Source organism: Dasypus novemcinctus, chromosome 18 (genome assembly GCF_030445035.2).
Source record: "Dasypus novemcinctus isolate mDasNov1 chromosome 18, mDasNov1.1.hap2, whole genome shotgun sequence".
In the NCBI taxonomy this organism is placed as follows: domain Eukaryota; kingdom Metazoa; phylum Chordata; class Mammalia; order Cingulata; family Dasypodidae; genus Dasypus; species Dasypus novemcinctus.
The window spans coordinates 82641981-82886571 of NC_080690.1; the positions used below are offsets into that span (position 1 = coordinate 82641981).

General features: G+C 40.4%; 1 protein-coding gene and 3 long non-coding RNA genes across 4 annotated transcripts; 3 read left to right on the top strand and 1 right to left on the bottom strand.

The window, feature by feature from the left end:
* The first annotated feature begins 7792 nt into the window (after window positions 1-7792).
* Window positions 7793-18400, top strand: LOC131274415 (uncharacterized). The gene is made up of 2 exons (XR_009181687.1): window positions 7793-8524; window positions 11696-18400. It is a non-coding gene; the product is annotated as an uncharacterized lncRNA (long non-coding RNA).
* Window positions 18401-40789: 22389 nt separating this feature from the next.
* On the top strand, window positions 40790-43959 carry LOC131273034 (uncharacterized). Its single transcript, XR_009181688.1, has 3 exons — window positions 40790-40882; window positions 41767-41947; window positions 43618-43959. It is a non-coding gene; the product is annotated as an uncharacterized lncRNA (long non-coding RNA).
* A 46677-nt stretch (window positions 43960-90636) lies between these two features.
* Window positions 90637-235012, bottom strand: LOC131274418 (uncharacterized). The gene is made up of 4 exons (XR_011646410.1): window positions 234669-235012; window positions 174912-175067; window positions 105947-105998; window positions 90637-91047 (listed from the first exon to the last, which is right to left on the bottom strand). It is a non-coding gene; the product is annotated as an uncharacterized lncRNA (long non-coding RNA).
* On the top strand, window positions 143044-159955 carry LOC101420626 (sulfotransferase 2A1-like). Its single transcript, XM_058279187.2, has 6 exons — window positions 143044-143173; window positions 144270-144487; window positions 149044-149170; window positions 156650-156744; window positions 157631-157811; window positions 159526-159955. Exons 1-6 carry the CDS (start codon window positions 143044-143046, stop codon window positions 159636-159638), a joined length of 864 nt encoding a protein of 287 aa, XP_058135170.1. The 3' UTR covers window positions 159639-159955.
* Window positions 235013-244591: the final 9579 nt, after the last annotated feature.

Consider the following 244591-nt stretch of genomic DNA (forward strand, 5'->3'; position numbering starts at 1 on the left):
TAAATGTGAATGTGTATTCTTCTTATTGTTGAAATTAAGTGACACCAAGGATACTGAGTAACTTGCATGAAACTCCCTCATTAAACCATCTTACAGGAAGTGGCAGTAGAAGTATTATCAAAAATTCTAAAACCACAGTGTGCTATATTATGTTAATGTTGTGCTATGTTTCTCTATGTCTGCTTGTTTATTGTCAGGTTCATTTATTTCACTGATTTCTCCACAGGCAGGGAGGCCATGTTAATTCTGTTACTTTTTTTTTTTTTTATACCATTTTACACTAACCTGGCATATGTTTGGCACAAGATAGATGTGGGAAACAAAGGCATATTGTTTCCATGGAAGCAAGTTACTTCTTTGACCACTGAGTCAAGCTGTCCCTTACGATTATTGGTGTGGAGCACAATCTTGGCTGGGTAAGCACACCTGCAGGCAGAACAATAACATATAGAACAGAACAACCTGAGTAACAGGATTTATGAGTATAGTTACTGATTCTTATAATAATAGTTCCAGTAAAGTTTGTTGGGTTTTCATCAATCACTAGTTAATATAGTATGAGGTAAGGGTAATAGGTAACTTGATTTTGTGCTGAATGTCACGTATGTTAGGGGTATATAAACTAGCCCCTCGACTCAATAAAGTTGTCTGATGAGCTTGAGAAATCAATGCTCTCAGATCCCCTGAACCCAATCTTTCTTTGTCTTTCATTCCTGATACCTTGGGTCACCGAACAAGACTCTGACAGATAGAGACTTGAGAAAATATTGGATGAAGAAAAGAATAAAAGAAAATGAAACAAAACAAAACAAAATTATCTAAGGCCAAGTTCTGGAAAACTATTGGGGTTTTGTTTCAGAAAATTCTGGTTTGAATCTTTGCTTTCCAGCTTTTGTTTATTAGCAATACTGCAATGCCTTTGCAGCTCAAAATGGCAGTATTCATTCCTGAATTCATTTATTCTTTTGTGCATGCATTCCTGCATTTTTTTCTTTACATATTTAGATATTATATACCTAGTATGTATTAGGCTCCATAAAAGAAAAAAGTGTGCCAATCAAGGTCAACTCAAGGCAGCTACTAAAGGATTAATTGGAAAAAGACAATGGGTAGACCTTTAATTAGATACTCCATAGCAATAATACTGCTTAGTGATTGCCTGGCATTGTATCTGAACCCAGCGCATGCTCAAGAAATAAGACCTATTTTTAAAAACATCATAAAGATATTTAGAGGTTGAGGCAGGGAGGGAAATATAAGGAAGGTTTTGGGCCTCCCCAGGAGAGCAGGGGTTTGCAGGTGGAGTATGGATGAGGCTTTGGTCCTTCATTTAGGCTCTGAGCAAGGGAAAGCTGGGGTGTTGAACTGGTGTGACTGGAGCTTGGGATCTTCTGAGGTGGGAACAACCTGGGGACATAATGAGGTGGAGTGTAGCAGCTGTGCCATTGTTGTGGCAGCAGAGAGATTCAGTGAACCCATATGGAATGGCAGGACTCAGTAATAATTTTGGGAAGGGAAATTTATTAACCTCTGGTCAGGCTTGGGAATTTTTCTGTTCAAAAACCCAAGCCCTGAATAGGATTTCTGAGTTCCTTTTATACAGAGGAATAGGAGTTGGGAGTGAAATGCTGCTTTGTTTGAGTACTAGATAAACTTGAATTAACACATATTTCCCACATTCCCAATAAGCTTGAATTAACATATTTACTTTGCATTCTCCCTGAATATCTGAAGTCTATAGAACCTATATTACTTAACTGACTTTCCAGGACTGGATTGGTTGGCATGGTTATGAAAGATGGGGCTGCAGTTCTTATTGTTTGATGTACACAGCCCAGGCTATTCATGAAAAAATATGCAGCCCTCCACACATAGCCCATATCACCATGTGCCCCTGAGATGACAGATGCTAAAGACTTCTTCACTATGCAGCTAATTTGCTGTAAAAAGTTATCTGCCTTTTAAGTGAATTACAGGAGGGAAAATATTATCTTTTATATTTACTCAGTTACTGTTTCTGAGGCTCTTTATTCTTTCCTAGAGATGCGTTACCATTTTCACTCATCCTGAGAGACTTGGTTTAGCATTTTTTAAAATATCTTTTTTATTGATTTTTAAAAGACCCAGAGATCACACAAAATGTTACCTTAAAAAATATATAGGAGGTTCCCATGTGCCCCACTCCCCAAGCATGTTTTAGGGTAGGGTAGAGCTGCTAGGAATTAATTCTAAGCTTTCATGGATAAATGATTCAAGGCTAATAGTTGTGCATGCATGCCTGTGTTTTGTTTTGGTTTTTTTTGCTTCCGGCACTTTAAAGCCTGCTCTCAGCTTTCCTCAGGCCTATATTTTTTTCTGATAAGAAGCCAGGGGGGATTCTCACCTTTTTCACACTGTACAAAATATTAAATGTTAGTGTCTTTCTCTGGCTGCCTGGGTGCCTCCCTGTATGCAGGGGTGTTAATGATTTAAGGGGAGCTGCCATCTTGGTGAGTGTCCAGCGACCTTGTGACATGCCTGGAGCCCAGCTGTGTGCCTCAGTTTACAGGGTGTGCTGGCAGACATTTCAGGCTCCATCTCTCTACACTGGCCCCCTTTCTGGGGTCCCATCCTGTCCATTTCAGACACTCCATTGGCCCCAAGCCATGACCTCTGCCACCCTGCCTCAGCATGACTGAGTTCACATGGCAGCTCCTTCCACTGCATTTGAGAAATTGTCCCCAACAGAGAATGGGGAGTCCATGGCTCCCAATTTGTTAGTTCCCTGCTCCTGTGAATACAAACCTGCTCAGCCTCTTGGCAACTGCCTCAAAACTGTTGCCTTAAATACTGTACTTAGTTTTATAGTTTTCTGTGGCAGGAGGATTAGTTTAGTAACCGATTCTCCATCATGTCAGAAGAAGAAATCCTATTTCATTACTATTTCTCAATGGGATGAAGAGAGAGGATTGAGGTAGGAGATTATTGTGAGGTAAACTGATTATTTGAAGAGATTTCAACACCTGGGTATTATCACAAGATAATAAATTTGAAAAAGAAGGAATATTTAGGAAACAATAATCCTTGAGGAACTTTTAATGCTAGAAGCTTAAATGCAAATGACTCTCCCTTATGCTTTCACAAAAATAGGCAAAATCTCTCCTCCCCACATTTGCAACAAAAATCCCATTGGACCTTGAGACTCCCCATCTCATCTTTCCATCAGCCACACTGATAGGTAATTTTTTCTAAACTCCTCAAGGTCAAAAACCTAGTTGTAGGCCAGCTCCTCTCCATGTGAATGTGGTTCTTTCCTGAAAACATGAGAGAGGGAGAGAGGGCAGGAGGGAGGGTGAGGGGGTAGAGAGGTAGAGAGGGAAAGGGAGAGGGACAGGAAGATGGATATGGAGAGAGAGAGACAAAGAGGGAGACAAAGAAAGGGAGAAAGAGGGAAAGGGAAAGAGAGGGAGAGAGGGAGAGAAAGAGAGGGGGTAGGAAACTTCAGCAGAGAAGAGAGTCTGAAAGACAACCCTCCTTCCCTCTTTCACCCCTTCAACAGCAATTACTCAGGGCTGTTGGCTGGCTGGTTGCAATGCCCTCTGCAAGCCCCTGGGGACTAGTCACCTTTCTTGGTCACAGTTACTTAAATATAAAAAGGCTGTAGGGATTTTAACAATATATAGGTTTACTCATGAAAATAGTTAAAAAATGCTTTGTAACATGAGTAGGTGTTAGAGACTTGCAATAATTAACAAGCTGTAGTTCAGCTTCCCTTGATATGCACCGTGAAAAGGCTAACCCCATCCCCCATAAACCTACATGTCCAAGGGCATGGCGCTTCCCCACAGGTTACGCATATGACGTCACATATCAGGGCACGTACGTTATCGTTATCTCCTCCACAACTCCAGAAAAAAACAAATGCATTTGGGCTGCAGTTACTACTTTCGCAGACTCCATGCATACCCAGGATCCCAATAGGCATCCAGTGGGTCCCACTGCAGTTCCCACCACTAACCCCTCCTAAGATTACCAACCAGACTCCACAGACCTTGCTCGTAGAGCCCATTTCTTAACCTGCATAATAGAAAGCATAAAAAGGCTGCTCTTAAGGCAATTAATTATGATAAAATTTTAAAAATCTCACAGAAACCTGATAAAAATCCAGCTGACTTCATGAATAGATTAACCAAGTCTCTAGGAAGTGTTCTAGATGTTTGCTGTTTTGATCAATTCTCACACCCGTCAATCCCCTCAGGAAGGCCTAATGATGAAGCCCCTGGATAAGATCTAGGGTTTCTCCTGGCTTGCTGAGGAAGACTCAGTGTTTATGGTAGAATCTCACAGGGGTTTTCTAGCAACCATTGAGGGGATATCAATGCCCATGTGTGTGGGAAGCTGTCTCTGGCACTAGTATTGTATTGGCCATCTTGTTACCGAACGCCATCTTAGATACTAACCCAGTTAGGTTTCTATTCCCCCATCCTCACTGAAGTAAGTTAAGTTTCTATTTATCCTTATGCCACTCCCCCAGGCTCCGATTGGGCACACCCTAAAGTGCGCAAAAGTTTTTCCGTAAACACTGCCAAACAACCATCTGCGCATGCGTGTGGTGCAAAAACTGAAAATCTAGTTACTCAATCACTTACTGACACATGCGTTGTTGTCAGTATGCACTACCTCCTTCCTTCCTGGTTATAAATACCCCTGACTGACCCTCAATAAATAGGACTTGATCAGAAACCTGTCTTGTCTCCATTCTTCATGTCTCTTGTCCCTGTCTTTGCGTCATTTGCTTGTTCTAGATTCCCCCGGTGTTGGCCCGGGCTGCGGGCGGTCCGGGTCACATGTGGACTTTTTGCCAGGTTTCAGTTCCATCTATTGATTCCCTACCTAGCCTGCTTCAAATAGACCAAAATATTAACAGTGGAACATCCAGGAAATCTCAAAACAAGCCAATTGGCTTCATGGCAACCAAGGAACTGGGAAGCAAGGATGGGGGTCCTACCTAATGCCCCTTGGTGTTTGCCCTCATCTCGCCACTGATGATGCTGGTCATCATCCTTCTGTTCAACCTGTTTTTATCCTTCACTGCACAGCACCTCAAGGTCACCAGACTTTTTCTCCTGTCCCATGTAGTTTTAGAGCAGGGATCCTTAACCAGGGATCTGTGAGCTTGAACTGAAATTCAATAAAACTCTTTTGTTGGGATGTGTCAGTGCAAGTGTGATATGTTTATTAAATAATACACAGTGCAGCATGGACTTAGTAAGGGGTCTGAGGTTTTCACCTGACTGGAAAAGGGGTCCATGGGAGAAAAAAGTTTAAGAACCCCTGGTTTAGAGAATCAGACTACAAAAAGCCCCAGACCAGTGTTACCTGGTCTTCAGGGACTCAAAGGACTCCCTCAACCAAAAGGAGGGAATGTGAAGTTGGGATGATCAATGATTTTACTATCCACCTTGATTTGCTTGAGCTTCCATTTTATACAGGAAATTATGAAGAAGAAACAAAGGTGAACTGAAGCAGGCTGACAAATCAATGATCCTTTATGATGCTGATAAAAACCCCTGTCCCAGCCTGGGAGAAAGAACTGTAACAAGGAGACCAATGGGAAGTGAATGTGGCTCAAACAGTTGTGTGCCTGCCTACCACATGGGAGGTTTAGGGTTTGGTTCCCATTGCATCCTATAAAAGGTGCTCAAGACAGCAAGCTGGAGCAACAAGATGATGCACTGTAGAGACACAAGGAGGAAAACACAATGAGAGATGCAACAAGTTGGGAGTGTTGGTGGTTTAAGTGATTAGGTGCCTCCCTCCCACATGGACATTCCCAGGATTGGTTGCTGTTGACTACTTAAAGAAAGATGAGCACATAATGAGCAGACACAGAGCAGACAGTGAGCACATATGGGGGCAGGGTGGACAGAAAGAAAGAAAGAAAATAAACCTTTAAAAGAAAAGACTTCAAGCCAACATCATCAAAGTCTGCTGGTCCTCACCAAATAGCCACAATCATGCATCAACATCCTGATTCCTAATAAACAATCAAAGACACCCGCTCAAACAGTGCTATGGCCCCCAAGGTAACCATGCCCCCTTTCTCCCTCCCCTTTCCCTTTGTTTCAAGGAGCCATATAAGCTGCTCCCCAGCTCACCCCTTTAACAGAGTATTCTGTAGGTGCTGCTCCTGTGTGAATGCAACTTTAGATCAATAAACTTGTCTGTACCACCTTTTTTGTTCTCTTTGCTTTATTTTCAACACAACACATGCATCCTCTGAAACTACTTTGTTAGCTAATCATTCTTCAAGCTGTCATTAGAGAGCCATTTCCTGTCACCCTTGATATTTCCATGGCTGGAGCCCAGCAAGGCAAACGCAGCAGGTTGCAGATTGGTCTGTGCCAATTTCTCACTTTCATAAAGGCTCAGTTCCCTCAGCTCTGGGAAAAGGCCAGCAGCTGCTTCCAGGACTGCTGATGCCTGAGCTGCCAGAAGGCTGTGCAGTAGGCATTCAGGATGAGTGCTGATTATATGTGGGTAGATGGGATTCTTTTCCCTACACTCTCCATTGAAAACCTGGAGTTTTTGTGGGATGAATTTGTGGTGAAGGATGAAGATGTCATTACACTTTCTTACCCAAAGTCAAGTAAGGAAGCAGGATCCTAAACTGAGGAAGGCTGGGGGCTGATGTCACCAGTGCCTGGTCTCTTCTCCCCATTGGCTGTTGCTGATCAGAGGGGCATCCTGTTGATGCCAAGGGCAGAGAGGCCCCTGTAATCCAAAGGACCTGACAAATCATACGGGGCCTTGCTGGAGAGAATCCTAAAGTCAATTCTTGTGATCACAAGGGTGTGCTTTGAGGGGGAGAGTTAGTGAAGTATTTCTACCCTGAGATTTCAAGAATGAATGTTAGATTGCTAAATGAAGGGGGGGGGAAAGGTGTGTGTAGAAATGCATAGAGAAAAAAGATGCATATTCAAGGAATTGTAAAGCTAGAGACCATTGTCCCATGGAGGATGGGGAGGACAGCAAAATGGTGAGGCTGGATGTGTTCACAGGGATAACCTGCAGCCCTAACCACCTAAGGGATCAGCGGTTTTCAAAAGGCTGCTGGTGCCAAATTTACATTCTTCTACAAACAACCCAAACAAGTAATTTAGAGCCTTTGGGATAAAGTAAAACCTGCACATCTAAGGCGGAAAGTTTCCTGCCCACTAATCCCCACAGGGCTCCCTATGACTAGGTCAGCAGACCCCTTCTCTTCTACTGTCCCCTAGGAGGGTGGGAGCACTCTTTGCAGTGGGGCTGGCCTCCAGAAGCTTCTGGCTGCAGGAGTTTGACCCTTGCAAAAAACTGTTGAGCAGTGACCAGGAGTATAACTCTTGTGTTACATTCACCTAATGGTCAATTGTTTTTCTCCATCAACTCTAAAATCATCAGATTCAAACTCACCCCAGCTGTGGATATGGAATATGATAAACTGGTTAAGGAGCAAGTGATGTGTATCTGAGGAGGAGGTAGCAAAGAAGAGGGAGCAGTGGGGGCAGGGGATGCCAAGCAAGGTGTTTCAAGTGTAAAGATTTGACTGAACACTGATGAGGAAGGAAAATGAGGAGCATGAACATAATTGGATTTATGGGCCTGGTCATCAGCAGTGGGAAAAAAATAAAGTGCCTTTAAGATGTGGTGGCAGGGCCAAAAGTCAGGTTGTCATAGACACCACTTTTTTTTCTCTATCTAGGAACCAATTGGTTGTTGGAGATCATCAGCCTGATTCATTCTAGAGGAGACCCCAGCTGGGTCCAGTCTGTGGTCAACTTGATGTGGGCTATGGGTGAGAGGTTCTTTGTCTCTTCAGAGATAACCTAAACTATCTGTGACTTGTGGGTGTGGGATGATAAAAGGCTGCAGTCCTGCCCTTGGTGACCATGGCAAGGACTCCAGTCCCAGGAAACAGTTTAACAATGCAAGGTCTATAAACTTTAAGTATTCAGGGAAAATGCAAACCAAATATGCTAAAAGCTTATCTAGAATGCCTGAGGTCCATGCTAAAAACTTACCTAAAATGTGAAAGATATATATGCTAATTCAAGCCTATTGAGAACTGAAACAGAAGGACCATTTGGCCTTTCCTCTCTGTATAAAAGGGACTCAAAAATCTTGTTCAGGGCTGGGGATTGAAACAGAAAGTTTCTGAGTCCAGCAGTCCATCAATAAACCATTTTTCCTTCTCAAAATCATTTCTGAGTCCTGACCTCTCTATACTCAAATAATTGAACCTCTCTCAAATTTCACAACATTTTTGGCGACTCTGAGAGGACAGCAAATGAAGCCCAGAGACAGTAGCACTTTGCTGCTCCTTCCAAATCCCTGAGGAAGCCGGGAGGACTCGGGTGAACCCCAAATTTGGGCACCCCTGGATTAAATTTAATCCAGAAAAGATGTGGGCTCCACCGGAATCTTCCCAATAAAAATCGAGGGCAATGGAAGGTCTGAAGAGAAAGATTGTGGGAACGAAAAAGAACACCGAACATGGAAGAAGGTAAGACTCCCCACATGAGCACAGTCTGGAAAGCCCTAGCTTTAATTGCTAGGAAGGGGAGGCTGATCACCTCCCGAGAGAACCCTAGTAGCCCCAGAAAATTGGGGGGAAGCCATTCTCTCTAGGCCTGGGGAAAGGAGAAAAACTGGGGAAAAGCCCTGGTGTTTTAGGTTTGTCTAACTGCATGTTAAAAGCTGGCACTTGTCTCACATCCACTGAAGGAGTGGAGTCTTGATTTTAGTAGGAAGGACTGTTTATAGGTTTGAGTCCTAATGTCCTGGAGAAAACCTGGGAAAAAGCCCTGGTGTTTCAGGTTTGTCTAACTGCATGTTAGAATCTGGTACTGGTCTTATATCCACTAAAGGAGTGGAGGCTTGATTTTAATAAAAAGGGCTGTTTATAGATTCAAGTCCTAATGTCCTGGAAATTGGTCTAGATTAAAAAAAAACTTGGTTACAGGAAAATGGATTGGCTTTTCTAGTGGAGCTTGGTCTGGGTGTAAAATTAAACAGTGGTAAAAGTCTAGCTGAAATCTTTTGTTAAGGTACTAAATTGTGAATGAATTCACTTCATACCAAATGTTAAGTGTTCTAAGTTTTGTGATGGCTCTGGGGGCATCCATGCTGAAAATATATATATAGAACTTGTGGTTCAGTTTAGTGGCCTTTGTGCTTCTGTCTGTGTCAGTTCAATGCTAGTGTTGGAGTTGTGTGGTTATGTAAAGAAGAATTCAGATGAGCTGGAGCTCTCCCTTGCCATTGGCAAGGGGGTGAAATGATTATGGGGCAAAACTGAGGAGTCTGGATGTTTGTGGAGTCTAGATGTTTGTGCATGCTCTGCTGTCTTGTCTCTGGTCTGCCCCTTTGCTGGGGCTTGGAGGCCATCTGTGTCTGCGCCATGCACCCAAATTTGTTGGGGATGCCCCAGTCAGGTTGGCTGGGTCCCTGGGAGAGTTGCCAAATTTGAGTAGGTTCTGTCTGCCCATTTTGGCTGAAAGCTGGAAAGGGGGGAGCAGCTTGCCCCTTTCCAGTGAGTCCACACCTTCTATTCATAAGCCACATTCCTGTTTGATTGTTGTGTACCCGACTGCCTGGAAGGGGAGGAAGTGAAGGGGGTGGAAAGCAGAATCAGAATAAATGCAGTAAAGTTCCCTCCATAGGGTGTCAAAGCCAAAATACGTTTTCATTCTGCCCAGTTCTTAGAAGGTATTGTAGTAACTTTAAGTAAGAGAATGTGTTCTGTGAAGGTAAAATTTGTCTTAAAGGTATAAATAATTATAAAAGTTTTACAAAGCATTGTTTAAATTAAGGTATTTAAATGGCTAATTGCAGAAAGTCATTATTAAACAAAAACTGAATTGATAATAATAATAATAAAAAGTAATTTTATAACAAGAAAATTTGTCAGCAGCCAGCCTTCCCTGCCAACATGCTTCCAAAAAAACTCTTTCTGGTATTACATGCTACTAAGTATTTATAGTGAAGAAAAATTCATTATTTTAACAAGCTTGTTTAATATTATTGGCAATTATATGTTGTAAGAAGTTTGCCTGGTAACTTAGTATGTGGGATATATGGAATGTGTTTTTATTCTTAAGGAAACAGAAGATGATTTTGTCCTAAGATAAAATGATTGATTATTGGAAAGAGTAGAGTGTGGGACAAAACCTGAATGAATACTCAAAGTGTAGAAGGTTTGTGGAAGGAAAATTTTACGATTAAAATTGAGTAAGATCAGTATACAAAGAAAATCTGTTATCAAAATAGCTTCTTGTGCTTTAACCTCATCATTTCCTCAGTGTTTGAAGGAGTCTTACCTCTTTTAAAAGAACATTATGTTCTAGAAATCAATTCCTGAAAAGTAGCTTTTTATTTCAAACTAACTGCAAGAGATTTATTCTTTTAAAAATTAAAGTAATGGTTAAGTTCATTTAATATGTTATAAGTCGAATAAAAGGTGTTTAAAGGTGTTATAAAATTAACAATTAATTAGTAAACTAATAAAATTAATAAAAACTGTAACTGAGTTAAAATCTTTTATAAATGCATTTATATTTATAAACAGTGGAAAGATAATAAGTGAAATTATAGCTGAGTGAATTTAGCCTTAAACTATTATTTAAGTGTAAATTCTATACTAACCTTTCCTTTGTTTATGGTTACTTCAAGCCTAACCTCACCCCTTGCCTTTGCCTATGTTTTTTCATAATAGCTTCTGCCCCTACAGGCCAGAGAAGAGCTGGGACATAACTGTCTCCTGTCCTGGTATTAGTAACCCATTCTCTCATGAATTCAGGTGTAAACTAAATAAATTGCTGCCTGATGGAATAAGGTTAAATGACCACTGGAGTTTTATTATCTCCAAAAAAAAAAAAAGGGGGGGGGTGAGGGGGAGAAGTCTCCTGCCTTGATGGTCAGTGTTCCTAAGAGTGGCAATTCATGAGAGAAACCAGCCTGTCTCCCTGAGGCTTCAAATAGCCTCAGTAAATATATATAAAATTAATCCTGTTGCTTATCCAAAATTCTGCTAATTTCAAAGTAAAATATAAAGTTCTGAAACAAAATGGTGCTAAGGCATTGAGAACATTTTGGTTACAATCAACACTGAGGGATCACTACCAAGTACCAGCTGATAACATAACTAGAAAATGACAAATTAAAGGTTCAATGCGGACCAGCAGAATATCCCTGTCTACATATAATAACAGGAGTTAAAAATGCTGTTTGACCTAAAGTAAGGGGGAAATGGAAAAGACAAATGAGTTCATATGGCTATGAGTTTCTAAATAAAGAGTCTGGAGGTTGTCAGAAGGATTGCCCTTATGCACACCTGAGCGGAGTCTCAGAGACAGATAAAGTAGATACAACCCCAGATATTGGTCCTTTTGAGGGCTAAAGAGACCCACAGTTTCTATGGTCATGACAGATGGGGTTCACTGCCATGCCAGTTGGCTCTTCTTTGGTGCTGGTGTTTCTGTGTGATGGAGCTGGACTCAGATGGGATCTCTTTTCACAAGACTTTCATGCTACTTTACTGGAATTGTAGTTGGTGCTGGGGCTTAAGATATATCTAGAGAATCTGAATCTCTGGACTGACAATATGATAGCCACGCCCTGAGCCTCAACAGACTTCAGCTCCTACGCACTGATTTATTGGACTTACTCCCCTCAGCTAACATGGAGTTGAAGAATGTCAACCACCACACCATGGAGCCTAGAGTGCCTACAACTGAAAGCAGGGGATTGCATCCAATATCCATGTGGAATCTAAACCCCCTCTTGACATAGATGTGGAATGGACTCAACCAAGCCAAGATCCACAGGAAGGAGGAATACAGTAAGGATCAGAGTGGACTTAATGATATTCTATTCATGAACTATTGTGGTTAATAATTGAGAAAATGTGGCATTGATGTGTAAAAAGTGGCCATGGTGGCTGCTGGGTGTGGGGAATGGGAGGAAGAGAAGAGATGTAGAGGCATTCTTGGGACTTGGAGTTGTCCTGGGTGGTGCCCCAGGGACAATTGCCAGATGTTGTATGTCCTTCCATGGCCCACTGGATGGAATGTGGGAAGGTGCAGGCTATGGTGTGGAACACGGGACATGGGTTGCAGCGATGCCCGGAGATGTACTCACCAGACGCAATGGATGTGATATGATGATGGGGGAGAGTGTACTGTGGGGGGAGTGGTGGGGTGGGGGTGGTGGGGGTGAATGGGGACCTCATATATATATATTTTAATGTAATATCTTTTTAAAAAATGAATAAATTGAGTAGAATTTGGAAAAAAAAATCACTTGACCATAAATTGTTTCCGAACCATAAATTTGGTTCCATTGGTCTATTTTGCCTGTCTTTAGGCTAGTACCATGCTGTTTTTACCACTATAGCTAGGTAATATGATTTAAAGTCTGAAGATGAGGGTTCACTTTTCCTTTTTATGATGTTTCTGGCTATTCAGGACCACTTACCCTTCCAAATAAATTTAACGATTGTGATTTCAAAAAAAAAGAAAGAAAATTCTTGTGTAAAACTGCATGGTCATAATGTGAAACTGCACAGTCATAGTGCTAATTAAGAAAAGTTTCAGGAGTCTTTAAATGTTTTGCAGTCACACTTGTTTTGTAAAAATTAGAAGTTTAAAGTAACTAAAGTTATGTTTTTCTGTCAAACTATACATGTCTGCCTATTTACTCAAATTATTGAGGTTAAATATGCAGTTATATAAGTAATATATATTTCTGGGCCCCAAATTAGGCTAAACAGTATATAAAATAATGCAAATTATAAGTAACATCAATGAATTGTGTTTCTGTGTCTAACTCTTTGCGTCTGCCCATTTGCTCAGTGTATGTCTTCATACATCAGAATAATATCAAATTAGCAAATGAAAATTCTTAAAAGAGCTCTATTCAAATTGTTAAAAATTAAATATGCAGTTATATATGTAAATATTCTTAAAGCCCAAATTAAACTAAGCAGGATGAAAAAGTCATATAGAAATCTGATTATAGAAACAATAGGGAAAGGGCCTCCTCTTTACAAGAGCTTTAAAGGCAAGACTAGGTGTGGCAGATTAAACCTATCTACTAGGCTAGGGAATTAAGAATCAGTTTGCCCTGTAATTTCCCAGTTTAAGCCTTTTGTCAGCCATAAAATATTAAAAAAAAAACAAACAAAGAGTAGGTTAGTTTTCACATAAAGGAAAAAAAAAGTTGATTGGTGTAATCTGGCAGCCTGCTGCCTCAGTCTCCCTCTCCTGGGTTGGACAGCAGTGGAGGAGACCAGCTTAGGCCAGTCCTATGGGCAGTGAAAGGATGCCCAAGAAGGATCTAGGTCAGTGCCATTTCAGCACTAAATTCTATTCCTTATTTAACAAAGGGGGGCAGGTAAAAACTAAAATGGTTAGAATGTGATAGAGGAAGCAGTTAAATCACAAACGTTTGCACGGGAAAGTTAGGTCTTCTCAGATAAGCTGTAACTTCTGAAGTATCCAAACTATGGAGAAACAGAGGAGGAGCTTGCATGCTAGGCATTAGGGGTATAAATTGTGTCATTTTTCTTTGTTCGGGGTGCCAGCCATATCTGGCCTGCGCCCCTTCTTGCAAGATTGAGAATAAATTCTTTTCTTCTCCACAATCTGGTGAGCCTTATTTTCTTCCAGAAGATTTCTTTCCAACAAAATAAAAGTAATTAGTGGCTCTATTAACAAATTTCAGTAAATAAAGAAAAGTCCATAAAAACTATGGAGAGATCTTTCCTGGATTATGATTAAACAAATTAAGTAATTGTGTAATGTGTTTTAAAACCTGGTAGTCAGTATGCTTTTAAGTTACTCATTTTCATAACTTAACAAGGAAAAGAAGTTTTTAGCTTCCTGTAAGGGAAAAAAGAGAATATTCCTTGCATAAACTATAATGGTTTCGATTTTATTTAACTTGAGTGTAATCTCCCATAGTTAATTTATAAACTAAATTAACATATGTATGATATCTTTAGAGTAATGAAAAATATTTAAGTTCACATTGGTGAAATTAGGCTAAAGGAAAAAGATTGTAGATATGCTCTCTTAAATAAATACAGTAAATTTCTTCGGTTATAATTGTAATTTAATAAGTTTATTTAAACATGAGGTGGCTAGTCAATGTAGTTATAGTCAATTATAAAGGGTTTGTAAAACATCTTCCAAACTGAAAATGTTTAAATAGTTCTAGTTCTAGAAGTCATTGTTAACTAAAAACTTAGATTGGTATTGGTAGCAAAAATAACTTCGTGATAATAAAACCTGTCTGAAGGCCACCACAAAGTACATATTTAAGTAAATGGTAATAAAAAGTTATCTTGATTCTATTGGAAATCTTCTGTTTTCATTTTAACAATGAAAAATAATTTTTTCCTCTATTACTAAAGTACCTACTGTCATCTTCATAGTAAAATTGTGTAAGTAAACAGTCATTTGATATATGTGTTGCATTAAATTGTTTAAAATATATATAAAACAAGGAATAAACTTTAACATTGTCAAACTCTTGTGCATTCAAACCAGGCCTTGAATACATTACAGGTGGCCTCTCCATGTGAGTTATTGGCTAGGCTGGTTACTGACCCCTCAATTAAAAATACTTGCTATATCAGCCTCTGGTTCTGCTCCTGAAGTTGATGGAAACTACATTGCAGTTTCAAGCTCCTGCAGCAGCCAATAATGAGTTGGTACAGCCAAGTGTACAATGGACATCGCCTCCAGACTGGCACTGTTCCATAGTGCCAGAGAGCACTATGCACCAGGCTAGTAGAATACTGGAAAATCTCTCTAAGTTCAAGGATGCTGCGACTTGCTCACTGCATTGAAGAATATGCTAAGTGGAGCCATGATACCAGGGTACTGTAAGTGAAACTTAAACACAATTGGCATTATGGCCTGCTCTCATGGAGAGATAACATTTAAAGTATTACAAACCTGAAACTTAAAACTATTAATTGCAACTCTAAATCCTTTGCATTAAGTAATAATTCATTAATTAATATTAAGTGCTGTACTCTTATCCTGTGCTAAATGTATGCCTAATAATTATAATGTTATCTTTTCTGTTTTGGATCAAGTGCAAAAGTATATTAGACATGTTAAATTCCTAGTGAATTCATTTTCTAAACAGTTAATAAACATGTCTGTAGAATGGGATGGCAGTCTCAGTCAGGCTCAGTCAACTTGCTATATTCTGGTGAGGCTTGCTTGCTGATGGTGAGTCACCTATTGAACAAGTCAAAATTGCTAGAAATTGTACAGTTAAAACCAAGGTGTAAAAAACTTTTATTCTGTAGTTCTGATCACTCCCACAGCTGAAAACTAAGAGAATTTCCAACTTAGTGTTCTAATCCTGAATGAAGTCAGTTACCCAAGGAGTGCCAGTTCACCAGGAGCATCTGACAGAGCGAATGAGTGCCAATCATCTAACAGCTTGGAATGTGTCTTCAGACAAAGCTAAGTGTCTGTTGCAATTTCTCTCCAAAGATAAATAACTTAAAAAAGAATATATATATATATATATATATATATATGCTGTTCCCACCAGCTTTTAAGGAGTGCCATCTTTATAGGCACCTAACCTTGTCTACCTCTGTAATCCAATGTCCTCTTTTAAAAATGGGTATTCCAAATTTTTAATTAAGTTTGTTTCTTTCAGAGTGAACATCTTATTAACCATATGAAAACTTCATCCAACTTGGTACAGAATGCCGGATCCATCTTCCTCCAGTTAAAATAAGAAGTTTACACCTTGTTAGGCAATGACTACAGCCCATGGCCAGCAGGAAGCAGTTACAGAAAAGAGATCATCTCCCTTCAGCATCCCTTTTAGATTAAAGGTGTAAACTCTTTAAGCGTAAAACAAAATTAATAGATGGATCTGGAACCTGACTGGAAATCCACGTGAGCACCAGTGGCCCCAGGATGTCTGCAGGGGTGCCCTGCCCCAGGATTCTGCTGTCCAGAATAAAAACTTCTAAACTTCTAAAAACAGTCCTGGATGCTACACTAAAGATTGATAAATAATCAATCAAAACAACAAACAGCCATCCACCTCATAGCTCCAAAATAATTATGCCAAAGCTTAGCAAGTTAAACTTTGGCAAAGGGGGGAAATGATGTGGGCTATGGGTGGGAGGCTCTTTGTCTCTTCAGAGATAACCTAAACTATCTGTGACTTGAGGGTGTGAGATGATAAAAAGGCTGCAGTCTTGCCCTTGGTGACCATGGCAAGGACTCCAGTCCCAGGAAACAGTTTAACAATGCAAGGTCTAAAAAATTTAAGTATTCAGGGGAAATGCAAACCAAATATGCTAAAAGCTTATCTAGAATGTCTGAGGCCCATGCTAAAATCTTACCTAAGATGTGGAAGATATATATGCTAATTCAAGCCTATTGAGAACTGAAACAAAAGGACCATTTGGCCTTTCCTAAACTCTGTATAAAAGGGACTCAAAAATCTTGTTCCTGGCTGGGTATTGAAACAGAAAGCTCCTGAGTCTGGCCGTCCATCAATAAACCATTTTTCCTTCTCAAAATCATTCCTGAATCCTGGCCTTTCTATACTCAAATTATTGAACCTCTCTCAAATTCTACAACAACCTGAGATTTCTCACCGGGGCTAGGAAATGTGGATGGATATGAAGAAATAAGGAAATGTACATCTGAAAAAGGCCCATACTTCTATACCTCCCACCTGCCCTTTCAGTTCTTCCCCAGGTCATTCTTCAGTTCCAAAGCCAAGGTGATTGAACAAGCGCAATGACCCTCTGACCTTCTCAGGCATTCTGAATGCCCATGTTTTAGGGACCAGTTTAATATGAGGTTCATTAACATGAGCATATTAGACAACCTTATTCCACAATATAGTATTTGACACTAAGTAATCTCTGTTGTGTGGCTCCAAAAATACTGCCTTCATTAGTAACATGACCATGGTCTCACCCCAACATTGAGTTGCCCATTTGTAGTTTATAAATCAGAACCTATATTTCAGAGGAAATATGGCTTTCTCCTCACATATGAAACCCAGTTGTGTTTCTAATCATGATATCATCTATGCATGACATGGCTTTCCCAATCAAAACACCACATGGGGAGCAGATGTAGCTCAGTGGTTGAATGCCTAACTCCCATGTATTGTTGTAGAATTTGAGAGAGGTTCAATTACTTACTTATAGAAAGGCCAGGACTCAGGAATGGTTTTGAGAAGGAAAAATGATTTATTGACAGCTGGCCAGACTTGGGAGCTTTCTGTTTCAAACCCAAGCCTCAAACAAGATTTTCCAATACCTTTATACAGGGTGGGGAGTCAAGTGGTGCTTTTATCAAGGAAACTATAAGTCTTTGCCTGAGTACCAGATAGGTTTTGAATGAATATATCACCCATATTTCAGGTGAGCTTGAATTAGCATCTTGCCCACATTCCATCTGGATGCAACCTTGAATATACATTTAGTCTTACATCCTTTCTGAACATTCAAAGCACATATCACTTAACTGGATTTCTAGAGACTAGGCACACTTGGATACAGAATTAGATGATTTTGAATTTATGCACAGGCTATATTATATTTCCCATTCGAGGCCAAGTCCAAGTTCCCAAGTTCCCTTAAGCTTCAGCATCACCACCATCAGAGTTTCCCTGGACTGACTGGTATGTATATAGTTTGCACTGCTAAATTGCCTCCTGGGACTGGAGTCTTTGCCATTGTCACCAAGGGCAGGACTGCAGCCTCTTACCATCCCATACCCACAAGTCAGGACAGACAGCTTAGGTTATCTCTGAAGAGACAAAGAGCCTCCCACCCATAGCCCACATCAGTATGAGTTCCTGGGTTTAATCCATGGTTTCCCACCACCCCCCTTCAAAAAAAAATCCTCCACAAGCCTCATTCATTATTCCAGGAGTTCTGAAGTACGACTCTGGGTCATACAGGGTCACTGAGTGATCCTGGTGCAATAAATTGGGATGTGTATTCTTCTTAGATTATTGTTGAAATCATGTTACACCAAGGATACTGAGTAACTTGCATGAAACTCCCTCGTTAAACCATCTTACATGAAGTGGCAGTAGAAGTATTATCAAAAGATTCTAAAACCACAGTGTGCTATATTATGTTAATGTTGTGCTATGTTTCTCTATGTCTGCTTGTTTATTGTCAGGCTCATTTATTTCACTGATTTTCTCCACAGGCAGGGAGGCCATGTTAATTCTGTTACTTTTTTTTTTTTTTTTTTACCATTTTACACTAACCTGGGATAATGTTTGGCACAAGATAGAGACTTGAGAAAATATTGCATGAAGAAAAGAATGAAAGAAAACAAAACTAAATAAAATTATCTAAGACCAACGTCTGGAAAACTATTGGGGGTTTGTTTCAGAAAATTCTGGTTTCAATCTTTGCTTTCCAGCTTTTGTTTATTAGCAATACTGCAATGCCTTTGCAGCTCAAAATGGCAGTATTCATTCCTGAATTCATTTATTCTTTTGTGCATGCATTCCTGCATTTTTTTCTTTACATATTTAGATATTATATACCTAGTATGTATTAGGCTCCATAAAAGAAAAAAGTGTGCCAATCAAGGTCAACTCAAGGCAGCTACTAAAGGATTAATTGGAAAAAGACAATGGGTAGACCTTTAATTAGATACTCCATAGCAATAATACTGCTTAGTGATTGCCTGGCATTGTATCTGAACCCAGCACATGCTCAAGAAATAAGACCTATTTTTAAAAACATCATAAAGATATTTAGAGGTTGAGGCAGGGAGGGAAATATCAGGAAGGCATTGGGCCTCCCCAGGAGGGCAGGGGTTTGCAGGTGGAGTATGGATGAGGCTTTGGTCCTTCATTTAGGCTCTGAGCAAGGGAAAGCTGGGGTGTTGAACTGGTGTGACTGGAGCTTGGGATCTTCTGAGGTGGGAACAACCTGGGGACATAATGAGGTGGAGTGTAGCAGCTGTGCCATTGTTGTGGCAGCAGAGAGATTCAGTGAACCCATATGGAATGGCAGGACTCAGTAATAATTTTGGGAAGGGAAATTTATTAACCTCTGGTCAGGCTTGGGAATTTTTCTGTTCAAAAACCCAAGCCCTGAATAGGATTTCTGAGTTCCTTTTATACAGAGGAATAGGAGTTGGGAGTGAAATGCTGCTTTGTTTGAGTACTAGATAAACTTGAATTAACACATATTTCCCACATTCCCAATAAGCTTGAATTAACATATTTACTTTGCATTCTCCCTGAATATCTGAAGTCTATAGAACCTATATTACTTAACTGACTTTCCAGGACTGGATTGGTTGGCATGGTTATGAAAGATGGGGCTGCAGTTCTTATTGTTTGATGTACACAGCCCAGGCTATTCATGAAAAAATATGCAGCCCTCCACACATAGCCCATATCACCATGTGCCCCTGAGATGACAGATGCTAAAGACTTCTTCACTATGCAGCTAATTTGCTGTAAAAAGTTATCTGCCTTTTAAGTGAATTACAGGAGGGAAAATATTATCTTTTATATTTACTCAGTTACTGTTTCTGAGGCTCTTTATTCTTTCCTAGAGATGCGTTACCATTTTCACTCATCCTGAGAGACTTGGTTTAGCATTTTTTAAAATATCTTTTTTATTGATTTTTAAAAGACCCAGAGATCACACAAAATGTTACCTTAAAAAATATATAGGAGGTTCCCATGTGCCCCACTCCCCAAGCATGTTTTAGGGTAGGGTAGAGCTGCTAGGAATTAATTCTAAGCTTTCATGGATAAATGATTCAAGGCTAATAGTTGTGCATGCATGCCTGTGGTTGTTTTTTTTTTTAAATTTTTTCCCTTCCAGCACTTTAAAATCTGCTTTCAGCTTTCTTTGGGCCTATATTTTTTCTGATAAGATGCCAGGGGGAATTCTCACCTTTTTCACAATGTACAAAATGTTAGTGTCTTTCTCTGGCTGCCTGGGTGCCTCCCTGGATGCAGGGGTGTTGATGAGTTAAGGGCAGCTGCCATCTTGGTGAGTGTCCAGTGACCTTGTGACATGCCTGGAGCCCAGCTGTGTGCCTCAGTTTATGGGGTGTGCTGGCAGACGTTCCAGGTTCCATCTCTCTACACTGGCCCCCTTTCTGGGGTCCCATCCTGTCCATTTCAGACACTCCATTGGCCCCAAGCCATGACCTCTGCCACCTTGCCTCAGCATGACTGAGCTCACATTGCAGCTCCCTCCACTGCATTTGAGAAATTGTCCCCAACAGAGAATGGGGAGTCCATGGCTCTCAATTTGTTAGTTCCCTGCTCCTGTGAATACAAACCTGCTCAGCCTCTTGGCAACTGCCTCAAAACTGTTGCCTGAAATACTGTACTTAGTTTTATAGTTTTCTGTGGCAGGAGGATTAGTTTAGTAACCGATCCTCCATCATGTCAGAAGAAGAAATCCTATTTCATTACTATTTCTCAATGGGATGAAGAGAGAGGATTGAGGTTGGAGATTATTGTGAGGTAAACTGATTATTTGAAGAGATTTCAGCACCTGGGTAGTATCACAAGATAATAAAGTTGAAGAAGAAGGAATATTTAGGAAACAATAATCCTTGAGGAACTTTTAATGCTAGAAGCTTAAATGCAAATGATTCTGCCTTATGCTTTCACAAAAATAGGCAAAATCTCTCCTCCACTCATTTGCAACAAAAATCCCATTGGACCCGGAGACTCCCCATCTCATCTTTCCATCAGCCACACTGATAGGTAATTTTTCTAAACTCCTCAAGGTCAAAAGCCTAGTTGTAGGCCAGGTCCTCTCCATGTGAATGTGGTTCTTTCCTGAAAACATGAGAGAAGGGGAGAGGGCAGGAGGGAGGGTGAGGGGGGTAGAGAGGGAAAGGGAGAGGGACAGGAAGATGGATATGGAGAGGGAGAGAGAAAGAGGGAGACAGAGAAAGGGAGAGAGAGGGCAAGGGAAAGAGAGGGAGAGAGGGAGAGGCAGAGGGAGGGGAGGAAACCAGCAGAGAAGAGATTCTGAAAGACAACCCCCCTTCCCTCTTTCACCCCTTCAACAACAATCACTCAGGGCTGTTGGCTGGCTGGTTGCAATGCCCTCTGCAAGCCCCTGGGGACTAGTCACCTTTCTTGGTCACAGTTACTTAAATATAAAAAGGCTGTAGGGATTTTAACAATATATAGGTTTACTCATGAAAATAGTTAAAAAATGCTTTGCAACATGAGTAGGTGTTAGAGACTTGCAATAATTAACAAGCTGTAGTTCAGCTTCCCTTGATATGCACCGTGAAAAGGCTAACCCCATCCCCGGTAAGCCTACATGTCCAAGGGCATGGCGCTTCCCCACAGGTTATGCATATGACGTCACATATCAGGGCACATACGTTATCCTTACCTCCTCCACAACTCCAGAAAAAAACAAATGCATTTGGGCTGCAGTTACTACTTTCACAGACTCCATGCATACCCAGGATCCCAATAGGCATCCAGTGGGTCCCACAGCAGTTCCCACCACTAACTCCTCCTAAGATTACCAACCAGACTCCACAGACCTTGCTCGTAGAGCCCATTTCTTAACCTGCATAATAGAAAGCATAAAAAGGCTGCTCTTAAGGCAATTAATTATGATAAAATTTTAAAAATCTCACAGAAACCTGATAAAAATCCAGCTGACTTCATGAATAGATTAACCGAGTCTCTCCTTAAAGGTACTAATTTAAATCCTGACTCAAACTCTGGTCAACTATATTTACACACCCACTTCATTTACCCAATCTTATCCCGATATTAGAAAAAAACTATAAAAGTTAGAAGATGGCCCTAAAACCCTTCAGAAAAAACTAATTAAAGCTGCCTTCAAGGTCCTTAACAATAGAGAGGAGGAAGTCAATTGGAAAAGCTTAAGTGAGATCAGGCTAAAGGCTCCCTCCTTGCTGCTGCCCTCAAGAGAAGTTCTCAAAAACCCCCTCCCTCTTCCTCCCCTTTGCCACCACCTGGACCCTGTTTCAAATGTAAAAAGGGCAGGCACTGGGCACGTCCCTGCCCTAATCCAAGGCCCCCATCCTTGCCTTGCCCAGTGTGTCAGCACAAGGGTCATTGGAAGTCGGACTGTCCTGAAAACCGTTTCCAGGAATGTTCCTCCAGCACACTCTACAGATCTGGAGCCAAAATCTTCCTTTCCAGACCTTCTCAGACTAACAAAAATGATTGATGGGTCCTGGGTTCGGAATGGTTCCACAGATCCATCAGTAAGTTGGAACTGAGAGTTATCATCAAGATTGGAGGTAAGTCATTCTCCTTTTTAATTGACACGAGGGCCACATATTCAGTCCTCCTAGAACATTCAGGACCTTTATCTACTTCCTCTATCTCTATTGTGGGAGCTGACATCCCTTCTCCTTTAATTACCAAATCACTCATATGCTCAATAAAAAATCATACATTTTCCCCCCAATTCCTCATAATCCATCCCTGCCCCTCCCCCCATCTAGGCTGTGATATACTGTCTAAACTTCACTCCTCCATTTCCTTTATGCTCCCATCCTCCCAAACCAGCTTCCTTCTCCTAATATCTACCACATCCTCCCCCTCCCAAGCCCCTGCTGACATCCCCCCTATACTACAAACAGAAGTTCATCCCCAGGTCTGGAATACCAGCACCCCTTCCGTCACATCACACCATCCCCCTGCCAAAATAGTCTTAAAAAACCCTCATCTTTTACAAATATTCCTCAGTATCCCCTATCCATCACTGTCTGACAAAGCTTAAAACCTACCGTTAACAAACTCTGTAATGCTGGTCTTCAGTGTCCAACTACCTCACCCTTCAATACTCCAATTCTAGCAGTAAAAAAAAAATAAACAATGGAGGCTATCATCTTGTTGCAAAACCTTAGAACTATTAATGAAACCACACAGCCTATTGTTCCCCATACAGTCTTCTGTCCCACATACCCCTTCAAACTACACACTATACTGTAATTAACTCAAAGATGCATTTTTCACTATTCCCCTAAACGAAACTTCCCCAAACATTTTTGTCTTTACATGGACAAATCCTGAAAACCCTCTAAATCCCCGACAATTAACATGGACAGTTCTTCCCCAGGGCTTTAGAAATAATCCCCATATCTTTAGACAGACCCTAAACCAAGATCTCTCTAATCTTCAACTCCCCTCCAGTACTCTTCTCCAATATGTCAATAGCCTCCTCCTTTGTAGCCCCTCCTTACAAACCTCTATAACCCACACTATCACCCTGCTTAACTTTCTGTTATAAGGAATATCGGGTTTCCCCAAACAGAGGACAATTTTTAAAATATGAAGTAACCTATCTAGGGCTCCACCTTTCCACCTCACATAAACATCTAACTGCAGACCAAATCCAGCTCATCAAAAGCTATCCTCTTGCACAGACTAAAGCAGACCTTCTTTCTTTCCTAGGGCTTGTCAATTTTTTCCATCTCTAGATTTCAAACCTTAAACCTATATCTAAACCCCTTTACCAAGCTGCTTCTGGCAACTTATATGAGCCACTTAATCTCCCCCTATCATTCAAATCTCCCTTCAGTCAGCTTAAAAAAGCCCTATTAACTGCACCTGCTCTAGCTCTCCCCAATCCCTCCAAACCTTTCTCTCTCTACATAAATGCCAAACAAAAATATGTGCTAAAAATCTTAATGCAGCCATATGGCCCTGATAATCAAATCATTGCCTATTTCTCCAAAATGCTAAATCCCGTAACTCTAGGCTGGCCCACCTGCCTCAAAGTCCTTTCTGTGGCTTCTCTCCTAGTTCAAAAAAGTTTTAAACTATCCCCAATAAATCAACTTAATGTTTTTTCCTCGCATTCCATATCTCTTCTTTTAACTCACAAAGCTGCTGTGTCTATCTCCTCTACCTGTCTACAAACTCTTCATTCAACTCTTCTACAAAATCCTGGCATCTTCTTACACTGTTGTCCTCCTCTCAGTCCTGCCATCCTCCTCCCCATTGATCCAAACCCATCCCTGAAAACACTGAACACAGATTACACTCATAATTATGGTGATGTGCTTGATCTCCTTGCTAAACCTCTTCCCAATATTTCACCTACTCCTCTTCCTAATCCTACTCACACATGGTTTATTGATGGCAGCTCCACTAAACTTAACAATTCTACCCAGGCCAGATACGCTATTGTTACCTTGATTGACACCACTGAATCAGGTCCCCTCCCACCTGGAACAACCTCACAAGCTGAGCTATAGCCCTTACCAGAACACTAGGCAGAGGCAAAGGGCAAGCCCTAAACATCTGCACTGACTCCAAATATTCATACCACATCCTACACTCACACACCCCCATCTGGTGGAAGAGAAGGTTCCTAAATTCTAACAGAGCCTCCATTGTAAATAAAGATCTCATACTACAATTATTCAATGCGGCATTGCTTCCCACCCAAGCTGCTATAATTCACTGCAAAGGGCACCAAAAATCAAATTCCTCCATATCTGTTGGCAATAATTGAGCCAGTGCTGAAGCCAAAGCACAGGTTACCAAACCCTACTTAAGTGCACACCACTGTCACACCCATTCTCCCAACACTCCCATATCCTGCATCCCCATACACCTGAATAAAATCTCAAAACTTTCCCTTATTAAAACACAGTAAATCAAAGAATGGTTCATAAAAGACGGAAAAATCCTTTTTACCTGAATTACAAAAACATAACATTCTCACTTCTTTATACAATCATTACATGTAAAACACAAACCACTCTCATTACTCCAATCTAATTCTCTACATTGGCCTAAGCTCTCAAAACTCTTAAAAATAATTACAAAATTGAATGTAACATTTAAAAGAACATTTACAAAATAAAAAAAAAACAATTACACTGAACAAGCAAAAATTCAGGAAAGCCAGGAGCAAATTTCTGGGTCCAGATTGAAAAATGTCCTGATCAAAATTATACCAAATGATTTTCAGATAAATAGATTACTGTCAATATATTTTAAATATCTATGTATTAAATAAAATTACTGCAAAAAAAATGAAAAAAATAATTACAAAAAACTGTTCTCTTTGCCAACAAACTAATATCCACAGAAATTCTACTTCTCTCTCTTTTAAAACACACCAGTATAAAAGCTCCAAACTGGAACAAAATTAACAATTAAACCTCACTCACATGCCACCAAAAAAAAAATTAAGTATCTCTTAATCCTTATAAACACCTTTTCTGAGTGGTTTGAAGCATTCCCAGTAAACTCAGAAGGGGCAGACATTGTTGTTAAAATCCTATTAACAGAAATCATTCCCAGATTTGGCCTTCCCTCTTCCCTGCAGTCAGACATCAGAACAGGTTTTACTTCACAAATCACGCAAAGTATCTGTAGTGCCCTAAAAATAACTATAGAAATCAGTCATGGCTATCCTCATCCCTTTTTTATTTTTCGTCACCCTTAAAATCAATCTTTGTACCCATTATAGCACCATTATTAATAGTATTGCTACTGCTTCTTTTTGGTCCTTGTCTCTTACAGCTTCTTGTCCAATTCGTACACTGAACTGTACAGTCAATATCCCAGGAATACATAAATAGCATCTTTCTGCTGCATAAACAAAATCAACCCTTGTGGGACCTGAAACCACAGCCAACTATTCAGCATGGAAGAGAACTTCTTTTCTCTGCCACTTGACAGCAGGAAGTAGCCAGACCAAACCAATTCCCCCAATCCCCTCATCCTCCCATCCTGCCCAGTACCTTATACCCCAATACCCAGGTCCCCCTGTAAATATACACATAAACAAAAAGTTAGAAATGTTAGAGGTTTGCAATAATTAACAAGCTGTACCTCAGTTTCCCCTGATATGTATTGGGGAAAGGCTAATCCCATCCTCCATAAGCTTACATGTCCAAGGGCATGGCACTTCCCCACAGTTTAAATAAAGAAACCACATAGAGAAGGGAGTAAAGGAAAATGAAAGCCTGCATATCAGAGATAAAATTCATACAAAACAAAGAAACATCTGCTCCTGCAGCATTCCAAAAAACCATAACTCCCTAACCCACTATCTTCTAGTCACTATCAGGAAAAGTTCCACCTCAAGGGCTTCCCATTAGCCCCTGTACTTCACTCGAACCCTCAACCCCCTCCCACCAACTATCATTCCCCTGCCTACAAAAGTTCTGTATAAATTCAAGTCCCCCCTTTCCAGGAGTAGGCTGAAATCTCTCTTCAAACACCAACCAGGCAGGTGGGGGGACTGAAGTCTGTTCTTCAGACCTTCTCCATTAGAAGAACTTCTCAATAAATCTTTCTTTGTCTATAGTCAGTCTCCTTGTCCCAGTAAGCACTGTATTTTCTCCAACCATATGAATATATGTATTGTACAAATATATGGTTATATATACTGTATAAATATGTACTTACAGAACCTATATCATAAGTATTATCTGTAATATTACATAAAATAGTTATGTGTATATGTAAATATATGAACCACATGTAAAATTATTTGTGCTATCTAAAATTTTATATAAACACATTTATGTTTATTACATATATGTAAATATGTATATTACAAATAAATGATGTTTGTACCTTTAAAAAACAGACATATAGTAATATATGTACTGCAGTATTTTGTTATACTTGATATGCATATTTACATATACATGTAATGTGTACATTAGTTCAAATTTAACATACACTATACTATGTTATATACCTATACACTATATATAATTGTATAATTATGTAACTATTGACACATGCATACATTTTGCATGTAGAATATGAGTACTTAAATTTTTATAGTGCATATAATTCATATACTATTTATATACCATAAACAGAAAAACACTGTATATGTCAATCCAGGATATATCCTATATAAATATGTATTTACATATAGCAGATATAATTTATTGATATATTTTTATTATAAAGCATACATGAATTGGTATTTGGAAACAACTCACACATTTAGAAGTAATTTAAAAATAAAACATTTCTGAGTGTGGCCAAAGGGATGGGGAAACCATGAGGCACACAGGTAGGGTGATACCACCAATGTTTTCCTCCTCATGTTGGCGTGGTCATCATTTTACCAAACCCTAAAGTTATCTTTTGTACATTTTTTATACTTCACTAAAATATGATAATAAAGGGAATGCTGTCACATAAGGCAGACCCTCCCATGGTAAAATCACACCTCTTCCATTTTCAAATGTGCAAATTTCAAGCAAATTTTTTAACATAAAATACTATGCTGTTTTGCTTGTCCTCTCATAAAAATACTATTCTACTCCAGATAAAGTGCTGCAATGGTTGGTTGCTGACATATGGTGTATTCTCAGCAAGTGCTAATAGTTATTGTAACTTTTTATATTGTCCTGATTATAACAATTACCAAATTGTTATTACCATAATAGAAAAGAAGAAACTAAGGCTCAGAGAAGGGAACTCACCTAGAAAAGTCACATAACTAAAGACTCGGGACTCAGGGCATGTCCAGGTACAGCTATGGGGCAGGCAGGTGATCAGAACTTCCTCTAGCAGATCCTAGAGCATTTTCAGGTTTAGTGATACCATTTTTCTCTGAGGTTTCCCAATCTACAGCAGCATAATGAAATTGTTAATCCCACCATTTTGAATTTTATAATAAATAGGAAATTTGTACACTGTTAGCCATTAACATTTGTCTGATTCATGCTGGGAAATGCTGATTTAGTAAACACTTATAGGTAAAGAAGCTGGACCTGGAGCATGAAATGTCTGGAATAGCTCTGATTAGGGAGCGAGTCAGGGACAGAGTCCCAGCAAAACTAAGCACTCCTGATTCACACCCCAGGTCAGCTTACATAGTGGCACCAATATAGCATAACATCATTTTTCCTTCAACGTACTGAGAGTTCTTGCCTTGGCTTGTACTGAAATGGCCTTGAGGGCAGAAACAATCCATGTCTTGTTCACTGCTCCATCTAGAGTATGTGCATAATTTGTACCATACAGTAGGGCCTCAACAAATGTTGCTGAATGGATGAATGGAAGAACATTAACATGTAGCCACATGTTTTAATGGGAAACAGCTGTTTTGCCATTTTCTAAGATCTAGGAGCAAGAGAATCAGATCCATTTATTTCTCACTTTTTTTTTCTTTTCCACTTATAGTATTTACATAATCAGAAATCCCAGAGATACTATTACTTCTGGTTATTATTTTTTTTTTTTGGAAATGAATGAAGATTGTACAATCTACCGAGTCATTTGAACAATCCTTTCTATGGTTCCTTCATGGAAATGGTGAGTGTGTCTCAAAATACTATTCTCTATGGAATGGTGGAAATCCTGCACCTCAAATCCAAGTAACACTGTCTCAGGGTAAATACCCATATTGCCCTCCAACCTTGATGTCCATAAGTCTCTAGTACCACCCACCTTAGTCTACACACTCTGCCCCCTCAGGTTTTCCAATTACTCTTTTCAGTCACATGGATACTCATGTTCTTCCACTACACCCGCTCTGTAGATCTCTATATTCTGAATACCAGCTATTCCTTGGATTTCCTCTTTATGCCTTCTCTGCCCATAATTGCTAGACTTCAATGTTTATTCATTCATCTTTCACCTTCCCCTTTCCTCTATCAGTTGATAATAAATCCATATATTTTTATTAATTACCCTTATACATCTCAGGAGAAATATCCTCTTACCAGAGAAGCACCCCATAGCATTCTAACAAAAGTATTCCTCTCTCTAATCCTTCACTTCATTTCTTTTCCTTGGACACATTTCATCAGCAAGCATATTGGTTGATCTTCCTTTGTCTCTCTGTATTAGAATGGCATCTCTTTGAACTCACCTCAGAGTCTGTGGGTTTTCATGACTGTGTGCCTTTTACCTGGAAGGGTATATGCAACATAATGGATATGTCATCTGTATTACCTTAGATTTAAATCACATGATTGACCTCTGATTTCATTTGCACTATCTGTTTTTATTGTCTGCCTGTTAAGACAAATACCATGTGCTGATAGGCTTAAACAGTGGGAATTTATTGGCTCACAGTTTTGAGGCCAGAAGTTTTAAATCAAGGCATCATCACCAAGACGATGCTTTCTCATGGAAGACTGGTGCATTCTGGGTGTGGTGACTGGCAATGCTTCTCCTTGACATTTCTGTCACATGGCAGCCTCTCCTGGCTTCGCCAGCTTCCACTGACTTGGACATTTTCTTGTAGCTTTCTCTCTATGTGTCTGAATTTCATTCTGGTTATAAAGGACTCTAGGAGTAGGATTAAGGCCCTTCCTGACCCATTGGCCACACCTTAACTTAAGTAACCTCAACAAAAGGTCCTATATAAGAGGGGTTCTCACCCACAGGAATGTATTAAGATTAAGAACAGATTTTTGTGGGTTGCATGGCATTAAGCCAACTCTCGCCTGCTTCATGCAGCAGACTATGTCCTTCCTGTTCCTCTCTTTGGACCCCTCCAGTTTATTCTCTGTGGAGCTTCCCTGCAGCTTTTCAAATTCCAGGATATTGCTTTCTCATGGTTTGTCCTCCTGCTCAAGCAAAATCTTTTCCTTTCCGACCAGTGCACTTTCTGTTACAACTACTGAGCCCTCTAGTCTCCATTCCTGTCTTTTTTGCAGGTTTCTCTTTGTTTACACTTGACTGAAGCTGCATATGCTAAGCACCGGAAAGACCACATTTCTTTTGTCCTTGACATGAAGTTCACCTCAACTGTTACCAAAAATCCTATAGTCACTTCTCCAGCATTTTATTCTAATTTCTGCCATGGAATATCCACCTGCTCAAAAGGACATTGCTGTAAGAATCAGGAAGAACCCCAATATCTCCAGCTTTTGCTTCTATCTCCCTTAGGTGCATATGCATCTCTCTTTCAGCCAAAACAAATGAGAAAAAGATTTTATCCAGATTATCCCACATGAGGACTGTCTCCTGCCCTTGCTTAAGGAAACTTTGAACTCATTTACCCACATTAGCAGGGGGAGCTGGAGGAAACAAAGCCTAGGAATGTGACTGAGTCCTTTGAAAGGTCTTACCTGCCATTCATAGAGGATCCAGATGATAGCTGTTGAGCAGGAGAGAGGAACAGCTGCCTGTTGCCAAGGACTGCAGGGAGGGAGGTGGCTGTGGACATTTAAGGGCACCCTGAAGGATCCCTGTAGTGATGGGGCTGTTCTGTAGTTAAACTGTGATGGTGGGTTCCTGAATCTGCATATGTGAAAAAACTACACGAAAGTAAATATATACACATGAGGAAATCTGGGGTAGTCTGAATGAGATCAGGTGATGGTATCAATGCCAAGTTCCTAGATATGATAATATACTATAGTTTTACAAGATGTTACCACTGGGAAAAGTCATGTAAAGGGTACCCAGATCTTTCTCTAGTCTTTCTTTCTTTCTTTCTTTAAAGATTTATTTATTTATTTTACCCCTTCCCTTTCTCCTCCCCCTCCCCTGCTGTTTTTTTGCTGTCTGTGTCCATTTGCTGTGTGATCTTCTGTTTCTATTTCTTTTTGTCTGCTCTTTTTCACTTTTTCTCCTCTAGGATTCACCAGGTGAACCTGGGGACTTCTGATGGGAAGAGAGGGTCCCTGTCAGCTGCTCCACCTCTTCTCCTGGTTTCTACTTCTCTTCACCTTGACTCTCCCTTTGTCTCTCTTTTGTTGTGTCATCATCTTACTGTGTGACTCACTTGTGCAGTCACTGGCTGCTGCACAGGCACTGGCTCACTACCTGGGCAATGGCTTGCTATGCAGGCACTCTTTATCTTTTTCTTTTTCCCCAGGAGGGCCCAGGGATTGAGTGCAGATCCTCCCATATGGTAGGCAGAAGCCCCATCACTTGAACCACATCTGCTTCCCTCTCTAGTCTTTTTTACAAGTGCATGTGAACCTATTTATCTCAAAGAAAAAGACTTAAATATTTTTAATCTAAACTATGATGACAAGAAACAAATGCACTATGCTTTTTGTAACTGTCAATACTTCTGTTGACCCAGCTGCTGCAGTAAAATCAATTGTTAGCTTTCTCTGCCCAGACTCTCATCTTTTCAAGCATTTCAGATGCTAATGTATGGCATTTTAATGGAAAGCATAAAATATAATTATGATGGTCAGATTATTGTGTCAACTGAGCCATGTAATTGTGTGAAATTGGTTAGTCAAGCAAGCATGAGGCTAATTGTAATACAAAGGCATTTATGAACTTTAGTCACCATTGACTTTACTACAATGGTAAATCATAGATAGCTGATTACAGTTACATCAATGCAGGAGATTGCCATTAGCAATGAATGATGCTTAACCCAATCAGCTGAATGCCTTAAAAGGCGAAATGATTCTAGCATTGAGAGAGAATATCCCAGCTCTTCTTTGGAGAGCCAAATTCTCCTGGTACTTGAAAGGAAATATCATTGGACTTTCATTGGAGTCCCTGGTGGCAGCTGGAACCTGGACTTGTGCATCCCCATGGCTTTGTGAAAGACTCTTCTAAAATTATGCACTATTGACAGATATCTCCTGTTGATTCTCTTTCCCTAGAGAACTTTGACTAATACAGTAGTCAGCTGTCGAAACAATGGCTTAATGATCCCTCTGCTAAAGACTCATGGCCCAGCTTCAATGCTTTTCAATTAATTATCAACTAGGTTTTTCTAATCATCCTATTTATCCCCTGCCTTAGTACCCTGTACTATTTTCAAGCAAAATTAAGCTATAAACATTGAAACAGTATGTGATAAACATTTGCAAAGGTACTATACCTCACTCAAAATAAGACAAGTGTGAATTTAAACTCTAATGCCATTTCTTATCAAATGTGTTGACCAGTGTACTAGTTTCTTATTGCTGCTCAAATCAAGAAACAAATACAATTTACAATAGTAATTTAAAAAATCAAATACCTAGGAATAAATTTAACTAAAGATGTAAAAGACTTATACACAGAAAACTACCCAACACTGTTCAAGGAAATCAAAGAAGACCTAAATAAATGGAAGAATATTCCCTGTTCATAGATAAGAAGACTAAATATTATTAAGATGTCTATCCTACTAAAATTGATCTACAGATTCAATGCAATTCCAATAAAAATCAACACAGCATTCTTTAATGATCTAGAGAAACTAACGATGACATTTACTTGGAAAGGAAAGAGACCACAAATAGCCAAAGACATTGAAAAAGAAAAATGTAATTGAAGGAATCATACTACCTGACTTTAAAACATACTATAAAGTTACAATAGTGAAAAGAGCATGGTATGGCACAAGGATAGACACACTGACCAATGGAACTGAACTGAGAATTCTGAAATAGATCCCCATATATTCAACTATATGGTATTGCACAAGGCCACCAAACCCTCTCAACTGGGAGAGAATGAACTCTTCAGCAAACCATGCCTGGAGAACTGGATATCCATAAGTAAAAGAATGAAAGAGGATTACCAATTCACACCTTATACAAAAATCAACTCAAAATGGATCAAAGACCTAAACATAAGAGCCAAGACAGTAAAGACCTTGGAAAGCAAAGAAGGGAAGCATCTACAGGACCTTGTAATAGGAAATGGCTTCATAAACTTCACACCAAAAGCACGAGCAGCCAAAGAACAAATAGATAAATGGGACTTCCTCAAAATTAAGGCCTTTTGCACCTCAAAGGAGTTTGCCAAGAAAGTGAAAAGAGAGCCTACACAATGGGAGAAAATATTTGGTAACCATATATCTGATAGGAGACTTATATCCTGCATATATAAAGAACTCCCATATCTCAAAAATAAAAAGACAAACAACCCACATAAAAAATGGCAAAATGATTTGAACAGTCACTTCTCCAAAGAAGATATACAAATGGTTAAAAAACACATGAAAAAATGGTCAACATCACTAGCTACAGGAAATGCAAATTAAAACTACAGTGAGATACCATCTTACTCCCATAAGACTGGCTGCTATAAAAAAATCAGAAGACTACAAGTACTGGAGAGGAGTGGAGGAATGGGAGCACTCATCCACTGCTGGTGGAAATGCAGAAGGATCCAGCTGTTTTGGAGGACAGTTTGGTGATTTCTCCAGAAACTAGCTATAGATTTGCCATATGACCCAGAAATTTCACTCCTGGGTATATACCCAGAAGAACTGAAAACAAAGACACAAACCGATATATGCACAACAATGTTCGTAGCAGCACTATTCACTATTGCCAGAATTGGAATCAATCCAAATGTCCATCAACAGATGAATGGATAAACAAAATGTGGTATATACATACAATGGAATACTACTCAGCTGTAAGAACAAATACAGTACAAACTCATGTGATAACATGGATGAACCTTGAGAACCTTATGTTGAGTGAAACAACCCTGGCATTGAAGGACAAATACTATGTAACCTCTCTGATATGAAATAAGTAAACCAAGCTGTCTAAGAGAGGTAAACAATGGATGATCGGCTTAAAGGAAGTTGAGGGTAGAGGAAGGTTGAGAGCTGACATCTACATAGCTGAAATATATGATAACTGGAGGCAAGTATTTGTACAGGGAAGGGAAAAATGGGGGCATAGGGATAACTTTGGGTGGGACTTTGTGGGCTTGTGGGGGCCTAAAGAAGGAACAATGGGTCAGATGGCCCGAGAAATTGGGGAAATGTGGGGGGAACACTTGAACATAGGAGATTGTCAGGTATGTGGTTGAAATTATAATGTAGACAAAACTTTTAGAAAATATAATATGGAATGTTATGTGTTTAAGAAGCTTTAGGGTGGGGGCATCTGACATAGGGCAAGCTTCTAGGGAGCATATGAGTGCTCATTTTGTCATAGTGGGTTATATCATTGGGTGAAGACCCATACATTGAGAGTGAAGGTATATTCACATCCTGAGGAGTCCTGATGTTCTCAAACAGAGGGAAGTGTATCTCTTGAGAAAATTGTTTGCTCCCAATGGGTTAGGGCAGTTGAGTATGTCAAGCCCTCAACATTGTTGCAAGTATATGTGAATATGTCCCTTGAAGTAATGAAGATCGATTGTCACTGTGGGCCCTGAGTGGAGGGAGAGAGAGGTATTAAATATATGGAATAAGTGTAACCTTGGGAAAATGTGTTCCACAATATCATGCAATGATGGATACAGGACATGTTAAATTACAACAAAAATGTATAAAAGACTATGGGATAAAATGTAAGCCATAATGTAAAACATAAGATAACTAAAAATTTAGAAAATTGTATAGTCTAAAACATAAACCATAAAGTAAAACCAAAGGGAATCATGATTGAAAGCCATTGTTTCAATATCTGTACATCAGCTTCAGGAAATATAATATGAACATGTAAAAAGATCATTGCTGGGGAAGGGACAAAGGGTTTGATGTTGGATACATGAGAGCACTGTATATTGTATATGTGCATTACTGTGATCTAAAACTTATGTGAAGGCAAACTTAATAATTAGGAAAAAAAAGAAAGGATGTAGACACTGAGGAAGAAATGAAAGAAATTGCTTTGCCACTGTACATATAGGACAACACCTACAGCAGTAATGAAAGGCAAAATGTCAAAAACAAAGCTTTTTCATTTTTTTCATTTTTTGATACCCCAATTTGTTTTTCCTTTATTAAATTTTTCTAAATTAGTATATATTCTATATCTAACCTTTAAACCTATCACTATATTCCATTTTACTACTAATGTAACTTGATAATGTATTAGGCTTCCTTTTTAAAGAAGTTCTGAACTACAGAGAGGTTCAACAATGGCAGGGGAGGAACACAGGTTTGGGGTGCTACTGATAGGGGGCACATGGTAGGGAGGGAGTTCTCCAGGGCATGTATATAGGGTATGTAAAAATGTTTGGATATTTTCACACTCATTTCAGTTAAAAATGAGGGAGTGCTGAGTTCCTAACTAGGGGAGCTCTATCACATTCCCCAATGGGAGAGCAACAATCCCCCAAGTGCAATGGCTAAGACCAATAAAGATGGATGGTACAACAATGAGTGCTTGATACTGATGGCTACAATTATGAGCCTGTGTGCCTGAAATATGAACTAGGCCTAGAGCTGCAGGATGCATAAGAGTTAACTCCTGAGAGCATCCATGTTGTTCAAATGTGACAACTCTGTAAGCCAAACTCAGCATGTAAATGCATTACTTTCTGCCCAGTGTGGGACATGACTCCCCGGGATGAGCCTCCCTGTTGCTGAGTGATTACTACCAAGCACCAGCTGATGATGTAACTAGAAAAAGACCTTGAAAGAAAGGGTCAACTCAGACCAGAAGAATAACTAAGCCTACATGTAATATCAGGTTTTAAAAACTGCTTTTTGACTTTAGACAAAAGGGGAAAATGGAAAGGACAAATGAGTTTATATGGCTATGAGCCTCCAAAAGAGAGTCAGGAGATCATCAGAGAGGTGATGTTTACACACGCTTCAGCAGTGTACCAGAAGCAGTCAAAGTAGATAGAAACCCAGGTACTGGTTCTTCTGAGGGCTACAGAGACCCACAGGTTCTATGGTCATGGCAGATGACTCTGGAGTTCAGTGCCATTTCAATTGACCCTACTTTGGAGTTTGTGTTCCAGAATGTGATGGAGTTGGACTCAGATATGGCCTTTCTACACCTGACTCTTCTGTTACTTTTACCAGACCTGTGGTTTGTGCTGGGGTTTGTGTATGCTCAGAAGACCTGAATCTCTGGACTGTCCATGTGACAACCTGGCCCTGAACCTCAGCAGACTTGCAACTCCTACCCTCTGGTTTATTAGACTTCCCTGACTAGCTAACAGGGAGGTGAAGAAGGTCAACCACCACACCAGAGAGCCAAGAGTACCTACAAATGCAAGCAAGAGAATTGCATCCATCATCCATGTGGAATCTAAGCCTCCTATTCATGTAGAGGGAGACTGGACATAACCTTCCAGGGGTCCACAGGATGGAGGAATGGAGTAAGGATTAGAGTGGACATACTGGTGTTCTGCTGTGGAACTATTGTGATTATTAATGGAAGAAATTGTCGCATTGATATGGAGAAAGTGACCACGGTCACTGCTGATGTTAGGGAGAGGGAAGAAGAGTTATGATGTAGGGGCATTTTCAGGATTTGGAGTTGTCCTGGATGGTGCTGCAGGGATGAATGCTGGACATTGTGTGTCCTGCCATGACCCATGGGTGGAATGGGGGAGAGTGTAGACTACAATGTAGATCACTGTCCATGTGGTGCAGCAGAGCTCCAAAATATATTCACCAGGTGCAGTGAATGTGCCACAATGCTGGAAGAGGTTGTTGATGTGGGAAGAGTGTTATGAGGGGGGTGGGGGGTATATGAGGACCTCATATTTTTGAAGTGTAATATTTAAAAGAAAATAAAGAAAAAGAAAAAAGTAACTGTACAGCCTAAAATATGGACCACATAGTAAGCACAAATGTCACCTTGTTTGAAAACTATAGTGTTGGAATCTGTACATCAGTTTCAGGAAATATGATATGAATAAGTTAAAAGATTATTGCTGTGCAAGGGAAAAGGTTTTATGGTGGATCTGGGGAAATACTGTATATTGTATATATGAATTTCGGTGATCTAAGACTCTTCTGAAGCTGACATTATGTTGGGATTCACTTTACGGGAAGTTTTGGATCACAGAGTGGTTCAACAATGGCAGTGGAGGAATACTGATATGGGATGTTATTGACAGGATATATATGGTTGACAGGGAGTTATACAGGGCATATGCCCAGGGTATATGGTAATGTCTATATATACTCATAGTGGAAACAAAAACAACAGCTGGGGGGGTACTGGGCTCCTGGCCGGGGGGTCACTGTTGTGGGCCCTGGGAGAGCAGCGGCAATCCTCCAGGTGCAACGGCAAGAACCAGGAAGGAAGGAGGGCCCAACAGTGGGCTCGTGATACTAATGGTTACACTTTTGAGCCTATACACCTGCAATAAGAACAAGGCCTAGAGTAGCATTGTGCCTGGGGGTTTCCTCCTGACAGCCTGCATGTTACTCAAATGTGGCCACTCTCACAGCCAAACTCAGCGTGTAGATGCGATGCATTCCCCCCAGCATGGGACATGACACCCGGGGATGAGCCTCCCTGGCACCGAGGGATCACTACCACATACCAGCTGAAGAAGCAACTAGAAAATGACCTTGAATTAAAGATTCAATGCGGAACAGCAGAATATACCTGTCTATATATAATGACATGACTTCAGGAAGCTGTTTGACCTAATGTAAGGGGGAAATGGAAAGGAGAAATGAGATTATAAGGCTGTGAGTCTCTAAAAAAGAGTCTGGAGGTTGTCAGAAGGAATACCGCTATGTACAACTGAACAGAGTCTAAGAGACAGATAAGGTAGATACAACCCCAGGTATTGGTTCTTTTGAAGGATAAAGAGACCCACGGGTTCTATGGTCATGGCAGAAGGGGTTCACTGCCATGACAGATAGCCCTTCTTTTGAGCTGGTGTTTCTGCGTGATGGAATTGGACTCAGAGGGGATCTCTTTTCACAAGACTTGCATGCTACTTTATTGGAATTGTAGTCGGTGCTGGGTTTAAGATATATGTAGGGGATTCAAATCTCTGGACTGATAATATGACACCCAGGCCCAGAGCCTCAACAGACTTCAGCTCCTACACTTTGATTTATTGGACTTACTCCACTCAGCTAACATGGAGTTGAAGAAGGTCAACCACCACAACATGGAGCCTAGAGTGTCTACAACTGGAAGCGGGAGGAGTGCATCCAGTACCCATATGGAATCTAAGCCCTCAATTGACATAGATGTGCAATGGACACAACCAATCCAATGTCCACAGAGAAAATGTGGAATGGGTGTGGGAACGGTAGCCATGGTGGCTGCTGGGTGTGGGGAACGGGAGGAAGAGATGAGATGTGGAGGCGTTTTCAGGACGTGGAGTTGTCCTGGATAGTGCTTCAGGGACAATTACGGGACATTATAGATCCCCCCAGGGCCCACTGGATGGAACATGAGAGAGTCTGGGCTATGATGTGGACCATTGACTATGGGGTGCAGTGATGCTCAGAGATGAACTTACCAGGTGCAATGGATGTGTCATGATGATGGGAGAGAGTGTTGCTGTGGGGGGAGTGGGGGGCGGGGACGGTGGGGTTGAATGGGACCTCATATTTTTCATAATGTAATTAAAAAAAAAATAATTAAAAAAAAAAAAGAAGAGGGAAAAAAAAAAAAAGAAAAAAGTGACCACAGACTTAGTGGTTTACAACAAAACAAATTTTTTTATCTTGTACATTTAGAGATCAGAAGTATGAAATGAATCTTTTGGACAAAAATCAAGGTGTCTATAGCAGAGCTGCGTTCATCTCTGGAGGCTCTAGGGGGCAATCTGTTACTTGGCTTTTTGAGTTTTAAGAGGCAACCAGTGTTTCTTGGCCCATGGTGTCATCATTCCAAACTACTTTCACCATCACATCGTCTTCTCTGGCTCTGACACCTGTCTCCCTATTACAAGGACCCTTTTGATCACACTTGACCCAAGTATAATCAAGATCTTCTCAAGATCCTTAAGTTAATCACAAGATAACATAGTCATATTTCCAGGGATTTTGATGGGGTCTTCTTCTGTCTATGTCAGCGAATATTCAGAACTTTTGAAATGCCTTGGTCATACGACTGTTGGTAGACAGGCATGGCCATTTGTTCCTGGTGGGAATGGAAACTGGTCCAAGCTTAGAAAGGCTTACTTTGCAAAATCTAACAAAATTATATGTGCGTTTTCCTTTTGATGCAGGATTTTTACTTCTTTACGTGAAAGAATACATTAGCAAAAGTGCAAAAAGGAGGGATGTACCAGGCTGTTCAAATCAGCCTTATTTATAAGAGAGAGAGAGAGAGAAAGAAAAAAAAAAAAAACTAGAGCAAAAATACCCACCAACAATATAACAGAATCCTAATTAATGTATAACAGGACTCCTGCTATCCTTTCATAGAGTGGGCTCTACAATCCATTATTAGGTTAGAACAATTAAGATTTGGGGAAAAGTGTATAAAATATGATAGCACTTTCCTAAGATTGGCGGACAAGTACCTGAAAACACACAAGGAGAGGTTTCACACACCTGGAGCTGGGAGAATTGGAAAGGGAGTGGATATTTGGCAAGAAATGATGCAAATAGTATCTTCCTGATCAAGATCATGGACTGCCATAGAGATTGTATTAAAGAGCATGGACTTCAACCTGTATTTCTATTAAAAATAATTGTTTCTGAAGGATACCCTGGGTTTATGCACATGGATTTCTATAAAAGATACTTTTAAAGGGTTGTAATGCCCAAAATAATTGTCAGATTACTCAGTTGGCTCACATTTTAGGAGACTCCCTTGCAGAACCATGGAGTAACCATATTCACCACTACAAGCATTTTTCCTTTAGCAGCACGATATGCCCCAATTGGCCATGATCTTGCATGTTTCTACATACCATGTTCTTTTCTAATGGTTTCTACTCATTGTGTTCAAATTTTGATTATTCAACCTATTACTAGGTGTTTCTCAGAGGAGAAATGCCATAAATTCTTTAAGCCCCAATTTGCTTCTTGGTTAAAGAGGACTTGCAAGTGTATTAATTGAGAGAGTGCCTAGAACTTGTCAGTACTCAAAACTTTTGGTGTATTTATTGCAAGGTAAGAAATAGCTTTCATTGTGAATTTTGGAATGCTGATTCCAAGGTCTTGCTTGGAGTTTATGATCTACAGTATGTCCAGAAAGTCATTTCATTATGTGAGCCCTAATGCCATCATCTCAGCAACTAGAGGTCCTACTTAATAAGACCAACCTGATACTTGCAAACAACACTAAACAGCAAAAATTACTCAAGCAAAAGAGAATTATGAAAATTCCATGCTTTATCAGTGAATCCAATAGAGGAATTCACCTAGACCACACTAAGGAACAGATGGAACCCTGGAGACAACCAGAGCATCCTGCAATTCTGTTTGAGAATTTTGTTTGTTTTTCTTCTCAGCACAGGGTTCTATTATTTGTGTCAATATGACCTGAAAAAGAGCTCGCCATTCCTGAATTTGGGGACCTATATGTTATTGTTGAGACAGAAAGCAGAAGAAATTTTTCTCCTGGTGTCAAGGGAAGAGGCACTGGTCAGCATGGGTCACAAGCCCCAGTCTGAACACATCAACATTATTCCGGTAAAGGGATAACTTAGGATGTGACTTCTTATATTACAGTCCTTTAAATAAAGTAAATGTGTAAGGAAAAAGTTCATAAAATGTGCTGTTTCAAAGGTATAAGGTGGGTGAAGAACAGGAAGATCTGTGTCTGCTATGCTTAATCACATTTTCTTTTGGTTTTGGGGGAAATAAATGATATTCATAATGGAAAGAACAAAAATTTTCATTCCATAATATACTGAGTCCATAACACACTAACCCTTTAATTTGCCATCTCAATTTCTTTTAAATTCCAAATTTCATTTCTCTCGTATGTGAAATTGGTCTTAAAATATTTTGTCATATACAGCAACTAGTGTTTTGCCATCAATCGGGTAAATGCAGAGTAGTGTTTCTCATGAAAATTGGGACATGGAAAAGAACGTCCACTACTTCACTCATTTAATCCTCAAATATGGCATTTGTACAATTGGCCAGATTATTAATGGCAATCAGCAAACAAGTGTGACACAAATGCCACCTTTTCTTCCTACTTCTCTTGCAGTGACATATGGATCATGGTTTGACCATATTCATGACTGGCTGACAATGAGGGGAAAAGATAATTTTCTGATAGTGACTTAAGAGGACTTGCATCAGGTGACCATTCTTTGAAAAATTTCATTCCCTTTCCCATTTCATAGTGTCTTACTTACCTCCATTTTTAATGTTTCTATTTTATCCTTTCAGTTAGATATTATCCCAGTGAGATCAAGTTGAGTTACTGTCCACCTTTTTTTCATTGTCCTACATATGCAGTACATATGTTCTTTCTTTAAATGTCTTATTCATTTCTTCTTAAAACATCTAAGACATGCACTGAGGAATTACTTGATGGCATATACACATGCTGAAAATGTCATCAACATTTCTGTGACCAAAGATCTGATGCAATCTTGAAACAAGGTACAATGTCAGGATGGAAAGATGGGACTTGGCAAGGTCAAGATTGGTACAAGAAATATTTAGATAATCCCAGATTAAGAGGATGTAAGCGTGATTCTAGCATGCATGACTATGTAAATATTCAAGTATATTCATATGAAGAGGTGGCTTTTATCAAAAAGGGTGACTCAAGTGGTGCTTAACAACTCTTTTGAGCTGGTACACTTTAGGAGACCTCTGAAAACCAGACACTACCCAAGAATAAGAAAAATTGGAGTTTTATGGAGTGACAGGATGAGAAGAGTACACACACTTGAGGCTTGGTGCAGATTATAAATATTGATTTGGATGTCTTTTAACATTGGTTATCTCCTTTTCACCTCCCCATCACCCTCAAATGTCTTCGGTGTTCCTTTTACTCCAACTTAGCCTTATCCCATTTTGATCAGTTTTCAGCTGTGCACAACCTAGTCATACTCTTCCCACTTGTCATTTTTTTCTCTTTCTGGTACTACTTCCCCTGTGCCTCTGCTTATTTTTCAGTTCTTATTCTCTTGAATTTTACTTCCAAGTTCTGATTCTTGTGTTTCCTAATCTAGGACAGAAGAGGCACTGTAGAGCTGATCAGCCAGTTCTTGGGCTGCAAGCTAACCCCAGAAGAACTGAACTCAGTCCTAAAGAACATATCCTTCCAAGTCATGAAGGATAACAAAATGAGCAATTACTCTCAATTACCAGATACCATAACGGATCACAGAAAAGCACAATTGATATGAAAATGTGAGAAATTTTTCTTGAATTTAGAACAGGAAATGAATTTGCAATGAATTCCCCTGCTTTTTAAAAGAGGCTTTAGTGAGCTATATTCGTACTCCATACAATTCCTTCAAACTGTATAATCAAGGGTTCTTGGTATAATCACAAAATTGTGCATTCATTATCACAGTACATTTTAGGACATTTTCATCACTCCAAAAAGAAAACAACCTTAACCCTTACTAATCTTCTTTTATTGAAGCATTAGAACATAGAAAAAGGGTAGTATTTGAATACTGAAATCAGCATGAGCCACCTGAAATCTAAAAATTTAAGGAATGTTTAGTTGTGTGGAAAGGTGTGAGGGAAATTGAATGCTAACATGAATGATGTGTAATAAGAACATTGATCTGAGAGTGTGCTATGAGGCACTGAGATGATTGAAGAGCAACAGAGTTAGGAATAAAGTCATCTTTAGCTGAGTGGCTTACCAGGAGAAGGATGACATCATTCAAAGATATAAGTTCAAAGAGCAGCAAACCAGACTCATTATATGGAAATTGAAATCAATACGCTTTCTCTGATAATTGTTACAGAATTTCAGTGTGCTTGAGTTAGAAACTTCATGGAATAAGGGATTGACCTGATGATGGTTGAAAGCTAGATTAAAGAGATTGTCTTGGTGGTGTAGTTGGTTGCTGTGAGATTTAAAATTGAGAGTGAGGGAAATGGATGTTGCTCAACCAAATTGGCTCCCGTCTACCATATGCGAGGTCCAGGGTTTGATGCCCAGGGCCTCCTGGTGAGGGCACACTGTCCCACACATCCAGCAGTCCCATGCAGGAATTGGGTCCCATGCAGAACTGTGCTGCCTGGGAATGCCACCGTACACAGGCAAAGCCACCCTGCAGGAGTGCCAGTTGACAAGGAGAGGTGGCTCAGCAAGATGACACAAGGAGAGACACAGAGGAGAGTAAACAAGAAAACATAGCAAAAGAACAGGGCTGAGGTGGCACAAGAGAGTAATCAACTCTCTCCCACTCTTGAAGATCCCAGGATCAGTACCCAGAGCCACCTAATGAGAATGCAAACAGACACAGAAGAACACACAGTGAATGGACATGAAGAGCAGACAATGGGGGGAACAGGGCAGGAGGTTGAGAAACAGAAATACATAAATCATAAAAAAAAGTGAGAGTGAAAAACAATGGCCTGGAATCATGTGAGTAGCAAGAACACACTTTCTACCTAGATGGTCAGGCCTGAGTGTGGTTTGGGAGGAAAAACAGGTGTTGTCTTACAGAGGTGTGAATATTAATGAGGTGTACATGTAAAATCCTAAAACAGTGCCTGGCATATAAGAATTACTTAATGTAAGTCAGGTCTTGTTTTTGTTGTTATTGCCTTATCATTTTTAAATCCTCACAATATTACTATGAGGCAAGCATAGGGAAAATCCTACTTAACATTTGGCAAACTTGTGGCCCAAATAGATTATACAGCCAGACATCTGGGGCTAGAAACGATGGCTGGCTGACTCCAGACAGGAATTTCTTAGCCACTCTGTTGTACTGCCTGCAATTCCAGGTCAGTGTTCAGGACAGAAGGCAAGCAGGGACAGATACAGGTGGTGAAATGCGGTCTTGAGATCCTATTTTTAAATGTGATATAGACTCATTTTTTATATTTAATAGGAATTGCTGGAGATTGGAGAAATCACTTCACAGTGGCACAGAGTGAAACTTTTGATAAAGTATATGAAGAGAAGGTGGCAGGGCTTCCACGAGAGGCTTTCCCATGGGAATGATGAGCTCATGCTTCTGAATCTGACTTGACTACTGACCTTCTTCCTGTCCTGTGCACAGGCAGGTCAGCTGAAGCACAACCTCAATCAGTGCATTCAGGATGCTGTCATCATTTAATGCAATTATGCACTTGAAAAAACCAAGTGCCTCGCTAATTGTGTGGCATACACACTTCAGAAACTTATGTAATAATTCAGACATAGAGAAAAATAAAGAAAATAATATTTTAAACATGCATACATTTTACCCAGGTTAACAAATAAAAGGAAATACTTTCCAGTATTTGTTACTTGTGTATTAAAGTAAGTAAACAAACCTTGTGTACACCAGTACTATGTTTTCTGTAACCATCACCATCCCATTTCTTTTTGTCTGTTCCTCACTATTAACAATTACTCTGAATTCAATATGTGTATTTCTGTAGTAGATACTTTGGTGGTGCCTTGTCCAGATATCAAAACCAGGTCACACAGTGTAAATTTCCTGGACAATTTCAACCCAGCAGGAAGCATCTTTCCAGAAAGGTATCCCTTCCCCAAGGCACCCAGAAGCCAATGAATGATTTACATAGCAGGGCCAACATTGTGAGGTAATTTGTTAACTATGCTCCCTGTAAGCCACTCAGTTGAAGCTACAAACCCTCAGCCCCTGTTTCCTAAGGTCTATCGCTCTTAAATCATCAGTGCCCCATTGCCCACTGTCAGATCCAGCTTCTACATTCCCCATCATTCACATTAGCATTCAATTTCCCCCAATAGTTCAACTCCATTGAGACACACAATCTGTTGTTTCTAACCCTTTTCCATACACATAATCATTCCTTAAATTCTTAGATTTCAGATGGCTCATGCCAATTTCGGGATTCAAATATTACCCTTTCTCCATGTCCTAATGTGTCAATAAAAGCAGGGGAGTAAGGTGTATGGTGGTTTTATTTTGGAGTGATGAAAATGTCCTAAAATTAATTGTGATGATGAATGTGCAATTTTGTGGTTATACTGGGAGCCATTGATTGTAGTCTGGAGTACAGATAGCCCCTGGCACACTGTAGCAATGCAAATGCTAAGATGCCCACCTACAGAAAACCAGGTGGAAACACTTGGAAAGAGATGAGGTAGGATGTGAAATCTCTCTGTCATTTCAGAGATACATAGGAGGCAGAAATATAAGGTCTGTGGAATTCGGTGCTTGTTGAAAAGTCCTACTAAAGCACGGAGAAGAGAATACACCAGGTTCTGATCTGTTAATCAGCATTCTAAAGCAAAGAGGGAAAGGGAATCTTCTTGGTGGTATTTGAGGAAATACTCATCACTTGAGATCAGAGAGAAGACAAAGGTGCAGAGCTCAAAAGGCAGAATAGAATAATTCCAAAACAATGTCCCTCAACTAAAGCAATGGTTAAACTGGCAAAAACTGTCATAATCAATGTTTTCAGATCCCTGGAATCCAATGAAAAACATACAACAGCCAGGTAACACTTAGTGAAGAATGAAGCTGCTGAATTTAATAAGAGAATGATTCACATTTTAATTTACCCACCTACCATCTCATAGTTCCCACCATAGTGGCAAGCTGTGAAGACAGTAGACCCTGTGGCTGTTTGATATTATTTATGAATTCCAAAAATAGATATAGGCTTGTGTTTGTAAACTGCTTGGATTCTCTGTGCTTATAGATTGTATTAGATTCAGAGGTTTCACTTTTACTTGTTTAAATTAAGACAAGGGCTTTGATCCCACCACATCAGTAAAGCTTTTAGTCCCTGGCCCCTTGGTTGGTGGACACTCACACAAACGTAAACACAGAGAACACAAAGAAAGATATAGACAGCTCATTACATAGGATACTGTGACCCCCAGAAGAGAGATGTGACTGATAGTCTACAACTCTCCTTTTGAAGAGACCAGAGCAGCCAAGCCCATGAACAGAGAAGCCTTTTGCTAGCCTATAGCTGAGAACTGAAGGGGCTGGGACCATAAAGTCTTAGGAGGAAGAGGAAGGTTGAAGCCTTGCAGAGATTAGCAGTCTCCCTGCTCCCACATGTGGAACAGACTTTGCTGAGGTAAGTAAATTATGTTTTATGACCTTGTGACTTTAAGCTTCTACCCTGTATTAGTCAGTCAAAGGAGTGCTGATGCAAAACACCAAGAAATTGGTTGGTGGTTGGTGTTATAAAAGGTATTTGGGGGGGGGGGGGGGGCTAGGAGTTTACAGATACCAGGCCATAGCATAGGTTATTTCCCTCACCAAAGTCTGTTTCATGTGTTGGAGCAAGATGGCTGCTGATGACTGGAAGGGTTCAGGCTTCCTGGCCTCCTCTCTTCCAAGGTCTTGCTTGACTTGGGGTGCAGGGTTCCTCTCTTCTCAGGGTTTGCTTCTTCTTTGGCTCACAGTTCCTCTCTTCCTGGGGCTTCCTTCTCTTTCTTCTGTGACCTTATTTCTCAAGGCTCCAGCTTAAGGCTTCAGTATCAAACTCCAATATCAAAACTCCAACATAAAAAGCCCTCAACTCTGCCCCTTGCCATTGCCTTTAATCTGTGAGACCCCACCCACCAAGTGTTGGGAACTCAATGCCCTAATGATGTGCCCCAATCAAAGCCCTAATCATAGGTTAATCACACCCAGGAACAGACCAGGTTAAAAATATAATCCAATATCTATTTTTTGAATTCATACCCATATCAAACTGCTACAATCCACCCTCTGAATTCCAAAATGACATTACAATATTGAAAAAAAAACACCTTAAATCAATAACAATGTAAGTACCTAATTATATCACAATCAATTTACAAAATACAGTTTGTCTTGGGACATCATCCTGTCTGCTATAGATCTCTGAAACTTATTAAACAGTTTATCTGTTTCCAATATACAAATGGACAAAGGAAAACATTTTCATTACAATGAGGAGAAATTGGGAGGGAAACTTGAGTCACGGGTCCTCTACTTTTCAGTAAACCTGCAGGGCACCCTCCATTTGATTTCCAACTGAGAGTCATTCTTAAAATGATGGGTTCCTCTCCTTGGTGCCTTATGGGACCTCACCCTTTCCACATGCTTTCCCAATGGCCATTTTCTTGGTTCCACCCTCAAACACCTGAGTGTAAACCAAGCTCCAGACCTCACCCACCAAGAGTGTTGGGGTGATTGCCACACCTTATCCAAACTTTGGGTTAGATTCTTAACCCCCTGTGTACAGTGTCGTGAAGACAACATTCCCTCTAATCTTAAGCAAACAGACTCAACTCACTCAGAGAAATGAGTTGACAACCTGGCCTTTGCTAACCTTTGGCATGCAGGCTTCACCTTCTCGGAGCAATGAGTTGACCAGCTGGCCTTCTCTAATCCATGGAGGGAAGCTCAAACACTCTCAGATCTGTGGGGTGATGACCTTATCTGTCATAAACCCTGGAGAATGTGCTCCACCCTGTTTGTACCTTGGGGAGGCAAATCTCTCTGAGAACATCAGGTGGGAACATACACCTTCTTCTACTGCTAGGGCAAACTCACCCTTTCTGTACACTTGGGTAAGGTTTTTCTCTTGGCCCAAGGTTTTGTCCTAATTCCAGATCTCAGCTTCTAAGGTTTTCCTCTTGAAGTCATTTCCCCTTCAATCTCTCCTTTCCATCTCCCTTATTCCAGACTGACGATGGTTTTGTTCATACAGCTCTCTCAATAATTCTTTTGCATTGCCATGCAGGAAGCAAGTATCCAAGACATCAAGCAGTAAGACTTTCCATGTCTTTCCGACATAACTGCATCTTCCATCCTGATTTACAAATTCCAAGTTTAGTTAAGTCCACCACTGGGGCACTTTCATCTGGAAGCTTGTTTTCTAGAGGTTTGGAATTGCCAGAATCAGATTCTGGTTTCTTTGTGCCCAATAAATCAGTCCTCAGCATATCAAACTCATCCAACATTTTGCTTTAAGCTGCAAGCATAAGCCAGGAGGCATTCTCTAGATTTACTTTGGAAATTTCTTCAGCAAAATGCCCAGACTCACCATTTTAAATTCTGCCTTTCAGAAAATCCCAGGAGTTAATCTCACTAAGTTCTCTGCAACTGTAAAACATGGATTGCCTTTCCTCTAGTCCCCAATAATAATTGCATCATTTACTTCTAAGGCATCATAAAAAGTCTCTTTAGCATCCATGTTGTATCAGCAGTCTCCTCAAAGCAATCCAGGCCTTTTCCATCAAACATCTCACAATTGTTTTAAAAATACCCCTACCCATTTATGAAACTGTTCTAGCATTTTGGTAATTTGAAAAGCGCTACCCCAGCCCTGGTACCAAATTCTGTGTTAGTTAGCCAAAGGGGTTCTTGTAACAGTAAGTTTTCTATTTCTGCACTTCTGTGTTCCTGTGGTTTGTGTCTGTTGTTTAAAGTATATTTTCCTGCCTCTGGATGGTACTATTATATTAACAAATAAAAATTCTTAAGAGAGCTACATTCCAATAACTTACTATATTAATACTCCTAGATTCCCAGAATCTGGAGAATCCCAGCTTCTGGTGCTCTTTAAAATCCTGTCTTGAACTTCTGAGTTCTAATTTAGTTTAACACCCCTTCTACAATAATAAGATTTCCCAAATCCTAATGAGTATTCAGAGGGCCTTGTAAAGAAGTCAATCTAATCATTTAGTTTTATAAGCAGGTATACTAAAACCTCTGCCAATTAATTTACAGGACAGCATGGAGAAATTTAGATAAACATAACTATTTAAAAATGCAAAGCAAAGATGTTTTTTCAATATGTTGCAATCTAAAATTCTTATAATTAAAATAGAATATAACCTAAAATATATGTTCCCCCTTGAAGATGGCTCCTTCATCTCTCTGCTTGTCATTTCCACTCATTGCTCTCTCTGTTTTTTCATTGTGTGTGCTCTACAAAGGGAAGGCAAAATGAGTCTCTCTTTGTCTCTCCTTGTCTGACAACACAGTTTTATGCTACTTGTGAATGTTTATTTTCTGCTTAGATTCTGTATGAGGCACAAGGAACCAAATCCAGGACCTCTCATGTGGGAGGTATGTGCCCAACTGCTTGAGCCACATCCACTCCCCTAACATAAACATTTTAAACTCTTAATATTGAGAAATGGATGTGGCTCAAACCATTGGGTTCACATCTACCATATAGTAGATTTGATTCCCACATCCTAGTAGTGAAAGGCAAGCTGGCCTGTGCCATGAACTGGCCTGAGCAGAAAGCAGGCCTATGCAGTGTGCTGGCCCATGTGGAGTGCTGGCCTACACAGTGAATTGACTCACATGCAGTGCTGGCCCAAGCAGAATTCTGTCCCACACAGTAGTGCTGACCCACATGGAGAGCTGGCACAGCAAGATGAAACAACAAAAAGAGACACAGAGGAGAGGCAATAAGAAATGCAGCAGAGTAGGGAGCTCACATGGCTCAAGAGATTGTGTGTTTCTCTCGCACTCTGGAAGATCCCAGGATCAGTTCCCAGTGCTGCCTAAAGAGAAAATGTTAAAATAGTTTCACTCTTTACTTTGAGCACAAGAGAATAGATGTTTAACAATATTTTCCCAATACTTAAGGTAACCACTAAAAGGATTAAAAAATAGTAGGAGTTATTTCATCCTTAACTCTCACTCAGAAAGTCTAGGATTTATGGGAGCAATTTAGATCAGAGATCCTTAGAGAATCAGTAACTTTTTCAAGTCACAGAAGCTCCTCAATGAATTTTGTGATGCACTTGCTTTCATGCCAGCAGCTACTAAAAACCCAGCTTTGCAAAGATATAACATCACTGAAAGGAAGGTAGCACAATCTAATGCTGAAACTAAACTACCTCGAGATGGTAGTTTTTGTGGTGATGAACAAATATCAGTGTCCATTACATTTAAATGATCCTGCAGTGCCTCTGGAGTTGGCACACAGTTTGAAATCTCTGCTGTTATATAATTTATCTCTGAAAATTAAATAATAACCACCCCCTCCTTTATTATGCTTTCCTCTAGCATCTGCACAATGCCCCAATATATTGTAGGCTTTACATACAGGAATATATACAGGTTTTCTCCATCATCCTATTCCACTCAAGGGTGTTCCAAAAAGAAAATACTTTGGGAATTACACCAGCCCCTGTAGAGGATAATCTGGGCATTTTAAGGCTTCCCAAAGCATGTTTACTCCTTTATCCTTCAATGAATTTCCTGCCAAGCTCAGATGGGTCAGCATATTTCCACTGAGAGAAAAGGAAAGGCTCTTACTACAAGACTGTGTGAGGCCACAATTCTCCAACCTGGGGGAGAAAAACACAGGTAGATGAAATTTTATTCATTCCCATGTCTGATCATGCTAGCTTCATACTGAGGGGTGATGATTTTCATCTGGGCTTTCTTTTTGAAAGAAAAGTTTCATTGTACCCCTATTCTCACCTATTAGGACTTCCAAGATTTGAGGAGAGAATAGCAACTTTGATGAGAGCAAGGTAGCGTGAAGGAATTGTAGGTCTGGAAAAGAATTATTTAGAGTGATTAAGCTGGAGAAGGAATAAACCTCAAAGAACAGAGAATAAATAACAATGATGGACTAGGGCCTGAGGCAGAAAAGAATGGGTTAAGTCAGTATACTTGAGAGAAACCAAGATGAATATAAGGCTATGAAAAATGTTCATTAGTAATTAAGAAATGTAAATTAAAACAATAAGATAACATTTTATGCTCAGTGGATTGGCAAAACAGTAACAAGCATACTGACTGTAAGGAGAGTTGGATGAGAATTTGAAGCAACTGGAATTTTCATACTTACAGCTGGTGGGACTACACATTGGTGCAAACACCCTCGGAACAAACTTGGTAAAACATTTTCCACAACCAAACAACTCTACCCTTAGAATATGTGAGGAGCTAACAAGTGGAAGCAGCCTGAACTGCATGTGCTGTAGGATGAATAAGTAGGTGGATAACTAAGGTGTTGCATATTAGTGCAATATATCATTCATCAGTGAAGGGAAATTAACTACAGAAGCCACTAAACATAGATGAGCACTAAAATGTTGGTCTAGAAAAGAACACAGAAGGTGATGCCATTAATGTAATTTCAAAAACAAAATGATGTTATGCCTTGTTTAAGGATAGATAAAATCAAGGGGTTTGATCAATCCAATTAAAAATGATCCTCATGAGGGGGAGTGGACTGATAGAATCAATGAGGAGTGAAAACTGTACTAGTAAGATTCTATTTCATAAACTGGCTGATGGATACATATGGCTCATTATAATTATATATACCAAGATATGTATTATGCAAGTATACATTTTCTATAGGAAATAATTACATACTCATATTCTTGGTTGGACCCTCTACCGACCTAGGTGTATGATTATATCTATCCTAAGACTTGTGTTTTTCCAATATTTGCAAGTTCCCTATTACTTCTTTTCTCCCAGATACACTAGATTTTCAAAATGAATGAACAACAGTAACAAAAGGAGGATTTCGATAGTCTCTTCAGTCGATGTTTTCACTGCTACAAGCCTTTAATAAGTAACATGCAGTAAGGTCCTTCAGTGAACTTCTCAGCAAAAGAGTTTTCAGGTGTAGGTAATCTTTGAAAGTCTTGGCAAAATGCAACAATGCACAGTGGCAACTGGGAAATCTTCCATTCTGTAGAAGCCATACACAAGCAAAAAGCCTGGCTTCTGGGGGAAATGGTACCTACATAGTCACACAGACTCCACCCACTGCCTACATGCTTGTTCTTCACAGAAGATTGACTTGGGGATTATTTTCATCATCTCTAGCCAGTACATCTGTATCAGGTTCAGTATCTGAGTCCCCAGTTACCAATTTGGAGCCATATTCAATTGGAATAGGTTATTAATTGGACTCTGTGTGCCAGGGAATCTATTCAGTCTTTAAAATACAAACCCTTATTTAGTTTACTTGTCAAACAATCCCAAAGTATTATTAATGACTGAGTTTTGAGATGAAGAACTGAGAATCAGGGAAACGGATGAGGAACAAGCAATGTCTTTTCCTTAGGATTGTAGTGAAAATTATTATACATGATGCCTGCAAAATGCTTGACACTCTGCTGGACATATAGTAGGCATGTGGTCTAAGTGGGAAATAATAACCCTTATAATAATAGGAGACTAAGTAAAATACTGACTACAGTCCGGGTGACATCTTATGGGTTATTTCAAGGAAGATGCTGGGGTTCATGTGATGAATTATTGGGTTTCTGGGTCTTAGAAACCCTAAAAAGAGGGAATATAGTGTATTGGCTAAGACAACTGATTCTGGAAACAGAATGTCCACTTTTAATCTGAATTGGACTACATAATAGTTGGGTAACCTTGTGCCCCATTTTCTTCATCTGTGAAATGGGAATAACTACAATATCTGCCTCTCAGGGTGTTTACACTAATGTGCAAAGTACCAAAGACAGCTTATATAATATGGTGAGCACTGCATTTACTTTTGTTTTGGAAATAATGTTGCCATGAAATTATTGCACATTCCACTGGATATCTGTATATGGATTTACCCAGGATAGATTTTTTTAAAAGGTGGAAGATGGGGTTGAGGCATTTTTCTTTTAATATAATCTGTCAAATTGCAATATGAAAGTCTGTCTCATCCAATGTATACTCTTTGGTGAAGGTTTCCACACACAGGGGCCTGCTCATGGTGACTTATTGCAGAAGCATGGTATGGTCATGGAGAAGAATATGATTTACATTTGGACCATTGGGAAGGAGAGCATTCTCACAAGTATATTAGCTGCAAGAAATCAGAAAAGTCACTTAACTTGTATGGTTCTCATTTTCTTCAATGTAAAATTGTGGTAATAATACCTGCCACAGAGGAATTCAAAGTGCCTACCTCTAGGCATATTTGCTTAGCACATGACATCCATCAGACAGTGCCCAACTCCGAGAGTAATGACATATTATAAAGCATGCACTATGTCTCAGGTACTGTTCTCAGAGCTTTGCATGGATGACTTCACTTGATCTGACCGTCATCACGATCATTTCATAGATGGGGACACTGAGGCACAGCAGAGTTGAGATGTCAGAAATCCAACAACCCATTGAATGAAGCACTCACTTAAGGACACACAAGTTGAGCTGACAGTCTGGCTCAAGCCTGTGGTTTCATCTGTCAAGCTCCTCATCACTCATTACCATTACTGCCCTCTCCCATCCTGTTCTCCCAGAATTGCATAGTAGACTGGACATTGATGCCTTCTTGGAGTGTGGCACAAGTGGAGAGGGAGTGAAGAAATGATAAGAAATAGGTTCTACACATGGAATGTCTTTTCTCCCCACCCCCCACCCCCACTATGGAATGTCTTATAACCACGATTTGTTTTATATTCACATTAGTTTCTGAAGTTTACATTGAGGGTGTTTCAGTGCAGTAGAAAGAACCTTCACAAAAGCAGGCTCTAAAGACTTATTCATCATAGCCTAGTCTTCCAAACCTCCATTTGTCCAGAATACAGAACAGAAGTCTTTCCACCAGAGGAATAACTTAGCATTGTCTTCTAGTCTACATGCAAGTTAAAAAAGGAAACTTGTTCATTGACAGTGTTAAACTTAGGAAAACCTAGAAGAAGAGAAGGTCTGGTTTTCTGTACTTTGGTTGGGGTCACAGAGCTCTATATGACTCTAAGGGACTCCCTCTTTTGAGAAAGACCCAAAAGAACAACCCCAAGATTTCTCATTTCATTCCAGGAAAACTCATGACCTCAGGTAAGGGTACCTCTATTTTCCCATAACTTCAGAAGAAAGTGAGTTACTTTTGTAATCCCTTGGGATAATTTATGGGGATGGAGATTAATTATATATATATATATATATATATATATATATAATGAAAGCATATATAACACCAAAATTCCCATTTTAACCATTTTTAAGTATATACTTCAGTAGTATTAATTGAATTTACAAAATTGTACTATCAACATCACCAATCCCCAAGAAATTTTCATAACCCAAATAGAAAATCTGTACCTATTAAACAATAATTCCTCATTAATTTTCTCCCCCTGGCTCCTGGTAACTTATCTTCTACTTTGTCTCTATGAATTTGCTTATTTTAGATATTTAAGTGGAAACATAAATTCATGCTTTTGCACCTGCCTTTTTTCATTCAAAATGATGGTTTCAAGATTCAACCATTTTGTAGCATGTATCAGAACTTAATTTATTTTCACAGCTAAATATGACTCCATTGTATGCTTATACCACATTTTGTTTATCTGTTCTGTCAATGGACACTTGACTTGTTTCCTGAATAGTATCTTGCATCCTACAGTCTTACAATACACATATAAATCACTGTGTTTTTTTTAACTTTACGTAGGATCAGAACAAGGGGGAAAAATCTTTTCAACACAGTGAGGCAGGAAAGGAAGTTCCAGAGTGTGAACAATATAGAATGTAGTTTGGCTTTGGAAAGCCCTAGTGCATTGTGCATTTTTTCCTCCACAGACACTCCTCTTCAGAGAAGCTGACAAGGAGGTATACAGAAAAATTTTTGTTGCAATATTCTTAGTTGGAAACAATCCACATATATTTTGAGGGGGAAATGCTTTAATAAATAATAAAAATAAAATATATTTTTAGAGGAATATCTTATTGAAGAAGACTGAGGTATACATGGACATTAAGAGATTTCTAAGATGTGAAAAAATAAGTTTAGCATATTTACACTTTTTAGAATATTTACACATTTTTATGCAGTTTGTTTTTGTTAAAAATAAAATCCTATAAAATAAAACCATATATTTATATAGCCATCTATAAATGCAAATACATAGGAATCATAACAATCCCTTTGAGAACGTCCATAACAATTATCAGTAGGAAAACCAACATGAAAGAAATTCATCACCTCTAAAGAGTTCTCCCAACCTTAGGTTTTCTTATTTTTCGGCTTTAAATCAAGACCTTTTTTTAGACATTTGAAGGCTTTGTTGGGAAGACCAATACGAAACACCAAGTAGAGCATCAAGCTCTTGGTATCCATTCTTCCCCAAAATAAAAGGTTTTCAGGGGCTGGAGAATCAATCATGTTACATTGTAGAGAAGCCTGGAGTTGTCTATGTGAGTTGGGACCAGACATGGAAGAATCATTTAATGGAATTCATTCCTTTCATGAAATGCTAAGATTACCTAGAGAGTGAGTTGGTGAGATTTGTGGTGAATAAAGTTAAAGATGGGATGTATGTAGCCTATCACCCAGCAATTCCTTTCTAAGAATCTACTCCAGAGTAGGGCTGAAAATTTTTTCGTAATGGGCCAGATGACTTTGCAGGCAAAGACTTTGCGATTACTTATCTCTGCCACCATAACATGAAAGCAGCCACCGACAACATGTAAACAAACAAGCATAGCTGTATTCCAATAAAAAATTATTTATAAAAAAAAAGCAGCAAGCTAGGTTTGACCCCAGCTGTTATTTTCTGACTCCTACCTTAGAGAAATTGATGTATATCTGAGTAGGTTTGTTGTTGGAAACTGAGGCACAGTGGTCTCACAAGGAGAGATGTGCTGTTTCCATGGCTATGCTTGCACCCTAAGGAATGCGGTAATTGAGTTCCCAGCGAACAGGATGAAGCTGTTAAAGGCTGGAAGAAAAGATGAGCACATATCTTTTGTAGTAAATAGAACCCTTAGATTTTGTATCTTAAGATAAGATTTTTTGAGTTCCTTAGTAATGCTAATTGTTAACTTCATGTTTGTTCTCATGTAGACTGGGGTATATATAGAGCCCCTTGTGAACAATAAGGTTGTCTGAAGAAGTCTCTACTTGCAGACCCCCTGATCCCAGCTCACTCATTCTTTCTCTTTGTTTCCTTCTCCCTTTTCTCTTTCTTTCATTCCTGATATCCTTCAGGTCCAAATCTCCAACAATTTGTATCGTTTTTTTTTGCTTGTGTGATAATTTAGAAAGGGATGCAACCTAAATGTTACTAATAGGAAAAGAGACCAAATTTTATTGAACAAGTCATACATTAGACTACTAGATTGTGTTTGAAATGAACACTACAGTTACACACCAGTATGGTTAATATGGAAGCAATCTTTATGGGAATACCTGTCTGGAAGAAGTTGTGGCTCTTTTATGAAGAACAGTTATAGAATGGAGAAAACTTTAATTATGCAACAGAAAGGGTGATGTCACCCAACCTGAAGAATCAGTCTAATTGTCTTATTCATTTAATCCTTAATCATAGGTATGGGGGTCAAATTTTTGTCAAGTCTGTTTCAGTCAGCTGTGTGATCTTGGACAGGTTACATACTTATTTGACCTCCAGTGTGTCATGTGTCAAACGGTAACAGTAAAAGAAATAATTTACATAAAACAAATACTTGGCACTTTGTCTAACACCTGGAAAGTACCAAATAAAAATCATCCAATATGAAAAACATATGAAAAACCAAATAGACAGTGAGCTTTGACAAAAAAAGAAATATCCATTATATTGGGCAAAATGAAGATCTTCCTAAAGATTTTCAATTGAGAAGTAGGGAAACAAATTACACCTGAAATAATAGCTTACATTTAGGGCAGGTCTTGTACAGTGCATGTATGAGCATTCTCTGGGGAAACAGAACCAGCATAATATATCAAAATATCAATAATGTACCGATTTCTGCTATGCCATAATTACTACAGGAATTTGCTCATGTGACCATTGGAATTGCCAAGTTCAAATTCCAAAAGGCAGGTTGCAATTTGGGAAACCTGATGAAGGTTTCAGTGAATTTCCCAGGAGCAGCTGGCTGGCTGAAGTAGAGATGGAAATTCTCCCTTCTGACTGCTGAATCATTAGTTCTCCCATTAAGGAGGAGACTCATGATACTGCTGAAGGCAGTCTCCTTTGTTAATTGTAGATGCAATCAGCCACAGATGAGATCAACTGCCTAATGATTTAAATCCACAAAATACACTCCCAATTACAATCAGGCCAGAGCTTACTTGACCAAACAATTGCATACCATCAGTTAGCCAAGTTGACACTTGAGCTTAATCATTACAATGTATAACACATTTTATCTCATTTAATCTTCATAACAACCCTATGAGGAATGTATTATTTTTAATTGCCATTTAGTAGTGAAAAAACAGTGACTGAAAAATTTTAGGCAAACAGTCCAAAGACACATAGCTAGTGATCAGAGGAGCAGGAAAACTCGAGCTTTTAGCTATGGCACTGGAATTACAGTGATAGAAATGGTGATTTCAGGTTGTTTGTAAGAAAGAAAGGAGGGAGATGTGATAGTAACATGCTGAGGAGGTATAGTTATAAATTACTTTTCCCCTAATTATGGATAGAAGAGATGTTTCTACACTCTGGTGTTCAATATGGTTGCCACTAGCCAAAAAAGGCCATTTAACCTTAAATTTTAATTACCTAAAATAAAACTGACCTCCTGACTCTTTTTTGGAGACTCATAGCCATATAAACTCATTTGTCCTTCACATTTCCCCCTTTTATCCAAAGTCAAAAAGCAGTTTTTAACACCTGATATTACATGTAGGCTGAGATATTCTGCCATTTGGAGTTTATTCAAGTTCTTTTTCTAGTTACAACATCAGCTGGTTCTTGGTAGTAATCACTGTGTCAGGGAGGCTTATCTCTGGGAGCCATGTCCCATGCTGGGGGGGAAGGCAATGCATCTATTTGATGACCGTGGCTTTGAGACTGGCCACAATTGAGCAACGTGGAGGCTCTCAGGAGGTAATTCTTAGGCACCCCACAGCTCTAGGCCTGGTTCAGATTTTAGGCACACAGGCTCATTATTGGAGCCATCAGTATGAAGGACTCATCATTGGACCATCTATCTTTGTTGGTCATTGCCATTGCTCTTGGGGGATTGTTGCTGTTCCATTGGAGAATGTGATAGGTCTCCCCTGGCCAGGAACTCGGGAAGTCATCAGAGGGGTTATACTTACTCACACCTCAGCAGGGTACCAGAGACAGCCAAGGTAGATGGAAATCCAGGTGCTGGTTCTCCTGAGAGCTGCAGAGACCCACAGGTTCTATTGTCATGGCAGATGGCTCTGGAGTTCAGGGCCATGTCAATTGGCCCTCCTTTGGAGTTTGTGTTCCTGAGTGTGATGGAGTTGGACTCAGATATGATCTTTTTATACACGCCTCTTCTGTTACTTTTCCTGGACCTATGGTTGGTATTTGGGTTGGTGTATACTCAGGAGATCTGAATCTCTGAACTGTCCATGTGACCACTAGGCCCTGGACCTCAGCAGACTTGCAGCACCTACCCTCTGGTTTCTTGGACTTACCCTGGCCAGTTGACAGGGAGGTGAAGTGGGTCAACCACCACACCAGGGAGCCATGAGTGCCTACAACTGCAAGTAGGAGAATTGCATACATCATCCATGCAGTATCTAAGCCCCCTCTTGAGGTAGAGGGGGACTGGACATAAACATATCCAGGGTCCACAGGATGGAGGGATAGACTATGGATTAGAGTGGACTTACTGGTGTCCTGCCGGGGAACTATTGTGATTAATAAGGGAAGAAATTGTAGTAGAGATGTGGAGAGGGTGGCCACAGTGGCTGCTAATGGTAGGGAGATGGGAGAAGATATATGGTGTGGGGGTATTTTCAGGATTTGGAATTGTCCTGTGTGGTGCTGCAGGGATGGACACTGGACATAGTGTGTTCTGTCATGGTCCACTGGGTGGACTGGGGGAGAGTGTGGACTACAATGTGGACCACTGTCCATGTGGTGCAGCAGTGCACCAAAATGTACTTGCCAGGTACACTCGATGTGCTGCAAAGATGGAAAAGTTTGTTGATGAGGGAGGGGTAGTGTAGGTGGGGTGGGAGGTATATGGGGACCTCATATTTTTTTAATGTAACATTTAAAAGAAAATAAAGAAAAAAGTAAAATAAAACATTGAGTTCTTTAGTCACACTAACCACTTTTCGAACTCATGGAAAGTGGCTACCATATTGAATGGTTCAGATATAGTACACTTTTTTTTTAAAGATTTATTTATTTCTCCCCCCACCCTATCCTGTTGTCTGCTCTCTGTGTCCATTCACTGTGTGTTCTTCTGCATTCTCATTAGGCAGCTCTAGGAACTGATCCTGAGATCTTCCCATGTGGTAGAGAGACAATCATTCCCTTGTGCCACCTCAACTCCCTGTTCTGCTACTTCTCTTTTTGTTTTTCCTCTGTGTCTCTTGTGTTATCTTGCTGTGCCAGCTCTCCACATCAGCTGGCACTCCTGTGTGTGGTGGCACTCCTGTGCTGGGCAGCACTCCTGTGTCAGCCGGCACTCTGCATGGGACACCTCACCATGTGGGCAGCCTTGCCTTTACCAGGAGGCCCTGGGCATTGAACCATGGACTCCTATGTGGTAAATGGAACCCCAATAATTTGCTACATCTGTTTCCCAGCACACTTTCATCATCACAGAAACTCTTTTGGACAGCACTTCCCTAGAGACTAAATTGCTTAAGACAAACATATATAGATATCCCAGATGAAGAAAGGTGTCCATATATATGGGAGAGGAGGGCAGACATCATGGAGATAAGGAGGGTGAACAACACACCCTGATTTGATCCAGACTTTCATAGATTTAGTATCAAAATTCCCACATTGTAGGTACCCCCAGTCCTCATTTTAAAACAGAAAATCCCATGTCTGAGATTCCTCCTCAGTCCCAGGCAAATTGGGACAGTTTCTCACCATAGATACGTGTGTATGTTTGTTGGGATTCCAGAAAGGTGCAGCCGCTACTGTGGAAAACAGTTTGTTGGTTCTTCAGAAAGTTAATCTTAGAATCACCATATGATCCAGAAATCCCATATCTAGGTATATGCACAAAAGAATTGAAAGCAGGGGCTTGAACAGACATTGGCACATTAATGTTTGCTGCAGCATTATTCACAAAAGTAAAAAACTGGAAGCATTCCAAGAGTCCATCGAGAGATAAATAGATAAACAAAATGTTATTACACACACAGTGGAATATTAGCCATAAAATGGAATGAAGTTCTGATATGTGCTACAATATGGGCAGATCTTAAAGACATCATTTTGTGTGAAATAATCCAGACATAAAAGGTCAAATATTGTATGGTTTCACTTATACAAAAAGCAAATTCATAGGGACAGAAAGTAGATTATAGGTTAGCAGGGGCTGGGGTGGGGTGGGGTAATGAAAAAGTTTGTTAATGGATAATATAATGGTAGCCCAACATTGTGGATGTAGTGAATGCCACTGAATTCTACACTCAAAAGTGGTTAAAATAGGAATTTCTTTACCACAATGAAAGTAAACAAAACAAACCCCCAAAAAGATTGTGCAAACTGGACTATGAAGGAGATTGGAAAGGTTTAGATATTCAAGGTCCCAAGACAGGGTGAACTGCCAAAGAAGAGATTAAAGCACTCACCTAGGGGGAGAAAGGCGATTTATTTTGAACCCCTACTCTCTGATCCTCAGTTTCACCTCCTGCAATATCGGCCGTGCTTAAGGCAAAAAGCAGAGACTTGCATGTCTATTTTCTTTTTAATCTTTGAAGAAGCTTTACCTCTTAGGACATGAAGCACAAATGCTTCCTCCTAGATTTCATGCAGACAATAGAATAACTGTGGGACTCCACAGCATGGAGAGAGCGGGTCCCATTTATAAAACAGGGCTATAAAATAGAATTGTTCTATAAAATAGAATAATTTCTTCTTATTACCCAAGGACAACTGGCAACCAAATGACTGATCCATAGCTGAAGCACATATGTTATTTAAAAGGCCAAATTAAAAAAGCCCCATCTAAGTGAGATAGTTTGTTTCCATAAAGATTTGCTATCAGTCGATTGATATCTCCAAGACCCAAAGTGTGAAAAACTTTATTTTTTTAAAGATTTATTTATTTTTCATCTTTCCTTACTGCCTCACTGATTGCACTTGCTGTGTTTGTTTGTCTTTCTGGTTTCTTTAGGAGGCACCAGGAACTGAACTGGGACCTCTGTTGTGGGAGGGAGGTGCCTAATCACTTGACCAATCTCCATTCCCTGCTTTGTTATGTCTCTCATAAATTAAAAAAAAAAATACAACAGGGCTGCAAAAAATTCCTGGAAACTCCAGTGGGCAAAGATATAACAGTCTTGATATCTCCAATCCTTTGAAGAATATTCACCCTGAGAAAAGTAGCAATGCCAAACTCATCCAGCTTGCATTGCTCCAGGTCTTTCTTACTGAACTCCCATCTCATGTTCCACATGCCCTTATAGCCAAGTGACACAGAGCATATAGTTGTTACTGGGGAATTTGTCTGTAAGGGTTTCCAAGTCTGGTTGGAATCAAACAGGAAAGATACCAGTTGAACACAGTTGTGGAATTTGGACATGTATATGATTTACTCCTCTTTCCATCAGCTGTTTCAGACATGAGCAGACCATCCAGCAAACTGTGGGCTCTGGCATATGGAGAAGAGCACTCTGTCTCCCATTTCCATAAGCAAGGCTTTATTACCCACCTTGCTGCTTGTGAAGTACTTATGGAAATACTCAAGTTTTTCATCTGTAGAGAATCCCCTAAGGGTTACAGGACAGGAAAATTTCATCAAGGGTTTAAATTTTAACAGAGACCTGAACCTCATCATGGTCAGTAGCGTAGCTTCAGGAAGCATTGTTTTGCTCAGCAAACTGCCCAGAATAATGGACACAGGCACTTTCTGGCTCCAGTTTCCATTCAGTTCAGCTTCAGGTCAACTTGTCTTTCTTTGAGGATAGATGTGAGTTCCTCAAAGCTATCAAAAGGAGCAGAATTTTGTCTGGTTGGGACATAAGTTTTGAGAGCAAAGCCTGAGGTCCAGGCCACTTTTTCTTAAAAGATTTATTATTTATTTATTTCTCTCCCCCACCCATTCCTCCCATTGTCTGCTCTCTGTGTCCATTCACAGTGTGTTCTTCTGTGTCTGCATGTATTCTCATTAAGTGGCTCCAGGAACTGATCCTGGGACCTTCCAGAGTGGGATAGAGGCAATTACTCTCTTGCACCACCTCAATTCCCTGTTCTGCTATGTCTTCTTATTTTCTCTCCTCTATGTCTCTTGCTGCATCATCTTACTGTGCCAGCTGTATGCATCAGCCAGCACTCCTGCATGGGGCAGCACTCCTGTGTGGGCTGGCACTCTGTGTGGGCCAGTTCACATGTGGGCAAGCATGCCTTCACTAGGAGGCCCTGAGCATCAAACTCTGGACCTCCTATATGGTAGATGGGGGCCCAGTTGGTTGAGCCACTTCTGTTTCCCCCAGGCCACTTTTGCACAATGAGCTCACAGACTCTCTGCTCAGTAACCTAGATGACTTCTTGGCAATGGAAGTAGAAGGCGTACTAGAACTTGTAGGAGTAGAACTTATTTTCTGCCCATAGTAGCATCACTGTTTTGGCCATGGTTGTTTTTCCAATGCCAGCATCTCCCTGCAGGACCACAGTCTTGGCTTGTCTACACCAAGGTTTTGGAGAAGGAATAAATGTGTATGCATGTCTCATGTCTGTATGTCTCAGTAAAAGAAATCCCTGGGTTCCTAGGCCAAGGCAGGGATACTTAGCCTTCACACCCAATTTGTATTCCTGTATTTTACCTCTATTAGCAAGATGGGAGAAATTCAATTTCAACATCAGAATTATTTTTCAGAATAGAACAATAAGGAGACCTAGTCTTGATGTTTAAATCAAGTCTCATGATAGACTCATCTAAGTTGTGTACTTTTCATTACAGCAGTGCATCAATAAAGAACCTGCAGGGAAATGGATGTGGCTTAAGGGATTGAGCTCCTGCCTATCACATGGGAGTTCTATGATTCATTTCCTCATGTCTACTAAAGAAGACAGCAAGCTGACACAATGGGCAGGCAGGGCAAACTAATGCAACAAGATGATGCAACAAGAGATACGACAAGAAAAACACAATAAGAGACATAACAAAGCAGGAAAGGGAGATTGGTCAAGTGATTAGGCAACTCTGTCCTACAACAGAGGTCCCAGTTCAGTTCCTGATGCCTCCTAAAGAAACCAGAAAGACAAACAAACACAGCAAGTGCAATCAATGAGGCAGTAGGGAAAGATAAAAATAAATAAATCTTTAAAAAAATAAAGAAGCTGCAAGTAACAGAAAATGCAACTTATGGTGGCTTAAACAAAGTCAGAAACTTTTTTACATAAGAAATCTGGAGGTTGGGGTGGGATGGGAGATAGAGCTGTTAAAATTGATTTAGTGGCTATTAGTTTCAGAGCTGGGATCACCACGATTCTCCTAGCCCTTCATGATTCTTGCAAAAGGATAGAAGATTGCTGCTGTGGAATTCAAAGCAGAAATGATCGGGAGAATGGACATGCCAGCAGCTCTAGTCTGCGTTTTTCAGTAGGAACAAAAGTACCCAGGGGGCTTCTACTTATGTTTGGCAGAGAACTGCACAGGATAAAACCAAAATCAAGGGAAGCTGGGGAAAAAGTATTTCCCCTAGAGGTAGGCACATTTTCTCTCTAAATTAAATTGAGTTCTGTTAGCAAAAAAAAGAAGGTAGAATGAGATGTTCTAATTAGACACTAAGAGAATCAGTGACAAACTTCCATCCTAGTTTGAGATTCCATTTCTCTCTCCCCCCTGACCCCATCTGTAGGCTTCACAGAGGAAGATGTCAGGTTCCCACCATGTCCTTGGCTGATAGGCGGGAGGAAATTGACAAGAAATCTAAGATCTAGTATTTGTTAGCTTTAAGGCCTTAAGCAAATCACAGAATTTCTAAGTTCCAATTTTGCCACCTCTAAAATTAAAGTGAAATTTGCTACTCTGACTCAGAGTGTTGTTAAAACTGTAGGCTCCCAAGTATTTGTGGAGGAAGTGAAATCTAACTATGCTATGGCTAGAACTGATGATGCCACATTCCATTTACTGAGTTTTCATGACAGAATCAATTATTGTATTTTAACCTTTGTTTCCTTCTGAATATATTTCTTTACTCAACTGGTTTTGACAATAATATAATTTGGATTCATTCTGGAATCCTACTTTCGATGGCCCTGGATGTTAGGAGTGGGGAAAGGCGGGATGGATTAGATGTCTTCTGTATTTCCTTGCCTACCATTCATTTCCAGTCTGGTGACAGCATCCCAGTTTTCCTTGGGAGAACCATCCCTTCCTGCTCTCAGTCCTCTAAGTTGGTCTGTGACTGTTTCCACCATCCATCTTATTAGTATGTGATCCAGTCTTAACCAGTTGGACAATTTTATCCCTTTGGCCATAGTCATTCATTCAGTGATGAACTCATGGCCAAATTCGAATTAATGGAGTCAATTCTGGGTCTTTTGCTGTAAATATAAGCATTAGCTAGAATATAAGATACTTTCTCGGCAGTTGTGCTAAGCTGGTACAAAGTATACTAAAAGCAGCGGGGGGCAAAGATGAGCACCGATCGGGAGAAGCCTCCTTAAGACTGAATCCAAGAAAAGAAAGGAGAGAAAGGAGAAGGGAAACTTAGGTCTTCATGATGTAGTTTATGCCCCTGCATCCACAGGGTTTGAAGGCTAAACTTCCTAGTTAGGTGAGTCAAAACTTCTCTTGTTGTTTAAGTTCTGATTAGAAGAAACCTAGACACAGTAATTTATAATCTACCTTTCTTTAGGAAGTGAGATTCTCTTTCCAACCCCACCTCATTTCTCTCGTGAGCCTGTCACAATACCAGAACATGCCAGATTCTTTTCTGTTCAAATTCACTTGTATTTGTCTTGCATTCCAGTCCTCTGGTGCAGTATCATATATAATTTCTGGAACAGACAAGAAAGGAGCCTGTCCTCCCCAAATTATGAGACTTGTATTACAGGGTGAACAAGATGGAAGCAATGGGCTCTTTGAGGATGTTAGCACCCACAGTTTGAAATCTTGTCTTCTTACCACATTGGCTTAGGGAGAAAAAATTACCTAAATCTCTAACACGATGATGCTAGGAAATGATGCTGCTTTACAATGCACTAGGAAGATGTTCAATAACATAATTTTAAAGCTCACCCAAACATTAAGTGAGAAATACACAAAACACACTTATACATAAACATATATCTATACGTAAAATAATGCACACTTTAATATATATATGTGTGTATATATATAAAAGTATGTGAATATAATGTATATACCCACATGCACACAATTGATTCCCATTGTTTGTGGCAGTCTTGTTCTACAAAGCCGCTGTGAACACTGAGTTAGTGAATACTGAACCATTCTTCCTCGGGGAAATTGTCTGAATCTTCAGAGGTCCTGCTCACATTTTATCAAGCAATCAATACAAAATATTGTTTTATGAGTCTTTATTTACTAATATCATTGATTCAGTAGCATTGAACTAGCAGCCAGTAGCATTATAACTCATGCCTGAACAAAGCTTATCTAACCCGTGTACTTTTTTTAATAGCTTAATTACACTGAGGAAGAGTAGACAGCACTTCTGTACTAATAGTGAGAGCCATTTTAAACAGTGAGATTGCCAACAAAAAGAACCCTCTTGACATAGATGTGGAGTGGACACAATCATTCCAAGGGCCACAGGATGGAGGAATAGAATATGGATTAGAGTGGACATTGATATTCTCTTCATGAACTATTGTGATTAGTAAACAAAGAAAATGTGGCATTGGTGTGGAGAAAGTGGCCATGGTGGCTGCTGGGGGTAGGGAATGGGAGGCAAAGATGACATGTGGGGGCATTTTCAGGACTTGGAGTTGTCCTGGGTGGTGCTGCACGGGCAGTTACTGGACATTGTATGTCCTCCCATGACCCACTGGGTGGAATGTGGGAGAATGTGGGCTATGATGTGGACCATTGACCACGAGGTGCAGCAGTGCTCAGAGATGTATTCACCAAATGCAATGAATGTCTCATGATGATGGAGGAGATTGTTGTTATGGGGGGAGGAGTGAGGTGAGAGGGGTGAGGGGTATATGGGGACCTCATATTTTTTTAATGAAATATTAAAAAAATAAAAACAAAAGAACAAAAATGTGAAAAACATAGCGCTATGTAGACCATGCAAAAGACTCCTGATTTATGAAATATGAAAAAGGAAGGCAGAACATTGCCTCATTTGATTTCAGCTGGGAATGTGCAAGTTAGATGGCTCAAATATTTTGCTCTCAGCACATATCCATGAGTGCCCAAGAAAACACCTTGAGGATTGATTTTGGGATCACAAAAAATTTATAGTGAGTAGACCAATTTGTAAACTAAATCCATGAATAATGAGAATTGACTGTGTGTGTGCATGTGTAGATGTTTATTCTTTCTGTTTTCTCATTAAGTCTAGTCAAGACCAGCCTTTTCCATCTGTCAACACTTCAAGACTTTTCACCCCTGAGCCCTAGTATGATACAGGATTTTCTCTGGCCTCTGATTCTCTTCTCCACTCACTCTCTGTCCTCCTGACATAGTTAGCTCTTTCCTTTTTTATTAGGTGCCATCCTAAGTGTCACTTCCTCAAGGACTACGTGATCCACATCAAGCTCCTATTCACAATCAGATATTCTTTGTCTTTCAACATTTGAGCACCTATGACATGCCAGATGCTGGGCTGGGTACTGGGATGACAGTGGCCAACAAGATAGAGAAGGCACCTGCTCTCCTGCTGATGACATTTTAAAATTGTATTGCTCACCTCTTCTCTGTGCCTACTGGCTTTGGACTACCAGTGGTATCAGCTATTGAGAGAGCTGTGCTACTTCTCATACTGTATCTGTGGATTTTTTAATTTATTTTACTAATTTTCAAGTTTGACTTTACATATTTTGGAGATGTGTTATTGGCACAGATGTTTGGAATTGCAATATTATTCTGTGGGACTGATCACTTTATCAATTTGAAATGACCCTTTGAAAGCTTTACTATTCTTTCCTTAAAGATTACTCTGTTGATATCAGTATAGCTTCTGTTTAATTTTTTTTCAGGGTACATGTTTTTGCACTTTTACTTCCTTCTTTATGTCTTCATTTAAGATTCATCTCTTATAAGCTTTTCTGGTTATGTATTCTTAAAATTTATGCCAATATGGTAGTCTTTGCCTTTAGGGTTAAATCAACTGTCTTGCCCCACTATTTGTTTTCTTATTCCAGGTGCCCAACAATTGTATGGGTGACCAGACAAGTAATTAGTTCTTTAATACTCAAGCCCACCCCTGTTTTCTATACAAGTTTATTACTCACCTTTCATCTCCATTCATGACTGAAAACACAACCCTGACTGTTTCATCTTTTCAAGGACCTTATGAGTCCTCTTCCAAGCTTGCTTTCCAGGGAAGTACTCCTTCCAGACATGAAGTCCTTCAGCATAGCTGGCTGTCTTCTGCTGGTAAGAGGTCAGCTGGACAGAATCGGGTCTGGGGTTTGCACTCACTAAAAGATCCTTGAATTTTTGTAGGTCCTTTTCACATAAATAGTTCATGTACTGCATGACTGCATTTTCACAAGGGGAGATGGAGGAGAAAGGGAATGCCAAGTCAGAAGAGAAAGGACAGGAGGAAAAAGGATCAGAATCCAGATTCTTATGTCAGCCTTAGTGATAGGTAAGGAACAAGGAGGAGAGAACTGGTGAGACCTGTAGAGACATGAAAGTTGAATAAAATGACCACACCCATCAAAAGGACAGATTTATTTCATTCATATTAGATGGCTTATACTATGTGACTGGTACTCTTTACCTTCTTTTGTGGACTGAATCATGACCCATAACCATTTGTTCAAGTCCTAACACCTGGTGCTTTGGGTGAGGCCCATTTTTTAAATGGTACCTTTAAAGACATGATTATTAGTTGAGGTACGGACTCATTTGTGAATAGGACCTTTGAAAATCCTATTTTGATAATTCAAAATTGAATCAGAATGGACTTAATCCATGTAACGAGTCCATATAATCAGAGGCAAAGACATGTTCAGTAGAAGCCAGAAGTCAGAAGCAGCCAGAAAATGTGGTGGGAGGAGAGAGAGAGATCAGGTGATCACTGCGAGGCACAGTCCTGATGTATGTTACAGGCTCTGTGGAGAGCTGGACTCCTCATCCCCCAAATCAAGAGATGTTGTTTGAGCCACCCACTGAGTGACATTTCTCATGGTAGTCCTAGCAAATTAAACCACCTACCTTCTAAGGTTTCTATTTTATGATAAAACTGGGTCTGACCTAGTATTCAGGGGTTAGCGTTGTGACTCAAGTCCTTTCTGAAACCTTTATTCTCTATGCCCCTTTGTGTGAAGAGACAAGCCAAACATCAAAGCTGTTGTGAAGGTTTAGCCAAGAGGGAAAAATAGAGGCAGGTTGAGGTTGGGGGTTCCTCTTTTGAAGTTGGGGGTTCCTCTGGCTTTGCCCAAGCTGCTTGAGGTGAGGGGTTAGATGGACGCACAGCGGGCGTGAAGAATGCTGCGGAGACGGCAAGTGGTGGCAACACGCAGTCTACTTAATTGAGGAAGTGCTCGACAATATATATTGTGGGGTGAGGAGACGGGGCAGGCAGGAGGCGGCGTGTGGGGCATTGGTTGGTCGGGGCTGGTGGGAGTTAGGCAATGTGGGAGTTGGCCGGTGGGGATTGGCTAGTGGTCGTTGGATGATGTGGCCCCGGCGAGGGGGAAGAGGGGGAGGCAGTAGGTCTGGCTTAGCGGTTAGGCGGAACGGTCAAGAGGGCGTGGCTCGCCCGTACCTCGGCGAAGAGCGGGCGGCCCGTTCGCCAGACGGGGAGGGCGGGACTCGCCCATGCCCCTGCGGAGAGCAGGAAGCCCGTCCGTTCTACCAGTTCCCTTGGCCCACCGCCGCTCGCCTAGATAGCCCTCTCTCAGCAGGTAAAAGCAATTAAGCTAATATATAGAATATATGGGGATATATTCCCCATTAGGCTAAAAGTGATCTTAATTTCAACAAAGTACTCAATCCTAAGATCATGGGCACATGCTTTCCACCTTCTCATGATTTATTACTCAACAACTTTCCCCCTTATCTGATTTTTTAAACACCCAGACCTCTGGGTAATTGTTTCATTGTCTTTGCTCTCCCCTGGTCCAGGGCATCCCTGGAGATGGGCTCTGGGAAGATTGACGAGATGACCAATAGGTGGTGTTGCCTACCTCTACTTAGGTACAAGCATGGGTTTCCACATTCCAGTAAAACTGAGCTACCCTTATAAGAAATCTACAGGGCACAGGAGTCAGGGCCAGTGAGGAAGTTGGTAATGTAATCGTGCCCTTTATTTTCATTCACTGCTGATGGGAACATCAAGTAGTAAGACTTCTAATAGCTGACAATCACTATGCACCAACATATAACCTAGGTGACATATGTATAAATCAGTCATTAATGATTCAAATAGCAACATACATAATAGGTGTGAAACTCTATTTTTGGCACCAGTGGATGCCTTGGTGAACAATGTGCACAAACACCTTGGCTTCATGGAACTAACATTTCAGTGGATGAAGAAGGAAAAGCAAAAATAAATTACACATGATATAATAGAAGATCAATGTTATAGGGGAGAATTATGTCCCCCAACAAGATATATTCAAGCCCTAACCCCTGATCCTGTGAATGTCACCTTATCTGGAAACAGGGTCTTTGAAAATGAGGTTAGTTAAGACAAGGCCAAACTGGTTAAGGGTGAGCCCAATCCAATGGCTGTATCCATACAACAGAGAAAGCTTGGACCCAGCAGCTGACAAAGAAGAGAGCTGATGGCCAGCAAATGACAGAGACAGAGAATTCAGTGCTGCAGCCAAGGAAAACAGGATAAGGGCAAGGAGTGGATTCTTCCCAGAGACTCCAGAGGAATTAGAGTCCTGCCCACCCCTCGATTTCAGACTTCTGAAACTGTGAGACAAATTCTGTTTTCATCAGCCACTGAGTCTGTGGTGCTATGGAATGGAGGCCCTAGGAAGCCAATACAGTGATAAATACTGTGGATAGGAAAAGAGAAAAAGGCTACTGTGTATTTTAGAAAGAAAAGAAAAGGCTCTCTGAAATGGAGACACCTGAGCAGAAGCTAAGGTGGTGAGAATTTAGAATGTGTGACTATGAATGGATGAGTTCCAGACAGAGAAAAGCAAACATATCACTAAGGGCATGAGTTTAGGAAGAAAAGTGCATGGACTGAGTCCTGGGAACAGCAATACCCAGAGAAGGGACCAGTAAAGGAGACGGAGAATTAGAAGCCACTGGAGGTAAGTTGGGGACCAAAAGAGTGAGGCAGCATGAAAGTCAAGAAAAGAAAAGAACTAGTGGCAAAAGGTTGGAAACTATGCCTATGTCCACTAATACAGTACAGTTAATCCCAGTCTACCCACACTCTGGAATGTTCTTCAGCAAGGAAAAATGTGCTGAAGTTACACAAATAACTTAAAATTAAAAAACAGAAAATGGGTGAGGAATATGTTTTTGTAGGTATATGACAGGGCATCTCTGAGAGAATACAGAACACAGATTTTCTGGGGGGAGAGGAAGTGGACAACTGGGGACAGAGGTGGTAAGGGGGATATTCTCACATTGCTTTGCACTTTCTGAATTTTGAACCATATGCTATAGCATTGGCCACTGGCTGGTGTCAAAAAGGTCTACCATCCTCAGAACTGATAACAGTGGTTCACTGTCCAAACTTTATGATTTGTACTCAACATCAGCTTTTGTTCTGTGAAGCTGAAATTTGGTAATTGCTAGTTAGAAGGTGTCTACATGACCAGCCCCTGATAAGATCCCCAGGCACTGTGCCTCGAAGGATCTTCCATGGTGAACAACACTTCTGTCCTGTTCTCACCACTCAGAGGAATTAGAGGTGTGCTACAAACTCTGCTGGGGGAGGACTCTGGGAAGCCTGCACCTGGTTTCCTCTGGACTGCACCCCATGTGCCTTTTCTCTTCGATGATTTTGCTTTGTGTCCTCTCACTGCAGAACATCATGGCTGTGAATATGACTACATTCTGAGTGTGTCCTAAAAGTCCTCCTAGTAAAGGATTGAACCTGGGGTAGCCCCTGACACAGTTACTGAAAAAATAAATGAAAAAAATGCAATGCTTTAGGCAAATCTTGTGCCAACTATTTATATTAAGTGCTCATCCCCGCAAATTCAGAGAATAGATATTCCAACCAAAATGTGCCATTCAGGGGGTCAACAGCTATTCGAGCCTCATCTGCAGTAAGCTGCTGGTGCTGGTTTTGGACATAAGCTCATCTGGTTTACACCCCATCTTTCTAAAGATGTTTTTTTTTTCCTAAAGATGTTTTTATGCCTGCCCAATCTATGTCAACTTTACTGAGAACTGCCACCCTCCCCTATCATTGGATGGGGAGGTGATCTTTGACAGTTTGGGCTGTGCAACGCTCTGGATCTAGGCAATCTTAAGGCAAGGCCCAGTTTCTCCTTCCAGAAATTAGAAATTGGGGTTCATAGGTGCCTGCCACTTGAACTTAGGGTAAGAATACTAGAGATCTGGAACTAATCTTCGCCTTTGTTATCTACTGAGGAACAGGAGGAGAGGCATTCCAAGAGAAGAGAGTGAAGCATACACACAGGGAAGGACCTCCTCTCTCATTCCTCAGGAGGCTTAAGGAAATCCTCCAGAAGTTTTAACATCTCACAGTCAACCTGATGATGTGGATAAATTTTGAGAAAATCCTTTAATATCTGAACACTTGCTATATGATCTCCAGGAAGCCTAATTAGTTACATGGACTTCTTTCTTATCTATAGATTTTCCTTACTCTAGTTGGATGGCCAGCTTGTCATTTCCTGCCAAAGAAGTTTTAGGGTGACAGCACCTTCCTCCTGAAACACACCAGACTTGGGCCAGGAATTTATGCTCTGGGGCCAGAAGGGCGCAGGCTCCCACCCAAGCTTCTCCTCATATTAGCAACGTGACTGTGGGTAATCTCCCTGTGCCTCTGTTTTCTCATCTCTGCTATCTAGATTACATAGTATGTAGTAGCTCATGGGGCTGTGAGAATTCTCAGAGAGAGAAAATTACTAAATATGTTTAAAACAGTGGCACCAGCCACTGAATAACAATTGCCCAGGGCTTCCATTTAAAGACTCTATATGAATTTGCAAAGGCACATGGAATCAAATGTATGTTCTTTCCTGCCACCCCTTCCACTAGCCCATCTTTCTTTTTACTTTTTCCTTTTTTCTTCTTTCATCATGTTTATTATGGTCAAAAAGTGGGAAGTGAAAAGGAAGAGAGAAAATAATCAAATCACTGAAAGGAGAGGAAATTTCTTCTTTGTTCCCTGATGCTTACACATTATTACTTCTCAGAGTTTTCTTTTCTTTTTCTTTTTTGACAATAATTCCCAATGCCTGATGACTTCTTGGATACTTCACTTAAGTTACCAGGTATTGGCCCCTGGCTCAAGCTTCCATCTTCTTCAATTGACTGCAGTTTCTTCAGGTGCCCGCTATCTCCACTCTTGGATTCTGTATTTCTCGAGACCTGTGTCTTCATTTTGCCACTCTTCAAGCCCATGCTGAAACTCCGAGGCAGGCCAACAGGGCAGTCAACACATGCCCAGCAGGAGGATGGCGAGCATGGAGGGAAGTCTCCAGGATCAAAAAGAAATTGCTTACCTGGATGTCTGAACTTCATAAAACAGCTTATTGAAGCATTTTGAACAGACCTCTGTCATAAATCTGAAGAAGAATAAGGATGGGTTAATGGAAAGTTGAAGTGAATAAAAGAAGCATTAATTAACTTCAGTGGAAAAGTGGTACAAAAAGAGAACTGTAATATTATGCTACTTTACTCTGCAGTCAAAAAGTATATCCAGGGTGAAAGTAATGCAAACACTGATTACTTAAGTAAAAATTGTGATTTAAGTATTTTGGAAGGATGGAGGCAAAGAGATCAGGGTATTTGAGAGATAAATCCTCATCTACCCCAATGAAGACAATTGAAAAAAATGAAGAATCAGCCCATAAATATATTATTTAGAGATAAGCAACATGTAGTTTTAAATTGTTTTAGTGGTTTCTTCTTGCAACTCTTTCTTTGTGTGTGTAATGGGACTGTGTGAGTAAGGGGCAGGCAAAATGGAGCTCATGGGGGACATTGTCAGGAACAATTTCAGTGGAATTTTAAAAATCTTTTTTTTTTAATTTTTATTTTTAAAACAATATTAAGTACTTTCAAACTAATAGGAGAATTATAAAATAGTACAAACCCCATACAGAGAACATTATATCCCCCTATGCCCCCAGGTACCACATCCACAGTTACTGTATCATTCTCTCTTTCCATCAGCCTATCAACCCATCCATTTATCTATGTATTTATCTATTCATTTTCTGATCTCTTGAATGTAGGTTGTATACATCACGCTCCTTGCACACTCAATACTGCCATGGCCATTTCTTAAAAACAAGGATATTCACTTATGTAACCACCTTAAGTGTAGTTATCAAACTGAAGAAATTTAACATTGACATAAGCTTACAGGCTATATTCCAATTTCTCAAAATATCCTTTTAGGGCCTTTTCTTCTCCATTATTAGATCCCATCCTGGATCATTGTAGCAGCTTGATATTATTGATGAATTCCAAAGAGAAATATTGGACTATGTTTATAAAATGGGCTTTTACTGTGGGCATATGAGATTATATTGGATTCAGAGGTTTACTTGATTTCTTTTTTTTTTAAACTTGATTTCTTAATTACTAAATTAAGTAATCAGGTAAACCTCTTGGGTCAGTAGGGCATTGAGTACCCACCTCTTGGAGGGTGGGAACTCACAGATAAAAAGCATGGCAAGGACAGAGTTGAGGGGTTTTGATGTTGGAATTTGATGCTGAAGCCTTAAGCTGGAGTCCTAGCAAGTAAGCTTGCAGAGAAAAGAGAAGCATGCCCCAGGAAGGGAGGAACCCAGGAAGCCTGAACCCTCACGGATGTCAGCAGCCATCTTTCTCCAACACATGAAAATAGACTTTGGTGAGGAAAGTAACTTATGCTTTATGTCCTGGTATCAGTAAACTCCTACTCCAAATACCCTGTATAAAAGCCACCCAATTGCTGATATTTTGCATCAGCACCCCTTTGGCTGACTAATGCAATCATGAACTGCATTTAATTTTCATAATCTCTTTAGCTGCCTATTCTTTTTAAAAATTGTGCTTACAAGTAGAACATAAACACATTCCCAGCTCAACCACTCCTAACCATACCATTCAGTGAGATTACTCATTTGACAATTTTGCAGTACCCTCACCAGTCCATTACTAGAAATTTCCCAATGTCCCAAACAGAAACTCAACACCCATTATACATTAACTTCCCATGTCCCCTGCTTCCCTACCCCTGGCAAACTGCTCTAATTTCTCTCTCTATGAGTTTGCATATTTTTTATATTTTCTGTGTGGTTACCATGTGGCTTAAATTTGACATCCTAGATCTGTAACACTCTCATTTTCTTAGAAACCAACTTAACTTCAATGATATATAAAACCTGTATATTCTCCCATCTTTATATATTTCCTGGAAAGTAGATGTGACTCAAGTGATTGGTCTCCTGTCTAACCTCCTATAGGGGGTTTTGGGTTCAATTCCCAGGGAGTCCTGGTGATGGCAAACTGGCCCACATGGCAAGATGGCCTGCACAGGAGTGCTTGCCCACACCGAGACCTGGTGCAGTAAGATGATGCAACAAAAAGAGACATGGGGCAGAGACAATAAAAGATGCAGCAGGCCATGGAGCTGAGGTGGTATAAAGGTTTAAGCACCTCTCTCCCACTACAGAAAGTCCCAGGATCAGTTCCCAGTGCTGCCTAAAGAAAAGACAAGGTGATACAGAAGACCGCATAGTGAATGGACACAGAGAGCAGACAATGGGGGGCATAGGCAGAGGGGGAGGGACTATATAAATAAATACATCTTTATATATATTTTGTCACAAATTTCAAGTTTATACACTGAGTAAAAAACCATTGATTTGTCGTAACATTTATGCATTTGTCTTTTAGATCCTGTAAGAAGTAAAAAGTAGACTTGCAAACCAAAAAATACAACAGCACTGGCATTTATTTTTACCCATGCCATTATTCTAAATGGAGATGTTGAATTCTTCATACAGCTTTGATCTGTTTGCTAGTGTCCTTTCCTTTCAACCAACAGAACTCTCTTTAGCATATCTTGTAGGGACAGTCGAGTAGTCACAAACTCCCTCAGCATTGTTTATCTGGAAATGTCTTAATCTTTCCCTCATATTTGAAAGGCAGTTTTTGAATTCTTGGCAGACACTTCTTTGTTTTAGCTCTTTAAATATGTCAACCCACTGCTTTGTTACTTCCATAATTTCCAGGGAGAAATCTTCACTTTAATATTATTGACACTCCTTTGTATAGGACACATTGTTTCTTTTGTGGCTTGCAGAATTCTATCTTTGGCATTCAACACCTTGATTATACTGTTTCATAGTCTTGGTGTGTTTGCCTTTACCCTGTTTGGAGTTTGCTAAATTTCTTGGATGTGTATATTCATGTCTTTAGTTAAATTTGTGAAGTTTTCAGCCATTATTTCTTTAAATAGTCTCTCTGCCACTTTCTCTCTTTCTTCTGAGATTCCCAAAAATGTGCGTATTGGAATGCTTGCTGGTGTCCCACAGGTTCTTTAGGTTTTGCTCACTTTCCTTTACTCTTCCTTCTTTCTGCTCCTCAGAATTAATGATTTCAACTATCTTCTCTTCAAGGTTACTGTTTTTCTACCAGGTCCCGTCTGCTATTGAACTCCTCAAAGGAATTTAAAATTTCTGTTGCATTGAACTTCAGCTCTTTTTAGTTTCTTTTCATAATTTCTAACTATTGATGTTCTCTTTGTGTTTATCTATCACTTTCCTGATTTCCTTGAGGTCTTTGTCTATGTTTACTGTTAGCTCTTTGATCATATTTAGAATTGAAAAAAAAAGTATTTATTATGTCCCAGGCTTGGTCTTCCTCATTGATGATTTGTAATACTTTATTTTTTTTCCTTTGCCTGAGCTGTCACTTCTTTGTCTTTGAACATTTTGTAATGTTTTCTTAAACCTCGACATTTTGATACTTGAATGCCTTATTACTGGAATTTAGACTATGAGGCATCTGTTCCTCAGGCTTGTATCCAGCCAGTGTTATGACTGAGCTTTCCTTGAATACCAGAATCTACAAAAAAAAAACACCTTTCCCAGTCCTTGCAGATTGACCTGTACTAGAGCTATCCTCCAGAGCTTCTTCCTATGATAAGTTTAGAGAATAGCTCAATGCCAAAGTGAGTCTTCCCTGGTCATTTCCACATGTGTGTCTTTTCTTTGGCATGCATGTGACCCTGAGTATCCCACTGTTCACAGATACCAACGTCCCCTCCTCCCTAGGAAACAGTATCCTCATGATTGCAGGCACTGCACTGCTGTCCTACAGTCAGCCATTCCTTGCTCCAGGCAGTCCCTTCACTGCTCCCCTACAGCATTTTGTAGGAGAGCTCCCTGAGCTGCCTTCTACACATGGGACAAGTTTTTGGAGGATGAGTCCCTCATACCTCCACCAGGGAGTTTAGGGAACATATACATTCTCCCAGGACCTGAGGTTTACTCTGATCCTTCTGAAATGGGAACAGGGATCCACTTTATGAGTATGGGCCAGCTCTGCACTGAGTTGGTGAGGGGTGCAGGAGGGGCCATTCTGAGTACCACGAGAGTCTACCATTTTTTCCTGCCTCCCAAGATCTCTCCTTCATGTGTGTGCTCGCTGTGTCTGCTTGTCTTTTTAGGAAGACCTCCCATGTGGCAAAGGGACTCCCAACTGCTTGAGCCATAACCACTCCCCACCCCGACCACTTTTAAGTAGCTTTTTCCTTGAGTCAGTGCCCCCCATCACTGCAGCCCTAAAACTACTTTTTTGAGCTTTGAGAAATATGTTTCTTCTAGTTCTTAGTTCTTGTTGGCTGTGGAAAGCTTCTGTGGGAGGATGGAGCCCTGAAGTATCTCACTCCACTGTCTTGATGGGGTAGGAGCAAATCCTTCTGTTTTCCTAATTTGATGATTGTCCTTCCCTAACTTCAATGTAATTTTCTATTGCTCAGATGATCCACTTTGTTATCCAAACACTTATCAATCCCTCATGCTAGTTACTCTACATGACATTCAAATTCAGTAATCTCACCCCTGAATATTCATCCACAACATCCATTAAACATGATCTGCAGATGGAACAAAATCTTTGAAACTGAGACTGTCTAGGAAAACATCAAATTCATAATTGCAGTAGTTATGAAGTGAGAGAAACCACACTTCTGCTGGGCTGAGCTTTGGATGTCCCAGGTTGTGGGGGTGGTCAGCATCTTTTATTTCTGGCTGCTTCCTGCTCTACTTTGTGCAGCACTGATCCTCCCTTAGGCCCACAGCTACCTTCTCTCTCCAATCTCATCCATTACTGGCCATCTTAGACCTTGGAATGCCTGGAAACTACAACACCTCTTTGGGTCTCAGAATTTACATAGTGGTGACAGTTTCTTGGCCTTAAGACCCCTAGAAAAGTTGGACTTTATGATTGCCCTTTAGGCAAGGAAAGTTGAGCTTCAGAGATTGGCATGGATTTTAATGAGACAGAACTGGTCATTTTCAGATCTGAATCTCTAACATTTGCATTGCATTTTCAATATGGGCCACTGAGAATCTTGAACTCAAGTGTCTGTCATTGTAACTGTAAAAATAAATTGGGACAATGAGGACTATAGTAGGTAAGAAAGAGAAAAAATAAAACACTTACCCATGAAGGGAATAAGGCTTCTTTGCTCCTTCCTGTCAAAAAACCTTCTACCAAAGCATAAAGAAAAGTTGGGATGTGCTCCACCCCTGAGTCATAATTGGCTCCAGGGAGCCAGGCAATTGAAGTTCTCCCTTCCCATTGGATGGGGTGGCTCATCGTCATTCTTCCACACTGCCCAGTTTAATTAATCCTGGGCTCTGGATCAATGGACCACAGTGGTTGTTCTCACAGGTCCTTCTGATTTGTAAGGGAATGCCTGCCCTCCAGGTTCTCAAATTCATTGAAGAGGACACTGCTCCCTGTTCAGATATGCTGCCTCTGATTTGGAAACATCTACAGTTCACTGGGCACCTTGTTCATATATGTATCTTCCCAAATGGTGTGTAATTTTATTGAGCATAGGAATGTCTCAGTGTTTCCAGGGCCTGCCTGGAATCCCATACACAATAAGCTCTGCCAAAGGGAGACCCAGAAATGTAGCATGTGGGAAAGGAGAAAGAAAGCTTAGAAGTAAAGAGTGCAAGGGACACACAGTTGAGAATAACTATCTTGTCAAAGTAAAAAAAACATCAGGGGGAAGCGAATGTGGCTCAACTGATAGTGTCCACCTACCATATGGGAGGTTCAGTGTTAAACCCAGGGCCTCCTGGCCCATGTGATGAGCTGGCCCACATGCAGCACTGCCATGCAAAAGGAGTGCCATGCCACACAGGGGTGTCCCCCACATAGGGGAGCCCCATACACAAGGAGTGTATCATGCCTTGCACTGCCCCATGTGCCCAGTTGTGGTGCCACACACATGGAGAACTGACACAGCAATATGACACAACAAAAAGAGACACAGATTTCTGGTGCCATGGAGAATGCAAGCAAACACAGAAGAACACAAAGAGAATGGACAGAGAGAACAGAAAATGGGGGGTGAGGGGAAGGGGAGGGAAATAAATAAAATAAATCTTTAAAAACTTGAAAAACAAAAAAACAAAAAAATAATATCAGGGGTTTGTAAAGGGGAAGGGCCCAACACAACTACAAAGTTTATTGAGTTTACATTAACTCATGGTGGAAAATCAGCAGGTTTTTCATATGACTTTCATATTCCCAAAGGTCATGATGTGTCTTCAGGAATTAGCAGAGCAAAACCCAAGGATAAAATTATTTTTGTCAGGTTTACAGGGAATAGTCAAGCTTTTATTATTTTGGAGGACTGGCAGGTGACACTTCTATTTTATCTTAGGTTACAATGTTGCTTTCATACCCTGAAAGTAGTATGTGAAGTTCCCATTTATCTTGGAAGCAGGATAAAGAGTCAGGTTTTCCTTGTAGCCAATGGTTCTCCGAAAGTGGCCCCTAAACCAGCAGAGTAAGTATCATCTGTGAACTTGACAGAAATGCAAATTTTGGGGCTCACCTCACATCTACTGAATAAGAAACTCTGGGGTGTAGCCCAGAAATCTGTGTTTCCTTTACATATTCCTTATCATTGTTCTCCAACTCTCATTACGTTCTTGTTGACCAAACACACAAATGGATGAATAAATGACCTAGATGCTTTAGTGATGAGAACGGACCTTGTTATTTCTAAAGGCTGGGGTCCTAGTGATCTATGGTAAAAAACAAACCAACTCCATTTTCCTATTGTTGTAGAAATGGAGGTGGCTCACTAGGACATGAAGACTGAATGCTGGCAGAAAATTTATTGGGAAGCTCTCCCAAAGGAGGGGGTCTGAAGAATAGACTTCAGCCTCCTCACTGGCATTGCAGAGGTCTGATGAGGGACTTCAGCCCTCTTCTGGAAAGGGGGGATTTGAATTTATACAGTACATTTCTAGGCAGGGAAATGACAGTCAGTGGGAGGGGGTTGGGGTCTGAGTGAGGTACAGGGGCCAATAGGGTGCCCTCAAGGTGAAAATTTTCACTTGTATGACAAGAGAGTAGTGGGAGTTATGTTTTCTTGGAATGCTGGTGGAGCAGGTGTTCCTTTTATCTGCAGGGAATAAATGTCTCTATCTCCCTTTACTTCTGTGTCCACAGTTCACATGGTTTCTTTGTTCAATCTTTGGGAAAGTATCATGTTTCAGACAGGTAGGCTTATGGAGAGCTTGTCTTTCCTCAGGGCATATCAAGGTAATTGAGTCATAGCTTCTCAATTATTGCAAACCTAGAGAGAGGGAATCACTAACATTCCTAACTCATATATATATATATATATATATATGTTGGGGGACCTGGGTATTGGGGTGTATGATACTGGGCAGGATGGAAGGGTGAGGGGATTTGGGGAATTGGCTGATCTGGCTACTTCCCGCTATCAAGGGGTGGAGAAAAGTTCCCTTCCATCCCGTCCAGTGGGCTGTGGTTTTAGGTGTTAAAATTGTTGCTCACATGGCAGAGATGTCAGTTTCGTACTCCTGGGTTGTTGTCTTTATGGTTTGGTGTAAGAATTGGAAGAGGAGCTCAGGCTCCTTTCTGCTGCTGATGGGTGGAGTGGAGTTTTGTTGAGTTATTGTAATGGTGTTTTAGGGGTTAACAGCTGGTATTGAATTTCATGCATTAGTAGGAGGTTGTTCATGTGATTCTGAGTGATGTTCTGGACTGTTGTTTGAATGAACTGAATTGTAGCTTGGAGAATGTATGGTTCTGCTGATATTCAAAGAAACAGGGTTATCAGTTGGGTGATTTTGGGAAGTAACTATGAGATTCAGGGCTAAGATAATGAGGAAAACCCTCTAGATATAGTGACAGTAGCAAGATTATTAATATAAATTATTTGATGAGCCATATGCTAGGACATTTGAGTGACATTAAAATTAGTTTAGCAGGCTGAGGCAAGATGGCATCCATGTGAGTTCATCCTCATCATCTGCAAAAACCTGGCTGAGTGAGGACAGACTCCTACCCGAGTGAGCAGTTTTAGGAACCCACAAAGCAGGAGGTTTCTGGACATTGATCTAAAGAGAGTGTTACAAAAAATGTGCTTGGTCAAGGTAAAACTGCTGGTCTCTGACACTAGAGCTGAAGCTATGGCAAGGAAAATCGCTTCCCCTAGGGATGAGTGTGGCAGGATTCCCTGAACACCACTGGTCGCACTGTGGCATTCCAGAGCCCCGTGTTTCCCAAACAAGTGATGCTCAAACCTGTGATCCTTAAAACTTGCATTCCCCAGACCCTGCATTCCCTGTAACCCACATTCCACAAAACTGCAGCTCCTGAGCCCATGTTTCCCCAACCCATGTTCCCTGAGCCTGTGTTCTCCCAAGCCTGCATTCCCTAAACCCCGCCCTCCTGGAACCTAGGCATTTCCCTAGCCCTCCCATCTTGGACAAACCCTGGGGTGGGAGGGTTCATTGATGATGCAGAGGGGCCCAGGGAGTGCAGGTTCAATTGTTTGCCCCCCCTTTTTATGACCTTGGAGGAGCATACTAGCTGGCCTGGGGAGAGTTTAGGTAGAGAGGAGAGGTGAATCTGCTGAGAGAGCCCAATTTACCAAACACCCTGGGACCTGGAAACTTGATCTGGGAGAGGTGGAGTCAGAAAATTAACAAGTCCTGAATAACAAAGCTAAGGGAGGGGGATAGTACGACATGCTTTGTAGGCTACCAATAGCATATTTAGGGTTCCAGGCAAGGTGTACACGTTCGCTCTCAAAGAAACTAAGTCATTATTTTCTGTGGTGAGTTGGTTCACCAGGATCATATTTGAATCTCTGAGGGGAGCCCTCACACAGCCTTTCTGCTGCTCTTGGACAGAGGGAAGTGAGGAAAAGAGAAAGGGGGAAGGATACACTCCTAAGCAGTTTACTCAATTGCAAAGAGGATTCCTTGCTTGAGATCTTGAATGGGTTTTTTTTTTCCTTGTCTTTCCTTCCTCTATATCTGCCCATGACTCCCCCTTTTTCCCTCTTTTTCCTTTTCTTTCTTTTCCTTTTTCTTTTTTTTTTCTATTAGGTCCTGCAGGCAGTGTTTCTTATTTACTGCGCTTCCTCATCCTCAATATCCACTTTTCTGTGTGTGCTGATTTTTGCTAACAATGCTATCCCATTTCCTTCACATCTTTCTATCCTTCATCATCTATTGTTGCTCTTACATTCCACCTCTCTTTGTTTATCCCCCAATTTTTCTGACATTTTTTCTAACCCCTCTATTCTGCTTTCTACCCTTTATTCACTCATTCTGTTATTTTCCTTTCTTTTCTCTTTCCCTCTCTCCTGATTAGGTTGGCATTTTAATTCATACTACATTTCTCCATATTCCATTTACCATGAGTTTAATATCCATTCTCCTAGCTCTCACAAGGTTCTTCTGCTAACATTTACTATCAATACTATTGTTACATGTTTTCATTTCTTAATTCTTTTGCTTTACCTGGCCCTAATATTTCCCTTCAAGGGAATTTAGACAACAACAGAGAAATAAAATAAGAAGAACTAAGTCTCAAAGAGAGGACTTAACACACACACAAAAACAGCACCTACATAAACCCTGAGAATAGATGGAGAACCTAATCAACTGAACAAACTCATCAAGATAAAATGGTGACTGAACAGCAACAAAAAATGACAGCCCATACCAATAATCAGGAAAACATGGTTCAACCCAATGAACAAACTAAAAATCAGAAAGAGGAACAGGACATCAAACAACTAATCAAAGCCCTCAAAACATATATCATGGACCAATTTAATGAACTGAAGGAAGAGACTAAGGATAGTAAGAAAACACTTGGAGAGCATACAGAAGAAATTGTAAACATATGCAAAAAGGTAACAGATACGATGGTGATGAACAGCACAATCCAAGAAATCAAGAATATACTCTCAGCAAGTAACAGCAGATTTGAAGGTGCAGAGGAAAGAATTAGGGATGTGGAAGACAGTTTATCTGAAATCAAACAGATAATAGAATTAATAGATAGAAAGACTGAAAAATCCAGCAGGGACTTAGGAGCCTGAAAGACAACTCAAAATGCACAAACATATGTATTACAGGCATCCCATAAAGGAGAAGAGAAGGGCAAGGAAACAAAAGGGATGTTGGAGGAAATAATGCCTGAAAACATCCTGAGCTGATTCAGGAAGATGGATGTACATGTCCAGGTTGCATAATGCTCCCCAAACAGCATAAATCCCAACAGCCTATCCCAAGACATATACTTGTCAAATTACCCAATGCTCAAGACCAAGAGAAAATACTGAAGGCAGCAAGGAAAAGACAACCATCACATACAATGGAAGCTCAGTAAGATTAAGTGCTGATTTCTCATTAGAAACCATGGAGGCAAGAAGGCAGTAGTATGACATAGTCAAGATAATAAAAGAAAAAAAATCCCAGACAAGAATACTCTTTCCAGCAAAGCTGGCATTCAAAATGATGGAGAGTTCAAAATATTCACAGATAAACAAAAACAGAGAGTATGCCAGCAAGAAACATCCCCTTCAAGAAATATAAAGGGAGTTTTGCAGGAGGAAAGAAAAAAAATGTGAGAAACAGAATTAGAGGAGAGTGAAAGAACTACTAAGAAGAGAAAATGAAAACAGCATATGACATACACAAGTCCAAAGAAAATATGGCTAATGTAATTAATTCCTTGGGAGTAATAACACTGTCAATGCATTAAACTCATCTGTCAATAGATACAGATTGGAAGAATGGGTAAGGAAATATGACTGATCTATATGCTGTCAACAAGTAACACATCTTAGACCCAAGGATTCCAGGAGGTTGAAAATGAACACCTGGAAAACAGTCTTATAGGCAAACAATAACAAAAAAGAGAAGGAGTAGCTATATTAATATCAGACAAAATAGACTTTAAATGCAAAACTATTGTGATAGACAAAGATGGACACTTCATATTAGCAAAAGGGTTAATCTTACAAGAAGAAAGAACAATCATAAACAGCTATGCTACTAACCAGAATGCATCCAAATACATGACGCAAACACTGGAAAAACTAAGTAAAGGAATAGATGCCTCTATAATTATACTGGGGGACTTTAATACACCACTGTCACCATTGAATAGAACATCTCAACAGAGAATCAATCAAGAAACTGTTGTAGAATTTGAGAGAGATTCAATTATTTGCATATAGAAAGGCCAGGAGTCAGGAATGATTTTGAGAAGGAAAAATGGCTTATTGATGGCCAGCCAGACTCGGAAGCTTTCTGTTTCAAACCTGAGCCCCTAACAAGATTTTCAAGTTCCTTTTATACAGGGTGGGGAGTCAAATGGTGCTTTTATCAAAGAAAACTACTTTCTTTGTTAATTAAGTCTCTGCCTGAGTACCAGGTAGGTTTTGAATTAACATATTGCCCGCACCTCAGGTGAGCTTGAATTAGCATCTTGCCTACATTCTGTCTGGATGCAACCTTGAATACACATTCAGTCTTACATAATTTCTGAACATTCAAAGCCCATATCACTTAATTGGATTTCTAGAGACTAGGCACACTTGAATACAGAATTAGATGATTTTTAATTTATGCACAGGCTATATTATATTTCCCATTCAAGGCCAAGCCCAAGTTCCCTTAAGTTTTGGCATCACCACCATCAGAGTTTCCCTGGACTGACTGGTATGTATATAGAGTTTGCATTGCTAAATGGTCTCCTGGGACTGGAGTTGTTGCCATGGTCACCAAGGGCAGGACTGCAGCCTCTTACCATCCCACACACACAAGTCAGGAGAGACAGCTTAGGTTACGGTTATCTCTGAAGAGACAAAGAGCCCCCCACCCATAGCCCACATCAAAACTAAGACTTTGAACCATATATTAGAGGAGCTGGACTTAATAGACATATACAGAACATTATACCCAAATACAGCAGGATATGCATTCTTCTCAAGTGCGTATGGATAATTATCTAAGAGAGACCACATTCTAGGCCACAGAGAAAGTCTCAATGAATTCAGAAAAATTGAAATCATAAAAAATAATTTCTGATCCAGCAAGGCTAGAACACCCATTGTGGTCCTTTGGAGAAAATATGTCTGTCCAGAGGCAAACTGGGAATCCTGAGTATCTCACCAAAAGGATGTCACAGAACCCAAGATATCAGCATGTCAAATCAAGACTGGACACAGGTACTCAAGTGCATATTACCAGCTCCCCAGCCTTGCCAGACTGTTCCATGAATGGATTATGTTTCTGATGAAATCCCTGATAGTGTTTTGTTCAGTCACCACCACAGGGTTCTTGTGTATTCTCAACATCCTCTCTGGGTTCCTGTTTGGCAGCACTGAAGGCTGATTAAGGACACTTTCCAAACCACAGGTCTCTCCCTACAATCTTTATTGCCTGTATTACCCACTCATTTCAATCTAACTTCACATTTTTTTAACTTTCCAAAATTCTGTAGAATTTCTCCACTTAATCTTTTCTATCCTTAGGTTTTATCTTTTTGTTACCTCCACATGATCTAGTTATTTCCTTTTGTTCTTCTTTAGTTTTTACTTGTCATGAATATTTGCTAATAGGCTGCTCATAAGCACTCAGACTCATTAAAGACTAGTTACTCTGTTCATTTTTCCTTGGTATTTAATTATGTCAGATGAAGAAAAGTCTGTGAAAGTCTTTTACAAGTGGAATAACATTATATGTACACATATAAATTATTGAGATTAACAAAGGACCACTGTACCTCTTTTGCTTTTTCTGCTCCTTCTGAGTCAAAAGAAAAGAACTTTTCTTCAGAGGAAGGAAATATTGAAGAAAAATAAAGCAATTAAGTTGTCTCTTAAAAAAATAAAAAGAAAAATAATTTCTCTGTCAACAGTGGAATGAAGCTGGAAATCTGCAAGGACCAGAGATCCAGATTAGGCACCAAGATATGGAAGTTTAACAACACGACTCTTAAACAAACAGTGTATGAAGGAGGAAATCTCAAAAGAAATCAGTAAATATCTTGAAACAAATGAAAATGACAACACAATATATCAAAACTAATGGGATACAGTAAAAGCTGTACTGAGAGGGAAATTCATAGCCATAAATTCATACATCAAAAGAGGACAGTTTGATGGATTCCCAAAAAACTAGCTGTAGATTTGCCACATGACCAGCAATTCCACTGCTGGGTATATACCCAGAAGAACTGGAAACAAGGACAAAAACTGATATAGGTACACCAATGTTCATAGCAGCATTATTCACTATTGATAAATTTGGAATCACACCAAATGCCCATCAACATATGAATGGATAAATAAAATGGGGTATATACCTACAGTGGAATACTGCTCAACTATAGGAAGGAATATAGTATAAACACATGGGATAGCATGGATGAATCTTGAGGACCTTAGGTTGAGTGAAACAAACCAGGCATTGAAGGACAAATACTACATGATCTCTCTGATATGAAATAAGTAAACCAAGATGTCTTAGAGAGGTAGAGACTGGATGATAGGCCTAAAGGAAGCTGTGGGTGGAGAGAGGAAGGTTTCAAGCTAATAACTACATGGGTGAAATCTAACATAAGAGAGAGGTATTTTTACAGGGAATGGATTATATTGGGGCATAGGGACACCATTGAGTGGTGCTTTGCAGGCTTGAAGGGGCTAGGATTGGGAGGATGGGTCAGATGGCTCAGGGATTGGGGGAGTGCCTGGGGGAAAGAATTTAACATGGGAGATTTCCAAGGGTGTGGTTGAAACTATAATGTTAAGTAAACATTTAGAAAACATACTAAGGAAGAATTACCTGTTTAAGGTGCTGAAGAGGGGGCCATCTGGCCCAGGGGCAGGCTTCTAGGGAGTATGTGAGTATTCAGTTTGTCATAGTGTGTTATACCATTGGGTGGAGACCCATACAATGAATGTGAATGTGTACATACATCCTGAGGAGGCCTGATGTTCTCAAAGAGCGGGAATTGTGTCTCTTGAGAGAATTGGTGACTCCCAATGGGTTAAGGCAGTCTAGTATGTCAAACCCTCAGCATTGTTACAAGTAGCTATGAATCTGGTCCTTCAAGTAGTGAAGAATGACTGTCACTATGGGCCCTGGGGGGAGGGGGAGAGAGGTATAGAATAGATGGAAATAGGTAACTGGGGGCAATGGAAGTGTTCCACAAGATCATGCAATATGGATATAGGATATGTTAAATAACATAAAAAATGCATAAAAATTTATAGGCTAAAATGCAAATCATAATGTAAAACATAAGGAATCTAAAAATGTAGAAAATTGTACAGTCTAAAATATAAACCATACTGTAAACCGAAGTGGAACCATGTTTGAAAGCTAAGTTATGCTTCAATATCTGTACATCAGCTGCAGCAAATATAACATGACATGTTAAAAGATCATTGCTGGCATAGTGGGGAAGGGGTTTGATGTTGGATATATGGGAGTCCTCTATATTGTATATGTGAATTACTGTGATCTAAACCTTTGGGAAGGCAAAATTAAAAACTAGGGGGAAAAAAGGATGTAGACACTGCAGAAGAAATGAAAGAAATTGCCTTGTCAATGTACATACTGGGCAACATCTTTGTAGTGATGAAAGGCAAACAGCAAAAACAAAGCTTTATAATATTTTTCATTTTTAATACTGCAATTTATTTTTATTTTATTTTATTTTTTCTTTATTATTATGTGTTCTATTTCTAATCTTTAAGCCCATCACTATATTTCATTTTCCTATTAATTGAATTTGGCAATATATTAGGCTTCATTTTTTAAGAAGTTTTAGACCACAGAGGGGCTCAACTATGGCAGGGGAGAAACACTGGTGTGGAGTGTTATTCATGGAAAGCACATGGTTGGCAGGGAGTTCTCCAGGACAGGTATACAGGGTACACACAAATGTTCATATATGGGAAGCAGCTGTGGTTCAAATGATTGAACTCCCATCTACCATATGGGAGGCCCTGGGTTCATGTCCCAGGGCCTCCTTGTGAAGGCAAGCTGGCCTGCATGCCAAAGAGAGCTGATGCAGCAAGACAATGCAACAAAGGGAGACAAGTAGACCCAGGAAGAACATGCAGTGAATGGACACAGACAGCAGGCAGCAAGAAAGCTGAAGGGGGAATAAAAAATTCTTCTACAAGTAGAAAAGTCATTTATTAAAAAATTTCAGATATATGTTGGGTATTTTTGTAGTAGCTACAGTTACAAATGACAACTAAGGGAGTGCTGATTTCCTACCCAGGGGAGCTCTAGCACATTCCCCAATGGAACAGCAACAATCCCCCAAGTGCAATGACAAAGACCAATGAAGAAGGATGGCCCAACGATGAACCCTTGATACTGACGGTTATGCTTATGATCCTGTGTGCCAGAAATATGAACTAGGCCCAGAGCTGCAGGGTGCCTAAGAGTTACCACCTGAGAGCCTCCATTTTGCTCAAATGTGACCACTCTATAAGCCAAACTCAGCATGTAAATGCATTACCTTCTGCCCAGTGTGGAACATGACTCCCAGAGATAAGCTTCCCTGGCATTGAGGGATTGCTACAAATCACTAACCAGTGATGCATCTAGAAGGAGACCTTGAATAAAAGGGTCAAATCAGACCAGCAGAATATCTCAGCCTATATGTAGGATCATGTTTAAAAATGTTTTAACATTAAATAAAATGGGAAAATGGCAAAGACAATTGCATTTTTATGGCTAAGAGTCTTTGTTGTAGAATTTGAGAGAAGTTCAATTACTTGAGTATAGAGAGGCCAGGACTCAGGAATGATTTTGAGAAGGAAAAATGGTTTATTGACAGCCGGCGGGACTCGGGAACTTTCTGTTTGAATCCCGAGCCCCAAACAAGATTTTTTAGTTCCTTTTATACAGAGAGGAAAGGCCAAATGGTCCTTTTGTTTCCATTCTCAATAGGCTTGAATTAGCATATATTTCCACATCTTAGTAAGCTTTTAGCATGGACCTCAGGCATTCGATAAGCTTTTAGCATATTTTCTTTGCATTTCCCCTGAATACTTAAAGTTTATAGACCTTGCATTGTTAAACTGTTTCCTGCTCACCAAGGGCAGGACTGCAACCTTTCATCATCCCACACCCACAAGTCACAGACAGCCCAGATTATTTCTGAAGAGACAAAGGGCCTGCCACCCATAGCCCACATCATTTCCCCCCGTGCCAAAGTTTAACTCGTTAAGCTTTGGCATAATTATTGTTGGAGCTATGAGGTGGATGGCTGTTTGTTGTTTTGATTGATTATTTATTAATCTTTAGTGTAGCATCTAGGACTGTTTTTAAGAGTTTAGAAGATTTTATTTTGGACAGCAGAATCCTGGGACGGGAGCCTCCTGCAGTTATTCTACGGCCACCGGCGCTCACATGGATTTCCAGTCAGGTTTCAGATCCATCTATTACTTTTATTTTACCCTTGAAGAGTTTATACCTTTAATTTAAAAGGGGTGCTGAAGAGAGATGGATCTCTTTTTTGTAACTGCTTCCTGCTGGCCATGGGCTGTAGTCATTGCCTAATAAGGTGTAAAACTCTTAATTTATTCTAACTGGAGGAAGATGGATCTGGCATTCTGTATGAAGTTGGATGAAGTTTTCATATGGTTAATAAGATGTTCACTCTGAAAGAAACAAACTTAATTAAAAATTTGGAATACCCGTTTTTAAAAGAGGACACATTGGATTACAGAGGTAGACAAGGTTAGGTGCCTATAAAGATGGCACTCCTTAAAAGCTGGTGGGAATAGCATATATATTCTTTTTTAAGTTATCCATCTTTAGAGAGAAATTGCAACAGACACTTAGCTTTGTCTGAAGACACATTCCAAGCTGTTTAATGATTGGCATTCATTTGCTTTGTCAGATGCTCCTGGTGAACTGGCACTCCTTGGGCAACTGGCTTCACTCAGGATTAGAACACTAAGTTGGAAATTCTCTTAGTTTTCACCTGTGGGAGTGATTAGAACTACAGAATAAAGATTTTTTTACACCTTGGTTTTTATTGTACAATTTTTAGCAATTTTGACTTGTTCAATAGGTGACTCACCATCAGGAAGCAAGCCTCACTTTTGCTACACAGCAGAGTACAGCAGAATATAGAAGTTGACTGAGACTGGCTGAGACTGCTACCTTATTCTATAGACATGTTTATTAACTGTTTAGAAAATGTTTTACCAGGAATTTAACATGTCTAATATACTTCTGCATTGATCCAAAATAGAAAAGATAACGTTATATGCGGTCACCCCTCGGGCTGAAGTGTGGTTTGCTGGCCTGGCGGGGGAGCAGCCGCGGCAGGCCAAGCCGCTGCCCCCATAATAGGGTGGCTGGTCGGACTCACCGCCACCCCTGAAGGAAGCTCGGCATGGGCGCAGAGTGCCCTCGGGTCTCCCCTTCTCGGCAGCCATGCTTCCGCGGCCGCCCCTCCTCCCAGATGGCGCCTCCCGATGCCTTGTGGGGCGGCACCCTTCTTCTTCCTTCTCCCTGCGCAGGCGCAGGGCGGAAAATTCCAGGCTGCCCTTTTCCCCCTCCCCCGACAGCAGCAACAGCCAGGCGTGGGTGGAAAAATCCAGTCTGCCCTTTTCCCCTCCCCTGACAGCAGCAACAGCTGGGCGTGGGCGGGAAACTCAAGTCTGCCCTCCACCCCAGCAACAGCAGCCACCAATCCCTAAACCCTGCCCCTTCCCCCAGCAACAGCGACAGCCAATCCCTAACCACCACCCCTCCCCCGTCCAGTACCGCCCACTGACCTTTCGCCGGCAACCAATCAGAACAGGGCATGGCTTCAACCAATCAGCCTTCCCCAGCCCCTATAAAACTGTTGCCTCTCCCTCAGTAAAGTGGACTTGCGTGTTTACCTTGTCTCCGGGGTAGTTCTTCTGCCGTGCGCCCTCCAGTCCTGAGAGCCCCTGACAAGGCCCTGGCCTCCCTTGTCCCCAGTTCGTCGCCTGCTTCTCCGGGCGACCCCTTCGTCGCTGGCTTTGCTGGGCGACCCCGTCAGCCGAACCGCGCAACCCCTGTGAGACCGATCCCTCGTCTGCTGCCAGACCGACCCCTCGTCCCAAGTGGGACCGACCCTTCGTCCCAAGCGGGACCGACCCCTCGTCCAGAGCTGGACCGACCCCTCATCCGCAGCCAGACCCCACCTCTACCGACTGAGCAAGCCGTCGCAGTTATAATTATTAGGCATATATTTAGTACAGGATAAAAGTACAACACTTAATATTAACTAATGTATTACTTAATGCATAAGGATTTGGAGTTGCAATTATTAGTTTTGAGTTTCAGGTTTGTAATACTTTACATGTTATCTCTCTATGAGAGCAGGCCATAATGCCAATTGTGTTTAGGTTTCACTTACAGTATCCTGGTATCATGGCTCCACTTAGCATGTTCTTCAACGCAGTGAGCAAGTCGCAGCATCCTTGATCTTAGGGAGATTTTCCAGTATTCTACTAGCCTGGTGCATAGTGCTCTCTGGCACTATGGAATAGTGCCAGTCTGGAGGCGATATCCATTGTACACTTGGCTGTACCGAGTTATTATTGGCTGCTGCAGGAGCTTGAAACTGCAACGTAGTTTCCATCGACTTCAGGAGCAGAACCAGAGGCTGATAAAGCAAATATTTTTAATTGAGGGGTCAGTGACCAGCCTAGCCAATAACTCACATGGAGAGGCCACCTGTAATGTATTCAAGGCCTGGTTTGAATGCACAAGAGTTTGACAATGTTAAAGTTTATTCCTCATTTTTAAATACATTTTAAACAACTTAATGCAACACATATATCAAATGACTGTTTACTTACACAATTTTACTATGAAGATAACAGTAGGTACTTTAGTAATAGAAGAAAAATATTATTTTTCATTGTTAAAATGAAAACAGAAGATTTCCAATAGAATCAAGATAACTTTTTTATTACCATTTACTTAAATATGTACTTTGTGGTGGCCTTCAGACAGGTTTTATTATCATTAAGTTATTTCTGCTACCAATACCAATCTAAGTTTTAGTTAACAATGACTTTTAGAACTAGAACTATTTAAACATTTTCAGTTTGGCAGATGTTTTACACCCTCTTTATAATTGACTATAACCACATTGACTAGACACTTTATGTTTAAATAAAATTATTAAATTACAATTACCAAAGAAATTTACTCTATTTATTTAAGAGAGCATATCTACAATCTTTTTCCTTTAGCCTAATTTCACCAATGTGAATTTACAATTTTCATTACTCTAAAGATTTTGTATATATAATGTTAATTTAGTTTATAAATTAACTATGGGAGATTACACTCAAGTTAAATAAAATTGAAACCATAGTAGTTTATGCAAGGAATGTTTTCTTTTTCCCTTACAGGAAGCTAAAAACTTTTTTCTTTAAGTTATGAAAATTATTAATTTAAAAGCATACTGACTACCAGGTTTTAAAACACATTACACAATTACTTAATTTTTTAAATCATAACCCAGGAAAGATCTTTCCATAGTTTTTATGGACTTTCCTTTACTTACTGAGATTTGTTAATAGAGCCACTAATTACCTTTATTTTGTTGGAAAGAAATCTTTTGGAAGAAAATAAGGCTCACCAGATTGTGTAGAAGAAAAGAATTTATTCTCAATCTTGCAAGAAGGGGCGCAGAGCCAGATATGGCTGGTGCCCCGAACAAAGAAAAATGACACAATATATACCCCTAAGCCTAGCATAGCATGCAAGCTCTTCCTCTGTTTTTCCATAGATTGGATACTTCAGAAGTTACATCTTGTCTGAGATTTAACTTTTCCATGCAAAAGTTTGTGTATCTCTATCACATTCCAACCATTTTAGTTTTTACCTGCTCCCCTTTTTCAAATAAGGAATAGAATTTAGTGCTGAAATGGCACCGACTTAGCTCCTTCTTGGGCATCTTTCCACTGCCCATAGGACTGTCCTAAACTGGTCTACTCCACTGCTGTCCAACCTGGGAGTGGGAGACTGAGGCAGCAGGCCACCAGATTACATCAACATTTTTCTTATGTGAAAATTAACCTAATCTTTGTCTTTTTACATTTTATGGCTGACAAAAGGTTTAAACTGGGAAATTACCAGGCAAACTGATTCTTAATTCCCTAGCCTAGTAGATAGGTTTAATCTGCTACACCTAGTCTTGCCTTTAAAGCTCTTGCAAAGAGGAGGCCCTTTCCCAATTGTTTTTATAATCAGATTTCTATGACTTTTTCATCTTGCTTAGTTTAATTTGGGCTTTAAGAATATTTATTTACATATATAACTGCATATTTAATTAAAAATTTGAATAGAGCTCTTTTAAGAATTTTCATTTTTTAATTTGATATTATTATCCTGATGTATGAAGATATACACTGAGCAAATGGGCAGACACAAAGATTTAGACACAGAAACAAAACTCATTGATATTATTTATAATTTGCATTATTTTATATACTGTTTAGCTTAATTTGGGGTTTCAAAATATATATTACTTATAACTGCATATTTAACCTCAACAATTTGAGCAAATAGGCAGACATGAATAGTTTGACACAACAACATAACTTTAGTTTCTTTAAACTTCTAATTTTTACAAAACAAGTGTGACTGCAAAACATTTCAAAGACTCTTGAAACTCTTCTTAATTTGCACTATGACTATGCAGTTTTATACTATGACTATGCAGTTTTACACAAGAATTTTCTTTCTTAATGGATTGTAACCAAAATGTTTTAATGCTTTAGCACTATTTTTTTTGTTTCAGAACTTTATATTTTACTTTGAATTTAGCAGAATTTTGGATAAGCAACAAGATTAATTTTATATATATTTACTGAGGCTATTTGAAGCCTCAGGGAGGACAGACTGGTTTCTCTCATGAATTGCCACTCTTAGGAACACTGACCGTCAAGGCAGGAGACTTCTCCCCCTCCACCCCCCTTTTTTATTTTGGAGATAATAAAACTCCAGTGGTCACTTAACCTTATTCCATCAGGCAGCAATTTATTTAGTTTACACTTGAATTCATGAGAGAAAGGGTTACTAATACCAGGAGAGGAGACAGTGATGTCCCAGCTCTTCTCAATTATGAAATAACCATAGGCAAAGGCAAAGGGTGAGGCTAGGCTTGAAGTAACCATAAACAAAGGAAAGGTTAGTTTAGAATTTACACTTAAATAATAGTTTCAGGCTAAATTCACCCAGCTATAATTTCAGTTATTATCTTTCCCCTGCTTTATAATATAAATGCATTTATAAATGATTTTAACTCTTAGTTACAGTTTTTATTAGTTTTGAAAAACCTATTAATTTTATAACACCTTTAAATACCTTTCATTTGACTTATAACATATTAAATGAACTTAACCATTACTTTATTTTTTTTTTAAAGTAAAAGATTAAATCTCTTGCAGTTAGTTTGAAATAAAAAGCTACTTTTCAGGATTTGATTTCTAGAACATAAATGTTTTTTTAAAAGAGGTAAGACTCTTCTTTAAACACTGAGGAAATGAGGTTAAAGCACAAGAAGCTATTGATAAAAGATTTTCTTTGTATATTGATCTTACTTAATTTTAATCATAAAAATTTTCCTTCCACAAACCTTTTACACTTTCAGTATTCATTCAGGTTTTTTCCCACACTCTACTCTTTCCAATAATCAATTATTTTATCTTAGGACAAAATCATCTTCTGTTTCCTTAACAATAAAAACACACTCCATATATCCCACATACTAAGTTACCAGGCAAACTTCTTACAACATATAATTGCCATTAATACTAAACAAGCTTGTTAAAATAATGAACTTTTCTTCACTTTAAATACCAGAAACAGTTTTTTTGGAAGCAAGTTGGCAGGGGAGACTGGCTGCCGAATAAGTTTGTTATAAAATTGCCTTTTGTTATTATCAATTCAGTTTTTGTTAAATAATGACTTTCTGCAATTAGCCATTTAAATACCTTAATTTAAACAATGCTTTGTAAAACTTTTATAATTATATATACCCTTAAGACAAATTTTACCTTCACAGAACACATTCTCTTACTTAAAGTTACTACAATACCTTCTAAGAACCTGGGCAGAATGCAAAGGTATTTTGGCTTTGACACCCTAGGGAGGGAACCTTACTGCATTTATTCTGATTCTGCTTTTTACCCCCTTCATGGCAGTCGGGTGCACAACAATCAAACAGTAATGCAGCTTATGAATAGAAGGTGTGGACTCACTGGAAAGGGGCAAGCTGCTCCCCCCTTTCCAGCTTTCAGGCCAAAATGGGCAGACAGAACCTACTCAAATTCAGCAACTCTCTAGGGGACCCAGCCACCCTGACTGGGGCAGCCCCAACAAACTTGGGTGCATGGCGCAGACACAGATGGCCTCCAAGCCCCGGCAAAGGGCCAGACCAGAGACAGACAGCAGAGCATGCACAAACATCTAGACTCCGCAAACATCCAGACTCCTCAGTTTTGCCCCATAATCATTTCACCCCCTTGCCAATGGCAAGGGAGGGCTCCAGCTCAGCTGTAATTCTACTTTACATAAGGACACAACTCCAACACTAGCATTGAGCTGACACAGACAGAAGCACAAAGGTCACTAATTTGACCCACAAGTTTATATATATTTTCACCACGGCTGCCCCCACAGCCATCACAAACCTCAGAACACTTAACATTTGGTATAAAGTGAAATCATTCACAATTTAGCACCATAACAAAAGATTTCAGCTAGACTTTTTCCACTGTCTAAACTTTACCCCCAGACCAAGCTCCACCAGAAAAGCCAATCCATTTTCCTGTAACCAAGTTTTGTTTTTTTTTTAAATCTAGACCAATTTCCAGGACATTAGGACTTGAACCTATAAACAATCCTTTTTACTAAAATTAAGACACCACTCCTTTAGTGGATATAAGACTAGTACCAGATTCTAACATGCAGTTAGACAAACCCAAAACACCAGGGCTTTTCCCCAGTTTTTCTCCTCTTCCCAAGCCTAGAGAGAATGGCTTCCCCCCAATTTTATGGGGCTACTAGGGTTCTCTCAGGAGGTGATCAGCCTCCCCTTCCTAGCAATTAAAGCTAGGGCCTTCCAGACTGTGCTCACCCGGGGAGTCTTACCTTCTTCCATGTTCGGAGTTCTTTTTCGTTCCCAGAATCTTTCTCTTCAGACCTTCCATTGCCCTTGATTTTTGTTGGGAAGATTCTGGTGGAGCCCACGTCTTTTCTGGATTAAATTTAATCCAGGGGCGCCCAGATTTGGGGTTCACCTGAGTCCTCCCAGCTTCCTTGGAGATTTGGAAGGGGCAGCAAAATGTTACCGTCTCTGGCCTTCGTTTGTTGTCCTGCCGTGGTCGCCAAAAATGTTGTAGAATTTGAGAGAAGTTCAATTACTTGAGTATAGAGAGGCCAGGACTCAGGAATGATTTTGAGAAGGAAAAATGGTTTATTGACAGCCGGCGGGACTCGGGAACTTTCTGTTTGAATCCTGAGCCCCGAACAAGATTTTTTAGTCCTTTTTATACATAGAGGAAAGGCCAAATGGTCCTTTTGTTTCAGTTCTCAATAGGCTTGAATTAGCATATATTTCCACATCTTAGTAAGCTTTTAGCATGGACCTCAGGCATTCGATGAGCTTTTAGCATATTTTCTTTGCATTTCCCCTGAATACTTAAAGTTTATAGACCTTGCATTGTTAAACTGTTTCCTGCTCACCAAAGGCAGGACTGCAACTGTTCATCATCCCACACCCACAAGTCACAGACAACCCAGATTATGTCTAAAGAGACAAAGAGCCTGCCACCCATAGCCCACATCATCTTCAGAAAAGATTTGGGATGTCATCTGAGTGGTCTCACTAATGCACGCTTCAGCAGGGTCCCAGAGACAGCCAAAGTAGATATAATCCCAGCTACTGGTTCTACTGAGGGCTATGGAGACCCACAGTTTCTGTGATGATGGAAAATGGCTCTGGAGTTCAGCACAATGCCATTGGGCCATACTTTGGAATTTATGTTGCTGAGTGTGATGGAGCTGGGCTCAGATTTCTACACATGCCTCTTCTGTCACTTTTACTGAACCTGTGGTTGGGGCTATGGTTGCTGTATACTCAGGATACTTGAATCTCTGGACTGTCCATGAACAACCTGGGCCCTGAGCTTCAGCAAAGTAGTAACTCCTACTCTCTTGTTCATTGGCCTTACCCAGGTCAGCTAATAGGGATATGAAGATGGTTAACAACCACACTAGGGAACCAAGAACCTACAACTGCAAGCAGGAGAATTGCATCCAACATCCATGTGGAATCTAAGGCCCCTCTCAATATAGATGTGGAATGGATATTACCATCCCAGGGTCTACAGGATGGAGGAATAAAATATGAATTAGAGTGGAATTACTGATATTCTACTATGGAACTATTGTGACTAGTAATAGAAGAAATTGTAGCATTGATGTGGAGAAAGTGGCCATGGTAGTTGCCAAAGGCAGGGAGAGGGAAGAAGAGATGTGATGTGGGGGTATGTTTGGGTCTTGGGGTTGTCCTAAATGATATTGCAGGGACAGATGCTGGTCATTATAGATCCTGCCATAACCCTCTGAATGGACTGGGAGAGAATGTAAGCTACAATGTAAAGCATTAACCATCTAGTACAGCCATGCTCCAAAATGTATTAAACAAATTCAATGAATGTGCCACAGTGATGAAAGAGGTTGTTGAGGAACTGGGTGAGAGGAACTGGGTGAGGAGGGGTGGAGGGTATATGGGACTCTCTTATACTTTTCAATGTGACAATTTTTGTGATCTATGTATCTTCAAAACATACAATAAAATAGATGATGGAGTGCACAGGCAGGGAGTGGGGTATATAGGAACATCTTATGTCCTTTAATGTACGTTTTGTGTGATCTATTAACTTGAAAACAAGAAAATAAAAAATAAAAAAGAAGACAGCAAAAATTGAAGACCTAACTGCACACTTGGACTTAGTCAAAAAACAACAAACTAAACCCACAGGAAGAAGAAAGAAAGAAATAATAAAGATCAGAGCAGAACTAAATGAAATAGAAAAGAAGAAAGCTATCAAAAAATAAATAAAATGAAGAGCTGGTTCTTTGAGAAGATCAATAAAATTGACAAATCCTTAGCTAGACTAACAAAGGAAAAATAGAGAAGATGCAAATACACAAAATAAGAAATGAGAAAGGGAATATCACTACTGACCACACAGAAATAAAGAATATCAAAACAGGATACTTTGAAAATCTATACACCAACAAGAAGGACAATTTACAGGAAATGGATAAATTCCTAGAAACACATAAGCAGCCTACATTCACGAAAGAAAAAACTGATGATCTCAACAAGCCAATCAAAAATAAAGAGATAGAATCTGTCATTAACGTGGCCACGGTAGCTGCTGATGGTAGGGAGAGGGAAGAAGAAATATGATGTGGAGCCATTTTCAGGATGTGGAGTTGTGCTAGGTGGTGCTACAGAGACAGATGCTGGGTATTGTGTGTCCTGCCATGGCCCATTGGGTGGACGGGGGAGAGTGTAAACTACACTGTAGACCACTGTCCATGTGATGCAGCAGTGCTCCAAAATGTATTCACCAGGTACAGTGAATGCGCCACGATGATGGAAGAGGTTGCTGATGAGGGAGGAGTGGGGTGAGGGGGATAGGCGGTGTATGGGGACCTCATATTTTTTTAATATAACATAAAAAAAATAAAGACAAAAAACAAAAAAACTTCCCAACAAATAGCCCTGGGCCAGATGGCTTCACAGGTGAATTCTGCCAAAAATTATGGAAAGAACTCACCAATCTTGCTTAAACTCTTTCAAAAAAATCAACATAGAAGGAACATTGCCCAATTCATTCCACGATGCCAAAATTACCTTAATACCAAGCCAAACAAAGACACCACAAGAAAGGAAAATTAGACAAATCTCTCTAATGAATCTAGGTGTGAAAATCCTCAACAAACGACTTGCTAATCATATTCAACAACACATTAATTAAACCCACATGACCAAGTATGTTTCATTCCTGGTATGCAAGGATGGTTCAATATAAGAAAATCAACTAAGGTAATACATCACATAAACAGATTGAAGGGGAAAAAATCACGTGATCATATCTATAGTTGCAGAAAAAGCATTTGACAAAATATAGCATCCCTTCTTGTTAAAAACAGTGCAAAAGATAGGAATAGAAGGGAACTTTCTGAACATAATAAAGGGTATATGTGAAAACCCCACAGTTAACATCATTTACAATAGTGAAATCCTAAAATGATTCCCTCTAAGATCGGGAACAAGACAAGGATGCCCACTATCACCCCTCCTATTTAAAATTGCATTAGAAGTACTTGCTCGAGCACTGAGGCAAGAACCAGATATAAAAGGCATCCAAATTGGAAAGGAAGAAGTAAAAATTTATTGATTTGCAGATGACATGATCCTATACATAGAAAGCCCTGAGAAGCCTAAAACATAGCTTCTAGAACTTATAAATAAGTTTAGTAAAGTCTCAGGTTATAAGATCAATGTGCAAAAATCAGTATCATTTCTTTACACCTATAATGAGCAATATGAGGAGGAAATCAAGAAACAAATACCATTTACAATAGTAAATTAAAAATCAAATACCAAAGAATAAATTTAACTAAGGATGTAAAAGACTTATACACAGAAACCTGCACAACACTGTTTAAGGAAATCATAGAAGACTTAAATAAATGGAAGAATATTCCTGTTAATGGATAGGAAGACTAAATATTATTAAGATGTCTATCCTACTGAAATTGATCTACATATTCGATGCAATCCCAATTAAAATCAACCCAGCATTTATTAATGAAGTAGAAAAACTAAGTATGAAATTTATTTGGAAAGGAAAGAGGCCCCATCCAGCCAGAGACCCATTAAAAAAAAAATTGAAATTGGAGGAATCACACTACCTGATTTCAAAACATACTACAAAGCTACAGTTGTGATAATGGCATGGTACTGACACAAAGACAGATTTACTGACCAATGGAATTAAACTGAGAGTTCTGATATAAATCTTCACATATACAGTCATTTGATATTCAACACAGCCATCAAGCCCACTCAACTGGGAGAGAATAGCCTCTTCAACAAATGGTACTTGGAGAACTGGATATCTATAAGCAAAAGAATGAAAGAGGATTATCATCTCACACGTTATACAAAAATCAACTCAAGATGGATCAAAGACCTAATTTATCACTTAAGACCATAAAGACCTTGGAAAACAATGTAGGGAAACATCTACAGGACCTTGTAATAGGAAATGGCTTCATGAAATTCACACCAAAAGCATGAGCAGCAAAAGAACAAATAGATAAATGGGGCCTCCTCAAAATTAAAGGCTTTTGCATCTCAAAGGAATTTGTCAAGAATGTGAAAAGACAGCCTAAACAATGGGAGAAATACTTGGTAACCATATATCTGATAGGAGACTAATATCATAAAGAAATTCTATTTCTCAAAAATAAAAAGAAAAACAACCCATTTAAAAAATGGGCAAGAGATTTGAACAGATGCTTCTCCAAAGAAGAAATACAAATCCCAAAAAACAAATCAAAAGATGCTTGAAATCACTAGCTATTAGGGAAATGCAAATCAAAACTACAGTGAGATTCCATCTTACTCCTGTAAGACTGGTGACTATCCAAGAAAAGAAAAGACTACAAGTTGTTGGAGAGGATGTGGAGGAATGGAAACACTCATCCACTGCTGGTGGGAATGCAGAAAGATCGAGCCATTCTGGAGGACATTTTGGTGGTTCCTCAAAAAACTAGCTATAGATTTGCCATATGATACAGCAATTCCACTGCTGGGTATATACCCAGAAGAACTGAAAACAAGGGCACAAACTGATACTTGCATACCAATGTTCATAGCAGCATGATTCAGTATTGCCAAAAGTTGGAATCAACCCATCATTTACTTGTAAGGTATCATAATAGGTCTCTTTAGCATCCCTATTGTTATCAACTGTCTCTTCAAAGCAATCTAGGCTCTTTCCATGAAACATGACACAATTCCTTAAAAAAATACCCTTTCTAGTTATAAAACTATTCTAGCATTTTGGTCATTGCAAAAGAACTACCCTAGTTCTGGTACCAAATTCTGTATTAGTCAGCAAAGGGAGTTCTGACGTAAAATACCAGAACTTGGTTAGTTTTTATAAATGGTATTTATTTGGGGTAGGAGCTTACAGATTCCAGGCCAAAAAGCATAATTTACTTCCCTCACCAAAGTATATTTTCAGGTGTTGGAGCAAGATGGCTGCCAACATTTCTGAGGGTTCAGGCTTCCTGGGTTCCTCCCTTCCAGGGTCTTGCATCTCTTTCCTCTGTTGAGTCCAGTTCCCAGGGCTCCAACTTAAGACTTCAGCATCAAACTACAACATCAAAATACTAACAGCAAAAACCCTTAATTCTGTCCTTTGCCATGCCTTTTATCAGTCCTGCTGGCATAAGAAGAGGTTTACATAATTGCTTAATCAAGTAAACCTATGAATCTAACATAATCTAATATGCCCAGAGGAAAGGATCAATTTACAAACAATCCAATTTTCTTTTTGGAATTCATCAATATTATCACCTGGGTGTAGCCCCACTCATATCTTGGAATTCCTGTCATATTGCAATTGAGTTCAAAATCCATTTGTTGAGTTCATGTCTGGTTGGGCCCTCTATCACAATCTCTGTTTTCAGCTGTCAGGTAAGAGAATTCACTTCTGTTTGTAGGGAGGGGAGGTTGTTTGTTTTTATGAGGTACCAGGAATTGAATCCAGGACCTCATACATGTGAAGCAGGCACTGAAACAATGAGCTACATCCACTCCCCAATAAGAGTTGGTTTTTCTGTTTCTTTATATTTACAAGTTATCAGCAATCAGACACTCAACCACTTGCACTACATACATTCCCTGTTTCTGTTTCTTTACTGTTTCTCCACTTTCATGGGAAAGAGGAAGTTTTCTATTTCTGTACTTCTGTGTTTCTGTGGTTTGTGTCCATTTGTTAATGTATATTTTCCTACCTCTGGGTGGTACTACTATATTAACAAATCAAAATTCTTAGAGAGCTGTGTTCAAACAGTTTAAGCTAAATTAATACTACTAGTTTCCCAGAAATTGGAGCATCTGAGCTTCTGGTGCTCTTTAAAACCCTTATGTTGTCTCCTTCTGGGTTCTAACCTGGTTTAACTCCTGCTATAATAATAAGATTTCCCAAATCCTAATGAAGATTCCGAGGCAGCGGTCCTTGTAAAGAATTCAATCTTACCATTCCGTTTTATAAGCAGGTATATTCAAATCTCTGCCAAGTAATTTACAGGACTGCAGTCAAAAATTAAGATAAACAGAACTATTTAGAAAAACAAAGCAAAGATGCTTTGCAGTATGCTGCAATCTGAAAATCTTATAATTAAAATAGAGTATAACCTAAAATAAATATTCCCCCTTCAAGATTGTTCCCTCATCTCTCTGCTCATTGTTTTTGCTCATTGCTAACTCTGCTTTCCTTGTCAAAGAGACAATAAGTCTCTCCTTGTCTGATGACAGTCTTCTGCTCCTTGTGAATGCTCATTGTCTGCTAATCTTCTGTAGGAAACACCAGGACCTCCCATATGGGAGACAGGCACTCACCTGCTAGAGACACATCTGCTCCCCTAAAATAAACATCTTAAGTGCTTAATATTGTGAAATAGATGTGGCTCAAGCCATTAGGCCCCATCTACTATATAGAAGGTTTGATTCCTGGGGCCCTCTGGGAAAAGGTAAGCTGGCCTATGCTGTGAACTGGCCTGAGCAGAGAGCTGGCCCATTTTGGTGTGCTGGCCCAAACAAAATGCTCACGCAGGAGTTCTGGTCCACATGGACAGCTGGCACAGCAAGATGATGAAACAAAAAGAGACACAGAGGAGAGACAATAAGAGATGCAGCAGACCTGGGATCTGAGATGGCCAAAGAGACTGTGTGCCTCTCTCCCACTCCAGAAGGTCCCAGGATTTGTTCCCAGGGCTGCTTAGAGAGAAGACAAGCAGACAGAGTAGAACAAACACAGAGCAGATAGGAAGCACAAGAAACAATGGGTGGGGAGGAGAGATAAATAAATCAATCTTATTTTAAAAAACATTATTTACATCCTCATAAATAAAAATAATTCATTTAAAGAAATGATTACTTTCTAAGCTTTGTACAAATTTAATATGTATATATACATAATTCAAAATAATTTAACAAAATTTTGTACAAATTTAATTTGTACATATATATAATTCCAAATAACTTAACAAAATACCATCATAAGTTTCAAAATTCATATAGAATTAAATTGTATACATTACATAGTTTTTCTTAGAAATAAAGTCATACCTACATGTGCCAGTAATCCTGGTTAAAATATTGTATATTACTGTTTCAATATACATTAAGTAAAGTGTTTTAAGTATTTCAACATATCTGCTAGTACAAAATGTGTTTTCATACTTTCATTTGTATAGTTTTACTATATATTATATAAAAAAACAAGGAATAATAGTAAAAAAATTGTCTACATTAATAATCTCTGTTCTGTTTCCACATTAATTCTAATTAAACCTGGGTAACCACATTAAGAAAATTAGTGTTGATAAAGTTTAGTAATTTTTAAACTGAATAACTTTTTAGGATAAAAGGTTTTTCCTAGGCTCCTTGACCTCCTCTACCCCTCTCCCTGCCCAGGGCAAGGGAAAGGTAAGATTAACTTAGAACTGTCTCTGTTAGGCCTGGAAATTAAGAGTGGTGGGGACAAAGAAAATGTTACTCTGATTTTGTATAGTCTGTCCTGTAAACCTCCAATTAAATTTTAACATTTTTGAGATTAAAAAAATAATCCAATGGTCAAATTGCAGTATGTAAAGAAAAAAATTGTTTACTTAAAAGCTATGAAAATATTTTTCTACACTATGATTAAAACAAAACAATTATAATACATTCTCCAGAGCCTGAGAGTCAGAATGCTTTTAAGGTTGTTCAGAAATTTAAGGTAATATGAAAACAAAGAAGTTTTAAAATATAGAGGAAAAGAAAAAAGGAAGTATTTCTTATGTCAGCTATCATTATTTTGATTTTATTCTACTCAGGGGCAATTTCCCTAGGTTTATATGGATTCTAATAAAATGAGGTAGCATCAGTGTGTTCAGTCTTTAAGATGAGGAAAATGATTAGTTTTTGGTTCAATAGTTACAAACTTTTTAAAACTTGTTTGCAGAACAGGTGTAGATCCTTGGTTGAACACCTGTTTTTCATGTACAAGGTGCCAGTTTCACAGCCCAGTATCTCCTAAAAAAATTGTTTTGTTGAAATTAAAATGACCAGTTCTTCTTGGAACAGAATGAGGGATATAAGACAAGACTTAAAGGGATATGATTCATGTAATATTCATGCAATCTAAGTAACTTTTTAAAAAATTTAAAAAGTATACTAAAAAATTCATGTAGTATTTATGTAAAATAAGTATCTTTTTTATAAAGCATGTATATTTAAAAAGTGATTGGAAAGAAGTTTTCAGAAAGCTTGTTTAAGGGAGTGTGTTTTGTCTCAAGATAAGATGGCTGGTTTTCATAAAATCAGGGTGGAAATATATAGGATATGACTTGAATGGATATGGAAAGCTCTAGAAGGATTAGTGGAGGTAAATCTCATTTGTTGCTGACTGTAATTCAATAAGCTTATTTAAAAGTGAAATTTATCTTGACTTGAAGTAGCTAGTCTACATGGTTATGGATGGTTACAGGAAGATTTTGAAAGCATTTTCCAAACCAAAAGATTACAATGTAAATGACTGATTCCAGGAAACCATTAAGTAGAAATCTAGGATTTAATGTTAATAAGAAAAAGTAACTTTACAGCAGAAAAACCTGTTGAATGCTACCTCAGTCTGTAATAATCTATACTAAAGAAGATTTGTTTACCCAATGCTGTACTTTCTCTCTGTTGAAGTAACACAGTTTAATGGCTGTTGTGTTTTGAGTGGAAAGATATAAAACTCCTTTTGAGATAATTGATGTATATACAAATAACAAAGAGTATGTTTCTTATTAAAATAGTTTTGTCATATTAATATATCCTGTATGTATATATGCATGTATTCAAACTTATCTAATTCTGTATCCAAGTTTACCTAGTTTCTGGAGAGCCAATTAAGTGATATAAACTCTATAGGCTTTATGTATTCTGGAAGGATGTAAACTGAATGTGCATTCAAGCATACATCCAGACAGAATATGGTATGCTAATTCAAGCTTACCTGGTATTCAAAGAAACCCCTATTCTCTAAAAAAGCTGACAAAGTAAGGCTTTTGTGTGCCAAAACCTCTCTTGACCTCATACCAAGTGTCTCTTGAATAATAATGAGGTACAGGCCCTACTCTGTGCTTGGTTTTTTTGGACACAAGTCCTCTGGGACTGCCCTGTGGTAATAAATCTTCCTTCTCAGAGAATTCCTACACCCCAGCCTTCAATACAGGATCACCAACTTCTGTCTGTTCCCACTACATTTCTGGGACCTTGCCCAGGATCACTGTGAAGCCCAGAGAGGGTAGCATTTGGTTGCCCCTCTTGGCCACCTCTAAGGAAGCCAGGAGAGCCCAGGAAAACCCCAGCCCAGGCAACTCTGGATACCTTTAGTCCAGAAAGAAGTTGTGGACTCTGTCAGAGCCCTCTCAGAAGAAACCAGAAGCACTAAAGGGTTGTAAGGGAGCACCACCAATAGAACAGAAAAGCTCCCCAGGCCAGATGAGTAAGTCCCCTGGGGGCATAGTGTGAGAAAAGCCTAACTGTGAATGTTGAGAGGGGGACCTGAACAACCCCTGAGAGGGCCCTAATACTTCAGAATTTCAGGGGGTATGCCATCTTCTCCAGGTCTGAAAAATAAAGAAAAGGGAGTGGCTGTGTGCCTATGACTGTGGAAAAGTGAGTAGCTGTGTGTGTGACTCTGTGAATAAAATTCAAAGACATACTTCCGGGCAAGACTGGAGTCCTAATCCAAGGATCAGTGATGACCTCTTCTAGTCAAGGGCAGTGAAAGCACCTTCTAGGGCTCTTCATCTGAGTTGGGTGTTTATACTGATCTGATGTTTGGTTTTGGTAAACTGCAAGTTAAAGTTTTGGTGGTAGTGAGAGAAGTTTTGTGGGTTAAAGTTCCACTCCCTCATCAATATCCCTGTGTTTCCCACTGGAATGCTTCCTGAATAATTGGTCTAAATTTGGAAGATATTAGTTACAGAGAAATGGAATGATTTTTGTGAAAAAGCTTAGTCTAAATATGAATTGGTCAGTGGAAAACTTTGGCCAGAAATAAACCTTTAAATTTTAATGCTGGATAGCAATTGAGCTTGTCTTATAGACAGCAGGTGTAGGCAAAGAGTCCTGTTAGATGTTACCCTCATAAGCCTCCTCCCATAGCTTACATGTCTGAAAACATGACACTTACCCAAAGGTTGTGAAGTATACTGTGTGAGTCCCCTTAGCTCCAGTTGAAAATCCTGAGAGAATAAAAATCAAAAATATAAAATGATGGAAAGGTTGCAAACAGCCATATCAAAAGCATAAGAACTATGAGTCAAATTAATGAACTTTATGTTTCTGTCTGTGTGTTATAACTCTATGGTGTTTGTCCACTTTTTTAGTACCAGTAAATATTTTCATACCACGTGATAATAGTATTAATTTCTGTAAAATGATGAACTTTGGTTAGGTTGAAAATCTAGGGTCCCAGGTCAATTGACTAAAAAGTTGTCTCTCCATTCTTCCAAAAATAATAAGCACATCTTCTGGCATACCAGCAAACTCTCCATAAGAATCTCTTCTCAGGAATCAGGAAATTCTGCCTACTGCTGGTCCCCATGGCCACAGAGCAGTCTTTGTATAAAATCCTGAATTCCAGTTAAACTAGCATAAAAAGTAACAGATAGATCTAAGGCCCAGAAACTTCATATCATGTCTCCTTAAAAATAATGAGAAAATAAATGTCAAACTTCCATTAGTGAAAACTCAGTTGTGAATAGTGATCAAAATAAAAAGAGCTCATATGCCATCAGTTAAAATCAAAGAGTTCCTAGAAATGCTAAAGGTATTGAATTTCATCTTCTGTTTTAATCTGTGCTTAACTCTGTCCTCAACTTTAAAATCTACATTTAAATTTGCCAGTTTGCTTATGCCTAGGAAATCAGATTTGGAGTTCACCTGTTACAAATTGAATAACAGTGAAAGGTAATCTGAAAAAAAAACTTTAAATGTCAATACAGTCTTGCTAGTTAATTTAATTCATAAATCACAAGTGGAATGTATTTAATGGCTGTGAAAAAGTGGCACAAAACTGTTACTAATAAAATTGTTTTAATTGCTTACTTAATAAAAGTGCCAACATTGATTTTAAGGGAAATTTTCTAGAAACTGAGTTAACATCATTGCTTAAATGCTTTTATATATAAAACAGCAGAAAATAATAACTGAAATTATTACAGTGGAGTAAATGTAGCCTAGATTTCAGCTATTATAATGGTAATTTTAAACTAATTTACCATCATTTATTGGTACTTCAAGTCTATCTTGTGCTTACTATAGTAAAAATGGTAAATATACCTCAAACTTACCTTTAATTATGTTCATTTTATAACTAACCTACCGAACCCTTAAACTTCTGCTACTGTGATGGTAATTGTAAACTGAGTTTGCCTTTGTTTAGGGTTACTGCAAGTCTGGTCCTACCCCTTGCCTCTGCTTATGGTTATCTCTTGGCAAATTCTGCCCCTTTGGCTGAGAACAAACAAGTTGAAAACATCCCTGTCTCCTATTCCACTGGTATTAATCACTCTGCTTTCTCTCATGCCTGCAAGTGTAAAACTAAATTACTGCCTGGTGGAATTCTTAACCATCAAGGTTGGACTTCCACTCTTCCAATCCAGTGGCCATGCAGGTCTATTACCTCTGAGAACTGGAAAGTAAAAGAAGCCTCCTGCCTTGACTGTCAGGTTTCCTTCCGGTAGCAATTCATGAGAGAAACCAGTTCCTGAGGCTTTACTAGCCTCAGTGAATATACATGTAATTGGTCTTGCTCATCAAGAGTCTTCTGAAGTCAAGGTAAAATACAAAGTTCTGAAGCACAGGAAAATTGTGTTAAAGCATTCAGAACATTTTATTGGTAAGCCATTAATTGAAAAACAAAATTCTCATGCTAAACTGCATGGTTATACTACATAGTAGAAAAAGCCTTCTGGGACATCTTCCACATGTTTTATCATTAAAATTGTTTTGTGAAAGAATGAAAGTTTGAAGTAACTAAGTTGTGTTTCCAAGTCAAACTATTCATGTCTGCCTAACAGTATATATTTTTATTCCTTGTGGTAATAATAACAAATTAACAATTCTTTTAAAAGGTTTTTCAAATTTTTTAAAAAATTGAATATGCAGTTATATTTGTGAAAAATATTCCTAGAACCCAAATTAGGCTAAAATATAAATGTCATATAAAAATCTGAATTAGGAACTATTGAAAAAAGGAAAAGACTTTTCCTGAACTCTTTAACCAGCTCCATCCCCAGGGCCTTCTCTTTGCAAGAGCTCTGAGGGAGGTCTTCCAAGCACAAGGAATTATTAGTTTGTATTAAAATGGTTTTAGCCTCCTGTATAAATTTTTAAAAAAATTCTTTGTATACTATAACTGTTTCAATTTATTTACTTTGGGTGTTATCTCCTTGGCTTATAAAATAACAAGTTAATAACATTATATATATTAAATCTTTAAAATGATAAAAGGTGTAAGTTCAGGTTTTATGAAATTAAGCTAAAGAAGAAAATGTAGATCTGCCTTCTTTTAAATACAGATAGTATTTCCCATCAGCTGGTAATTGTAATCTAATGTATATTAAACAGTCTATGTGGTTGTAATAAATTATAAAGAGTTTAAAACCATCTGCTCCACTGAAACATTTAAATGGCTAGTTCTAAGAAGCCATAATTAACTAGAAACCTAATTTAATAATAATGACAAAAAGTAGCTTCATAGCAATAAAAACCTCTCTGGAACACACCTCAATGTGCATATTCAAGTAGCAGTAATGAAAAGTTACCTTGATTCCACTGGGAATTTTCAGTTTTCTTTTTAAAAATGGGAAAAATAGCTTTTCCTCTACTGCCAAAGTAAAATACTTTGTAATTAACATCTTCATGGTACAAGTGTAGAAGTAAAAGCAAAGTACTAAAGTTACATTAAATATGTAACACATTGCATTACAAATGTTTAAAAGATATATAAAAATCAAGAGGAAAACTTCAGCATTGTCAAACTCTCTTGTGCATTCAAATCACGCCTTCAATACACTATAGGATGTCTCTCCATATGAGTTATTGGCTAGGTTGGTTGCTGACACATAAAACAATAAAAGTAACTACTACATCTCTGGCTGTGTTCCTGAAGTCAATGAAAACTATGTTACAGTTTTAAACTCCTGCAACAGCCAATAATGGCTCAATATAGCAAAATGTACAATGGATATCACCTCCAAACTAGAACTGTTTCATAGTTCCAAAGAGCCCCATGCACCAGAAGGGTGGACTACTGGAAACTACTTTCCTAGCTTCTCTCTAGGGTCAATGGTGCTGGAGTTCTGTAAAGAACATATCAAGTAGAACAATGAAAACCAGAAAACTGGGAGGAAAACTTAAACACAATTGCCATTATACCTTGCTCCATGGAGAGATAACATGTAAGGAATCACAAACATGAAACTTACAGTTATTAATTGCAGCTCTACAAGAAACTTATGCATTGAGTAATTCATTAATTAGTATCAAATACTATACCTTTTTTCTATTCTAGATATATGTCTGAGGATTATGGTAATACTTCTAGTAAATCATATGCAGAAGGACGTTGAACATGTTCAAAGTCCTGGTCAACTTCATTTTCGGTGTACTGAATGAACATGACTATAAGATAAAGTCATGGCCACCTTACCTGAAAACAGTGGGGCCAACAGTCCTTTTAATTTAAAAAGCCACCAAATTAGCATGGGGGCAACCTCTCACCGACTTCCCCCCACACCATATGCTTGAGGCCTGGGGACACCAGTGGCTTAGAGGTAGCTCATTAATTAATACCAGGATCAATTAATAAAAACCCTGAGGTGCAGATAAGGGTGTGTCAGACTCTCAACCCAGCCACCCTACCATGGGTAGTGGGCCCAGAGTCACATCCTGAGGGGTCTCTTCTCTACTCCTGCCTTGAAACTCTTAACCGAAACTATTCAAGCAGGCCAGATGTAAAGGTTGAGCATCTTGTGAACCCAAACATTAAATGGTTCACAGATGGAAGCAGTTTTATTAGGGAAAGAATTAAAAGGGCAGGCTATGCAGGGTTTCTCAATTTGAAACCACAGAGATCGAAGCTCTTCCCCCTGGAACTTTAGCCCAGAAGGCAGAGCTAATTACACTTACCCAAGTTTAAAGCCCACAGCTGAGAAACAGGCTAATATTTATATAGACTGTAAATATGCTTTCCTTGTCCTTCATGCTCACTCTGCTGTGTAATGAAAGCAAAGCTTGCTAACTAACAGTTGGTCACCTATTAAACACAGGCAAGAAATCCTAGATTTACTAAGAACCATACTGTCATCGTAGGAAATAGCAGTTATGTATTATCCAGGGCATCAGAAAATAAACACTGCTATAGCAAAAAGAAATGCTCATGCTTACCAAGCTACTAAGGCACCAGCATAAACCCAGGTTTCCCTCCTAACCTTTATTCCAGAACCTGTCCCCAGTAAATGAAGTTCCACAGTACACCCAGGATGAAACAACCAGGGCAGCTAGCCTGGGGTTCAACATGAAAACTGATGAGTGCTTGTTTAAAATATTCAACTCTACCTGCCAGGAGCTGTGCAGTGGAAAGTCCTCCATGATATTCACCAAGGCACTCATCTGAGAAGGAAAGCCCTGTTTGCCTTACTCAAATGGGTATTCAAAAAACAAAGCCTGGCAAAAACAGCCAAAGAAATTACTAGAAATTACTCAAAACCAAAAATGTAAAAAGTTTACTCTGCAGTTCTAATTACTCCCACAGCTTTTAAAGTTAAAGGAATATCCAGCTTGGTGCACTAACCCTGAGTGAAGCCAACTGCCCAAGAAAATGCCACTTCATGAGAAGCACCTGATGGGATGTATGAATGCCCGTCATTGGATGGCCTGAAACACCTCTTCAAGAAATAAAGATAAGTAGTGTCTATGTTAAAAACACCTGTTCCTCTAACTCTAACCCAGATGCCTATTGCTAGGGGGAAGGCAAATCAAAGAGTTACTGGATTTTGTTTAGGTTCTTGGCTATGTGGCAGAAATGAATTTCAAAAGCATGCTGCTCGAGTTAGGCCAGTAATTCAATAGGGAGGGAAGAGAAATGGGAGAAAATAACACATCACAGGTCCCAGGTAGAGAGGAAGGGTTTGAAATGTGATAAAGAGGGCTGATTTACAGAGTACAATTTCCCTGTATAGGTTATAAATCCCCAGGTTCACTTGCATGGCCACAGGGCAGGGGAAAATTGGTGAAAGTGGTGTGCAGAGGGCAGGAAGAAGTCCAGAGACAAGAGAGCAGATGTGAGCACTCTCAGGCAGTCTGCTTTATAAACTATTAATTATTCCACCCCTTTGCTAATGGCAGTGGAAGGGTTCCTGCTACTTGCAACTTCAATTGATTACCCCACCCTGCAATTCCCAGTGGGGGCCCAGTATAAAGTCTCAGGGAACATCCAAGGCTTTTCCTTGCTTCCAGAAGAAGTATTTGCTCTGGATAGCAGATGCTTGGGGGGAGAGGGGAGGGATATTCCAGCAGCTGTCTTACTGATGTCCACATGGAGTCTCTTTTAGGTTCCAGATCCATCTATTAATTCCCTATCTTACCAACCTGCTTCATTGCCCCTCAGAGAGTGTACCCATTTAATCTTAAAGGGATGCAGAAAGGAGATGATCTTTCTTCTGTAGCTACTTCCTGCTGGTTAAGGGCAGTAGACTCTACCTGACAAGGTGTAAAAGGTGTAAAGCTCCCTTGCTATTCTATCTCAATCAGAGGAAGATGGATCTGGCAACCTGTATGAAGCTGGATGAGCTCCCCATATGGCTAACAAGATGTTGATCCTGGAAGAAATAAACTTAATTAAAATTTGGGAATATATGGTTTTACTAAGAGGACCCAGGACCAGAGAATTCGAAAATGCAAGGTGCCTCCATAGGCTACATTTTCCCAAAGGTGGGAAACAGTATTTTTCCTTGATTTATTTTATAATGTTGGTTAACTCTAGAGAGAAATTGCAATAAGCAACACGGTTAGGTATCAGTTGCTAATCCCAGTTTCTTTGGTAGAGGAGAGGAATGAGAAGAGGCATTTTCCTTTTCAGTTAAGCTACAGGTGGAAACAGGTAGGTCATTTAAAGGGAAGTCTGGTTTGCAGCAATAGGCATTTGGTCTAGAGTTAGAGGCAAAAGCTGACTTTGACATAGACATTACTTAGCTTTGTCTCTTGGAGAGGTATTTCAGGCCATTCAATGGCTGGCACTTGTATGTCCTGTCAGGTGCTTCTAGTGAGCTGGCACTTTCTTGAGCAGCTGGTTTCACTCAGGATTCATAGACCAAGCTGGACATTCTTTTAACTTTAATAAGGGCTAGGAGGGAGACCTGGATTAACCACCTTTATTAACTATTTAGAAAATGATGTTTACCAGGACTTTAACATATTTATTATCCTTCTGTATATGATCTAATAGAATTACCACCATAATTACCAGGCATATATCTACAATAGGATATAGGTACAGAACTTCATACTAATTAATGTACTACTCAATGCATAAGTATCTCTTTAACTGTAATTCATAGTTTTAATTTACAGGTTTGCAATAGTTTACATGTTATCTCTCCATGTGAGCAGACCATAATAGCAATTGTGTCTAATTTCTACTCTCAGTACTCTGGTGATCATAGCTCCACTTTATGTCTTTCACACAGTAAGTAAGCTGCAGCACTGTTGACCCTGGAGAGCCTAGGAAATAGTCTCCAGTATTCCACTGGCCTGGTGCATACCTCTTTTTGGCACTGAAACAATGCCAATCTGTAGATGATATCCATTGTACACTTGGCTACATCAAGCCACCACTAGCTGCAGCAGGTGTATGAAACTGCAATATAGTTAAAATTGACTTCAGGAGCACAACCAGTGATGTAGGCGATACCTTTATTGTTTTGGGGTCAGTGACCAACCTAGCCAACAACTCTTTTGGAGAGGCAGTCTGCAGTGTATGCAGGGCTTGCTTTGAATGCATGAGAGAGTTTGACAATTCTGAAGTTGATTTCTTGATTTTTATACACCTTTTAAACATTTCCAATGCAATGTGTTACCTATCAAATGAACTTCATAGTACTTTGTATTTTGCATTTACACTTTCAACATGAAGACTTTAATAAGCAGATATCTTACTTAGGCAGTAGAGGCAAATTTCTATTTCTGTTTTTTAAATGAAAACTGAAGATTCTCAATGAAATCAAGGTAAATTTCTTTATCAACACTTAACTATGCACATTGAGGTGACTTTCAAACAAATTTCACTGCTATGAAGTAAATTTTTACCATTAATATCAATCTAGTCTTCTAGTTAATAATGGCTTCTTAGAACTTCCCATTTATATAATTCAATTTGGAAGATGCTTTTACAAACTCTCTATAATTGAACATATCACATAGACTGGTTAATTTACCTTAAAAGAAGTTTATTAAATTATAGTTAGCAAGCAATGAAATTTACTGATCCATTTAAAAGTGGACAGATCTATATTTCTTTAGCTTAGTTTCATTAGATATGAACTTAGAATTTTCATTTGTTAACTTGATATTGTCATCCCAATGTATGTAGATATACATTGGGCAAAAAGGCAGAAATGAATAGTTTGACATGGAAACATAACTTAGTTACTTAAAACTTTCATTCTTTTACAAAACAAGTTCAACTGTATAACCACATTTGAAAGATCTCCCAGAAGGATTTTTTCTAATCTGAACTATGACCATGCAGTTTTGCACAAGAATTTTGTTTCTTAATTAATGGCTTATAACCAAAATGTTCCCAATGCTTTAATGTAATTTTCCTTTGATTCAGAACGTTATATTTTACTTTGACTTTAGCAGACATTGGATGAGACAGACTAATTATATGTATATTCATTGAGGCTGTCAAATCAGGGAAACTGGTTTCTCTTAAGAAATGCCACTCTTAGTAACCCTGACAGTCAAGTCAGGAGGCCTTCTTCATTTCCCAGTCCTCAGAGGTAACAGGACTCCTGTGGCCACTGGACTGAAAGAGTGGACATTCAACCCCAAGGGTCAAGATTTCCACCAGGCAGGAATTTATTCCACACTTGGATCCATGAGAGAAAATAGGGTCACTAATAGCAATAGGTCAGGAGACAGGCTGCCTCAAGTTTGCTTTCCCCTGAGCCATAGGGGCAGAAGCTGTTATGAAATAAATATAAGCAAAGGAAGGGGTGAGACTCGACTGGAAGTGACCATAAATGAATGTAAGGTCAGTATAGAACTTACATTTACAATAGTAGGTTTATGCTAAATCCACCCAGTTACAATTTCAGTTGTTATCCTTCTCCTGTTCCATAATATAAAGGCATCTATAAATTATCTTAACTCTGAGTTGTAATTTCTAGAAAGTTTAACTGAAGAAGAATTGGGTAACTTCACTAAGCAACAAGAATTTTATCAGTATCAACTTTATGAAGTTTCTCTGTTTTTTCAGCAATTAAATAAATTCTACATGTGATTTATGCATTAAATCCACTACTAAGACAGTATTGACATCCAAAGCCTCATTTTTTGGTTACTTTTAACCATTATCCAATTTGTAACAGGTCAACACCAAATCTGATTTCCTAGGCACAAGCAAACTGATGAAGTTAAACACAGATTTCAAAGTTAAACATAAAATTATGCACAAATTAAAACAGGAGAGAATTTTATACCTTTAGCATCTCTAGGAACTCTTTGATGTCAAAGAGGTTTCTTAGATTCCAGGAGATGTTTAGTAGCTGGCCTGGATGTTGATCTCTACTCACAGTTTTTTATAGGCACATCTGAGTTTAAATTGAGAAGTTTGAGGTTTATTTACTCGTTTCTTTAAGGAGAAATGACCTTAGATTTCTGGGCCTCAGCTCTATCTTTTCCCTTTATTACACTGGCTTAATGGAATTTAGGGTCCTATAGAGGCTGCTCTCAGCTGTACTGTGGCCATGTGGACCAGCAGTAGGCAGAATTTCCTGATTCCAAAGAGACTCCTATGGGGAGTTTGCTGGTATGCTCGAGGCTATGCCTATTATTCTAGGAAGAATGAAGAAGCAGCTTTTAATTGTCCGTTCTTGTGTCCCAATGTCCTAGTCTGAATATAACCATTCACTGCTAACAATTATTTGGCGCTGAAACCCTGTTTCAATTGTCCTGAGAATTTCAATTTTCAGAGCTTTCTGTCCCACAAGTGTCCTTGTGGGTAGCTCTTGCCGTATCTGATTCTGCATATCAGATCCATGAGCCAAAGCTGAACTGGTGGGAGGCCTGAGCAGCGCCCCAAATTGAAACATCTGAGATGTTTGCCCCAGGGGATATTTGGTTGCTCTCTGAATGGATGGGCCCAAGGAATGGGAGCCATTCAGTTTCCTGCTTAGGTTTTTGGCACCCGGACATTCCAGAACTGAGACTAACTCACCAAAAAAGAGGTTCCTGGGTTAAATCTCAGGAAACATTTGGCTGCTCTCTGATTCCAGTCTCCCCAGGGAATCATAGAGCCCCTGCTGCTGGGCATTCCCAGGGTAGTCCTGGACTTAGGAGACAGGCTGAATAGATTTACACCGGAAGCTGCGAAGGCAAATACTGCTTTCTCCTCCTAACCTTCCAGAAGTCTTAGACACAGTCCTGGTTCTATGACTTTACTGTCTAGGAGTTTCATTTAAACCAGCCTTCAGAAGGCCACCAAGGGATAAGAAGTTACTCGTTCCAGCTAAAAGGCTTTAGGGTCCCTGAGGCAATAGTTTCTTTGCAAAACAAGGGCAATTTCCAAGTTTCACAGTTTTTAAAACATTCCAAAGCATTCTATTACACATCTGCAAAGAGAAATTCAGTAGCAAGAAATAGAAAGGTAAAACTTGACTAAAGGTTAATTTTACAAATGTATCCTGACCCATGACATCCCTTGGGAAGGGAACTCCCATGGCCTCTGCCCATTTTCCTACTTCTTTCCCCCAGGTAGCTGGGTGCAGTCAGATAGGAATGGTGCTTACAAAGGTGTGTACGCCATAGGAGGTGTAAAACCCTTGGCTCTCCACCTTTGCCATGCAACCCCTAGTTGAAAAATGGTGGGAGAAGGTAATGGCAGGCAGGCCCAAGGACAAAGACTCCAGCTGCTAAAATGACATGACAAAGCATCACAGGGCCCAGTGCTCTGTCTGGCAAACTCTATCTTAGCAAGGACATGATTTAAGCCACTGCCCTATGACTCAGCTGTCCTGGCTGGGGTCAGATTTCATAAGCCTGCACCTGCAGCATGGACACAGAGTATTTCCAGGCCTGGCCACTTCCCTCCTTGGATTACATCCTGAGGGGGCTCTAGGCAAAACCCTTTAAAATAGAAAACCAAAGGGAGGCATTGAACAGACTGCAGTCCATACTTGCACTCACCAATAAACACCTGGATTAGCTGGCCAAATATGTTTCTGGATTTTGTTTACATTCATGGCAGTGCTGCAGAAATGAATGTCAAGAAAATGCAGGGTGACTTAGGCCAGTTATTTATTGAGGTAGAGAGGTTAGAGTAATGGGAGAAAACAATAGATCAGGGGTCCCAAGTAGAGAGTAAGGGGTTGAAAAGTGACAAAGAAGACTGATTTACAGACTAGAATTCCCCCTTATATGTTATAAATTCCCAGGTTTACTTACATGATCATAGGATAGATGAAAAATGGTGAGAGTGACACACAGTGTTCAGGAACGGGTCCAGGGACAAGAGAGCAGTTGTGCAAGCTCTCAGATCTTGTGGTCTGCTTTACAAACAATGAATTTTTCCACCCCTTTGCTAATGGCAGGGAAAGGGGTCCAGCTGTTTGCTGTTTTGATTGACTACCAGACCCATTAATTCCCAGTGAGGGCCCAATGAAAAAGTCCCTAGGGAACATCCAGAGCTTTTTCTTGCATCCAGGAGAAGTCTTTTGTTTTGAATAGCAGAATCTTGGGGGTGGGGCCTTCCAGCAGCCAACTTGGGGTTTACTGATGTCCATGTGGACCTTCTATCAGGTTCCAGATCCATCTATTAATTCCCTATACCACTAGCCTGCTTCAAAACCTTGTCTGTTTTCATGACCTTTAACTTAACTAAAAGAGCAATATGTCTTCCCATTCTTCTCTCCTACTATACAAATTGAAATTGGCAATTTATACCTAAACACATTGTCTATTGCAATTTCTCTCTAAAGTTAAGACAGCATTAAATGACTTAAAGAAGAAAACTGTTTCCCAACAGCTTTGGGAAAATGCAGCCTTTGCAGGCCTCTGACCTTTTATCCAATTTCTGCTTAGTGGAACCATATTTTCTCAAAATTCTGATTTAAGTGTATTTCTTCCAGAACCAGCATCTTTTTTTTTTTTAATTCATTTTTTAAAAAAATATTACATTCAAAAAATATGAGGTCCCATTCAACCCCACCGCCCCCACCGCACCACTGCCCCCACAGCAAAACTCTCTCCCATCATCATGACACAGCCATTGCACCTGGTGAGTACATCTCTGGGCATCGCTGCACCCCATAGTCAATGGTCCACATCATAGCCCACACTCTCCCACGTTCCATCCAGTGGGCCCTGGGGGGATCTACAATGTCCCGTAGTTGTCCATGAAGCACCACCCAGGACAACTCCAAGTCCCGAAAATGCCTCCCCATCTCATCTCTTCCTCCAATTCCCCACACCCAGCAGCCACCATGGCCACCCTTCCCACACCAATGCCACATTTTCTCTGTGGACATTGGATTGGTTGTGTCCATTGCACATCTATGTCAAGTGGGGGCTTAGATTCCACATGGATACTGGATGCAATCCTCCTGCTTTCAGTTGTAGGCACTCTAGGCTCCATGGTGTAGTGGTTGACCTTCTTCAACTCCATGTTAGCTGAGTGGGGTAAGTCCAATAAATCAGAGTGTAGGAGCTGAAGTCTGTTGAGGCTCAGGGCCTGGCTATCATATTGTCAGTCTAGAGATTCAAATCTCCTAAATATATCTTAAACCCCAACACCAACTACAATTCCAGTAAAGTAGCATGAAAGGCTTGTGAAAAGAGATCCCATCTGAGTCCAGTTCCATCATGCAGAAACACCAGTTCTAAAGAAGGGCCATCTGACATGGCAGTGAACCCCATCTGCCATGACCATACAACCCGTGGGTCTCTTTCTCCCTCAAAAGAACCAATACCTGGGGTTGAATCTACTTTATCTGTCTCTTAGACTCTGCTCAGTTGTGCATACGGGCAATCCTTCTGACAACCTCCAGACTCTTTTTTAGAGACTCGTAACCATATAAACTCATTTCTCCTTTCCATTTCCCCCTTACATTAGGTCAAACAGCATTTTAAAGTCATGTTATTATATGTAGACAGGGATATTCTGCTGATCTGCATTGAACCTTTAATTCAAGGTCATTTTTTAGTTGCATCTTCAGCTGGTATTTGGTAGTGATCCCTCAGTGCCAGGGAGGCTTATCCCCAGGTGTCATGTCCCACGCTGGGGGGGAATGCACTGCATCTACATGCTGAGTTTGGCTTCGAGACTGGCCACATTTGAGTAACATGAAGGCTGTCAGGAGGAAACTCCCAGGCACAATGCTGCTGTAGGCCTTGTTCTTATTGCAGGCATATAGGCTCACAAGCATAGTCATTAGTATCAGGAGCCCACTGTTGGACCCTCATTCCTTCCTGGTTCTTACCGTTGCACCTGGGGGACTGCTGCTGATCCCCTAGGGACCATGACAGAGCCCCCCCGGCCAGGAACCCAGTACCCCCCCAGCTGTTGTTTTTAATTTTTTCCACTATAAGTATATCTAAACATTACCATGCACCCTGGACATATGCCCTGTACAACTCCCAGTAAACCATATATAGCCTGTCAATAACATCCCATACCAGTATTCCTCCACCGCCATTGTTGAACCACTCTGTGATCCAAAACTTCCTGTAAAGTGAATCCCAATATAATGTCAGCAGAACCAGCATCTTGATAGCCATTTGGGAACTTGATCCAGCTTTACCCAAGTTGACAGATCTTCTTCCTCCAACCTAGAATAGCAGGGAGGGATTTATACCTCGACAGGTAGGAAATCCTGCCCTAACCAGCAGGAAGTAGCTACAGATGAAATGTCATCTCCCTGCAGCACCCCTTTAATATCAAGGGTGTAAACTCTGGGGGGAAATAAAGCAGGCTAGTAAGATAGAAAATCAGTGGATGGATCTGCAACCTGGCAAAGAGTCCACATGCATACCAATGGCCCCCAAGATGGCTGCCGGAAAACCTTCCCCAAGATGCTGCCTCATGGAAAGGAACCTCCTCCTGAGGCCAGCAGGGGCCCCAAATATTCCCCAACAACTTTGTCATTAAACCCTTCTGGAAAATTAGTGAGGGAAATAAGCAGCCAAAGCAGTAAGCAACTGGAACTCCTCCCATTCTCTCATCATACTTCCCTCCTTCCTCCCCTTAATAATTGCTAGAGTACATGCTTTAATAAATGATGTGGTAAAAACACAGACAGCCACCCACCTCATAACTCTGAAAATTGTGATGCCAAAGCTTAAAAAACTTAAGCATGCATCAAAGGGGAGAACAGTATAGACTGTACGTGTATATACATATATTCAAACATATCTAAATCTGTATGTAAGTTTGCCTAGTTTCTGGAGAGGCAATTAAGTGAAATAAAGTCTATAGGCTTTATGTATTCAGGAAAGATGTAAACCAAATGTGTATATGAACTTCCATCCAGAAGGAAAGTGGGTAATATGTTAATTCAAGCTTACCTGGTATCCAAACAATCCTATAAACCCTAAAAAACTAACACAGAAAGTCTGTTTGGTGCTAAAACCTCTCCTGGCCCCATGTGTCTCTTGTGTAAAAATAACCTAAATGCCCTGCTCTGAAGTTGGTTTTTTGGACAGAAGTCTGCCCACCCAGCTGGTCATAATAAATCTTTCTCAGATAATTCCTATGTCCTAGCCTAGAATATGGGATCACCGATTTCTCTCTGCTGCCACTACAATATCCTTAAAGGTTTAAAAAAATACACAGCAACTGAGATTTTGGAAGTTAAGCCTTTTCCAAACTATTTTACTAACTTATTGGTCACTGATTAATAGAGGCCTTTTTAAATATAATGGTCAGACCTGACAAACTTTAATATTTGAATAAAACCCTCAAAGATATTATCAACTGCAAACTGTTACAAAAGAATTTGTTTTTTCACCTTGGAAAAATTCAGGTGCTAAAATATATACTCTTACTATGTGTAAAATTCCAGATCATATTTATCACTTTGAGGTTTTAATGTATCACCTGCATTGCTAAAAGAAATATATTCTTAAGGTTTGGTAGCTAGAAGATAATCTTGATTCCATTGGGAATCTTAAGTTTTCATAAATTTACTAGAAAAAAATAATTTACTTCTAGTACTGCTAGTGTCTTTGGAGTATTTTTATAAAAGAAGAAAATGTGAGAAATTAAATATGTAATTTTCTTATATATTAAGAATTGTTTTAAAAATACTTAAAATAATTTAAAGTACTCAGTGTCTCTTCTGTCCCAATACTGATCTACAAAATAATTTTGCTGGTTACAGTTTTTTTTTCATTTTAGCAGGATTTTTTAGGATTTTAAAATTTATTTATTTCTACCCCTCACCCCTCATTGCTTTTGTGCTCATCTGCTCTCTGTGTCCACTCACTGTGTGTTCTTCTGTGTCTGCTTGTCTTCTCTTTAGGTGGCACCAGGAACGAATCCTAGGACCTTCTGGAGTGGGAGAGATGTGCCTGATCTCTTGCACCACCTCAGCTACCAGGTCTGCTGTGTCTCTTATTGTCCTTCTTCTGTGTCTCCTTTTGTTGCAGGATTTTGTCTAGGTCCTCAGAGAAACTGTAGGAAATGAATTTTGAAGCACACCTCATTGATTAGGCCAGTGATTTATTCAGGTAGGGAGGGAAGAGAAATGGAAGAAAATACCAGATGATGGTCCTAGATGGGAAGGAAGGGGCTGAAGAGTGATAAAGAGGGCCCATTTACAGACTGCAATTCCCCTTACAGATTATAAATGCCCGGGGCTGCTTGTGTATTGATCTAGGCAGTGGCAAAGAAGCCAGGATAGGGCACTTGGACTGAGTGACAGCAGGAGAGTAGGAGGCCCTGGTGCTTCCATTTTGAATAACTAAAATACTCTGTGCTTTGCGAATGGCATGGGAGGGGTCCTGGCTATTTGCTGTTTTGATCAATTCCCCCACCTGCCAATCCCCTGGGAGGGCCCAATGATGAGTCCCTGAGGAAGATCCAGGGCTACTCCTGGCTTCTGGAGGAAGTCTCAGGCTGAATGGCAGAATCTTGCAGGGATCTTCCACAATCATCAGGGGGCAGGGTATTGATGTTCACGTGGACTATTTGCCAAGTTCCAGTTTTGTCTACTGTCTCCCTATCTAGCCTGCTTCAAATAGACCAAAATGTTAACAGTGGAACATCCAGAAAATCTTGAAACAAATCAAATATTTTCACTACCTGAACCAGCAACCAAGGGATGTGTGGAATCAAGGACAGGGGTCCTGCCTAATGCCCCTTGGTGTATTCCTTCAACTTGCTGCTGTTAATGCTGTTTGTCATCCTTCTGATTGACTTGTTTTTATCCTATACCACATGGCACCTCAAGACCACCAAATTTTGTCTCCTATACTCAGTAGATTGAGAGCAGAGGTTCTTAACCGGGGTCCATGAGCTTGAACTGGCATTCAAAAAAAAACTCTTCTTAGGTGGATGTGTTGGTGTGGGTGTGATATATTTACTAAATAATATACAGCACAGCCTGGACCTAGTAAGGGGTCTGTGGTTTTTCCCTGACTGGCAAAGGGGTTTGTGGGAAAAAAAGATTAAGAACCCCTGCTCTAGAGTATCAGTCTACAAAAAGCCACAAACTATTCATACCTTGTCCTTGGGAATGCAAAGGACTTCCTCAAACAAAAGGAGGGAATGTGAAGTTGGAATGGTCAATGACTTTACTAACCATCTTGATTTGCTTGAGATTTCAATTTATCCAGGAAATTATAAAGAAGAAACAAAGATGAACTGAACATTGTTCACTATTGCCAAAAGTTGGAAACAATCCAAATGCCCATCAACAGATGAATGGATAAATAAAGTGTGGTATATACATATAATGGAATACTATTCATCTTTAAGAATGAATACATGACAAACAAATGTGATGACATGGTTGAATCTTGAGAACCTTATGTTGAGTGAAGCAACCCAGACATTGAAGGACAAATACTACATGAGCTCAATGATATGAAATAAGTAAACCAAGCTGCCTCAGAGAGCTAGAGACCAGATAATAGGCTTAAAGGAATTTGGGGGGTAGAGGAAGGATGCATGCTGACACCTACAAGGGTGAAATATATGATAAGCTGGAGGTCAGTATTTGTACAAAGAAGGGATAAATGGGGGCATAGGGATACCTTTGGGTGGGGTTTTGCAGGCTTGAGGTGGGCTAGGGATGGGAGGATGGGTAATATTGCCCAAGAAATTGGGGGGAAAGGGTAGGGAGACTTATGAACATATGAGATTGCCAGGTATTGGGTTGAGAATATAATGGTGAGAAAAAAATTTTCAAAAATATAATAGGGAAGTTTACCTGTTTAAGATGCTTAAAGTGGAGAAGCTGATGCAGGACAGGCTTCCAGGGAGTGTGTGAGTGCTCATTTTGTCATAGTGGGTTATATAATTGTATGGAGACCCAAATAATGAGAGCGAAGGTATACCCACATCCTGGAGAGGACTGATGTTCTCAAATAGAAGGAATTGTATCTATCGAGAGAAATGGTGGCTCTCAATGCATTAGGGCAGTCGAGCATGTCAAGCCCTCAACATTGTTGCAAGAATCTCTGAATATGGCCCTTCAAGTAATGAAGATTGTCTGTCACTGTGGGTCCTGAGGGGAGGGGAAAGAGGAATTGAATAGATGAAATCAATGTAACTGTGCGGTAATGGAAGTGTTCCACAAGATTATGCAAGGATGTTTATAGGACATGTTAAATTACACTGAAAATGTATAGGGTCCAATAGGCTAAAATGTAAATCATAATGAAAAACATAAGATAACTTATAATTTAGAAAATTGTAGAGTCGAAATATAAACCACAATGTAAACCCAAATTTTACCTTGTTTGAAAGCTATTGTCTCAATATCTGTACATCAGTTTCAGTAAATATAGTATGAATATGTAAAAACATTATTGCTGTGGAAGGAAAAAGGGCTTTATATTGGATATGTGGGAATACTGTGTATTGTATATATGAATTGCTGTTATCTAAAACTTTTGCGTAGACAAGCTTAATAATTAGGAAAAGAAAAAGTGAAAGTAAAGATGTAGACACTGAGGAAAAGATGGAAGAACTTGCCTTGCCAATTTGCATACAGGGCAACAATTATTGTAGTGATGCAAGGTAAAATATCAAAAACAAAGCTTTTGCATTTTTAAATTTTTTGATACCCTAATTTATTTTTACCTTAATTTTTCTAAATTAATATGTATTTTATATCTAACCTTTAAGCTCATCACTATATTCCATTTTAATATTAATGGAACCTGGCAATATATTGGGCTTCACTTTTGAAGAAGTTTTGGATCAAAGAGAGGTTCAGAAATGGCAGGGGAGGAATACTGTTGTGGGATGTTATTGACAGGGGACACAAGGTTGGCAGGGAGTTCTCCAGGGCATATATCCAGGGTACATAAAAATGTTTGGACATTTTCATAGTGGTTACAGTTAAAAACAACTGAGGGAGTGCTGAGTTCCTAGCCAGGGGAGGTCTATCACAGTCCCTAATGGAGCAGCAACAATCCCCCAAGTGCAAGGGTAAAGACCAAAAAATAAGGATGGTCCAAAAATGAGCCCTTGATCCTAATAACTATGCTTGTGAGCCTGTGCACCTGAAATAAGAACAAGGCCTAGAGCTATAGGGTGCCTAAGAGTTACCTTCTGAGAGCCTCCATGTTGCTCAAATGTGGCCAGTCTTGAAGCCAAACTCAGCCTGTAAATGGATTGCCTTCCCCCCAGCATGGGACATGACTCCTAGGGATGAGCCTCCCTGGCACTGAGGGATTACTACCAAGTACCAGCTGTTGATGTAACTAGAAAATGACCTTGAATAAAAGCGTCAACTCAGACCAGCAGAATATCTCAGCCTACCTATAATATCAGGAGTTAAAAATGCTTTTTGACCTGAATAAAAGGGGGAAATGGAAAAGACAAATGAGTTTATATGGCTATGATTCTCAAAAAAAAAGAGCTGGGAGGTTATAGGGGTCACCTATATGCATAAATCAGCAGAGTCCCAGAGACAGAAAGTAGACACAACCCCAGTTGTTGGTTCTTCTATGTGCTACAGAGACCCACACATTCTATGGTCATGACAGATGGAGTTCAGTGCCATGTCAGTTGGCCCTACTTTGGATTTTGTATTTCTGTGTGATGGAGCTATACTCAGATGTGATTTTTGTTCACAAGCCTCCCCTGTTACTTTTATTGGAACCATGGTTGGTGCTGGGATTCACTGTATATCCAGGAGACCTGAGTCTCTGGACTGACCATGTGATAGCCAGGCCCTGAGCCTCAACAGACTAGCAACTTCTACACTCTGGTTTACTGGACTCACCCCAATCAGCTAAAATGGATATGAAGAAGGTCAACCACCACACCAGAGAGCCAAGAGTGCCTACAACTGAGAGCAGGAGAATTGCTTCCATCAACCATGTGGAATCTAGACCCCCTCTTGATATAGATATGGAGTGGACGTGGCCATTCCAGGATCCATGTGATGAAGGAGTGCAGTGTGGATTAGTCTGGACTTACTGATATTCTATTCATGAGCTATTGTGATTGGAAATCAAAGAAAATGTAGCATTGATTTGGAGAAGGTGGCCATAGTAGATGCTGAGGGTAGGGAGTGGAAAGAAGAGATGTGGTGTGGGGGCATTTTCAGCACTTGGAGCTGTCCTGTGTGGTACTGCATGGACAGTTACTGGATATTGTTTGCCCTCCCATGGCCCACTGGGTGGACTGGGGGAGAGTGTAAACTATAATGTGGACCATTGACCATGTGATTCAGCAGTTCTCAGAGATGTATTCACCAAGTGCAATGAATTTTCCATGATGATGAAGGAGATTGATGTTATAGGAGGACTAGGGTGAGGGGGGTGGAAAAATATAAACCACACACATACAAAAGAAATACTGAAGTAAGCTGACATACCAATGATCCTTTGTAGTGCTGATAAAAACCACTGCCCCAGACTGGGAGAAAGAAAGTGTTACAAAGAGATCAATGGAAATTGAGTGGCTCAAGCAGTTGGGCAACCACCTACTACATGGAAGGTCCAGGGTCTGGTTCCCATTGCTTCCTAAAGAAGATGAACAAGTCAGCAAGCTGGCACAACATGATGGTATAATGAAGAGACACGAGGAGGAAAACACAATGAGAGACACACTAAGCAGGGAGCAGAGGTGGCTCCAGCAATTAGGTGCCTCCCTCCCACATGGAAGTTTCCAGGTTTGGTTCCTAGTTACTCCTTAAAGAAGGAAGATGAGCATGTGATGAACAAACAGAGAGCAAACAGTGAGCACATACTGACAGAACTATGCCCCATCCCTAGCCCCTGAACTGAAAAACAGCCACAATGTGCAGAATTTGCAAGTTTATTATGACCTCTTCCCACTGTGAAAGTGCAACTAGGCATATTATCAGAAGGAGCCACATCCCATGACATAGAACAGCCCCCATCCATAGCCTATATGTCCAGATACAGTTCATTTGCTCACAAGAGCAGACAAACCACATGACCCCACCAACCCCTCCTGCACCCCTAGAATTCACTCCCTTTACCCTATCACCCTCTAGCCATCTGTACAGGCCCTTGAGTCTCACCCAAGCACCAAACCCTCCTAATGATTAAGTGTGTTCCCACCTATAGATGTACTGTATAGATGCATGACTGCCTCTACCAGGGTTGGGCTGAAGTTAATCTTAAGACTCCCGCCATGCTGCCAGGTGGTTGATGTTTATTCTTCACACTCCCTCCATTGAGAGATCTTCCTAATAAATCCTTGCCTGCAAATGCTGGTCTTCGTGTCCTAATTGTCTCACCCTGACACTTAACACATACAATGATCCAACTGGGGGGTATGGCCAGAAAGAAACAAGGAAAATAAATCTTTAAAAAAAAGAGTTCAAGCCAACATCAGAAATGTCTGCTCGTCCTCACCAAATAGCCCCAAATTACAGTGCCTGTGGCCCACAGGGTAACCATAAACCACGCCCCCTTTCTCCCTGCCCATTCCCTTTGTTTTAAGGAGCCATGTAAGCTGCTCTCCAGCTCAACCCTTCAAGCAGAAAGCTCTGTTGATGCTGATCCTGCATGAATGCAACTTTAGCTCAATAAACCTGTTCTACACACACCTCTTGTGTCTATTTGCTTTACTTTCAACAAACACATCCATCCTCTGAAACTAATTTGTTAGCTAATGATTACTCAAGCTGTCATTAGAGAGCCATTTCCTGTCACTCTAGGTATTTCCATGGCCGTGGCCCAGCAAGGCAACCTCATCAAGCTGTATATTGTTCTGTGCCAAGCTCCCACTCTATTAAAAATTTAGTTCCCTCAGCACCTGGAAACAGCCAGCAGTTGCTTTAGGATTGCTGACACCTGAGCTGCCAGAAGGCTGGGCATTCGGGGTAGATGGGGTTCCTTTCCATAAATTCACTGTTAGAAACCTGGAGTTTCTGCAGGAAGAATTTGTGGTGAAGGACCAAGATGTCATTACACTTTCTTATCCAAAGTCAGGTAAGGAAGCAGGATCTGAAACAGAGGAAGTTGGGGGCAGAAGTTACCAGTGCCTGCTCTCTACTGCCCTTTGGCTGTTGGTGATCACAATGGCATCCTGTTGATGCCAAGGACAGAGAGAAGCCACTGTAATCCAAAGGACCTGACACATCTTATGGGGACTTGATGGAGATAATCCTAAAGCTAATGCTTGTGATCATGAGGGATGTTTCGGGGGGAGAGTTAGTGAAATATTTCCACCCTGAGATTTCAAGAATGAATGTGAGATTGTAAGATGAGGGGGGGGGGGGGGAGATGTGTGTATAAAAGCCTAGAGTAAAATGATGAATATTCAAGGAATTGTAAAGCTAGGGACCAATTGTCTGGTGGAAGAAGAGGAGAAAGGCAATGGGGTGAGGCTGGATGTGTTCACAGGGATAAACTGCAGCTGTAACCACCTAAGGGATCAGCAGTTTTCAAAAGGCCACTGGTGCTAAATTTACATTCTTCTAAAACAACCCCAACAAGGAACTTTGAGCCTTGGAGTTTACCTGCCCAACAAACATTTACCACTGATAAGGTGAAACTGTTGCCTCTAAGGCTGAGACCTTTCTGCCCACGGCTCCCCACAGGGCTGTCTCTGGCCACTTCAGCATGCCCCCTTCTTTTTGCTCTCCCTGAGGAGGGTGGGGTTTCCCCTGCCTCGCTTCCTCTCTGCAGTGAACTGGCCTCCTGAAGCTTCTGTCTGCAGGAGCTTGCCCCTCACACAAACCTGTGGAGCAGCACTCCTCAGTATAGCTTTTGTGTTATTTCCATCTAGGAGTCAAATCTTTTCTCGGTCAGCTCTGAAATTCTCACGTTCAAACTCACCCCAGCTCTGGATATGGAATAAGATAAACTGGTTAGGAGGTGAGTGTTATGTGTCTGACTAGGAGGGAGTAAAGAAGAGGGAGCAGCAGGAGCAACGGTTGCCAGGGAAGGTGTTTCAACAGCAGAGAACTGATGGAACGCTGCTGAGGAAGGAAAATGAGGAGTGTCAATATAATTGGATTTATGGGCCTTTGCATCATCTGTGAAAGAGAAAAGTACCTTTAAGATGTGGTGGAAGGGTCAAAGGTCAGGTTGCAGAAGGCACCACTTTTTTCTTTCTTTATCTAGGAATGAATCGTTGGAGATCATCAGCCTGATCCATTCCAGAGGAGATCCAACTGGGTCCAGTCTGTGATCACCTGGAATGGCTCACTATGGCTAGAAATGCTAATGAGTATGAGCAAATAAGGAAGCATACACCCAAAAAGGGCCCAGGCTTCTACACCTACCACCTCCCCATTCAGTTCTTCCCCAGGTCATTCTTCAGTTTCAAAGCCAAGGTGAGCGAACAAGGGCAACGACCCTCTGACCTTCTCAGGCATCCAGAATGCCTGTGTTTTAGGGAACAAGTTAATATGAGGTTCGTTAACATGAGCATATCAGACAACCTTGTTCCAAGCTATAGTACCTGACACTAAGTAACTTCTGTGGGGTGGCTCTCTAAAATACTGCCTCCATTAGCAATTTGACCACTGCCTCACTCCATCATTGAGCTGCCCATTTATAAGTTATAAGTCACAACCTGGATTTCAGAGGAAATATGGCCTGCCACTCCCATCTGAAACCCAGTTGTGTTTCTCTAATCATGGTATCATCTATGCTTGGCATGGCTTTCCCAATCAAATACCACATGGGGGTGGGTGGAGCTCAGTTGCTGAGCACCTGCCTCCTATGCATGAGGTCCTGAGTTCAATCCTTCATTCCTCCCAAAAGAAAAAAGCTCCACATGCCTCGTGCATCATTCCAGGAGTTCTGAACTATGGCTCTAACACTGACCCTGGGGCAATAAACATGAATGTGTCTTCTCCTTAGATTATTGTTGAAATCATGTGACACCAAAGATGTTCAGTAACTTGCATGAAACTCCCTCATTAAACCATCTTATGTAATATGGTAGTAGAAATATTATCAAAAGATTCTAAAACCACGGTGTGCTAGATTATGTTAACATTGTGCTATATTTCTCCCTGTCTGCTTGTTTATTGTCAGGTTCATTTATTTCACTGATTTCTCCAGGGGCATGGAGGTCATGTTTATTTTGTTACTATTTTTTTAAATCATTTTACACTAACCTGGCATAATGTTTGGCACAAGATAAAGACTTAAGAAAAATTGGATGGAGGAAAGAATGAAAGAAAAACAAACACACAAAGAAAATGACCAAAGACCAAGGTGTGGAAAACTGTTGAGGTTTTGTGTCAGAAAATTCTGGTTTGAATCTTAGCTTTCCAGCTTTTCTTTATTAGCAATAGTGCAATGCCTTTGAAGCTCAAATTGTCAGTATTCATTATGAATTCATTTTTTCTTTTGTGCATGCATTCCTGAATTTTTTTCTTCATATATTTAGATAATATATACCTAGTATGTTTAAGGCTCCATGAAAGAAGAATGTTTGCTGATTAAGACCAGCTCAAGTCAGCTCCTATAGGATTAAGTGGGAAAAGAAGAGGGGTCTGTGTATAATTAGCTACTTCCATAGCAATAATACTACTTAGTGATTACCTGGCATTGTATTTGATCCCAGGGCATGCTCAAGGAATAAGACCTATTTTTAAAAAATATTATAGTTATATTGAGGGTGAAGCAGGGAGTGAAATACAGGGAAGGTATTGGGCCTCCCCAGGAGGGCAGGGGTTTGCAGGTGGAGTATGGATGGAGGCTTTGGTCCTTCATTTAGTGCCTGAGCAAGGGAAAGCTGGGGTGTTGAACTGGTGCAACTGGAGCTTGGGATCTGCTGACATGGGGACAACCTGGAGACAGAACGAGGTGGAGCAGAGCAACTGTGCTGTGGGCACCTTAGATGATAGATGTAAAGACTTCTTTACTGTGCTGTTAATTCGCTGTAAGCAGCTGTCTGACTTTTCATTGAATTACAGGAGGAAAAAAATATATTTTATATTTACTCACAGTTTCTGCTTCTCAGGCTCTTTAACATATCCTCCAGATGCATTACTATTTTCTCTCATACTGAGAGACATGTTTTAGCCTTTTTAAAATATATTTTTATTTACTTTTAAAAGATACATATATCACACAAAATGTTACTTGCTGTGGCCCACTGGGTCGACTGGGGAAGAGTGTAAACTACAATGTGGACCATTGACCATGAGGTGCAGCAGTGCTCAGAGATGTATTCACCAAGTGCAGTGAATGTCCCATGATGATGGAGGAGGTTGTTGTTATGGGAGAAGTGGGGTGAGGGGGGTGGGGGGGTATATGGGACCTCATATATTTTTTAAAGTAACATTAAAAAAATAAGTAAAGACAATATATATATATATGGATATCCCAGGTGCCCCACTCCCTAAGCGTTTTTTGTGGTAGGGTAGAGCCACAGATTATAAATTCTCAGCTTTCATGGATAAAGAATTCACGGCTAATGGTTGTTCATGCATTCCTGTGTGCTTTCCTTCCAGCACTTTAAAGCCAGCCTTTGACATTCTATGGGCCTGTATTTGTTTTTGGTGAGAAGGTAACTGTACAAAACATTAGTGTCTTTCTCTCACTGCCTGGGTGCCTCCCTGGATGCAGGGGTGTTGATGTGTTAAGGGCAGCTGCCATCTTGGTGAGTCTCTGGCCACCTTGTGCCATGCCTGGAGCCCAGCTGTGTGCCTCAGTTTACGGGGTGTGCTGGCAGACATTCCAGGCTCCTTCTCTCTAGACCTGCCTCTTTTCTGGGGTCCCGTTCTATCCATTTAAGTCACCCCAGCATCCCCAAATCATGACCTCTGCCCCCGTGCCTCAGCATGACTGAGCTCACACTGCAGCTCCCTCCACTGCGTTTGAGAAATTGTCCCCAAAAGAGAACAGGGAGACCATGACTCTCAATTCCTTAGTTCCCTGCTCCTGTGAATCCAAGTCTTGCTCAGCCTCTCAGTAACTGCCTCAAAACTGTTGCCTGAAATATTGTACTTAGTTTTATAGTTTTCTATGGCAGAAGGATTAGTTTAGTACTCGCTACTCCATCATGTCAGAAGAAGAAATCCTATTTCATTACTATTTCTCAAAGGGGATGAAGAGAAAGGATTGAGGTAGGAGATTACTAAGAAGTAAACTGATTATTTGCAGAGATTTCAGGGCCTGGTTATTATTAAAAGATAATAAATTTGAAGAAGAAGGAATATTTAGGGAACAGTATTCCTTGCAGAAATTTTAATGCTAGAAGCTTAAATGCAAATGACTCTCCCTTTTGCTTTCACAAAAATATGCAAAATTCTCCTTCCCTCAATTATGACAAAAATCCAAGTGGACCTTCCTTGAGCTCTCCGACTCGGCTTTCCATCAGCTACTCTAAGAGGTAACTCAACTGTTCAAGGTCAAACCCTAGTTGTACCCCAGGTCCTCTCCATGTCAGTGTGGTTCTTTCCTGGAATGATGAGAGAGGGAGAGGGGAGAGGGGAGAGGGGAGAAGGGAGAGGGGAGAGGGGAGAGGGGGGAGGGGAGAGGGGAGAGGGAGAGGGAGAGGGAGAGGGAGGCAGGGAGACTTCAGCAGAGAAGAGAGTCTGAGAGACCCCCCCTTCCCTCCTTCACCCCTTCAGCAACAATCACTCAGGGCTGCTGGCTGTCTGGTTACAATGCCCTCTGCAAGCCCCTGGGGATTAGTCACATTTCATGGTCACAGTTACTCAAATATAGAAAGGCTGCAGGGATTTAACAATATACAGGTATGTTCATGAAAATAGCTAATAAATGCTTTGTAACATGGGTATGAATATATGTATTGTATAAATATATGGTTATATGTACTGTATATATATGTACTTACAGAACCTATATCTTACATTCTACCTGTAATATTACACAAAATAGTTATGCATATATATAAATATATGAATCAGCTGTAAAATTATGTCTTGTTTAAAAATTTAATATGAACACATGTATGTTTATTACATATGAGTAAATATGTGTATTACAAATAAATGGTATTTCATATATTTTAGGTACATAAAATATACAGACATGTAGTAATAGATGTACTGTATTGTGTTTTACTTGGTATGCATATTTACATATACATGTAATGTGTACTTTAGTTCAAATTAAACATTTACTATACTATATATTATATGCATATGTACTACATATAATTATATTATGATGTAACTATTGACACATGCATATGTTTTGCATGTAGAATGAGTACTAAAATATTTTATAGTGCATATAATTCATATACTATAAACAGAAATACACTGTATATGTCAATACAGTACACATACTATATAATTATTTAGATATAGTAGATTTATTTTATTGATATATTTGTATTATAAAGCATAGATGAATTGATATTTGAAAACAACTCACACATCTAGAAGCAATTTAAAAGTAAACATTTCTCAGTGTGGTCACACATGGGATGCTAAAGGGATGTGGAAAGCATGAGGCACACAGTTATGATGATACCATCAATGTTCTCCTCAGTTTGGCATGGTTGTCATTTTATGAAACCCTAAAGTTATCTTTTATATGTTTTTTATACTTCACTAAAATAACATCATAAAGGAAAGCTGTCATGTAAGGCAGACCTTCCCATGGTAAAATCACACCTCTTCCATTTGCTAATGTGCTGATCTTGAGCAAATTTTTTAACATAAAATAATATGCTGTTTTGCTTGTTCTCTCATAAAATACTATTATGCTGCAGATAGAGTGCTGCAATGGTTGATTGCTGATATAAGGCACATTCTCAACAAGTGTTATCAGTTATAGTAGCAATTTATATTATCCTGATTATTACTATTACCACATTGTTATCACTGTATTACAAAGGAGGAAACTGAGGCTCAGAGAAGGGAACTAATGTGTACCTAAAGTCACATACCTAAAGAATCAGGACTCTGGGCATGTCCAGGTTCAGCCATGGGGCAGGCAGGTGATCAGAACTGCATCCGGCAGATCCTAGACCATTTTCAGTTTTATTGATACCATTTTTCCCTGAGGTTTCCCAATCTACAGCAGCATAACAAAGTTGTGCATCCTACCATTTTGAATTTTATAATAAATAGAACATGTATACACTGTTAGTCATTAACATCTGTCTGATTCATGATTGGGAAATGCTAATTTAGTAAACACTTATAGTAAAGAAGCTGGGGCCTAGAACATGAAATGTCTGGAATAGCACTGATTAGGGAGGGAGTCAGGGACAGAGTCCCAGCAAAACTCAGGTTTCCTGAGTCACACCCAGGTCAGCTTACACAGTGGCACCAATATAGCATAACACCATTTTCCCTTCAAAGTACTGGGGGGCTTTCCCTTGGCTTGAATTGAAATGTGCTTGAGGGCATCCATGTCTTCTTCACTGTTCCATCTAGAGTAACTATATAAATTTCTGGCACACAGTAGGTCCTCAACAAACATTGCTGACTGAATGAATGGAAGAAGACTGACATGTAGCCATATGTGTTAGTGGGGAATAGCTGCTTTTACATTTTCTAAGATCTAGGAGCAAGGGAATCAGATCCATTTATTTCTCACTTTTTTTTTTTCTTTTCCACATAGGCTATTTACATATTCAGAAATCACAGAGATATTATTACTTCTGCTTATTTTTTGGGGGGGGACAGGATTGAAGAATGTAAAATATGCAGATTCATTTGAACAATTCTTTCAATGGTTTCTTCATGGAAATTGGGAGTCTATCTCAAAATATGATTTTCTATGGAATGGTGGAATTCCTATACCTTAAATCCAAGTAACACTGTCCAGGGTAAATACCCATATTGTCCTCAAACCTTGATGTCTATAAGCCTCCAGTACTGCCCACCTTAGTTTACACATGCTGACACTTCACAGGTTTTCCAATTATTATTTTCAAACACATGGGTACTCATGCTCTCCCACTCCACCCTCTATGTAGATCTCTGCATTCTGAATATCAGCTATTCCTTGGATTTCCTCTTTATGCCTTCTCTGCCCTTGATTGATTGCTAGACTTCAATGTTTGTTCCTTCATCTTTTGCCTTCCCCTTTCCTTTATCAGTTGATAATTAATCCAAATATTTTTTGTTAATTACCTTCATACATCTCAGGAGAAATGTCCTTCTACCAGGAAGCACCCCATAGCATTCTAACAAAGCATTCCTGTCTCTAATCCTTCACTTCCTTTCCTTTTTCTTTCATACATTTCATATCTAGCATATTGTTTGGTCCTTCTTTGTCTCTCTCTATTAGAATGGCTTCTCTTTGAACCCACCTCAGAGAGTATGGGTTTTCATGACTGTGTACATTTGACCTGGAAGAGTATATGAAACATAATGTCATCTGTATTACGTTGGAGTTACATTCCATGATTGACCTCTGACTTCATTTACACTTCTGTTTTTGTTTCCTGGATGCAAAAACAAATGCTATGTGCTTGTTGGCTTAAACAATGGGAACTTTGGCTCATGCTTTTGAAACCAGAGTTCCAAAATCAGGGCATCATCATCGAGATGATGCTTTCTCACAGAAGACTGAGGCGTTGTGGGCCTGGTGACTGCCAATGCTTATCCTTGTTTTTCTGTCACATGGTGGCCTCTTCTGGCTTCTCCAGGTTCCACTGAGTCCAGCTTTTTCAGGTGACTTTCTCTCTATGTGTCTGAATTTCATTCTACTTATAAAGGACTCCAGGAATAGAATTAAGGCCCTTCCTGGTCTATTGGCCACACCTTAACTGAAGTAACCTCATCAAAATGTCCTTTTAAGATGGAGTCTCACCCACAAGGATGGATTAAGGTTAAGAACATACTTTTGTGGGATGCATGGCACTAAGCCAGCTCTCACCTGCTTTATGCAGCAGACTGTCCCTCCAGCTCCTCTCTTTGAACACCTCCAGGTGATTCTCCATCGAGCTTACCTGAAGTTTTTCAAATTCCACTTGATTGCTTTTTCAAGGTTTGTCCTCCTGCTCAAGCAAAATCTTTCCTGTCGCAGTGTGGGCTCGCCCGGAGGGCCACTGCAGGGGCGGTGTGGGCTTGGGCGGAGGGCTGCAACACACGGAGGGGCCTTCCAAGAAGGCGCTCCGGGGCCAGCAAGGTGCGGAGGACGCGCGGTAGGAAGAAGACTACCGAGGAGACCAGGATCTGTGCGCAAGTCTGATTTATTCAGGAAGTACAGCGGTTAATATAGGGCGAAGACAGGGGAGGGGCAGGGGGCATGGCCGGGGGGCGGCAGACGGCTGATAGGTTCGTGCAGGGGTGCATCACTGGTTGCGGGTAGAAGACAGGATAGCCAGGGTTCTCGGCGGCAGCGAGGCGGGGCTGTCATGGCGCGGCGGTGGCCCTCGGGGGAGAGGCGGGGTTAGGCTACCAAGGGGGAAGCGGGTGCAGCTGGGCAGAGGGGCAGCCAGTACGCCTGAACCCCAAGCAGAGGGCCTTAATGCCCGTTTCCGCCACCCGGGTCCGACTCGCACCGGCGCCTGTAGACGAGCCGACCTTTGCTGTCGCCGCGCTCCCACACGGTGCCACCCTACACTTTCCCTTTCCAATCAATGTACTTTCTTTTTTCTCTTTGTTTACTTTATTTTATTTTTATTAAATTGTCTATTTTTTAAAAATACATAGATCATCAAAAATGTTATATTAAAAGATATATTTGGTTCCCACATACCCCACACTCCACACCCCCAATCTTCCCACATCAGGAACCTCTTTCATCATTGTGACACATTCATTTCATTTGGCAAGTACATTTTGGAGCACTGCTGTGTCACATGGATTATAGTTTACATTGTAGTTTACACTCTCCCCCAGGTCATTCAGTGGGTTATGGCAGGATATATAATGTCCAGCATCTGTCCCTACAATATCATTTAGGACAACTTCAAGTCCTGAAAATGCACTTTCTGATACAACTACTGAGCCCTCTAGTCCCCATTCCTGCCTTGCTGCAGGCTTCTCTGTGTTTACATGTGATTGAAGCTGCATGTGCTAAGCACTGGAAAGACCTCATTCCTTTTGTCCTTGACATGAAATTTACCTCGACTGTTACCAAAAATCCTTTAAATCGTTTCTCCAGCATTTTGTTCTAATTCCTGCCATGGAGTGTCTACCTGCTCAAAAGAACATTGCTGTGAGAATAATTTAGAACCCCAATATTTCTGCCTTTTCCTTCTTCCTCCCTTACATGCACACACATCTCTCTCTCAGCCAAAACAAGTGAGAAAAAGATTTTACCTAGATTAAACCACATGAGGACTGTCTGTTGCCCATGCTTAAGGAAACTTTGAACACATCTACCCACATCAGCATGAGCAGATAGAGAAAAGAAAGCCTAGGAATATGACTGAGTTCTTTGAAGGTCCTACATGCCATTCACAGAGGACCCCAGGTGATAGCTATTGAGCAGGAGAGATGCCAGTGGCTAAGGGCTGGAGGGAGGGAGGTGGCTGTGGACATCTAAGGGTCCCCTGAAGGATCCCTGTGGTGACAGGGCTGTTCTCTAGTTCAACTGTGTGGTGGGTTCCTGAATCTGCACATGTGGAAAAATTACATGAAATAAATACACACACGTGAGTAAATCTGTGAGACTCTGATAAGATCAGTAGACTGTATCAATGCCAAGTTCCTAACTATGATAATATACTATAGTTTTGTAAGATGTTACCACTGGGGAAGCTGTGTAAAAGTACCCAGAGCTTTATTCTTTTTTTTTTTTCCCCTTTCCTCTTCACCACCCCTCTCCCACTGCTTTATTTTTCTCTCTCTCTGTCCATTCACTGTGTGATCTTCTGTATCTATTTCTTTTGGTCTTCTCTTTTTCACTTTCTCTCCTCTAGGATTCACTGGGATTTGATCCTGGGGACCTCTAATGTGGAGAGAGGCTCCCTGTCAGCTGTACCACCTTGGTTCCTGGTTCCTACTGTGCTTCATATTGACTCTCCCCTTCCTCTCTCTTTTGTTGAGTCATCACTTTGCTGCATGACTACTTGTGTGGGCACTGTCTCACCGTATGGGCACAGGCATGCCACACAGGTGCTGGCTTGCTGTGAGGGCACTTGCTCACCACACAGGCACTGGCTCACTATGCAGGCACATTTTCTCTTCTTCTTCCCCAGGAGGACCCAGGGATTGAATGCAGTTCCTCCTGTAGGGTAGGAAGAAACCATACCACTTGACCCACATCTGCCTCCTTATCATGTCTTTCTTACAACTGTATGTGAATCTATATTAAAATCAAAGGCTAAAATATCTTTTTTAATCTAAACTATGATGATATAAACAAGAAACAAATGCACCATGCTTTGTGTAACTCACTACTTCTGTTGACTCAATTCCTGCAGTAAAACCAATTGCCGGCTTTCTCTGGTGAGACTTTCATCTTTTCAAGCATTTCAGATGGTAATGTATAGCTTTTTAATGGAAAACATAAGATAATTGTGATGTTTAGATTATTGCGACAACTTAGCCAAGTAATTATGCCCAGTTGTTTGGTCAAGCAAGCACTAGGCTAACTGTAACACAAGGGCATTTATGGACTTGAGTCACCATTGACTTCATGCAGTGGTAAATCATAGATAGCCGATTACAATTACATCTGTCAGGGAGATTGCCATTAGCAGTGAGTGACGCTTAATCCAATCAGTTGAATGCAGTAAAAGGGGATGTGATTCCAGCACTGAGTGAGAATTTCCCAGCTCATCTTTGGACAGCCAATGTCTCAAGGTACTCATGAAGAAACTTCATTGGACTTTCATTGGAGCCCCTGGTTGCACTGTGACTGTGGATCCTGTACCTGTGCATCGCCAGGGCTGTGGGAGAGACTCATAAAATCATGTGCTATTGACAGATATCTCATCTTGATTCTGTTTCTCTAGAGATCCCTGATAAATACAATAGTCAATTGTAGAGACAATGGGATAATGATCCCTCCGATAAAGAACCATGGCCCAGCTTCAATGTTCTTCAAATAATTATCATCCACTTTCTTCTAATCCTCCTATTTATCCCCTGCCTTAGCCCCCTGTAATATTTTCAAGCAAAATTAAGCTATCAACATTGAAACAATAAGTGGTAAACATATGCAAATACACTATACCTCACTCAAAATAAGACAAGTGTGAATTTAAACTCTATTGCCATTTCTCATCAATTGTGTTGTCACTGAACTAGTTTCCTTTTGCTGCTCAAAAAGTGACCACAGACTTAATGGTTTATAACAAAACAAAATGTTTTACCTTATACTTCTAGAGATCAGAAATCTGAAATGAGACTTGTGGGCAAAAATCAAGGTGACTATCAGCAGAGTTGCATTCCTCTCTGGAGGATCTAGGGGACCATCTGTTTCTTGGCTATTTGAGTTTCTAGAGGCAGCCAGTGTTTCTTGGCTCATGGTCACATCATTCCAAACTCTGCTTTCACCATCACATCTTCTCTGACTCTGACACACGTGCCTCCCTTTTATAAGGACCCTTTAGATTATGTTGGCCTCAAGTATAATCAAGATAGGGTAGTCATAGTTTCCAGGATTTTAATATGGATATCCTTCTGCCTATGACAGCAATTGTTCAAAACCTTTGAAATGCATAAGACAAGAAACCATTGGTAAACATGCATGGCTGTTTGTTCCTGGTGGGAATGGAAAACAGTCCAAGACTAGGAAGGCTTATTTTGCAAAATCTAAGAAAATTAGATGTGCATTTTCCATTTGATGCCGGTTTCTTACTTCTTTACATGAAAGAATACAATAGCAAAAGTGCAAAAAGGAGATATGTATCTGGCTGTTCAAATTAGCCTTATTTAAAATAGCTAAAGAAAAAAAAAACTAAAATAAAACATCTGACAACAATATAACAAAATCCCAATTAATGTAAAAAAGGACTCCTGCTATCCTACCACAGAGTAGATGCTAGACTAGATTAAGTTCAAACAATTCAGATGTAGGGAAAAGTGTATAGAATATGGTACCAGTTACCTAAGATTGGGGGACAAACACCGGAAAATGCACAAGGAGAGGTATCACACACCTGGAGCTGGGGGTATTGGAAAGGAAGTGGAGATTCGGCAAGAAATGACGCTAATAATATCTTCTTGATCAAGATCATGTACCACCATAGATATTGTATTAAAGAGCATGGACTTCAACCTGTATTTCTATTAAAAATAATTATTTCTGAAGGGTAACCTGGGTTTATGCAAATGGATTTCCATTAAGGATATTTTTAAGGGTTGTAATGCCAAAAATAACTTTCAAATTATTCAATTGGCTCACATTTTAGGAGACTCCCTTGCAGAACCATCGGGTAACCATATTCTCCACTATAAGTATTTTTCCTTTAGTAGCATGATATGTGCCAATTGGTCATGATCTTCCATGTTTCTACATACAATGTACTTTTCTAGGAGTTTCTACTTTCTGTTCAAATGTTGATTATTCTACCTATTCCTGGGTGTTTCTCAAAGCACAAATGGCATAAATTCTTTAAGCCCCAATTTGCTTCTTGGTTAAAGAGAACTTGGGGGTGTATTAATAGAGGGAGTGCCTAGAACTTGTCAATACTGAAAAATTTTGGCATCTTTATTGCAAGGTAAGAAATAGCTTTCATTTTGATTTTTAGAATGCTGATTCCAAGGCCTTGCTAGGAGTTTATGATCTACACTATGTCCAGAATGTCATTTCATCTTGTCAGCCCTGATGCCATCATCTCAACAACCAGAGGTCCTACTTAATTAGACAATCCTGTTACTTGCATACAACACTAAACATCACAAATTAAACAAAAAGGGAATTATGCTCTATCAGTGAATCTAATATAGGCCTTTTGCTCAGGTTTCCAGGGCTTCCCCTTGTCCCCAGGAGAGGTCCACATGGGATCTCATGGGCAGGGGCTCCACAGGGTCTTTCCACATGGGGTGTAATGGGCAGGAGCTCCATGGGGTCTTTCCTGCTTGGTTCTTAGTAGCTGCCTCTCTGCAGGAGCTTCCAGGTGGGGTCCCAGCCATGACCGGTCATGCTCTTTTCCCTGTACTGACCTGCCTCAAAACTAGAAAGAAATAAGTTGCTGGATTTTGTCTAAGTCCCTGGCTAAACTGCATGAAAGGAATTTCAAAGCATGCCTGGCTGATTAGGAGAGTGATTTTTCAGATAGAGAGGGAAGAGAAATGGGAGGAAATAATGGATGATGGCCCTAGGTGGGAAGGAAGGGGCTAAAAGTGATAAAGAGACTGATTTACAGACTGCAGCTCCCCTTACAGATTATAAATGCCCGGGGCTGCTTGGGTATTGATCCAGGCTGGGGTGAAGAAGCCAGAATAGGGCATGGGAACAGGGTGAAGGCAGGAGAGCAGGAGACCTTGGCGCTTGCTCTTTAACGCACTAATTACCCCATGTCTTTCCTAATGGCATGGGAGGAGACTCAGCTGTTTGCTGTTTTGATTGATTCCCCCACCTGCTAACCCCCCCATGGGGCCCAATGATGAGGCCCCTGGAGAAGATCCAGGGCTTCTCCTGGTTCTGGAGGAAGGTTCAGTGTTTATGGTAGAATCTCACAGGGGTCTTCCAGCCCCATCATGGGGGTATCGATTCCACGTGGACTTTTTGCCAGGGTTGAGTTCCATCTATTGACTCCCTATCTAGTCTGCTTCAAATAGACCAAAATGTTAATAGTGGAACATCCAGGAAATCTTGAAATAAGCCAAATGGCTTCACAGCCTGAACCAGGAAGCAAGGAACATGTGGAATCAAGGACGGGGGTCCTGCCTAATACACCTGTCTTGGTGTATTCCCTCATCTCGCTCCTCATGATGCTGGTCCTCATTCTTCTACTCTACCTGTTTTCATCATCACCAGCTTCACTGCATGGCACCTCAAGGCCACCAGACTTTTCTCCTGTCCCCTCTAGCTTTACTTATTTATTTTTATTTCTCTCTCCTTCTCCCACATCCCTGTTGTCTGTTTTCTGTGACTATCTGCTCTGCTTCTTTGTCTGCCTCTGTTTTCATCAGTGGCACGGGAACCTGCGTTTCTTTTTCTTGCATCATCTTGTTGTGTCAACTCTCCATGTGTGTAGTGCCATTACTGGGCAGGCTGCATTTTCTTTCACACTGGGTGGCTCTCCTTATTCAGTGCACTCCTTGCACATGGGGACCCCCTACATGGGGGACACCCCTGAGTGGCACAGCACTCCTTGCGTGCATCAGCACTGTGCGTGGGCTAGCTTCACATGGGTCAAGGAGGCCCAGGGTTTGAACTGTGGACCTCCCATGTGGTAGGTGGGAGCCCTAACCACTGGGCCAAGTCTGCTTCCCTGTCCCCTGTAGCTTTAGAGCAGGAGTTCTTAACCAGAGGTCCATGAGCTTGAACTGAAATTCAAAAAACTGATCTTGTGGGGACATGTTGGTGTGGGTGTAATATGTTTATTGCATAATACACAGATCAGTGTGGACTTAGTAAGGGGTCCGAGTTTTTAACCCGACTGGCAAAGGGGTCCATGGAACAAAAAAGGTTAAGAAATCCTTCTCTAGAGAATCAGTCCACAAAAAGTCCCAAACTACTGTTACCTGGTCTTCAGGGACTCAAAAGACTCCCTCAACCAAAAGGAGGGAATGTGACGTTGGGATGATCAGTGGTTTTAGTAATCATCTTGATTTGCTTGAGCTTCCATTTTATCCAGGAAATTATGAAGAAGAAACAAAGGTGAACTGAAGCAGGCTGACATACCAATGATCCTTTATGATGCTGATAAAAACCCCTGCCCCAGCCTGGAAGAAAGAATTGTAACAAGGAGATCAATGAGAAGTGGATGTGACTCATGCAGTTGGGTGCCCACCTACCTCACGGGAGGTGCCGGGTTTGTTCCCAGTGCCTCCTAAAGAAGATGCACAAGACAGTGAGGTGGTGTAACAAGATGACACAATGAAGAGACACAAGGAGGAAAACACAGTGAGAAAACCAAGAAGCAGGAAGTGTGATGGCTCAAGTGATTAGGTGCCTCCCTCCCACATGGAGGTTCCCAGATTTGGTTGCTGGTGACTATTTAAAGAAAGAAGAGCGAAGCAGACTTGTCCCAATGCATAAGGCATCTGCCTACCACATGGGAGTCCACGGTTCAAACCCCATTTCCTCCATGACCCGTGTGGAGCTGGCCCACATGCAGTGCTGATGCGCACAAGGACTGCCGTGCCACACAGGGGTGTCCCCCATGTAGGGGAGCCCCATGCACAAGGAGTGCAACCCATAAGGAGAGCTGCCCAGTGTGAAAGAAAGTGCAGCCTGCCCAAGAATGGCACTGCACACATGGAGAACTGACACAACAAGATGATGTAACAAAAAGAAACACAGATTCCCAGTGCCACTGATAAGGATAGAAGTGGTCACAGAAGAACACACAGCAAATGGACACAGAGAGCAGACAATGAGGGGGGATAAATAAAAATAAATCTTAAAGAAAGAAAAAGGAAGGAAGGAAGGAAGGAAGGAAGGAAGGAAGGAAGGAAGGAAGGAAGGAAGGAAGGAAGGAAGGAAGGAAGGAAGGAAGGAAGGAAGGAGAAAGAAAGGAAGGAAGGAAGGAAGGAAGGAAGGAAGGAAGAAAGAAAGAAAGAAAGAAAGAAAGAAAGAAAGAAAGAAAGAAAGAAAGAAAGAAAGAAAGAAAGAAAGAAAGAAAGAAAGAAGAGAAAGAAAGAAAGAAAGAAGAGCATATAACAAAGAGACAGAGAGCAGACAGTGAGCACATAGGGTGGGGGAAATGGGTGGACAGAAAAAAAGAAAGAAAATAAATCTTTAAAAGAATAGAGTTCAAGCCAACATCAGCAAAGTCTGCTAGTCTTCACCAAATGGTCACAGTCTTACATCAACATCCGGCTTGCTAATAAATGATCACGGACACTCTGCTCAAACAGTGCCTTTGGCCCCAAAGGAACCATAAACCATGCCCCCTTTCTCCCTCACCATTCCCCTTGTTTCAAGGAGCCATATAAGCTGCTCCCCAGTTCACCCCTTTGAGCAGAAACCTCTGTCAGAGCTGCTCATATATGAATGTAACTTCAGCTCAATAAACTTGTTCTGCACCCCCCTTTTTTGTTGTTTTATTTATTTTCAACACAACTCATGCATCCTTTGAAACTATTTTATTAGTTAATGATTACTCAAGCTGTCAGTAGAGAGTTATTTCCTGACACCCTTGATATTTCCATGGACTTGGCCCAGTAAGGCAACTTCAGCAAGCTGCAGATTGGTCTGTGCCAATCTCCCTCTCTCTCAAAATTTCAGCCCCCTCACTCCCTGGAAAAGGCCAGCAGCTGCTTCCACAGCTGCTGACACCTGAGCTGCTAAAAGGCTCGGCAGGAAGCATTTGGCAGGAAGCAATCAGGGATGGGTGCTGATTACACGAGGGTAGACAGGATTCCTTTTCCTACACTCACTGTTGAAAACCTGGAGCTTTGGCAGGATGTATTTGTGGTGGAGGATGAAGATGTCATTACACTTTCTTACCCCAAGTCAGGTAAGGAAGCAGGATCCTAAACCGAGGAAGGCTGGGGGCTGATGTCACCAGTGCCTGCTCTCTGCTCCCCATTGGCTGTTGGTGATCAGACCAGCATCCTGTTGATGCCAAGGGCAGAGAGAGGCCCCCGTAATCCAAAGGACCTGACATCATGTGGGGCCTTGTGGAGAGAATCCTAAAGCTGATGCTTGTGATCACGAGGATGTTTGGTAGGGGGAGAGTGAGTGAAGTATTTCTACCCTGAGATTTCAAGAAGGAATGTGCGATTGTTAAATGAAGGAGGAGAAGGGGTGTGCAGAAAAGCCTGGAGTAAATAGATGCATATTCTAGGAATTGTAAAGCTAGGGACCAATGTCCCAGGGAGGATGGGGAGGATAGCAACAGGGTGAGGCTGGATGTGTTTACAGTGATAACCTGCAGCCCTAACCACCTAAAGGATTAGCAGTTTTCAAAAGGCCCCTGGTGCCGTATTTATATTCTTCTAAAACACCCCAAACAAGGAATTTTGAGCCTTGGAGTTCACCTGCTCAACATCTGTTTACCAGTGATAAGGTAAAACCAGCACCCCTAAGGCCAAGAGCTTCCTGCCAGCTGCTCCCCACAGGCCTGTCTCCAGCACAGCAGCAGGCCCCTTCTTTTATGCTCTCCTCTAGGAGGGTGGGGGTTTCCCCTGGCTCGCATCCTCTCTGCAGTGGGGCTGGCCTCCAGGAGCTTCTGGCTGCAGGAGCTTGCCCCTTGCTTTTGTGTTACTTCCCTCTAGTGGTCAATTGTTTTTCTTGGTCACCTCTGAAATCCTCAGGTTCAAACTCACTCTTCTCTGGATATAGAATAAGATAAACTGGTTAGGGGTGAGTGTTGTGTGTCTGATGAGGAAGGAGCAAAGAAGAGGGAGCAGCGGGAGCAGGGGATGCCCAGCAAGGTGTTTCAATGGCGGAGAACTGACCAAATGCTGCTGAGGAAGGAAAATGAGCAGCAACAATATAATTGGATTTATGGGCATGGGAATCATCAGTGGAAGAAAAAAGTGCCTTTAAATGTGGTGGTAGGACCAAATGTCAGGTTACTGTAGATGCCACTTTTTTCTTTCTCTGTCTAGGAACCAACTGGTTGTTGGAGGTCATTAGCCTGATACATTCCACAGGAGACCCTAGCTGTGTTCAGTCTGTAGTCACCTGGGATCGCTCACCATGGCTAGAATATGTGGGTGGATATGAAAAATTAAGGAAGCATACACCTGAAAAAGGCCCACGTTTCTACAACTCCCACCTCCCCATTCAGTTCCTCCCTAAGTCATTCTTCAATTCCAAAGCCAAGGTGAGCAAACAAGAGCAATGATCCTCTGACCTTCTCAGACATCCAGAATGCCCATGTTTTAGGGACTGAGTTAATATGAGGTTCATTAACACATGAGCATATTAGATAACCTTGTTCCAAGCTATAGTATCTGACACTAAGTAATCTCTTTGTTGTGGCTCCAAAAATACTGCTTTCATTAGTAAGTTGATCACTGTCTCACCCAACACTGAGTTACCCATTTATAGGTCACAAATCAGAACCTATATTTCAGAGGAAATATGGCTTGCTGCTCACCTTTAGAACCCAGCTGTGTTTCTCTAATCATGATATCATCTATGCATGGCATGGCTTTCCCAATCAAAACACTACATGGGGAGCAGATGTAGCTCAGTGGTTGAACAGCTACCTCCCATGTATGCAGTCCTGGGTTCAATCTCTGGTTCTTTCCCCCCCCTCAAAAAGCTCCACAAGCCTCATTCTTAATTTCAGGAGTTCTGAAGTATAATTCTAACACTTAGTGACCCTGGGGCAATAAATGTGAATTTGTATTCTTCTTAGATTATTTTTGAAATCACGTAACACCAAAAATGTTGAGTAACTTGCATGAAACTCCCTCTTTAAACCATCTTATATAAAGTGGCAGTAGAAATATAAAAAGATTCTAAAACCACAGTGTGCTATATTATGTTAATGTTGTGCTATGTTTCTCTATGTCTGCTTGTTTATGTCAGGTTCATTTATTTCACTGATTTCTCGAGGGTTGTGGAGTTCATGTTTATTTTGTTACTATTTTTTCTTTACCATTTTACACTAACCTGGCATTTTTGGCACAAAATACAGACTTGAGAAAATATTGGGTGAAGAAAAGAATGAAAGAAAACAAAACAAAAGCAAAATTACCTAAGTCTGAGTTCTGGAAAACTACTGGGGTTTGAGTCAGAAAATTTTGCTTTGAATCTTGGCTTTCCAGCTTTTGTTTATTAGCAATACTGCAATGTCTTTGTAGGTCAAATTGGCAGTATTCATTCCTGAATTCACTTATTCTTTTGTACATGCATTCCTGCATACTTTTCCTTCATATATTTAGATATTATATACCTAGTATGTATTAGGCTCCATAAAAGAATAAAGTGTGCGGAGTGACATCAACTCAAGTCAGCTCCTAAAGGATTAAGTGGAAAAAGATGATGGGTAGAACTATAATTAGCTACTTTCATAGCAATAATACTACTTAGTGATTGCCTGGCATTGTATCTGATCCCAGGGCATGCTCAAGGAATAAGATCTATTGTTTTAATACCATAAATACATTGAGGGTGAGGCAGGGAGAGAAATACAGGGAAGGTGCTGGGGCTTCCCAAGGGGGCAGGGGTTTGCAAGTGGAGTATGGATGGAGGCTTTGGTCCTTCATTTATGGTCTGGACAAGGGAAAACTGGGGTGTTGAACTGGTGTAACTGAGGCCTGGGATCTACTGAAATGGGGACAACCTGGAGACAACGAGGTAGAGTGTAGCAACTGTGCCATGGGCAGCAGAGAGAATAATGGTTGCATATGGAAAGCCAGGACTCACTAATAATTTTGGGAAGGAAAATTTATTAACCACTGGCCAGTGGTTGAATTTTCTGTTCAAAAACCCGAGCCCTGAATAGGATTTTTGAGTTCCTTTTATACAGAGGATATAGGAGTTGGGAGTCAAATGGTTCTTTGTTTGAGTAGTAGGTAAACTTGAATTAATACATATTCTCCACAGTCCCAGTAAGCTTGAATTAACATATTTACTTTGCATTCTCCCTGAATATCTAAAGTCCTTAGAGCCTGTATCACTTAATTGGCTTTCCGGGACTGGATTGGTTGGCATGGTTATGAAAGGTGGGCTGCAGTTCTTGCTGTTTGACACACACAGCCCAGGTTATACATGAAAAAACACTCAGGACCCTGCACAGAGCCCATATCACCATGGGAACCTGAGATGGCAGATGCTAAAGACTGCTTTACTGTGCTGTTAATTTGCTGCAAACAGTTGTCTGCCTTTTAAGTGAATTACAGAAGGAAAAATATTATCTTTTATATTTACTCACTTAGCTACTGTTTCTGAGGCTCTTTATTCTTTCCTATAGATGCATTACCATTTTCACTCATCCTGAGAGACTTGGTTTAGCATTTTTTAAAATATGTTTTATTTGCTTTTAAAAGATACATAGATCACACAAAATGTTACCTTAAAAAAATATAGGAGATTCCCATGTACCCCACTTGCCAAGCATGTTTTAGGGTAGGGTAGAGCTGCTGGTAATACATTCTCAGCTGTCATGGATAAAGGGTACAGGACTAATGGTTGTGTGTGCGTGTGTGTGTGTTTTCCTTCCAGCACTTTAAAGCCAGCTTTCAAGATCCTTTGGCCTATATTTTTTCTGATGAGAAGCCAGGGGGATTCTCACCTTTTTCCCACTGTACAAAACGTTAGCATGTTTCTCTGGCTGCCTGGGTGCCTCCCTGGGTGCAGGGGTGTTGATGAGCTAAGGGCAGCTGCCATCTTGGTGAGTCTCCAGCGACCTTGTGCTGTGCCTGGAGCCCAGCTGTGTGCCTCAGTTTATGGGGTGTGCTGGCAGACGTTCCAGGCTCCATCTCTCTAGACCAGCCTCCTTTCTGGGATGCCGTTCTGTCCATTTCTGTCACCCCAGGGGCCCCAAGTCATAGACCTCTGCCCCCGTGCCTCAGCATGACTGAGCTCACATTGCAGCTCCCTCCACTGCACTTGAGAAATTGTCCCCAACAGAGAACAGGGAGACCATGGCCCTCAATTCATTAATTCCCTGTTCCTGTGAATCCCAGTCTTGCTCAGCCTCTTGGCAACTGCCTGAAAACTGTTGTCTGAAATATTGTAATTAGTTTCATGTTTTTCTATGGAAGGATTAGTTTAGTACCTGCTCCTCCATCATGTCAGAAGAAGAAATCCTATTTCTTTGCTATTTCTTGAAGCGGAAAAAGAGAAGATTGAAGTAGGAGATTACTGAGAGGTAAACTGATTATTTGCATAGATTCAGGGTCTGGGTATTATCACAAGATAATAAAGTTGAAGAAGAAGGAATATTTAGGAAAGAATATTACTTGAGGAACTTTTAATGCTAGGATCTTAAATGCAAATGACTCTCCTTTATGCTTTCACAAAAATATGTGAAATGTCTCCTCCCCTCAATGATGACAAAAATCCCACAGAACTTTGAGCCTCCCCTACTCCGCTTTACATCAGCCACTCTGCTAGGTCACTTTTCTCAACTGCTCAAGGTGAAAATCCTAGTTGTAGCCCAGGTCCTCTGCATATCAGTGTGGTTCTCTCCTGAAAATATGAGCGGGAGAGAGAGAGGGGAGAGGGAAAGAAGGAAAGGGAGAGAAAATATCAGCAGAGAAGAAAGTCTGAGAGACCCCCCTCCTTCCCTCTTTCAACCTTTCAGCAACAACCACTCAGGGCTGCTGGCTGTCTGGTTATAATGCCCTCTACAAGTGGGTACTAGTCACATTTCATAGTCGCAGTTACTCAAATTTAGAAAGACTGCAGTGATTTTAACAATATACAGGTATGTTCATGAAAATAGCTAATAAATGCTTTGTAACATGGGTATGAATATATGTATTGTATAAATATATGGTTATATGTACTGTATAAATATGTGCTATGGAACCTACATCTTATGTATTATCTGTAATATTACGTAAAATAGTTATCTGTATATATAAATATATGAACCACATGTAAAATTATATGTGCTATATAAAATTTTTATGCACATGTATATTTTTATTACATATGTATAAATATGTATATTACAAATAAATGGTATTTCATATATTTTATGTACATTAAATACACAGGCATGTAGTAATATATATACTACAATATTGGTTTTACTTGGTATGCATATTTATATACACATGTAATGTGTACTTTAGTTCAAATTAAACATATACTATACTATATATTATATAGCTATATGTTATATATAATTATATAATTATGTAACTATTGACACATGCATATATTTTGGATGTAGAATAATGTGAGTACTAAAATAGAACATTTATACACTGTTAGCCATTAACATTTGTCTGATTCGTAACTGGGAAATGCTGATTTAGTAAACAATTATAGGTAAAGAAGCTGGGGCCTGGAGCATGAAATGTCTGGAAGAGCACTGATTAGGGAGGGAGTCAGGGGCAGAGTCCCAGCAAATCTCAGGTTTCCTCATTCACACCCCAGGTCAGCTTACACAGTAGCACCAATATAGCATAACATCAATTTCCTTTCAAAGTACTGGGGTACTTTTCCTTGGCATGTATTGAAATGTCCTTGAAGACAGAAACAATCCATGTCTTGTTCACTGTTCCATCTAGAGTATATACATAATTTCTGACACACAGTAGGTCCTCAACAAACTTTGCTGAATGAATGAATGGGAGAAGACCGACATGTAGCCACATGTTTTAATGGGGAATAGCTGTTTTGTCATTTTCTAAGATCATGGAGTGAGGGAATCAGATCCATTTATTTCTCGCTTTTTTTTTCTTTTGCACTTAGGCTATTTACATCATCAGAAATCCCAGAGATATTATTACTTCTGGTTATTTTTTTTGGAAAGGAATGAAGATTGTAAAGTCCACAGAGTCATTTGAACAATTCGTTCAATGGTTCCTTCAGGGAAATGGTGAGTCTCTTGAAATACATTTCTCTATGGAATGGAATTCCTGTAGTTTAAATGCAAGTAACACTGTCAGGGTAAATACCCATATTTCCTCCAACCTTGATGTTGATAACCCTTTAGTACCACCCACCTTTGTCTACACACTCTGCCTTCACAGGGTTTCCAGTTATTCTTTTCAGGCACATGGATTCTCATGTTCTCCTACTCCATACTCTTTGTAGATCTCTGTATTCTGAAAATCAGCTATTCCTTGGTTTTCCTCTTTATGCCTTCTCTGCCCATGATTGTTAGAATTCAATGTTTATTCACTCATCTTTCACCTTCTCCTTTCCTTTACCAGATGATAATAAATGCAATCATTTTTTATTATGTACATTTATATGACTCAGGAGAAATGTCCTCTTACCAGGAAGCACCCTAAAGCATTCTTACAAATGCAATCCTCTCTCTAATCCTTCACTTCTTTTCTTTTCTTTTGACACATTTCATCATCTAGCATATTGTTTGGTCCTTCTCTGTCTGCCTCTACTTGAATGGCTTCTCTTTGAACCCACTTAGAGACTGTGGTTTTCATGACTGTGTGCCAATTACCTGGAAGAGTATATGAAACATAATGGCCATGTCATGTGTATTATGTTAGAGTTCCATCCCATGATTGACCTCTGACTTCATTCACATGATCTGTTTTTGTTTTCTTGCTGCTAAAACAAATACCATGTGGTATTTGGCTTAAATAGTGGGAATTTTTTGGCTTAGAGTTTTGAGGCTAGATGTCCAAAATGAAGGCATCATCATTGAGGTGATGCTTTCTCATGGAAGACTGAGGTGTTCTGGGCCTGGTGACCGGCAATGCTTGTCATTGGCATTTATGTTACATGGCAGCCTCTCCTGGCTTCTCCCGGTGCCACTGACTTCCAGCTTTTTTGGGTGGCTTTCTCTCTGTGTGTCTAAATTATATTCTGCTTTTAAAGGACTCCAGGAATAGGATTAAGGCCCTTCCTGATCCACTGGCCACACCTTACCTGAAGTAATCTCATCAAAAGGTCCTATTTAAGATGGGTTTTCACCCAAAGGAATGGATTGTGGTTAAGAACATACTTTTGTGGGATGCGTGGCACTAAGCCAGCTCTCACCTGCTTCATGCAGAAGACTGCCCTTCCTCTTCTTCTCTTTGAACCCCTCTAGTTTATTCTCCATGGAGCTTCCCTGCAGCTTTTCAAATTCCAGGTGATCGCTTTTTCATGGTTTGTCCTCCTACTCAAGCAAAATCTTTTCCTTTCCAATCAATGTACTTTCTAATACAACTACTGAGCCCTCTAGTCTCCATTCCTGCCTTGCTGCAGGTTTCTTTTTGTTTATATTTGACTGAAGCTGCATGTGCTAAGCCTTGGAAAGACAACATTTCTCTTGTCCTTGACATGAAGTTTACTCGAATTGTTACCAAAAATACTATAAATCTCTTCTCCAGCATTTTGTTCTAATTCCTGCTATGGAATGTGCACCTGCTCAAAAAGACATTGCTGTAAGAATCAGGAAGGACCCCAATATCTCCACCTTTTGCTTCTTTCAACTTTAGCTGCACACACATCTCTCTTTCAGCCAAAACAAATGAGAAAAAGATTTTATCCAGATTATTTCAACGAGGACTCTCTGTTGTCTGTGCTTAAGGAAACTTTGAACACATCTACCCATATCAGCAGGGGGAGCTGGAGAAAACAAAGCTTGGGAATAGGACTGGGTCTTTTGAAAGTTCATGTATGCCATTCATAGAGGACCCCAGATAATAGCTATTTAGCAAGAGAGAGGGAAGGATACCAGTGGCTAAGGACTGGAGGGAGGAAGATGGCTTTGGACATTTAAGGACACTCTGAAGGATCGCTGTGGTGATGGGGCTGTTCTCTAGTTAAACTGTAGTGGTGTTACCTGGATCTGCACATGTGAAAAAATTACCTGAATCTAAATACATACAGAGGAGTAAATCTGGGAGACTCTGAATAAGATCAGTAGATTGCATCAATGCCAGTTTCCTAGCTGTGATAATATACTACAGTTTTGCAAGGTATTACCACAGGGGGAAGCTGTGTAAAGGGGTACCCAGATCTTCTCTAGTTTCTTTTTTTTAAGGTTCACTTTATTTATTTTCTCCCTTCCTCTTCATTTTCACCTCCCCTGCTTTTTTTTTTTTCCTTTTTTCTATCTGTGTCCATTTGCTGTATGATCTTTTGTATCTATTTCTTTTGTTCTTCTCTTTTTCACTTTTTCTCTTCTAGGATTCACCAGGATTAATCCTGGAGACGTCTGGTGTGGAGAGAGGTTCCCTGTCACCTGCACCACCTCAGTTCCTGGTTTCTACTGTGCTCCACCTTGCCTCTCCCTTTTATCACTCTTTTGTTGCATCATCATCCTGCTCCATGAATCATTTGTACAGGCACTGGCTCACTACATGGGCACTGGCTCACCTTGCATTCAGGCAATGGCTTACTGCACAGACACACTTTCTCTTCCTCTTTTTCCCCATGAGGCCCCCAGGATCAAGTGCAGGTCCTCCCATATGGTAGGCAGAAACCCTATCACTTGAGCCACATCTGCTTCCCTCTCTAGTCTTTCTTATAACTGCATGTGAATCTATCTATCTCAAAATAAAAGGCTTAATTTTTTAATCTGAACTATGATGATATAAATATGAGACAAAAGCACCATGCTTTGTGTGACTGTCATTATTTCTGTTGCCTCAGTTTCTGCAGTAAAATCAGTTGATAATTTTCTCTGGCCAGACTCTCAACTTTTCAAGCATTTCACATGATAATGTACAGGTTTTAATGCAAAGTGTAAAAGATAATTGTGATGGTTAGATTATTGTGTGAACTTAGGTAATTGGGTGAATTTGTTTGGTCAAGCAAGCACTAGGCTTACTGTAATACAAGGGCATTTATGGACTTTAGTTACCATTGAGTTTACTGCAGTGGTAAATCATAGCTGTTTACAATTATATCAGTCAGGGAGAATGCCATCAGCAATGAATTTCACTTACCCCAGTCAGTGGAATGCCTTAAAAGGGGAAGTGGTTCCAGCATTGAATTTCCCAGCTTGTCTTTGGACAGAAAACCTTTCAGAGGACTCATATGAAACTTCATTGGACTTTGATTGAAGCCCCTGGTTGCAGCCTGCCTGTGCAACTTGGATTTGTGCATCCCCACAAATGCAAGAAAGACTCTTCTAAAATCATGCACTATTGACAGATATCTCCTGCTAATTCTGTTTTCCTAGTGAACCTTGCTTAATACAATAGTCAGTTGTAGAAACAATGGGATAATGATCCCTTTCCTAAAGTACCCATGGCCCAGCTTCAATACTTTTCAATTAATCATCATCTAGTTTTTTCTAATTGTCCTATTTATCCCCTGCTTTATTCCCCTGTCCTATTTTCAAGCAAAATTAAGCTATCAACACTGAAACAGTAAGTGATAAACATATGGAAAGATACTATACCTCACTCAAAATAAGACAAGTATGAATTTAAATGCTATTGCTATTTCTCACCAATTGTTATGGTTCACATTGTTGCTCAAAAAGTAAACACAGACTTAGAGGTATATGACAAAATAATTCTTTTATACCTTATATTTCTGGAGATCAGAAGTCTGAAATGACACTTATGGGCAAAAATCAAGGTGTCTATCAGTAGAACTGCTTTCCTCTCTGGAGGCTCTAGGGAACAATCTGTTTCTTGACTTTCTCAGCTTCTGGAGACATCCAGTGTTTCCTGGCTCATGGCCACATCATTCCAAACTCTGCTTTCACCAGCATATCTTCTTCTCTGACACTCACACCTGCCTCCCTATTACAAGGACCCCCCTTTTTTTTGAAATACTTTCTCTCTTTATTTTTCTTTACCTGTTACATTCAAAAAATATAAAAGGTCCCCAGACACCCCCACTCCCCCTCACCCCTCTGGTAGAGTACCCATGACCCAGCTTCAATGCTTTTCAATTATCATCTGTTTTTTTCTAATAATCCTATTTATCCCCTGCCTTATTCCCCTGTACTATTTTCAAGCCAAATTAAGCTATCAACATTGAAACAGTAATAAACATAAGCAAAGATACTATACCTCACTCAAAATAAGACAAGTATGAATTTAAATGCCATTGGCATTTCTCACCAATTGTTTGGTTCCTATTGCTGCTCAAAAAGTAATCACAGACTTAAAGGTTTATAACAAAATAATTTTTTTATATCTTAGACTTCTGGAAATCAAAAGTCTGAAATGAGACTTATGGGCAAACATCAAGGTGTCTATCAGTAGAACTGCTTTCCTCTCAGGAGGCTGTAGGGGACAATCTGTTTCTTGACTTTTTCAGCTTCTAGAGAGAGCCAGTGTTTCTTGGCTCATGGTCACATAATTCCAAACTCTGCTTTCACCATCATATCTTCTTCTCTGACTCTCACACCTTCCAACCTATTACAAGGACCCTTTTGTTTTTGGAAATGCTTTCTCTCTTTGTTTTTCTTTACCTGTTACATTAAAAAAATATAAAAGGTCCCCATACACCCCCATCCCCCCTCACCCCACTCCTCCCACATCAGCAACCTCATTCATCATTGTGGGACTTTCATTGCATTTGGTGAATACATTTTGGAGCCCTGCTGTACCACATGGATAATGGCTACTATGTAGTTTGTTCTCTCCCCCAGTTCACACAGGGGGCCATGGCAGGACATAAAATGTCCAGCATCTGTCCCTTCAGTACCATCCAGGACAACTCCAAGTCCTGAAAATGCCCCCACATCATCATTCTTCTTCCCTCTTCCTACCTTCAGCAGCTACCATGGCCACTTTCTCTACATCAGTGCTACAATTTTTTCCATTACTAATCACAATAGTTCCATAGTAGAATGTCAGTAAGTCCACTCTAGTCCATACTCTTTTCCTCCATCCCGTGGTCCCTGGGATGGATATGTCCATTCCACCTCTATATTGAGAGGGGGGCTTAGATTCCAATGGATTCTGGATTTAATTCTCCTCCTTGCAGTTGTAGGCCCTCTTGGCTCCCTGGTGTGGTGGTTGATCATCTTCACAAGGACCCATTTGATTGCACTAGACCCAGGTGTAATGAAGATCTTCTCAAGTTCTTTAAGTTAATCAAAAGATAACAATGTCATAGTTTCCTGGGATTTTAAGGTGGATATCCTTCTGTCTATGACAGAAAATGTTCAAAACCTTTGAAATTCCTAGGTCATGAGACTGTTGGTAGACAGGCATGGCCATTTCCTCCTCATGGGAATAGGAAATGGTCCAAGTCTAGGAAGGCTTATTTTTCAAAATCTAACAAAATTAAATGTGCCTTTTCCACTTGATGCAGGATTCTTACTTCTTTACATGAAAGAATACATTAGCAAAAGTGCAAAAAGGGGGCATGTACAGGGCTGTTCAAATCAGACTTATTTATAATAACTATAACCAAAAAACCCCCAAAAATCTAGGACCAAAACATCCACCAACAATATAACAGAATCCTAGTTGATGTAAAAAGGGCTCCAGCTATCCTACCACAGAGTGGACTCTAGAATCCATTATTAAGTTTAAACAATTAAGACATTGGGAAGAGTGCAAAGAGTATGCTACCATTTACTAATATTGGGGGAAGGCAACAGAAATTGCACAAGGAGAGATTTCAGACATCTGGAGATGAGTTATTGGAAAGGGAGTGGAGATTTGGCAAGATATGAAGCTAATAATATCTTTGAGATCAAGATCATGGGCCACAGATATTGTATTAAAGAGCATGAACTTCAACCTGTATTAAAATAATTATTAAAAATAATTATTTCTGAAGGGTACCCTGGGTTTATGCAAATGGATTTCCATAAAAGATATATTTAAAGCATTGTGATGCCAAAAATATTTCTGAGACTATTCAACTGGCTCACATTTCAGAAGTCTCCCTTGCAGACCCATGGAGTAACTATATTCTCCACTACAGGCATCTTTCCTTTAGCAGCACAATATGCTGCAGTTGGCCATGATCTTGCAAGTTTCTACAAATAACAGTATTCTTTTCTAGGAGTTCCTACTCTCTGTGTTCAAATGTTGATTATTGAACCTATTACTAGGTGTTTCTCAAAGGACAAATGACAGAAATTCTTTAAACACCAATTTGCTTCTTGGTTAAAAAGGACTTGGTGGGTGGGGAGTGGGTTTTATGGCAGTCTTTTATGTTTTTGTTTTCTTATGATTTTAATGTAATATTCCTTGTGATCTATTAACTTTAAAAATAAATAAATAAAAGATTTTAAAAAAAGAAATGATCCAAATATCTTCATTAGTCCCAGTGAGCAGCATATCACACGCAAAAAAAAAAAAAAGGACTTGGGGATGTATTAATTGAGAGAGTGCCTAAAACTTGTCAGTACTCAAAAATTGTGATGTATTTATTGCAAAGAAAGAAATAGCTTTCATACTGATTTTTGGAATGCTGATTCAAAGGTCTTGCTTGGTGTTTATGATCTACACTATGTCTAGAACTAATTTCATCATGCGAGCCCTGATGCCATCATCTCAACAAAAGAGGTCTTACTTAGACCAACATGTTACTTTCAAACAACTCTAAACATCACAACTTACTCAAGCAAAAGAGAATTATGAAAATGCCGTGCTTTATCAGTGAATCCAGTATACGAATTCACCTAGACTTCATTAAGGAATAGAAGGAACTCTGGAGTCAACCAGAATATCCTGTAATTCTGCATGAGAATATTGTTTGTTTTTGTTCAAGGATAGGTTTCTATTATTTTATGTAAATATGACCTGAAAAAGAACTCACCATTCCTGGAATTGTGGACCTATATTTTATTGTTCAGACAGAAAGGGGAACAATTTTTTCTCTTGATGTCCAAGGAAGAGGCAGTGGTCCGCATGGATCACAAACCCCATCTGAACACATCAGCAATATTCAGGTAATGGGATACCTTAGGGCATGACTTCTTAAACTGCAGTCCTTTGAATAAAGTAAATGTGTAAGGGAAATTTTTCATAAAATGTGCTGTTTCAAATGTATAGGGTGGGTGAAGAACAGGAAGATCAGTGTCTGATACACTTAATCAGATTTTCTTTTGTATTGGGGAAATAAATGATATTCATAATGGAAAGAACAAAAACATTGATTATAACACAGAGTCCATAACACACTTACTCTTTAATTTGCTATCTCAATTTCCTTCAAATTCCAAAATTCATTTTTCTCATATGTGAACTTGGTCTTAGAATATCTTATCATATACAGCAACTAGTGTTTTGCCATCAATGGGGTAAAGGCAGAACACTATTTCTTATGAAAATTGGGAAATGGAAAAGAATGTCCACTACTTCATTCATTCACTCCTCAAATATGTATTGCATTTCTAACACTGGCCAGAATATTATGAGCAATTGACACACAAGGGTGATTCTAATACCACCTTTTCTCTCCACTTCTCTTGCAGTATCATATGGATCATGGTTTGACTATATTCATGGCTGGCTGTCAATGAGGGGAAAAGATAATTTCCTGGTAGTGGCATATGAGGACTTGCATCAGGTGACCATTCTTCCAAAAATTTCATTCCTTTTCCCATTCCATAGTGTCTAACTTACCTCCATTTTTTATGTTTCTATTCTATCCTTTCAGTTAGAGATTTCCCAGTGAGGAAATCAAGTTGAGTTATTGTCCACCTTTTCTCCATTGTCCTACATATGTAGGATGTGTTCTTTCTTTGCTTTTCTTATTCATTTATTCTTAAAACATCTAAAACATGCAGTGATGAATTACTTGATGGGATGTACACATGATGAAATGTGTCATCAAATTTTCTGTGGCCAAAGACCTGATGCAATCTTGAAACAAAGAGCAATGTCAGGTTGGAAAGAAAGATGGGACTTAGCAAGGTCAAGATTAGTACAAGAAATATTTAGATAATCCAAGATTAAGAGAATGTAAATGTGATTCTAGCATGCACAAATATGTAAATATTCAAGTATATTGATAGCAAGAGGTGGTTTTTAGCAAAAAGGTTGACTCAAGTGGAGCTTAAAAGCTCTGTCAGTTGGTGCAATTCAGGAGACATGAAAATCAGGCACTACCGAAGTGGAAGCAAAATTGGAGTATTATATAGAGTAAGAGGATGAGAGGGGCACACATGCTTGTGGCTTGGTACAGAATTATAAATATTGATTTGGTTGTCTTTTAACATGTTATCTCCTTTTGACCTCTCCATCACCTCCAATTGTCTTTGCTGTTCTTTTTATTCCAACTTAGCCTTATCCCATACTGATCATTTTCTAGATGTGCAAAAGCTAGTTATACTCTTCCCCTTTCTCATTTCATCTCCTCCTGGTATTCCTTCCCCTGTGCCTCTGCTTCTTTTTACAGTTTTTTTCTTCCTGAAATTTATTTCCACATTCTGATTCTTTGTTTCCTAATCTAGGACAGAAGAGGCACTGTAGAGATGATCAGCCAGTTCTTGGGTTGCAAGCTAACCCCAGAAGAACTGAACTCAGTCCTAAAGAACATATCTTTCCAAGTCATGAAAGATAACAAAATGAACAATTACTCTCAAGTATCAGATACCATATTGGATCACAGCAAAGTACAAATGATAAGAAAAGGTGAGAAGTTTTTCTTGATCTGAATCAGGAAGTGAATTGCAATGAAATCCACTGCTTTTTAAAGTCATTTTAGAGACCTATGTTCATACTCCATACAATCCCTCTGAAGTGTAAAATTAAGGGTTCCTGGTGTAATCATAAATTTGTGCATTCATCACTGCAATTTGTTTTAGGACATTTTCATCACTCCAAAAATAAAATGACCTACCCTTTAATCCCCTTCTTTTATTAACACATTAGACATGGAAAAGGGGGTACTATTTGAATCCTGAAAACTGTACAAATCATCTGAAATCTAAGAATTTAAGGAATGATCAGGGGTGTGGAAATGGGGGTAGGAACAACAGATTGTGTGTATCAATGGAGTTGAACTATTGGGGGAAATTGAATGCTAATTGAATGATGTGGAATTAGAAGCTGGACGTTACAGTGGGCTATAGGGCACTGAGATGATAGAGCAGCAACAGACCTTAGGAATAAAGTGGCCTTGAGCTGAGTGGCTTACAAAGAGAAGGACATGATCATTCAAAGATATAAGTTCAAAGAGCAGCAATCCAGACTGTAAGAAGGACCATGATATGGAAATTATATCAACAAGCTTTCTATGATAGTTACAGGAATCCAGTATGCTTGAGCTAGAATCTTCATTGATTGAGAGGTTGACCTGATGGTGGTATAAAGCTAGAAAGGAGAGATTCTTTGAGTAGGATAGCTGGTTGTTAAGAGATTCAAAAGTGAGAATGAGGGAAACGGATGTGGCTCAACCAATTGGACTCCCATCTACCATATAGGAGGTCCAGAGTTTGATGCCCAGGGCCTCCTGGTGAGGTCAGGCTGTCCCATGCATTGAACTGGCCCAAGTGGGAATTGGGACCTGCACAGGAAAGCTGCCCTCTGTGGGAATGCCACCTCGCATGGGAATAGCTGCCACAGAGGAGTGCTGGCTGACACAGAGAGGAGGCACAGCAAGATGACACAAGAAGAGAAACAGGAGAGAAAACAAGAAGATATAGCAGTAGAGGATCTGAGGTGGCACAAGAGAGTAATCACCTCTATCCTGATCATGAAGCTCCCAGGATCAGTTCCCTGAGCCACCTGAGAATAGAGACACAGAAGAACACTCAGTGAATGGGCACTGAGAGCAGACAATGGGGGGGAACAGGGCAAGAGGGTGAGAAAGAGATAAAAATAAATCTTAAAAAAAAAAGTGAGAGTGGAAAAAAAGGCCTGGAATCAGAAGTGAGTATCAAGAACACCCTATCTACCAGATGATTAGGCCAAAGTGTGATTTTGGAGGAAAAAAACAACCATTGTCTTACAGATACGTGAATACTGAAGAGATGTACATGTAAAATCCTAAAACAGTGCCTGGCATATAAGAATTACTTAACGTATGTCATATATTGTTATTGTTGTTTTTGCCTTATCACTTTTCAATCTTCACAATATTACTATGAGGCAAGTATTAGGGAAAATCCCATTTAATATTTGGTGAACTTGGGGGTCAAATAGATTATGCAACCAGACATCTGGGGCTATAAATGATGACTGTCTGACTCCAGACAGGAATTACTTAGCCACTCTGCTATACTGACTATAATTTCCAGGTCAGTGTTCAGGAGAGAAGGCAAGCAGGGACAAATACAGGCAGCAGAATGTGGTCTTGAGATCCTGTTTATACATGTGATGTAGACTCATTCTTTGTATTTAACAGGAATTACTGGGGACTGGAAAAATCACTTCACAGTGGCACAGAGTGAAACTTTTGATAAAATATATGAAAAGAAGATGGCAGGGCTTCCACGAGAGGCTTTCCCATGGGAATGAGGAGCCCATGTTTCTGAATCTGATGTGACTACTGACCTTCCTGTCCTGTGCACAGGCAGGTCAGCTGAAGCACAACCACAATCAGGATGCTTTAAACACATAATGCAATTATGCATCTGATAATTGAAAACAACCAAGTGCTTCATTAATTGCGTGGAATGCTCACTTCAAACCCTTATGTAATAATTCAGACAGAGAGAAAAATAAAGAAAATAATGTTTTAAACATACATAAATTTTACCCAGGTTAAAAAATAAAAGGAAATTCTTTGCAATATTTGTGACTTGTGTATTAAAGTAAGAAAGGAAACAGTATGTACACCACCGCCATGTTTTCTGTAAACATCACCAATCTCATTTCTTTCTGTCTTTTGCCCAATATTACAAATTACTCTGAATTCAATGTGTCTATTTCTGTAGTTGATTCTTTGGTGTGCTTGCCCAGGTATCAAAACCAGGTCATCTAAAGTCTAAAGTTCCTGGACAATTTCAAACTAACAGGAGGCATCTTTCCAGAAAGATATTCCTTCCCCTAGGCATCCAGAAGCCAAGCAATGATTTACATAGAAGACCCAACATTGTGAGGTAATTTGTGGACTAAGCTCTCTGTAAGCCACTCAGTTGAAGCTACAAACCCACAGCTCCTTTTTTCTAAGGTCAGTTGCTCTTCAGTCATCAGCGCCCCATAGCCCACTCTCAGATTCAGCTTCTACATGCCACATCATTCTCATTAGTTCTCAATTTCCTCTAATAGTACAACTCCATTGAGACATACAATCTATTTTCCTACCCCCTTTATCACACACCTATTCATTCCTCAAATTTCTAGATTTCAGATGAGTCATACTGATTTCAGGACTCAAATACTACACTTTTTCCATGTCCTAACGTGTCTATAAAAGCAGGGGAGTAAGGGGTATGGTGGTTTTCATTTTGGAGTGGTGAAAATGTCCTCAAATGGATTGTGGTGATCAATGCACAATTTTGTGGTTATACTGGGAGCTGTTGATTGTAGTATTGGAGTATACATAGGCCTCCTGTACTGTGTTGTGAGTTGGCCCATGCTCAGTGCTGCCACATGCAAGGAGTGCCATGACACAAAGGGGTGTCTCCCATGTAGGGTTGCCCCCCACACAAGCAGTGCACCCTGCATGTAGAGGCATCCCATGCAAGAAAAACGCAGCCCACTGAGGAGTGGTGCTGCACACACAGAGAGCTGATGCAGAAAGATGATGCAACAACAACAAAAAAGTGAGAGTTTCCTGGTGCCACATGACAAGAATGCAAGTGGACACAGAACAACACACAGTGAAAGGACACACCAGACAATGGGAGGGGGAAGGGGAGAGAAATAAATAAAATAAATCTTTAAAAATAAAACAAAACAAAACAAAAAACACATGAAAAACATACAACAGCCAGTGAACACTTAAGGAAGGAAGAAGCTGGTGAATTTAGTGAGAGAATGATGTGACATTTTAATTTACCCACCTACCATCTCATACTTCCCACCACTTGTGGGAACTTGTGAAGACAAAAGCCTCTGTGGCAGTTTGATATTATTTATGAATTCCAAAAGTAGATTTTGGATTGTGTTTGTAAACTGGTCTGGTCCTCTGGGCATGTTAGATTGTTTTAGATTCAGAGGACTCACTTTTACTTGTTTAAATTAAGACTAGGGCTTTGATTCCACCACATCAGTGGGACATTGAGTCCCTGGCCCCTTGGTGGGCTGGCACTCACAAAAGTAAACACAGGGAAGAACACAGAGAAAGAGAGACAGATCATTGGACAGGGTTCTGCAGCCTGCAGAGGAGAGATGAGCCTGATAGTCTACAGCTGTCCTTGTGAAGAGACCAGAGCAGCTGAGCCTGGGAAGAGATGAGCCCTGGGTAGAGAGATAAGCCTTATGCTAGTCTATAGCTGAGAACCAAAGGAGCTGGACCACAGAGTCTTAGGAGGAAGAGGAAGGCTGAAGCCCTTCCAGTAGAGACTGGCATTCATCTTGCTCCTACATGTGGCAACAGACTTCGGTGAGGGAATTAACGTATGCTTTATGACCTTGTGACTTCAAGCTTCTACCCTTTCTTTTTAGCCAAGGAGTGCTAATCTAAAATACCAGAAATTGGTTGGTTTTGTAAAAGGTATTTATTTGGTGTAGGAGTTTACAGATACCAGGCTATAAACATAGGTTACTTTCCTCACCAATTTCTATTTTCACGTGTTGGAGTAGATGGCTGCCAATGTCTGTGAGGGTTCAGGCTACCTGGCCTCCTCTTTTCAAAGGTCTTGCTTCTCTTGGGTTTCAGGGTTCCTCTCTTCCCAGAGCTTGCTTCTTCTTTGGCTCAGCATTCCTCTCTTCCTGGGGCTTGTTTCTCTTTCCTCTGTGAGCTCACTTCTTAGGGCTCCAGTTTAAGGCTTCAGCATCAATCTCCAATATCAAAAACCCTCAACTCTGTCCCTTGCTGTGCCTTTTATCTGTGAGTCCCCACCCACCAAGTGGTGGGTATTCAATGCCCTAATGTTGTGGCCCAATCAAAGCCCTAATCATAGCTTATTCATACCCAGGTACAGACCAGATTATGGAGTAAGGTGAGGGGGTGGGGATTATATGGGGACTTCATATTTCTTGAATGTAACATTTAAAATAAAATTAAAGAGATAAAAAGTAAATGCAATCACAAAAATGTTTCATAACAATGCAAGGTATTCATGGTTGGGTAAGGTATGAGAACACTATATGGTGTTATATTTGCTTGTTATATTTGCTTGTAAGTTTACAACTATTCCTATACACTTATTGTTTATGTATGAGTACTTCAGTGAATTTTTTAAAAAGCAAAAAAAAAAAAAAATCTGCTCAAATTAGTTATATTTCCACAATATTTCTGTAGCAGGTTGATATGGTTATAAATTCCAAAAATAGATATAGAATTATGTTTGTAATATGATCTGTACCTGAGCATGATTGAGTTATGATTAAAGTGTTGGCAAAGATAAAAGGCATGGCAAAGGAGGACAGAGTTGAGTGTTTTTGATGTTGGAGTTTTGATGTTGGAGTTTGATGCTGAAGCCTTAAGCTGGAAACTCAGGAAGAGAAGAACCCTGAACCCAGAGAGAAGCAAGAACCTGAAAAGGAGGAACCTAGTAAACCTGAACCCTCTCAGCCATTGGCAGCCATCTTGCTCCAACATGTGAAAATAGATTTTGCTGAGGAAAGCAACTTACGCTTCATGGCTTGGTATCTGTAAGCTCCTATCCCAAATATATACCCTTTATAAAAAACAAACAAACAAACAAACAAACAACAACAAAAACCATAATCCAACATCTAATTTTTGAATTCATAATCATATCTAACTGCTACACTCCACCCACTGAATTCCAAAAGGCATTACAATATAAAAAAAAACCCACAAAACTTCAAATCGCAAAAACGCAAGTACTTAATTTTATCACAAACAATTTACAAAACACAGTTTGTCTTGGAACATCATCCTGTATGTTATAGTCCTCTGAAACTTACAAAACAATTTATCTGTTTCCAATACACAAATGGACAGACAAAGGATAAACATTTTCATTTCAATAAGGAGCAATTGGAAGAGAAGCATGAGTCACAGGTCCTCTACTTTTCAGTAAACCTGGAGGGCATTCTCCATTTGATTTCTGTCTGAAAGTCATTCTTAAAATGATCGTTTTTCTCCTTGGTGCCTTATGGGAACCCACCCTGTGGGAAACAAAGGCATGTTGTTTCCATGGTAGCAAGTTACTTTCTGACCACTGGGTCATGCTGTCCCTGGAGATGTACATGCAGGTGGCTAATCTCTCTGTGAAACACAACATTCCAGCAATACCCAGACTTGATATCTTAAGTAACCTGGGCAACAAGATTTATGAGTATACTTATTTCAATAACATAATAGAACATCTTAGGCTTTAGTTACTCTCTTATCCACTGTGCACTGTGTTTTCATTAATGAAGTTATGGGAATAGTTAGCTAGAATAGTTGCTGGTTCTCACAGTTGCTTGGGGTATATAAAGAAGCCCCTGATATTAATAAACTTGTCTGATGAGCTTGAGAAATCAATGCTCTCAGAACCCCTGATCCCAATCTCTCTTTGTCTTTCATTCCCGATACCCTTCAGGTCCGTCACTCCGACATTTGGTGCCCACTGTGGGGCCCGAATTAGTGACTGCAGCAGAGATTCTTCCACAACAGTATTGGGAATGCGGAACTGAAAACCTTCCAGAAACGTTGAGGCATCCATTAAAAGGTGACTCGAGTCTGACCACACAGTGGTAAGAGTTTTAATGAATCCTGTTTTCCGCTAGCATCAGGGTATGGGTAATCAACCAGGATGGATGGAAGAATAGTCACAGGTACTAAAATCTCTTTTAAATACTGTCAGAATTTCAGTAAAAAAGGCTGATTTACTTGAGCTTTTTGCCTTAGTTCAGAAACATTGTTACTGGTTTCAGCCTCAGGGGCGTAATGTTTTAAATTTGAAACAGTGGAAATGTGTAATGAAAGCTTTAGGAAGAGTATATCAAAGAGGGGAATCCATTCCTTTATCTGTGTGGGCTTTGTGCCAGCAAATTGCTGCCGCCTTAGATCTTTTACAGTCTGAAGAAGGAGAGAAAGATGAAATTACTATATTTTCTAAGCCCATAAGTAAATTTAAAATGAAAGGAAGTAAATTGGAACAAAAACAGGAGGTTGAGGTGAATGGGGAACCATCATGTTTTTCCCCCTCATCCTGATATTAACCCTTTCATCAATAAAAGCTCAGTGAAGTGTCTTAATGAAATATCTTCTATGTAGCCAGTACAACTCTCTGCACCTACTGAATTGCCTTCTGTTACTAAGCCTAAATTAGAAATGTTTTCAGATGTTGCCGATGCTTTGCCTTATGTTAAACAATTATTATCTGCTTTCCCCATAACATTACATGTGATACCACCAGATACAAAGAATTTGCAAGGGGGTGTCAAGTTTCATCCTGAGCCAAAAACTTTTAAACTATTGAAAGATTTAAAATGGGCAAAGATACTAAATGATGTCCTTGTTAGTGAAATCAGGCTTGTAAGAAAACTCTCTGTTAAAGTGTTAACTAAGATAAGGAAACTCTTCTGGCAGCACCTCTGCAAACCCCCTGCTGTCTACATGACAATGTAGCTGTGGGCTAGTGGGGGTTAATAGAGTTAAGTAACTGGAAAAAGAGAAAAAGATGGCAACATTGGTGTTCTGTTTTATTTCCATGCTAATTCTAATTGGGCTTATTTAACCAAGATATTAAAATTAGTACAAAATTTTTATCAAGGTTTAAAAAGGAATTTTAAGTTCTAAATCAATAGTTTACTCCTGAACTTCAAGTCTCAGTATAGTCTTACAGAGTAATAATCCAAAAATGTGTGTTAACAGTCTGTCTCAAGTTATCTTAACTGATTGCTAATAACTAATAAAAATGTTTCCAAGCACAAGCTTGCATGTTACAGGCAACATGGATTCCAGAAGAAACTTTAATAAGAACTTAAAAGCAGCTATACCAAGAAAGTAAGAATTATGAGTTAATTGTAAACTGTATGTTTCTGTTACTGTGTTGTGATTGTTCTGTGTTTGTCTGTTCGTTCAATGTCAGTGTATATTTTGATACCTCCGGATGGTAATAAAAATTAATGAAAATTTATAAAAGAGCTCTATTCAAATGGCCAAAAATTAAATAAGTGCTTATATTAATACATAAGTTTAAATGCTAATAAGATCTCTACAATGATAAAAATTGTGAGTCTTGATTAACAAAATTACTATAAGTCTTTTAATAAAAAGTTGTTCTTGCCTAGATTGAAATGAATAACCTATTTTTCTTCACAGGATAATATGAAGGATGTAAAACTTAAATGAATATTAAAAAGGTTAAAAGTTTGTGAGAATGCTAACTGAAATTTAATACATTTTTGCAAAAAGGTGTGTTTTGTCCTAAAGTAGGATGGCTAATTTTCATAAACTCTTGGAACTTAAATGCATGTGGCAAGTTGTAGAAAGTATTGTGGTAACTTTAAGTAAAGAAATGTGTTCTGTAAAAGTAAAATTTGTCTTAAAATAATATAATTATAGTCTATATGGTTATAAATAATTATAAAAAGTCTTATGAAGCATTGTTTAAATTAAAGTGTTTAAATGGCTAATTCCAAAAAGTCATTATTAAACAAATCTGAATTAATAATAATAATAAAAGGTAATTTTATAATGGGAAAATTCATTGGCAGCCAGCCTCCCCCGACAACTTGCTTCTAGGGGACTGTTTCTAATATTGCATGCTACTAAGTATTTAAAGTAAAGTTCATTATTTTAACAAGCTTGTTTAGTGTTGACGGTATTATGTTATAAGAAGTTTGCTTGATAACATAGTATGTGGGCTATATGAAATGTGTTTTTATTATTAAGGAAACAGGAGATGATATTGTCCTAAGATAAAATGATTGGTTATTAAGAAAGAGTAAAATATGGACCAAAACCTAAATGAATACTAGAAATGTAGAAGGTTCGTAGAAAAGAAATTTTTATGATTAAAGTTAAATAAAATTTGATGGGTCTATCTATAAAATTTTAAAAGGTTTACTATCAAGTAGTATACTAATACAAAGTTAAAATTTTGTTCTTTCTCAAAGCCTCTCAAATCATTAATCTGTATTGGTAAAAGTTTCCTGAATAATCAGTATACAAAGAAAGTCTGTTTTATCAAAATAGCTTCTTGTGCTTTAACCTTATCATTTCCTCAGTGTTCAAAAACGGAAAAATTTTATCTCTATTAAAAGAACATAACATTCAAACCTGCTTTCTCAAAACTAAATCCTGAAAAGTAGCCTTTTATTCCAAACTTATTATAAGCGATTTGTTATTTTACCTTGAAAGAAAAATTAAATAGTTAAGTTCATTTAACATATTATAAGTCGAATAGAAGGTGTTTAAAAGTGTTATAAAATGAACAAGTTTTTTCTTTCCTTTAACCCTCTGTTAATTAAAGTTGTATGAGTAAAAGGTTTCTATAAATGCTTAAGAGTGTATAAAGTTACCAATATTTCAGTATAATATTAAAAAGAAAAGTACAATGTGGTTAATTATGGTTTTAATAATTATAAAAGAGTGTGTGTCACAAAAACAACCTCTTATCATAGATTAAAGTAACAACACTGTAGTATGCAGCTATCCCAGACACTGCTAGTTTATTTCAAGAAGTTAATGTCCAGCTGTGTTGCTATCACTTTGTTTTAAAACTTGCTAAAACTTTCTTTAGTGTCTTCTTAAACAAATCAAGCCAGCTGCATTCCTCTATCTGTAAAAAACCCAACAATAAACTTTTGCAGTGCTTTTCAGGGCTATGTGCATAGCCCAACCATCTTGTACAGTATTTACTGATAGTAATAGTAATAAAAAAGTAGCATACGTTACTTCTCAAAAAGAACAGGTTTGACAAACTCCTTATTCATCTTCTCAATGCACAGAGCTTTCAGCCATCATTAAGGTTTTACAAACATTTCAAGAGCCCTTAAATATTGTCTCTGATTCTGAATATGTGTGTTTAACTGTAGCTCATATTGAAACAGCTCATATTTTTATTACTAATGAATTATCTCAACTTTTTGCCGGCCTTCAAGCTCTCATTCGGCAAAGAAGTCAGCCCATATGTATATTACTCATAGCCGATCTCATTCTTCCCTTCCTGGTCCTCTAGCTACACAAAATGTAAGGGCTGATTTATTAGTAGGATGTTTGCAGGATGCCAATAAATATCATACATTAACTCAAATTAATATCAAGGGACTTAAACATAAATTTCCTGAATTAACAAAACATCAAGCTCAAGAAATTAGTTGTACCTGTCCCACCTGTGGACCCTTAACTACAGTGCCTTTTCAGGCTGGGACTAATCCCAGAGGCCTGGCTCCTAATCAGCTGTGGCAGATGGATGTTACTCACATACCATCATTTGGTAAACTACAATATGTCCATGTTTGCATTAATACTTACTCTCATTTTTTGTGGGCTACTGCACAATGTGGTGAACGTTTTCATCATGTTCACTCACAACTCTAGTCTGCTTTTGCTGTAATGGGATGCCCTCTGAAAATTAAAACTGATAATGGATCTTCTTACATTAGTAAATCCTTTGAATCTTTCTGTTTGAAATATGGTATTGAACATGTTACCAGCATTCCTTATAATCCTACAGGTCAAGCCATAGTTGAACACAGCCATCATACTCTAAAAACTATGCTTTTAAAACAAAAAGGGTGCTTTTATAACACCAAAAGATCAATTGGCAAATGCTTTATTTACTTTAAATTTTCTTAATGTTTATAATTCATTGACACCTGCAGTACGTCACTTTGGAAAATGTCAGACATCTACAGTGGACACAGGAAATGAAGATCAACCAATATTCTGGAAAGATATTTTAAGCAATGAATGGAAAAAAGGCAGGATTAAAGTAAGGGGGTGAGGCTATGCTCTTATCATTTCAGAAAATGGAGAACAAATTTGGCTACCTGCAAAGAGAATTAAACCCTGGAATGAAGAGATGGGGTCTCCTGCAACTTCTGATGATGGTGATTGTAAGTAATGAAGAAGCTGCTGGTAATTACACTTTTTGGGCCTATATACCTAACCCCCCATTACTTAAAGTGTTAACCTGGAAAGATCCATTCTTTCATATATATCTGAATAAAACCCATATATTCCCTGGACCAATTGATGATTGATTGCCAATTAAACCCTGTGAGGAAAGACAAAGAATCTATAATCTGGTATTACCATTTGATTATCGACCTTTATGCATTGGTAACCATCCTTCCTGTATGTATGTTAAAAATCGGGCCATAACTATCTTCAAAAATAATAATACTCAGTTTATTGTGACTTTATTTCCCTCTTATGATTTAATCATGACTAAAAATCCTACTTATGATTGTCCACAAAAAGAAAGTAGGGATAAAGAAGGATGGCAAGAGTGCCATATGGGAAGAGGATCTGTTGTTTTTAATGATTCCTATGGAATAGTGTGGGAGAGTGCCCCAATGGGGAGTCCCTCTCCATATAATGACAGATTTATTTGTTATGGTCTAAATAGTAAAGGACAGCAAATTATTAATATGCAATATCCATTTCATGAATCCTTAAATCATGATGAAAAAATAATCTTTACTAAAAATAATAGTGATTGGAAATATATAGGAAAATGGATACCTACTCCATGGTGTAATATTACATCTATACATATTCAAAAGAACTTATGGAAAGTTTTTCTAGAAATAGCTCCTACTATAGAATGGATTGGGAATAATAGTAAGAATGGTCAATATCTGCATTTAAATCAAATTCATCAACTTCAGGCATGTGTAAGAGATCCTTATGTGTTTGTGGTTGGAAAATTAACTATAACCAAGAAAGTTCTATTTTATAAAACTGGGGCCTTGCATACTTATTTGTCTAAGAATATTTTACAGAATGGAGATTTCATTACAATGGCTTGAAGGTGGTGGGGAGTGTGGATTCCAGTGTGACTGAACCGAATTTGGCAATCGTCACCTGAGAGTCAACTGCTGTTCCATATGGCTTGAGAAATCCTGAAGTGCTCGAAGTGATTTGTGGGACTGATAATAGCTGGCATCTTAGGACTGATTGGTGTCATTGCAGCTGCCACTATAGCTATCATGGCCTTGCATGAGACGGTGCAGACTCAACAATACATGCATGAATGGCATAAGAATGCTAGTGACTTATGGCATAGTCAAGAATATATTGATGGAGAATTAAACAGTAGAGTTAATAATTTAGAATCAGCTGTTTTGCATATTGGAGATCAATTGTATAATTTAAATGTAAGGGGATTGAAATGTGATTGGAATGAAAGTAACTTTTGTATTACTCCACTTGCTTATAATAATTCTACATTTGATTAGGAAAAAATTAAAAATCATTCAATAGGTCATAAAGGTAATATGTCATTAGAAATAGAAGAATTACAGAAAAAGATATTAGAAATGTCTCATAATCAGATTTATGTAGCTGAAGATAAGGATATCTTTAATGATTTAATTTCTCATATTAATAAATTTAATCCAGTAGATTGGTGGAAGTCTCAGAATTTTTTATCAGCATTAGGAATAGGACTTTGTGTATTAATCTTGCTGCTTATTGTGGTTGCTTGTCTGGGATGAGAAATATGCCAAAGACTGCACCATGTTGACGCGATGGGACAAGCTAATAATTTGGTACTTGCTAAAACCCAGATATAATTCCCCATGGTCAGAGCGCTTGGCTGGTAGTCAATGACGGGTAAGACTCTCAGAGGAGGGCAACCTAAGACAGGCACAGTCACCCTGACTAAAACAAAAAGGGGGAAATGTGGGAAACAAAGGCATGTTGTTTCCATGGTAGCAAGCTACTTTCTGACCGCTGGGTCATGCTGTCCCTGGAGATGTACATGCAGGTGGCTAATCTCTCTGTGAAACACAACATTCCAGCAGTACCCAGACTTGATATCTCAAGTAACCTGGGCAACAAGATTTATGAGTATACTTGCTTCAATAACATAATAGAACATCTTAGACTTTAGTTACTCTCTTATCCACTGTGCACTGTGTTTTCATTAATGAAGTTATGGGAATAGTTAGCTAGAATAGTTGCTGGTTCTCACAGTTGCTTGGAATATATAAAGAAGCCCCTGATATTAATAAACTTGTCTGATGAGCTTGAGAAATCAATGCTCTCAGAACCCCTGATCCCAATCTCTCTTTGTCTTTCATTCCCGATACCCTTCAGGTCCATCACTCTGACACACCCTTTACACATGCTTGCCGAATGGCCATTTTCTTGGTTCCACCCTCATCAAGCATCTGACTATAAACCAAGCTCCAGACCTCAACCCCTCCAAGAGTGTTGGGGTGATTAACACATCTTACCCAAACTTTGGGTTAGACTCTTAACCTCTCTAGTACAGTGATGTGAAGACAACATTTCCCCTAACCTTAGGCATACAGACTCAACTCAGATCAACAAGTTGACCAGCTGGCCTTCCTTAATCTATGGGGGCAGCTCAACCACTCTCAGACCTGTGGGGTGTTGATGTTAACTGCCATAAACCTTGGGGAATGTGTTCCACCCTGTCTGTACCCTGGAGTGGCAAAACTCTCACAGAACATTGGGCAGGAACATACACCCTCTTCAACTGCTGGGTTAAATTCACCTGTTTGTACACTTGGGTAGGGTTCTTCTCCTGGCCCAAGGTGATATCCTAATTCCAGATCTCAACCTCCATGGTTTTCCTCTTGACATCCTTTCCCCTTCATTCTCTCCTTTCCATGTCCCTTTTATTCCAGGCTGACAGTGGTTTTGTTCATATAGCTCTCTTAAAAATCTGTTGGTTTAGCAGGGAGGAGCAGGTGTCCAAGCCATCAGACAGTAAGACTTTCCACAAGTCTTTCTGACATAACTGCATCTTCCATCCTGATTTACAAGTTCAGAGTTTAGTTAAGTCCTCTAAAGGAGCACTTTCATCAGAGAGCTTGTTTTCTAGAGGCTTGGAATTTCTGGTATCAGGTTCTGGTTTCTTTGTGTCCAACAGTTCCGTCCTCAGTGAATGGACACAGAGAGCAGACAATGGGGGGATATGGTATGTGTGTGGGGGGAGAAATCAAGAAAATAAATCTTAAAAAAAAAAAGAACTGAGAATCAGTAATGCTAAATAATCTTTCCTAGGTGGTTCAGCTGCCATCTTGTCAAGCTAGGTTTCAATATGATGTCACCTCACTTAAAAAGATCTTTAGAAAGCAACTACATGGTACCACTTCCAGGTTCTCTAAAACAAGAATAGTGATGTGCATAGATTATCCAATCTCTCTTCAGCTCTGAGGGATACAAAGGAGTGTGGGTGGCAATTGGTAACAAAATGAGAGGTTGTACAAATAGAACAGATAGAATGGCTGCTATGGGGGCTAATCAATCCTCTGCTGGTAAATGTTTAACCAAGAGCTTTTGGGAGAAAAAAATTCCTGATGTGCAGTGTTTACCAATTTCTGTGTTATAAATAATCCCACTGGCTTGCATCAAGCTACTGTGATGCCACAGAAAATGGAGTTGGGAAGAGCACATCATTATCTATGATTTCTACCACATAGGTACAATAGACAGAACAACTTCAAGAACACTAATTAGGGGTTGGCAATGATGGCCCTTGGTCTGAATCTCTCCCTCATATTCTTTTGCACAGCCCTGCCATGGGTCTGGGAGGATGGTGGGAGACCAGAGTCCTGCTTGTCCTTGATGGAGAGTATCCTACCCCAGCCCGGCCCTGCTATGCTGGGGCCAGAGCCTTTCCTGAAGATGTCCCTGTTGATTCTCCTTTTCCTGTGTCTAGCAGAGGCCTGTATTCCCTGAGAAGACAGACCTCTATCCCCTGCTCTCCCCTGCTTTTCTTGGATGGGGAGGAACCTGTGGGTTGGCTTTAGATGGGACCTCCTGCAGTCTAAGGAGACTCCCTGGCTCCAGATTCAGATGTTCCCAGTTCCCTTTGCCTTGGGGGTGAAGGTGGATGAGTCCTGGGGACCAAGGTCTGTGCCCTTGGAGACAGACTGGTGCCCCCACCCCGGTTTTGTTGCAGATTCTCTGATTTGGGGGTTGATAATGCCTCAGTTAGCCTTGCTGCCCCATCAGCACTGTGGGGGTTTCAAGAATCCCAGTGCCAAAGGATTTGCCATGTTGTCAGTGAGGTTGCATCTCTGCCATGGCTGAGAGAGAGTATAGTTATAATTAGTGGGTTCTGGTGGATTTTGGATGTTTACCATGGAGGCATACTGGAAACAATATGTGAGCGAGTGTCCCGTTCAGTCCACAGGCAATCCACAAGGCCTACTGAGTCCCTTGTTTGTCCCATGTGCTTCATGCTGGGAATCCAGGTTTGGAAAAGACAGGCATTGCCCTTCTTCATGGAAGTCCATATTCAACAAGCACACACATCCTAGCTTGGGGGTTCAGAGAAAGGCCTTCTGGATAAGTGACATTTGAGGAGAGCCTTCAGAGGTGAGCAGGAGTTAGCCAGGTAAAGAGTGAGGATGAGGAACTGTTCCAGGCAAAGGAGACCATTCATGCCAAGGACATGGGGCTGAAAGTCACTGAGTCTCTGCAAGGATATGAGAGGAGCTGGCACGTCCACCATGGTGAATGGATGCTGGGGATGGGAGGTGGGGATTGTAGGAGTAAGAACAGAGAGCAATGAGCCAGAAGAGACCAACCCTTGTTGGTGCCATTAAGAATTCTGGATGTTATCATAGCGTAAAAGGAAACTAGGAAACTGTTAAAGGTTTTCAGCAAGGGCATGACATTTTAGAGGTGTGTGAGTGTGTGGTCAAACACTCAGCATTGCCTCTGGTGAAGAATGACTAGGTAAGAGGAAGAGAGGAAACACAGCCATTGAGGAGGCCAGTGGCAGTGGAAGACCGGGCTATGTGGGATGGTGTGAGACATTATGGCAAGAGTCAACAGGACTGAGAGATGGAGGGGATGCATGTGGTTAGAGAAGGACAAAAAGGAAGAAAAATCCCCATTTCTTTTAAATCTGAGCAACTGGGTGATTGAGACTGTCACCCTAACTGAAGTGGGAAAGCTTAGTAGAGCAATTCACTTTCTTTCTTTTAAAGAGGTAATGGGGATTAAACCCATGTCCTCGTATACAGGAAGCAGGCACTCAACCACAGAGCCACTTCTGATACCTAATTGATTTTTTAAAAACCTTTAAAAACTACTCTTAGACTTACAGCAAAGTTGCAAACATAGAGTTCCCAAATAGCCTTCACTTTCCCCTTACATCAATATTTTTATATATCCAGATAACTATCATTCAAAACCAAGACATTAACATCAGCACAAAACAATGAGCTAAGCTACAGACTTATTTGGATTTCCCATTTTTACACTGATGATATTTTCTATTCCAAATTTCAACCCAGGATCCTACATCTCACTGAGCTGTCTTAGTGTTCTCTAATCTGTGATAGGCCCCATTCTTTCCTTACCTTCAAGAATTTGGCACAAAGAGCACTGGTCAGTTATTTTGCAGAAGGTTCTCAATTTGGGTTGGTCTGACTTTCTCTCATGATGAGTGTGAGGTCGTGCCTTTTGTCAAGAATCCCACATAAGTGGTGTCATGTCTTTCTCAGCCCATTGTATTAGGGACTATATGATACTGATTTGTCTTATTCATCACCATGACCATCCTGATCACTCAGTTAAGGTCATACTTGCCAAGTCTCTCCAATGTAAAGTTAATATTTCCCTTTTTGTCATTAATAAACATCCTGGAGGAAATACTTGGAGACTGTGCAAATATCCTGCTTCTTCATAAAAATTTTGCCCACTAATTTCAGTATCTATCTGTGGCACTTGACTACAAAAATTATTTCTGTAGTGTTGGCCCAATGGTGATTTCCCATTACCTTTTTTCCTTCTACGTGTATTAATTGGAACTCTTCTGTAAGGAAGAACTGAACTTTCTCCCAAATTCTTTTTATTCTTTTTTTTTCTCTTTTTTTAATTTTTTGAAATGTTACATTAAAAATTATGAGGTCCCCATGTACCCACCCCCCACATCACTCCTTCCACATCACCAACCTCCTTCATCATCGTGGGACATTCATTGCATTTGGTGAATACACCCTGGAGCACCGCAGCACCACATAATGTTTACACTGTAGTTTACACCTCTCCCCCAGTCCACCCTGTGGGCCATGGCAGGATATACAATGCCCAGCATCAGTCTCTTCTGTACCACCCAGCACAAATCCAAGTCCTGAAAATGCCCCCACATCACTTCTCTTCTTCCCACTCCCTGCCCTCAGCTGCTACCATGGCCACTTTCTCTGCATCAATGCTACAATTCCTTCCATTACTAATCACAATAGTTCTGTAGCAGAACATCAGTAAGTCCAGTGTAATCCATACTCTTTTCCTAGATTTTGTGGAACCTATCTCCCAATTTATTTTTTCAATTATTTATATCAGTGTGAATGCATAAATCTTTGTTTTATTGCCAGATTATTTTTTGTTAAGACAGTGATGACGGCATATTCTTTTTGGGGTATGTTTGAGGTAATTGTGCCCCTGCCACCAAGCACAGGCCAGTGTCCAGTTTGTGGACCAAGTGAATGTTAACTGGATAGATGGATGGATGGATGGACAGATGGAAGGATGGATGGAAGATGGAAGGATGGATGTACCTGAGTGACTTTATCAGTGGATGGAGCAGCTGGTCTCTATTGGTGTTTGGCTCTGGTCTCCTTGGTGATTGTGGTGACTTGAGTCTAATGCTGATTCTCTCCTTTTCCCCCTGCTCCTGTTGGGACCTGGATGGCTGATATCTCCAGTTGCATGAACTGCAAGAAAAAAGTAAGACTGCAGACACCCCAAGTTTGAATTCCTATAATTAGCTCCTCTCAGACCCCTTTGGATCTGGGAGTTGTGGAGAAGGGTGGGGGCGAGATCTGGGACACAGGCTGTGGCCTTGGGACAAGGCATGACTAGGACAAGTAACCCACACTCACACTCACAACCAAAAGGACTTCCCTCCTTCATTGGGAGAGGGGCAGGGCTTTTGTGAGGAAGAAAGAACGGTGGGAAGATCTCCACTAATTTGACACTGTGACCCACACATTCTGGCTCGCGGTTCTCAAACTTTACATTTTCAGGGACCGTTCCCACTCTTAAAATTGAGGATCTCAAAGAGTAGTGTTTTGTATTTTTTTTCTTCAAGGAGGTATCGGGGATTAAACTTGGGACTTCGTACATGGGAAACACGTGCTCAACCACTGAGTTATATACAGTCTCTGTTTATTTTTGTTTTTTCTAATGTGGGTTATCTCTATTGATATTTACCTTCCTAGAATTTTTTAAAAATTAAACTTAAAGATATTTACTTATAAAAATAGCCAATAAGCACATGAAAAGATGCTCAACATCATTAACCATCAAATCAAAGTCATAATGACATAACCAAGAGAAGCAAACTTGTGTCCACACAAAAACTTTTATAGGAATGTTCATAGCACCATCATTCACACTAGTCAAAATGTGAAAACAACCCAAATGCCTATCAACTGATGAATGACTAAATAAAATGGAGCATGTCCATACAATGATATAATATTTGGCAATGAAAAGAAATGAAGTACCGATTTACACTATAACATGAAGAACCTCAAAAACATGATGCTGAATGAAAGAAGCCAGTCTCAAAACACAACAAATTATATGATTCCATTTGGATGAAATGTCAAAAGTCGGCAGATCCATGGAACATAGACTAGAGGTTGCCTAGGACTGGTGGGTGGGTGGGAGAATTGGGGGATAACTGTTAAGGGGTATGGGGTTTCTTCTGGAGGTGATGAAAATATTCTAAAATTGATTGTAGTGACTACTGCAGAACTCTGCAAATATATTTAAAACCATTGAACTGTACACTATAAATTACAGAAGTATATGGCATGTGAATTACATCTCAATGAGGTATAAAATATTTCTTAACTTGTTTAAAAATGACAGCAAGAACCTTGTTACACATTAACATAAACATAATATTTTAATGAATGACTACATTTTCCAAACTTTTAGTCCCTACACCAGAACTGGCAAATCATAAGGCCCTCAGTAAGACTTTGGAATCTTTATGCCTGAAAGGCTAACTGGTGCTAGCTTCTTCCTATTTTCAAAACGGAACATTTTAAACCTAAATAAAATGGTTAAATTATTTAATAATTTGAATAAGCTTAAATTATTTATACTTTTTGTTTTAAAATATTATATTGTTTTTAATTTAAATGGTGGTTTTACTAACAATGTTTAAATTAACCATTTTAAACACTACATTAAAATTTAATAATATTTAAGAGAAAACATAAATATTCAATTTAAAATACTAAATTCCTTTAATTTTAAATATTTTGCTTTCATTTAAAATACCATTTCCAAAGTTCAGAATTCAAAAAATTCTCAAGGTTTTACAGTAAAAAATTTCCTTCCCAACCTGTCCACCCAGCTCTCTTTCTCAAAGACATCTAGTATTACCTGCTTCTTGTAAGGCTTTCCAGAAATAATTTATGCAAGTAGTAGCAAATGTGTATTTATATATTCATAGTCTTCCTTTTTTCCATTTTGTACAAAGACAGACTATTGTATATCCTTCTCTTCATGCACCTTGCTTTTTCCACCTAATAATTTTGAAGATATTTTGAAGATAATTCCATGTCAGTACACAGAATGTCCTTAATAATTGTTTTTAATGGCTGCATAATATTTCTTGTGTGGATATCCATAATTTTTTTCTTCTTTTTATTTTTTTCTCTTTATCTCTTCTCTGGACATTCATAATTTATTTAACTAGCCACTTACTGATGGGCATTCAGGTTGTTTTCAAGATTTTGCTCTTTTAAACTATACTTCAAAGAAAAAATAATCTTATACAACAATATCACACATGCAGGAATTATACATGTGCAGGATTTGTTTCTAATACTGCTAGGTTAAAGGGTACCCAACACTCTTTCCAATAAGTGTTATCAAGTGGTTTGATCTTTGTGACAAACTGCATAAAAACAGTCTTTCATGAAATCCCTCCCCTTATCACAGTAGGCAGGTAGATGTTCCATGAAGGAATAAAGAGATGCATGTGGAAATGAACTCAGATGGATACTGCTCGTTCTAATCTTCTCTTCCTTATTTTGTTTTCCTCATGGACTCACTGACTGCCCCATCCAGGCAAAAGTAAGTCGCGTCTCCTTCTCACTCACAAATGAGAACTTCAAGCCAGAGGTGGAAGGGGGAAAAAGGGAGAGCGAATCTCCTGACCCCCACGTTTAACCTGGGAGAGAGTCAGAGAGACTTAGTCAAACACTTGCTCTTTAACTAGAACCTGAGGACTCCTAGGTGGACTTTAGGAATTCAATGAATGCTGTGATCACGTGGAAAACGGGATGTGGGGGAGAAAGGAAGTGAGACCCTGTGTGCTCTTCTGGGAATAGAGAGTCCTGTGCTTTGGTCGGATTTTCAGCGAGACCAGAGACCCAACACGAGTTAGGAACCTCTGCTCCAGAATGCACACCTGGGTGGAGCTGGTGGACTTGAGGGTGGATTTTAGATGAGAAAAGTAGGGTGCAGAGTGAATAAACCGCCATCTTTTCCAAAAATTAGGTGTCCCGGTCTCCGGATGAGAAATGGAGTTCACCATCCGTTGTTATGGAAACCCTCCTTCTGCTAATATTCACAAACTTGGGTGGACGGGGGTGGTTTTGGTTTCCCCAAACAACCAGCACCACCAGGGATTCAATCTTATGGGAAAAAATGTGTCTCCAGAGGGCCCCTTAGACTGGGTCAGAGCTCTGCCTCCCAGTTCTAGCCTATCCCAGGCCCTATGGGATGCAAAGGGGTACAGAGATCACTCCATTTGTTTCCTGTTCTCTCTGGACCTTTGATGGGAAAACGATCCCCGGTGGGCACCACCAATCCCCACCTTCCTGCTGCCTGCACTGCCAACAGTACTGAAAGGTAAGGTCCTAGTTCCTGCTCTACCATTTGATTCTGATTGTCCTACAGGGATAACTTCTGCTGACTTCAACCAACCTTTCTTCTCCTAACTGTCCTTGGCGACCCAGCTTCTAGTCTAGGAACTAGAAAAATTGAGTATGAGAAAATCTCTGTTGATGGAAACAAAAACTTCCCCCACTCCAAAAGCCATTGTCCAGAAATCATCACTTCTTGATGGCCCAAGAAGCTCGATCTATGGCTGGAGGAAAGCCATGACATCAGATGGCTAACTTCAGATCTACTTGAGATCCAGTACTTGACAAGCACATTGATGTCCCTCTCTGCTTTCTGAGGTCAGACAGGAAGTCACCTTCAGTGCTGTCTGTTCAACAACCCACATAGATGGCCATGTGGAGCAAGTTCAGTGGTTTCTTCAGAACAGAGTTTGCAAGAAGAGGCAGGAGGCTGAATCAGTAGGTGAGGTGACGATGTGCAAAAAAGGCCGCATGTCTATCTTAGAGTCCATCCTTCCCCTCGCTAGTTGGATGGGCTCAGAAAAGTCATTTCACCTCTTTCTGCTTGTTTGGAGGGTCAAAGGCAGTGACAGACGTGAAACACTTTTCAACTCTACCTGGGAAAGCCAGGTTCCAACAGCTCTTCCTGCTTACCTCTCTCTCCTGGTATGCTTCCCCTTTTCTGCCCTCCCCCAGCCCCCAGTGCACACCTACATAAGAAGGCAATTTTTACTTTAGCTATCACTATTTACAACATATTACAATTACTAACATTTACCAAATGCCTACCTTGGGCCAGAACCTAGGCTAACTGCAGTATACATTGCTTGCTTCATTATCATCACAGCTCTACCTGGGAGGTAATACCTCCATTTTAAGAGGCACAGAGAGGTTGTTCAGTGACCAGCCCTAGAGCACGTAGGTAGTGAAAATGTGTGGTTTGGGTAGCAGCTGTTAGAGTTCCCTGCAATGACAAGCATTTGCTACCTCATGACTTTTGGTGATATGGAGAGTGGTTTTGTGAGCTGCCTAAATACAGCAGTTTCTGGTAGAAACTTCACAGAATTCCTCAGAAAATTGCAGACTCATCCTGATCCCATTTTAGGGATAAGAATATGAAGATTTGTATAGGACATTGAAGAGATATGAACTTGAGCTCTTCCTCTTTCACCCACCAGGTACACTAAGTCTTTGCAAATTACATAATTTCTTGGAGCTTAATATCCTCACTGCCAATATTGTGTTGAGACCCTAGGCACAGAGGGAAGGTGTGATATAATTAGAAGCAAAGCCTCTGCACATCTTTCTTTTTATTGTTGTTGCTGAGGTTTTTTTCCTTTTTAATTTTTTTCCTTTTTCTTTCTTTTCTCTACTTTTCTGCACATCTTTCCAGAGTCAGTAAAGGAGAGTTCCTTCTTCTCTTCCTAGCAAGACTAAAGGATGGATCACGGCTGCCTTCCCAGCTTGTTTCCTATTGCACGAAAGCTCTACCCTGTGTCAAATGCAGAAAGGTCCTCAGTAATCTCTCAGGGCAATTGATTTTAATCCCTAACTGCTCACCATGACCCATCATGGACTCTATTTCAAGCCTGCCCCCACCACCCAGCACCTGACTTTGTTTTTGGTTTTCTAATTACTAAATCTCCTTGTCCTGGCCCACTGTGCTGCCCCACATTGTGACGTTGGCCATGACACCAACTCTCCTTCTGGATGAGCTGCAACCAGGGATTGTAGGTAAGTACCACAGTGCACCATGATGGCCTTGCGACTTGGTGGATATGGGTGGGAAACTCTGAGCAAAAATTCCTGAGCATCTAATATGTGGCTGGACTCATGCAGGTGATGGAAAACCAAAGGTGGAGCAGAACTTCTCACTCGTTAGAGTCTGGTGGGGAAACAGACAAAAGTAAACAAATTAAATTAACTAAGTTCGAGACTAATAACGCCTGCTGACGTGGAGCAAGGGAAGGATGGTGAGAGCTTTGAGGAAAGCCCACAGCATGCTTAGGGTGTGTAGATCTGCTTCACAAAAAAGCGACCATGTTGAGCCTGTTGACATGAGGAAGTCCCCTCTTTTTTTTTTTTAAACAAGGAATTTTATTTTAAATTAGGTATGAAGAGTCCTTGTCCTTATACAGTTTAGACTGAACATTTCCTTTATAATTTTTGTTGTCATCAGGTATTACATAATAAAAATTTGAAAACATATAGCCTAAAAAATTGTTTCTCATACGTAAAAGTGGAAATTTTATTATCTTCAATGTGAAGCATGAATAAATATTGAGTTACAACTGAGGACTAGGGCCCCAAGACCTCATTCTTGTATGCCTCTAAATCATTATTACCTTGGGCAATTTGTAATATCTGTGCTTCTGATAAATATATTTTGGAAATGAGTAAAGTTGCTTTTGTAAAGGATTCCTTATATAAAGTGTTTTTGTGTTTTTTTTAGCTATTATTTTTTTTTCAAATTCTACTCCATTTATTCATTTTTTAAAAAGATATTACATTAAAAAAATATGAGGTCCCCATTCTCCCCCACCACCCCCAACCCACCACTCCCCCCATAATAACACTCTACCCATCATCATGTCACATCCATTGCATCTGGTGAATACATCTCTGGGCATCGCTGCACCCCATGTCCTGTGTTCCACACCATAGCCCACACTTTCCCACATTCCATCCAGTGGGCCATGGGAGGACACACAGCATCCGACAATTGTCACTGGGGCACCACTCAAACAACTCCAAGTCTCGAGAATGCCTCCACATCTCTTCTCTTCCTCCCATTCCCCGCTCCCAGCAGCCACCATGGCCACTTTTTCCACATCAATGTCACATTTTCTGGAATATTAACCACAATAATTCATGAATAGAATATCATTAAGTCCACTCTGATCCTTACTGTATTCCTCCTTCCTGTGGACCTTGGCTTGGTTGTGTCCATTCCACATCTATGTCAAGAGGGGGCTTAGATTCCACATGGATATTGGATGCAATCCTCCTGCTTTCAGTTGTAGGCACTCTAGGCTCCATGGTGTGGTGGTTGACATTCTTCAACTCCATGTTAGCTGAGTGGGGTAAGTCCAATAAATCAGACTGTAGGAACTGAAGTCTGTTGAGGTCAGGGCCTGGCTATCATATTGTCAGTCCAGAGATTCAAATCCCCTAGATATATCTTAAGCCCCAGCACCAACTACAATTCCAGTAAAGTAGAATGAAAGTCTTGTGAAAAGACATCACATCTGAGTCCAGCTCCATCACACAGAAACACCAGCTCCAAAAAGGGCCAACTGGCATGGCAGTGAACCCCATCTGCCATGACCATAGAACCTGTGGGTCTCTTTAGCCCTCAAAAGGACCAATATCTGGGGTTGTATACACTTTATCTGTCTCTGAGACTCTGCTCAGGTGTGCATAAGGGCAATCCTTCTGACAACCTCCAGACTCTTTTTTAGAAAATCATAGCCATATGAACTCATTTGTCCTTTCCATTTCCCCCTTACTTTAGGTCAAACAGCATTTTTAACTCCTGTTATTATATGTAGACAGGGATATTCTGCTGGTCCATATTGAACCTTTAATTTAAGGTCATTTTCTAGTTATGTCATCAGCTGGTACTTGGTAGTGATCCCTCGGTGCCAGGGAGGCTGATCCCTGGGTGTCATGTCCCATGCTGGGGGGAAGGCATTGCATTTACGTGTTGAGTTTGGCTTCAAGACTGGTCACATTTGAGTAACATGGAGGCAGTCAGGAGAGTACTTTCAGGCACAGTGCTGCTCTAGGCCTTGTTCTTATTTCAGGCATATAGGCTCACAAGCATAGTCATTCATATCAGGGGCTCACTGTTGGACCCTCATTCCTTCCTGGTCCTTACCATTGCACCTGGGGGACTGCCGCTGCTTCCCTAGGGACCACGACAGAGGCCCCCCCCCTGCCCCAGCCAGGAACCCAGTACCCCCCCAGCTGTTGTTTTTAATTGTTTCCACTATGAGTATATGCAAACATTTCCATGCACCCTCGACACATGCCCTGTATAACTCCCTGTCAACCATATATTGCCTGTCAATAACATCCCATACCAGTATTCCTCCACTGCCACTGTTGAACCACTCTGTGATCCAAAACTTCCTGAAAAGTGAAGCCCAATATAATGTCAGGTTCCCTTACTAGTAAAATGGAATATAGTGATGAGTTTAAAGGTTAGATATAGAATACATATTGATTTGGAAAAATTCTACATCCTATCTTTTTCTTTTCTTTTTCCCTAATGATTGAGCTTCTCTTCACAAGAGCTTTAGATCACAATAACTCATATATACAATATACAGTACTCCCACACATCCACCATAAAACCTTTTCACTTCCACAGTGATAATCTTTTAACTTATTCATATTAAATTTACTAAAAATGATGTGCAGACTCCAAGACAATAGCTTTCAAACAAGGTGACATCTGTGCTTACATTGTGGTCCATACTTTAGGATATACAGTTTTCCAAATTTTTTTAGTTATCCTATGTTTTACATTACGGTTTACATTATTAGTCTGTCATCCCCTATATGGTTTTGGTGTAATATTATATGTTTTATATCCATCCTTGTGTACTCTCATGAAACTCCTCTCTTGCCCCCACATTTACCTTGGTTCCATCTATTCAATATCCATTTTCCCCTCCCCTTGGGGCCCACAGTGACAACCAATCTCCATTTCCCGAGGAGCCACATTGAGAGATACTTGCAACGGTGTTCAGGGCCTGACTTGCTCAACTGCCCTAATGCCCTAGGAGCCACTCTTTCTCTCAAGAGATACAGTTCCCTCTATTTGAGGGCATTAGTCCTCCCCAGGATGTGGATCCACCGCCACTCTCACTACTTGGGTCTCTACCCAATGGTACAACCCACCCTGGCAAAATGAGCATTCAGAGATTCCCCAGGAGTCCGTTCTGTGTCAGAACATCCCCTCCGAGCATCCAAAACATGTAATCCTCCTAATTATATTTTGATACGTTTTTCTCAGCATTTTACTCTCAACCAATACCTGACAATCTCCTATGTTCGTAGGGTGCCCCTCCCTCACCCCAATTTTTTGGACAATATTACCCATCCACCCATCCCCAGCCCCCCTCAAACCCGCAAAGCCCCACCCAAAGGCAACTCCTTGCCCCCATTTTATCTCTTCTTTTTGCTCATACTTACCACCAGCTCATCATAGATTCCACCCCTGCAGACGTCAGCTCACATCCTTCCTCCACCCCCCGATTTCCTGTAAGCCTATCTTCCAGTCTCTAGCTCTCTGAGGCAGCTTGCTTTTTTCATATCATTGAGGTCATGTAGTATTTGTCCTTCAATGCCTGGGTTGCTTCACTCAACATAAGGTTCTCAAGATTCATCCATGTTATCACGTGTGTTTGTAGTGTATTTGTTCTTAAAGCCGAGTAGTATTCCATTGTATGTATATACCACATTTTATTGATCCACTCATCTGTTGATGGGCATTTGGGTTGATTCCAACTTTTGGCGATAGTGAACAATGCTGCTATGAACATTGGTGTGCATATATCGTTCGTGTCCTTGTTTTCATTTCTGCTGCATACATACCCAGCAGTGGTATTGCTGGGTCATATGGTAAATCTATGGTTAGTTTTTTGAGAAACTGCCAAACTGTCCTCCAGAATGATTGGAACCTCCTGCATTCCCACGAGCAGTGGATGAGTGTTCCCATTTCTTCACATCCCCTCCAGCATTTGTATTCTTCTGTTTTTTTCATAGCTGCCAATATTCTAGGAGTAAGATGGTATCTCATTGTAGTTTTGATTTGCATTTGCCTGATAGCTAGAGATTTGGAGCATTTTTCATGTGTTTTTGGTCATTTATATTTCTTCTGTGGAGAAGTGTCTTTAAATCTTTTTCCCATTTTTTAAATGGGTTGTCTTTTTATTTTCAAGATATAGGAGTTCTTTATATATGCAAATCATAAGTCTCCTATCAGATATATGTTTACCAAATATTTTCTCCCATTGTGTAGGCTCTCTTTTCACTTTCTTGACAAACTCCTTTGAGGTGCAGAAGGCTTGAATTTTGAGGAAGTCCCATTTATCTATTTGTTCTTTTGCTGCTCCTGCTTTTGGTGTGCCGTCCACGAAGCCATTTCCTATTACAAGTTCTTGTGTATGCTTCCCTACATTGCTTTCCAAAGTCATTATGGTCTTGGATGTTATATTTAGGTCTTTGATCAAATTGAGTTGATTTTTGTACAAGGTGTGAGATGGCAATACTCTTTCATTCTTTTACATATGGATATCCAGTGCTCCAGGCACCATTTGTTGAATAGGCCACTCTCTATCAGTTAAGAGAGTTTGGTGGCTTTGTCAAGTATTGTATGACTATTTATATGAGGATTTATATCAGAACTCTCAATTCAGTTTCATTGGTCTGTGCACCTCTCCTTGTGCCAATACCATGGTGTTTTCACTACTGTAGCTTTGTAGTATATTTTGAAGTCAGGTAGTGTGATTCCTTCAATTTCGTTTTTCTTTTTCAATATATCTCTGGCTATTTGGGGCCTCTTTCCTTTCCAAATAAATTTCATAGCTAGTTTTCCTAGTTCCTTAAAGAATGCTGTGTTGATTTTTATTGGGATTGCTTTGAATGTGTAGATTAGTTTTGGAAGGATATATATCTTAATAATATTTAGTCTTCCTATCCATGAACAGGGAATATCCTTCCATTTATTTAGTTCTTCTTTGATTTCCTTGAACAATGTTTTGTAGTTCTGTGTGTATAAGTTTTTTACATCTTTAGTTAAATTTATTCCTAGGTATTTGATATTTTTATTGACTATTGTAAATGGTATTTGTTTCTTGATTTCCTCCTGAGCTTGCTCGTTATTGGTGTACAGAAATGCTACTGAATTTTGCACATTGATCTCATAACCTGAGACTTTACTAAACTCATTTATGAATTCTAGAAGTTTGTTGTAGACCTCTCAAGGTTTTCTATGTATAGGATCATGTCATGTGCAAATAATGAAATTTTGACTTCTTCCTTTCCAATTTGAATGCCTTTTATATCTGGTTCTTGCCTCAGTGCTTGAGCAAGTACTTCTAAGTCAATGTTAAAGAAAAGAGGTGAGAGTGGGCATCCTTGTCTTGTTCCTGATCTCAGAGGGAAAGATTTTAGGATTTCACCACTCTAGATGATGTTGACTATCAGTTTTTCATATATACTCCTTATCAAGTTCAGAAAATTTCCTTGTATTCCAACCTTTGACAGTGTTTTTAACAAGAAATGGGGCTGTATTTTGTCAAATGCTTTTTCTGCATCTATAGATACAATCATGTGACTTTTTCCCTTCAATCTGTTTATATGGTGTATTACATTGTTTGATTTTCTTATGTTCAACCATCCTTACATACCTGGAATTAATCTCACTTTGTCATGGTGTATAATTCGCTTATTGTTGAATATTGTTAGCAAGTATTTTATTGAGGATTTTTGAATCTAGGTTCATTAGAGAGATTGGTCTGTAATTTTCCTTTCTTGTGGTGTCTTTTTTTTGGCTTTGGTACTAGGGTAATGTTGACATCATAGAATGAGTTAGGTAATGGTCCTTCTGTTTTGATTTTTTGGAAGGGTTTTACCAGGATTTGTGTTAGTTCTTTCTGGAATGTTTTGTAGAATTCACCTGTGAAACTATCTGGCCCTGGGCTCTTCTTAGTTGGGAGGTTTTTAAAGACTGAGTATATCTCTATTTGTGATTGGATTGTTGAGATCATCAATTTCTTCTTTCATCATTTATAGGCTGCTTATGTGTTTCTCAGAATTTGTCCATTTCCTCTGAATTGTTGTTTTTGTTGGAATATCATTTTTCAAAGTATCCTCTTATGATAGTCTTTATTTCTGTGGGGTCAGTGGTGATATCTCCTTTTTCATTTCTTATTTTGTGTTTTTGCATCTTCTCTCTTTTTTTCTTTGTTAGTCTCGCTAAGGGTTTGCCAATTTTATTGATTTTCTCAAAGAACCAGCTCTTGGTCTTATTTATCATTTCAATCTTTCTTCTTCCTGTGTGGTTAATTGGTTTTTTTTTTTTTAATAATTCCTGCAAATGTGCAGTTAGTTCTTGAATTTTGGTCTTTCTTCATTTTTGATGTATGAATTTATGGCTATAAATTTCACTCTTGATACTGCTTTTGCTGCATCCCATAAATTTTGGTATGTTGTGTTATCAATTTTCCTTAGTTTCAAGGTAGTTATTGATTTCTTTCGAGATTTCCTCTTTGACCCACTGTTTTTCTAAGAGTGTGCTGTTTAATTTCCATATATTGGTGTGAAATCTGGGCCTCTGTCCCTTGCAGATTTCCAGGTTCACTCCACTGTGGTCCGAGATATTATTTTGTATGATTTCAATCTTTCTGAATTCATTGAGTCTTTCTTTGTGACCTAACATATCGTCTATCTTGGAGAATGATCCATATGCACTTGAGAAAAATGTATATCCTGTTGTATTCAGGTGTAATGATCTGTATATGTCGATTAGGTCCAGCTCCTCTAATATACTGTTCAAAGTTTTTCTTTCTTTATTGATTCCCTTTTGAGATGTTCTGTCCAGAGTTGATAGTGGTGTATTAAAGTCTCCCACTATAATTGTAGAGGCATCTATTCTTTCACTTAGTTTTCCAGTGTTTGCCTCATGTATCTGGAGGTGCTCTTATTAGTAGCATAAATATTTGTGATTGTTTGTTCTTCTTGAATGCTTATCCCTTTCACTAATATGTAGTATACTTCTTTGTCTCTCACAATAGTTTTGCATTGAAGGTCTATTTTGTCTGATATTAATATAGCTACTCCTCCCTTTTTTTGGTTGTTTGTTGTAAGATTCTTTTCCAGACATTCATTTTCAACCTCCTGGAATCCCTGGGTCTAAGATGTGTTTCTTGTAGACAGCATATATATGGGTCATATTTCCTTATCCAATCTCCCAGTCTGAATCTTTTGACAGGAGAGTTTAATCCGTTGACATTCAGTGTTATTACTTTCAAGGAATTATTTATGTTAGCTATATTTTATTTTGACTTGTGTTTGTCATATTTTGTTGTTTTTTTCCTTCTCTTTTTGTCTTTTTTGTTGCTCTTACATTCTCCTCCAAGTCTGCCTGTCCTATTTTTTCTTTCTTCCTGCAGAACTCCCTTTAGTATTTCTTAAAGGGCAGGGTTCTTGTTGACAGGTTCTTTCAATTTCTGTTTATCTGTGAATATTTTGAACTCTCCATCATTTTTGAATGCTAGTTTTGCTGGATAGAGTATACTTGGTTTGAAATTTTTTTCTTTTAGTACCACTGCCTTCTTGCCTCCATGGTTTCAGATGAGAAATCAGGACTTAATATTATGGAACCTCCCTTGTATGTGATGGTTTTCTTTTCTCTTGCTGATTTTAGAATTTTCTCTTTGTCTTGAGCATTGGATAATTTGACAAGTATATGTCTTGGGGTTGGCCTTTTGGGATTTATGGTGTTTGGGGTGTGTTGGGCTTCCTGGACATGTACATCCATCTCCCTCAGTAGATTTGGGAAGTTTTCAGCCATTACTTCCTGCAACACTCCTTCTATCCCCTTTATCTTCTCTTTTCCTACTGGGATGCCTGTAATATGTATGTTTGTGCATTTTGCATTGTCTTTCAGGTCCCTAAGACCCAGCTGAATTATTTCTATCTTTTTATCTACCAGTTCTACTATCTATTTGATCTCAGATGTACTGTCTTCCATGTCACTAATTCTCTCCTCTGCCTCTTCTAATCTGCTGCTATTTGCTAAGGGTCTACTTTTGATTTCTCAAACAGTGGTGTTCCCATTGTTTCCCCTTCTATTTAACATTGTCTTAGAAGTACTTGCTCAAGCACTGAGGCAAGAACCAGATATAAAAGGCATTCAAATTGGAAAGGAAGAAGTCAAAATTTCATTATTTGCAGATGACATGATCCTATACATAGAAAACACTGAGAGATCTACAACAAAGCTTCTAGAACTCATAAATAAGTTCAGTAAAGTCACAGGTTATAAGATCAATGCGCAAAAATCAGTAGCATTTTTGAACCCCAATAATGAGCAAGATCAGAAGGAAATCAAGAAACAAATACCATTTACAATAGTAAATAAAATCAAATATTTAGGAATAAATGTAACTAAAGATGTAAAAACTTATACACTGAGAACTATACAAGACTGTTCAAGGAAATCAAAGAAGACCTAAATAAATGGAAGAATATTCCTTGTTCATGGATAGGAAGACTAAATATTATTAAGATGTCTAGCCTACCAAAACTGATATTCAATGCAATCCCAATAAAAATCAACACAGCCTTCTTTAAGGAACTAGAAAAACTAACTATGAAATTTATTTGGAAAGGAAAGAGGCCCCGAATAGCCAAAGACATATTGAAAAAGAAAAACAAATTGGAAGAATCACATTACCTGACTTCAAAACATACTACAAAGCTACAGTAGTGAAAACAGCATGGTATTGGCATGAGGAGAGACACACAGACCAATGGAATTGAATTGAAAGTTCTGATATAGAACTTCATATATATAGCCATATAATATTCAATAAAGCCACCAAACCCTCTCAAATGGGAGAGAATGGCCTATTCAACAAACGGTGCCTGAAGAACTAGAGAGCCATATGTAGAAGAATGAAAGAGGATTACCATCTCACACCTTATACAAAGATCAACTCAAGATGGATCAAAGACCTAAATATAAGAGCCAAGACCATAAAGACCTTGGAAAGCAGTGTAGGGAAACATCTACAGGACCTTGTAATAGGAAATGGCTTCATGGATATCACACCAAAAGCACAAGCAGCAAAAGAACAAATAGATAAATGGGACTTCCTCAAAATTCAAGCCTTCCGCACCTCAAAGGAGTTTGTCAAGAAAGTAAAAAGGGAACCCACACAATGGGAGAAAATATTTGGCAACCATATATCTGATAAGAGAGTTATAACTTGCATATATAAAGAACTCCTATATCTTGAAAATAAAAAGATAAACAACCCATTTAAAAAATGGGAAAAAGATTTAAACAGACACTTCTCCAAAGAAGAAATACAAATGGCTAAAAAGCACATGAAAAAATGCTCCAAATCGCTAGCTATCAGGGAAATGCAAATCAAAACCACAATGAGATACCATCTTACTCCCATAAGATTGGCAGCTATGAAAAAAACAGAAGAATACAAATGCTGGAGAGGATGTGAAGAAAGGGGAACACTTATCCACTTCTGGTGGGAATGCAGAAGGATCCAACCATTCTGGAGGACAGTTTGGTGGTCTCTCAAAAAACTAACCATAGATTTGCCATATGACTCAGCAACACCACTGCTGGGTATATACCCAGCAGAAATGAAAACAAGGACACAAACCGATATATGTACACCAATGTTCATAGCAGCATTGTTCACTATCGCCAAAAGTTGGAATCAACCCAAATGCCCATCAACAGATGAGTGGATCAATAAAATGTGGTATATACATACAATGGAATACTACTCAGCTTTGAGAACAAATACACTACAAACACACGTGATAACATGGATGAATCTTGAGAACCTTATGCTGAGTGAAGCAACCCAGGCATTGAAGGACAAATACTACATGACCTCAATGATATGAAATAAGTAAGCTGCCTCAGAGAGCTAGAGACTGGAAGATAGGCTTACAGGAAATCAGCCGGTGGAAGAAGGATGTGAGCCGATGTCTGCAGTGGTGGAATCTATGATATCATGGTGGTAAGTATGAGCACAAAAAAGAGATAAAATGGGGGCAAGGGGTTGCCTTTGGGTGGGGCTTTGCGGGCTTAAGGGAGGCTAAGGATGGGTGAATGGATAATATTGCCCAAAAAACTGAGGGGAGGGAGGGGCAACATACGAACATAGGAGAGTGTCAGGTGTTGGTTGAGAGTAAAATGCTGAGAAAATCGTATCAAAATATAATTAGGAGGGTAACCTGTTTAGGATGCTCAGAGGGGATGGTCTGATGTGGGATGGTCTCCTGGGGAATGTCTGAATGCTCATTTTGCCAGGGTGGGTTGTACCATTGGGTAGAGACTCAAGTAGTGAGAGTTGGGGTGGACCCACATCCTGGGAGGACTAATGCCATCAAATAGAGGGAACTGTATCTCTTGAGAGAAAGGGTGGCTCCCAGGGCATTAGGGCAGTTGAGCAAGTCAGGCCCTGAACACCGTTGCAAGTATCTCTGGACGCGGCTCCTCGGGAAATGGAGATTGGCTGTCACTGTGGGCCCCAAGGGGAGGGGAAAATGGATGTTGAATGGGTGGAACCAAGGTAAATGTGGGTGTAAGAGAGGAGTTTTGGGAGAGTACACAAGGATGGATATAAAACATGTAATATGACACCAAAAACATATAGGGTACGACAGACTAATAATGTAAACCATAATGTAAAACTTAGTAGAACTAAAAATTTAGAAAACTGTATATTCTAAAGCGTGGACAACAGTATAAGCACAGATGTCTCCTTGTTTGAAAGCTATTGTCTCAGAGTCTGTACATCAGTTTAAGTAAATATGATATGAATAAGTTATAAGATTATTGCTCTGGAAGGGAAAAGGTTTCATGGTGGATGTGTGGGAGTACTGTATATTGTATATATGAATTACTGTGATCTAAGGCTCTTGTGAAGAGAAGCTTAATAATTAGGAAAAAAGAAAAGAAAAAGTTAGGATGTAGAATTTTTCCAAATCAATATGTAATCTAGATCTAACCTTTACGCTCATCACTATTTTTCATTTTACTAGTAAGGGAACCTGACATTATATTGGGCTTCACTTTTCAGGAAGTTTTGGATCACAGAGTGGTTCAACAGTGGCGGCAGAGGAATACTGGTATGGGATGTTATTGACATGCGATATATGGTTGACAGGGAGTTATACAGGGCATATGTTCAGGGTCCATGGTAATGTTTGGATATAGTCATAGTGGAAACAATTAAAAACAACAGCTGGGGGGGTACTGGGTTCCTGGCTGGGGGGGCTCTGTCGTGGTCCCTAGGGGAGCAGCGGGAGTCCCCCAGGTGCAACGATAAGGAACAGGAAGGAATGAGAGTCCAAGAGTGAGCCCCTGATACTAATGACTATGCTTGTGAGCCTATACACCTGAAATAAGAACAAGGCCTAGAGCAGCACTGTGCCTGGGAGTTTCCTCCTGACAGCCTTCATGTTACTCAAATGTGGCCAGTCTCAAAGCCAAACTCAGCATGTAGATGCAGTGCATTCCCCCCAGCGTGGGACATGACACCCGGGGATGAGCCTCCCTGGCACCAAGGGATCACTACCAAATACCAGCTGATGATGCAACTAGAAAATGACCTTTATTAAAGGTTCAACCTGGATCAGCAGAATATCCCTGTCTACATATAATAACAGGACTTTAAAATGCTGTTTGACCTAATATAAGGGGGAAATGGAAAGGAGAAATGAGTTTATATGGCTATGAGTCTCTAAAAAAGAGTCTGGAGGTTGTCAGAAAGATTGCCCTCATGCACACCTGAGCGGAGTCTCAGAGACAGATAAAGTAGATACAACCCCAGGTATTGGTTCTTTTGAGGGCTAAAGAGACCCACAGGTTCTATGGTCATGGCAGATGGGGTTCACTGCCATGTCAGTTGGCCCTTCTTTGGAATTGGTGTTTCTGCATGATGGAACTGGACTCAGATGGGATCTCTTTTCACAAGCCTTTCATGCTACTTTACTGGAAGTGTAGTTGGTGCTGGGGTTTAAGATATATCTAGGGGATTTGAAACTCTGGACTTACAATATGATAGCCAGGCCCTGAACCTCAACAGACTTGAACTCCTACACTCTGATTTATTGAACTTACCCCAATCAGCTAACATGGAGTTGAAGAATGTCAACCACCACACCATGGAGCCTAGAGTGCCTACAACTGAAAGCAGAGGGATTGCATCCAGTATCCATGTGGAACCTAAGCTTCCTCTTGACATAGAAGTGCAATGGACACAACCAATCCAAGGTCCACAGAGAAAATGTGGCATTTGTGTGGGAAAAGTGGCCATGGTGGCTGCTGGGTGCAGGGAATGGGAGGAAGAGTTGAGATGTGGAGGCATTTTCGGGACTTGGAGTTGTCCTGGGTGGTGCTTCATGGACAATTACGGGACATTGTACATCCCCCCAGGGTTCACTGGATGGAATGTGGGAGAATATGGGCTATAATGTGGACCACTGACCATGAGGTGCAGCAATGCCCAGAGATGTACTTACCAAATGCAATGGATGTGTCATGATGATGGGAGAGAGTGTTGCTGTGGGGGGAGTGGGGGGTGGGGGCGGTGGAGTTGAATGGGACTTCATATTTTTTGAATGTAATATTTTTTTTAAAATGAATTAAAAAAAAAAAAAAATAATCTATGGACTGAATAACAGTGAACCGAGAGAGGATTGAGAATTGTGGTTGAGGGTACAAATGCAAAGAGAGTCCTTCTGTTAGTTATACTGTGTTGGTCATGTAGGTGTATGGAAAAAGTGTGCCAAATGTATTCTGTGGACCATGATTGGTGGTAATAGTCTGATGATATTATCTCATAATCTGTAGCAAATGTTCCACCAGGGTGTGGAATGGTATGGAAAATCTACACATCTGTATGATTGTATTGGAAGTTCACAATATCTGTAACAAAAATACATTTTAAAAAATAGTACAGGATGGGGGAAAATAGACCAAATGTAAGATAAGGACTATAGTTGGTAGTAGTATTTTGACAATGCCCTTGCATAGTTTGTAACAAATGTTTCAAAAAATGCAAGAGTTGATGGAGAGCTGATATGTGAGACCTCTGTGTAATATTTTGTATGTTTATTTTATAAGTTTGCAGACTTTACTATAAACTTATTGTTTATATGTTTTCATGTATGAATGGTATACTTGAATAAAAATTAATAGGGTGGAATAAAAAAAAATGTATCCAGTAATTCCACTCTTAGGAATATTAAATAATCACAGGAGAAATTAGAAATTTATGGACATAGACTTTCATATCTATATTACAATGGTGGAAATTTGGCAATTTAAATGTCTGTTCATTCGAATGGTTAGGTAGAACCTGGTATAGCCACAAAGCGGATGTTTTTCCAGCCATTAAAATGCATTGCTTTCAAAGAAAAAATGTAACACAGTTTGGTTTAAAACCCCCATCTCTCATTAGATTCAAACTTATAACTCATATTCCCCAACTCATATGTATTAATTTTTTAAGACTCCCATAATGAATCACTACAAAGTAGCTGGCTTTAAGCAGATTTTTTAATTTTGCAAAAACTAAGTATGTGCTGGGAGATTCTTCTTTGCTTCTTCTAGCTTTCTTAGCTTGTGGCAGCAAAATCCAGTCTCTGCCTCCAGGCATACATGGTGTCTTCCCTCTGAGTCTGTGTCTCTGTGTCCAAATTTCCCTTCTCATGAGGACACCACTCATTGGATTTATGGACCCCCCTACTCCAGAAGGACCTCATCTTGACTTGATCACATCTGCAAAGACTCCATATCCACATAAGTTCACATTTGTAGGTATCAGGGATTGGGTTTCCATGAATCTTTTCTGAGGGACATAATTCAACCCACAACAGCACAGTAGAATCATATGTGTTGTGGAAGGAAATAGTGTGGGGTGGCATCAAAGCCAAGAGTTGGCTCTTTAACTATGGTGTAAGAGAAGGCATCTGGGGGTGAAATGTGAGGTGCGACCTGAAGGATATGAAGAAGCTAGACCTCAGAATATCCAGGAAAAGTGTTCCAGTCAGTGGAACAGTCCAGTGAGTAAAACGGTTCTGAGGGTAGGAATGGTTTTGGCATACTGGAGGAACAGAAAGAAATTCATTGTGTTAAAGCGTTCAAATTGGCTTGGGGAGGGGCATCCAATCCAGACTGGAATGAACTTCAAGTCAGAAAGACATCCTGGAGGAGATGACAACTTTTCTTGATGATAGTTTGAAAGATGGGTAAGTAAAAGAACATTTAAGACAAAGGGCACTCTCTATGGCTTACAGTTCCCTGAGCCCACAATTTACTTTCTTGCCCTCTTGCCTCCCCAGGTAAATTGTGTGCTCAGAGAACTAGAGGCAGTGAAAAAAACATGGAGTCTTAGTGGCGGGTGAAGCTAGGGAGTCAGACAGAGGCAAGTTCATGAAAATCTCTAAGTCTGGATGAGGAATTAGAATTTATCCTTTGGTGATAAATCTGTTAGGTCACTTTTGGATGCAAGCAACAGAAACTAAACTCAAAGAAGCTTAGACGAACAAACAAGAAAATAATTTTACTGGTTCATCTAACAGGAAAGTCCCCAAGAAGTCTTCCAGTTTGTGAAATCTGAGCAATATCAACAGAAATCCACCTCTCTCCATTACTTGTCTTTGCTTCTGTCTTCATTCTCAGGAAAGTGTTTTCCTCAGAGGGTTTGGATGATTCCAGGAACTCCAGACTTACATTCCTAACTCTGAGTGAAACCAGCAGGAAAAGAATAAAAAAGTAAAGACTTTCTCTTTCCCAATAGTTTCAAAACGACTGATGGAACTGTGTTCTTGTTCACATGGTTTGGGTAGAATGTCCATTCCTGAACCAAATAATGTGATCAAGGGGATGGACCAGCCTGTTTCCTCCATGTTGTAAGCATGGAACTTATGTTGATCATTGGAGCAAGGTTGTAGACTCTGATAGAAAAATTGGCTGAGAATTGGGGAGAAGTGGTTTCTCAAAGGCATATTAAGAGTTATCAAAAGAAGAGGGAAGGGTGGCTTCCACTTCTGGGTATAATGGAGTATTAAATCACACTCCCATAGAGAATATTCTGAAGAGCTGGATAATGTATACAAATATCTGAAGCCATGGGAGAGCTGCTGATGCAACCAGGATGAAAGAAGACAATTCTTGGAGAAATGGGAAATACGCAGAGAGGTGAGCTGCTTTTCTTTTTCCTTAGGACTTTTGTTGATTCTGGGTATGGAGAAAGAGGCTGGGAATGAAGAAAGAGGGCACTAGAAGGCACAGAAACTAGCCAAGCTTTCAATACTGTCACAGAGCTAGAAAGACAAGAATTTGAGACTTGAATGAAGTATTTCTGGAGAGAAGGATGGGGTGCAGAACTGCGCCCAAGACTCTGCTCCCATGAATTGCATTGAGGGTAAGAGGTTAAGAAGCCAAGCAGGGACTGGATGAGGCTCAAGCAGTTTGGCATCTGCCTCCCACATGGGAGGTCCCAGGTGCAGATACCAGTGTTTCCTAATGAAGATGAACTGATGCAACGAGGTGATGCAGTGAGCAGAGAATGAATATGACTCAAGTGGTTGGGTACCCGCTTCCCACACGGGAAGTTCCAGGTTTGTTCCCAGTGAATCCTAAAGAAGATGAGCAGACAATGATCAGAAACAACAAGTAGAAAGACAATGGAGCTAGTGAGTGAGGGGGTCACAAGGATTTAAAATAAGCCAAGCAAAAGGAGCTAGCAGGGGACACCCCAGAATTTCAGTTGGAACATCTGGAGGCCTCCACTCTAGGAAGAGAGAAAATCCACATATAAATGGACTCTTCCAAAACCTACAACACAGTCTCAAGAGAGCATAGTCCATAATTAGATGAAAGTTATTTCCCCTGACTTTGTTGGCCTAGAAAAGGAAAGGATGACCCGTCTTTGAAGGAAGATAACGTTATCCAGAGCCCATATTGTTTTTTAAATACTTAATACATGGTATTTAATGAAAACATTAACAGGCATGCTAACTGAAAGGACTGTATGACTACTGCAAAACAAGAGAGAAAACAAAACCCGACTATAGAAACAAGTCCAGGTATTCCAGGTATTGCAGTGATCAGATAAATACTTTAAAATAGCTATGATTGACATGCTCACAAAAATATAAAGAAAAAACCATAAGTGAAATGATCATTTCACCAGAGATCTAGAATTAAACAAAAGAATCAAATGGGAATTTCAGAATTAAGAATATACAACTGAAATTAAGATTTCAATCAGTGGCCCATCAAGCCACAGATTTTAAAACTTCTGAGAACCACAGGGGGGATAAATAGAAAATCACAGTTATGAAATTCATAGTAAAGTAGTTGAAATCCAAAAACAAATTGTGGCATTGAGATGGGGGTATGGCCATGGTAGCTGCTGAGGATAAGTAGAGGGAAGAAGAGATATGATGTGGGGGCATTTTCAGGACTTGGAGTTGTCCTGGGTGGTATTGCAGGGACAGATGTTGGACATTGTATGTCCTGCCATGGCCCACTAGGTGGACTGGAGGAGAGTGTAAACTACAATGTAAACCATTATCCACGTGCTGCAGGAGTGCTCCAAAATGTGTTCACCAAATGCAATGAATGTGCCATGATGATGAAAGAGGTTGTTGATGTGGGAGGAGTGTGGTGAAGGGGGTGGAGGGTATATGGAGACCTCATATTTTTTTAATTAAAAAAAAACACCAAAAATTTTAAAAAGATAAAAAATAAAAAAGAATAAAAAAAAACAAGAAGAAATATTTAAAAGCAAGCCCATATCCCTCCAAAAGAGACATTACCATCCAAGAAGCAAGGAATGACAGCTGTCTTTTCAACAGAAGTAATGAAAGTGAGAAGGTAATGCAATTACAGTTTGTAAGTGCTTGAAGAAAAGAACTGCTAAATTAGAAGCCTATTCCTAGCAAAAAATCCTTTAAAAATGAAGGCAAAATAAGAACTTTCAGAGAAATAAAATCAAAATCACAGAATTTGTTGCCAACAGGTTTACAGTAATGAAGTACTAAAGGGAATTCTATAGGCAGAGAAAATGATCCCATTTCCATATGGAAGCGTGGAAATAAAGGATAGAATAAAGAACAATGGATAAAACAAATATGTGGCTAAATAGAAAGGAGTATTAATTTTACTAAAATAATACTAATATCTAATGGGAATTAAATGCATTGAGAATTAAAATGCGTGGCAACAATAGCACAAAAGGTGGGTTGAGAAAAGGATTTAACGTGCTCTAGGAGGTGGTGCAAGATGGCATCTGAGAGAATGCACCTCATAATCTCTCCTGCAAAGAAGCAGCTGAGTAGGGTCATAGTCCTGATGGACCGGGCTTGCAGGGTAGGAGGTGTCTGGACATCAAATTGGAGACAGTGACAGAAGAAGTTCTTACAAGAGGTAGAATTTTGGATTTCTGACACAGAGGTCCGAAGTTTTGGACGGGAACCTTCCCCCTAGGGCTGGCAGCCATGGCGTTCCTGGAAAACTGTTGATCATGTGGTGGCTTTTCCAATCCCTGTGTTTCCTGGATGCATGGTTTCCAGATCTGTGTCCCAAAAACCCCCATAGCCCATGCTCCACAGACTCACAAACCTTGAGTCCACAATATCCCAGATTTCCCATTCCTAAATCCAGCATGACCTGAGGTCCTTCTGAAGTCCATGATTACCCTATACCTCTGTTTTTTGTTTTGTTTTGTTTTGTTTTTTGAGCTTGGTGGAGCATACCAGCTGGCTTGGGGATAGCCTGGGAAGAAAGGAGAGGCAAATCTGCTGAGAAAGCACAATTTACCTAAACACCATGGGATAGGAAACGGTCTGGGAGAAGGTACAGTCTGAAAATCAATTAGCCCTCTCCAAGCACAGCTAAGTGGGAGGGACTGTAGGACATGCTTTCCAAGCTTCAATAGCTTATTTGGGGTTTCTGGTGAGGTGTAGGTGCTCTCTCACTGGAAATAAAGAATCATTTCCTTCTGTGTTGAGTTGGTTCAACAAGAATCTACTTGAATTTCCAACTGGACCCCTCATGCAGCTTTCCTGCTGCCCTGGGAGAGGGGGAAGTGAGGAAGGGAGAAAGGGGGAATGTCAGATCCCTAAGAATTTTATTAAAATACAAAGAGGATTCCTAGCTTGAAACTTTGTTTTGTTGTTGTTGTTGTTGTTGTTGCTGTTATTGCTGCATTGTCTTCTGTTTTTGTCTTCCTCTTTATCCCAAGTACCTTTTTCTTCTCTTTTCTTTTTTCCCTTTTTCTTTTTCTTCCTTGCTTCCCCCAAGTTTTGCCCCCATTTTTCTCTTTTTTTTCTTTCTCTCCTTATTTTTATTTTATTTTGTAATATATATTAGGTGCTACAGGGAGCACTTCACATTTGTTGTGTTTCCTCAGCCTCCATTTCCTCTTATTTGTGTGTATTGATTTTCGCCACCAATACTATACACTTTCCTCTACATTTTTCTATCCTTCATTATGTATTGTTTCTTTAACATTCCACCTCCCTTTTTGTCCCCAAATTGTATGGCTTTTTATTTCTAATATGTTTGTTCTGTTTTCTGTCTTTTATTCACTCTATATTATTATATTATTATCTTTCTTTTCTCTTTTCCTTGTATATGAGAACACTGGCCTTTTAATTCATATTATATTCCTCCCAATATTAAGGTGACTGTTTTATTACATGTACTCTTCTTAATGTTATAACTCTACACAGCTTACATGAGTTCTAATAACCATACTTGTAGATCTCATATGGTTCCTCTGTTTACATTTATTATCAATACTACTATTAAACGTTTTCCTTTCTTATTCATTTTGCTTTCCCTGGTCCTAATATTTTCCTTCAAAGTAAACTTATCCAGCAATAAGAAAATAGAATATGAAGAACAAAGTGACAAAGAGAAGATATGACACATATGCAAAAACAACAACTAATTAAACCCCATGATTTGACAAAGAAGCTAAGGAACTGATTAAACCTGTCAAGATAAAGTGACGACTAGAAAACAACAAAAAACCACAAACCAAACCAATAAACAGGAAAACATACACCGATCCAATGGACAAATTAAAAACCAGGAAGAGGAGCAGAACTTCCAACAAGTAATTAAAGCTCTCAAAACATATGTTAGTGGCCAATTTGATGAAGTGAAGGAAGGATAAGAATAAGAAGAAAACACTTTGAGAGAATACAGAAGAAATTACAATCATACCCAAAAAGATATCGGATATGAGGGTGATGAATAGCATAATTCAAGAAATCAAAAACATACCCTCAGCAAACAACACCAGATTAGGAAGAGGCAAGGGACAGAATTAGTGATGTGGAAGACATTATATCTGAAATCAAACAGTATAACAGATCAATAAAGGATAGAAAAATCCAGCAGGGGCTTAGGGACAGGAATGACAAGGCAAATCACAGAAACATACACTTTATAGGCATCTTAGAAGGAGTAGAGAAGGGTAAAGAGGACAGAAGGGGTGTTGGAGGAAATAATGGCTGAAAACTTCCCAAATTTACTGAGGGAGATGGATGCACATGTCCAGGAAGCAAAACACACCCAAAATAGCATAAATCCCAACAGGCCTACACCAATACATATACTTGTCAATTTATCCAATGCTCAAGACAAAGAGAAAATTCTAAAAGCAACAAGAGAAAAGAGAGTCATCACATACAAAGGAGGCTCAATAAGATTAAGTGCTGATTTCTCATCTGAAACCATGGAGGACAGAGGCAGTGGTATGACATAGTCAAGGTATGAAAGAAAAACATTTCCAACCAAGAATACTCTATCCAGCTAAGCTAGCATTCTAAAATGATGGAGAGTTCAAAATATTCACAGATAAACAGAAACTAAGAGAATATGCCAACAAGAACCCTGCCCTTCAAGAAATACTAAAGTGACTTCTGCTGGAAGAAAGAAAAAAAAAAGAGCGACAGAGTTGGAGGAGTGTGTAAGAGCAACTAAAAAGAAAAAAGAGACAGAAAAAACAAACAAAATATGACAAACACAAGTCCAAAGAAAATATGGCTAATATAAATAATTCCTTGAAAGTAATAACACTGAATGTCAATGGATTAAACTCACATGTCAAAAGATTCAGACTGGAAGATTGGATAAGGAAATAGGACCCATACATATGCTGTCTACAAGAAACACATCTTAGACCCAGGGATTCCAGGAGTTTGAAAGTGAATGGCTGGGAAAAAATCTTACAAGCAAACTAAAACCAAAAAGGGCAGCAGTAGCTATATTAATATCAGACAAAATAGACTTTAAATGCAAAACAATTGTGAGAGACAAAGACGGACACTACATATTAGTGAAAGGAATAATCTTTCAAGAAGAAAGAACAATCATAATCATTTATGCTGCTAATAAAGGTGGCTCCAAATACACGAGGCAAACACTGGAAAAGTTAAGTGAAAGAATAGATGTCTCTACAAATACAGTGGGGGACTTTAATACACCACTATCAACTTTGGACAGAACATCTCAAAAGAGAATCAGTAAATAAACAAAAACTTTGAACAGTATATTAGAGGAGCTGGACCTAATAGACATATACAAAGCATTACACCCAAATATAGCAGGGTATACATTTTTCTCAAGTGCACATGTATCATTCTCCAAGATAGACCATATGCTAGGCCACAAAGAAAGTCTCAGTGAATTCCTAAAAATCAAAATCATACAAAATAATTTCTCTGACCACAGTGGAGTGAAGCTGGAAATCTGCAAGCACCAGAACCTCAGATTTTCCAAAAATATATGGAAATTAAACAACACACTCTTAGAAAAAGCGTGAGGCAAGGAATAAATCTCAAAAGAAATTAATAAGTACTTTGGAACTAAAGAAAATGATGACAGAACATATACAAACATATGAGATGCAGCAAAAGCAGTACCAAGAGGGAAAGTTTTAGCCATAAATTCACACATCAAAAAATAAGAGCTAAAACTGAAGAACTAACTGCACACTTGGAAGAATTAGTAAAAAGAAAAAAAAGAAAAGAAAAAAAACTAACCCCAAAGGAAGAAGATAGAAATAAAGATAAGAGCAGAACTAAATGAAATAGAAAAGAAAGCACTTGAAAAGATAAGACCAAGAGCTGGTTTTTTGAGAAGATCAATAAAATTGACAAACCTTTAGTGAGACTAACAAAGAAAAAAAGAGAGAAAATGCAAATACACAACATAAGAAGTGAGGAAGGAGATATCACCACTGACCCCATAGAAATAAAGACTACCATATTAGGGTACTTTGAAAAACTATATTCCAACAAAAAGGAAAATTTAGAAGAAATGGACAAATTCCTAGAAGCACATAGCAGCCTCTATTGATAAAAGAAGAAATTGATGAACTCAACAAATCAAGCACAAGTAAAGAGATAGAAACAGTCATTAAAAACCTCACAACAAAGAAGCACCCTGGGCCAGATGGCTTCACAGGTGAATTCTACAAAACATTCCAGAAAGAACTAATGCCAATTTTGCTCAAACTCTCCCCAAAAAAATTAAAATAGAAGGAACATTGCCTAACTCATTCTATGATGCCAACATTACCCTAGGAACAAAGCCAAAGAAAGACACCACAAGAAAGGAAAATTACAGACCAATTTCTCTAATGAACCTAGATGCAAAAATCTCAACAAAATACTTGCTTATCATATTCAACAACACATTAAATGAATTATGCACCATGACCAAGTGGGATTCATTCCGGATATTCAAGGATGGTTCAACATAAGAAAATCAATCAATGCAATACACCATACAAACAGGCTGAAGGAAAAAAATCACATGGTCATATCTATAGATGCAGAAAAAGCATTTGACAAAATACAGAACACATTCCTGATAAAACCATTGCAAAAGAACAGAATAAAAGGAAATTTTCTGAACATGATAAAGGGTATATATGAAAAACCTACAGCCAACATCATTTACAATGGCGAAAACCTAAAATCTTTCCCTCTATGATCAGAAACTAGACAAGGATGCCCACTATCACCCCTATTATTTAACATTACCTTAGAAGTACTAGCTCAAGCAATGAAGCAAGAACCATGTATAAAAAGGATCCAAATTGGAAAGGAAGAAGTCAAAATTTCATTATTTGCAGATGACATGATCCTATACATAGAAAAACCTGAGAAGCCCACAAGAAAGTTTCTAGAACTCATGAGTTCAGTAAAGTCACAGGTTATAAGTCAATGTGCAAAAATCAGTAGCATTTCTGTACACCAATAATGAGCAATCTGAGGAGGAAATCAAGAAACAAATACCATTTACAATAGTAAATAAAAATACCTAGGAATATATTTAACTAAAGATTAAAAAAATTCGTACATAGAGAACTACACAACAGTGTTCAAGGAAATCAAAGAAGATGTAAATAAATGGAAGAATATTCCCTGTTCATGGATAGGAAGACTAAATATTATTAAGATGTCTATCCTACCAAAACTGACCTACACATTCAATGCAATCCCAATAAAATCAACACAGAATTCTTTAATGAATTAGAAAAACCAGCTATAAAATTTATTTGGAAAGGAAAGAGGCCCCGAATAGCCAAAGACATATTGAAAAAGAAAAATGAAACTGGAGGAATGAGACTACCTGACATAAAAACATACTACAATTCTACAGTATTAAAAACGCATGGAATTGGCACACAGGAGATGCACTGACCAATGGAACCAAATTGAGAGTTCTGATATCGATACTCATATATACAGTCATATGATATTCAATAAGGCCACCAAACCTCAACTGGGAGAGAATAGCCTCTTCAACAAATGGTGCCTGGGGAACTGGATATCCATATGTAAAAGAATGAAAGAAGATTACCAACTCACACCTTATACAACAATCAACTCAAGATGGATCAAAGACCTAAATATAAGAGCCAAGACCATAAATCTTTGGAAAGCAATGTAGGGAGCCATCTACAGGACCTTGTAATAGGAAATGTCTTCATGAACTTCACACCCAAGGCACGAGCAGCAAAAGAACAAATAGATAAATGGAACTTCCTCAAAATTAAAGCCTTCTGTACCTCAAAGGAGTTTGTCATGAAAGTGAAAAACGAGCCTACACAATGGGGGAAAATATTTGGTAAAAATGTATTTTATAGGAGACCTATATCCTGCATATATAAAGAATTCATATATCTTGAAATAAAAAGACAATCTCTTTTTTTAAAAAAATGGAAACAGATTTAAACAGACACTTTTCCAGAGAAGAAATACAAATGGCTAAAAAGCACATGAAAAAAAGCTCCAAATCTCTAGCTCTTAGGTAAATGCAAATCAAAACTACAATGAGATACCATCTTACCCCCATAAGCTTTGCAGCTTTGAAAAAAAAAAGCAGGAGACTATAAGTGCTAGAGAGGATGTGGAGGAATGGGAACATTCATCCACTGCTGGTTGGAATGCAGAAGGACCAAACAATTCTGGAAGACAGTTTGGCAGTTTCTAAAAAAACTGTGTATAGATTAGCCATATGACCCAGCAATTCCACTGCTGGGTATATACTCAGTAGAACTGAAAACAAGGACACAAACCGATATATGCATACCAATGTTCATAGCAGCATTGTTCACTATCGCCAAAAGTTGGAATCAACTGAAATGCCCATCAGCAGATGAATGGATAAATAAAATGTGGTATATATATATACAGTGGAATACTACTCAGCTAGAAGAATAAATACAGCACAAACACATGTGCTAACATGGAAGAATCTTGAGAACCTTATGTTGAGTGAAGCAACCCAGGCATTGAAGGACAAATACTACATGACCTCTCTGATATGAAATAAGTAAACCAAGCTGCCTCAGAGATCTAGAGACTGGATGATTGGCTTAAAGGAACTTGGGGGTCGAGGAAGGTTGCCAGCTGACACCTACATTGGTGAAATCTATGATAAGCTGGATATAAGTATTTGTACAGGGAAGGGATAAAATGGGGCATAGGGATACCTTTGGTTAGGGCATTGCATGCTTGAGGGAGGCTAGGGATGTGAGGATGGGTAATATGCCCCAAGAATTTGGGGGGAATTTGGGGGAACATATGAACATAGGAGATTGTCAGGTATGTTGTGCAGAGTATAATGTAGAGAAAACTTTTTCAAAAATATAAGCTGGGTTACCTGTTTAAGATGCTTCAAGCAGAGAATCTGACCCAAGACAGGCTTCTAGGAGTGTATGAGAGCTCATTTTTTCATAGTGGGTGTTATCATTGGATGGAGGCCCATCAATGAAGCTGAAGGTATAAACACATCCTAGGGAGGGCTGGTGTTCTCAAATAGAGGGAATTGTATCTCTCAAGAGAAATGGTGGCTCCCAATGTGTTAGGTCAGTCGAGCATGTCAAGCCCACAACATGATTGCCACTATTTCTGTACATGGCCCTTTAAGCAATGAAGATTGATTGTCACTGTGGGCCCTGAGGAGAGGAGGAAAGAGGTATTGAATAGATGGAATCAATATAACTGTAGAGCAATGGAAGTGTTCCACAAGACTATACAAGGATGGATATAGGACATGTTAAATTACACCAAAAATGTATAGGTGCCTATAGGCTAAAATGTAAATCATAATGTAAAAAATAAGATAATTAAAAATTTAGAAAATTGTATAGTTTAAAATATGAACCATAAAGTAAACCCAAGTGTAACCTTGTTGGAAACCTATTGTCTCAATATCTGTACATCAGTTGCAGTAAATATAGTATGAACATGTAAAAAATTATTGATGGGGAAAGGACAAAGTGTCTGATGTTGGATATGTGGGAGTACCGTATATTGTATATATGAATTACTGTGATCTAAAGTTTTTGTGAAGACAAACCTAATAATTAGAAAAGAAAAAGGAAAATAAAGGATATAGACACTGAGGAAGAGATGGAAGAATGTGCCTTGCCAATGTGCATGCAGGGCAACACTTATTACAGTGATGGAAGGCAAAACAACAAAAACAAACCTTTTAATTTTTAAAATTTTTTGATATCACAATTTATTTTTATTTTTAAAAAATTAGTATGTATTCTATATCTAGCCTTTAATCTTACCACTATATTCCATTTGACTATTAATGGAACCTGGTAATATATTAGGCTTCATTTTTGAAGATTTGGACCACAGAGAGGTTCAACAATGGAAGGGGAGGAATACTGGTGTGGAGTGTTATTGATGGGGGCACATGGTTGGAAGGGACATATATACAGGGTACATAAAAATATTTGGACATTTTCATAGTGGTTACTCTTAAAAATGACAACTGAGGGAGTACTGCATTCCTAGCCAGAGAAGTTCTATTTAATGGAAGAGCAACATTCCCCCAAGTGCAGTTGCTAAGACCAATAAAGAAGAATGGCCCAACAATGAGCCCTTGATACTAATTACTATGCTTGTGAACCTGTGCACCTAAAATAAGGACTAGGACTAGAGCTGCAGGGTGCCTAAGAGTTACCTCATGAGAGCTTCCATGTTGCTCAACTGTGGCCAGTCTTGAAGCCAAACAGCATAAATGCATTGCCTTCCCCCCAGCATGGGACATGACTCCCAGGAATGAGCCTCCCTGGTGCTAAGGGATTACTCCCACATACCATCTGATGATGTAACTAGAAAACAACCTTGAATAAAAGGGTCAACTCAGACCAACAGAATATCTCGGCCTACATGTAATATCAGGAGTTAAAAATGCTTTTTGACCTTAAATAAAAGGGGGAACTAGAAAGGACATATGAGTTTATATGGCTATGAGGCTCCAAAAAAGAGTTGGGTGGTAATCATATGGGTTGCCCTTATGCACACCTCAACAGAGTCCCAGAGACAGGTAAAGTAGATACAACCAGGTATTGGTTCTTCTGAGGGCTACAGAGACCCACAGGTTCTATGGTCATGGCAGATGGAGTTCAGTGCCATGTCAGTTGGTCCTACTTTGGAGTTTGTGTTCCTGAGTGTGATGGAGTTGGACTCAGATGTGCTCTTTGTTCACAAATGTCTCCTGTTACTTTTACCGGACCTGTGGTTGGTGCTGGGGTGTATACACAGGGAACCTGATGCTCTGGACTGTCCATGTGACAGCCAGGCTGTGAGCCTCAAAAGACTTGCAACTCCTACCCTCTGGTTTACTGGGCTTACCCTGGCCAGCTAACAGGGAAGTGAAGAAGTTCAAGCACCACATCAGGGAGCCAAGAGTGCCTACAACTGCAAGCAGGTGAATTGCATCCATCATCCAAGTGGAAAATAAGCACCCTCTTGATATAGAGGTAGAGTGGACATAACAATCCCAGGGTCCACAGAATGGAGGAATAGAGTATGGGTTAGAGTGGACTTAGTGATATTCTATTCTGGAAGTATCATGGTTATTAATGGAAGTAAATATAGCACTGATGTGGAGAAAGTGGCCACAGTAACTGCTGAGGGTAGGGAGATGGTAGAAGAGATGTGATGTGGGAGCATTTTCAGGACTTGGAGTTGTCCTCGGTGGTAATGCAGGGACAGTTACTGGACATTGTTATGTCCTCCCATGGCCCACTAGGTGGACTGGGAGAGAGTGTAAACTATAATGTGAACCATTGACCATGTGGTGCAGCAGTTCTCAGAGATGTATTTACCAAGTGCAATGAGTGTCCAATGATGATGGAGAAGGTTGTTGTTATGGGAGGAGTGGGGTGAGGGGGGAGGGAGATATATGGGGACCTCATATTTTTTTAATTTAACATTAAAAAATTAAATTGAATTAAAAAGGTATATTTGGAGAGGTAAGGTAGTAAAAAGGACAAATGAGAAGGGAATTGAAAGGAGAAATCAAATCTCAGGTAGTACATGCATCCATACTTGATACCAGCGCAGGACTCCTGGATGATAAAAGATCACACATACCACACCACATCTGGTTTCCTCTTTAGGGTAAGAAACTTGCTAAATTAGTGAGCATGAGCATAATGTTGAAATGCAGCTTTGTGCAAGTCTTTGTGTGTCCTCTCTTGCTACAAGGTTTCTGCCCCTAAGCCCAGTTATGTGGAAACTGTGGAGCAAACATGGTTTCTGCCACTTATGGGCAACCCACCAGCCTTAAAGCATAAAAGGTCACCAGTTCCATCCTGCTGTAGGTGTAGTTTGCCCACAGTAAGCCCATTGGGAAGATCCAAAACCTCTGCCTTCGTCAAGGGCAGTGACATAAGAGCAGTCAGAGGCCAGTGACTAAGTAGGGTTTGGTTTTATCTGCTCCCACCCTGATGATCAGATTAGCCCAACCCAGCCTTTACTTCCAGCTAAAGTTCTCACCAAATTATTAGAACATATCATGATATCTCCCAACTATAGGGCTAGGATCTGGGTGTTTTCCAACTCTTCCAGAGATGGTAGGTCTAGGTTGGTTTGACCAGGGTACAAAGCATACATAAGTGGAACTGGAGAAGGCTGAGGGCTCCAGGCAGAGCTAGACCCAAACTCTGGTCAGAAGCTTCATTTCTAAATTATGAAAATCTGTAGATGACATATATATAATCCCTTTAAATATATATATATTCCCGTTAAAATATATATATATTTCCAGATATTAATCCTGAAATAAGTTCTGATTGGGCATTTACAAAGGACAAGCAGCCTGTGGAGAATGCCAGCATTACAACTAGGAGAAAATACTACATATTTGTTGTATGAAAAGTATAAAGCAATGAAGATTTGAAAACTAAAAAAATAAATACTATAAAATAAAGTGCTCTAAATTCCCAGCATTGCCAAGGATGTGATAAAAGAAGTAATTTATTCTGACTTCTAATAAAGCAAGCATGCATATTATAATCTCTAGGATAATTACTCCTAAAGGAATGGTTAAAGAATAGATAACATCATCTAAAGGAGTGAAAATTGTGTAAAGAAAATATTTTATCAGTAGGAAAGAAGGCAAGAAAGGAAGAAAAGGGGATCATAATATAGGTGCATCAAATAGAAACCAGTTGGGGAGAGGCGGGGCAAGATGGCGTCTGAGTGAGTGCACCTTACGGTCTCTCCTGCAAAAAGGCAGCCGAGGATGTTGGAGTCTTGCCAGAGCAGGCTGTCCAGGGGGGCTTGCAGGGTGGAGGGTGTTTGGACATCGATTTGGAGAGAAAGTGGCAGAGGTGGGTCTTGCTAAAGGTAGAATTGCGGCTTACAAGCACAGAGGTCGGAGCTGGGGACTAGCAGGACCCTTCAACCTAGGGCTGGTGGCCATGGTGTTTCCTGAGATCTGTAGGTTGTGCGGTGGCATCTCTGGGCCCTGTGGTGCCGGATGTGTGGTCCCCAGGTGTGTGTCCTCTGAGCCCCTGTAGCCCGTGTTCCATGGATGAATATGCCCTGGGTCTGCAGAGTCCCAGATTTCCCTTTCAAAAGGGGGGACATCAAATCCCTAAGCATTTTACTTAACTAAAAATAGTATTCCTTGCTTGAAACTTTCTATCCTCCATCATTGATTGTTTCTCTTACATTACACCTGTCTTGGTTTGCAATTTTTGACTTTTTATTTCTAATACCTTTGTTCTGTTTTCTGCCTTATATTTAGTCTTTATATTATTTTCCTCTCTTTTCTCGTTCCCTCTCTCCTGAACACACAGGCCTTTTAATTCACACTGTATTCTTCCCTATATTCAGATTTTTATGTACTCTACTTTTCTTACTGTTATAATTCTATATACCTTACATGAGTCTAATATCCATTCTCCTATATCTCACATGGTTCCTCTGTTAATATTTACTATCAAAACTACTATTATTCATTTTCTTTTCTTACTCCTTTTGCTTTCTCTGACCCTAATATTTTCCTTCAAGTGAACTTAGTCGACCAAAAGGAAATAGAAGAACAGAGTGACAAAGAGAAGACTTACCATGCATGCAAAAACAACTACTAATTAAACTACGAACCAGACAAAGAAGGTAAGCAACTGGCTACACCCATCAAGATAAAATGAGGACCAGACAGCAACAAAAAACTAAAAACCAAACCAATAATCAGGAAAACATACCCCAATCCAATGAAAAAAAAACTAAAAACAAGGAGAGGAGCAGAACATTGAACAAGTAATTGAAGATCTCAAAACATATATTAGGGGCCAATTTGATGAGGTGAAGTAAGAGATAAAGAGATAAAACAATTGGGGAGAATACAGAAGAACTGCAATCCTACACAAAATATCATGGATTTGATGATGATGAACAGCACAATTTAAGAAATCAAAAATACACACTCAGCAAATAAGAGCAGATTTGAAGAGGCAGGGGAAAGAATTATTGACATGGAAGACAGTACATTTGAAATCAAACAGAGAGTAGAAGTGGTTGATAAAAAATCCAGCAGGGGCTTAGGGACAGGAATGACAAGGCAAATCACAGAAACATATGCATTATAGACATCTCAGAAGGAGAAGAGACGGGTAAGGGGACAGAAGGGGTGTTGGAGGAAATAATGACTGAAAACTTCCCAAGTTTACTGAGGGAGATAGATGCACACATCCAGGAAGCACAACACACTCCAAATAGCATGAATTCCAACAGGCCTACACCAAGACATATACTTGTCAATTTATCCAATGCTCAAGACAAAGAGAAAATTCTAAAAGCAACAAGAGAAAAGAGAACCACCACATACAAAGGAGGCTCAATAAGATTAAGTGCCGATTTCTCATCTGAAACCATGGAGGACAGAGGCAGTGGTATGACATAGTCAAGGTATGAAAGAAAAACATTTCCAACCAAGAATACTCTATCTAGCTAAGCTAGCATTCTAAAATGATGGAGAGTTCAAAATATTGACAGATAAACAGAAACTAAGAGAATATGTCAACAAGAACCCTGCCCTTCAAGAAATACTAAAGTGAGTTCTGCTGGAAGAAAGAAAAAAAAAAAAAAAAACAAGAGAGACAGAGTTGGAGGAGTGTGTAAGAGCAACTAAAACGACAAAAGAGACAGAAAAGACAAACAAAATATGACAAACAGAAGTCCAAAGAAAATATGGCTAATATAAATAATTCCTTGAAAGTAATAAAATTGAATGTCAATGGTTTATACTCACCTGTCAAGAGACTCAGACTGGAAGATTCAATAAGGAAATATGACCCCTCAATATGCTGACTGCAAGAAACACATCTTAGACACAGGGATTCCAGGAGTTTGAAAGTGAATGGCTGGAAAAAAATCTTACCAGCAAACAATAACCAAAAAGGGCAGGAGTAGCTATATTAATGTCAGACAAAATAGACTTTAAATATAAAACAATTGTGAGAGACAAAAACGGACACTATGTATTAGTGAAAGGAATAATCTTTCAAGAAGAAAGAACAATCATAAACATTTATGCTCCTAACAAGGGTGCCTCCAAATACATGAGGCCAATGCTGGAAAAATAAAGTGAAGAAATAGATGCCTCTGCAATTATAGTGGGGGACTTTAGTACACTACTATCAACTTTGGACAGAACACTTCAAAAGAGATTCAATAAAGAAACAAAATTTTTGAAAATATATTTGAGGAGCTGGAACTAATAGACATATACAGAATATTACACACAAATACAGCAGGATATACATTCTTCTCAAGTGAACAGGGATCGTTCTACATGATAGACCAAATTCTAAGCCAAAGAAAAGGTCTCAATGAATTCAGAAAGAAATCATATAAAATAATTTCTCTGGACACATTGGAATGAAGCTGGAAATCTGCAAGGGTCAGAGGCCTACATTTGGCACCAAGATTTGGAAGTGAAACAACAAACTCTTAGAAAAAGAGTGGGTCAAGGAGGAAATCTCAGAAAAAATTAATAACTACCTTGAAACTAATGAAAATAACACAACATATCCAAACTTATGTGATGCAGCAAAAGCAGTACTGAGAGGAAAATTTATAGCCATAAATTCATACATCAAAAAAGAAGAAATTGCTAAAGTTGAATAACTAAACACACACTTGGAGGAATTAGTTAAAAAACAACAAACTAACCCCAACTGAAGAAGAAAGAAAGAAAGAACAAAGATCAGAGCAGAACTAAATAAAATAGAAAATAAGAAAGCATTTGAAAATATAATCAAAACCATGACCTGGTTCTTTGAGAAAATCAATAAAATTGACAAACCCTAGCTAGCTTAACAAAGAAAAAAAGAAGAGGCAAATACACAGAATAAGAAATGAGACAGGCAATATCACCACTGGTCCCACAGAAATAAAGACTATCATAAAAGGATACCTTGAAAAATTATATTCCAACAAAAATGAAAATTCAGAGGAAATGGCAAATTCCTAGAAACATGTAAGTAGCCTACTACATTGACAGAAGAAATTGATGATCTCAACAAAGCAATCACAAGTAAAGAGATAGAATCAATCATTAAAAACCTCCCAACTAAAAAGGCCCTGGACCAGATGACTTCACAAGTGAATTCTACAAAACATTCCAGAAAGAACTAACACCAATCTTGCTTGAACTCTTCCAAAAAATTGAAGCAGAAGGAACATTGCCTAACACATTCTATGATGCCAACATTATTCTAGAAACAAAGTCAAACAAAGACACTACAAGAAAGGAAAATTACAGACCAATCTTTCTAATGAATCTTGATGACAGAATCCTCAACAAAATACTTGCTAATCATATTCAACAACACATTAAACAAATTATAAACCATGACCATATGGGGTTCTTTACTGGTATTCAAGAATGGTTCAACATAAGAAAATCAATTAATGTAATACACCACATAAATAGATTGAAGGAAAAAATCACATGATTATATCTATAGATGCAGAAAAAGCATGTGACAAAATACAGCACATTTTCTTGATATAAACACTGCAATAGATCAGAATGGGAGGAAACTTCCTGAACATGATAAAGAGTGTATATGAAAAACCCACAGTTAACATCATTTACAATGGCAAAATCCTAAAATCTTCCCTCTAATATCAGGAACAAAACAAGGAATGCCCAGTATCACCCCTCCTATTTAACATAGTCTTAGAAATACTTGCTTGAGCACTGAGGCAACAACCAGACATAAAAGGCATCCAAATTGGAAAGGAAGGAGTCAAAATATCACTATTTGCAAATGATAAGATCATTTACATAGAAAACCCTGAGTAGTCTACAACAAAGATTTTAAACTTACAAATGAGTTCAGTAGAGTTGAAGGTTACAAGATAAATGCACAAAAATTAGCAGCATATCTGGATACCAATAATGAGCAATCTGAGGAGGAAATCAGGAATCAAATCCCATTCACAATAGTAAATTTTAAAAAATCAAATACCTAGGAATAAATTTAAATAAAGATGTAAAAGTCTTAAACACAGAAAACTACAGAATATTGTTCAAGGAAATCAAAGAAGACCTAAATAAGTGGAAGATTATTCCCTGTTCATGGATAGGAAGACTAAATATTATTAAGATGTCTATCCTACCAAAACTAATCTACACATTCAATGCAATCCCAATTAAAATCAATACATCATTGTTTAATGAACTAAAGAAACTATGAAATTTATTTGGAAAGCAAAGAGGCCCTGAAAAGCCAAAGACATATTGAAAAAGAACAATGAAATTAGAGGAATCACACTACCTGACTTCAAAACATACTACAAAGCTACAGTAGTGAAAACAGCATGGTATTGGCACAAGGATAGACACACAGACCAATGTAACCAAATTGAGGGTTCTGATATAGATCCTCCCATAAACAGTCATATGGTAATTGGCAAAGACACCAAACCCTCACAACTGGGAGAGAATGGCTTCTTCAACAAATGGTGCCTGGAGAACTGGATATCCCTATGTAAAAGAATGAAAGAGGATTACCAACTTACACCTTATACAGAACTCAACTCAAGATAAATCAAAGACCTAAAAATAAAGACCCAAGACCATAAAGACCTTGGAAAGCAAGTAGGGAAGCAACTACAGGATCTTGTAATAGGAAACGGCTTCATGAACTTCACACCAAAAGCACGAGCAGCAAAAGAACAAATAGATAAATTGGACTTCCTCAAAATTAGAGCCTTCTGCACTCAATAGAGTTTGTCAGGAAAGTGAAAAGAGAGCCTACACAATGGGAGAAAATATTTGTTAACCATATATCTGATAGGAGACATATCTTGCATATATAAAGAACACATATCTTGAAAATAAAAAGACAAACAGCCCATTTAAAAATGGGAAAAAGATTTGAACAGACACTTCTTCATAGAAGATGTACAAATGGCTAAAAAGCACATGATAAAATGCTCAAAATCCCTAGCTATTAGGGAAATGCAAATCAAAACAACAATTAGATACCATCTCACTCTCATAAGACTGGCAGCTATTCAGACATTGTATGTCCTACCATGGCCCAATGGATGGAACATGGGAGAGTGTGAGCTATGGTGTGGACCACTGGCCATGGGGTGCAGCAATGCCCAGAGATGTACTCACCAGATGCAGTGGATGTGTCATGATGATGGCGGAGAGTGTTACTGTAGGGGGAGTGGTGGGGTGGGGGCAGTGGAGGTGAATGGGGACCTCATATTTTTGAATGTAATATTTTTTTAAAAATGAATAAATAAATTATAAAAAAAAGACTGGCAGCTATTAAAAAAACAGAAGACTACACGTACTGGAGAGGATGTGGAGGAATGGGAACACTCATCCACTGCTGTTGGGAATGCAGAAGGATCCAGCCATTCTGGAGGACAGTTTGGCCATTTCTAAAACAAAAACAAAAACAAAAACAAACAAAAAAACCTGCCTATAGATTTGCCATATGACTCAGCAATTCCACTGCTGGGTTTATACACAGAAGATCTGAAAACAAGGACACAAACTGATAAATGCACACCAATGATCATAGCAGCACTATTCCAAATAGCCAAAAGTTGGAATCAACCCAAATGCCCATCAATAGATGAATGGATAAATAAAATGTGGTATATACATACAATGGAATACTACTCAGCTAGAAGAGCAAATACAGTATAAACACATGCGCTAACATGGATGAATCTTGAGAATGATACTTTGAGTGAAGCAACCCAGGTACATGACCTCTCTCATATGAAATAAGTAAGCCAAGCTGTCTCAGAGAGCTAGAGACGGGATGATAAACGTTAAGGTAGTTACAGGTTAGAGAAAGGTTGTGAGCTGACAGCTACTTGGGTGAAATCTATGATAAGCTCGAGGTAAGTATTTGTACAGGGAAGGGATAAAATGGGGCATAGGGATAACTTTAGGTGGGGCTGCGTGGGCTTTAGGGGTGCTAGGAATGGGAGGATGGGTCAGATTGCCCAAGAAATTGGGGAGAGGGTGAGGGGAACATTTGATCATGGGAGATTGTCAGGTATGTAGTTGAAATTGTGGTGCAGAGAAAACTCTTCAGAGAATGAATTATGGAAGGTTGCCTGTTTGGGATGCTTAAGGGGGGGCATCAGACACAGGACAAGCTTCTGGGGAGTGTGTGAGTGATCATTTTGTCATAGTGGATTATATCATTGGGTGGAGACCAAAAAATGGAGTGAAGGTATACCCACAACCTGGGGAGGACTGACGTTCTCAGAGTGAATTCTATCTCTTGAGAGAATTGGTGGTTCCCAATTGGTTAAGGCAGTCAAATATGTGAAGCCCTCAACATTTTTGCAAGTATCTCCAAATATGGTCCTCAAGTAATGAAGATTGATTGTCATGGTGGGCCCTGAGGGGAGGGGGAAAGAAGTGTAGAATACATGGAATCAGGGTAACTGTGGGACAATGGAAGTGTTCCACAAGATCATGCCATGATGGATATAGGTCATGTTAAATTACACCAAAAATGTATAAAAGTCTATAGGCCAAAATGTAAACCATAATGTAAAACATAAGATAATTAAAAATATAGAAAATTGTATAGTCTAAAATAAAAACCATAATGTAAATCCAAATGGAACCATGTTTGAAAACTATCATTTCAATATCTGTACATTAGTTGCAGTAAATATAATATGAACATGTAAAAAGATCACTGTTGGGAAAGGTAGAAAGAGTTTGATGTTGGGTACATGGGTGTACCATATATTGTATATGTGACTTACTGTGAACTAAAACTTATGTCAACAGAAATTTAATAATCCAGAAAAAAAAAAAGAAAGGACATAGACATTGAGGTGAAAAAGGAAGCAATTGCCTTGACACTGTACATACAGGACAACACCTATAGCAGTATTGAAAGGCAAAATGTCAAAATCAAAGCTTTTTCATTTTTTCATTTCTTTCATACCCCAATTTATTTTTCCTTTATTTTTATTTTTCTAAATTTCTATGTATTCAATATCTAACCTTTAAACCCATCACTATATTTCATTTTTCTATTAAGGGAACCAGGCAATATATTGGGCTTCCGTTTTTGAAGAAGTTTTGGACTACAGAGAGGTCCAACTATGGTGGGGGAGGAGCACTTGTGTGGGGTGCCATTGGTGGGCTGTACACAGCTGGGAGAGAGATCCCCAGGGCAGACACACAGGGTACATAGAAAGGTTTGGGTATTTTCATAGTGGTTTCAGTTGGAAACTACAAAAGAGGGAGTGCTGAATTCCTGACCAGGGGAGCTCTATCACATTCCCCAATGGAACAACAACAATCCCCCAAGTGCAATGGCAAAGACCAATAAAGATGGATGGTCCAACAATGAGCCCTTGATATTGATGGCCCTGATTATGAGCCTGCGTGCCTGAAATACAAACTAGGTCTATAGCTGTGGGGTGCCTAAGAGCTACCTCCTGAGAGCCTCCAGGTTGCTCAAATGTGGCCACTCTAAGCCAAACTCAGCATAAAGATGTATTGCCTTAACCCCAGCATTGTACATGCCTCCCGGGGAAGAGCCTCCCTTGCACCGAGGGATTTATACCAAGCACCAGCTGATGATGTAACTACAAAAAGACCATGAATGAAGAGGTCAACTTAGATCAGCAGAATATCTCAGCCTACACGTAATATCAGGTATTAAAAACTACTTTTTGACTTTGGATAAAAAGGGGGAAATGGAAAGGGCAAGTGAGTTTATATGGCTAAGAGTCTCCAAAAAAGATTTGGGAGGTCATCAGGGGGTGATACTTATGCATGTTTCAGCAGGGTACCAGAGACAGCCAAGGTAGATGGAAACCCAGGTGCTGGTTCCCTTGAGGGCTGCAGTGAACCACAGGTTTTATGGTCAAGTCAGATGGCTCTGGAGTTCAGGGCCATGACAGTTGGCCCTACTTTGGAGTTTGTGTTCTTGAGTGTGACGGAGTTGGACTCAGATATAATCTTTCTACACATGCCTCTTCTGTCACTTTTACCAGACCTGTGGTTGGTGCTGGAGTTGGTGTATACTCAGGAGACCTAAATCTCTGAACTGTTCATGTGACAGCCAGACCCTGGGTCTCAGCAGACTTGTAGATCCTACCATCTGGTTTCTTGGACTTACCCTGGCCAGCTGACAGGGAAGTGCAGAGAGTCAAACACCACACCAGGGAGCCAATAGTGCCTACAGCTGCAAGCAGGTGAATTGCATCCATCATCCATGTGGAATCTAAAACCCCTCTTGAGGTAGAGGGTGACTGGACGTAGCCATCCCAGGTCCACAAGATGGAAGAATAGAGAATGGATTAGAGGGGACTTACTGGTATTCTGCTGGGGAACTATTGTGATTAGTAAGGGAAGAAATTGTAGTAGTGATGTGGAGAGGGTGGCCACGGTGGCTGCTGATGTTTGGGAGAGGGAAGAAGACATATGTTTTGGGGGCATTGTCAGGATTTGGAGTTGTCCTAAGTGATTCTGCATGGATGGATGCTGGATGTTTTGTGCCCTGTTGTGGCCTATTGGGTGGACTGGGGGAAAGTGTGGAGTACAATGTGAACCACTGTGCATGTGCTACAGTTGTTCTCCAGTATGTATTCCTCAGATGCAGTGGATGTGCCACAATGAAGGAGTTTGTTGATGGGGGAGGGGTGGCGTGGGTGAAATGGGGGATATATGGGGACCTCATATTTTTTAATGTAACATTTAAAAGAAAATAAATAAAAAAGAAAACCAATAGTAAGATAATAGTTATAAATATAACTATATCAGCAATGTCACTGACTTTAAATGAACTTATTATTCCAAATAAAGACTCAGATTGTTAGTCTGGATGAAAACAAACAGCACCCAAATGTTTACTGCTTACAAGATGATAGAACAAGTAGATATTTAAGAATATAGAATATTTAAACACAAGTAACAAATGTGATTAGTTGTTATGTATGTGTGTGTATGTATATGTTGGATATATATACACCCAACATTGAAAGAATGCAGTTTTTCAGGGTAACATGGAAATGTTACCAAAATTGGTTATATGTTGGGTCATAAAGGAAGCCTCAATTAATTTTACATTGAAATCATTTAAATATGTCCTTTGAATACACTGGAATTAGGCTAGATATGACTCACATAAAGATTATAAAATCCATAAAAATCTATAAATTAATAAATATACTTCTAAATATGTCCAAGAAGAAATTGCAAAAGTATTAGGAAGAATTTTGAACTGAATGATAGTGAGAATATCACATCTCCAATCTTATCATATGCAGCCAAAGCTCTGGTTGGAAGGAAATTTGTAATCTTAAATGTTTATATTAAAAGCAAAGAAGTTAGAAAGGCTAAAAATCAATTATTTGAGTAGCCAAAATTGAAGAATTTTGAAAAATACAACCAAAATAAACCTAAGTAGAAGGAGGGAAATGAAGTAGAAACAAAGTATACAAAGAGGTCAATAAAACAAACAGCTGATTCTTTGAAGTGCCTAATAAAACTTTAGACTTCTATCATGACTGATAAGAAAAAAAAATAGAGAAGACACAAATTGCCAATATCAGGAAGGAAAAAGGGGAACATCATGATAGATCCGGCAGGTATTAAAAAAGGTGATAAGTTTGGAAAAAAAAACACGCCAATAAAATTCAAAGTTTAGATGAAATGGACAAAATTCTAGGAAAGCATACATTACCAGAAGTGATCAAGAAAAGAGATAGAAAAACTGTATAGTCCTATATGTATTAAAGAGATTTAATATGTAATTTTAAAACTTTCCCACATATAACTGACCCCACTCAGCTAACATGGAGTTGAAGAAGGTCAACCACCACACCATGGAGCCTAGAGTGTCTACAACTGAAAGCAGGAGGAGTGCATCCAGTATCCATGTGGAATCTAAGCCCACACTTGATATAGATGTGCAATGGACACAACCAATCCAATGTCCACAGAGAAAATGTGGAATGGGTGTGGGAAGGGTAGCCATGGTGGCTGCTGGGTTTGGGGAATGGGAGGAAGAGATGAGATGTGGAGGCGTTTTTGGGACGTGGAGTTGTCCTGGGTGGTGCTTCACGGACAATTACAGGACATTGTAGATCCCCCCAGGGCCCACTGGATGGAATGTGGGAGAGTGTGGGCTATGATGTGGACCATTGACTACGGGGTGCAGTGATGTTCAGAGATGTACTTACTGGGTGCAATGGATGTCTCATGATGATGGGAGAGAGTGTTGCTGTGGGGGGAGTGGGGGGTGGGGGTGGTGGGGTTGATTGGGACCTCGTATTTTTTAATGTAATTTTTAAAAATAAATAATTTTAATAAAAAAAATCTAAAAAAAAAAAACTTTCCCCATATATACAAAATACCTTCCCACATATATACAAAAAGATGAGATGTGGAGGCATTTTCGGGTCTTGGAGTTGTCCTGGGTGGTGCTCCAGGGACAATTACCGGACATTGTATGTCTTCCCATAGCCCACTGGATGGAATGTGGGGGAGTGTGGTCTATGGTGTGGACCACAGGCCATGGGGTGCAGAGATGCCCAGAGATGTACTCACGAGATGCAGTGGATGTGTCATGATGATGGCGGAGAGTGTTACTGTGGGGGGAGTGGTGAGGTGGGGGTGGTGGGGGTGAATGGACCTCATATTTTTGAATGTAATATTTTTTTTAAAAAATGAATAAATTGAGTAGAATTTGGAAAAACAAAAAACAAAACAAAATACCTTCCAAGATCACATGACTTTAATACCATATTCTTCCAAACTTTAAGAAATCACACTGTCCTTACATAAATTATTCCAGATACTAGAAATCAGTCAACATTTTCAGTTCATATTAAAGGCCACATAAACGTGACACAATAATCTGACTAAGACGGTAGAAGAAAAGAACATTTCAGGTCAATCTGTTCCACAATATAGATGTGAAAATCCTAGACAAACTGTTAGCAAATGCAATCCAGCAATGGGTTTAAAAAATCAAGACCATGTTGAGTTTATCCCAGGAATGCAAGGATATTTTACTATGTAAATGTTATTCTAATTCTTACCTTATTAACATAAAAGGAAAAATCATATTATCATCTTAGTAGATACAAAAAGAATATAGTATTCAAGTCATTCATAATTAAAAAGAAAACTCAGAAAACCAGAAATAGAAGGAAAGGTTGTAATATTATGAAGAGTAGTTATAAAAACCTACAGAAAACAAACTGTTTAAGAGCAAAATATTAAAACTGCCCCCACAATCATAAATGAGACAAAAATTCTTTCTATCACATTTCAAGTCCTTATTTTACTGTCAAATGCAAGTGCTACCCAGGCCATAAAAAGAGAATTAAAGGTACAAAGATTGAGAAGGAAGAAATGAATCCCTCCTTATTTACAGACAATATGGTTGTGCATGTAATAAATACTTGTGAAGAGAGGTAGTGACTGGGAAAGGGGGTATCTAGAGGTGCTTATGATATGCTGGTAATGTTCTATTTTTTCATTTGAGGATCTTTTTAAACATAGATGTTTACTTTGTTACAAACGAGTTTTTCTGGGTATACTTTAATAAAAAGTTTAATGTGCAAATCTTTGAGAAATGACATCTGTGCACTATATTAGGTTTAAAACAAAATGACATTGTCAGATCTGGGTTCTGGGAAGATCTTTCTGGAACCCACATAGATGATGGATTGAGGCAGATAAAGTATGGAGTGGGAGGCTGATGAAATAACCAAGAGGGGAGCTGGAGGCTGGCACCTTGAGATGGTGAGGAGGGAGAGTTTTGTGAGAGATGGTGGAAATATAAGGGTCTGGCAGGGTCATGTCAGGGATGTGAGGAGTGAGCAAGCTGAAATGTTTACTGATTATTTGTCTTGGGTAGTGCATGTGTGGTGGCAAAGTCATCAAGATGGGGGGAACCCTGGGTATAGACCAAAACTTCAGTTCAGGAGGCAGACAGAGACAGGTTTGATGTTGAGAAGGCAGTCCTATGCTGGAAATGGAGTCCTATGCTGGAAATGGAGTCCTATGCTAGAAATGGAGATTTGGAAATGACGGAGTTTGAGAACTGGAATGGATTACCATCATCCTAAATCATTGGGTTCTTCTCCCAGTTAAGCCTCCCCAAGCTATCACCCCACCAAGACACCAGCTCTGAAGAGAAGGAACAATTGAAACATTTTGAAATGTGCCTACATGATTTTCAGCTTCTGGTTGGTGTCCTACAACAAAGGAGACTGGGTAAGAAGGAGCCAGCACTCCAGGGCCTTGTTCCAAGGAGTGAGGAGGGTAAATAGAAGGCGAGAGTGGAAGGCAAGAGAAAGAGGAGGGCACAGGGGAAGGGAGGTGAAGAGAATGAGAGTGCCAAGCAAGCAAAGGTAAGAGAGGAGATCCCTCTTGTAAAAGATTCTTCCTCCTCCTTCCCTCCCTCCTTCACGCTTACTCCTCCCACCCTCCCTCTTTCCTTCCTTCCTTTCTTCCTTCCCCCTTTCCTTCCATCCAACATGTAAAGGAGGTTCTTTTCTAATTACTTTCATTTTTTAAAATACATAAGTTGTAAGCTTTCAACACAATCATGCATGATGTGCAGAATTCCCATAATCACCCCTCCACCAACAAGTTTACATTAATGTGGAACTTTTGTTACAGACTATGAAAGAACATCATCAGACTATTACCTCTAACTATGGCCCATAGCTTACGTTTAGTATATGTTTCCATACACCCACCCCCTCCTATTAACACCATGTATTAGTATTGTATATTTGTTACAGTTTCTGAAAGAACACGTGTATATTTGCACTGCTAACCACAGTCTATATTCCACCACATGGTTCGCCGTGTTATACATCCCAAGCCTTGTACATTCTACCCAAAGTGTACATTCATTGGCTCTCACTTTCATTATGGTGTTATGCAGCCAACACCTCAGTAAATCTTTGAACATTTTCCTTAGTCAAAGAAAAAATCCCATAGCCCCTTATTATTGATCCTTAACATTTTGCATGACATTCATGCAAAAATATTACAATATTGTTAATTATACTCCATAAGTATACACATTGTATTCTTCCATTCATGGCTATATTCTTAACACCTTGTAACACTGATGATATTTGTTCATAGAAGACCTTTCTTGTATTTGTTCTGTTAACCACATCCATATCCACCTCTGTATTCTAGTTTTCATTCAATTAACATTTACAACCCTAGGCTACCCCTAAGGGAGGTTCCAGGTTGCTGGGAACTCCAGTGAATAAGCTGCTTTCAATTATATAATAATTTTATGAAGGAGACAGCTATCAAAACAACAATAAAATACAGAATTCCCCAGTGGTCATATTTCCTGGGAGCCTCAGTGGCTGTGTGAGGGCACAAGGTGGTGATCTTGCTGTGGTCTAGGGCAAGGGTGAACCTATGGGAGGCTTCAGGCAGGAGATGGCCTCCACCCTGTCTTAAGGACAGGAAGAACAAGTCAACTGAACAGGGAAGGGGCAAGCATTCTAGGATGAGGGAACACCCTTTGCAGGGGCCAGAGGTGCAGGAAAGCAGGGCAAGGTGCAAAGAGGCAGGGAGTCATCAATTCATTCCTCATCTACGGGCCTGGCAGGCTCTGTGCTAGGCGTTGGGGACTTGGAGAACAAAACCCATGAGGTGCCTGAACTTATGGAAGCACACAATAGAAACAAGAGAACAGGAAAGAAATGAAGAAGCCAGCTCCAAGAAGGAATGAAATCAGGGCGTGTCAGGGAGTATAGGGTAGTAGGGAGATAATATTTGCACTGAGAAATCAGTGCCTGGGAGTCACTTGGGGACAGCTGTGAGCAAAGTGTATGTGCAGGAAAGACCCTGAGGCAGAAATACAGTGAGTGCCTTTGAGGAGCCAAATGTGAAGAAATGGGGTTTGTGAGGAGCCTGGGGCCAGGATCTCACCTTGCAGGTCATGGTGGCAAGCCCACTCTGGTTCGTGTACATGGAGAGTGAATCAGATCAAGGGAGGGGAAAGGGACTGAGAAGGAGGTCACAGGTTGAGGGAGGAGATTTGGAGATGACAGTGGAGATGAGAAGAAGTGGATGGCATTGGGATTTACCTTACAAGTAGAACTGCTGATGGAGTGGGTGTACAGCTGGGGGAAATGGAGGGGCCAAGGAAGGGGAGAGTTCCCGGCTTTGGTTTCAGCTCTTGGGTAGACCAGTGGTTTTCTACCAGGGGTGAGTTTACCCCTCAGGGGACATACGGCAATATCTGGAGCTTTGGCAGTTGCCACCATGCTGAAAAGGGGAGGCACACTGGTGGACAGTGGGTAGAAGCCAAGGATGCAGAGGACAGGCCTCTGCAACATAGAATGGTCCAGCTCAAAATGTCAACAGTGCAGAGACAGGGAAACCCCAGGCTAGAGGATGGTGTCACCCTGGAGATGGGGGATAATTAGATGATTCAAGACGGTGCTTAGAGGAAAAGCACATGATGCTATGAGAGAGACACTTGGAGAAGGTTTGAAAGATGGGCAGAACATGGGAGCAGTGAGCGGTAAGGCGAGATAGACATGTGAGGATTTCACAATGGGGAAGGAAAGATGGAGAAAAGATAGGGATGGAAACCAGCCTGTCACACCTCACTGTTCCTTTCTCTGTTCCCAGTGCACTCCTTCATCATCCTCTCAAGTGTTACTGCCGCTACTGTAACCCAGACTTGGATGTCATGTATGCTTTGATGGGGAGAGGCTTTGTCCTAATTGGGGGGAGATGTCTAGTGTCGAGGTAGGGATATCAGGTGGTTTCAGAAACTCTAATTAGGACCACGGACTTCATTCATTAATTCACTCAATAAAATTTTTAAATCTCTATTGTGGTAAAATACACATAATATAAAATTTACCATTAGTGACATTTAGTATATTCATAATGTGCAACCACCATCCCTATCTAATTCCAGCACATTTTCATCACCCTCAAACCAATTATTTCCTCTTTCCCTTACACGCATATTCCTATAAATCACTAGTCTCTTCTCTCTCTATGGCTTTTCCTATTCTGGATATTTCATACAAATGAAATCATACAATATGTGACACTTTTCTGTCTGGCTTCCTTCACATGGCATGTTTTCAAGATTCATCTGTGTTGTAGAATGTATCAGAATTTTTTTCACTTTTATGAGAAAATGATGTTCCATTGTATGGATAAACCACATTTTGATTATCTGCACATATGATGATGGATATTTGGATTGGTTTCACCTTTTGCCTGTTGTGAATAATGCTGTTTTGAACATGCATGTATAAGTTTTTGTTTGAACACAGGTTTTCAATTCTTTGGGGGTATGCACTTTATTAGGTCATATGGTAATTCTATGTGTAACTTATTGAAGAATCCACCCAACAAAATTGTTTTGGAGCTACTGCTGTATACTGGATTCTGGATTCATCAGTGAGCAAGGAAGACATGCTTCCTGCCCTCATGAGGGTTGTATTCCAGACAAGGGAGACAGAAATGAAAAAATAAGTACATGCTTACAGCTGATGCTTAGAGCTACACAGGAAAAGCACAGGATGTTGTGAGAGAGAAAAGAGAAGAGCCATAACATAGACTGGTTGGCAGTAAAGAAAACCTCCCTGGGAAAGTGATATTATTAAAGCAAAGACATATAGAACAAGAAGAAGACAGACAGACAGAAAATGGGCCAAAGAGAATTCAGGTGGAGGGTTCAACTTGCACAAAGGCCCTGGGTGGAAATTAGCATCAAAGTGCCTGAAAGGAGGATGGTGGCTGGAGAAGAGGGAGGGGGTGGAGACTGCTGTGGCAGGAGAAGATGTGATATGCACAAGCAGACCACATCGAGCATTTTGGACTTGATCCCAAGAGCCACGGGAAGCCACTGAAAGGCTTTTAATGGAAGAGGGACATGGCCCTGTGATTTGCAGTAAAGCAGTGAGGGCAGTCAAGAGGCTACTGGGGCCTTATGAGAGCTGTAGCAACTCAGTCTAACATCTGGGTGATGGAGAGGATGAGATGTGCACTCACATGAGATCTCTCTAACTTGCTTTTGCTTGCCTGGATGGCTATAATCAGCTTCCTCTCTGGCTTCCCTACACCCTCTCTTGCCCTGCCTGCATTCCATCCTCCACTCAGTAGCCAGAGTGAACTTTTAAAAAGGCAGACCCCATCATATGACAGCCCATCCCCTCGTTTAAAACCCACAGGTGGGATTTCAACATCAGTGATGTTCAATCTTAAAAAATAAAATAAAAATAAAACCAGAACAACTTTCTAATGAAATCTTACATGGAATCTCAAAATATAAAAGATTTTAAAGTAGATTTTTATCACTATAAATTTTTCAATAAATTCAACTCTATACTATTTACTTTTAGGAAGCCAATTGATGAGATTTGCAGGCAGAGGTTATGGATGATCTTTGCCATCTTTTGTTAGTCATTGATTTCCAAATTCTTTTTTTTAAATTTTATTTTATTTATTCATTTTAAAGAAATATATAAGAGGAAATCTCAAAAGAAATCAATGACTACCTTGAATCAAATGATAATGATAAAACAACATACCAAAATTTATGGGATGCAGCAAAAGCAGTAGAGAAGGAAATTTATAGCCATAAATTCACATATCAAAAAATAAGAAAGAGCAAAAATTGAAGAACGAACTGCACTTTTGACGGAATTAGAAAAACAACAACAAAGTAACCCAACAGGAAGAAGAAGGAAGGAAATAACAAAGATAAGAGCAGAAATAAATGAAATAGAAAATAAGAAAGCACTTGAAAAAATGAACAAGACCAAGAGCTGGTTTTTTGAGAAGATCAACAAAATTGACAAACCTTTAGCGAGACTAACAAAGAAAAAAAGAGAGAAGATGCAAATACACAAAATAAGAAATGAGAAAGGCGATATCACCACTGACCCCACAGAAATAAAGACTATCATAAGAGGATACTTTGAAAAACTATATTCCAACAAAAATGACAATTTAGAGGAAATGGACAAATTCCTAGAAACACATAAGCAGCCCATATTGACGAAAGAAGAAATTGATGATCTTAACAAACCAATCACAAGCAAAGAGATAGAATCAGTCATTAAAAATCTCCCAACTAAGAAGAGCCCAGGGCCAGATGGCTTCACAGGTGAATTCTACAAAACATTCCGGAAAGAACTAACACCAATCCTGGTGAAACTATTCCAAAAAATTGAAACAGAAGGAACATTGCCAAACTCCTTCTATGATGCCAACATTATCCTAGTACCAAAGCCAAACATAGACACCACAAGAAAGGAAAATTACAGACCAATTTCTCTAATGAACCTAGACGCAAAAATACTTAACAAAATACTTGCTAATCATATTCAAAAACACATTAAATGAATTATACACCACGACCAAGTGGGAATTATTCCAGGTATGCAAGGATGGTTCAACATAAGAAAATCAATTAATGTGATACACCATATAAACAGATTGAAGGAAGAAAATCACATGATTATATCTATAGATGCAGAAAAGGCATTTGACAAAATACAGCACCCCTTCTTCATAAAAACACTCCAAAAGATGAGAATACAAGGAAACTTTTTGAACATGATAAAGAGTATATATGAAAAACCTATAGCCAACATTGTTTACAATGGCGAAATCCTGAAATCCTTCCCTTTAAACTCAGGACAAGACAAGGATGCCCATTGTCTCCGCTCCTATTTAACATTGTCTTGGAAGTACTTGCTCGAGCACTGAGGCAAGAACCAGATATAAAAGGCATTCAAATTGGAAGGGAAGAAGTCAAAATTTCATTATTTGCAGATGACATGATCCTGTACATAGAACACCCTGAGAGATCTACAACAAAGCTTCTAGAACTCATAAATGAGTTCAGCAAAGTCGCAGGTTCTAAGATCAATGTGCAAAAATCAGTAGCATTTCTGTACACCAATAATGAGCAAGATCAGTAGGAAATCAAGAAACAAATACCATTCACAATAGTAAATAAAAAAATCAAATACTTAGGAATAAATTTAACTAAAGAGGTAAAAAACTTATACACTGAGAACTATATAAGACTGTTCAAGGAAATCAAAGAAGACCTAAATAAATGGAAGAATATTCCTTGTTCATGGATAGGAAGACTAAATATTATTAAGATGTCTATCTTACCAAAACTGATCTACACATTCAATGCAATCCCAATAAAAATCAACACAGCCTTCTTTAAGGAACTAGAAAAACTAACTATGAAATTTATTTGGAAAGGAAAGAGGCCCCGAATAGCCAAAGACATATTGAAAAAGAAAAACGAAATAGGAGGAATCACACTGCCTGACTTCAAAACATACTACAAAGCTACAGTAGTGAAAACAGCATGGTATTGGCATAAGGAGAGACACACAGACCAATGGAATTGAATTGAAAGTTCATATATAGAACCTCATGTGTATAGCCATATAATATTCAATAAAGCCACCAAACACTCTCAACTGGGAGAGAATGGACTATTCAACAAACGGTGCTTGGAGAACTGGATAGCCATATGTAGAAGAATGAAAGAGGATTACCATCTCACACCTTATAAAAGATCAACTCAAGATGGTTCAAAGACCTAAATATAAGAGCCAAGACCATAAAGATCTTGGAAAGCAGTGTAGGGAAACATCTACAGGACCTTGTAATAGGAAATGGCTTCATGAATATCACACCAAAAGCACGAGCAGCAAAAGAACTAATAGATAAATGGGACTTCCTCAAAATTAAAGCCTTCTGCACCTCAAAGGAGTTTGTCAAGAAAGTAAAAAGGGAACCCACACAATGGGAGAAAATATTTGGCAACCATATATCTGATAAGAGAATTATAACTTGCATATATAAAGAACTCATATATCTTGAAAACAAAAAGATAAATAACCCATTTAAAAAATGGGAAAAAGATTTAAACAGACAATTCTCCAAAGAAGAAATACAAATGGCTAAAAAGTACATGAAAAAATGCTCCAAATCGCTAGCTATCAGGGAAATGCAAATCAAAACCACAATGAGATACCATCTTACTCCCATAAGATTGGCAGCTATGAAAAAAACAGAAGAATACAAATGCTGGAGAGGATGTGAAGAAAGGGGAACCCTCATCCACTGCTGGTGGGAATGCAGAAGGATCCAACCATTCTGGAGGACAGTTTGGCGGTTTCTCAAAAAACTACATAGATTTGCCATATGACCCAGCAATACCAATGCTGGGTATATACCCATCAGAACTGAAAACAAGGACACAAACCGATATATGCACACCAATGTTCATAGCAGCATTGTTCACTATCGCCAAAAGTTGGAATCAATCCAAATGTCCATCAACAGACAAGTGGATCAATAAAATGTGGTATACACACACAATGGAATACTACTCGGCTGTAAGAACAAATACACTACAATCACACGTGATAACATGGATGAACCTTGAGAATCTTATGTTGAGTGAAGCAACCCAGGCCTTGAAGGACAAATACTACATGACCTCAATGATATGAAATAAGCAAACTACCTCAGAGAGCTAGAGTCTGGAAAAGAGGCTTACAGGAAATCGGGGGGTGGAGGAAGGATGTGAGTTAACGTCTGCAGGGGTGGAATCTCTGATGAGCTGGCGGTAAGTATGAGCACAAAGAAGGGACAAAATGGGGGCAAGGGGTTGCCTTCGGGTGGGGCTTTGTGGGTTTGAGGGGGGCTGGGGATGGGCAGAGGGGTAATATTGTCCAAAAATTGGGGGGAGGGAGGGGCAACATACGAACATGGGAGAGTGTCAGGTGTTCGTTGAGAACAAAATGTTGAGAAAATCGTATCAAAGTATAAGTAGGAGGGTTACCTGTTTAGGATGCTCGGGGGGTATGGTCTGATGCGGGATGGACTCCGGAGGAATAGCTGAAGGCTCATTTTGCCAAGGTGTGTTGTACCATTGGGAAGAGATCCAAGAAGTGAGAGTTGGGGTGGACCCACATCCCGGGGAGGACTAATGCCGTCAAATAGAGAGAACTGTATCTCTCGTGAGAAACGATGGCTCCCAGGGCATTACGGCAGTTGAGAAAGTCAGGCCCTGAATACTGCTGCAAGTATCTCTGGACATGGCTTCTCGGGAAATGGAGATTGGCTGGCGTTATGGGCACCAAGGGGAGGGGAAAATGGATGTGGAATGGATGGAACCTAGGTAAATATGGGGGCAAGAGAGGAGTTTTGTGAGAGTACACGAAGATGAATATAAAACATGTAATATTACACCAAAAACATATAGGGGATGGCAGACTAATAATGTAAACCATAAGGCAAAACATAGGATAACTAAAAAATTTAGAAAACTGTACAACCTAAAGTATGGACCACATAGTAAGCACAAATGTCACCTTGTTTGAAAGCCATTGTCTTGGAATCTGTATATCAGTTTCAGGAAATATGATATGAATAAGTTAAAAGATTACTACTGTGGAAGGGAAAAGGTTTTATGGTGGATCTGGGGAAGTACTGTATATTGTATATATGAATTTCAGTGATCTAAGACTCTTGTGAAGCTGACATTATGTTGGGATTCACTTTACAGGAAGTTTTGGATCACAGAGTGGTTCAACAATGGCAGCGGAGGAATACTGATATAGGATGTTATTGACAGGATATATATGGTTGACAGGGAGTTATACAGGGCATATGCCCAGGGTATATACTAATGTCTAGATATACTCATAGTGGAAACAATTAAAAACAACACCTGGGGGGGTACTGGGCCCCTGCCCGGGGGGTCACTGTCATGGACCCTGGGGGAGCAGTGGCAGTCCCCCAGGTGCAACGGCAAGAACGAGGAAGGAAGGAGGGCCGAACAGTGGGCTCCTGATACTAATGGCTATGCTTTTGAGCCTATACACCTGCAATAAGAATAAGGCCTAGAGTAGCACTGTGCCTGGGAATTTCCTCCTGACAGCCTTCATGTTACTCAAATGTGGCCACTCTCACAGCCAAACTCAGCATGTAGATGCAGTGCATTCCCCCCAGCATGGGACATGACACCCGGGGATGAGCCTCCCTGGCACCGAGGGATCACTACCACATACCAGCTGAAGATGCAACTAGAAAATGACCTTGAATTAAAGGTTCAATACGGATCAGCACAATATCCCTGTCTACATATAATAACATGACTTCAAAATGCTGTTTGACCTAATGTAAGGGGGAAATGGAAAGGAGAAATGAGATTATAAGGCTATTAGTCTCTAAAAAAGAGTCTGGAGGTTGTCAGAAGGAATGCCCTTATGCACAACTGAGCAGAGTCTGAGAGACAGATAAAGTAGATACAACCCCAGGTATTGGTTCTTTTGAGGGATAAAGAGACCCACGGGTTCTATGGTCATGGCAGATGGGGTTCACTGCCATGGCAGATGGCCATTCTTTGGAGGTGGTGTTTCTGCGTGATGGAATCGGACTCAGAGGGGAACTCTTTTCACAAGACTTGCATGCTGCTTTATTGGAATTGCAGTTGGTGCTGGGGTTTAAGATATATTTAGGGGATTTGAGTCTCTGGACTGATAATATGACACCCAGGCCCAGAGCCTCAACAGACTTCAGCTCCTACACTTTGATTTATTGGACTTACCCCAGAGTGTAGGAGCTGAAGTCTGTTGAGGCTCAGGGCCTGGCTATCATATTGTCAGTCCAGAGATTGAAATCCCCTAGATATATCTTAAACCCCAGCACCAAATATAATTCCAGTAAAGTAGCATGAAAGGCTTGTGAAAAGAGATCCCATCTGAGTCCAGCTCCATCACACAAAAACACAGCCCCATGACCATAGAACCTGTGGGTCTCTTTAGCCCTCAAAAGAACCAATACCTGGGGTTATATCTACTTTATCTGTCTCTGAGACTCTGCTCAGGTGTGCATAAGGGCAATCCTTCTGACAACCTCCAGACTCTTTTTTAGAGACTTATAGCCATATAAACTCATTTGTCCTTTCCATTTCCCCCTTGATTTAGGTCAAACAGCATTTTTAACTCCTATTATTATATGTAGACAGGGATATTCTGCTGGTCCACGTTGAACCTTTAATTCAAGGTCATTTTCTAGTTGCATCTTCAGCTGGTATGTGGTAGTGATCCCTCGGTGCCAGGGAGGCTCATCCCTGGGTGTCATGTCCCACACTGGGGGGAAGGCATTGCATTTACATGCTGAGTTTGGCTTTGAGACTGGCCACATTTGAGTAACATGGAGGATGTCAGGAGGAAACTCTTAGGCACAGTGCTGCTCTAGGCCTTGTTCTTATTTCAGGTGTATAGACTCACAAGCATAGTCATTAGTATCAGGGGCTCACTGTTGGACCCTCATTCCTTCCTGGTCCTTACCGTTGCACCTGAGGGACTCCCGCTGCTCGCCTAGGGACCACGACAGAGCGCCATTTATCTATTTGTTCTTTTGCTGCTCATGCTTTTGGTGTGAAGTTCATGAAGCCATTTCCTATTACAAGGTCCTGTAGATGTTTCCCTACACTTCTTTCCAAGGTCTTTATGGTCTTGGCTCTTATATTTAGGTCTTTGATATATCTTGAGTTGATCTGTGTATAAGGTGTGAGATGGTAATACTTTCATTCTTCTACATATATCCCCAAATTCTGTGTGTTTCTTTGGGGGAAAATCTTAATTCTATACAAGTAAGTAATTGCAGTTGGTAACAATTATAGAACAGCTTGACTTGTAATCTCAGGATGCTTTTCAGTTAATAGCGGTTCTTCCAAGGTTTAAAAAAAAAAAAAAACCTGTACAGAAGGATGATGCAGTTCTCCAAAGACAGGAAAAGTTAAGTGTATGTGGTATTTTTATCACAGCTTTGAAAAATAGTCTCATTTTTAAACAAGAATCAAAGTATGCATATGTGGAAACCCCAAAGGATCCCAGAGTTCCACAGGGTGTGATTTGAGAGCACCTCCCCCAGTCAACTTCAACCCCTTGGCATGGGCAGCATCCAAAGGTTCTCAGGTTCTGGACCCTTCCTTCTTCTCCCACCTTTTTATTTATTCTTTAACAGCCTAAAATAGTACCATTTATTATCTCAGTTGCATAGGTCAGGAGTTAGGTGGGTTTGGCTGGGTTCTTTGCTTTGGGGCTCACCGGGCTGAAGTCAAGCTGTCAGCCAGGCTACCTCTTACATCTAGGCTTGGGGAAGCATCCACTCACAAGTTCATTCGCTCAGTTGGCAGCATTTAACACTTAAACTGTAGGTCTGAGATCTCCATTTTCTTCCTGGTTCTTGCATGAGGGTCACTCTTGACTCTTTTAGACCATCTAAACTTCTTATGTGGTCATCTCCATCTTCAATGCCAGTGCTATCAAATCCACCCCTTTTCAACATCTCTTTCTGCCTCCATCCCCACCCACATTCCATTCTCTGTCCATTTTAAACTAAAAAGCACCACTTGAACCCCTCCTTTATGCCATTGCACATGCCAGTCCCTCTGTCTTGAATAGCGTTAGAGACCCTTTATCAGCCTAGATGCACCCCAGTCCTCAAGACTCAGCCAGACATGACTTTATTTGGGAAGCCAAAACCAGCTCTTGTTATACAGGGAGGACAGCTGAATGAATTGAATGGGATTTCATGCTCTCCTTGGCCATATTTTTAAGCACAAGTCGCACCATATTTTAAGTTTCATATGAGGGTGTCTGTGTGACCCACTACACCAGGTATCAGCAAAATTTCTTTCTAGAGAGCCAGATTGTAAATATTTTTGCCTTTGTGGCCTATACTATCTCTGTTGCAACTAGTCATCTCTGTGATTGTAGTGGAAGCAGCCATAAAGAATATATAAATAAATGGGCTGTGTACATGGACTGGTGAGTGGACAAAATGTGGCATATTGATTCAATAGAATACTACTCAGCTATAAAAAGGAATGAGATACTGATACATGCCACAACATGGCATGACAGAGAGGACCTTGAGGGGTCAGGAGCACCACTCTGACAAGGAGATGTTTGTGCTATAAGATGAAGAGGAGCCAGTGCAGTAAGCTCTGAGAAGCACCTTCCAGGTGGTGGAACAGCATGGCGTGTTGGAGGCACAAGGTGGTGGATCATAATCTGTGAGGAGTGTAGACTGGGGACAGTGGGAGGAAGTGGGATTAGAGCAGGTCATGTAGGACCCTGGGGGCTCAGGCAAAGAGTTTGAGAAGGAATGAATTTGTGAATAAATGTACAAATAAATTTCTCTCTTCTTCCTTCTCTTTCTTAGAAATGACCCTTGCTGTTCCTTTTAGTGATCCTGCTCCATCTTAGCTCAATCTTTGAATTTCCTCCATCTCCCAGATATTTTCTTTCCCAAACAGTCTGCTCTGTGCCCTGGACTGCTAATTTAGAAGGTAATGACTTGGGTCCTTTGAAGACTAACACCTGCCTGCCCAAAGGCAAGGTGGGAAAATATCTCCTGTACCATGAGAAGATAAGCCCACAAAGTAGCTGAGTAATCATCTGTAGGGATTTCCCTACCAAATCCCCTTGTGATCCCTTTTCAATCCTTCCCAATTGTTTCTATAATGAACTGTATACTTGTTGAAATGAATGTATGGTTCCATGCTTCTTTGAACAAGTAAACAAAGCACAGGAACCGTCTTTCACTTATTTATATAACATGCACCAAGTGTGTGAAAGTCTTCAACATAAACCCAACACCAGAGAGAAACCTTATTAATGAAGGCATGCGGGAAAACTTTCTGCCAGAGCTTAGTCCTGATTTGACACCTGAGAATTCACTCGGAGAAAAACTTTAAAGGAAATGAATGTGAGCAAGTCTTCACATACAATTGAATCTCTAAATTTTTACATTTAATGAACTTCTAGAAAAGTGCCTTGTTCAAAATAGGCCCTTAGAATTTTGTTGAAGAGATCAATGAGGAATTGATCAATGAGGAGGCTCTTTGTCTCTTCAGAGATTTAACCTAAGCTCTCTGACTTGTGAGTGTGACACTAAAAAGGTGCAGTCCTGCTCTTGGTAACAATGGCAAGGACTCCAGTTCCAGGAAACAGTTTAACAATGCAAGGTCTATAAACTTTAAGTATTTAGGGGAAATGCAAACAAAATATGCTAAAAAGCTTATCTAGAATGTTTGAAGTCCATGCTAAAAGCTTACCTAAGATGTGAAAGATATATGCTGATTGAAGCCAATTGAGAACTGAAACAAAAGGACCATTTGGCCTTTCCTCTCTGTATAAAAAGGGATTCAAACTCTTGTTCAGGGCTCGGGATTGAAACAGAAAGCTCCCAATTCCGGCCAGCCGTCAATAAATCATTTTTCCTTCTCAAAATCATTCCTGAGTCCTGGCCTCTCTATACGCAAATAATTGAACCTCTCTCAAATTCTACAACAGAATAACTGAATGAACTCAATTCAGACAGTTGAGACATCACACCCTAAAATTACTCAAAAAATATAATGCACGTGAGGAATACAGCAAACAACCGGGATAGTGTGGCAGAGAGTTAAAATCAGATTGAGGTCAGGCTCTGTGTATATCTAGCTCCTCTTCAAACTCACTCTCAGGAGTAAACTCCAGTCACTAGAAAGCTCAAGACTCACTAACCTCTTATTTCTCTCCCACGGATAAGTTAAGATCAGAAACAAGAATTTTAAATTGGAGGCAATTGTTTGATGAGAAAAGCAGAGGGGGAAATTTATAAGTCCCATTGGAATGGCCTGTCCTTGGCTCACCTTCATAATTGTGCCTGCACACTCACTCACACAATGTCTCTCTGTCCTCTTTCCTTCTCTCTCCTCTCCATATCTAACTTTCTTTATATGCCTGTGTTCCTCTCTCTCTCCCTCTCTTTCCATCCTCAGGCCCTTTCTTGGAATTAAGCTCTTTGGAGCCTGCTTCTCTGCTCTGATGTGGCTGTCCTAGGAAAAGCGGTCAAGCAGGCTGAAGTCAAGGAGAAGCCAGCTGCCAAATGTTAAGATAATGGGCAGCAGTAGGGGCTCTGCTGCTTGAAAAACTAGACCTTCACTATTGGAAGTGAGGAATATTTAGATGGAGTGTCAGGTGTGGGGGATATTAAGGTTTGTCAGAAGAACCCAGCGTGGACGTCAGGCAGGGCAGCGAGCATACGCTGCCTCCACCGCTGACTGACTTTTCTACAGTGCTAGTTGTTTACAGTGAATTAAGCGAAGCCTCTCCCAAACAACACCAGACGAGTCAATGAAGCAGGAAGCCCTCCAATCCCTGCCACCGCCACCCACGTGTGCTTTCCAGGGAAGATTTCCATCGCCTCCTCCAACCCCCGACGCATGCGCTCACCGCCTCCTCCAAGCCCAAGCGCAGCGTCGATGACCTCTCCGGGGTCAGTCGCTTTTGACGTCACTCGGCAAAGGTGGAGAGAGAGCGGTAGGTGTTCCCATGGAGACCAAGATGCCGATAGAAAACGTCCGAGAGCGAGAGTCTTGCTTGCTACAACAGCCGGGAGACCCGGGAATGAGTCAGCCACCGCGGCGGGCCCCGCCAGGCAGGGGCGGGGAAGGAGACGCCTGGTCCGGAGACATTTCCCTGTTACACCGGCTGCCCCTTCGCCTCTGCTCTCCACTTCCGGAATCAGCCCGGTTCCAACGCATGCGCTGAACTACAACTCCCAGCAGCTTCTGCGGCACCCCCCTTCTTCCGGACCCCAACCATCATTTGGCCAAAGCATTTACTTAATCTCAACTTTACTAACAAGTGCGCCTCCCTTTTCTCTATTCTTCGGAGACTACAAAGCCCGGAAGTCTCTGGGCCCCTCTGCCCAGGCTCTGAATCCCGGGTTTCCTTGGAGACTGAGAGACGCGGGAATTGTGACGGAGGAGGCGGGGCCTGCCTGGAGGACGGCTTCCGATTGGCTGAGCTGACACACACCTATTTTAAAGGGCGGAGCAGGCGTGCACCAGCGAGTCGCGGGGTCCGCCCCCCTCCTCACGGCGTGGGGGTCGCGGGTCTTTCGCAAGCCGCTGTCAGCGCTCTGGGAGGCGGGGGTCTGCGCGTGCTCTGAACGGGCGCCCAGGGAGAGGAGTGCGACCCCCCGTCTTCCCGCGTTGTGGATGCCGACGGGACCGACCCCAGATAGGGGTTTCCGAAAGGATTTCTGGTCTCCATGGTAACACCCCCTCCTTGTTCCTATGCGACGTCATAGCGCCCCTTGGAAAGAGAGAGCAGATTTGAAGAGGGTAAGGAAGTTTGAGCCACGCCCCCTCCTCCAGGGCGCTTAACCTTTGCCCCAGACGCCGGGAACGGTGCGCTGGTAACTTTCACCGTCTACGGTCCTCAGTTTCCCCTTTTGTAAAATGATCTTTGAGACCCTGCTCTGCCCTTAGTAGCTCTGGGCCCTCCGGCAGGGTATAAACGCTCCCGATCTCAGCTTCCCATATGTAAAATGAGGATGGTAATAGTGCCTGCCTGTGTTGTCATGAGAATTAAGGTACCACAATGAGGATAATAGTGCCTCCTTCGGTTGTCCTGAGAATTAAGGCACTAACATCTCGGCTGTCCTGCTTAGCATCATCTCCCTAGTTTGACTGGGGCTTTGGACAAGGCGCTCCTCCTCTCTGGAGTGAGTCTCAGTGTCTGGATCTGCAGGTAGGATGCGCTGGATCTCATCATCTCTAAACTTCCTTCTTATCACATAACCGGCAGCTTTGTGTCCCAGGAAGGCTGCTACAAGGTTAAGTGGCAGGAAATCCAAATTCCAGAAATCTCTGTCATGCAATTGCTGTTGTCCCTCGTCATTCCCAGTTTTTGCAAGTGGAGTGATGGGAATGGACTTGGCCACCTTCTAATTGTAGCTTCTTGTCCAGGCCCTCCCCTTGACTCTACTTGTTGACTTTGGTCAAGATCTCTGGGCCAAATTTGTGCCATCTATAAAATAACCAGGAGGTGCACAATTGAATTTCGAGGACTAAAATCGTATGTTAATACAGTATGGCAATAAAATCTGTTACTCTCATTTACTGTGTTTTCCTCCTGGTGTTAGGTGTACTTTCACCATGGCCTATAAATACTTGGGCAGTGAGGCTATGAGGAGGTATGGATTTTGCTCAGTGGCTACAGTGAATCAGGTTCACAAAGTGTTGCTTTTTCAGATTTCTTTCAGTCTTTCTCATTAAAGAGTAAGCCTGTCCCTAAAAGCTTATCTGGTTATATCTCTTTTCATTGTATTTATTGTCCTGACCGCTTTCTATTATGGCAAGTGATACTGGTTTTCCATTAGGGACAATGCAGTAAGGTTTTTTCCTAAAATAAAACCTTCACATTGAATTATTTGCAATCCTTGTGCATCTTAGAAGTCACTTGGGGAGCTGTAGAAATATATGTGCTGCTGAAGCGAGCTCTTGAGTTGTAGAAATCTTACTGTTAGAAAGAAAGCAGCATCTGAAAGAAACAAAAGCTCACTTGATTGTGGAGAAGAAAGGAATTCTATTAATGATATTACAAGAATGGCCCCAAGACCTGGATAAAATGGCTGGCACACAAAACAGCAAGAAACACTGACATTCATACCCTAAACCTAAAACACAGGTCCCTCCCCTGTTCCCCATTGATTGGGTACTTCAGGAGTTACAGCCTATCCGAGAGGTCTAACTAACTTACCAGTTTCTGCTCTCAGTTGCTGCCTTTGCATTCCCTGTGCTCAATGGACTCTGCAGCCTCGGGACTACTTTCACTCCTGGTGCGCTTTTCAAATTTGGCACTGCACTCACTATTGGCCCTGCCCCCACTTCTCACCATTGGCCCTTCTTGCTTTGGCCCCATCCCCAGCACTCAACATTGGCCCCCTTTATTTTGGCACCACTTTTCAAATTCCTGTGGCACCAACGGTGCTAGAACCCTTTCCCTCCCTCCTCCTTCGGCAGAGCCAGCTCCAGCTGCTCCTTTGTGAAAGTTAAACTTCACACTTTCCTACAAATCCCCCTCTTTCTTTTAAGTTTCTCTTTTAAATTTCACAATTTAGTTTCTCAAACCTGCTAATACCCTTCTAACATTCTTCATCATAGAAATCTTCCTCCTTAAGTGGATACAAGTTATTTTGCTTATACTGTATGGACATCTGTTTGGTTAGGGCTGTTTCAGTGAGTTTTTGAGCTCACTGTCAGGAACATGGGATTTTACAATACCCAGCTGCTGTGGGTTCCCCAGTCATGATGATAAGGGAGGTCAGGACAGATAGTGCCACTCCTTTCCATTTTCCAGACCAGCTCTAACCCATCCTGTGAGTGGGTTATCAATGCCAGAATTTTCTGCTAACTCTTCAGATAAAGTTGTTAATCCTTGCAAGGCCTTGGTGATAGTCCTGTCTGGGGCCATATTTTTAGGGATGAAGGTACAGCAACTAATTCCAATCATAACAGAGATGCCCCCTTTTTCTGCTAGCATCATTCTAGGACTATCTTATTTTTACAAGCCATTTGGCGAGTAACACCCAACTGTTCTGCTATTCCCTTAACTGCATCACTAGTATAATTGATAAATCTTTGTTGATTATGATATACAAATTAATCCTATCCACATTTTTGTTAACAGTGATCTGCTGGAACAAGAAAGACTCAAATCCTGTAGCTATCTGAATTCTAGCATTAAATATGTTAGGGATTTCCCAGGGAACTCTTATACTACCTAGATAAATTCAGTCAACAAAGTAAGCGAGTGAAACCCTTTTCTTTCTCTTTCCCTGGTTTTGTGTTTTTTCCTCTTTTTCAAATGCCGGGGTAAATGAGATGGCCAATTGACCTAGAGCAAAGGTTCCTCCCCACTTCTCAGGTAACACTGGTCAGAGTATGCCCTTTCCACAGTACCACCAAAGGTCTGCTCACGGTATGGCCAAATTGGAGATATTGACAGTAATATCCTCACTCACGTTCCATACTTGTATACACAAGGCCATGGTCCCAAGGCCTACAGCCCTTTTTACCATCTTGAGAGACAGTCAGAGTGACTTCCTGGACGAAGGCAGGAAGCAGGTATGGCTTTGGTGTTTCCTTTTTTGACAAGAAGGAAGAGAGAGGACAACATACTATATATTTTTACCAGGAGTAGCACTCTGGAAGAGGAGTATCATGCACTTAAACTGCCTTTCATGCTTTTCCCTTCCTAGTGGAAATGTACAATATGAGCTGTGGGTTGGCCTGTTGCACTAGTGTAAAAGTTACTTTTGTTCAGACTCTGGACTGTGTATTTGACCCATTATACTGAGGCATTTGCATCTCCCTATCTGGTCTTATTTCTATGGTCTGCTTTAAATCTTCTGCCTTAAGTATCCTGACTGCTTTGGGATCATTTTGCATTGGCGAACTGACCTTTGGTGGGTTGCCCTTGTTATCTCTGAAGGGTTATCTGAAGAGGGCATTGTCAATGTCATATCTACAGGGTGAGGAAGGACTTGAACACCGAACCTACCCAGAGGATTTTTTCCTGTAATGTATACCCCATTATATATACTGTAGCGACTGCTTGGTCCCTGGTTCTACTCCCAGTTTCTAATTTGTCTGCCTTCTTAATAGTTATTACTACTGTGCGACGGCTTGCTCGGTCGGTAGAGGTGGGGTCTGGCTGCGGACGAGGGGTCGGTCCAGCTCTGGACGAGGGGTCGGTCCGGCAGCAGACGAGGGATCGGTCTCACAAGGGGTTGCGTGGTTCGGCTGACGGGGTTGCCCGGTGAAGCCGGCGACAAAGGGGTCGCCCGGAGAAGCAGGCAACGAACTGGGGACAAGGGAGGCCAGGCCCTTGTCGGGGGCACTCAGGACTGGAGGGCGCATGGCAGAAAAACTACCGCGGAGACAAGGTAAACACGCAAGTCCACTTTATTGAGGGAGAGGCAACAGTTTTATAGGGGCTGGGGAAGGCTGATTGGTTGAAGCCACGCCCTGTTCTGATTGGTTGCCGGCAAAAGGTCAGTGGGCGGTACCGGACGGGGGAGGGGTGGTGGTTAGGGATTGGCTGTCGCTGTTGCTGGGGGAAGGGGCAGGTTTTAGGGATTGGTGGCTGCTGTTGCTGGGGTGGAGGGCAGACTGGAGTTTCCCGCCCACGCCTAGCTGTTGCTGCTGTCGGGGGGGGGGGAGGGGGGGAGGGAAAAGGGCAGACTGGATTTTTCCGCCCACACCTGGCTGTTGCTGCTGTCGGGGGAGGGGAAAAGGGCAGACTGGAATTTTCTGCCCTGCGCCTGCGCAGGGAGAAGGAAGAAGAAGGGTGCCGCCCCACAAGGCATCGGGTGGCGCCATCTGGGAGGAGGGGCGGCCGCGGAAGCATGGCTGCCGAGAAGGGGAGACCCGAGGGCACTCTGCGCCCATGCCGAGCTTCCTTCAGGGGTGGCGGTGGGCCCGACCAACCACCCTATTATGGGGGCAGCGGAATTAGGCCTACCGTGGCCGCTCCCCCGCCGGGCCAGCAAACTACACTTCAGCCCGAGGGGTGACCGCATTTCCCCCTTCTTTTCAAATAAGGGCCAGGATGGCAGCAGCAACAAGTAGCCGAGGCCCAAGAGGCAGTAAGCAATGAGGGAAGCGGGGCTGAAGAGGGAGGTGAGTATGATGGGGACACAAATGTACAATTTGGGGGGCGGTATCTTGCCGTTGCAAGCAAGGGTGGCCAATGTCCAATTCTCGTTGATCTCGGTGGCTATAAGGTCCATCTGCTTGTTAAAAGTCCAGGATGACAGCGCGTTACAGGTAGTTGATCTCTTCTTGGCGGCGAAGAGCGGTAGAGGCAGACTGTGTGATGGTCTGGAGGATCGCAGTGGTGAGGACAAGTCGCATCAGGGCACCAGCGATGGTGGTGGCGGCAGCGTCGGGAGTGGTGGAGACGTAGGCGAGGACAATAAGAAGGCCAAAGTCTTCACGGGCGTGAGAGAGGCCGATGTTAATGGGGCGGGCCGACATGGGGCGGCCCAATCTGCAACGCAGTAGGGGTTCAAGCGAAAAAAGGAGGGGGGCGGGGGACGAGAAAGGACGCTTTGGATGGCTGAGAAGAGGAGTGAGGTCGAGACAGGAGGAAGCTCCGCAAGCTGCGGTCCGGGGAAAGCGGGTTGCGGGCTGTTTAGCGGGGCTGGTGAGAGGGGTTAGCTTGGCCAGAGGTGGCGAGGGAGAGCATAAGGAGAAGGAGAGAGACTATGTTAATTGGCTCGGCAGCATGGTGAGGGTTGCGGCGTCTGCACTGACGGTAGAGTGCGAGCAGTGAATGGACTTCAGGGTTGGATGGTTGCCTCTCATGGTGGAGGGTGAGCTGGCTCAGTTGGTGCTGGATCACTCGCATCTGGCGCTGTGCCCTGCGGGACATCTGCTGCTGAGGTGGCGGGTTTGACGTATCTCCCGGGGACCCAGATTGGCTGAGCGGCATCCTGCGGGAAGACACAAGCGAAACCTCGGCCCTGGGTAAGAAGGGGGCATGGGCCACGCCACTGACCTGTTTGAGGGTCCTTCCAAAGGACCAGGGGGGCCTGTGTGGGGCGATACGAGGGGCCCCAATGCCTATGGACTGCCGAGAGACCATCCTTATCAAAGGTCAAGAGATTTAGATGGATTAGGACAGCGGTAATGATGTCTCCGGGAGGAGCGTGAGGGAGGATTTCCCTCTGTTTTTCAATTTGTTGTTTCAGACGGTGATGGGAGCTCTCCACAATGGCCTGTCCTTGTGGGTTATATGGGATACCAAAATGGTGGGCGATTTGGTAGAGCTGAAGGAACCTCGCAAAGGATTCACTGCGATAAGCAGGGCCGTTATCCGTCTTTAGGTCCCAGGGGACCCCCATGAAGAGAATCCCTTGCCGAAGGGCCTTAATGCAGTGCTTAGCAGTCTCCCCAGGCAAGGGGACTGCATAGCACATGTGGGAGAAGGTGTCAATTATAACGTGCAAGAACTTAAGGCGTCCAAAGGACGGGACATGCGTGACATCCATCTGCCACCTGGAATTAGGCCTAAGGCTGCGGGGATTCACCCCCTGCGGTTGCAGAGGCCCCAGAGGCAGGAAGGGGGCACAGGTTTTGCATGTCCGCACTAGGTGCTTACAAGTCTCAATTGGCAACTCAGGCAAAAGGTGGTGGAGTGAGGCGGCAGAAAAGTGAAACCTCGAATGTAAGGATTTAGCCTGATTGATAGCATCTCCGACCGAATCAAGGGCAAGGGCGGAGACCGTCTGATCCGCGGTGTCGTTGCCTGCCGCTAGGGGGCCAGGCAACCCGGAGTGGCTCCGGATATGAGCAATATACCAGGGTGCCATGCGTTTTTCAAGAAGGGTCTTAAGGGCATCCAGTGCCTCATCAATAGGAGAGGAGGTCAGGAAGAATGTAGCTAATGCCAAGACCCTGCAGACTTGCAGAGAATAGAGGCTATCTGTAAAGATGTTAACAGGTTCACAGGGGAAGGCGCGAAGCGCTTCTACAATAGCCAAAAGCTCTCCCGTCTGGACGGAGTGTAGGTTAAGATGCGTAAAGACTTTCGGCTCTGCGACTCCGTCCAGGTACACAACCATGGAGTACTTAGTTCTAGACGCATCCGTGAAAATAGTGACGGACCTCAGAAAGGGGGAGGAAGACGGGAAGGGGAAAAAAGGACTTCGGAAGGGAAATTTGGACACGCCTTGGAGTAGGCGGTGACTAGGGAAATGGCAATTGAAATCGCCTGCAAATCCCTCACACAGCACCTGCATTTGCTCATTATCCCTAATGAGGGAGGTGGTTTCTTTTGCATTAAGCGGCCAAACAATTACAGCAGGCTGAGTTTCAAACGTATGGACGGACAGCTGCACTAAATCGGCTGCGAGAGCGATCCATAGTCTTACTGCGGGGCAGATCTTTTGCATCTTGCTTTTAGAAGGATGGAGCCAGAGGAGGGGCCCGTCCTGCCAAAGAACTCCAGTGGGCGTTCCCTTGGTGGGGAGGACCAATGCCTGGAGAGGCCGCTGGGGATCGAACCGCTGGAGGCAGCAGTTATTAAGGGCCTTATCTACAGCGGCAATGGTGGCTCGAGCCTCTGGTGTGATGGCTATCTTTGCGGACACGGCAGAGGGGGGTTTATGACTGGTTTGTAAGAGAGCAAATAATGACTGGAGCTGTGCTGTGGTAACAGACAGAGCCGGACGGACCCAATTGATATTCCCACAGAGCTGCTGGAGCTCTGTGAGGGTGACTCGGTCTGGCACATTTAGTCGCACAGCCATTGGGGTTACATGCTGGGAGATATGGAACCCCAGGAAGGTTAAGGGGGGTTCAAATTTGACCTTGTCATTCTGGATTGTTAAGCCAATGGCGGACAGATTATGCCGAAGTTGAGAGAGGACATACTGCAGCTTCTCATGGGTCTCACATGCGACCAGGACATCATCCATATAGTGAATGAGGTAGCCCAGATCTCGCAAGGGGGCGACTGCCGCGTTCACATACAGCTGGCAGATGGCCGGGCTATTGCGCATGCCTTGTGGAAGGACTTTCCACTGATACCTATCGGCTGCCCCTCGGTGGTTGGGGACAGGAACAGTAAAGGCAAAGCGCGGGCGGTCCTTTTGGTGAAGCAGAATGGAAAAAAAGCAGTCCTTAATATCTAGAGTAGCCACAAAAAAGTGTTTAGGAATGGCCACTGGGTGAGGGAGTCCCGGTTGGGGAGTTCCCATGGGGAGGATATGCTTATTAATCTCCCTCAAATCATGTAGGAGGCGGTATTTGCCAGTGGCCTTCTTTTTAATGATAAAAACGGGCGAATTGTAGGGACTTGTGGACGGTTCTATATGTCCAGCTTCAAGCTGCTCTCGAACCAACTCACAAAGAGCTTGGAGTTTGTGGGATGGCAAGGGCCACTGCTCCACCCAAATAGGCTCCTCTGTATCCCACCGCAGAGGAGTGGGTGTGGGAGGTGTTAATTGAGCAGTGGCGCAAACTATTGGGGGGGCTGAGTGGCTAACTGAACACCGCACTCCTCCAGGACATCTCGCCCCCAAAGTATAGTATCAAGGGTGCTAAGGAAGAGGGGCCGGAATGTGCCCACACATCCCTCACCATCCTCCCAGGCAATAGGGTGACTGGCACGAAGGGAGGTAGAGGAGCCAGTGGCCCCTTGGACAGAAGGGCCTTCTTGAACAGACCACTGGGCGGCGAAATGAGCAGGGAAACAAGAGACCTCTGCACCTGAGTCGAGGGTCCCAGAATACCAGCAGTGGTGAATCTTAAACCTCATGGTAGGCCTGGTGGACGTGATGGGGACTGTCCACATCAGGGCTTTGGAAGGTTGGGATGGGGAGCCTCTTTGGGGTGGGGCTGAGGCCTGCCCCTCCTGGAGTTTAAAGATGGCTGTTGCCGCTGCAGGGGAGGCTGCATACGGCAGTCGCGAGCCCAATGGTACCCCCGGCCGCAGCGGGGGCAGGGGGTAGAAGGGCCCTGTCGGGGCAGTGGGGGGGGAGGAACAGGAGGGCCCGGCGGTGCAGAGACTGCCAGGCATTCATGGGCAAAATGTCCTGGCTCGCCACATCTAAAACAAGAGGAGTTAAGTGCCATGGCTGTCGTGACAGCCTTGGCGAAAGAAGCAGCCTGTTGGTCAAGGCCGTTACAGGCAATTACCCAATTGTCTATCGACTTTTCTCTCACGGGAGCGATTGCCTGTCGACAAATGGGGCTGGCCCCTTCAAGGATAATTTCACGGGCGAGGGCGCACTGAGCCTGTTCATCGTGGACCCTGCGCTCACATGCCCGGAGGACTCTGGAAACATAGGTAGAAAAGTCCTCATCCTTGGTCTGTGTGAGCTTAGTGAACTTGTCAGCACTACTGGCAGTGCAGGCGCGAAAGGCCCGTAGGGCTACCTCACGAATCTGAAGCCAGAAGCCAGCCGGAGCACGGTAGTAGGCCGCAGCCTGGCTAAACTGACCGGTGCCGGTGAAGGCTTCTGGTGGGTGATTAACACCCCTTGCGACGTTGGCCGCAACCTGCTTTTCAGCCTCGGCATGAAAATGGGCGCGCCAATTTATAAACTGGCCAGGCGTGAGGATGGCACGGGCCAGTTGGAGCCAATCGAGGGGGATGCACAGAAGGGTGGACATCTCCTCTAACAAATGCTGAGCATAAGGGCTGCCTAACCCGTCCTCCTTAACGGCCTTGCGGAGCTGTTTAACACTTTCCGCATCATGTGGGTACCATGGAAAGGGGCGCTGAGGGGTGGGAGTTACGTTGAGGGGAAAGCAGGTGGTAGGAGGCGGCAGGGAGGTAGGCGGAGGTGCCCCGAC

Excerpts from the sequence above, each read along its gene's own strand:
- LOC101420626 (XM_058279187.2), top strand. The coding sequence starts at position 143,044 with ATGGGTGCTGATTACACGAGGGTAGACAGGATTCCTTTTCCTACACTC. Across the intron at positions 144,488-149,043 it reads TCTTCAATTCCAAAGCCAAG|GCTATTTACATCATCAGAAA; the intron begins GTGAGCAAACAA and ends TTTTGCACTTAG. Across the intron at positions 149,171-156,649 it reads ATGGTTCCTTCAGGGAAATG|TATCATATGGATCATGGTTT; the intron begins GTGAGTCTCTTG and ends CTTCTCTTGCAG.